This window comes from Mauremys mutica, chromosome 1 (assembly GCF_020497125.1).
Source record: "Mauremys mutica isolate MM-2020 ecotype Southern chromosome 1, ASM2049712v1, whole genome shotgun sequence".
In the NCBI taxonomy this organism is placed as follows: domain Eukaryota; kingdom Metazoa; phylum Chordata; order Testudines; family Geoemydidae; genus Mauremys; species Mauremys mutica.
This window is the reverse complement of record NC_059072.1, coordinates 187,963,743-188,252,100: the sequence shown is the minus strand read 5'-3', so window position 1 is coordinate 188,252,100 and position 288,358 is coordinate 187,963,743. Positions and strand designations below refer to the sequence as shown.

At 40.6% G+C, this 288,358-nt stretch overlaps 1 protein-coding gene and 1 long non-coding RNA gene across 6 annotated transcripts; one reads left to right on the top strand and one right to left on the bottom strand.

Annotated features, from left to right (window-relative positions):
• Positions 1 to 144,208: 144,208 nt before the first annotated feature.
• USP25 (ubiquitin specific peptidase 25) lies at positions 144,209 to 271,374 on the bottom strand. 5 transcript variants are annotated; one of them, XM_045002162.1, is made up of 26 exons: positions 271,110 to 271,374; positions 242,274 to 242,351; positions 240,276 to 240,420; positions 229,264 to 229,387; positions 218,682 to 218,844; positions 204,036 to 204,122; positions 197,732 to 197,869; positions 195,797 to 195,873; positions 194,482 to 194,555; positions 190,723 to 190,871; positions 187,958 to 188,085; positions 186,143 to 186,238; positions 185,706 to 185,867; positions 182,138 to 182,346; positions 181,235 to 181,305; positions 174,749 to 174,977; positions 172,336 to 172,536; positions 170,552 to 170,691; positions 162,486 to 162,599; positions 159,996 to 160,091; positions 156,010 to 156,188; positions 154,910 to 154,988; positions 152,882 to 152,961; positions 147,403 to 147,526; positions 146,298 to 146,493; positions 144,209 to 145,669 (listed from the first exon to the last, which is right to left on the bottom strand). In XM_045002162.1, exons 1-26 carry the CDS (start codon positions 271,152 to 271,154, stop codon positions 145,497 to 145,499), a joined length of 3,357 nt encoding a protein of 1,118 aa, XP_044858097.1. In that variant the 5' UTR covers positions 271,155 to 271,374; the 3' UTR covers positions 144,209 to 145,496. The 5 variants fall into 5 exon arrangements, with proteins under 5 accessions (XP_044858097.1, XP_044858093.1, XP_044858094.1 ...); XM_045002158.1 differs by lacking the exon at positions 162,486 to 162,599; XM_045002159.1 differs by lacking the exons at positions 162,486 to 162,599; positions 271,110 to 271,374 and adding an exon at positions 257,103 to 257,325.
• LOC123361935 lies at positions 257,477 to 259,886 on the top strand. The gene is made up of 3 exons (XR_006576282.1): positions 257,477 to 257,552; positions 258,379 to 258,441; positions 258,548 to 259,886. It is a non-coding gene; the product is annotated as an uncharacterized LOC123361935 (long non-coding RNA).
• Positions 271,375 to 288,358: the final 16,984 nt, after the last annotated feature.

The window sequence follows — 288,358 nt, the reverse complement described above, 5'->3', positions numbered from 1 at the left end:
TATCTTGCCATTAAGCTGCAAGTTAAAATGAATGGCAGGATAATGGCTCATCATTTGTAAAAATAATAAGAGCCCAGTTTTCCAGGTTGTAATGCAACTATTATCCTGCTTGTAAAATATTTTGACAATTAGAAATAGAACTGTTAAATCAGCATTTAAATGTAATGCTCTATTCTGAAAGAGGATTCCTCTAAAAGGGCAAAATGGCATTTTGCCTTGCAATGACTCTATATCACATTTGCCCAGTTTACAAGTACAAATTTGAGGTTCAGTCTCTAGCTGCACCAACTTTATACTTTGGGCAGCTGAGATGAAGGGAGTGGTAAGAAGCAGCACTAAGAATTGGGTATGTTGGCTTTGTGCTAGCTGAGAACTCCTGTGCTAAAAAAGAATACTCAGCTGCCCCATTAACGGAGCAAATGCAGCTGGAACAGGTGCAGAGGATGCAGACCATAGTTTTTCCAAATGCCATCATTGCATACCCAGTATGGGATCTGAAAGTCAAGCTCTGTTCCTTACAATTCCTGCATCATTAAGAGTAATAAAGAATCCATCAGCCAAATTCTGGCTTCAGTTGCCCTTCCATCAATCCCTCGGACTTAAAAAAACAAACCAAAAAAACTCCTGTCCTATTCTCCCTCCTTCCTCACCAACTTCATCCTCTAAAAACGTCCACAATTCTTGAAATGTTTTGGTTTTTTTAAATGGAAATAAAATAATGAAAAATCCATTTGTATCAACAAAATAATTCAAGGTGCTACCAGAAGGGTTACCTAGTAGCACATATCCCTGTGTTATGCAGAAAGAGGTAAACACTTTGAATGATAGGGAAATGTTTACATTTTCTAATCCTAAAGTGAATCTTGGATTTTATTTTAATATATTTTATTTTTTGCATGTTCCTGTTTGCAGCAGGTAACTGAAGATCTAGTCACGGAGAAATTCCACATGCATTCCTTTAGCTATAGAATTATGGAGCACAATGAGTTCTAACTCTTATTAAATCCAAGCATAACATTGTTTGCAGCCTCTGATATTGGGCTCTTAAAAATGTCACTTTCAACAAGATGGCAGCTGCCAGTTTCAGCTGCAAACTTTGGTACAAATCTTGCTGGTCTTCCTCATGTACATAGAGTCATTGATTTAAACAGGAGCAGGATATGCCTCTTTTTTATTTCATAAATAAAATACCCAGGTTTATATATGTCAAGAAATGCAAAACTTGCAGTTGTTCTTTGTCTTCTGTAGAAAAAACTTCTTTGGGTATCCAATGCCAAACTCTCACACAAGGTATTGACCTGGCACACACATTCATGTAGGACTATCTGTATAAGATCAGGCACATAACACTATTAGCATCTGAAAGATAAAGAGACTTCCCCCTACACCTTTGCTCCTAATAATGAGGAAGAAGTGATCATAAGGACCCTTCTCCTTAAGACCTACCTCTGCCATGATGCCCATAAGAGGTAAGCCTTATGAGGTTTGGGCTGAAAAACAAGTGGGGACAGCTAACTCTTACTTTATTTATAACAAACCAAAAATGCAAATATATGTGTACAAAAATGTAAATATTTGATTGTATCCCTCCAGCTTCCCACACACATACACTTTCTATGTCAGTTGGCTTCTTCAACTGTCACCCTAAATTTTCCAAAACTGAGCAGTGATTTTGGATGTTCAACTTGAAACAACTTAAAGGGGCTTGGGAAAAACGTCAACTGACAACAATAGTGTCAAGATTTCACCCTGATTTTCAAAGGAGGGGTGGATCTGCACTCTTTTCAAGATGGCTCAAAATGGAAGCACCCAAATGTGCTAGTCAATTTTGTAAGTTGAGGCCATGAGCAATTTGGTGCATGGAACATGGGTGAAACACTGGCCCTATTAAAGTCTTCACAGTTTTGTACAATGCGCTCTCAATGATGACTGGGTCTTATGGGTGCTCCAATCAATCAAAAAATAGAAATACCTCTTATTAAGGAAAATAGTGTTCCACAGTTAATGAAAGAAAATAGCATGCCCTTTTCCTTTCCATCCAGAGCTTCCATTTGAACTAAAATTTCAAGATTTTTTTTTTAACCAAACAATAAAAAATTTCATTAAAAATAAAAAACAGCTTGGTTTTTGCCTAAGTTGTCATTTTATTGAGGTTTCCCTCCTTTGTTATTTTAACATTCCTGTCCCTATTTCAATGTGAATAAATGGGTATTAGAAATGAGTGACACTATCCATGACCCATACTAGTCATAGCAGGTAATGACTGACAGCTGAGACCTGTGTTCGAAATTTACCCCCTACCTCTCTATTTGCCATTTCCCAACCTTTTTGGCTAAGCTGTTATTTAAATGTGACCACCTTAAGTAATTGCCAATATTTGTAAAGTCACTATATGTAACTGCATTAAAGAAAACAGATTTTTGGATACTATTTTGCAAGGCTTGTGGGGTGTTGTTGTGTGTGTTTTGGTAAGTGGTCTGTAGATGCTGGGAAGGGACTTGGTAAAACTTGCCTCTGTTGGTGTACAATTGTTTTATACACTTTCCCCTTACTTCATTCTTTAGTGAACATCTCTGGAATAAGTAATTACTGTGGGAACACTTCTTTCCAGCTATTCTCAAACAGCAAAATTGGCAGAAGTTGGTTTTATAAAGTTCACAAACTGAATGGTGCCTTATTGCCATAAACAAAGGGATTTTAACTACTAGCATTAAAATACACTAAGAACAACAGATAAGAGAATCTGTGAATAAAGATAAGTCCTTAATTGACAAGAAAATGAAGGATTAAGCTAATGCAGCATTATAGCAATATGCCATGGATTCAAACTCTGGCCTACATCACCATTTTGGACTAAGTGATTATAAAAGCTTTTAAAAGACAGAAAGCTGGACTCCCCTGAGACATTTTCTGCCTAAAATTTGTCAAAATGTGTGCAACTGGTACTAAGCCTCAGTGTAGGCCTTTTAAATGAATACATAATTTATTTGGTTACTTAAGATAACTGAAGTCTTGCCAACTTAATTAAAAATAAACTAACTATTGGAGGAAAAAATGAAAAATTTAAATCCTGCCCACCATATTTCATAATGTAATAGTGATTTGTACCGTAGGATGATTAGTATGGGTTTGTGTTTTTAACCCCTCTGTCTACTGATTTTATTGAATTTTAGGGAAATTCAAAGTCCTTTTCTTTGAAAAGACATATCATAAACACAAAGTCCAGGGACCAAAACCTGCCTCAGGTAAAGCACTGGAAGTCTTGGCTAAATAAGACTTTTGATCACAGATAAACATCCAAAGAGTCCTTATGTTGTTCTCAGTTATGGATAGGGAGTGTCACCAGGGGCAGCTCCAGGCCGCAGCACGCCAAGAGGATGGATATACAGAGATTTCTTTACTTAGGCTGCTCGTTACAGACAAGCCCCTGTTGTTTTCTCAGGCCCTCTAGTTCCTGTATTTATTTAAACACAGTACGGGGTTGCCCCAAGCTCCAGCCTGCCCAGTCATGGTAGGCACCACTGACTATGGGTTTGGTCCTGCAAGGGACTGAGCCCTCTGGTCTCAGTCCAGCAAAGCACTTAAGCATGTGCTTAACTTTAAGCAAATACTTAAGTGCTTTGGTGGATTGCAGCCTGAGGGCTTCTCTCTTTCAGAATTGAGCCCTATGCTGCAAATGTTGTTCTCACCAATTTGTAAGACATTTTGCTACATATCCTGGGTCTAATTCTGCCACATTACATTGTGCAGCGCCTTACTCAACATGTAGTCACATTGAAATCAGTGGGGTTTATAGAGGAATAAAGCATCACTCAACTTGAGAAGGTTGGCAGAAGGTGAATACCACACCTCTATTCTGAATGCCAGATTACAGGCAAGAGGTTGGACCAATTGAAAGTTATGTTAGGTTCAAAGTTGAGAAAAATGAAAGTAATGGTGTAGAAACAATGGGGGGAGGAGGAAGGGGAATCAAGCTGCATCTGAGAGCAAATCTGGGCTCCAGCTGTTATCAGGAAGTGAAGAAACACTGAGGAACAAAAGTTGGAAGAGCCAGAGTTATTAAGAAATGGGCCCATCCTCCAAAAGTGTACCATCTAATTTGAAAAGAGAAATAGCAAGTGCCATGAACTACAGAGAGAAGGGGGAAGGGAAGATGAGGGAAATCACAATTTGCTGGGTTCAAAATATGAGAAGATTTTTCAAAACTATTAATAGGCTTAGCAGAATTTGTTTTTTAATTTTTTATAATGTTGACAGATAATATCAAAGTTTATTTTTAACCATTTTTAGATGTTTGTTGATTTAAATCTTCACAGTTGAGGGAATGATCGTGGGTGTCAAAATAATTATTTAATGACAGTAGACGTTGAGATTCAAATAGCTCAATCTTTATAATTGTTAAAAGAAATTGTCAATGTCACATTAAATCAAACTCTGCTAAGTTCTTAAGCAGCATTTTTCTTATTTAGACTGTGTAAATTTCAATTATCGATGGAAATATCTTTGTCAATTTGTGTGTATACAGTGAAATCGATGTTTGCTGACTTTTACCGACAAAATCTAATCCTTCCAAGCCTAACTATTAATAAAAAAGAATAATGCATTTGAGTTTCCCCTTCAACCTGGTCATCATTAGTTGGCTGATTGATTTCCTGTAGGTGTCACAGCAAAGGGGTCTAAAGATGGGGTCTGAAGAAAGTCGTGGCCTTACTGATTAGCTCTGGGAAGGCTTTTCATCTATAAGAGGCAGTGGAGAAGAAAGAACAGAAGTAGACAAATGGTGTTCAAGGCTGGCATCATTGGCAGAGCATAGTGGACAAGAGGAGAGATGCAGTAACAGCGGATATATTGAGAGGATCTAATTTAGTGCCATGCCTACAGCACTTGCTTTGAAGCTCTGGGATGTGGCAAGTTTGACTAATGTGTCTATCCAATTTAAACACCACTGCTTATATGGGAATAGCCCCATTTGAAACAAACAAGTTTGTGAAGTGGTGCGGGGGGCAGGGAGCCATTTGTATTCTACCCATTTAGGCTAGATTTCAACTAATCCACAGCCCTGCTGAACATCCTAATAGCAGAGGGGATGAGGACTAGTGCTCTCAACCAGAGAGTGTTAGAATGGATGTTACAGAAAAATCTGAATTGCCCCAGAGGGATGGGGGAGAAACAGGGGGCACCAGCTCTGCAGGTTTTTGGTTACTACAGCACTTGACTCTTCTACATAATGTAACATCCCCGGGGGAAGGTAACAGAGACCAAGAGGTGTAAAAATAAACCTCACATCCTGTTATAAAATTAACCTCTGAATACAATAAGAAATCTAGAAGATTAATGTGTGCGCTTCAAATGCTTTAATGGAGAGTCCTTGTAGAAATTAGCGTAGTTACCAAGTTCAGCACGCAGCAGTTTCCTGGTGTATCAGAAGGCAATGAATTTGGAATTAATTAAAGGAGTGAAGTGTGATGCAATATGGCCTCTATCATGGGAGCAGTTTAAGCTAATGAACACCACTATGGTCTAATCCTCAGATGATGTAAATTGGGGTCGTTCCATTTAAATCAAATTTGCCAATTTACACCAGCTGAAAATCTGGCACACTGAACTTTTTCAGCTTTGGTGGTTGGAGTAAACATTAAACTTGTTTGGCAAAATTCTGTTTTTACTTATATTGGTGTAATCTGCCCTGATTTCTTGAGTTAGTTATTCTGGATATTCAAGGTGCTACTGTGAGTAGAATTTGGCCATCATGGTTAAATCAGCATTAAGCCACACTGGCATCTGTTTTAAAAAAAACAAAGGCAGCTTTTCTTCAAACACTATAAATATTCCGTGTATATTAGGGTTCCAAAACAAAGGATTTTTCTTACTTATTTTGGTGCCAGACATAAGACCAATGTTTAGTGCCCATTGTTTATGGGACTTTACACATTGTCTTTATTACAGTGTTCCCTCAGTGTATTTGCTTAAATGTGTTTAAAAGCTTATGACATTTTTCAGTAAAGTTTTCACCTGACTGTTATTGTAGAGCTGTAGTACCCACTCCACAATTAAGGTTTGGGCATAATTTCTTGTCACATTATGGAAACTTGATTAATGCTTTAAGTGAAAATATTCAAACTTGGCTGCCTACAGTTAGACAATTACATCCATAATTAGACACCTAATTCAAAATGGCCCGGTTTTGCTGTTGCAACTCTGATCAAACTCACTGGGACCTGCAGATGCTATTAACTGTAAAAGCCTTTTTATTTTGGTGTTTAACTTTAGGCATCTATCCTTGAAAATGCTGGTACTTAAAAAAAAAATCAGAATGACATTTCTTACACTTTCTCCCAGAGACAAGATAATCATAACACAAGGGTAATACCAATTATTTTCACTACTGTGTAATATATTTCATTCTTAAGAGTCCTGCACTTGGAGAACTGAATGACTCAGGCCTTTTGTCTCCAAGTCACTTATCTGAATCTATCCTAGGCTGGTAATGGCTAAAAGTCATTACAAAAAAAATCAATGGCTTTTCCATGGCTTATGTAAGATGATTTAACAGTCCCAGTCTAGCTTCCACACCATGAAAAGCCATCATGCTTTGCGCAAGTTGCTATGCTTTCTAGGACTCCCAACAGAGGGGCTAAGAACCAAAAGGGCATCACAAATTTAACCACCATCTCACACTTTGAATGGATCCCACCACAACCACGAGGGTTAAGGCACATTGGTAGAAGGGAGGGGAAGCTTGACTTTGCCCATGTTGTGGAGAGAGAAATACAGTCTTTGGTGCTCACACATTTCCAGAGAAGTATGTGTCTGACTCATTGTATGAGACTAATTGACTTTGATGGGTTTTGGACTGAACCCCAAATACAATCAAATCAATCAATCAAAGACTGATATGTAAGAGCCATGCACTGGTATTGTCACAGCTGGCAAAAGAATCCATTTCTACTGAATTCTGAGTTATTGTGTCTCCATGTGGATACTTAGAACGAAGAGCATAATGGGAATATGCAAGGAAAGTCAAAAGAGATCTTGTTCAAATACAAATAGCTTGCTACTCACAAGCTATGTTGTACTGCTTTTGAGTTTACACTAGTAAGGTCAGACATCTCCAAAACTGTTTCGATTATTTTTGTAGTGTTTGCAACCTGAAATCACTTCAGCAATGGGTGAAATAATGCTCATATAGATAAGTTGCCATTGGACAAGTAATAATACACAAAATAATGTGAGAAATGGTGAAAAGAAAGGGGGCATGTTGACTATGGCAAAGTTATTCTGTCTCCTTAGAATCAGAGGGGTAGCTGTGTTTATATCCCCTGTCTGTGTGTTCCATTCTATGCATCCGAAGAAGTGAGCTGCAGCTCACGAAAGCTCATGCTAAAATAAATTTGTTAGTCTTTAAGGTGCCACAAGTACTCCTGTTCTTTTTGCGGATACAGACTAACACGGCTGCTACTCTGAAGAGTGTCCTGTGACACCTTATAGACTAACAGATTGGAGCATGAGCTTTCATGGGTGAATACCCACTTCATTGGATCCATGTGTCTCCTTAATAACTTTTCAGAATATGTGAATTTCATGTCTACATATACCCCAATACCAATGCAACTGGAAAGTGGAAAATCTGTAACACAACAGGTTTTAATCCATGAAAATGTAGACTGCATTTATTTGGAATGGGGCCTCACACAACCACCCGTACTGGATGAGCTATAAGAAGTTACTGGGAAAACTGAGAAGGGGTAGTAGGTTCAGATACCAAATTTTATATTATATTGTTTTCTGAGCTTATCAAACAAAGATAATTTTGTAAAAAAAGATCTGGATTTGTAGAAACTATTCCACATAAGACATTGCAGAAAAGCAAAGCAAAAAAGAAAAAGGAAAGAGAAAAAAAGTAAAATAAAGACATGACTGGTTTTGGAGCCACGAGACTCAACAAGTTTGAATCTGTCAATTGGAATTACTTTTCCAGCTTGGGAAAAGAAGCATTTTATCAAAAGACCAAAGTATATGGGCAATCAATATTTTATGCTCTTAAAAGCACTGTAGGGCCTAACATGCACCTGGAAGGTAACGAACTTGATGTCACAACACAAAGATTCAACATTCTAATGTGCACATCAAGATAGTCTTCATTTTTCACCAGACACTATTCAGTAAGAATGGTGTTCTTGTAGTGAACACAATGCACTGAAACATATGGAGGTTTACAAGAAGCCCTAAACACAGACTAACAGAAAGAGAAATTAGAGCAAATAATTAAGGGAGTTTTGTGATTTCACAGAATTTTACAAGGGGTTTTTATATTAGCCAGATGTTTTTATATTAGCCAGATGATTTGATGTTGGCATGACTATATTTAATATGGTTTTAGAAAGTGACTGAGTTATCATAGGACCAGGACAGTTAATAATCAACCTCAGGGAACAAAGCTTGATCATTGGATTATGGACCCATCCACTGAGTTCTAGTCTGGTCTGGATAAAAAGGACTATTGGTTTGAGGTAGGACTTGTGTAATGTACAGATAGGGGCTATGGGAACAGAGATATCACCTTGTTTCCTAATAGTGATAGAAGAAACATCTGGCTTGCATGGTGAGTAATACTTGTGTCTTCAGAGTGAACAGAAGAAGATTATTTAAGGAAATGGCAGTGAACACAGGTTCATATACTGGCAGCTATGGTAATATAAAAGAAAAGTTTTCTTCCTTTTTGAGACGGTCTGGATGCTTGAAAAGGCTTGGTTATAGGCTATAGAAGCATTCATCCTACTACGACAGCTACTTCTGATGCTAATCATAATTGTCTCACTATTACTTTGAGATCCTTCTGTCTGTTTGTTGTACTGAACTGTGAGATTATAAACTCTTGCAAGGGTCCCTTTGTGTTATATGCTTGTACAGCTTCTGACTGGGGCCACTAGATGCTACTGTGATACAAATAAATATTAATATTTGTCTAAAGCACTGTAGTAACATTGACAACTGAAGCTTTTGGAACCATAACTAAAATGCTGTGGGGATTTTTATTTTATTTTTTAAATATGTGCACTTTTAGGCTGCTCTTTGTAATACACACTGAGTTGGTAAAGCAAAGGTAACTCAAGTGGTGAAGATCTCGGTTTTGGTGCTGAAGGTAAAAAATTTAAATTCTGCTGATGACCATGTGAGAGTGTGGATTATTACATATCCACACACCCTTACACATGATTCTCTTACAACAGGGTTGAGGCTAAAGGCAGGGTAGTGTGGGTTACGCTGTACTACTGATAGTCTGCTCAGTATAGAGATGACTTCATTTCCCAGTGCTGTTAATCTAGCACCCTTCACTAGATCCACGTTGATTAAAACAAGAATTTATCCCATTTAGCATATTTTGACTCAGAATGGACTCAAACACTCACCATTTTGTAAAAGATATAAACTACATGTGGTCATTGTTTTTTTTTTTTCCCCTTAAATCAATTTCTTTTTTAAACACTCCTTTGGGAACGTTAACAGTTATAAAGCAGCTGGTGCATGCTGCTCTTGATTTTCCAGGAATACATTTGAGAAGACTGTTTATTTAGAGAAATGGATAGGTGTTAGCTGTCAACCCTCCTGGTGCAAAACAGCTTTAAAGCCATTCATGTTATTCCATTCTTTACGAGAGCCACTATCAGTATTATCAGAAGCTTAAAGTCTGAGTTCTTCCACCACATATTACATGCATGTATAATTTAATCTTCCAAACAATCATGTTGAAAATTAACTTCTTATTTTATTGATCTTTGCAAGTGCAATGGTTTCCTCAGGTTCCTGTAATATGAAGTGTGCCATTTCACTTGTTGCTACTTAATGATTATTTTTAAGAAGTCAGATGTACAATATGAGGAAAATCCTGACTCTGGGCACCTGGAGCTTCATGGTTTAGCTTGGCTTTGCAGCCAAGGAGCAAAATGGGAATCTGTGGCATGAGCAGTGTTTCCCAAACTTGGGATGCCGCTTGTGCAGGGAAAGCCCCTGGCGGGCTGGGCCTGTTTGTTTACTTGCCACGTCCGCAGGTTCAGACGATCACGGCTCCCACTGGCCACAGTTCACTTCTCCAGGCCAATGGGGGCTGTGGGAAGCGGCATGGGCCGAGGGATATACTGGCCACTGCTTCCAGCAGCTCCCATTGGCCTGGAGCAGCGAACCGCAGCCAGTGGGAGCCGCGAATGGCTGGACCTGCAGACATGGCAGGTAAACAAACCGGCCCAGCCCGCCAGGGGCTTTCCCTACACAAGCGGCATCCCAAGTTTGGGAAACACTGCTCTAGCACACTGAGTTTACAAACCTTTTCAATATAGTTTTCAGTAGCTGTATTACCTGCTTTGCATATAAAGATAAATCCCATCTTTTTGCAATGGAAACTTTTTTCTTTTCTTTTTTTAAATAGAAAAAGCAAAAACCCTAAACAAATCTGAGCTAAATCACAAACATCAAGGATTTTTATATGCCCATCAAATCTTAATAGTACATGTTTAATATTTTTACTGCTTCCCACCACAATCTCAGTTCAAAATTTCCTGTTACAAATACTTAAAAAGTGAATGCAATGTTTTTAGAGAGCTGGTGCTAAGAAGAGTCAAACCAACCATGAAAAAAGGGGATTCAATCAAAGTTTTTAAAAGAAAGCAAAGACAAATGAAAATACTCAGCTATATGTGACAGAGGCTAAGCCACAGTCTTGCAGAGCTAGCAAGTGCCACACAAGCCCACTTCAAAATTGTCCTCAGCTTGACTTGAATTCAAAAGGAATATTACCTGCTTAGCTCCGATTACCAGTCCATCAAGTTTCTAAATAGACACTGTTAGCAATGAAAGCTTTCAAGCACTCAGTTATAACCTAAATGGATTCCAGAGGAATGAAGCAGCTCTAATAAATGAAAAGACATGTCTGCCCATAGGCATGGAAAAAATCTGGATAAAGGAATTAGGTGTTCCACTGTGCAAAAAGTAACAGATGACTACAACTGCCGTGCATTATATATAAGCCACTTTCTCCATAATGTATACAAACATGCTACAAACATAAAGAGGGGAGTAGTTTATCTGATTTCAGAGGAAACAGATGGTACTTGGAGACTTAAAAAAAATGCAAATATGTATTTTAGCTGTACTTTATATTGAAAGTTAACAGTAACTTGCAGGTGTGTATGGCACTCAATTATTCTAAACTGAATATACTCAGCTTTTATTTTACAAACTACAAACAGATCCTCTATGGAAAACCTACTAGCTCATCCACCTCTCAAACTTTTGAAAACACCCTTATCAAATCACTAAATGCCCAACTCTGCCACCCTCACTCACCTTGAGTACCTCCTTACTATACAAGTAATATTCATTCAATTCAATGGATTAATTGTATAGTAAGGTACTGCTCAAGGTGAGAAAGAGCAGTAGAATCAGACCCTAATACAAAAAATAGATCAACACAAATAAAGAATTGCTCAGATACAGATAATACAGTATTAGGTGCATTAGGGATAACCAGATACATAGAAAATTGAAAAAGGGAGATAGAGAACTAAACACTTTTAGTGATGGTAAGTGAATTGTTAAACTTATTTAAGGCAAGAATTTGATTACTAAATTGTGCTATCATCTATCCATGCACCCTTTTGTTGGCAAATATTGAAAGTTTGTGACTTTAGTAAATAGGGAAATGTGTAGATTAATTTTAAAAATCTCTAGCTCCACATTGGGAAACTTGGGTATATTTAAAGACTGTGGAGGCTGGGATATAGGCAGATGCGTTTTGTGCTTTGAATATTAGCAAACAAAATGTCACATATTAAATCATTCAAATTCAGAAGACTATAACTGCAGACACCTCATGTCATCTTTGATATAAGCCTTTGCTGCATCTCCTTTGTATTAGGCTCCTTCCGGACTTGCAACTCCAAAAACAAAACAAAAAAGTCAGTTTATTCAGAGGTAATAATTAGTACCAGCCAGAGTCCTGGAGAATTAAATTTTCTATCTATGGAAGAATTATCGTACAGGCAGCAACAGTGCACAGATTCCTATATGAATCTGCTAATGTGATGTTGACTAGTCACAAAGAGACTACCTCTATGGGAGAGTGAGTAATTCAGTCTTCCATATCCATTCAGTCCATGGATTCTCTGCTGAAACTGCCAAAATGTGTCAATAATCATGATACATTTGGGATTTTTTTTTTATGATGCAAACTAGGAACTAGGGTGTTCCGAAGCCTTCCCCAGCAACAGCAAATGGGCTTGCAAGTCCTTATGCAAATATAAAGTTTTGTTTTGGCTAAAACTAACAGTGATAATTTCTTTTAGTGTGACATAATCTGAACAAGGTACACACAAACACAAAAATAAAAGCCACATGACAGAAGAATCATTCTCCTCAGCAATGCCCAGAAAACATTAAATTCATGAATTTATGGAACCCATCATCATCAACCACAACTACAGCCTTCTGCATCAGCACTGGTCTGTTTTGACTAATGGCACTTGCTTTATTCTTTGGCTTGTCTCTTTTGCTTTAAGTAGAGCAGGGGCTGAATTAGAGGCAATAGGACAGCATAGGTGCTGACCCCGTAGGTGCTCCAGCCCTGAGGCACCCAAGGAAAAAAAAGTAGTGGGTGCTTAACACCCACCAGCCACAGCTGATTGGCAGCTCAGGGAGATGCTTGGGGCAGGGGCAGAGAGCCTCAGGGAAGGGACGAAGTGGCAAGAAGAGGCAGAACAAAGGCAGGGCCTTGAGGGAGGGGGCGGAACAGGGTCAGGAAGAAGCAGAGTGAGGGCAGGGCCTTGGGGCGGAGCGGCCATGGAGCACCCCAGGGGAACAAAGTCAGCACCGATGTAGGACAGGATGAATTAGGAGGACCCAGAAATCATTGGGAAAATCATCACTATGGCCACACTTATTACTGATTTCACTAATTCTGTCCCTGCTGCTATTTCTTTGCTTCACGCTATTTTATAGTGAAAATTTATGGAACTAAAATATAGTGGTGGGAAGTCACTGTTCTTCCCTCACTCCAACTCTCTCCTCCAGTTCATTATTGTTCATTTTCCTGTCCAAGAAAGATGCTCCATCATTTCACCTTATGCTTCTCTTCTCCCTTTTTACCCTAAAAAACAAAATAGATCTCTTCCCAATATTTTTTCAAATACAAAAGGAACAAACAGAATGTCATAAGTTACATAAAAGTAAATTTTGGTGAATGTTTCAGGGATATTTTTGTTGGATGTCATCCCTTGCTATAACACCCAATGCAAATGAAAGTACTGCAGGTCTCCTGAGCAGCAATCGGATCAAAAACAATTTGCCACAGGAACCTGAATTTAACTTTTGACCTTCAGCTTCTGTCTCCACCAGGAGGAAAACAATTTGTTTCCACTAGTCTGAAAGCTGCCTTAGGGTTAATGCTGAGTTTTGCAAAAGCACTTCAAGGCAAAAGTGATCATCTGATGGTTGGACTGTCTCATTGTTTGAGCAAGGAAGTCATTCTCAAGCTGCAAGTCAAACACCTTGCTATACACAAAGACAGTACTTCTGCATAGCAATCCTGTGTACCAGTCCAAAGGCAGATCCACAAATAGGTGAGGCCTTAAGGGCAACTTTATATTTAAAAAAAAATTGTAACTGAAACTGTTTCATGGACACAGTGCTAAGCTTCCTTATCCATCCTCCTGTTACAGCTTAAAAATCTTTCATCTTTACAAAAACCATCAGAATTACACATGTACACTGTACATAAGCCAACTCAGCTTTATTCAGCCTCTATGAAAAGCGCAATTTCTCCACCGTAATTCCATGTTGTTGAGCTACAGATCAATCCTTCCTTTCCAATGGGATTCAGCCCCTTCCAGCTCTATTGGGGATTGAGATATCAGCCTTAAACTCCTGACACCTACAGCACTGAGTGATGTAGCTAGGTCAACTTACATTTTAAGTATAGACCAGTCCTAAGTATGAAAGCTGCAAGAGAGACAGGGCAGCTCATGGAGTCCCTGCTAAATCCACTCTCCCTCTGAAAGGAGGTTTTTTGCACTCTAAGGAGCTGCACAGCACAGGCAACTCGAGCACTGTATCTATGGTGACCAGAGTCAGAGTGAGAGAGATACAACCCAGCACTGGCTACCAAGAGCCAGCTGAGGCCACAAAAGAATTCCAGATCAGGGCCTGGTTGGAGACATGAGAGAACCCTGCTCCACATACAGGTGAAGAAAAAGTAAGAGGATTTTTATTTAAGCTGGCCACTGTCACAGCATTGCAAAACTCCATCTCAGGATATTTGACCTTGGTCATACCATCCACCTTGGGAAATTGCCAGGGAGGGAGCTGGAGGAGTTTGAGGGTGTTAGGAGATGGGGGGATTGGCTTAATTATAAATGTTGATTAATTTGCAGTTAACCTTAATCCCGTCTTTCCCCAGATCCTATTTTCCTATTCCTATAAAGTTCCTCTATTTGATATACTGTTATTTTTGGTGCATCATTCCTTTGCTTAATTTACTTTATTGTCCCCTGTGTATAGGTACTTACACTCCTTGCCAGCTTGTAGGATTAGCATTGAGTTCTAAAGACACAGCACTCTTGCATATACACTACAATGGGGAGTCACTCTAAGTAGAGGCATCAGGCACCAAGAAAAAAACCTGGGACTCAACCTGCACAAGGAGAGTGGCAAATATCATTGATACCACACACCTGGGAGAGAAGAGGGAGGAGTCTTAAACCGCAGCCGCACACGTAAAAGACTCATGCATAGTACCCATCCCAAAACTCAGGCCTTGTCTACACTACAGGACTATTTCGAATCTACTTAATTCGAATTTGTGGATTCGACCTTATGAAGTCGAATTTGTGTATCCATACTAAATACACTAATTCGAACTTCTGAATCCACATTCACGGGGCCGGCGTCGACTTTCGAAGCGGTGCACTGTGGGAAGCTATCCCACAGTTCCCGCAGTCCCCGCTGCCCATTTGAATTCTGGGATTTCCCCCCAATGCATGCTGGGGGAAAAAATGTGTCGAGGGTGGTTTTGGGTAACTGTCGTCATTGAACCGTCAATCATGCCCTCACTCCCTCCCTCCCTGAAAGCGCCTGCGGGCAATCTGTTCGTGCACTTTTCTGGTCAGTGACAGCGTGGACGCCACAGCACTGCAAGCATGGAGCCCGCTGCGATCCTCGCCGTTTTCTCCTCCTCGCACTTTATCGTCCACCTCTTCCACATTCAGCTGCTGAGAAATTGGGCTACTTTTCAATGGTTCTGCAAGCACTGGGGGACCATAGGGGCCTTTTTACCAACATGAACGTCGTATGGCCGGGCAAGGTTCCTGATGCGTGTGTTCTCAGGAACTGTGGACTGCTCAGACGCCTGCTGGAAGGTAGTTTCTTCCCGTACCACGAAATAACTGTTGTGGATGTGCATTTGCCTATAGTGATCCTCGGTGACCCAGCCTGCCCGCTAATGCACTTGCTCATGAAGCCCTATACAGGCGCCTGGGACAGCGACAAGGAACTCTTTAAATACCAGCGAGCAGCGAGCAGCGTGACCTGTGACTGTTCAGTTTCTTTACAGAGAAGCTGAACCTGCCCCTGTTTCTTTACCCAGTTACTGTTGACTCTCCTCTTCGGTTAAATACCCCGTTCTCCCCGTTTCCTCCACTTCCAAGACACGTGTAAAAAATAAAACATGTCACACTGTTACTGAGGAGAGGTTTCTTTATTCATGACTTTTCGTTAAAGGGTCGAAACTGGAACGCAGACTGCGGTGGGTAGGGTGTGCGCTGATGTAAAGACCGCCTCTAAACTCAAGGAATGACAGGCTCCTGCTCCTACAGCGGTCCACATTGCCGGACTGCTTGTTTCAACGGAGCCTGCCATCCCTCCTTTTTGGGATTCTGTGTGCGGGGGGCTATGTGGCCTTGTGGCGGAGGAGGACGGATACAGATTCCTCTGCTGCGTGACTCAGCGGTCCACAACAAGGACCGCTGTATAAGATCTGGACCCGCCCTCCCCCGCTAAAAAGTCACATCCCCACCGCCCACACAGAACCTGGAAACCACCTCCCATACCGACCACGGTGCCTGCTGACTGCACTGTGTGTGTTACCCGCTGCTGATCCGGCCCCCGTGTCTGTACCCTGCGAAAGGTGCCTGTCCTATGCAATTAGCAACGCACTTCCCCACGCACCCCATTCAAACACAGTCTTCAGTGAGGAAACATGACGGAAACAGTACTTAACAGCAAAGTATTTTTATTACTTAAGTACACAGTTATGGGATGGGACTGGGATTGGGACTTGTTTGAGTCCGGAAGGGAAGGACTTATGCAAACGTAGGGTATGAGAGCTTTTGGTTACTTGAGCACTCTGCTGGGGTGCAGTGACAGTATTCACGGCCCAGGGCGGGCATCCTCCTGGTTATTTAGGGTGAGGGGGGTATGTGACTTTGTGGCGGGGGAGGACGGTTGCAGAGATACTGCCGGGGGCTCTGTCCTGCAGCGGTCCTGCAGAACATACACAAGTCGCCGGAGCGTGTCCGTTTGCTCCCTCAGTAGTACAAGCATTGCTTGACTCGCCTGCTTGTGTTCCTCACGCCACCTCTCCTCCCATTCGCTGTGTGAGCGCTGGTACAGAGAGACTTTCTCCCTCCACTGCCTCTGCTGGTCCGCCTCGGCTAGGTAGCAGCCCACACATTCATCGAAAATCGTGTCCCTTGTCTTTTTCTTTCGCCGCCTAATCTTCGCCAGCCTCTGCGAGGGGGATGCTGTGGAAGGTCTGGAGACAGTGGAAGCTGTGAGATGGGAAACAGTTAGTTAATTCCTTGCAATGATACTTTTTTGCGAACAATTAACTGAGTCTAGGCTGTCTCTGTGAATTTTTTGTTGAGACCCCTGTGCCTGCTGTTGCACAAATCATTTTCGCGGTGGATTCTGGGTAAATGTCGCCAGTCATTCCTTCCTCCGGGAAAGCAAGGGCAGACAATCATTTTGATCACGTTTTCCATGAAATGCCCTGGCACACGCCATAGCGTGGCAACAATGGACCCTATTTTGCCTTTTGTGTATGTCACCGTATGTGTACTGTATGCCGCTGACAGAGGCGGACCAGCAGCGCTACACAGCAGCATGCTTATGCTTTTGCATGACAGCAGCGATGGTTACCAGGCATACTGCACCGTCTACCATACCATGAACTGGTAAGAAGACGGTAATAAGATGGTCATGGTTACCTGTCCTTTTGCACTGCGCCATTTGGTGCTGTCATAAGTGCCCCTGGTCGATCAGCCAGGGGCGCAAAAGCAAAATTTGGGAATGACTCCCCGAGTCAATCCCTCCTTTTTGGGTATCTAAAAATAGAATCAGTCCTGCCTAGATTATGTGCAAGTGTACTAGAGAACCACTGTATCATACAACCAGAGACCACAGCTGCTCTCTGTCCAATCCTGCATAAATTTTGAGCAGAACGCTATTCACAGGGTGTGCTCCTGAAACAACCCCAGCTGTTCATTCCGTTCTTCCCCCAGCCTTCCTGGGTTCCAATACCATTGTCCCCCCACTTGTGTGATGAAGTAATATAGAATGCATGAATAAGACACAGGTAGTCGTTTGTGAGAAATGAGTGGAAGGAAGCCTCCAGCTGCAATGATAGTCCAGAGATGACATTCAGGGGTGGAGGAGGGAGCCACTCATCCCTCTGCTAGTCCAGGGGCAATTGAATCTTTTCTTTACAATGAAGGGTGGGGGCTGATGGATCTCAGCCCCCTGTTGCAATGATGAGGACGGTTACCAGCCATACTGCACCATCTACCATGAAAAATTAGCAACAGGCAGCCTTGACCCAAGCAAGTTGGTACGGTTGTCATGGTTACCAGCCCTTTTGCACTGCCCCATGTGCCAATAGGCTGATGATGAGGATGGATTTCCATCGTTTTGTACCATCAGCCATCCATAGCGTGGGGGAGCAAGGATGTTGGTGTTCAGTGCTGCACCATCGCGTCTATCTGCAGCATTCAGTACAGATACGGCGACATGTAAAAGAGTCAACAGAGGATTGTTTTCCCTTTAACTTCTGGGGGTCGGGGTGTGTGTAAATTGCCGAGCTATGCCCCGACCCACCGCGGACACTGTGTTTGACCCTAGAAGCATTTGGAGATCAGCCAAGAATGCAAATGCTTTTCGGAGACAGCAGGAACTGTGGGATACCTTGCGTCCTCGTTCCCGCCCTGAGCGTCCATTTGATTCTTTGGCTTTCCGTTACGCTCGTCACGCAGCTGCGTGCTGAGTCTGTGCTATGCCGTCTGTCCGTTTATTTATTAAAAATACTTTGGACCAGGCGTAACGTAACATTTCTTCCCCTACTTAGATGCAGGAGTCTCCGAGCGAGATCACCGTGAGGACGGGCACTGAAGGAGATAGAGAGCGCATGCTGCGTGAAATCTAGCACGAACCACGGACCTGTGCAGCCGTGCTCTGGGAGGCAGTGCTCCCTGAATACCGCATGAAAGCCTCGCGCGGAAAAGTGTGCTATCACGGAGCACCCAATAAGGCAGCTCTCCCCAGGAACCTCCTGCTGATGCTTATCGATTAACGGCAGGAGAGCTTCGTGGCGTTCTCCCAGGAGGATTTCTGTTCTATCACCATATATACAGAGACCTCCTTTTCACACACTTCAGATTCCTGTTATATTAAGAATAAAAGTTAACATGGTTAAAGCACTTACCGACTGCTCCTACCCCTGATTCAGGATCCGGGTTCCTGGCCGGGGAGGGTTGTTGGGGGATCTCCGTGACGGTGATGAAGAGATCCTGGCTGTCGGGGAAACCAGCGTTGTAAGCGCTATCGCCTGCCTCGTCCTCCACAAACCCTTCCTCATCTTCCCCGTCCGTGAACATCGTCGAGGAACTGTCCGTCGACACTGTCCCATCATCAGAGTCCATGGTCACTGGTGGGGCAGTGGTGGCAGGCTCCGTAGCGTCCGTTGGCCGCTTTGATTTTTTGGTAGCCTTGTCTGGGGTCCTTGATTTTCACGCGGCGCTGCGTTGCATGACGGCTATATCCTCTGTCTGTATCATGGCTTTGGAGACCTTCTCGTAGGTCTTTGCATTCCGTTCGTTGGAGCGCAGCTCCGAAAGCACAGACTCCTCGCCCCACACACCGATCAGATCGAAGAGTTCCGGTCAGTCTATGCCGGGTCCCTCTTTCTATTCAGAGATTACATGAACTCCTCTGCTGGAGAGCTCTGCATTGCTGCCGGTGCTGCGGAGCTCGCCCCGATGTGCAACCAGAACGTCAGATTCAAACCGCCCAGACAGGAAAATGAATTCAAATTTTCGCGGGTCATTTCCTGTGTGGCTGGGCAGAGAATCCAAGCTCGGGCTGCTGTCCAGAGCGTCAACAGAGTGGTGCAGTGTGGGATAGCTCCCGGAGCTACTAAGTTCGATTTCCATCCACACCTAGCCTAATTCGAACTAGCCATGTCGAATTTAGCGTTACTCCACCTGCCGGGGTGGAGTACCAAATTCGAACTAAAGAGCCCTCTAGTTCGAATTAAATGGCTTCCTGGTGTGGACGGTTGAGCGGTTAGTTCGAATTAACGCTGCTAAATTCGAATTAAAGTCCTAGTGTAGACCAGGCCTCAGTCTGATTAAACCTTTTTACCATTGCACCAATATGTATGTGGATATATTTCACAGACATACAAGAACATTAGAAAGGAGTAATAATATAGATAAAGCACAAAACTTGTCTTGAAATACTAACAGAGGATATGCATTTCCTCTTCCTTCTAGTAACATTTAAACCACAGTACATCTCTGGGTAATAAAATAATTTCAGCACTTCTCCAAGGCTTTCTTCTCCTGGTTTAAATTCAAGAGATTGTTCCTTCTCATTATGTCGCCCACAGTAGAGGTATCCCTTGGTACTCCCTGCATGAAGCTCCCAGGGAGATTCAGGGGTATCAAAATCCCAGCATATCTATAATCCCTTTTTCTCAAGTGGCAGAAATCCGTTTAATCTCATTTGCATTTTATTTCCCTCTCCAACCAATTTTAAGACCTCTCATCTGCCCTACAACCCCCACAGAGTAAATAGAATGGACTTGGATCTTAGATTATAAAATCAGAAGAGATCACTATAATCCCCTTGTCTGGCCACCTGTATGAGGCCAGCCATCAAACGTTCCTGAATTAACCCTGTTTGAACTAAAGCATACATTTTGGGAAAACATCCTATTGTTCTCTTGGCAACGTGCTACTGTCAATACTTAACTTCCATCAACAAGATCATTTCCTGCAGACCTATAGGTTTTACTCCCAGTGCTGTCCACATTAGACCTTGTTTAGCTTGTGATTAAAAATATAGAGATATATATTAAATATTTATTAGGAAATGCTAATATTTGATAACTTTTTAATTTTAGAAAGATCAAAACAAGTTTTGGAGCTTACAACACATACTACGGAAATATACATTATTTAAACTGTGTTACATCAACAAATTATATATATTACATAATTTTATTTATGGATTATATCCATAAATAAAATTTATAAAAGATAAAAAGAGATAAAAGAGTTCACAAAGTCAATAAAAGCCCTAAAATGAACAACAAAGAGAAAGCAAATAGGTAATCATTCACAAATAAGAATAGTAACCACCCTGTGCTAGAAGACAACAATGCCTGAAAGTGTCCCACAATCCCATCTGTGTCATGTTGGCCACGACACAGCTACCAAATTATGTTTTCTCTTGCAATAGCTCTTAAGGGTTCTACTTGTCTGTAAAAATCAACTAATGCATTGTTGGTGCTATACAAGAAACAAGGCCATGCCATGTGTGTTAGGGAAATGAGCAATTTTTGACAGCAGTCCCCCGGGCAATTCCTCAGGTGAGTTATCTTTCTATCAATGAACCTGAATGGAAAGCCTGTTATTCATTGTATAATTATATACCATTCATTGAAAGCTAACAAGTCGGGTAAATTCCATGTAGAACCCATACACCTCAGAAAGCGTTGTACAGAGTTTTACACTTTCATATACTATTTTTCTATGTTTCTACCCATAGCATTATATTGGAATTTCTGTTAGCAGGAAAAATGCCCCAGGGCAAGCATTTTCTCAAACCACATAAATTTAAAGAATAAGTCTTTAGGATTGGTCTGTGCATCAGAAGATGTTTCAGCTAATACAAAAGGGCATATTGTTGTGTAGTGTTTTAAAGAAAACAAGAGAAGAGTGCAAATCTGCAGATTTTCAGTCCTGATGAGATAGGCATGTTTGATGCAGGTAACTGAGGACATTTCCCAAGTCTGGGATTTGTCTAAGTGTAGGAAGAGGACAGTTACCTGGTACTTCATACAAGTAGGATGGGAAAAAATAGACAAGCTGAAAGAGCCTAAAGGAATAAACTCCTCTTTCTCTCTCTGTCTAGTAACTTCCTCAGAAGCCACTTTATAAAGGAATCTTTTTGATATCTATAGGGAGCTTCAAAAACTCTCTCTCTGTAGAAGATAAACTTGTTTGTTAGCATGATCTAGGTTACCTCATAGGAGGTACTTTCTGTGAACATTCTACATGAACCTGTGGCCTGGAAAGCTGGAATTTAGGAGATAAGTGTTGTGACAAAGTTCCTCCTCTACCTTGGTGGGACCTGCGCTTATTGGCGGATTTGCTCACCTTAGTGATCTTCCCCTCTGGTGGAACCCACAGTCTGGGTCAACTCCTCCTGTGTCTGATCAGGAGTTGGGAGGTTTGGGGGGAACCCAGGCCCACCCTCTACTCCGGGTCCCAGCCCAGGGCCCTGTGGATTGCAGCTGTCTATAGTGCCTCCTGTAACAGCTGCATGACAGCTACAGCTCCCTGGGCTACTTCCCCATGGCCTCCTCCAAACACCTTCTTTATCCTCACCACAGGACCTTCCTCCTGGTGTCTGATAATGCTTGTAGTCCTCAATCCTCCAGCAGCACACCCTCTCCCTCTGAGCTCCTTGCGCCTCTTGCTCCCAGCTCCCCCCCCCCACTCCCTCACTGACTAACTGGGAGGCTTTTAACTAGTTCCAGCCAGCCCTTGATTGGCTTCAGGTGTCCCAATCAATGTAGCTATCTCCACTGCCTTCTAGAAAGATCTTAATTGGCCCCAGGTGTCTTGATTAACCTGGAGCAACTGCCATTTGGTTACCAGGGTACCAGGGATTAGTTTAGCCTGGGGCTAACATTCCTGTTCCTCACTACTTTACTGTAGCCATCTGGCCTTGCTCCATCGCAGTGTGTTCTGCCCATTGCTAAATTTTGTTTTCTAAAGCTTATCTGAGGAAAATAGCTCAGAATCACTATTCCGCACTAACTCCCCATTGGACACTTTTATTCCACACGAAGGCTTTGGCTACACTTGCATTTCAAAGCGCTGCCACGGCAGCGCTGCCGCGGCAGCGCTTTGAAGCGCTAAGTGTAATCAAAGCGCCAGCGCTGGGAGAAAACTCTCCCAGCGCTGTCCGTACTCCACTTCCCTGTGGGGAATAACGGACAGCGCTGGGAGCGCGGCTCCCAGCGCTGGGGCTTTGACTACACTGGCGCTTTGTAGCGCCGCAATTTGCAGCGCTGCAAAGGGTGTGTTTTCACACCCTGCTGCAGCGCTGCAAATTTGTAAGTGTAGCCAAGCCCGAAGAGTGCTTTTGTGAGGTTTAGTTTAATCCATTTCGGAAGTGGATTAAGCTAAACTGCAGAAGTGAAGAAGAAGATTGTCCATATGGGGAGTTAGGAATACCTATGACACTTAAAATTCACACTATAGTTTATTTCACAATAACTTGCCCATTTCGAGAAGCCCTAAGTGGAAAATAAATCTATAGTCGTGCTGCTATACTTCCGGGTTGGTATTCTATTTTAACAATGAGTCATGACCTCAATGGAATCTATTTGAAGAAGAGTGACTTGCAGCTTCCTTAGGAACCCATGCAACTGCCCTAGAGTTGGATGGAAAGGGCAAGATCAAGCTGAAATCACACACTGAGAAACTGTCCAAGTTATTCACCAAATTTAATAGGAAGGATATTAGCACTAGACTGAAGTGTTTAAAGTATAGTCTTAGGTAAATGTACAACTCTTGGTTTAAATAGGCTGAAGACAGAACTGTGGGAGAGCCTCTGTAAAATAGCTTTGTTTGCTAGCCAATTCACAAAGAATCTGAAAAGAACTGGCAAATTGATTAATTCACAGGTTTGTCCTCTTTAACTCATCCCTCTTTCACCTTACCACCCCACCAAACCAGACAGAGGATAAATTTGTAAGTTTGGCACTGACTGAATTTCAAAATATAGATCTTCCTCAAAAGGAAGGACTCTTGAGCCCAGTCAATATCCCTAAGCAGCACTTTTTAGATAATAGCCTCAATATAATTCAGAAGACTCAATATTAGAAGATAAATCAACCCTCCATTTTTGCTCATGGGTGGCTCTTTTTGTCTGCTTTACTGTTTTCAAGTGGGACTTAGTATTCTCCTTTTATATTCCCACACTTGGGTGACTTGTGATTATCGCTGTGGGTAGAAAAGCTCTTTAAATATCAAAGATCAGAATATTGCAGCTACTGGTAGGTGTCAGTATTGCCTGTATATACATGCCACAAACAGAACCCGCCATTGTCTTTCTTAGCACTACTGGTCTCTTATCAAACGTAAGAAACTAAGTGTTCTATTGCGACATTAATAGTAGATGAAAAGCCAGTGCAAACGTTTTAAAATATGCAATATTTTTAAGTAAGGAAGTAATCAAATGGTCATTTCTTGATACTGCTGCAGGACAGACTTAAAAGGAACTCCTAGATCAGGGGTAGTCAATAGGTGGACAAATCCAGACTGCCAGATGCTTTTGAACGGACTGTTAAATCTTTTTATTTACTTATTATCATCATTATTGTTATTTTTGTATTATTTTCTCTGGAGTCTGGACTTGACCAAGAAATTTGAACCATGCTTTCTTTTTGGCATCAGGACAAGGAGAGTGTCTTCTTAGGTTCTGTACAGTGCCTAGCACATTTGAGCCTAGATTCTGAGTGAGCTGTGGATGTTACCATAATATGAATATTAAAAACAATAACAATAATAATGAGGAGAAGGTTGTCGGGCAGGGAAGTCTGCTACAGAAGCTTGAATTTATCGAAAAGGTTTAACATATTTAAATACAACACAACATATATCAATAAGAGGCACTTCAGAAGTGACAGATGCAAAATAACTGTGTAAGGAGATCATAGAAAATTTATAATACAGCTATTATCAGGCCATGCAAATAAACCTATTAAGTAAATAGTCTACAGAAAGCTAGTCATTAGACCTGGGGAAAAAATGTCAGACAAGCTTTTGTTGGCTGAAAAATGCAGATTTGATAACAATGAAACATTTTGGAAATTTGTATCATTTTCACTTAATTGTTTTGGTTGGAATAAATGAGAACAATTATCGAAAGGAAACATTTTGATTTCTTTATTCAAAACAACTTTTGAAATTGCCTTTAATTTTATTGTAAATAATTCAAAATTAAAAAACACACAAAATCAAAATTAAATATTTTTGGGTGGCCAAATGAAATGTTTTGTTCAGCTGAAAATGATTTTTTTTTCAAAAATTTTATTTGCCAAAAAAAATCACAAAATTTCATTTTTGGTTTGAATTAAAACAGGGATGTTTTGATTTTTTGGAATTGACAGAAAAATGAAAAATCCATTATTTGTCCAGCTCTCCTTATCACCTCTGGATTCTAATGAGCTCTACATGAGGTCCATTCAGAGGCTGAAATGAGTGCAGAATGCTATGACCTGCTTCTTAAGTACAGTTGGATGTAAAGCAGTGCTCCGGGATCTGCACTGGCTCCCAGTTTGTATCTGTGTAGAATACAGTGTTGGTTTTAACCTATGAAGGTTAAATGATTTGGGACCTGATTACATGAGATTGCCTCTCCCCCCATGACTTAATGCCATAATTGGCCATCAATATGAATGAGAAGGGGATGCCCGCAGGGTGCACTCTGTGAGGGGTTCTCAACTCTGGAACTTTCTTCCCCTTTTGGTCTGCTAGATTTGTTAACCTTCCTGACACAGTGCAAAGCCTGTTTCTCGCTCTCTTTTATCAGGTTGTTGGGGTGAGGGTTAGCTGATGGTTGGGCAGTTATATTCAAGAATAGTCCTCTCGTATTTTTTTTTGAGGGCAGGGGTTAACCCATGGGCTAGATCTTGGCACAATAAAGGGGATGCTATAAGCTATATTTGATAAATATATATGTAATGATTTCTCTGTTTTTCAAACTGTTGTTAAAAGGTTAGTGGAGTACATAAAGTCAATTACTCTGCACTTGTCAAAGGAAGGCTATGCAGGTATGTCAAGAAAGCAAACAAAGAAACAGAAAAACCATTCTCCACCACCACATGCATCTGATTCAAAACCATCTCTGTTCTCACCCAAACCTTACTGAAATGCCACAGAATGGAAACATTGTGTGCTTCAGCACCTTGCATTCATTAGATTCCATTTGTGAATAATATTTCCTCTTTTTGGTTAATCTGTCAGACCGGCATACTCACCCCACCTCTGAGAAGAAGATTGCTCACTCCCCTAGGAATATAAATTGTACTGTTATCTGATTTGTCACACAAGATAGGACATAAAAAAAGACCGCTGACAAAAATGTCTTTACAGCTCTTTGATCTTCCTGTAGATGGTGTATGTATATATATAAATGCATAGATTCCTTTATAGGACAATTTAGAGTTTACTTTGGAACTGCTTAAAAATCTATTTATTATGTGTAGCACAGTGCCTAATCAGACAAAAATGTGTGCAAAGATACACATCTTAAAAAGTAGAGCTGGGCAAAAATGTCTTCTCTGTACTATAAAATATTTTATATTAGAAACCCCAAAGCATTAAGTAAATGTTCTGGTCTGGGAATTGCTCAGATTTGCATCAGTCAATCATAATCACCAACTAAGTCTTTTAAAACAGCAATCTTTACTATAGAATTTTAATATTCTACCACCACTTTGCTTTCTTAAAGGGACACTGTAGTTTAGCCTCTATAAGAAACTAGATTACAGCTCCTCTGGACTGTCTGGAAGCTCTCCTTTCCTCCCTTCACATACCCCACAAACAGCTAGGCAAAGAATCAGCAGCAGAGAATAAGGGGGTGGAGAGGGGAACGATCTAAACATATAGATATTCCCACAGGATAAGTGGTATGGCAATATGCTTCCACGGGCATTAAAGGAACCCTACATCCAATCATGGCACAGCTTTTGGGAAGATAAGAGGAGGATACTCCAATCCATCCTGCTCTGCTAGCTCTAGATTAGCTAACAGCAGTATGGCTGCCATGCCTTTAATTAATTATGTATCAGGACCCAGCGTGCCAATCCATTCCCAAATATCCCTGAAAGTGAACTCCTTCTACACCCTAAGAACTCCTACTAGGCAGCAATGGAGAAAGGCAATGTGCCCATTTTCAGCTAACTATCTTAAAAGTAAGGCAACACCACTGTAATTTATAGCTAGGAGGCTGTCAGTTCTGCCGACTCTCCTGAAATAGTCTTCATAACTCACTCAGACACCATGGACCATACACCCATTATATCATCACCCAGCAATGCTGCTAAAGTTAAAAGGTCAGTTACTCTTTCTATTAACTCCCATTTTGGAGAAGTTTATAACTTAGAACTGAACTGAACAGCTATCTGAAACTTAGAATACAACATCTTGGCCTGAAATAATTTAGTTTATTCTTACAAATTTTCATTTTACATGGTTTGATTATTCCCCTTCCCCCATTAGAAAGTGGAATCCACCCCCATCCTACCCCCCACTCTTCATGACTAAATAATGAAGTATGATTCAAGAAAATATTAGGACTTTTCCTTTTCCGTGACGAACAATGGCATCTGTGATTACACTAGCTAGGACAAAATTTACAAGAATTATCAGTGTTCATGCTTCAAGGTATAAGCTCATCTCCATACATACCTTCAGGACTAACGACAGATGAATATGTAATGCTGGCAGACCCCAGTCGTCAGAAGGTGGGATTGAACCCGGGACCTCCGAAGCTTAGTGTATGAGTCTCTACTGCATGAGTGAAAAGCCACGTGGTTGTTAGCTAAGCCTAACAGATTTATCAGTCTCTAGCTGGGCTAGGTGCCACTAGAGGGGGACAGAGTGCCACACCAAGCAGATCTGGGTTACAACTACACAATTGGTCTGATGTATTATAGGAGAGAAAAGGTGTTCTCTTTTCTCTGAAGCATCAAAAATAGGCCCCCTGTCAGTGACAAGACACCTGGTTAGCTGGACCAATAGGCTATTCCACTATTTCACTCCCTGTTCCCAGGCATTTGTAAAGTTCTGATTTTAGCTGAGAGGTAGAGAATAGGCATAAGGATCCTATTCCTTCCTTGGCCCATCTCAGTCAGACTGCAGTTTTTAGAAGGGTTCAGCACAAATATTCATGGCCCTGTTTCCAAAAGAATTCAGCTCCCACTTCAGCACCAAAATTAATTGCCAGGTTTTCAAAAACTCCCCCAAGTATGCCTAGCTCTTTTGAAAATCTGGACAGGGTAAGCCCCCTGGCGGGCCAGGCCAGTTTGTTTACCTGCCGGGTCTGCAGGTTTGGCTGATCTTGGCTCCCACTGGCCGCGGTTCACCACTCCAGGCCAATGGGGGCTGTGGGAAGCGGCACGGGCTGAGGGATGTGCTGGCCGCTGCTTCCTGCCGCCCCCATTGGCCTGGAGCAGCAAACCACGGCCAGTGGGAGCTGTGATCGGCTGAACCTGCGGATGTGACAGGTAAACAAACCGGCCCGGCCCGCCAGGGGGCTTACCCTGGTGGGCCGCGGGCCAAAGATTGCCGAACCCTGCTATAGCAACTGAGGAATCAGGGCTTCATTGTTCTAGGCCAGGGGTCAGCAACCGGTGGCTCGCGGCTCGCCAGGGTAAGCACCCTGGTGGGCCGGCCCGGTTTGTTTATCTGCCACGTCGGCAAGTTCGGCCGATCGCGGCTCCCACTGGCCGCGGTTCGCGGTCCCAGGCCAATGCGGGAGGCAGGAAGCCACGGCCAGAACATCCCTCGGCTCGCGCTGCTTTCTGCCTCCCGCATTGGCCTGAGACCGCGAACCGCGGCCAGTGGGAGCCGCGATCGGCCGAACTTGCCGACGCGGCAGATAAACAAACCGGGCCGGCCCGCCAGGGTGCTTACCCTGGCAAGCCGCGAGCCACCGGTTGCCGACCCCTGTTCTAGGCACTGTACGTATGCATATAACAAAAGACGGTGTCTATATCAAAGACCTTACAATGTTAGTATAAGGCGAGACAACAGGTAGATGGATCTAAGAGAGAGATGGCTAACACTAGAACTTCAAGTTGCTTTGAGCAATATTAGGCACAATTCAAAATGAAGTAGCCGCATTTACTCAGGAATGGTCTTTGCTTCAATTGAGCCAGACCCATGAGATTATACAAATATGTGCCCCTAAACATCACAAAATGTATAAATACCAAAGGTATGTTGACATCTTCTCCAAAATTGGTTCATAAATCTGAGTTTAACATAACAACCAAACAAAAATACACCAAGTTTCACAATAACTGCTACCACTCCACCAGCAATTATTTACAGTAACAGTATCTTGACCAAAAGGTATATTTTACATCAAAACTCCTAAATACTAATGCACAGAAACCTATCCAGCCATTTTTCATCCATGTTTATAATCACTGACTGTTTCTCAAAACTAGAGAAAGCATAGCACTGATTCCTAACACTAAAACACAATAGGCTGGAGGCACAAAAGGAGTTAGGTGCCTAAGTCTATTATGTTTTAGTCTCCACTATGATGTATAAAACTCCTGCCAATCCTGTGATTAGCTCACTCACCTGAGATGTGGTAGATCCGGGTTCAATTCCTCTCTCTCTCTCTCTGCCAGAGGATTTGGACAGGGATCTCCCACCTCTCAGGAAAGCGCTCTGAGCTATGGGATATTCTGATGTGGGTCACTCTCAGTCTCTCCTGTTGAAGCTGTTCCACTGTGTATAACTAATGAAAGAGTGATAGGAGCTGGGATCCTGGACCCTCCCACATGGGTGTTCTAACTGGTGGACTACAGCATCATCCTCACTCTCTGGCCCAATAACTATTTAAGTATTTATCTATAGCTCAGTGGTTAGAGCACTCTCCTGAGAGGTGAGAACCCCCATTCAAATCTTTTCTCCCCCTCTGGCAGAGACAGAACCTGGGTTTCCCACATCCCAGGTGAGTGCTCTAACCACTGGACTAAAAGCTGGATGGCACCATCACTTCCTCCAGTGGTATAGGCAGCTAATGGCAACATCAGGTTCACAGCTGGGAATCACAAGCAGAGATAGTTATCTCCCTGCAGTCTGAATTTAGGTTCCTATCTCTGTGAGAGGGATGAGGGCTTAGGACACACCCTTCTTGTCAGCATCTCCTATTGCCTAGCTTAGGCAGCTTCCCACCTAGCATGCCCGCTTTTGTGAATTGCATTCTATGGCACCTGTCTTCCCCCATTCATTGTATGGGAGTCACTGTGTGGGGAGCCGAGGTGCCTAACTCAAGCTTTGTGGATTGCAATGATTTTCTAGGCAGCTAAAAGATAGGTGCTGTGATGCTCAGCATCACCATGCCCATCTTCTTTTGTACATCCAGCCCCACCTTGCTGTCCAACAACTCTCCATATGGAAATAGATTCTACAAAACAAACAGATTGCCAAATCCTCAAAGTCTTGTTTCCAGCATTAACTGGTGCTTAGGAGCTGTTTACACTGTAAATATTTTTCAACTAGGTATACAGCACTCTCCTAACCAAAGGACCAAGTCCATATTTTGCAGACAAGATGACCTAGGGAATAATTTCAATTTTGCAGAAGTGTTTTAATTATACGTTTTTTTAAAAAGTATTTACAAAAACTTAGCCTGTTTTGCATGGGTACTAGATCTATTTTGCTTCCAATAATGTCAGTATGTGCTGCCATATGAAATATTTTAAATTAAGCCTTGTAATGACTAAAATAGTTCTCACTTAAACCATCAGTTAGTTGAGTTCTTCTACCAAGAATAACCATAGAACATTGAAGTTCCATGGGAGAAATGGGTGAAAAAGATGGCAGAAGCTAATCAAGAAGGCATGGCAGGGAGGAGGACTGAACAGTCTTCACAGCCACTTGTCAGTAGCAGAATCGTGGGTCCCTCTGTTATGTTTCAGTCCATGGCAGCCTCCTCCTGTCCATAAAGAAGGGAAGTACAGCCATATTCATCCTATTGGACCTCTCTTCAGCATTTGATAAAGCTGATCACTAGAGTTTCAGCCAAATCAAACCACCCCCTGTTCCAAAGGAAGATGTAAGAAATCCTGGAGAAAGCAGTTATGGAATAACCTGCCTCTGATGAAAATTTCTTCCTAACTCCCATTAGTTAGAGATTGTCTTATGCCTGGAAGACTGAGGGTTGCAGTTCCATTTTCTGAAGAATATCTGTTTCGTTCCAGCAGTCCATTAGACCTTGCCATTTAGTCAGAGTGGTTTACTTGCTACCAAATCTTCCAGATCTTGGCCAGCATGGACTCTCAAGCTCTCTCAACAATCTTAACCATAACCAAGAAACCTTGGTCAGTGGCCCATTCTTGAAAATCCTTTGGCTAAGTGTCAAAGGTTTCTCCTTTCTCCAATTCTTAGTCTCCAAACATAATGTAGAGGTAATTCTGCCTTCATGAGACATGTATCAACTCCCTTTCTGCCATCCACCTTAACATTAAAAGGTTGTGACTTTGTAAGTTACTCTCTACATAAAAAATATGGTTGTGCTACCTATGCTGGAATAGGTCTTGCTGACATGGACCCATTCCTATCTAATTCAGACTTCTGTGATATTGTGAGAGGTTCATTTCAGAGTATCAAATGTGTAAAAGCCCGCTAACCAACCCTGGCTATCCCCAAATGTTCTTCCTAAACTCTCACCACCTGCCATCTATGTTGGATATTTTAATAGGCACCACACCACCAGGAGATAGAGGGAATCAATCAAAATGGAGTTGAAGTTTTGGATTGGAACTTGCTCCATGACCTTAATCTTATCCATGACCCAAAACAATGGAGTACTTTTCATTCTGCCAGAAGGAAGCAAAACTATTTCCTTGACCTCACCTGGACCATTAGCACAATCATCCACTCCAAGCAATAAGCAGTGTATTAAAAAACTCCCCACATAGTCATCATCATCCAATCTTAGCAAAGTTGGAGAAACCATACCTACTGTGAGTTCCAATAAAAATCTTCCTAGAACTATCAGAAGACAAACTTGGTCAGTGAATTGGGTAAAACTGAGCATTATATCCCACACATCTCTACTGAAGAAAGTTACACATGGTTCACAGAAGCCATTTACAAAGCTGCCACCAAGTCAATTCCAAGAGGTTGTTATAAGATCTAGATTCCCTGACTATATAAAGAGTGTGCAGAACTCCTCAAAGGATATGAAGACAGTGGTGATTCAGACGTTGCCACACATCTGTTAGACAGCTGGAACATTTCTAGAAGAACAAGATGAAATAGAAGAACCACAGATGAAATAGAAAGGGTGATCAAAACACCGAAAACAGGTAAAGCACGTGGGTTTGACAACATCTCCCCTGAATTCCCTAAGAATCTGGGAAAAACTAGCAGAGAATGGCTTGCCATCTTTCTATCTACAGTCATCCAGGAAAATAAAATACTTAATATCTAGCACAGAGCAAAAGTAATAGCCTTGCCAAAATCTGAGAAAGGCCACAGACTGGCAACAAGTTACTGTCCAATTTCTCTGATAATCTGAGTGTAGGTCAAGCAGGTTTCAGACCAAACCACCGTATCTGTGATCAAGTGCTGGCACTCACCACCTACATTGAGAACCGCTTCCAGACCAGGCAGAAGACAGGTGCAAGTAGTACTGTGCATATGATACAAACTGGCATATAGGCCTACTGTACAAACTGTCATTGGTCCTACTGAAGTAGGTTGTCATGACTGTGGAAGTATTGCTAACAGGCTGACAGTTCCAAGTTTCAGTTGGACAAAAACAAGTTCCTGGATGTCCCCAAACACTCAGTTTTAGCAGCAACATTTTTCAACCCCTTCACAAATGATTTTCCAAATACCACTGCCAGGCATTCTATTTACACATAGACAACATCTGACTGGCAGTATAGGACCAGGATTTCAGTCACCTAGAAGAAATTCTCCATGCTGACATGAAATTATAGCCTGTTATTGTAAAAGATGGAGACTTAAACCTAATACTAAAAAGACAGCTTCCTTATGCTTCCATCTGTGTCATATAAAGGCCAACAAACATTTCTGAATGAACACAGGCTGAATCATGACCCATGAACTAGGTTTTACACTGGACTCTATCTTGACTTTCAGGGAACACTTTACCAAGGCATTGCTGAAAATAAAGACAAGAAACAACCTGATCAGCAAACAAGCTCATTTTACTTAGGGCCCAATGTGCAGACACTCAAATTCTGGGCTTGTCTTGTGCTATTCTCAAGGCCCTTGGATTTCAGTTTTTATTTTGTTTAAAGTTTTCTGGGAATTTATCAAGTTTTTTTTTTGTTTTTTTTTATTTTACACACAAAAATTTTGCATAGGTGCAAAAAAATAACTCCACAGTTTTCTGAGTAAACATCAGAGTATGGGAGGACAGGAAAAAGACAACAAATAGAGAAAAGTAAGGCTATTCTCTTTTGTATTTTTAAACATTCAAAAACATCCTCATGGTCTAAAACTTAGTCTGACATGGCGGGGGGGGGGGGGTTGTTTCAATCCATTTTACTATTTTACTAACTTCTATTTGCTTTGAATGCTGCTAACATCCACACTGTCTGGAAAGCTGGTAATCTGTATGTGGTGGGTTTGACATTAACACTACATATACCAGCATTCAAGTCAATTGAGAAAAGTTCAATTGTTTCTGATGTGGAGTGATTAGATGTACTGCTAATGACAATAGGCAGGGCCTGACTCTCCCATTTGCCAGTGTGACCAATTAGTAGATGTAGGCCACATCTTTGCAGGCTGTACCCATCAGCAACTGCTGCCTGGTTTCCTCCTGCACTTCCATGAGGCTCTTCTCTCAGTTTTTCAATGGTTAAGATACTTGGGGCTTGTCTTCATGTCAGCGGTGGCGCCAGGCACCAATGTTCCAAGTGTGTGCCTGGGGCGACAAGCCGTGGGGGGCACCCTGACAGTCCCTGCAAGGGCGGCAGTCAGGCAGCCTTCGGCAGCTTGCCTGCAGGAAGTCCACCGATCCCGCGGATTTGGCAGCAGGTACACCGAAGCCACAGGACCGACAGACCTTCCGCAGGCAAGCCACTGAATCCGCGGGACTGGGGACCTCCTGCAGGCAAGCCACTGAATCTGCAGGACTGGGGACCTCCCGCAGGCAAGCCGCCGAAGGCTACCTGATTGCCGTGCTTGGGGCAGCAAAAAAAGCTAGAGCCGCCCCTGCTTCACATACAGAGCTACAGCGACGCAGCTACACTGCTGTGGCACTTCAGTGAAGATGTCCCTATGCCGACGGGAGAGCATCTCCCATCGGCATAGTTAATCCACCTCCCTGAGACACGGTAGCTAAATCGATGGGAGAAGCTCTCCCATTGACATAGCACTGTCTACACGGGCTGGGGGTTAGGTCAGTATACCTACATCACTCAGGGAGGTGGATTTTTCACACCCTTGAGCGACATAGTTATACTGATATAGGTCTGTAGTGTAGACCTGTCCTTAGGTTAACATGCTTGATTCGACCATCTATGTAAATGTAATTGCAATATATATTTCCTGCCATTTTGTTTGCCTCTTTTTTGTTTAGAGGCAAATATGCTTCTGCGATTGTTTTATTTTTATGGAGCTACTGTGCAAATTTAAACCTTGTTTTAAAATAACTTTCGAGCCTTTTGGACTAACTCACTCATTTAAAAAAAAATCCCCATTTTTAGAGCCATAATAATTTAAAATTTGCGACAGATGTTACCTTAAATTACTGTAGTCCTTTTACTGTCTTCAGAGATAGCTTTCCCTCCTTCTTTCTCTTGAATATAAGCCTTTTTTTTAATCTGACAGTTTCCCCCCAGTATATGACAAATGAAATCCTCCTAAAAGACATTTTCCAACAAAGTAGATGACTGTGTGTGATTACAGAGTATTACAGAGTATTAAAGACTAATTTCATAGGTGGCTGAGGGGTAAAGTAATAGCTTCAAAAACCTTTTTGGGGGGTGGGGGGGAGAACTTAACTATTGGACTGAGGATTTTCTAAAGAAAAATATTTCTCTCTCATTTTAAATGATGAAAAGTTAGAATATTTTAGTGAAAATCTTTCAGACAATATGAATCTTATAAAAATGAGCATGGCTGTGTCAAGAAAGCTTTGGAAAACACACTGTTCACAGACAGGAAGGCATTGCAAACTGTTGCAAAAAGAAAGCTCAAACGTGGAAAAGGGGTGTCTGGAATTTAAAAAAAAAATCACCTGTAATACCAAATAAAAAGTATCTATCCAAGTCTGGTCTCAAACCAATGACCTAGAGGTGACAAGTTCTTCAATTATCATGCTTTCTAAGTTTCTACTGGTGTTGCCAGTATTCCCTGTTCTAGGAAATGGGGAATCTTTCTCAAACTGTGAAAAATCTAACATGGTAGAAATGATTAAATGCAGCCATTGTATCCACTTTAGCAATTCTCTGAGTCATCCAGCTCCACTGTTTTGATCATAAAAGCTCAGAGCTCAAGTTCAAAAAAATAAAAAATCTGTGTGCTATATTATTCAGCAGCAAAGGTAAGACAGACATCAATGTCCATTTCTTCCTGATGTAGAGATTTTGGAGATTAAAATTAAATCATCCATTTAAAGGAATCATGTAGAACATACATGTTGTCATCATTTCTATCAACATGCAGAAACACCAAAGAACAATAATAGACATAATATATATTTGAAAAGGAGCAGAAAAGAAATATGTGCGATCTGCAACCAATACTGCACCCACAACAGAATGAAGAGTCTCTTCTCTTGAATAGTGAGAGCTATGATGAGCATAAAACCAGTGCTCCACACTTTGTTCTGGCTACCTATTCATTCCCAATGGCAGTTTTTACTCCCTATGTCCAATCAAGATCATTATGTTCTGCTGTGTTGCTCTTTCTGTTGGTTCCCAGGGTTGAAAACTCCAGGATTGTTTGCAGGATATTCTCAATGCCTTTGGAGCTTGCTTTCTGGCAGTTTGCAAGAGTGATGGTGCAGCAGCACAAGACACGTTTGGTCAAACACTTAATTGATCTCTGGACCACATTAGGGACAGGATAAGGCCTTTTTTAAAAAAATTGTCTTTTTATTACAGCATTTTAAATTTGACAAAATCCTGGAAGGCACGCAGGTGCTGAGACAACGGGCACAATTCACAGTTAGTTCCAAAGCCACTTACATGTTCAGATCACCACTCCAGCCATACTCCTTCCATCATTTTCCCCAGTCCCACAAGAAAGCGTATTCTTAAATATTAAATCAGCAACATTTAGTTTGATTTTTAACCATATCACCTTTAATATTTATTTCTTGTAGAAGGAAGGAAGAGGAGGAATGACAGCAAGAACTTCCATCTCCCCCAGTAGAGGAGAGACACAGGGCATTGATGGATGAGAAGCTGGCAAGATATCATTCCTTGGAGTGTAACCAGAGGTGAGCCAGGGCAATTAAGGTAAAAAATTTAATTCATCCTTAAAATTAAAATAGCTACAAACTAGACTAATGTAACAAGACACAGTTTGGGTGGATTGGCTACTGCAGTATTATTCCGCAGACAAACAGATGTAACCTACAGGGCAAGTTCAACTAGCTAAAATCAGTCTTATTTCCTTCTCTCCTCCCACAGGCTTAAAATAAAGACCCCGTTGTCTCCATCGAGAAAAGCAGAAACTGTCAAAACAATTTTTTAAAAAATATGCAAAACAAATAACTGTTGAAGAATGTTTTAAAGGCACATTCTCTCTCTCTCTCTTTCTCCTTAATGTGGTTGAAGAAGGTTGTGCCTAGGAATGAAGGTAAGTGAAAAGGTAAGCAGATATGTTCCCAGATGGTGTGAAATGCTGTGAGGCATAACCTGAGATGGTAAAGTCTAGTGCGACTGGTGTTTTATCTGTGCTATGTAAGTAACCCTCCTACAAACTGAAGTGGATGAGGGGCAGTTCTATAAGCACTTTGTTAAGCTTCTAATTTTTCAGATATGTTGGAATTCTGGATTTATGCTGCTCATTCCCTCATGTTGAAGCCTCAGTATTTTCCATAGCCTTTGCCTCTTTTCTGTACCACCTTTTTTCCCCTCACTACAAACTGGCCAAACATCCCGTTGAATGCATCAAATTACCCTAGATGTCCACCTTGGGAAATGCACATACAGTCTCAACTGACTAGATATCATAGACATATTATCTGGAAAACCAGTCTGTCAGCAGAGTATACTTCACATTTGCAAAATGTAATAATTGGGAACTAAGCTCGTAACTTGAGACTGGAAAAGTTAAGTGAGAGCTAAAGGACAACCTCTAGGTTTTTGTGGGGTTTTTTTTACCTCTCTCTCCCCATTAACCACATTGATAGTCTCTGTTCCTGGATTTCATCAAGTGGCACACCCAATATAGTCTTGATGAATTCCTTTAAATCTCAGTTTTTCATTCTTTTGTATTTTCAAGTAGTCCTGCTTCCAAGGAAGCCTAATTTATAATGTGGGGGAGGTTGCATATTTTTGGCACATGCAGTTGTGCAGATGTTATTCCTTAAGGAAGACCATCTTGATTGCCTGCATGAATAATGGCTATGAGATGGCAAAGAGCCAAGAATTCTCTTATAGCAGAATGTATAAAACCACTCTCCTACTGAAAGAAGGCCCCCAGTAGGATAATATATTATTACGCATGATTCAAATTACAGGATCTGCAGCAGGGGAGCTAGTGGCTGTATCAGGACAGCCGCACACAGAATACTGATGATGGGATGATGGAATGCATCAGGCTTTGAAAGAGCCAAGATTTAGTGTTTAAATCCCTGTATTCTTTTGAAAGTGACTACATGGATCACCATACAACTGAAGCCTTAAACAAATTGTGCATTCTCATGATTTAAAAAAAAACCAACAGGTTCTAGCAAAAGTATTTGAGTACGTTGCTTATTTTAAATAAATAAATAATAAAAAAATAAACTTTGCTTCTCTGGAGATTGATGACTTCTTGAAGCCCACTGGGGTTAATTTTATAAGACAATATTCAATTGTCTTATGTTTGATCCTATTACAGCTACTAGGACACAGTAGAACAAAAATTTTCTTCACTAGATTATGACGTCTGAAAACTCTAAATTCCCCAGTATTCTGGGCTGCTTTTAAATCACTTGCATAACAAATTACTTTACCCACAAAGAACTAAATCCAAATGTTCAACACAATCTTGGATCCCCAAATGTTTTTCATTTATAAATGAATGCAGCTCAGGAAAATGTGCATGTTAAAAAAAAAGATACAAACTATTTAATGATATAGAATGCTAGCTAGAAAGTATTGTTGTGGGCGAAGATCAAATATTTTCTCTATTCCTATGCATCTGTTAAATACAAAAAGGTTATAGCTAAACAAAAACTCTATATTTCGCTCTGCTGCAATATACCCTGAAGCAGTATGCAAGCTCTCCCTTAACTTCCTTTCATACTGGCTCTGGTATTCATTTATTCTGGTATATGGATGCAAATCAGGTGCATTGTGCTGAGGTGGGAGGAAGGGGGTGAAATTTTCTCAGAAATGACCTCAGTTCTATTCATTAGTAAAATGACATCTTGGCTGAAAGTGGCGGAAAATGAAATATAACAGTGCTGAACTTCACTCAGTTGTGACAGATGCATGTAAAAGCCTTCAGAGAAAGCCTGGTTTCTAAAATGGCCACTCCAATGTGAATACTGAAGCATTAAAATAAGTACTTAGATACTGATTGCGGCTAAAGATGCAAACTCCATGCTACAGCACCCTCTTTACCTTTCAAGATTAGGCAAGGTGATGTCAGACATTAATGGAGGAAGCAATGCCATACTAGGTAAGGAATACAAGGAGACAAACATGTTAAAAAAAGAATAATTATATGCTCAATATTAACAATGAAAGGCTATTTTAAAGGCTTAGCCACGCCAGAAAAAGAAATGGAACAGTGCCCATGATTACCTGCAGAGACAGCACACAGTTTAAAAAAAAATCAGGGAAAATGTAGCCCTGTTTTGCATAGCGATTCAAATTATGCTGGCAGAATAATTAATGGAGGGACCTAATCTCAGAGAAAAAAAGGATACGTTAAACAAAGTTCATTACTGCATGATGTAAATGAGTTTCTCACCAATGATGTCACTGATTGGCTGAGATGTGGAGCTGGTTTCGAACAGTGCAGCATGGCCGGATTGGCTGCTAGCTCTTCTGGTTACTGCCTGCTTGGGCAGCGGTCGAACCAGACACTTTCTGTCTCTCTTGTTGTCGTTTGAAGCAAATCTTGTTCAGCCCAGCTGTGTCTCCATAGTAGTGGCACCCTAAGACAGTCTCCCTCCTGCTTCTCACAGCTCATCTGTAAGGCGGTCGCTGCTGTGAAATACCAGCCCTTGGCACAGAGCCCAGACTGCGTTGTTAGATCCGTCTATAGTACAGAAAAGAAATTTTAAAAAGAAAAGCAGTTATTTCACGAATTACATCCTAAGAAGGATTAGTAAACACTGAATTGCAGCTGATTTGTGTACTTCTAAATTATGTAGCTAGCACACTTCCTGAAATAAAACATTATCTAACCTGCAGTAACAGAACAGCGTTCATTTTAAAAAAGAGAAAAATAAAACAACTCTTTGTTTACCTTGATTACAAAAAAAAAATCTTCATTTTTCCCTAGAACCGTGACTGATTTCTCAAACATTTTTTAAACTTATCATCAGGTTTCTTTTTTACATCCGAGTCATTATTTTCTGTTTAAGACAAGGGATCTTAATTTGCATTCTTTTTAACTATGCAAACAGAGCAGGGCATGAAACAAAAATGCTGAATGAAGAATGAGAGAGAGAGAGAGTGTGAGAGAGAAAAAAATCTGTGCAGCTTTTACAGTTCAGCTGTCTGACCTCCTGCAAAAAGAATGCAGTCATATCAACTTTGCCAGACAATGGAGTACCTACAGGCTTTCCCCAGACAAGTCCTTTATAACCAGTCAGTATTATGTGCTGCAGACAGTGGCCAATCAGTAAGCTGCTTTTTACAGCAATGACACAATAGGTGCACTGGCCACACTGTCCTTCTAGCCCCTGACAGCAGTTCAGGTTCATTTATTGTGTACGGAATACACATACGTCTGTAATGTTTCCACTGTAAAAATTATCAACTGAGGCTCCCTTTGTTTTATTATAATTACATCATCCTACTTACTGCATTCAAGCCGCAGTGCCACTATTCACAGAGCGGCGCATAGGCATGTACGTCATATAAATATGCATGAGCACGCTTGCTTATTTAAATAATAAAATGCATCAATTGTTTTCCCCCCCACACTCGTTACCGACATACTACATGAGTTAAGAACACACAGTGAATACGATCACCGCCTCCTCTTATTTATCTAGCGAACATTTTTTAAAACATAATTTTTAGCTAGTAACTAAGAAATAATAAATATATATCTTCAAACCCAAACAAATCTCAGTCTAGAAATGAAATTGTATTACAGACCTAGGGCATTTTTCCTCTTGTCACTAAACATCAGAGTAAGAGCCTGTAAGTGATTCTGCACGCACTCCATCATAGCCACACATCAGATGCCCAGTTCTTATTAAAAGCATGGTGATCACCCAGCATGTGCATGCATCTAACTTGTGTATTTGGGCATTCTGTAATTACAGCATCTTGTGTAATAATACCTGAAACCACTCATAGATTCAAAAGATTAAATCATCACTTTTCATGTATTAGACAGACATAATTGGGCAAGTTCTATTGTGGGAACTGCCATGCTAATTTTTGTGATTTTATGCATGGGATTTACATATTCATGAAGAGAATAGCTGTTATGACCGCCGACAGAGCAACATGAAAAGAAAAGAAACCATTCTCCAGCATACAGAGTATACAAAAATCTAGGGGGAAAACGTGCAGCATATGGCGACAAGAAGGAGAAGTTGTTTGGTTTTTCAGGGTTATGTTGATTTCCTATTTACAAAATTTCCGAGTAGACGGCTTACAAAAATATGTAAGTATACTGAATTTGAAAGTAAAGTAAACCTGCATTTTTAATGATCATTCACTGGTTGTGGGAAGAAAATTGTTTTACAATTGGTGCCCAAATTCTCCAAGTTTTGCCTTTGCAGTTATAGATCATTCTAAGTTTGTGGATGCTTAGAGTGTGGACACCTAGTGATGCTGAAAACACTAATTAACAAAAACCTGCACTTCAGGTTTTATATTTTAAATGTTATTTCATATTTTAATATCTGATCTATATTGGGGAACCATACCTTGCCTAAGCAAGGTGGGGCTCTATGTTAGCATAGTTCTTTTCCATCTTCTTATGATCTCATGCTTTCCAAGTCTGAAAATACAGGCTTAATTCAGCTTTGAGTTTCAATTGTTTTTTTGTTTGTTTTTTTTAAAGAAAAATGTCACCAATGGAAAGAATTCCTACCGTATGATAAATACAGTGTGCATTGATTTTTGTAGTGCCTTCATCACAAAAGGCACTTCTACAATAACTCCACAGTTACTATATACCTTATTGTACATTAAGTATAAATAATGAAAGGTACTCTATAAAACTTGTCTATTTATTTGTGTGGTAGCTGCCCTTCTAAACATCCCTATTTTCCCTTAAATAGCTAGATAACATTACATAGGCATTCTCATTGCTCCCTACATTTGGTACGATAATGCTCCAAATAATGAGATAATATTGTTTAGTTCTTCAGGGAAATTGAAAACTTTTTAGTATGAGTTTGATAGGCCTTGACTTAAAATAACTATTTCTCACTACATACAATAATATTACAGAAGAATAAAAAGTATCTAGGTATCATGTGCCCATTTTAAAATGTTGAGAACAAAAGTTTCTTGCAGATATAATGCTGGTTTCCTAGTGTTGTACTTAACTCCTGTGTCGTGCTAGCATGTTAAGTGTTAATGCTGCATAAAATAAGTTATTAGAATTTATTTTAAAAACTGTTTGTTTTTAAACATAGCAGTACTGAAAGAACTTTAGATACATAAAATGATAAAATACCATGAGAAATTGCTACTAGTTGTATGAAGTAATAGTTTCAAAAGCTAAAAATCAAACAGATTTTTAAAAATATTAATAGCTACAACTACATTAACTAATGTATATTTCTCTAGTCAAACCAATAATCAGGCAACAATCAGTTGGGTGTCTTCTTTATACTTTTATTTATCCAGGATTCAAACTCCAGTGTCTCTAGATCTCCAAGCAAATTATTAATTCGTCCACTAAGTTTGGGGTGATGACATCAAACGGCACAAAAATAAGGGTAATTCCTGCAAGGTACTCCTGTGGATAGCAGAACAATCATGTGCATTTATTTTTAAGATATGAACTCTTCAGAACCTCAAAGTAGCCTTGATTTAAGGGTGGGGGGAAAGATGTAAAGTATATTTCCACTAATGTAAAGCTTATTTTTAGAGGAGTATAACTGAAATCAGGTATTTATACATCAGCAAAATCAAAAACACCAGGGGGGAAAAATAACACTAAAAGTGAGTTCAGAATCACGTATGTTTTTCTTTTGTAGCACTGAACATGCCAAATTCTTCTTTCAGTTACATGCATAAATAAGTTCTCAAATCAGAACTATAAAAGGAAATTTTAGATTAAGAAAGAAACTACCAAAATAATCAATGTATACATCAGAGATTGAAGGACTACACATATAATAAAAAAGCAACTGACAAATGGAAAAGAATTGGACAATATAAAAAATTATATCTCGAGCCAAATTACTTCCCCCTAGAAGATATGCATAAAATATGTCATTTCCATGTTTACTACTTAAATGTTACTACTTGTGGCTATTGCTTGCTGCACTGATCATAATATTCTCAACTGCACCTTTTGCTTGCCTCCCGCATCCCTTTGTTGCAGTCATTTTTCCTCTCTTGTGATATACTCACATTGTAAGCTATTTGGGTGTAAGAATGTCTTTTTGGTATGCATTTGTACAGCACCTCGCACAACAGGCCCCAGTCCCTGATCAAGGCCTCTCAACACTCAACAGTCCAAACTACAACGATTAATATTTCCTTGCACACACATACTAAAGCTCTTTCCATTTTATCATCTGGAATATATATTTGATATATGGGAACCATGACCAAAATGTTCAGACTACAGGCAGCTACATCCATCTCTAGGCCCTGTTCCTGTAATGAGCTCCATGCCGAGGACTCCTGGACCTTTGTGGAGCTAATTGCAACATTGGAACATTAAGTACCTAAATAAGCAAATGTCCTGATTATCAGGGGTGCTTGGAAGCCCCTGCAGCTGTTGTAGTCAATGAGAATTATGGGGTACTCGTGTCTAAATATGATGTAGGTGCTTACATTCTGGCTTTTACAAGGAGTTTGACACAATGGTTGAATAGGTCTTTTCCATTTTTAATAACCACTATAAACCTGTATTCCATTGTAAAATATCCCCTGTATCCCTGAAAAGGAAAAGTGCCGGAGGATCTATGAACTTCACTGAGGGTTTCACTATTCCTATTGATTTTATGGAGAAGGCATTCAGATACTATGGTGATGGTAGCAGTATAACACCGATTGAGAGAGAGAGAGAGTGTAAGCCAGGGAGTAAAATATATCAAAGGATTTCCACCATTATGCCTTTTACTAAATCAGTCAGCCATGTATGGCCAGAAAGAGGAATATCAACTTTTTTATATACACAATAATGACTTTGAAACAGATTTTCTTGGACAAAATGAATAAATGTAGTTTAAGGGCTATTAATTCTAGTAAAATATTAAAAAGGAGGAAACTATGCATTTCTATTTTAAAATTTGCTTTTTCTAAAAAATTACACCTGTTTACGTGCATTATTACAAGACTAAATTCCTCAGATTTTTTTAATATCAGAAAAACTGCCCAATCCTCCTAAATGTCATTCAGTCATACATAATTTTACACAGTATTTATGAATACTGCACACAAACATTTAAAATGAGTTTACTTTCATTTAATTTCTTTTAAAAGAGAATTCATATAAAATACTGGTTTACTGTCCTTTATTTTTAAATACTGTATTTTCTGTACATATTTATGTTAACAAATAATTGAAAAATAGTTTCCAAACTTGCCATTATCCGGCCCTGCTGGAAGAAAGCCAGGAGGCAATGGCTGGCATTTAATTAGGCCACAACTTTATTCACTTATAATATCTGGAAGAACTCTGGTGACCAGACATCCCACTATTAGGGTCTTTGTCTTATATAGGCAGGGGTGAAAGCATTCCCCAGCCAGCCCATCCGCACTGCCTGGCCCATGCTGCCCAGGACTCCAACGGCGATTTAAAGGGCCAACAGCAGCAGCCATATCCCCAGGATCTTTTAAATTGCTGCCCTAGGGCAGCTGCTCCTTTTGCCTCTCCCTCCCCCATCAGCGGCCCGGGGCAGGTGGGGTGGGGAAGAAAGGGGCAAAGTCAGCTGTACAGGCCGGTAACGGCAGCCACTTTTTACCAGTACACCATACCAGCCCATAGTGCCTTACTTTCACCCCTGTATCTAGGCAACCTATTACCCCGCCCACACTCACATCCATCCCAAATTTTCACACTTGCTATCTGGTCACCCTAGGAAGAACCCAGGAATAAAATGTACTGTGCAGGTTGTCATTGTTCTTTAATCGCTTCCACTGATTTGGGAGGGGGGCCCTTCCTGTTCTGCCTTGCCCCATCCAAGTAATCCATCCCTTTCCTCCCCCTCCAACCGCTGAGGAAACCTTTTCTTTTGGCAAGCCGGACAAAGGACCCCCCACATACAGTTGCAGTGAGCACATTATTTGTTCCTCTCACTCTGAGATCTGTTTTATCTGATTTTAATTAATACTGTTTCCTACTCAATCCCATCTTCCTGTCTCTTGCCCAGAATTCTTCCATTCCTTTGTCTTCTTAAAGAGACAGACGGTATCATATGAACACTATGTACTTTTTACAAATCAAATAAAGAGTGATTTACAGTGACTAGTATTAAAAAAGTCAAGCATTTCCTACAGCTATTCATACATGCAGTTATTATGGATAAATTGATTTTAATTGGTGATGACTGTATTTTTAATGATTTGACATAAACTAGCACCAAAATGGCTGTAAACTATCCTATGAAACAAGTCTATCTACTTTTGTTGCTCTCTCTGACAAGCAGGAACTCTACAGTGCGGGTTAATGTCATAAGTTCCCAGGACCTCAGCACAAAGACTAATGTCCCATACGGTCACCATCTCAATTTACCTTAAGGTGACATATTGTCCCCCTTTGTGGAAAGGGGGATGGACATATATGCAGTCCTAAGGCACAGAATGTATCTGTTATGTTTTTTGTGCACAGAGAATTTAACAATGTGTCTTTAGTTTTAGAGGGCTTATTTTGATTAAGGAAAATGACAAAAAAACTAATGTAGAAACTCCATGAAAAAGTCTCCATTGAACTCAAATTGCTTCACTATACTGTCTACCCAGAAGTCAAGCAAAAAGCCTACTTACCTTCTGACACACAGGAAGCACGTTCAGGTGTAACTTTTCTGGGCCGTAAATTGTTTTGTAAACCCTGACTGCCTCCCTCTCAGGTCCAGAACCTGTTGCCAGAGGGAATAATCATATTTCACAGAAGATCCACTCACATCTTGGATGGTCTCTCTATCTACCAAGGAGAGGATCAGAACTGCAGTGCCCTCCGTCCAGGAATTCAGCCTTTATGTACAAGAAGTTGTCAGGGATAGGGTGACCAGACATCCCATTTTTAATGGGACACTCCTGTATTTAAGCCCTCCTGCAGGTGTCCTGACTTTCTTAAAAACTGGCTGCTTTGCCCCCTTTGCCCCCCCATCCCTGCTGCTCCTCCATATCCCCTCTCGGTGGAGTGCCTCCCTGTCCCAGCACTGTGTGGAGAACCAGTCCCTGGCTGGAGGGCTCAGCTCACCAACAGCCTGGTGGGCAGGCTCCTTCCTTCCCCAACTGCCTCTGGCTGGGCTGGTGCCCCAGGAAAGCCCAAGACCCTCCAGCCTGGGATGCTGGCCAGGAGGATCCAAGCCTGGCATGTGCCAAAGGCCTGCACAACACTGGTATGGGGAAGCCTTTCCGCCCGAGCTATGCTCTGGAGTAGGAAGGGATGCAATTTCCAGCCTGTTCCCACCCTTAACCTGCAGGCTCCACAGCAGCCCCCTGGGCAGGGAGTTAGCACCCTCTTTTCCTGCCTCCCCCCACCACTCTGGGTCCTGCCCCCAGAGAGCGTGGTGCTCCTCCATCCTGTAGGCACCTTCCCTTGCTGAGCCACCTCTCTGACTGGGCTCCACAGCCGCTGAAGCCCCTTTTTGCTCATGCTGTAGCCAGAGGACAGAAGACGGCTGGGTTATGTCGGTGGCCAGCAGCAGCCTGGAGGTGTTAGCGGCCTTTTGACACTGTGCGGGCAGGAACAGACAAGCTGCTGCCCACCATGGGGGGTGGGGGTGAAGGCGGGAGAGGAGGGATGAGCTCTGCTAAAAGAGGGGCCCAGTCATCCCTTCCACTCCTCCTCCTCCACTGTGGATAGCAGCAGTTCCTGTCCCTTCCCTCCCGCACACTGCCGAAAGGTTGCTGCTGGCCGCATTCTGGTTTGAACGCTGGCAGAAATCTGGGGGGGTGGCATGTGACCCTGCATGCTCCCCCCCCCCACACACACACGTATTGCCTCAGTAAGACCCGGCACCAGGAACTGGGAGAAGCGAATCCATCCCAGGGGCCCAGTCAGGCATGGATGGTGGAGAGCACCAGACAGAGAGGGACAGGTCTGTCGGTCACTCCCCATGTGAGAGTGGGTTATGGGTGTGTGTCACCTCTCCCTAGGGGTGTGGGAGAGGTAGGGGTGTGTGTGTGAGACCCCTCCCCATATGAACCCTAAAGTCTTAAAGTTAAGAAGGTAAATAGAAAGAATCCAACTACACAGTATTTCTTTTTAATGAGGGCTCAAGTCATCTTGATGTTAATTTGAAAGTTTATACAGCATAGTTCTGATTGATTGCTGTTGAACTTGCTTGAATAGAAGTAATTTTACCAGGTGTCCCATATTCAGCACAGGGAAATATTGTCATCCTAGTCAGTGAAGCAATGACAGCAATCAGTGCCACCACCCACAACACTGTTTCTTGTACTTCCAGCGTGATCAAAGAGAATACATAAAACTTGGGAGTCCTTTTGACAGCCTTAGCCCTCATCCAATGAGGTGTGGGCAATCTACCGCACACCCTAAAACACAATACTCAAATCAAAACTAAAGACAACGTTGCTCAATGTTAGAGATGTCATGAGCTGCTGCTCAGTGCCTAAATTTAGTTTTCTAAGCAAGCAAATAAATTAGCTTGCAAAAAGAAGGTCTCAAAACCACCTGTCAACTTCCAGTATCCTATTTCTCTGTCAATCAACCTTCAAGACCTCATATGGGACCAACAGAACTTGTTGCTTTGGTGGACGACCTTTCCCTGTTCATACATACAGGAAGCACAATCATTCATCCTGCTGTCCCACCTCCATAAAACTGCAAGGATAAAAACAATCATCCTGAAATGTCTTGGGTCCTCCTTCTCAGCTCAAACATGAACAGCATCATTACCCATGTAATTCAGTGTCTAGTTAAAAATCATCATCTGGATTAAGAACAGCTGACTAAAGCTGAACCCAGGCAAGACAGAGGTGATACAAGATAAAAGGGCATTTTGGAGAACTTGTCTTCTCTATCACCATTGATGTATCATCTTCCCACAGATTGTTAAGCTGGTCCACAGTCTTGCGATCCTTTCTACATTCCTCAAACCAACTGAATGCTCAAAAGAGACATGGTGGTAAAAAAATGCCCACTTCCATCTGTGCCTGGACAGAATATTGTGCTCCTTCCTATCAAACACAGACCTGGCCACTGTGATCCATGTGTTTGCAATATCCACACTTGATTATTTCAACTCATATTTAAAAATAAAGCCCCACATCCTGAAATAGAAAGATATATCTTAATTTACCCCAAAACTTATTTTTCTATCATGAAAGTCCACAGATCCATTACAATTGGTCATTCCTCTGCTCACAATTCTCCGGAGGCAGAACCAGACCTATCTGTCAAGAGATGCTGGAAGTGCTCCTGAAGATCCAGCCAGCTCATTCTGCCTCAAGTAGCTGCAGGCAGGATCTACCAGGCCCCCTGCTTAGATCAACAGCAGCCTCCATGGCACCATGCTGGGACAGGCCTCACTGGCAACTACATTATACGGGCAATCAGATATAGCAAAACTGGCAGGAAAAGGTCCAGAAATGCCCAGAGTACCTGGCCCCAGGTCCTGGGGTGGGCTGCCATGCCATGCCCCATTTGGTCTACCCAGCCCCGGTTTCTACAGATCCATTCTAGTCTCTTTACCTGTGGAAAACAAAATTTGCTTGTGTGTTCTTGAAGTCGATTGTCACCTTAATCTGCTTTGTGTATGGGGCAGCACCTTGGAGTAGACTCGTAATTCATTCCTTGCTTCCCCCTTGCTGAGTTCAGGATGAGGAGGTGAATAAATGGCTACTGGTTCTCCCCTCGTGCTGGCTCAGTTCTGCGGGCCAGACTATTGGGTGGGTCTAGACTCCAACTATTCCCTGCCACACCTGTGCAGGAGAACTAGTACAAGCCCTACTAAAGCTACTCCCTCATCCCCTCTGTAACTACAATGTGGATAGCCCAGGCACAACAGAAATGGGACACCTTATACCTTCCTACTCCCTGCATGGCATCACAATCCATCCCTCTCTTTTGTTAAAAACTTGGGCTGAGCTCAGATACTGCAGTGATGGAAGCTAAATAAATAGGCTCCTAACGTTTAAAACTACAGTACAAAGAAAACAGGGTCATGGCAGCCCTTACATAGCTACCCCATAGTTGCTCAAGATTGCAATGTATGCTTCCTCTTCATATATTTCTCTTTCATTTAAAAAGCTGTGTTAATTTTCATAGAACAAAGATTAAAAGAATAAATAGTGAACCAAGATTTTGTTTATCTCAATAAATCTTGTTTTTTCTGAGAACTCACCTGTTATGTGCAATACTTAAATCTGCTCTGTCATGACATCATGAGTTGAGCAAATATCAAGTGGGTTTTTAAAAATCAATGTAATGTAATCTGAAACTACAAATACACTAACAATTATTTTAATTGTATGCTTATTGCATGGTGTCACTACTTATCCGAGTCCAAGGTTTTGGGTACTTTCACTGTTTTTCCATACTTCAATATATTTTTTTAAATTTAGCCTTACCTCTGAATTTGCTGGATTTTTGGTGCTTGTTTTGGGGATAATTGCAACACCTCTGTAATGCTTTTCCCCCTTACTATTATGTACCAATCTTAACTCCATTTTAATGTAGATTTTACATGGGAATGTACACAAGATACTTACAATCTGTTAAGTGAGGCATTTAGCTATAGAATTCCACCTATTGCAAAATTATTCCATCTGGCTGGGCATAGCATACCTCAAATGTAAAAATCCAGAAGATTTTGTAGATCCAATTACCTGTATGAAGTTATATAGCATCTTTCAAATGGTGAAGTTTTATTTTAATGGCTACAATTAACAGACCATAGCTTTCCTGGTATAAATACATGCATATTCAGTTCAAGTTTCAAAAAATGAGAAAATGCTGTTTCAAAAAATATTAATGATTGTGACCAATTGGGAGTATGTTTCAGTCAAATTGTAAACTCTATTTTGTTTCGTGAGTACCATTTTGTGGTTGTAATCTTCACTGAGTCCTTCACTATGTTGGGTTAAGACATCCAGGTGGTGTTGAAAATCAGTCTAATTTTGTGAAGGCCAGTCTAATTTAGGTGCTTCATGCTGATCATCACAGCCACAGGGGGCAGAGTGGGGGAGAGAGGCAGGAGGGATTCAGCCCCTCTAATCTGATCTCACCCTGTCTGTGAGACCTGGCTCTGATCAGCTTCCTTAGATAAGGCAATGTTCAAAACTTTGTTTTCCATAAATCTGTAACTTTTGTGCTTTTTTAAGAGTAAAGTGTGTGTGTATTAGAAATGTCATTGCTGAGTCAGTGTTCCTTACTTTACAACCACATTGCTCCTAAAAGGTTTACCTAGAACCCAGAGCTCCCACAGCCAAACGGGCTTTGGGGCAGGAACATGTTTAAGCAACTAGGTGCTCAGGAGGGCTGAAGCCCTAATTCCAGGATTTAAGCAGTTTAGACAAGGAAATGCCAAGGGTCTGTTTGTCATTCATAGTGTACTCCCCAAGAGCTCACATATTGGGTCATAAGTAGTGGTAAGTGAACAATTGATTTTTCGGTTTGGTGGCTGCATCTCACCCAGCTCTACTCATTACATGAGGATAAGGAAACATTCAATGCAATTAAAAGATAGAAAACTCAAAACTGACAGAGGAAATAATTTTTTATACAACGTGTAATTAGATTGTGGATCTCTCTGTCACCGAAGATCTTGAGCAAGAGTCAAAAGGGACTGGACATTTCTACGGAGAGCAAGGATATCCATAGTTATAATTAATGACAACAAATTCTGTCTGTGGGTTATGAAACCTTATGGTTTGGGGTTTAAGCCAATGTATAGCTAGTAGAGACCAAAGTAAGAGCTAATGTGGAGAACGAATTATTCCACATGTGCGTGTGGTGGAGTTCTTACACCGTCCTCTGAAGCATCTGACTCTGGCCATTGTTGGAGACAGGATACTAGAATAGATGGAACTTGGGTCTGAGCCTGGCAGTTCCTTTGTCCCTATGGCTTTGGCCATCAGTTTCTGTTTTCTTGAGAGAAGTTATAGGGGATAGGACACTGGAAGTATCACCTGTTCTTTCCAAACATGTCATGGGATCTTTACATTTCTCCTGAATGCCCACCAGACACACACAGAAATGAGACCTTGACTAAATATATTATGGTAAGGACATGATGTTTAACAGTGCAGCATGCAACTATTGCAATGTGAACATTTACCCATGAGCTCTACATTCTAACATATAACTTGGTCCCAAAATCTGCCAGCCCAAAGGTGAGATCGCGATATTCAAGTTAGACCAGCACAGTATTAACAGTTGACATAATTAAAGGTTCCAAGAAAATAAATCCAGAGATTGATATCAGATACTTCCATAACATTCTTACCTTGTTTTGTTTTACTTACATATCGCAACACAATGCATTCTACCCCACTAAGCAAGTGATCTTATATATCACAAGTGCTTCATTAATTGGGTGCTACAAGGTCAGGTAAAGAGACAGTGCTTGCATTAACTACATTTCCTTTCTTTAATTGTTCTATGTTTCAGAATTGATTTCTTGGCCCAGGGAGGGAGAGGAGGAGATCCTAATGAAGACATGTTCAAGACAACAATCAGAAATTTAGCTATGTGACTCTGATTAGCACCAGTGCAAATTGTTTAGGGATTTAGCTGCACAATGCTTTGAAAATGTACACCCGTAGTATTGATGGAAGGACATGGCTGCCCAGGTTTTGTCTCCCCGCCCCGCTCCCACCCCCAGTGCTTCCAATCATGGAGCAAGGGAGGTTAATAAGAGGTTGGTAGCGACATAATAGTAGGAGAGAGGCTCTGGGATGAGGGCATCAGCTGCCTATCCTGCTGGGCTCTATGTCTACTCAGCAGGTTGAAGTCTCACTTAATGCCATCACTGTATGACTAGGCTAAATGTAGGTACAGAATTATTCAAGCTATGCAATTTAAATGTCAGACTGGTGCAATGTACAAGAAAGCAAAATACTGGAGACTCAAAGTGGAGAGTTTTGTTCCACTTTCCCCCAATATAATACATTTAAATTAAAAACAAATATTTTTGCTGAAGAAATATAGAAAAACTGAAGATTTAAGTTCAGAAAATGCAGGAATTATCTAAAATACCTCCAATGTCCTTTTAAATACCCAACAATAATGTATTTAGCTGTAAAATGAGGCCCTAAGTTATGGACAGCAAATAATATTTTAATCAGGGAAGCTGTGGTGATAAAAAGCACTTTTCAGTCAAAGAGCTCGGGCACTGCTATTTAAAGCAGTGATATGTAGTTTACCATAAAAATATGATCAATCCTGATATGCACTAAGACTGTGACATCCAAGAAACAATTAGCACTGGCTGCTGAACTCCAAAGGTAACTTGTAATGGAGAGGAACTGGAAAGGCCTATAATGGTTAAATGGGAGATCAAGGACATTTATTGAGCAGTCAGGAAGGAAGATGCCCTGAGAAGCTGAAAAGAGTTGGGGAGGGGCTCAGAGCAGCAACTGAAGACATGACAGGCGTTGTCTGAAGAGAAGCTGAATTAGAGAAGTTGCACAGACTGCGGTATGAAAATCTATCCAGAAAAGATCTAGAGTCTTATTTAATGGCCTAGTGGGTGAGGGTAGTTATGATTACAAATTTAGGTTTGGTTTCCCTACCCAAAAAACCGAGATGGATTGTCTGCTCTCTCTTTCATCTCCCATCTGAGAAGAAAATAGAATGGTCTATCTGAAAAAAACATTTTCTAGGGGAAATTCCATGCCTTTGAGATCTTCCTTGCATTTTCACTGAGAAAAGAATAGCTCTTCCTGTGCTCAGAGCAAGACTGTGCCCAGCCCCGAGTAGATACAAAATCTGATTACAGCACTCCCCTCAGCACAAGCTAGTGAGGCTAGTGCTGATGTAGGAGGAAGCAGCTTCAAAAGTGGGTATTTATGGCCTGGAACCCCACCACCACCACCGCGAGTATATCAACTGGCCAGAAATGCTGGGGGAAGTTCAGCATTTATGTATATATATATACACACACACACACACACTGCTTGATGTATGGTATTGAGATTCCAAGGCCGCTGCCTGTAGAATTCTTATTGACTTCACTGGGAGTACTGTGGGCAAAGGGCCTGCAGGATTTCACCCAATAAAATCCAAAAATTGCAAAGATTTTTTTTCTTGATTTTGTCAACTAGCCCAATTTATCTCTTTGTTGTTTGTTGCCAGTCACCTATGGTGACTGATTGGTTAATTACTTCACAAGGAATCTCTTCTATTCTCAGAAATTCTTAAATAGAAAAAGAACAAACACTGAATAATGCCATTGTTTATTAGCAAATGTCCTTATTTGGATATAAATTCATGTATTTGCATGATGATCCCCTGCAGCAATCAAAAAGCAAGAGGGGGCATCAATTTGCTCTAATCACTCAGCAGTATGGAATTCAGATGAATGTTTGTGCATGTTATTTTGCAGGATTCAGCCTGCTCTAATCATTTCCATGAGCATATCTGAAACTGCCAGTCTTTGGTATGATCCTAAATATTCAACCCCTTCATCATTAATTGACTATGTATTTCCAGCTTAAGACTATCAAGTGTATGTACTTCTGAATTCATGAAGCAGTCAGAGATGCACTCATTTATGTCCAAAAGATTAGAATAATGGCCCAGAATGAAGAAATACCTATTTAGCCCCAACTGGTGCTCTTCTCCACTAGAGGGAATTACTCTGTAAATAAAAGGCCACTGCAATTAGTTTCCAAGTGCATGTGTCAGGAAGCGGGGCTTGAGATAAAAAAAGGAGCATAAGGTTTGCTAGAGAAAGAGAGATGTATGTACAAGCAACAACCTATATACCAGATCTGTCTTTCTTCCCTATATCTATATGATCTAGGGCAAATCCGGACATGGAGAAGATTTTCTTCTCCCTTCTGTTCAGACCAAGTACCTCCCAAAAACAAAAGGAGTAATTTCTTAAAGTTTTTGTTTGTTCACTACAATTTTTTTTTCTCCTGCAAACTCCAGTGTTCCTAATGAACCAAGAGTTTGCCATGCTGCTCAAAAATAGCGATAACAGGCAGTAGAAGTAAGAGAGTGATTGTGTGCCTGTTAATATTAGCACTAGACGCCTGATTTTCATTTATTTCAAAGAGAAGTGCGGGTGCTCAGGTACTAGGACTCAATTTAGAGACAGAGAAAAAGAGAGAGAACAGATGTAGGTTATGCAACTGCTGATTATCTAGGCTTAGCAACCTGAGACGGAGAAATGTAACTCACACCTTTAACTAGCTCTCAGTTACATATACATCTTGTCTGTTTCTGTTGGTATTCCCCCAAAAGGCTCTCCAGCCATTTGGGTAGGAATTGACATGATCAGCATGGTTTCAAATCCCTTTGCATCTCACATGACCATCAGTCATATCCTCTCAAATGTCACACTCCCATTGCCCTGCACTGTTTTGAATTCTACTTCCTGTTGTGCATGAATACCAACAGATTATTTCAACTTTATTGTCTCATGCTAAAAAGTCAAGATTGACTTCAAAAATCTAAATAGTCAGTTTCCTTGTCACTGGAAATTTGATCAGATATTACTCCTTTGCAGCAATTAAGATCTTATTTCTAAAAAAAACTACAAAGTCCTTCTATTATTAAATCTCTTACATAATTGACTAAAATAACTTAAACCAGCAGAAGCCAAGTACAAGATACATGGATAGTGTCACTGAATTTGTTGTTCAAACGTTTGTGTTTTTGATAATGGAAGACATGCAGTGGAACCAGGGGCGGCTCCAGGCCCCAGCACACCAAGCACGTGCTTGGGGCGGCATGCTGCGGGGGGCGCTCTGCCGGTCGCCGGGAGGGCGGCAGACAGGCTGCCTTCGGCGGCATGCCTGCAGAGGGTCCGCTGGTCCCGCGGCTTCAGTGGAGCCGCGGGACCAATGGACCGTCCGCAGGCACGCCTGCAGGAGGTCCACCGAAGCCACGGGACCAGCGGACCCTCCGCAGGTACGCCTGCGGGGGGTCCACCAGAGCTGCGGGACCGGCGACCGGCAGAGTGCCTCCCGCGGCATGCCGCCATGCTTGGGGCGGCGAAATGTCTAGAGCCGCCCCTGAGTGGAACAATTCTTTATTATGTTGTTGGACTCTGAATAGCTGAGTTTCAAGTGCTACATTAAGTTCTGAGAGTTTGGTATATCAGTGAGGCAAACTAAGGAACATGAGAAGATGCTAAAACACTAGACTCTTCTTAACATGGCCCCTCTAGCAAAAAGCAAGAAATTTGTTCACTTGAAATTAAAATAAGAAATAAAACTAGAGATTTGTTGTGCATCAGTAATAATTGAGTTTATCCATCAGATTAGTAATATCAGCCACAATAAATATTACAGTAACAAATTAACCACAGTGTCTGTAAATGGCTATAAAACACCACTTATGGTATTGTAAGTGAATAAAGATGCTTATCCAGTCATTTGGCTGAATTACTAGCAGTAACTTCCTGTCCTCGTCTATCCAAATAATCTACCCATGAAGAGTATTCAACTCAAATGTACAAATTGCTATTCCTCTGCAGCCAAAAGCAGAGCTAGATGGGTGAAAATAAATACACACATCTGTTAACCAAATCTGCTGGACAGAAATGAAAATAAGATTCAGGGGTCAGGGGCGGCTCTAGGAATTTGGCCGCCCCAAGCAGTCATGCCTGCGGGAGATGCACCGGAGCCATGGGAGCAGTGGATCTCCCGCAGGCATGACTGCGGAGGGTCCGCTGGTCCCCCGGCTCCAGTGGACCTCCCGCAGCTGCGGAAGATTCCCTGCTCCCGCGGCTCCGCAGTCATGCTTGCGGGAGGTCGACTGGACCCACGGCTCCGGTGGACCTCCCGCAGGCGAACCGTCCGCAGTGATGCCTGCGCGGGAGGTCGACTGGACCGGACCTCCCGCAGGCATGACTGTGGATGGTCCGCCGGATCCGCCTGCTGCCCTGCCAGCAAAATGCCGCCCCAAGTGCACGCTTGGCACGCTGGGGTCTGGAGCCGGCCCTGTCAGGGGTCGTCTGGTAGAAAGAGAAGCACCCCACAAGGATAGCAAGAGAGGGAGAGAAAGTAATGTGGTAGTCTGATATTCTGGTGACAGTGGGGTCATATAGATTAGATAAGATCGAGCAAGATAGAGGACCCAGCGAGGTGATAAGGCAGCATTGAGGAAAGGTGAGTGGAATTCATCCTTTCAAAGAATGAAGGGCAAGCAGAGATCAATGCAATTGTCGGTAAAAGGAAAGCCAAGGCTCATTGTTTTCTTGTGCTCCTCACTCACCAGGCTGTTTGTAATATACACTTATTATCCATAGTCTTCTATTGAGACTAAAATCTTTCGGACAGGAAATGGCCCTTTTTTATATGTCTATACACCACCGATCACTATGGGGCCTTTCCCTCTAGGCACTACTGCAATACAAATAATAAATAAAGCCCTTTTCTGTAACAAAGCAATGAAAGTAGAAAAATCTTCCCAAAAAAAAGAAAAAGGAAAAAGCAGGAAATAACAGGAGACATCAGATTTCCAAATGAAGATTAAGTTAAGAACATATAGATTAGCCTTTCTCCGTCCCCTGTTTTCCATTTATGGAATGTTATTTTTGTAGGGAAAAAAATAATTACAATCCTATCAATTTTATGGCAGGAAATTCAGATCAGGATGAAAAGAAAAAAGAATGATCAAGAGTAGCTATGCATTCCATTTGGCAAGTAGCACTATGGCCTTGTATATGCTTAAATTGCACTTTAAATCAGTTTAAAAACTGGCTTAGTTAAAGTGGTACAAAAGCCTATGTGGCCTCACTTAATTCAGTTTAAACCTGGTTTATGGTGAATTCACTTAAATCGATGAGGAATAAAGTTAAACTAAAACCAATATAAGCCAAGTATAAATCAAATAAAATGAGTCTGCACAGGCTTTTGTACCACTAAATTGGTTTAAAATCACATCTTTACTTAAACCAGGGCAAATTTGAATCTAGATAAGGTCTGTATGTATAATGGATATAGAATAAATGAGCAAACCAATAAAACCAAGGCCAAAAGCAAATGTTTACACAACAGGAAAATGTCAACATTAGGATAAAGGATGAAGAAATAAAAGATGTTTAGGACAAAATATGTCTAACGAGCCTAAAGAGGAGATTTTTTTACATCTCAATAAAAACATTTTTTCAAGGTTTTGTTTTTTAAGCAACAGATAAAGGCAAATTGCTAAAACAAGGTCAAAATGTACTAAACTCAGGATACATCTATGCTTCTCCCCACTACTTGTCATACACCACTATAAGCACCCATTTTCATTCACAGTAAAAGACCAAATCTTAACTCCTGAGTACCTGCAAAATTTAAAAAAGTCAGTGGGAGCTTTGGCCACTCAGCACTTCTAAGGACTCAACCCAAATCCCACATTTTTCTCCACAGTTATCTCCATGTTGGAAAAGGCTTAGAAGAGGTGCTTTTTCAAGAGCAAAAAAATTACATTTTCATAACCAATTGTGGTAATCCTCTCAATCTATTTTGGAATGGGTCCCAATGGGAAGTTTTGTTTCAGCAAATCCTATCAAGTCTATGTGACAATCAAATATAGGTCATCTTGATCACGCTCACCCAGCCTGGATATGGGTCACCTGGCCTTCATTGAGTCTTACATTGTTCTTCCCCCTCATCATAATCATAATTTCTTTTGGCAACTGACTTTTTTTCTTTTTTCTTTTTTTTTTTTTTACACTTCAGATTCTCCTCCTTTGGGTTCTTGAAGGTATTACGTTCTTTACTTACTGTCACACTTTTAGAATCATCCAACAGTGGAGTTTTTGTATGAGGAGTTAACATTTCATTTTTAAATGGCCTTTATTCTCAGTATCTACTATTATTGAACTTCATGCAGTCCTAAGGTTCTTATTAGCTTGACTCTAGTTTCTTACAAATTGTTACCATCCACTTAGAGCAGTTTGAGGAGCAAATGGCCCTGACTGAAACATCTCTCCTAGAATACCAGCCTCCCACAATGTATCTCTGAAATACTACCCCTTTGTTATGAATACCTTCTGTCCCCACAAGGCCACCACTGAGAACTTACCCATATTACAAACGAAATTTGAGACACACAATTCTGAGCTGCTCAGGAGGTACCGCTACTGAGAGTGTCAAAAGCTTTGCTGAAATCAAGTACTATGAGAAAATCCTGCTAAAACGCTCTCACATATCAGACCTGACCACCCAATTAATTTCATTTTGAGGACAATCAGAAGTTATAGCTAGTGGATGTTTTAATAATCAGATTTTCCTCTCCCCATCTCTCCAATGGGGGAGCACAAGTAATAACATTTAAAAAAATTAAACTGGCTGCTGTTTGCCAGATATGAGAACTATTTGTATATTATCAGCAGTTGATTAAAAGTCTGACACAAATTGGTGCTCCATTCTCACTGCCAGATACCATGTTACTATTCCAGTATTAGAGGTGGAAAACGTCTCTTGAAAGAGCCAGGATAGATACCCAGCTACAAAAATGTCTACTGTTTCCTTTCCAGTTCTGATTGTTGACTACTTACGTGAAGCTTTCACTTAAGATGGTAATTCTAATAGATGGTTATTTTTCAACTTCCTTTCGCCTTGATCTCTTTTTGGTGCAACTCTGATAAGAAAAAATTAACTGTAGATGTACTTGATTTATTATTATTTTTTGCATATCCACTGTGTATTAGACTCAATGAGAAGTTGTCACTGTATCATTGGTCCTTTCTGTTCCATTGTTTAGTAGGTGTAACTATACCAATTTATACTTGATGAAAGACTGACGTTTCTTTGCAAAATACTAAAACACTAATTGGAAAAACATTTTGTGACCATATTCACAACACAGAATCACAAGCCAAATCAAAACCTTGCTGATGATCAATATATTGCAAATAAGTTAAATGAGTCACTTCCTTTGCCTTTTCCATCACAATTTCAAAAGAAAATGTTGATTCTCTACTCCTAATACCTGGCTGTTTTCTCTTTGACATGCTTTTCAATCACTGCAGCAACACATCATGTTAACCTGTATAAAATAAATATATCTGTGCTGAACCTTAATTTTAAAGGGATATCTAGAGACTTAGTTTTTTCAGGTAGCCAAGCAACTTGTTGTGTATTCTGCAGACAGCTGCAGAGGTTAGCATTATTTTCTAGTAAACCACCTTGGGATATAGTTTAGCTTTCTCACTTTCAGCCATTTGACTGCATTTTCAATCATGGCTAACAGAGGGACGTGGGTCTCTGTGGATAGCAGAACTTAGCAGTTGATAATCACTGAAAACTTTCCTAAGTTGGAAAAGCAAAGATGTACAATTGCCACATTTAGACACCTTAACTTTTAAGATGAATTACTCTAAAGAAAGCACAATATTGGCTTTTGAATAGATTGCTAACCTATTAAATTAAAGCTGCATTTTTCCAGAACCTCAGAACTTTGCATCCATATGCACGATTAATCCAGGCATGTTCAAAGACAAACCTCTTTCAGATACAGACTTTTTTAAAAAATACAGGGGGGGAGGGTGCCTTCAGGTACAAACAATAAGATCTGACTGAACAATTTAGAGTGGTCTGAAAAATTTCTGGGTGTAATCTGGGTGTCTTTTTATCCCATCAGGATTTTTGCTCCTTGATTTTAAATCTTGATCATACTGTTATAAAGAAAAAATAAATACCTAATATAATATATCTATTATTCAGGTGCCTAAATAGTTCCCACAGAGCTTAGAGATATTAGGGGTTTCCAATTTGGAGATGAATTATCTGGCTACAACTCTAAGCTTTCTCAAACCTTAAATCAAGAACTGGGGAGATCGCCAGTATGTAGGTGGTAGGTGAGTTACTCAAAAGAACATGACCAAGAAGGCTCCCCGCCGCCCCCCATGGTTCATATTAGCAGAGGAAATGATGCTATTAATATACTATAGAGATTTAAAATGGGTTCAGGAAATGGTATAACCTTTTTCTCCTGGCTGCTCCTGCACTATATGCCAGTGGCCTAATATGCAATTTGGGTGTCGGGGGCAATCACTATCTTCCCCCTCTCTCTTTTTCTCACTCTAAGAATTCCCAAACAGTTAAGGGATTCACATAGTAAGATGATTTTGCTTTCTTTCAGATTTGAAAAGGAAAGCCTAGGAACTCTTTCATATTTTTATATATCTATCAGGTAGATTATTCAGAAGAATTTGTTTGAACAGGCTGTTCCAAACATTCAACCTTATGAACATACATCCCACAGATCTCAGTTTTATATGAAATGAGAACAAAGTGAAAGAGACTGCTAGAACCCTTCAGCACAGAAATAGAGGAGGGATTTGGTCATTAAGACTCCAACTCTGCAGCCGATCCCTATTCAGTAAAACACTTAAATGCACTAAACTTTAGAAATGTGTTTAAATCCCATTACTTCAATGGAACATAAGCATTCGCTTAAATGCTTTGCTGAATTGAGGCATAAATTAACACTGCCAAGGTTAGGTAAGCACAAAATTGGAACTCTAGATCTGATTGGAAGGTCCATGTAATTCATTACTGTAGAGGTTTTTCTATTAGCAGTTACTCTTCGCTTTTCATTAAAAAGCCAAAACTAATGCTCAACATTCAGGTACAATCTTGCAATAATAAGGCAGCATGCACCTGTGAAGAAATTGGAAGGAAACAGATTTCTATTTAACATTTCTAGCATATTGTTATGAATAGTGAGGATGTTTATTTTATTATGAAAAATGCTTTGGATTCAAGTTACATTAAAAGTTAGAGCCAACAAAGTTCCTCTCTCCGCTATTTATTTAGACATATATGAACCTACAAACCTTTTAGAGTACGTCTACACTGCAATGTAAGCCCAGGCTCAGACTCAAGCTTGAGCCTAAACCCCACTTTTGTCTACACACAAATCCCTCAGACTTGGGCTTGGACCAAGGGTTCTAGAACCCCACGGGGTTGGAAGGCTCCGGTCCATGTCAAGCCAGGCCCCAGGGTTAAGAACCCTATTGCTTTCAAGTGTAGACACAGCCACCTGCTTACTCAGGTTCTGGCCGTCCAACAAAAATTATCCCACAATACCATATGCCAACTTCCTTTGTCCTCCCTAACCCAAGATCTCCAGTTGATGCTAGGTAAATGGAAGCAACCTCCTTGGCATACGGCAGCAGCTCGGTGAGTCAGTGTTTAACCCTTCCATTGTCTTATGACCACTGAGCTGCGCGCACACGATCAGAGAACCGTCTATGTTTGCAATGGAGACTGATCAGAAGTAGTCTTTTGAAAAGCATGCTGCTTCATGGTCACAGGAGCACAGACAGATTTTGATAAGCATCTGGCATGGCCAGCAAAAGAGTGGACTTTAGTAAAAGTATCAGAAATGACCAAACATATCTGCAAATAGCAAAGCAGCTGGCAACACTGCAAATTTACCAGACTGGTGACCAGTGCAGGGACCAGATTAAGTGGCTCAAGCCTGAGTACAGGAAAACCAGGGCTCAGAACCACACCTCGGGTAACTCGCCAACTACATGCCTATTTTATGAGGAGTTTGACCAGGCGATGGGCACTGTGGTAAACATGGAGCCAACAGTGGTGCATGATGAACTGGTCAGCTGCGGTGGTGCCCAGCTGGCCCCAGAACCCAGCATGATGGGAACCAGCTTCAGGCACCGAGCGAAGACAGTGAAGCGACTGTTGCTGGAACCTGTTCCAGGGGTGACTTTGGAGCAAGAACAGCAGCAGTGCATCCTGGGTCATACTAGGAGAAGCTGTTTGATGCCCCCCACCCCTGACAAGAAACAGCCCACTGTGGAGCCTGCAGAAGTTACAGAAGGGACAGAACCCTCTGAGCCCTGTTAGTTTCTGGGTTAATTTTAATGTTTTCTAATACAGTAATGTGAGGGATTTCCGCTCTATGAACCAATGCAGAAGTTGCAAGACGCCCCAACTAGCAGTGTGAATCAGCTAATGACAGATTGTATCCTGGTGGCTTGGTTCCCACCCCATCCCCACCATGTGGAGTTTAAAATGATTACCAGACATGCAAACAGTAAAAACACTTTTGAAAGTGAATTTTTTACTTAGAAAGCACAGATATGTGCTAGGGCCTTTCTTGTTTCTTAAAAATAACAATGTTACATTGCCATGCCTGTAAGTATACTGCTCTAAAACCATTCAGTGGTGTAACGAGCCACCTGGAAACAGTGAACTGGGGGTTAGTGGAGTGGACATGTGTTCCATTTATGTATCTAGTCCATTTCTGTTAGAGGTAGCCCAGGCAGTCCATAAGTGACAAAATCATTTATGTCAAATTTGACTGAGGGTTGAAATTTTGTCCAGCATTATGTTGGAGGTCAGGAGGAGGAAGGTTGTGTGTTTACATGCAGCCATAACAAGGTAAGCCATGTGGAAGCCAGCACAGCATCCTGTTGATTCCCGCATGAAATCTGAGCCAATCCTGGGTATTGGTAGCTGCAAACTTCTCCTGCAGCAAGAACTCCAGATAAGTAGTCACATTTCAGGGAAGGATGTATTTCCAGGGCCACCTCGGTAGCTGACCACCCACTCCACTCACAGATGTGCCTATACATTTGAATATTTGGTTGCCAACCAGCAGCTTGGAGCAACATCTCCCTTTGCCACTGGGGCACCACAAAAATGGTTATATCCTCCAAAGTATGAAAGGCCTGAAATGATAGGAAAAGCTTTTGTAGCACAACCACTGATGGCACTTGTCCCCTGCCCCCAACCCAATTAGCTCTGCAATTTTTAGAAAACAAAAAACAGCTTTGAATTTTTAACTTACCATTTTCTCTGCACTTCTGTCAGTGCAACTACCCAGACTGTGTCCTGGGAGCTTCTGTTGCCTGAAGCATCCCTCTCACAATATACTGAAGTTCAGTTTGGAAAAGTAACATTTGATGTCATTGAAATTCCACAAAGATTTTTTTCAGTGCTCCTACACAGAACTATTTGAGACAATAACCTGTGTCTTGTCCCATTCCAGGTTCCTCCTCCTCTACCTGCTACAGTATCTCTACAGCTCACCCATGTTGCAGCAGCAGCCTGGGCCAGAGTACCTTCATAGACCGTTCCAAGAGGAAACATTTCTGTGATGAATTTATGGTTGAAGTTCTGGACTGGCCAATAAGCAGGCCTAGTATCAGAAACAGAGGGACTCTGGTTAGAAGACCAGATTTCAGCATGGGAGAAGGCACTTGCTTCACAGTTCCTGGAACAGGAACAGTGGCAAAGGGAGGAGGACAGAGCTTAGCAGAAAGAGCTGTTTGAGTAGCTAATATCACGAATGGCAGCAAGAGTATCAGCTTCTGCTGCATCACCCACGCCACAGCCTGAGTTCTCTAAGTAGTACCTTGTGATGCAGTTCAGAAACAGCTTGGAAAATTCCATGGCTGAGTCACCCATGCAATCATGTCCCATGAGCAGGACAACTTTACCATATGCATATGCCTCCATATTGAGCCCCTCCCCTGTGGATGTCTCGCCTCTACTCGCACCAAGTGCATGTGTGACACTGACAGACCAGTTAACCTGGATATGACCCATAACAGCAAGAGGCACTGAAATGTAATCAAGACAATCTCCTTATATGTGAATTTCAAAGAGATGTACTAGACCAGCAATCATTCACCCATTAATTTGTAGCAATAGAAATCAAGGGTAGGTGGCTAAATGTATTTGTCTGTTTACCTTTTTCTTGTTAGAAGTTTAACAATGTAACTAGATTAGCCTGTAAATGCCAATTCCCTTTCATGTCAAAACTGCCTTATATTATACATGCAGATGGTTCAGTTAATCTTAAAATCAAAGCAGTAAGATACTGCAGGAAACTAATAATATTATCTACCTTGTATTCAGCTTAACTAACTATTCTATAATGGCTAATTCCCTTATATGAATGAATGCAACTCTCCTCTCTCATTCTTTTTTATTATTAATCCTATAGTCTTAGTTATTAAAGGATTGGCATCAGCGTGATTATTGGGTAAGATCTGAGACTTTCATTGACCTGGGGATGTGTCCTTTGGGGTTAGTAGAACCTCACATACGTTGAATCGGGTTTTCAGTAACCCCTCACTGTATTAGACTTGGCTGTCTAGGTGGGAATCAAGGGCTGGAATGCTTAACAGGGACTGTATTTGGTTTCTTGTTAGCTGGTGTGGTATTATAGAAGCTGCTTTGTTACTGGCTTGGTGAATCTAATTATAGAATAAACCACCTGTTTGGGGGATTGTCTGCCCCATTTTGGGGGGTCTGCCCTGAATGTAGCATTCTCATTGTGGCCCATCCAGGTACCCGGTCATAGCATGGAAAACAGGAAAAGTAGGGAAGGGAGGATGTGGGGGCGGGACAGGGGACATGCAGCAGAAGGGAGTTTCTGTCTTGTACATGGTTTGACTGTTTGCACTTTTCCACACACTTTGTTTTCTGGTTTTTGTTGGGATTTTTTTGTTTCTGTATGGTTCTGTTCTTCCTGTGGTTTTGGTGCAGTAATGGCAGCTGGCCTGCCTGGCAATGGCAGAATGTTGTACTTTTCTAATACATGTTCATAAATAAAGCTTTTTATTTTATCAAGAAAGTTTATTGCTCACACATTCTATGAAGTGATGCAGTGAATTTCAAATAATAAAGGTAAGCACATGATCAGAGACAATTAGGAATTAGTATGCAAACACTATTCCTCAATACAGTTGTCTTCATCAATCCATACTTAAATTGCTTCCTTACATCAATCCATACTGTGAATCAACCCCTCCGTCCCCATTTGATAAGTGGTCATGTCATTCATAAGTACATTACATGACAATCAACCCTCCACCCCTTCCTCAAATATGGAAACCTCCATCAATCAATGAGCCTCATCCCGATCCCTTCACAAGCACTTTCTCTGAGGTACTATTCTCCCTCTTCCATTGGACCATGCCACTTAATAATGTGGAAGCACAGAGCATCCCTGACTTTTGTTGCCTGGATGCAGCCAACCCCAGCTGTGGTAGGTGAACTTTCCGGCTGAGGGTACTGATTCAGTGGCCCCTCGCTGGCATAGGTCCATTCGGGGGAAATGGCTCAGCTCTGGCTTCACAAAGGTTGTGAAGAGCACAGCAAGTCACAGTGACGTGGACAACATTGATGCCACTGGAATCCAAACACGTTTGTAATGGCATTTCCATCTGCCAATGGCACATGCAAGAACCATTCTGCACCTGCACCTAACTAAACCTTCTTTTGCCAGGGCCTCTAAAATCAGGGACTTTCCCAGTGGCGACCATGTTTACCTTACGTAAATTGACCTCTGTGGTCCATGAGGCCTGCATAACAATGGAGCAGTACTCTTTGCAGTTTATGTACTCATGTGCTCCTCGAGGAGGGCCAACTATGGGGCACATGAGTCCCATCAATGGCTGGTTCCGTTGGAAACCACATTGCCTAAAAGGAAGCAGTTACTTCAGAAATATCTTTTATGACTCTGCCTTGGAATAAACCACATGCCTGATTGCCTCAGAAACCTCTGCTGCCACTTTACACACAGTTAACTTTCCAACACCAAACTGGTTGACAACAGACCCGTAGCAACCTGGAGCAGCCAGCTTCCAGATAGATATAGCAACCCGCTTCTGGATTGGGATGGCCGCTTTCATGCGTGTGCCTTTACACTGGAGGGTTGGAGCAAGCTGCTCACAAAGCTTCAGAAATGTAGCTTTCTTCAAGTGAAAGTTCTGGACCCACTGCTGGTCATCCCAGGTCTGCATGACAAAGTGATCCATCAGTCTGTTCTTGTGACCCTGCTCCAGAAGTACCAGTCTACACAGGAAGCATCAGCAGTTACATTGAGTGTCATGAGCAACATCAGCCAGCTTGAGTCTGCCATATCTGTGTCCACCTCCTGCATCAAGTTCTGACAGTTGCCTTTGGTGGGTCAGAACATGCTGCTAAAATGTCTACCAGCATCTCATGGAAGCTCTGCCTTTTTCCTGACACAGGAGTGAAAGCATAAACAAGAAGTTCTTCAAAAAGATGCCTCCTCAACATTGCTGGCTCCAGGAGCTGGGACTGCACAGACCAAAATGGCTGCCTGGCAGGAAGTGTTGGTGGGCTGTTCAAACTTCCAGTAACGTGTAGGATGGACAGTCAAGTTTTCCCGTAATGCACCACGATCAACGGATTAGAGCAGCAACATTTTGCGAGGGTGCTAAGCCATCTGGTTTGACTTGGTCTGTGTGCTGCACTGTGGATGCTAGAGGCCCAGGCTCGAGCCTGGGGTAGAAAGTTCTTAACAAAAAGTTAACAATCAGTGTCGATGCTCAGGCTCTGGGTTTTCTAACCCAGCATAAGTTGACTCGACAGGGCTTACATTGCAGTGTAGACATAACCTTAGGGTACGTCTTCACTACACGCCATATCGGCGGGTAGCAATCGATTTCTCGTCTCAGAGTTCGATATATCGCGTCTCATCTAGACGCGATATATCGAACTCCGAACGCGCTCCCGTCGACTCCGGAACTCCACCACCGCGAACGGCGGTGGCGGAGTCAACGGGGGAGCCGCGGACGTCGATCCCGCGCCGTGAGGACGGGTAAGTAATTCGAACTTAGGTACTTTGACTTCAGCTACGCTATTCACGTAGCTGAAGTTGCGTACCTTAGATCGAACCCCCCCCAGTGTAGACCAGGCCTTAGATTTTGGTTTTGATCACTGCTCTGTAAATTCTCAATCAACAGTTCATTGAGCTAAACTTAAATTGGGCTACTTGATATAAATCTTGGGTACTTAGCTGCTGACACTCTAAAAAGAAACTGAATGCTGGACTCATGGAAGGCAGAGAAGTGTTAAGGTGCCTGGGGAGTACTGAGCGAAGAACACAGAAGTCTCTGTCTATCTCTGAACGAAGGCCAGAGGGCAACCCTGGGGACATAAGCTCCAATTCAGGTAAGGTAATGTGAGTAACAGACTTGAATAGTCCTATTTATTTCAGTGACACTATTTATATATACACCTCAGTTCCTTGATGAATCTAGGCCACAAAGAAGGCCAGACAATTACATAGAGTCATAGATTTTAAGGCCCAAAAGGAAGATTATGGTAATTTCATCTGACCACCTGTGTAACACATGCCATACAATTTCAATCAGCAATTCCTGCATCAGGCCCAAAATGTCTAGTTGAGCTAGTGCCTATTCTTTTAGAAAAGGCATGGAGTTTTGCCATTAAATTCATTGGGGTCAGAATTTCACCCCAATCTTGATTTGAAGACCTCACGTGATGAAGAATCAGGCTGACGTTACAGAGTTTTGGTCATTTAAAAACAGAAGACAATATAGCAATAAGAAAATTAAAGACCTGGTACATAACTGTATAATAATTATCCCTTCTACTTAGTTTCTCATGATCCAATGGTAAAGTTGCACAATCAGTCCCCAAACATCTTACCTCTAGACTGAAAAGCAAACAGTATTTATAGTCTCTACTGGCTTTCTTCCCCCCTCCCCTCTAACCGGTTCAAACTGAAGACATTGAAGAATGCATCTGACCATTCCTCCTGCCAAAATTAGTTTTCAGCTAGCATTTCTAATAGGCCAAGTCATTAAATCAGTTAGTAGGCTGAGCTGTAAAATCTATCAAGTTGCTAAACCAGTCTCAGAAATATGACAGCTGAAGAAGCACCAGACATTTCTTATGCTCAGACAAGTTTGACTATTTATTTTGCAAGCTTACAAAACTGATAGCCTTTTATAAATCATTAGTTAATATATGAGGACATATAAACTGTCATAGGGTCAGGCTACTCAGCTTACATTGCTTGAGCTCATCCCCACTATTTTGCCAACCACAGCACAGCTGCAAGCAGTTTCAGTGTCATTAGAACATAATTTCACATTTTGATTGACAGTCAAAACCACACAAGACACATTGTGCATTAGCCCAACAGCAGAGAGATATTCTCAATGGCATAGTGAAGATTTGTGCCTATATATTCACCTAACTAGAAATGAAATACACAAAAGTTCATTTAATTCTTCACCATTATTTCTAAGGCACCAACCACTGTGATATCTAGGCACAAGTATAATCATATAGAGACAGTCAATTGTCTATTCAATACAAGAATTGTTACCTGATTTCATGGATTCCCTAGTAACTATTCACACCTTATTCCATCTCAGGGTACGTCTATACTTACCGTCCGGGTCGGCGGCTAGCGTTCGACTTCTCGGAGTTCGATATATCGCGTCTAATCTAGTCTAATATATCGAACGCCGAACGTGCTCCCGTCGACTCCGGAACTCCACCACCGCGAACGGCGGTGGCGGAGTCGACGGGGGAGCCGCGGACTTTGATCCCGCGGCGTCTGGACGGGTGAGTACTTCGAACTAAGGTATAGCGTAGCTGAACTTGCGTACCTTAGTTCGACCCCACCCCTTAGTGTAGACCAGGCCTTAGAGTTTGATTTCTTGCCACTGAGTTACTGCTAAGCAGACCCACTTGCACATGCAGTCATAGAAAATTGTATTTGTTGCAATCCCAGATTCCTCTACATTTGGTGGCAATAGAGTGTGGTGGCTAGGACAAAGGACTGACTGTCAGGACCACCAATTATGTACTGTGTGACTCTAGGCAAGTCTCCTACAGCCAAAATTTGTCACATATGGCTGCTGATTTTGTGGGGCTCATTTTTTGGTTGCTCAACTTGAGACACTGGGTATGTCTACGATGCAATTAGACACCATACCAACTGACTCGAGCTTGTGGGACTCAGGCAAAGGAGTGTAGATGTCCAGGCTTGGGCTGGAGCCTGGGCTCTAGGACCCTGCAAGGTGGGAAGGTCCCAGAGCTCAGACTGTAGCCAGAGCCCGAACAGCTACACCACAGTTAAACAGCCCCTTAGCCATATCTCAAGAGCCTGAGTTAGCAGGCATGGGTCAGCCACGGGTGTGTAATTGCAGTGTAGACATATCCACCACATGCCTAATTTTCAGATGTGCTGAAAGACCTACAGCTCCCAGTGACTTTAATGGTAAAGAAGGTGAGTGGGGAAAGGTGCAACAAAGATTAAAGCAAAGAAACAATGTGAGGCAAGCAATTCATTTTAATGCTGAGATTTTAAAGTTAAGAATAACAGCAGTCAGGAGGGAGGCATAGATGGCGCTATGGTGGAGGAATTCCCAAAAGGAGAGATCCAGCAGCTTTCCAGTCCCTTTGCATCAGTGGGGTAGTGCAAAGGGGCAGGGAATTTATCCTCATGACTGACCACTTAAAATATTTCAGGGCATGGAGCATAATTGCAAGAAAATGACATCATAGCCAAATGGTGGAAGTACAGAAAATGTTTGCAAAGCCAGTTTTCCCTGCAAAATTATTTTGAGATGAGTTTCAGCAAGGAAGAGGCTGGAATGTAGTAAAATTGTTTTCAAAAGTCCACATGAAAAATAAACACTTTTTTCCTGACATAGAATTGGTGACTTTTTTGACAACAAAATAGTGTGTGTTGTAGGGGACGGGGAAACGAGACAACTTCAGATAAAAACAAAGAGAAAAATATTGCAACAGAAAATCTTGACCTTCACAGATCCCTTCATTACCTTATTTCTATAACAAAAACAGCTAACAAAACAATTATACAATGGGTTTGAAAAAGAAATCTGTCATTCTGCCAAATGACTCACAAAATCCCTTTGGTAAGACAAAGATGCAAATAGTTCAAGAATAATTCCAGGTTTGTTTTTAAAGGCATAAAAGAGTAAATTTTATATTAAAAACATCACTAAAGATAAATTGGAGATTGTTCTTGAACTACTGTATATATACATACCTATACAAAGCATGCACGCGCGCACACACACACCCCTACTCCCAACATATCCACAGTGGTTTGAGCATTGGCCTGCTAAACCCAGGGTTGTGAGTTCAATCCTTGAGGGGGCCACTTTGGGATCTGGAGTAAAAATTGGTCCTGCTAGTGAAGGCAGGGGGCTGGACTCGATGACCTTTCAAGGTCCCTTCCAGTTCTAAGAGATTGGTATATCTCCAATTATTACCTTTATTACCTCAAGCAAGCAAGACTATTTATCCTATTATAGCCATGCATGGTAGCAGCTCCATAAACAGATTTATGTTCTAAAATGGATATAAATTCCCCCTCCCCCCCCAAATGTAGGTGGCCAATCATGAGAAATTTTACACAGGGATTCTGAGGGGAAATGAGTAAAAGTTACACCCCAAACCTAGTCCCATATTAACTCCTTCCTGGGGCTAAGTATGTAGAGGGACATACACTACTTTATACAACTGTGGGGTGGGACCTACTTCCTGCAGGTTAGGTAATATGCAAATAATAAAGCCACAACATCTCATTGACAACCTCCCTTTAGTTAATTTTATATTGAGTACCTGACCAGCACCAACAGAACTAAAACTGATCTTGCAGCATCAACCTACTAAATCTCAGTGACACATGCAGAGTTGGCTGCCTCTTCCTTAAATAAATCACCAATAATAGATGTTTAACTGACCAACAACCTTACATTAAACACAATCAACTGAAGAGAAGGAATCCTTGCTTGTGAGCACACTATCGGTAAGAAACCATTAAAGGGACGCCTCATGGAATCAAAACTAGACATTGATATTGCTTAGTGATATTGCAGCAGTGTCTATGGACTCCAAACAGGGCTGAAGGCCCCATTGTACTAGGCACTATATTTTTAAAAAGAACATAGAGAGAGGCCCTGCTTTAGAAAGTTCATACATCTAGGATTTGGATAATATGTAACAGGTAAATAAGCAGACAAACAGAGGGATAGGGAATGGTGGGACAAGCTAACAGTTGAGAAAGGTGCATACTACATTGCTAGCTGGGCCTATGTTTCACAATATACAATTTTGCTGCCTCATCACCTTCTGTCCAATTGAGGGACCCCTGTCTTCACAACCAATTCTTTCCCCCACTCCCACCCCCAAACCTCCATTATCCTCAACACACTGCAGCATTTTTCTACCCTTTTGGCCATTCGGTCCAGGCTACCACAGATATGCAGCAAAGCATCTAAATGCGAAAGTCCAGGGCAGAATAGAGAGCTCTTTGTACAAGCCCATTTCCTTCCCCAAAATAAGGCACAGAAAACAGTCATCACACAGATCTCTATAATCAGAAAACTGTGCTTTTACATTGACCATTTATCACAAGTGACAAAGGCAGCCATAACCTTGATCACAGCTGTACCATGAAGATAGCTGCTTTCTAGCCAAAACCCCATCAGCAACCTGACTCAAATGAAGTTTAGTTTAAAATATATTCCAAGACTGAGGAAGATCGAAATAACCAAGTAACAAACCTTGAGCTGATTTTAACAGAAAAAATGAGGCGCACACTACACAGCTGTTACCATTCCTGGCAGTGGAGTAATTTGACAATATACACCAAACACACACTTTGTCATATTCACTTAGTGGAATCTTTTCCCTTCTTCTGTGGTATCCATCAGCTAAATATTATATCCATAAAAATGGGTTGACGTAGACCCAAATGTCATGGTAAGATTTTATTTGGATTCTGCAACTTTGAATTCAAATTTGATTTACTAGCAACAGCATCTTGAATAAATAAAAATGAGTAATGGACAGCATATGCTGGTTTAAACAGAGAGCATTCTAACTCGTGATGTGCAAATGTTCAAGTACATAATTGCTAACATAGAGTCCACTGCTATTGGCGGAAGATATAGATCAATGCATACAGAGACAGGGACCTGATCCTGCAATGAGCTCCATGAAAGCAGAATAATGTGTCCCTGAGGAACTCGGTGCAAGATCAGGGCCCTAATGTTAATAGAAAACATACAGCAGCGCTGCTCAGCTTTGTAGAACTTGAGCATCAACATTGTGTTGTCCTAACACTAAGCACTACAAATTGGCCCATTGACAATGTAAATGCAGCAACTTGTTGCCATCACCTCTCCTCCAGTTGCTCTAGCTCAATAAACACACCTCAGATGGACTTGGGGGAGCAGCAGCCACACCAGGCACCAACCTGAAGGTGACATGGCAGAGGAGAGCAGACCACTTTAATTGAAAGGAGCTAGGATTCAAGTCACCAATCTACCCCTAAAGTCAAGTCAAAAGAATGAAGGATTTCCCTGGACATTTTGGGAAAGAGGGGAACCTAGGAAAGTGACTTCTAGGGAAGGTAGAGGAATTCCCCAGGGTACATGAGAAAAGTCAAAATATAAAGCATATATCTTATCACCCCTTTTCCAGTTCTGTTTCTGAACATTCAGGATTGCTGAATAAAAGGCTATAGGCTTTATTCTGCATGGTGCTACAAGATTATCCTTTCCTGAGAGTAACAAGTAATTCTCCTGGTTCAGTCGAAGCCTGGTGTAACAGAATGGTGAATCAAGCCTAGTATTTGCAACATCTGGGATTTTTCTTTTTTTTAATTCAGATTGCATATCCCTATTATGTTCACCACTGGTAATCCAGAGACAATTTAGAAGTTAATTTCCATTCCTCCCAAATACTCCAATTAAAACAGATCTATCATTTTTCTTTATTCGGAGATATCCAACCACCATTAGATTATGTCATAAAAATGTATTTATCACTTTAAAATGAATTGAAAGTCTTTTTCCTGTCAAAACAAGGGTCTGTATCTTTTATATTACTGGTGATATGGCCAACGTAAACAATTACACCAAAACTAACATTTCTCCAAGATGTGTCAGCCTTTTGTGTGTTAAACAGAACTTGAAGACTATCTGTAAATGCACCATCTATCTGGTGACTCCTAGTAACGTTACATGCAGCAGAAAATAACTCTTTGTTTAGTATTTGATAGGCAAATAAATAATCTTTTAACATGAATGCTTTCAAGTTGTTAAATGCCTAAAATTTAGGTTTGGATTAAAAGAAGTTTCTAACATTTTAATATTTGGCCTCAACCTGCTTCCATTAAATCAAGAGCAAAACTCCCATAGATTTCAGGCACATTAACAGAAATGTGTTCACAATTTTTGGAAAACATTTCCAGTAATGAGTTGTTTGGCATTGAATTTTCCCCTATAGCATTTGCAATCCAAGCCCTGAAGCTCCAGAGAACCAGAAAGTGAAAACGACTACCTTAATTTCATTGTTCAAGCCCAGTGCAATGCAAGCAGTCTAGCAAGAATGGCTTAAAATAGTGTAAATTCAATTGTTTAAAAAACCTCAAATTTTGAGTAATCTAAAGACATTACTAGTAAAATAAATACATTCATTTTAAAAAAAACACCATGATGTGTGTAATCTGATAGTGTCTCTTTAAGCTATTCTCATAAGACTGGTTAAAAGACAGTCAGCCATGGATAAAACAGGTCTAATTACAAGTCTCTTTGTAAGTTTCTCAAATGCATAAATATAACACAAAGAAAATGGCTCTGTGTCTAAATTAGAGTAAATTACTATAATAAAAAGTTTACTTTTGTTTTAGATAATCAGCAAATTAATTGTGTTTGTCGCACATGTACAATGTATAATTACTACTACATCTGTGTCATTTAAATCAGCTAAGCAATTCTCATTGTATCATTACTGGAAAAATTTGAAGTGTACTTAATGTATTAATGATGCACAATGGGGAAAATTCTCATTAGTGGAAACTTTTGCATAGTCAATAAGAGTAATTTTAAATGAATAAATCAGCCCTACACCAACCTGTCAATTCTATATAGACTGAAAGCCTTGCAAATAAATACTTGATAAGACAGTAAGCCTGTTAAAGCAGTAATTAGGTGCATATCAAAGCTAGATGTTTGTCTGAACCATACTAGTTTAAACCTTTTAAACACAAAGGAAAATTCCAGGGATTATATAGACTACTTTAGATATCTAAACAACAGTTTACTAAAAATGGTTGGGCAAAGTAATCAAGGTTTTAATTGTGTAAAATCAAAAATGAGTTCAAATTTGGGTTGCATTTTATCCAATCCAACAAAGTTCCAAGGAGTCCTGATAAGAGATTCAGGTTATGGCTCATCCTTAACATTTAATTAAAAACAATATGTAATTATAGATAGATATGGGACCCAGTGCTAGGGTTAGCCCAAGGTGCGCTCATGCTGTACACAAAAGTGTGGGGTGAAGGGGCTGTGCATAGTCTTTGCACTCCATCAGCACACAGGCTTAGCTCCTACCTCTGCCCCTTAAAAAAGGAAATCACAGGAACTTCAGGGCGGTTCTAATCTACTGCAACTAATTTTCAATCGTGTCCCCTGCAGCAGGTGGAGCTAGCTTCTCAGGGACCTGTTCAGGTAGCTTCCAGCTCACTTATACCATTAGCATGGTGGAAAGAGGGTGGAGCATGGACCAGAATCTTTAGGTTACATCCACACTGCAGCTGGGAATGTGCTTCCCAGCACAGATTGACAGAAATGCAGTAGCTCAGCTTGAGCTAGCATGCTACAAATAATAGCGTAGTTGGGGTTAGCCCAGGCAGCAACTCGTGTTGCATAAGTAGAGCTGATAATATCCATAATAATTAATTGACTTTTCCAAACATCTTTGACAGTTTCCCCTGCATTCTGTCCACTAATCTGTCTCTGCACTGGTTACTTTTAATAATCCAAGTAGTCACTATTTATCCCCTTTCTCCTAAGCCTCCTCCCCCAAAAATGGAAACCTACCCCAGAAATATTTCTCTTTCTTTTTCCCTGATGAAGAAGAAATTTCATGCCCAAGTTACAGGGTATGTAATATTCAGACTCAGACCAGCTGAAAGTTGAAGATCTACTATGTAGAGCTTGAGCTGGTCAAAAAAATTTCAATCAACAGCACCTCAAAGTTTTGGGGTTTTTTTAAATTCACTTTCAGTAGCCAAAAAAGAAGATTTTAGCCAGTTGGGCAAAAAAAATTGTAAGAAACATTTTTTGTCCATCCAGCCAATTTTTTTCAGTTTCAAGATGCCGAAAAAAACTGAAAAACTTAGTCGAATTTCATTTGGATAAAAATGAAAAAAAAATGATGAAAATTTTTAGGAGGGGTGGGAGTTCCTAGCCAGCTGTGGACAGAACCCAACAGAGCTAGAAACTGGTTTACACTAGTAGGAATGGAAGATGCACAGCTTTTGCCTCTAACCCTTGAAGGCCCTAGTTTGTCTGATGTTAAACAAGTGACATTATTGTTATGAGTTAACAAACAACAACAAAAACATTTTAGGTAACTCTTAGAGGTTTTCCATCATTTGCTTTTCCCTCATAGATCACTATATCTGGTACCCAACAGGGATGTGAGTGATATAGCCATTCCAAACTCATTCTGATAAAACCTTCATACACCAACCTGTGATTTATACACAAATTACACACACACACTTCACATTATGGCCCGGATCCTACAAGGATTTCCTTGCAGAGTGCCAGGGAAGGCAGTGGGTCTTCATGGGGAGATCATAGCAGAGTCAGGGCCTCTATGAATAAAATTCTCCAAAAAAAATGTTAAATCCCAAACTATTCTTTTAGTATCTTCATTCAATAAGTAGAGCTAATATCTTACCAAAGCCCAAGAGTCTATCTAGTTGATGGAAAGATTCTCCTCTATCCCCCACCCCCGACATAGCGAGCTCTAGATCAAACCCTTATTTTCCTGCAAGAGGTTCAGTTTGATGATGTAAGGTAGGGAAGAAAGAACCAGCTTCCCCCATTTAAAAAGAACTAGAAATTAGATACACCTCTATCCCAATATAACTCAACCCAATATAACACGAATTCGGATATAACGCAGTAAAGCACCGCTCGGGGGGGGTGGGGGGAGGAGGCGCTGCGCATTCTGGTGGATCAAAGCAAGTTCGATATAACACGGTTTCACCTATAACATGGTAAGATTTTTTGGCTCCCATGGACAGCGTTATATCGAGGTAGAGGTGTACAGTTTTTTTAAATACAGTCAGAATATGTACTGTATACTATATATATTTAATGGTGATTTAAAATAATGTTAATTTTACTAATTTTTTTTACATTATAGGATTTAACTAGCATCAAGTTTGAAGCCCCGCTGAATTCCGGTGTTTAAAAAAAAAAGTGCATCTCTTTTTTTTAAACAATGCCATTGAAAGATGTAATTTTAATTGAGGAAAAAACTAACAGAATATAAAACCATTGTTTCCAAAAATCTCATCCAGTGCTTTACTGACTCTGAAGTAGACCCCATTTTCAGTCCTATAAAAAATAAAGTGCAATACTCTTTTCAAGTGGCCTTTGGAGTGGATTATTTATTGCAGTTTCCTGTTCTAGTTTTTATAGGGAGGTCAAGTGCCCAAGCGTTGTGCTATTCTGCCCAGGGACAATGATAAAAGCTGGGCTACAATCTGACAACAAGACTGGATCTAATAATTACAGAAAAGAAGTGCTTGGAATTCAGAGGGTTTTTTCTGAACACAGCTATAAGATTTTATGAATGCAATTGACACTGTAAAAATGTGAATATCAGTCTCTTCACTGAACGGTATACAATAGGTGCTTGCTTGGGACTGTTATATATAAAGGGTTATTTTAAAAGTGTGTGTACACCAACACATATATAAATAAAAGAACATACTTTTGTTTGTGCTAATATAAGCAAACGCCAGTAATGGGAACTGCAGTTCTCATGTAAAGCCAGAGGCTAGCTGCTGCCATGAAACTAAACTTGAACTCCCCCAGTCTGGGCTGACAGTGACCTCAGTGATGACCCAGAGTAATGGTGGTTTTTTTTGTATGCAACAAGTAATTCAGCTTTCATATTCTGGCCTTCAGTTTTGGGCTTCTACTACTGAACAGAGCCTGATCATTGTACCAGTGGGCATTGAGTACATGTTCCTATGCAGTCAGCTTTTGGAGGGAACATTTGAACATATACACTACATATGTACCATATGTGATTTATTTAAGGTGTTAAATGCAGTAATAGTAGATTTATGTTCCTTGAGCCCTGCAATAAAGTGAACAGCTAGTTTCCTATAAGCAGCCCCACGGTGTGTGGAGACTTCATAGAGGCTTGCTAAGTTAAATGGCTGCCCTTTGGTGAAAGAAATCTTTGAGAGTTTCACTGAAGAAGAAAGTCAGCCCATAGTTGTTTAGTGAGCATCCTTGTAGGTTTCTCACCTTCACTTATTACAAGGGATGAGTGAACGGGGCTGGATAAAATCAGAGCCTCCCCCCAATCTTAAAAGTTTGGTTGACATTTCTGGCCATTGCTGGTTTTCTGTGCTCCTAAGTTTCTCCTGGAAGTTCAGAGCAAGGACTTGTAAGAAAGCATGTAATGTACAGCATTTAATGTCCTGAGTGCAATGAGAGCAAGTAAAGCTTCTGCAGATGTATTCCTTAATGAAGTTTTAATGGGGACACAGGTGTGAATAAATAAGGAGCACATGGAAAGCGGTTAGTATAGTGAACAGAGCAGCACAGGCACAGCGTTTGGTAACTTATATTAAGATCCATTAAAAATCCATTACTCAAATGATTTCCATAACAAAGAGTTTCACATAAATATCCAAGTGTTTGGATGCATGCTTCCTATTATCTGCCCAACTCATTAGAAGGTCATATGGAGCACCTGAACCATCTCTGTCCAATGGCTGCAGACTTATCTTTTTCTGAATTTTAGAATTAAATCAGGTGGACTGTTTCCAAGCTTGGAGATGTTGGTATAACAATTTAATGGAAGAACATACTTCTCCAGAGCCTCAAATTTAGAGTACTTTGTAAATCATAATACCATAACATAAGAATATAAGAACAGCCATACTGGGTCAGATCAAAGGTCCATCCAGCCCAGTATCCTGTCTACCCACAGCCAATGCCAGGTGCCCCAGATGAAGTGAACCTAACAGGTAATGGTCAAGTGACCTCACTCCTGCCATCCATCTCCACCCTCTGACAAACAGAGGCTAGGGACACCATTCCTTACCAATCCTGGCTAATAGCCATTAATGGACTTAACCTCCATGAATTTATCTAGTTCTCTTTTAAATCCTGAAAATCATATATTTTCATATACACTTGGGTAATCCAATATGCATCTAACTGAAGCAACATGGTTCTGAGACCATGGAGTGAAATTGCTTGGAACCTGTAGTGACCACAGTAGTAGACCTCTATCCCGATATAACGCAACCCGATATAACACAAATTCGAATATAACGCAGTAAAGCAGTGCTCTGGTGGGGTGGGGCTGTGCACTCTGGCGGATCAAAGCAAGTTCAATATAACACGGTTCCACCTATAACGCGGTAAGATTTTTTGGCTCCCGAGGACAGCGTTATATTGGGGTAGAGGTGTAGTAGTATTTATTATTTGTATTACCGGCGCACCAAGCAACCGTAGTCATGTACCAGGACCTCATTGTGCTAAGTGCTGTACAAACACAGAACAAAAAGACAGTCTCTGCCCCAGAAAGCTTACAGTCTAAGTATCAATATGTGGGACAGCTGACGTTTCCCTCTACATCTGAGGTTATTATGGATTGTACTTAATAAACTCTGAAGCCAGGCTAAACAGCTATCACCTGAGGGAGCTTGTGCCTTATTTGCCAAGGACATTTTTCAGGGATAAATGAAAATGCCACTTTAAAAGACTGTGATGAGGATTCTCTGAATCCCAGAGGTCAGAGTATGAGTACTGCAAGGACTCAGGGGATACAAAGTTATATACTTTGCTAGAGCTAAAGGAGATTTTTGCAAAATTTTCAACATTTAATATTTTTGTCAATTCAAAAATTTTGAACAAGAAAAATAATCAAAAATTTGAAATTTATTGTTCAAAGGAAGCAAATACAGAGAATGAAAATAAATCCAAGTTCTACCTCCACCCTGGATTTTCTTACTGGAAGCAAACCCAGTGACTGCAGTTCTTTTCTTCACCACATCCCATTCCTAGACCACACCTCCTTTGGAAACACTGTTTTATATCCTGGAGAAGGTTCCCCGCTTAACCTACTCTCAAGGAATAACAGCTGATCACAATGAATGTTCCATCATATTTCTTTTATATCATCTGTTAGGTGTTACATTTTATTTACTTTTTTTTTTTTTAAACACAATTGCGAAAGACATCTGGTTTATGCAGCTATTCTCTGCACATACAGTATAACGAGGAATACTGTCAGAACTAATATCTTACCTACTAGTATGAAGGTACAAGAACATTTGTTAACTGTACCCACGGTACTTGGATAATTAAAGTGAAGACAGTACCACTCAAGACCAGCAGAAGAATGAGCTGACCCTGTTAGAGAAGAGAAACTGGCAGGCAACACGTCTAGCTGACAGAGTCAAAAGTGGAATTCTACCTCCCTGGCCTGTTAAGCCTCTTTCAGGATGTATAAAATGTCATATAAAGTGGAAAATGTACTAGTATTATAACTGATCTACATTTTGTCAGCCAATTCAAGGTGCAGCTCTCGTGTTATAGCTGTACAAATGGCTATTCGCTATCACATAGTGGCAAAAGACACATGTACTCATCATGAGCAGGTGTGGAAAAAATATATGTAAAGAAGAGGAGTTAAAAGTACAAGTCTTGGCTAGTGCCAACCAGGGCTGCCTAACAACTATGCAAGTACCAGGACTGTACCTGTAAAAGATAGCATTGTTTGTAGCACAAAAACCAATTGTATTCCGTTCTGATGGGAAGAGAACTCACCTTCTCAGATGAAAGGTGGATTTGTCACCTCCTATCTGCCAAGCATGGGGCATACAGTTTAAGACAATGCCATTTTATTTCCCATCTTCAAACCTTAAACCAGAGCTGCTTAGTTTCACACTGCCAGTGAGCTTTGTTCTCTCTTCTTATAAAAAAGGGATTGGATATCAATGTTAGTATGAAATAATTTCTACAGCAGGAGAGGAGGCTGGTTAAATATCATGTTTTATAACTGAAATTAAATAGAAAAAGACTCACTCAGTTACCTAATTCATCTCCCTGTGAATTTAGGATCATTCCCAATGAGGACAAAAGGAGTTTTTCCACTCTAGTTATAAATGTCTCAACCAACAGAGACTTTAACTGCTTGCCTTTGGGGAGTAACGCTACAATCTGATAAAATCTTACTGTCAGGAAAATTTACATTGCAAAGCAAGAAAAGCTTATTTTGCTTCATTTTCATCTCATTACTCTCCACCCTAAGTAATTCATCTCTCTCTTTAATGTTTTACACTGTAGATGGATAACTCAACCCAGTTGTCTTCTTAGTAAGTCTAAGCAGCTGCACTTTGGAGACATAGTTGTTCCATCTGTTTTGTGGTACACACCAATGGGAAGTGGTGGAAATTATGCAGGAGCTACCCAAAGTGGCAGTAATCTGCTCTAAACAATGGGGACCGCTGTGGCTCCCTCTATGCATGGGTACCAGCAATCCATCGTGTGTAGCAGCTGTATATAAAAGGGGAGTGACACAGGGAGAGGCTATGGGGTTCACTGAAAGGTTGGCGTGACTACAGGACTTGAGCCAGTACATCATGCACACTTGCACTTCAGGCAGGAAGAAGAATGCACAGTGTTGTGAGAGCGCTTTATATCTGTATTTATGAAAATAGCTAAAAAGGCCAGAAGGGGGTGCTCAAGAATAAGTAGCACAGTTCCTGGATTTTTGTAGGGCAACTTGTTGCACACTACAAATCGCTCCCTCTAACAACTCTTTACATCAGCTCTTCATGCAGCTTGGGGCAATTTCAACGTGTGCTCCACAGTGCCAGCAGCCAGTGGACTATGCACAGCAGGAGAGACATGCCCTGTGGCCTGCCCTCTGTATGTTTCTTAAGCGCATGAGAGATCAGCAAGCTGCTTGTGTTCTGGAGTGTGTGGTGAGGGGAGGGGAGATTGGTGCAGCAAGTGGTTTTCATTAGGCTTTTGGTGGCACTAAGGTACAGGACCATAGGTACTCAGTGATTCTGCACAGGGCCGGCTCCAGGCACCAGCACTCCAAGCTAGTGCTTGGGGCGGCAATCTGCAAGGGGCGGCAGTCCCTGTTGTTTTGCCCCCAAGCAGCGCCGAATTCCCTCCACAGACAGCGGGGACAGTCTATGTGCCCTTAGGGAGGCAGGCGTGTTTTTGCGGTGGCAGCAGTTCAGCAGCAGCTTCTACGTTTAGCTGTCTGCGGCGGCTTCAGCTAAACATAGAAGCTGCCGCCGAATTGCCGCTGCCGCGGAAACGCGCCTGCCGCCCTAAGGGCACAGGGACTTACCCCCCCCCCCCATGCCCGCAGCGGCAATTCGGTGCGCTGTTTGGGGCGGCGAAAACTGTAGAGCCGGCCCTGATTCTGCATCATGGAATTTACTGTGGAATTCACCACCTGGCCAGAGAATTGTGCTCCAGAATCTGAACACTTATTTATTCTTTAAATATTATATTTCAAACCTTTATGGTTGCAGACCATGATTAAAACATGAACATGCATAGAACATTAAATGGTCACACTGCAGTCTTCTCAACTCCACCTTTTCTGGGCACTCTTCAGAGGCACCATGCCAGGCACTTTGCACACCTTCTAATATGGGCATCTTTCCCCTTCACATATTCATCACTATCAGCAGCCAATTCCTCCACCGAGTGAAAAAACAAAACAGGATAAACTATGGAAAACCTAAGGCCTTGTCTACACTACAAGACTATTTCGAATCAACTTAGTTCGAATTTGTGGATTCGACCTTATGAAGTCGAATTTGTGTATCCATACTAAATACACTAATTCGAATTTCTGAGTCCACATTCACGGGGCCAGCGTCGACTTTGGAAGCGGTGTACTGTGGGAAGCTATCCCACAGTTCCCGCAGTCCCCGCTGCCCATTGGAATGCTGGGTAGAGCCCCCAATGCCTGCTGGGGGGAGAAATGTGTCGAGGGTGGTTTTGGGTAAGTGTCGTCATTGAACCGTCAATCACAACCTCCCTCCCTCCCTCCTTGAAAGCGCCTGCGGGCAATCTGTTCGTGCACTTTTCTGGTCAGTGACAGCGCGGACGCCACAGCACTGCAAGCATGGAGCCCGCTGCGATCATCGCCGTTTTCTCCTCCTCGCACTTTATCGTCCACCTCTTCCACAGTCAGCTGATGAGAAATTGGGCTACTTTTCAATGGTGCTGCAAGCACTGGGGGACCATAGGGGACGTTTTGCAAACATCAACGTCGGGTGGCCGGGCAAGATTCATGATGCGTGTGTTTTCAGGAACTGTGGGCTGCTCAGATGCCTGCAGGAAGGTAGTTTCTTCCCAGACCACGAAATAACTGTTGTGGATGTGCAGATGCCTATAGTCATCCTCGGGGACCCAGCCTGCCCGCTAATGCACTTGCTCATGAAGCCCTATACAGGCGCCTGGGACAGCGACAAGGAACTCTTCAAATACCAGCGAGCAGCGTGACCTGTGACTGTTCAGTTTCTTTACAGAGAAGCTGAACCTGCTCCTGTTTCTTTACCCAGTTACTGTTGACTCTCCTCTTCGGTTACATACCCCGTTCACCCCGTTTCCCCCACTTCCAACACACGTGTAAAAATAAAATACATGTCCCATTGTTACTTAAGAAAGGTTTCTTTATTCATGACTTTGCGTTAAAGGGTTGAAACTGGGAGGCAGACTGTGCTGGGTAGGGTGTGCGGTGATGTAAAGACCGCCTCTAAACTCAAGGAATGACAGGCTCCTGCTCCTAGAGCGGTCCGCAGTGCCGGAATGCTTCTTTCAACAGAGCCTGCCATCCCTCTTTTTCGAATTCTGTGTGCGGGGGGATATGTGACCTTGTGGCGGAGGAGTACGGATACAGATTCCTCTGCTGCGTGACTCAGCGGTCCAGGACAAGGACCGCTGTATAAGATCTGTAACCGCCCTCCCCTGCTGCAAAGTCACATCTCCCCCGCCCACACAGATCCTGGAAACCACCTCCCATACCGACCAGGGTGCCTACTGACTGCACCATGTGTGTGACCCGCTGCTGATCCTGCCCCCGTGTCTGTACCCTGGGAAAGGTGACTGTCCTATGCAATTAACCACCCTCTTCCCCACGCCCCCCATTCAAACACAGTCTTCTTTGAAAAAACATAACGGAAACAGTAATTAACAGCAAAGCATTTTTATTAATTAAGTAGACAGTTAGGGGATGGGACTGGGATTGGGACTACTGTGAGTCTGGAAGTGAAGGACTTCAGCAAATGTAGGGTATGAGAGCTTTTGGGTACTTGAGCACTGTGCTGTGGTGCAGTGACAGTATTCACGTCCCCGGCCGCCCCTCCTCCTGATTATTTTCGGTGAGGGGGGTATGGGACTTTGTGGCGGGGGAGGGCGGTTGCAGATACACTGCAGGGTGTCTCTGTCCTCCTGCGGTCCTGCAGAACATCCACAAGGCGCCTGAGCGTGTCCGTTTGCTCCCTCACTAGTCCAAGCATTGTTTCAGTCGCCTGCTTGTCTTCCTCACGCCACCTCTCCTCCCGTTCGCTGTGTGAGCGCTGGCACAGAGAGACGGTCTCCCTCCACTGGCTCTGCTGGTCCGCCTCTGCTAGGTAGCAGCCCATACGTTCCTCGAACATCTTGTCCCTTGTCTTTTTCTTTCGCCGCCTAATCTTTGCAAGCCTATGCGAGGGGGATGCTGTGTCAGGTCTGGAGACAGTGGAAGCTGTGAGATGGGAAACAGGGAGTGAATTCCTTGCAAATATTCTTTTTTGCGAACAATTAACTGAGTCTAGGCTGTCTGTGTGAATTCTGGGTTGAGACCCCTGTGCCTGCTAGGGCACAAATCATTTTCGCGGTGGATTCTGGGTAAATGTCGCCAGTCATTCCTTCCTCCGGGAAAGCAACGGCAGACAATCATTTTGAGCACGTTTTCCATGAATTGCCCTGGCATACGCCATAGCGTGGCAACCATGGAGCCTGTTTTGGATTTTGTGTATGTCACCGTATGTGTACTAGATGCCGCTGACAGAGGCGGGCCAGCAGCGCTGCACAGCAGCATGCTTTTGCTTTTGCATGACAGCAGCGATGGTTACCAGGCATACTGCACCGTCTACCATACCATGAATTGGTAAGAAGACGGTAATAAGATGGTCATGGTTACCTGTCCTTTTGCACTGCACCATTTGGTGCTGTCATAAGTGCCCCTTGCCGATCAGCCAGGGGCGCAAAACCCAAAATTGGGAATGACTCCCTGAGTCAATCCCTCCTTTTTGGGTATCTAAAAATAGAATCAGTCCTGCTTAGAATATGGGCAAGTGTACTAGAGAACCACTGTATCATAGAACCAGAGAGCACAGCTGCTCTGTGTCCGATCCTGCATAAATTATGAGCTGTATGCTATTCACAGGGGGTGCTCCTGCAACAACACCACCTGTTCATTCCGTTCTTCCTGGGCTACCATACCATTGCCCCCCCACTTGTGTGATGAAGTAATAAAGAATGCAGGAATAAGACACAGTGACTTGTTTGTGAGAAATGAGTGGAAGGAAGCCTCCAGCTGCAATGATAGTCCAGGCAGGACATTAAGGAGTGTGGATGAAGGAGCCCATCATCCCTCTGCTAGTCCAGGGGCAATTGAATCTTTTATTTACAATGAAGGGTGGGGGCTGATGGAGCTCAGCCCCCTGTTGCAATGATGAGGACGGTTACCAGCCATATTGCACCATCTGCCATGAAAAATTAGGGACAGGCGCCCTTGATTGACCTTACTGATGCTAGTCGGCATGGTTACCAGCCCTTTTGCACTGCCCCATGTGCCAATAGGCTGACAATGACAACGGGTATCAATCGTATTGTACCGTCAGCCACCCATGGCGGGGGGGGGGAGCAAGGATATTGGTGTTGAGTGCTGCAGCATCGCATCTATCTGCAGCATTCAGTAAAGATACGGTGACATGTAAACGAGTCAACAGAGGATTGATTTCCCTTTAACTTCTCGGGTTCGCGGGGGTGCGTAAATTGCAGAGCTGTGCCCTGAACCAACGCGGACACGGTGTTTTACCATAGAAGCATTTGGAGCTCATCCAAGAATGCAAATGATTTTCGGAGACAGCAGGAACTGTGGGATACCTTGCGTCCTCATTCCCCCCTCCCTCCATTAGCGTCCATTTGATTCTTTGGCTTTCCGTTACGCTCGTCATGCAGCTGCGTGCTGAGTCTGTGCTATGCCGTCTGTCCGTGGATTTATTAAAAATACTTTGGACCAGGCGCACCTGTGACGTTATTGATATAAATGGGAACCATATAGAACATGGGTTGCAACCAAGGTCCTGTGGTGGCACCAAATCCTAAGTAAAGGGGGTCATATAAGGTGTCTAAGACCAGGTTCTGGGTTGCTGGTTATGATTATGCTGTCTGTATGTCTGTGTATCATTTTGTAGTTTAAGTATAAGTATTGGCTCTATACTGTCTATATTTTGTATTATGCTCTGCCTCTGGGAAGTGTCCCAGACAAAGCTGATGTTAGCCCGGCATAGCTGGCTTGATGGCCCATTAAAGGGCCATCAGCTACACAATTGACCCGTGGAGAGAAGGCAGACACGCCTTGTGACTCAGCAAAGTATGCAGGGACTGGCCCATGTGACTCCAGACTCCATATTTTTGCTGTAAGTTTTCACCGTGAGGACAAAGGGATTCTTACACCTGGAAAAGTCTATATAAGGCTGATGCATCATCTCCATCTTGTCTTCAATCCTGCTTCTGACCTCTGGAGGGACTTTGCTACAAACTGAAGCTCTACACAAGGGACTGACTGACCCATCCCAGCGGGGGATGTAGTCCAGAGACTTAATTTGAACCTGCAGTTTACTCCATCACTGCTGCAAGCCTGAACTAAGAACTTTGCCATTACTGTATGTAATTGATTCCATTTAACCAATTCTATCTCTCATCTCTACCTTTTTCCCTTTGTAAATAAACCTTTAGATTTTAGATTCTAAAGGATTGGCAACAGCGTGATTTGTGGGTAAGATCTGATGTGTATATTGACCTGGGTCTGGGGCTTGGTCCTTTGGGATCGAGAGAACCTTTTTCTTTTATTGGGGTGTTGGTTTTCATAACCATTCATCCCCAGGACGAGTGCACTGGTGGGGATACTGGGAGACTGGAGTGTCTAAGGAAATTGCTTGTGTGACTTGTGGTTAGCCAGTGGGGTGAGACCAAAGTCCTTTTTGTCTGGCTGGTTTGGTTTGCCTTAGAGGTGGAAAAACCCCAGCCTAGGGCTGTGACTGCCCAGTTTAAGCAATTGGTCCTGATTTGGCACTCTCAGTTGGGTCCCGCCAGAACCGCTCCGTCACAGCACCATAACAGTAATTCCACTACTTAGATGCATGAGTCTCCTAGCGAGATCACTGTGAAGACGGGCACTGAAGGAGATAGAGAGCGCATGCTGCGTGAAATCGATCACGAACCACGGACCTATGCAGCCGTGCTCGGGGAGGCAATGCTCCCTGAATACCGCATGAAAGCCTCGCGCGGAAAAGGGTGCTATCACGGAGCACCCAATAAGGCAGCTCTCCCCAGGAACCTCCTGCTGATGCTTATCGATTAACGGAAGGAGAGCTTCGTGGAGATCTCCCAGGAGGATTTCTGTTCTATCACCATATATAGAGAGACCTCCTTCTCACACACTTCAGATTCCTGTTATATTAAGAATAAAAGTTAACATGGTTAAAGCACTTACCGACTGCTCCTTCCCCTGATTCAGGATCCGGGTTCATGTCCGGGGAGGGTTGGTAGGGGATCTCCGTGACGGTGATGAATAGATCCTGGCTGTCGGGGAAACCAGCGTTGTAAGCGCTCTCGCCTGCCTCGTCCTCCACAAACACTTCCTCATCTTCCCCGTCCGTGAACATCGTCGAGGAACTGTCCGTCGACACTGTCCCATCATCAGAGTCCATGGTCACTGGTGGGGCAGTGGTGGCAGGCTCCGTAGCGTCCGTTTGCCGCTTTGATTTTTTGGTAGCCTTGTCTGGGGTCCTTGGTTTTCACGCGGCGATGCGTTGCATGACGGCTGTATCCTCTGTCTGTATCATGGCTTTGGAGACCTTCTCGTAGGTCTTTGCATTCCGTTTGTTGGAGCGCAGCTCCGAAAGCACAGACTCCTCGCCCCACACACCGATCAGATCCAAGAGTTCCCGGTCAGTCTATGCCGGGTCCCTCTTTCTATTCAGAGATTACATGAACTCCTCTGCTGGAGAGCTCTGCATTGCTGCCGGTGCTGCTGAGCTCGCCCCGATGTCCAACCACGAAATGAGATTCTAACTGTCCAGAAAGGAAAAGGAATTCATATTTTCCCGGGTCATTTCCTGTGTGGCTGCTCAGAGCATCGAAGCTCGGACTGCTGTCCAGAGCGTCAACAGAGTGGTGCACTGTATCCACACCTAGCCTAATTCGAGCTAGCCATGTCGAATTTAGCATTACTCCACCTGTCGGGGTGGAGTACCAAATTCGAACTAAAGAGCCCTCTAGTTCGAATTAAATGGCTTCCTGGTGTGGACGGTTGAGCGGTTAGTTCGAATTAACGCTGCTAAATTCGAATTAAAGTCCTAGTGTAGACCAGGCCTAAATGGGTTTCCCAACCCCCAAAGTGTTGAAGTGGTGTAGACTCAAGTATGAAGCTCTGAGATATAAAACTGTAGCACACCTACTCTTCAAGGGCAGTGCTAATTCTTCAGGGTCACTCTTCCCCCTTCCCATAGCCATCCTACAATATTTTTAAGTAAAAAACTTGACGGCTCTGTCATTGGACTTTACAAAGCTGCTTCTAATACCTGACAGGAACAAAAATAAGCACACAGTGCTTTGGCTGTATGCTCAAATGTTTTGCATGCAACCATAAGGATAAATGAATCTCATCCAGTGCTTTCCATAGTTTTGTAAGTGATCTGACAATGTTATCCTGCCCTCTACTGACAGCAATAAGAACTCTCACACTGAAATAGCAGTACAAAATCTTTAAAGACATCACCATATAAGTTATAATTTATAATAAATATTTACCAAGACACAGCATTGTCTTTTTTCCTTTCACTAGTAAGAAAAACAGGGGACTGGTTAAACAAGGGTGGAGAGTAACTATTATTAGAAACTAAAAGAGGATGTAAATAGTTATTTTTCTATACTGGTATAACAGTATTTTTCAATACTGGATCTAATTCTATCAGTTATATTTAAAGTTAATTGAATGTGAGGGTGGTTTTTTTTAATCTGCTGATAAAGTCCCAAATTTTATTTTGGGGCATTTAAAATTTGCCTCTGTAGAGGAGAAGGAATGGAAGCCAAAGAGAACAGAATCAACAGTTACAAAAAGAAACAAACAACATTCATAGAGCACCACCTGAACCTAAAATAAATTCACAAAGCTACTCTAAGGGTATGTCTACACTATGGGATTATTCTGATTTTACATAAACCGGTTTTGTAAAACAGATTGTATAAAGTCGAGTGCACGCGGCCACACTAAGCACATTAATTCGGTGGTGTGTGTCCATGTACTGAGGCTAGCTTCGATTTCCGGAGCGTTGCACTGTGGGTAGCTATCCCGTAGCTATCCCATAGTTCCCGCAGTCTCCCCCGCCCATTGGAATTCTGGGTTGAAATCCCAATGCAAAAACAGTGTCGCGGGTGATCCTAGATAAATGTCGTCACTCAATCCTTCCTCCGGGAAAGCAACGGCAGACAATCATTTCGCACCCTTTTTCTCTGGATTGCCCTGGCAGACGCCATAGCATGGCAATCATGGAGCCCGTTTTGCCTTTTGTCACTGTCACCGTATGTGTACTGGATGCTGCTGACAGACGCGGTACTGCACTGCTACACAGCAGCATTCATTTGCCTTTGCAAGATAGCAGAGACGGTTACCAGTCATATTTCACCGTCTGCCATTGTAAATTGGCGATGAGATGACGGTTATCAGTCATTCTGTACCGTCTGCTGCTATCATGGATGCTCCTGGGTGGCCTCGCTGAGGTCGGCCAGGGGCGCATAGGCAAAAACGTGAATGACTCCCCGGGTCATTCCCTTCCTATGTTTTATCTAAAAATAGAGTCAGTCCAGCCTAGAATATGGGGCAAGTCTACTAGAGAACCAGAGAGCACAGCCGCTCCGGGTCAGAGCCCCAGAGATCCTGCAGAAATGATGAGCTGCATGCCATTCTAGGGGGTGCCCCTGTAACAACCCCACCCGTTGCTTCCCTCCTCCCACACCCCTCCTGGGCTACCGAGGCAGTGTCCCCCCATTTGTGTGATGAAGTAATAAAGAACGCAGGAATAAGAAACACAGACTTTTCAGTGAGATAAAATGAGGGGGAGGAAGCCTCCAGCTGCTATGATAGTCCAGGCAGGACATTAAAGTGGGGGGGAGAGGAGCCCAGCCCCCACTGCTATGATAGTCCAGGCAGTACAGAATCTTTTCTTTACACATGAAAGGGGGGGACTGATGGAGCTCAGCCCCCCAGTTGCTATGATGAGGACGGTTACCAGCCATTCTGTACCATCTGCTGGGAATGACCAGGAGTCATTCCTATTTTTACCCAGGCGCCCCCGGCCGACCTCACCGAGGCCAGCCAGGAGCACTCACAGGATGATGACGAGGACGGCTATCAGTCCTTTTGCACTGTACCGTCTGCCACCAGGGAGGGTATGCAGCACCCCGTCTACCAGCAGCATCCAGTAGACATAGGGTGACATTGAAAAAAGGCAAGAAACGATTTTTTCCCCTTTTCTTTCGGGGGGGGGGGGGGAAGTGTGTAAATTGACAACATACACCCTGAAACACCCGGGAAAATGTTTTTGACCCTTCAGGCATTTGGAGCCCAGTCAAGAATGCAAATGCTTTCCGGAGACTACGGGGACTGTGGGATAGCTGGAGTCCTCAGTACCCCCTCCCTCCCTCCATGAGTGTCCATTTGATTCTTTGGCTTTCCGTTACGCTTCTCACGCAGCACTGTGCTGTGGCCTCTGTCTATCATAGCCAGGAGATTTTTTCAAATGCTTTGGCATTTCGTCTTCTGGAACGGAGCTCTGATATAACAGATTTGTCTCCCTGTACAGCGATCAGATCCAGTATCTCCTGTACAGTCCATGCTGGAGCTCTTTTTGGATTTGGGACTGCATCGCCACCCATGCTGATCAGAGCTCCACGCTCGGCAAACAGGAAATGAAATTCAAAAGTTCGCGGGGCTTTTCCTGTCTACCTGGTCAGTGCATCCGAGTTCAGATTGCTTTCCAGAGCGGTCACAGTGGTGCACTGTGGGATACGCCTGGAGGCCAATACTGTCGATTTGCGGCCACACTAACCCTAATCCGACATGGCAATACTGATTTCAGCGCTACTCCTCTCGTCGGGGAGGAGTACAGAAACCGGTTTAAAGAGCCCTTTATATTGATATAAAGGGCCTCATTGTGTGGACGGTGCAGGGTTAAATCAGTTTAACGCTGCTAAATTCGGTTTAAATGCCTAAAAGTTTTAAAGCAAGACTTTAAAAAAAACAAACGATTACTCAACATTATCAAGAGAACAATTAACTCTTCTGGGTTCACACAAGAAACCAAGAATGCTGCACAATTCAACTATGCTAACTACTGAGAAATGCCAGGAAATTAACAAATTTGGCAATTGTTACTGGAAATTGGCAGTCATGTTGAATTTCAATACCAAGAGCTAATATAATTTACTAATACATGAAAGGTGATGGACAGTTACAAAAATTCTGGGGTCACAGGCTAACTCAATATTTAGGATCGCCCTTAAACCCTCTCTCTCTGCGTTCCAGAAGAAAAACACAATGGGAGAGTCAATAGCATATAAACTAAATCTGCATTGTCTTTATCAGCATTTGTTATTGTTCGAGATAAGTCAAAATCAGAATTGCCAAACTCTGGCAAATAAGATAAAATACAACCCTAGACTAGAGTCCACTCATGTTTGGAGTTTGGTTTTGCAAAACCAAAATCTGACCAATTAAAAAAAAATCCACAATGAAACAGCCCTTCTCAAGACCATCTCTAGAAATTATTGATTCCAGGTTAGATCCTGAACTGGTGTAAGTCAGTGTCACACCATTGAAGAATACTGGAAGACAAAAGCTCCCCCTGTGTAAGAGTGGTACCTACTGTGAAAATATCTCAAAGCCTTTAGACCTTGCAAGATTTTCCTTGCTGCTTCAATAACTTGACTACTGACACTAAGTCCTATGCCTTAAAGGATGTAGATAGATCAGAGCTACAGTCATATTCCTGTCTCTCAGCTAAATCCACATATCACCTTGGGGCTATGATAAGGGACTTTGTCCACCAGGGCAATATCTGAGACATTAGAGCCACCAGAATACTTACAGTGGACTCAGACCCAATTCCCTTCTCTGAAATAATCCCCTGGGATAGGGGCAAGAGTTATGAAAGACCAGCCTAAGCAACAAGCATGTGAGAAATGCAACAGGACAAGAACCAATAGAATAGCCGTCTGCCCACCTAAGCCATATGACCAAATACTATGGGAAACCTGCCTTTGCATTTAAATGCATCAACCTGCAGATCAGAAGGGCAGAGGTTACTGTGTACTGCAGGATAAAGGTACCATCAGGGAGACAGAATTTGAGTTGTTGCAGCAAAACTGAAGTTCTTGCAGACAGCAGAAGTTTTAATGAGCAAGACTATTTGGAAAGAATAATATAAACAAGTCCTACATTATTTCAGTAGTATCTGATAATTTGGGTGTAAATTAGTATTAAAAAATCCACTCAGAAGAATAATATCACCTGAGAAAATATCATTATTAGTACCTTTTCCCCAAAACTCAAATCCAACACTGTAAAAGCTTTAGAGGGGAAAAATGGCAATTAGTTTCTGTGGATATAAATTATGGAGCATCTCAGCAACCCACTCCCTTCCTATGTAACAAAGTGGTAAAATTACTGGACATAAATCAAACCAGCTGTGGAAGAGTACAAGCTTCCTAAATACATATTTAATCAATGGCAGGACAGTCAGCTACAGTTATATTTCAACCTTAACGAAGGGCAGCATTATTTACTGGATTGAGTATGGGATTCAGAGCAGGGCAGCTTGTGAATTCTAATTCCCTGTATTACTGTGAATAACTGTGTGGCTTTGGGGAAAGTCTCTCACTCAATTTCTCCACTATATAACATGGATTATAATATTGGGGGCTTGTCTATATGAACACTTAGTTCTCAGCAACCTGGGGTATAAATCTACCCCTCACTGGTACATCTATACACCAAACTCAGAGTGTAATTCCCAGCTTGGGTAGACCTACATGTGTTATCACTGATCATGCTAGTGGGCTAAAAATCAAGGGAAGCTGTGGCAGCACACCTCAAATATGTACCTTCCCAAGATGCGAGGCATGTACGCAGGATGGCTAGCCCCTCATACCAATTATTAATAAAATAATAATAATAATAATGTTGATGATAAAAAAGTCAGTGTTTCTTATTTCTGCATTCTTTATTACTTCATCACACAAATGGGGGGACACTGCCACGGTAGCCCAGGAGAGGTGGGGGAGAGGGAAGCAACGGGTGGGGTTGTTGCAGGGGCACCCCCTAGAATGGCATGCAGCTCATCATTTCTGCAGGATATCTGGGGCTGTGACCCGGAGCGGCTGTGCTCTCTGGTTCTCTAGTAGACTTGCCCCATATTCTAGGCAGGACTGACTATTTTAAGACAAAACAAAGAAGGGAATGACTTGGGACGTTATTCCCATTTTTGTCCATGCGCCCCCGGCCGACCTCAGCGAGGCCAGCCAGGAGCACCCATGACAGCAGCAGACGGTACAATATGACTGGTAACCATCATCGCCAATTTCCAAAGCAGTAGACGGTGCAATAGGGCTGGTAACCGTCTCTGCTACCTTGCAAAGGCAAATGAATGCTGCTGTGTTGCACTGCAGTACCGTGTCTGTCAGCAGCATCCAGTACACATACGGTGACTGTGACAAAAGGCTAAACGGGCTGCATGGTTGCCATGCTATGGCGTCTGCCAGGGCAATCTAGAGAAAAATGGCGTGAAATGATTGTCTGCCATTGCTTTCACGGAGGAAGGATTGAGTGACGACATTTACCCAGAATCACCCATGACACTGTTTTTGCTCCATCATGCATTGTGATCTCAACCTAGAATTCCAATGGGCGGGGGAGACTACGGGAACTATGGGATAGCTACCCACAGTGCAATACTCTGGAAATCGATGCTAGCCTCGGTACATGGACACACACCGCTGAATTAATGTGCTTAGTGTGGCCGCGTGCACTCGACGTTATACAATCTGTTTTAAAAAACGGTTTCTGTAAAATCGGAATAACCCCGTAGTGTAGACATACCCTCAGTCTCCTCTCCCTCCCTCCATGAAAGCAAAGGCCGACAATCATTTCGTGCCTTTTTTCCTGGGTTTCCCATGCAGACACCATAGCACGGCAAGCATGGAGCCCACTCAGCTCACCGCTTGCTGTTGTGAGCATTGTAAACACCTCACACATTATCCTGCACTATGTGCAGAACCTGGCTAGGAGACGCCAACACGAGGCCGATTGTGAGGAGGACATGGACACAGAGGTTCCTGAATGCATGGGCCGTGGCAATTGGGACATCATGGCGGCAGTGGGGCAGGTTGATACAGTGGAATGCTGAATCTGGGCCTGGTAAACAAGTCAGGAATCAATTTGGAGTGGGCAAATCTACTGTGGGCACTGCTGTGATCCAAGTAGCCAATGCAATCACTGACCTTCTGCTAAGAAGGGTAGTGACTCTGGGAAATGTGCAGGTCACAGTCGATGGCTTTGCTGCAATGGGGTTCCCTAACTGTGGTGGGGCAATAGATAGAACCCATATCCCTATTGTGGCATCGGAGCACCTTGCCAACCAGTACATAAACTGCAAGGGGCACTTCTCAGTGGTGCTGCAAGCACTGGTAGATCATAAGGGATATTTCACCAACATCAACGTGAGATGGCCAGGAAAGGTGCATGACGCTCGCATCTTTAGGAACTCTGGGTTGTTCGAGCAGCTACAAGAAAGGACTTACTTCCCTGACCAGAAAATTACCATTGGGGATGTGGAAATGCCAGTAATTATCCTTGGGGACACAGCCTACCTCTTTGCTCCCATGGCTCATGAAGCCATACACAGGCAGCCTGGACAGTAGTCAGGAGCAGTTCAACTATAGGCTGAGCAAGTACAGAATGGTGGTAGAACGTGCATTTGGACATTTAAAAGTTCAGTGGTGCTGTTTGCTGACTAGGTTAGACTTCAGCGCAACCAATATTCCCACTATTATTGCTGCTTGCTGTGTGCTCCATAATATCTGTGAGAGTAAGGGGGACACACATGTGGCGGGGGTGGGAGTTTGAGGAAAATCGCCTGGTGGACGATTTTGAGCAGCCAGACCCCAGGGCGATTAGAAGAGCACAGCTAGGCACGCTGAGCATCTGAGAGGCTTTGAAAACCAGTTTCATGACTGGCCAGACTACAGTGTAACAGTTGTGTGTGTTTCTCCTTGATGCAAACCCACCCCCTTTGTTGATTTTAATTCCCTGTAAGCCAACCACCCTCCCTCCTTCAATCACAGTTGGCAAAGGAAATAAAGTCACTATTGTTTTGAAACCATGTATTCTTTATTTAAAAAAAAGAGATAACTGACAAGGTAGACCGAGTGGGGTGAGGGAGGAGGGAAGGACAAAACCACATTGCTTATTGTAGCCACACTACAAATGAAAACTGTTTGAATGACAGCCTTCTGTTGCTTGGGCCATACTCTGGAGTGGAGTGGCTGGGGGCCTGCAGCCTCCCCCCATGTTCTTGGGTGTCTGGGTGAGGAGGATATGAACATGGGGAGGAGGGTAGGTGGTTATACAGTGGATGCAGCAGTGGTCTGTGCTTTTGTTGCCTTTCCTGCAGCTCCACCAGACACCTGATCATGTCCGTTTGCTCCCCCATTAACCTCAGCATTGCATCCTACCTCTTCTCATTGCACTCACTTAATGCTTTCCTGGCCTCTGCCACTGAATGCCTCCATGCATTCAGCTGTGCCCTATCAGTGTGGGAGGACTGCATGAGCTCGGAAAACATGTCATCGCAAGTGTGTTTTTTTCACCTTCTAATCTGCGATAACCTCAGGGATGGAGATGACAGGGGGAGCATAGAAACATTTGCACCTGCGGGGTGATAAAAAGAGAGTAGAATTTAAGATGATACATTTCTGAGAACAAAAGTGAAACTCTTTCACATGAATCAAACAATTCACAGCAGACAGCACATGTACTTTAGGTACAAGGTCACATTTTGCCTTTTATATTGAGTACCTGCCGGCATGGTGACATCACACATGGCTGGGCAACAGAATTTGATATCCAGGCAGCCATGGCAAGCCAGAGGATAGGTGGGATTGGCTTCTTCCACCTTCATAACATGTGGGAATGGTTTCAAACTGCAGCACCCTCCTTTCCCATAGCAAGCAATGCTGGTTGCATTTGCCATTTAAAAGGAGGGGCTGTGGTTTTCGGATGGGTGTGCAGCACACCCCTCCCCCCACCCCATGACTATTCTCTGGGATAATCCCTTCACCCCTCCCCACACTGCATGGCTATTCTCAGGGATGATCCCTTTTAGCCAAGCCCAAACAGCCCAGCATGAACGTGGTCCTTTTACTGTTCCCTTACAAAAATTCCCCTATTTCAACTGGGTGACCATGAATGATATCACTCTCCTGAGGCTAACACAGAAAGAAAGACTGAATGTTGCTTGAATGCAACCAAACCCCAGGACCATTCACTGCCATGCTTTGTGCTGCAATGATTCCAGACTACTTGCTACTGGCTTGGCGTGGTAAAGTGTCCTACCATGGTGGATGAAATAAGGCAGCCCACCCCAGAAACCTTTTGCAAAGGCTTTCAGAGTACCTCCAGGGGAGCTTAATGGAGATGTCCCTGGAGGATTCCCACTCCATCCCCAGACACATTAACAGACTTTTCCAGTAGCTGTACTGGCCGCGAATGCATCCTGCTTCTTCAGGGAAAAATCAAACATTAAACACAATTGCTTTTAACCCCTGTAGTATAGTTACAAATGTGCACTCACCAGAATTGCCTACTCTGCCTTCAGGGTCCAGGAACCCACCTGGGGAGGGTATTGGCTCTAGGGTGATGAAAAGGTCCTGGCTGCTGGGGAGAACGGATTCTCTGCTTGCCTGGTGTGCATTCTCCCCCTCCTCTTCCTCAGCCATAAAATCCTCCTCCGTGTTGTGTGAGACACCCCACTTGCAGGTGTCCATGGACAGTGGTGGGGTACTGTAGGGTCACCCCCTAGAATGCCATGCAGCTGATCATAGAAGCGGCATGTATGGGGCTCTGACCCAGAGTGACTGTTTGCCTCCTTGGTCTTTTGGTAGACTTGCCTGAGCTCCTTATTTTTCACACGGCACTGCTGTGTGTCCCTGTTGCAGCCTCTCTCCACCATGCCCTGTGCGATTTTGGTATATATATTAGCATTTCTTCTTTTTAGTCGGAGTTCTGCCTGCACAGATTCTTCTCCCCATACAGCAATCAGATCCAGTGTCTCCCATTCGGTCCATGCTGGAGCTCGTTTGCAATTCTGGGACTGCATGGTCACCTGTGCTGTTGAACTGGCCACGCTGACCAAACAGGCCCGGAAAATTTTGAATTTCATTTCCTTTTCCTGTATATCTGGCTAGTGCGTCAGAGTTGAAACTGCTGTCCAGAACAGTCACATTGGAGCATTCTGGGATAGGTCCCGGAGGCCAATACCGTCGAATTGCAACTGCATTACCCCAAATTCGACCCAGCAAGGTCGATTTTAGTGCTACTCCCCTCGCCAGGGAGGAGTACAGCAGTCAATCTGAAGATCCCTTTAGGTCGAAAGAATGGGGTTGATTGTGTGGACACATTGCTTATAAAAATCGACCTAACGTGGCTAAATTCTACCTAACCTAGTGTAGACCAGGGCTTCGTATCTTTCTGCTCTGATTATTTACTTCAAAAATGCCAGTGAAGGGTTCCATGTTTATTGTCCCTTAACGATTTCCATATCAAATGTGCTGGGTGAACAAGACATTAAAAAACAAAAACAAAAAAACGAAAGAAAACTAAACTAGCCAGCCTTGCAAATTCAGAGTGGACCAAGAGTCAGCTTCACCTGTAAAAGATTTTACATGTCAAATCATGGCTTCAGTGACCCTTGTGTAACCACTACACTGAAGTCCAGACACCAGTACATGGAGGTCCACCCACAGCATAATTTGGTCTGCAGATTTTTTCAAAATTTTATTTTTTTAGCACCAGCTCCCTCAGGTACCAGCCCAGAAGTGGCAGCCAGGGAAAAATGACAAATGCAAATATTTGTGTGGTGAAATTTAGCAGGGAGTCTATCAGGAGGGTTCAGAAAAGAGAAGGTCCCCACAGAGTCTCAAAGTTCCCAAAATACAGAGCTTAAGGGGGCCAAGCCAGAGAGGAGACGTTACCTAAGATGTGGACTGCACTGACATGCCAGAGGAACCAAATGCAGGTCTCAGACAGCTGGCATCTTGCTTGGAACCCCAGACGTGCACTGATGCTGTACAGGCATAGCATGCAGGGGAGGGGAAATGGCTATGGGAAGTCTGCTTCCAGCAGTCAAAGAGATGCAGCACCTCACTTATGCTCTGATGGAAGGAGAGAAGGAGCAAAGACCTGAGGGTCCAGCAGTCCTAAGGCGAGTCACTTTGGAGGGAGGAATAAGTGTACTGCATTGTTCTTGGGGACTAAGTGTGGTCCAGGAGATGGCCTACATGTTCTAATTACATCCCAGGCTCTGGGAGCTCTTCACAGACTCTTGAAGATTTAATACATAACAGGCAGTACAACTGACCCACAAAGAGCATTATCCTGGCAGATATTAATACAACAGACTAATGATAAGCCTCCCTCTCCCTCCTTGTAGCGCTCACCCAACCAGCATTTTCATCTTTAACATTTTACAAATCCAAAAAGGTACGGTTTCAAAGACAGTAAATGATAAGAAAGAAGAAGGATGATCCAGTGGCTAGAGTGCTAGCCTGGGACTCTAGAGCCACAGGTTCAATCCACTGCTTCAGAGACTCTCGGTCTTACCTTGAGCCAACTAAGCCACTGAAATTCTTTCAATGGGAGTTTGGTGCCTAAGTACCTCTGAGGATCTGGGCCAAAAGTCTCCGTGACTCAATTCCCCATTTGTAACATGTAGGCGCTTTGATGATAAACACATTAAGGGTTGTGAGGCACTCAAATATTACAGTGATGGGAGCGAGATAAGTACCATAAAATGATTAGAAAAATAGAAGAGGTTCCTGGGAGACCTGCATCATTAGACTATAGAGAACAGAATAGATGCCCAGTTGCTAATTATATTTTTGACAGGAAAGCTACTTGCAGTTTAGTGTCCAACCATATATATATGTAGCGGCAAAGGAAGGAAAATACAATGAGTTTTAAGGCTTGAGAAAGATTTCAAGTCAAGTCATATTCAAGTCAAGTCAAGTCATGTCATGTTTCCAAAACTATCATTTTTGCTTTGAAACAATGAAAGTCAGACAAGGAGCAGACAAGTATTCTTAACCATCTCTGCCTAATGAAACAAGATTACTTGTACTTTAAGGATAAATGACAAATGTCTATTATAGTATTTCCAATTTGGAGAGCTTTCACCACTTTGACATTTAAAAAGCCTAACAAGCTATTTATATAAGGAAAAATAATACTTTATATTGCCTGTCTGGAAAGTCCCTCAGGTCATCAATTTCTTTTATGAACAGCTAAATCACAGTGCAATCTGGAGCCTGGAAACTTTATTCTCCTCAAAACTAAGTCTACAAATATTTTTTAAAGCTACATTAAAAGCTTTGCTTTTCACATTTTGGATCCAATTCTGCAATCTTTACTTGCATACGTAAATGTTCTTAGATCAGGTCCTTTAATACCTGTGCTTACTCGCCTCAAAAAAACATGTGCAATTTACATATAAATGAAGAAATGTCAAACACAGGGAGAGAAATGACCAGACAAAAATATTAGGAAACCAAAACTACATTTGTTATTAAATATACTACTCTTTAAACAATGTTAAGGGGCAGATCTCAGCTGCCTCTTAATTCTTAGGATTCTTTGGCCTAAAAAATAAAACCAAAAACCATGCTGAGTTGTGAGGATATGGACTATCGGTTGAGAACAACATCTGGGAGAAAAAAATGTCAAAGTGCCTGTTGAAGCTGAAGAAATTGATAGCATGCATGACTCTGAAAAAAGATATACCTCCAGAACAAGTGAACCATGCCCAGCTCTCTCAGGTATTGTGGAGTACCCTCTACAATGGTCTTCTCTACTTCTTAACTTACGTCTGATGAAGTGGTTGGAAAACCCACCCACCTTCCTGGCACTATTAACGGAAGTCAGAAACCAAGAAGATAGTGAGGAAGGCTTTTGTTGGCTCCTATATCACAGCCCAAGGCAAATGCATCGAAAAGTCATGAAGAGACAGCATGCAGTGTTGTTGTAGCCATGTTGGTCCCAGAATATTAGCGAGACAAGGTGGTGAGGTAATATCTTTTATTGGACCAACTTCAGTTGTTGGTCCAATAAAAGATATTACCTCACCCACCTTGTCTCTCTAATGAAGAGACTGACCACCAGAGATGTGGATGTGCAAAAGCAATTGAAGAACCTGAAGGATCAGGTGGCTGTGCTGCAAATAGCACAAAGTCATTTTTGCTTCTCCCAAGCTATCAGGAAGAAGGAAAATATCCAACCTAGGCAGCTCATTCCAATTCAGCTACAGTCAGAGACACAGAGGAGACCACCTCCTTCTGAGGACCAGCACCCGCTGACATGTTTCAATTGTGGAAAAGTATGGCATAAACCCCAGAGGTGTCCCAACCCCAGGCATAATGTGTACGTTCCTACAAAGTTACAAAACGGAAATTTCAAAAACAAGTAGCAACTAACCCTACCTATAAGTTTGCTACAGCCTTGGCTAAGAGAGCTGGGTGTTCTACCTTAGGCAGTAGAGGCTCAAACATTAAGAGCTAGAAGTCTCAGGTTTGATCCCCTCTACTGATGACTAGGCCAGTGGCCTTACATAAATTTAAGGTTTTAAACACTTACCTCATGTGTTACAAATTTTGTAGGAGATGCATTCATAGATACAAACAACTCAAATATTTTGATCATAGAATCATAGAAGATTAGGGTTGGAAGAGCCCTCAGGAGGTCATCTAGTCCAACCCCCTGCTTAAAGCAAGACCAACACCAACTAAATCATCCCAGCCAAGGCTTTGTCAAGCCGGGCCTTAAAAACCTCTAAGGATGGAGATTCCACCACCTCCCTAGGTAACCCATTCCAGTGCTTCACCACCCTCCTAGTGAAATAGTGTTTCCTAATATTCAACCTAGACCTCCCCCTCATGCAAACTTACAAATTGATTTGGCCATAAAACAGAACAATGATAAAGTTGTTAGAAAGCATGTAGTCATTTTTAGGGAAGAATTTATGGTATCACTAAATTCAGATTTTAGGGGGAAAAGTGAATTTCCTAACTCTGTACAAAAGTATGGCTACACCTACATCCATTCAGAACGGCTCTAAAATGGACACACATAAATGGCAAAACCTGAACTATTTCACACCCATATTCTGACTGAAAAGGCTCCATCTCAAATATCTTCCATGCAGATTGCTCTTGACATATGATGGAATAATCTTTGAGGTTGTGTAATGTTGCTAGGCCAAATAATGTGCACATATGAACATGCAGATCATGCACCTTAACACACAGGCATTACCCTGGATCACTCTTCTCCTGTTAATGTCTCAGAGGACCTTTAAAGCCTTTCCTTGACTCTGCAAGCTGATTTAGAGAATGTTTGCATCTGTAATTTAAATAGTCATAAAAACTACTGGCATGATCCTGCAGACTGAAGTCAACGGGAGTTTTGTTTGAGCATAAACTACAGGGATGGAGCCTATAATCAGCCATGACTCAATAGGAACATTTATGCTATTAAAAAAAAGTCTCTGTGCAGTTTAATACTCCTACTCTTTACCAGTGCACACAGTTCTCAAATGCACAGACGCATCTATTATGAAAAGGAATAATAAAAAATAATGAAAAACAGTGTGTGATTTTACAGCATGTTACTGATCATTGCTATTTTGTTCAGAATGTACCTTTTCTCTTCAGAGAAATCTCATCTTTCAGCCAGGATTGAGGGGTTGGAGAGAAGAAGAGCAGTTCTAATTATACACATGCTCTAGATGAAAATTTAACCCCTTTTCACAGTTATCCAATCTGAAAATTAGCCACAAAGTGTCAACCCCCAGCTATACCCCTAAATCACTGCTCAAGGAAAAATGATCAACAAATACCAGCCTTCCAAATGCATTTTTATCTCCTAAAGGGCACACTTTGGCACTTCCCATATGGAAAGGTCTGCCAAAAATTAGTCCTTAACTTGTAGACATAATTCCAAACACAGGGGCTACAATCTAGTATGGAATTACAGGCAGGCGTTAGGAGAAAGCTGTATGGCTCAAGTATTTGTGAACATTCGGATGCATGAATTTGCAGACCATGCTGATTATTTTCCAGTGGTTCAGAGCACGCTAGCTTATGAGTGTTATCAAGTTGGACCTTGAGGCATTTATAACGAGGTTGAAAGTACATCGGAAGCAAAGGGATCAGAGAGAGCACTGTACAGGAGAATGTTAAGAGGCTAAATTGCATTCATGTCATGAGATGTTTTTATGTTTTCAAAGGAACTAAGCTATCGGCATTCTCCTGTCACTACACTGCAAGGATTTCTTCTAATGTTTAAATTTAAAGAACATTATAGCAAGCGAAAACACAGCCTCACCAACTGCTACAACCAATGGTCCAGTTTTTACCTTCTTTGGGGATTGAGTGAGGGTGTGTCTATTGCAAATTACCTGAAATGTATAAAAAATATATTGCCAGATAGGGAATATACTCAATTAAATTTGCTTACACATGCCAAGATCATTCTTATTTAAAAATGTATGGAGCTGCAGAAACAAGACTGGGTTAGATAAATAAAATAAAGTTGGAACTTACCACTGTGCTGTTTGTGTTAGTCACTCCTTCCTCTTTGCCTCTTCTCTCCCTGGATAACAGAATGAGCTCATTTTATTTACAGTATAAATTCTCTTCCTACTGAAAACAACATTGTACCTCCCAGCAGAATGAGTTCAGGGCATTATTTATAGCCCAATTTTAATTATTTAATTTTTCATAACCCACTGAGAAAAAAATTAGCTAAAAAGACAAGTGACTTAATTGTCCTAATTTTTCCTTCTGCAGACTCAAGAGGAGAATTCCACAGGGTTTACATTCTCAGGAACAAAAAGGAAGTGAATGCTAAACCCCTAAAAAGAATAAAATATGTGTGGAGATTAGTCTTCCTCAAGAACATTTTATTATAGTCATCCTATACCATGACCATTTTAAAAAAGTGCACGTTTTAAGGTGCACCCCGAGTTTCTAAGGAAAAATAATTTCATGTCAAGCTGGTAGCTTCAAAACACTCATGCACAGTTTTGAGATAGAGGATAATTTGTTATTACAGAGGCAGTGAGTTGTGAAATCAGCCCTCAAGTAGAGAGCCTTTTACACAACAAAATAAAATCCTTACTGGATCATGTAAATGCCTGCAAACAAAAACCCAGCCCTCTCTCAGAGAAAAAATAGCAATTTTTTCGTGACAGACCATCATATCACTTTCCCTGAAAAACAGAAGAAATTGTCATCTCTCTGCATCATTCATGATTATAAAAAAGCAACCAACTAATTTATTAAACCCAGGCAATGAAGGATGTGTCTTAATCTATTGTGTAATAATGTGTCTAATAAAACGAAAAAAAATCTGCTGTATGCACTGATCACGACCATAAAGAAATATCCAAATCAAGAAGAGCTTCCAATCAGAGTCAGGGAGGACTTCTCAAGAATTGCATAACCACCAACCAGTCAGCCTATAATTAGCCAGAATAATCTTCGCTCATAATCTCTGAAGTTATACTTCCTATTTTGGGACTTCCACTGTGTTGTTTTAATATATGTGGAGGTTCAGACTCTTTATGAAAAGCTGTTTAAACTACATCAGATTTAAGAAGCCAACAGATCTAGTGATCAGTGGTTCACATCATTCATTTTATGCCTTCATAACACACACACCGAGATTTTCATTTTCTCATTTAAGTAGTAATTTAGAATATAAAGACATACTGTGCTACCATATCTGTTCCTGTGTGAATGACGACGACAGACTCCCAGGCTCACATTTTTAACCCTTTGAACATCAGCAGCTACTGTATGATTGGCCAGTAATGGAGGATATATACAGTACACCTCTACCCCCATATAACGCTGTCCTCGGGAGCCAAAAAAAAAATCTTACCGCGTTATAGGTGAAACCGCATTATATTGAACTTGTTTTGATCCGCTGGAGTGCGCAGCCCCACCCTCCTGGAGCCCTGCTTTATCGCGTTATATCCGAATTTGTGTTATATCAGGTCGCATTATATCGGGGTAGAGGTGTATATGACCCCCAATCTGCCACATGAATAGACCCCTACACATGAGTGGGACTCTGTGCATAATTGATGCCTATATTTCATATCATCTATTAGATTAAGGTCAAATAAATGCTACAGCATTTTCTAATGACTAGGTCTGTCCAAATTAAATATTTATAATTTCTATAGTAACTCAGATGAGTTCATACATTGCCAAATGTTACAGTATTTCCTTATTCTTTGGATAGAAGATAAGTGTGAAAACTTGTATACACGTATGGTACCCTCTATACACTTGCTATCTTTTTAATGGTGATCACTACAAGAGTTAACGTAATCTTTCCTTTGACTGAATGTTACAGTCAAATTCAACCTATTTAGGCCACCGTCCTGCAAAATGATGCATAGAGATGGTCCCCAAGAACCACACAGAGCCCTACTGACTTTAGTTGGGCTCTGCACTGGGATCTGGATGCTTGTAATGGTGTGCACAATCAGGGCCTTTCACTATATCTAAACATAGTTACCATATTATTTTGGCATTTAGATTATACTCTGTCACCTATCCTTTTTTCTTTCTGCTAAATTCTGGGAAATTTTAGATGTCAATAGGTTACACAGGCCCTACTTAAAACAACAGCTAGAACAGAAAGATTCAGAACATTCTTAATTCAGAAATGTTATGATATTTTGACATTCTCAGATCAAAATATTTTTCTTTATGATTAAAGCATAGGATTAGTTCTCAGGAGGTCTGTCAAAGATTTAGTTGGAACATCAGCAAGTCTCTCAACCTTCTCACCTGAATTTCTTCATCTGTAAACCAGGGAAAATACTTTAGTAGCTCACATAAAACTACTATCACGTACTTGGATTTCAGTTGCACCTAGGATGTAGTGCAGGGAGGGAGTTTGGACAATCTCCCATGATGTCCCATGGTCTTTACTCTGGTTGAACTACCATGGTGTATCATGGGAATTCCAGAATTCTTTAGCCAGGCTACAAGGGAGCATGAGGCACCTGCACAATCAGTCCCATAAGGGACCATGGCACATTAGGCAGACACAGTTCAATGTCAAAGAAAGCCAAAACTAAACATTTTGATTTGGTTCAACAAAATGAAAAAAAAATGATTTGAGAATGTCAAAATATTTTGTTTTGATCAAAATGTTTCAACATTTCTGAAACAAATATTTTCTGAAATTTAGGTTCTGAAAAAAAATTAACATTTTTTATTTTTCATCTCATTTCAGACAAAAACAAGTATAGAAGTGTCCTGTGTCATGGAATTCTGATTTTTGACCAACTCTACTAATAACAAAGGAACTAGACAATTCAATCCCATACACTTGGTTTGGGGTTTTCAACTCTCTAAACTCTTCCCTGTTCTAAATTTTTCCACTATGCTTTTTTTTGGGGGGGGGGGGCATGGAGGGGAATGAACTGTTGAAAAAGAGAAAGTCTTTCATACTTCAAATGGAATTTTAAAGTGATTCCACATTACAGCAAATGGATCTAAAAGAACAAATATTCTTTGGCCAAAAAGGGCCATTAGAGCCTGAAGCACCACTGGATTCTTCCATGCAGCCAGATGAAGAAGGAATTTCTGAAACAGGCATAACCTTTGCTCCTCTAATAAACTGCTGAATGAAAAATACTTTACATCTTCTGATTTTGTATTTAAACTTCTGAACATTTCCCATGAGAGGACAGGAGATCAGATGGAAAAGTGAGACATGAGGGAGAGAATAGAGGAAGGAATAAGAAATGAAGACTAGATTGAGGGGTGGGGGATGAAAAGCAGCAGCAGTAAACCAGGGAGGCTAAAGCCATTGTCTTCAAGAAAGACAAAAGTTACTGAAAATATTATATTGTACATTATTAACCAAAACAAAATTAAATAAATAAAACCCTGAGCAGAAAGAACACAAGGGAGGAGATGGTGCAGGAGAGAAAAGGCTAGGTTTGGTCTGATTTTAAATTACACACTGAGCTTTGACTGGATTAAAACGTGCAATCATCATCAGAAACTCCTGCATTCTAATGGGCCTACATACATTACTTTTTACAGTGGATAATTATTTACAATACAATTTTGTTAGCAAAAGCAGTTCTGACTTATTCTGATGTTCCAAGATCTAGTTACCAATCAGAATATAAGATTTCTTTATAGCATTTTAGAATGCACAGTTATGTCTATTTGTATCATATCTGGTTTCTGTCTGGCACTGGTTAACAGCTGCCATGGCATTGAAAGGATTAATACAACAAATAGTTTAATAACCTATAGAAAAACCAATATTTTACACCTAGCTTACAAGAAAAACTATTATAAAATGGATATTGACAGAGACGGATTGTAGATGCTGTAACTTAATCTCAGGGCTCTGATGATCTCAAACCTCTTGAGCATCACTATACAGTTTATGATACAGTATCACAGTACTCAACAGAATTACAGCTTTGTAACTAATCTCTCCCTATCAGTTACACTATATGGAAACTGGGAAGTCCAAATACAAAGCGTCTATACTATGAAGGATTGCACTTGAAGGCTTTTCCCCAACAATATTTGTAAGCTTGGGAGTGATAAACGGCACACCGGTTATAAATGAGCAACAAGGTCAATGGCACTGAAAGGCAGGAGTTCAAAGAAAAGTCACAAGTCTGAAGAGTTCAGGAAAAGTCCATAGACTGATGTTGCACAACGCTGTATGATAAATGACCAGAAGTGTTATTCTGCAATTAGAGAAGGCAGCTGATAGGTGAATAAATGTGGCAACATCAACACCACAGGCGAGATCTATTTTTATTTGAACTACTTCTCCAGCTTCCAAATGTAACCGCTATTGATGAGGAAAAACACAAGATTTTCTAGCGACATACATGATTTTTAATATTTTAAATTACTCTGATCTTAAGAAGAGGGGTACGGGGCAAGGAGGCCAATGGTATGATTTCCAAAAATCATCCACACCTATAGAAGTGAATATGATGACACAAAGTCCAAGATAAGAGAGAAGCAGGCCCAGTATGTCCAAAAAAGAGAGCTCCATTGGGAGAGATTTCGTGTGTAAAGTAATGATAATGGGAAAAGACCTGAATCTAGCAGATATTTAAAGATTCTAATAGCTTATACATAAAGACTGCCAATTTCTTTCCAGGAGAACCCCAACACAGTCCAAAATACTTTGAGGCTGCCCAGGTTTAACAAATCAACAGATATAAATGTAAATATATCTGCTTTGGAGACTTGCTTATAACAACTATTCTAAGGGCCTGGGGTCAAGTGTACTATCCCCTCATCACATAGGGTATGATTTTTCCCCTGACTTCAGTGAGAGCAGAATCAGGCCCGTAAGAGCTTAAAATGGAATACAATAGAACCCCATTTATCCTACCCTCCATTATCCAGCTCTCTGCGTTAACGTAACAACCAGCACAAAAAGGTCCTGCAGTGGTTGGTCTCATGTGGCCACCAGATGGCGCTACAGCCATGCACTTTTCCATTAGCTGAATTTTTGATCATCTGATCTGGCCCTGGTCCCAGTTAGACTGGATAAATGGGGTTCTGCTGTATCTGCACAAAGCACTTCCAATTAAACTTCCGAATGGAAGGCGGCTGGTTAAAAGCATTGATCAGGAGAGCAGGGACCACAGTCTCCCAGTCCTGACATGGAAATTAATCTTTCCATAGAGGAGGAGGATCCAAGCCCGTCAATAGGGCATATTTGGGGGCTTGCTTGCTGACTGAAAAGTTCAATGTCTCCATGTGAGATTTAGGACTTTCTCAAGCACAGGTGTAAACTGGTAGGAAAGCCAGTGAAGGAAAGGATTTAATGTATCCCCCTTGTGTTAGGATGGAGGTGGAAAAGACAGGGGAAGATTTCTCCATTTTATGACAACTCAATCCCACAGTCTTCTGGGCAGCTCCCACTTAAGTCAATAGGAATTGAGGGCATTCAGTACCTTACAGCAATGTGATTAACAGCCTGCAGCACTCAGACAGAAGAGCCTGTTTTACCAAAGTGCTGAGCACTCAGAACTCCACTGGAAGTCAATGGCAGCTGCAAGTGCTCAATACCTTTCAAAATCAGCAGCTAAATTTGTCAGGGCCTCCCATTCTGAAGAGGGAAGGAGATTTCTGACCTTGTATTGATGAAGATACAGACTTTCCCTCAGGATTTTTTTTTATTATTATTATTATTTTATAATCACAAATGCATCTCTCAACTGATCCTGGAGTGCTGGGTAAAATACAGAAGATCAAGAATATTTATAACCAATCAGAATATACCAAACTATGATAAATCCCAGCATTAAAATATCTTCTTCAGCTAAAGCTACAGGGCAATTGTAAAAATGGATTCCATCGTTACAGGCTTGTGGAAAATTGCAAAGCAGCTTTAATAGGATACACATACATGTTAAAACAGTTTAAAACTCATATATTAAAAATAATATTGCCTTACCAGCTTGATGATCACTTTAGATATTTAACGCAAATTTTAAAGCAAAAATACATTTCACCATTCACTGTGTATTCATTTATTATACTTCAATTTGAAAATGAAAACAGATTGACTATAAACAAAAAGAAACTGACCATTTTTAGGCATTAGCACAAGTCTGCAATGCTTGGGTTGCAAAACTTCTTTTCCTTAAATAAATTAAAAATTCAGAACATTTCTTCATTAAATTTTGTGTAATCTTCCTGTAAACCTATGCTTCTAAGTCAAGTTGCAGGATCCAGCCTAAGATTTTTAGCCCAAGGTATCTGATTCCATAACATAAACAACAAAGATTTGCATGAGAGGTTTAAAAAAAAAAAAGAAGAAAGATTCTGAATCCTATGCTCCAATACAAATTTAAACTTTGGCTCCTACTTGTGAACAATTCCCTGCAATAGCATCAAAATGGGATTAGTCCAATACCTTGTAGTGAACTCAGAGATAGAACTGAACAGACATGAACTTACCATGAGACCCATTGATTTTTTTTAAAAGTAGTTCATATGGATAATTTAAAAGGAATAGCTATCTAGTCTATGTAAAAACTAACCTCCAGAAAGCTCGAGTCATTGCTAAAAGGAAATTATTAGCAATTCAGAAATCCTCTGCCACCCTGGATATCATACTATCTTGGTGTAATGGATTACATGTACTCCTAATGCTAAACCAGGTCACCTATCAGATGCATGATAAATCCAGCACATTTACTCTAACCATAGAGGGGTGACTAACAATAAGAGTAAGAAATACAAGTCATATGACCTACCCATACTCAGATCAGAATTTGGATGGTATGCAGTAACTAAGGTCTGGTGTCACACAGTGAATGATGTGCACCTTGTTTCTAGTCTGAAAGAAAATGTGAATAGTTACCCATTCAGTGAGCACCGTCCATCCTGTGCACTGAATGAGGCAGGGGTGCTATGGAAAAAAATACAATGTAATCATCAATTAAAGCCTGTTTGCAAAGACTCGATAGGTGTATACATGGAGGCAAGGCAACCTTAGCTCTGGCATTTCCTACCCTTTGCGTGCTTCCCTTTGCAACTTTAACAATTAATTAATTAAGGGGCGGGGTTAATATAATGGGAGAAGGACAGAGCTTTTACATATATATGACCAATGTGATGTTCAAAATACGCTTTGACAATGATTTATTATTTTCTTCATGGAATACTCAGTTGCACTCATCACCATTGTATTTGGCTGCCTCACACAATCTTCACAACAGTGTAACTATTATACTGGGATACAAATAGATTAAGTCCAACATTTGCAAAATTCTCAATAAATGTTGAGTTTCTCACTGAGTGGGCACCCAATTTAACAAGTAAGCTGAAAAATCAGTCCTGAGATTTAGCATTTTCTTACAACATTTTGTACATTCAAAGTACTGTATATAGATTGATTAATCCTCACAGCATTCCTGTGATATGTATGTAAAATATGATATGTATTACCTGACTTTTACAGTTGCAATATTGCCTAGTCTTAGGAGCCAATGTTTCCAAAAACAAAATAATCAGTTCTCAGTTTTCTAATTTCTACCTTCAATTTAATTCCCCTCTTCCCTTATTCAAAACGACCATCATCTCCCATTACTGTCAAGCCAGAGGCAGCCCTCAGCAAGATAGCCATCAAGTCCCTTCAACCATTGTAAAAATCAGGCTGCGCCTAGTAAAGATGGTCTCCACTTCCCATTGTTTCCAATGAGGTTGGAGCCAGGATGCTCCTCAGGAATATGCTGGCACCTTATTCACCATATGAAGGCCTGACACAGGCCAGGAGAATGTGGAGATGCTAGGAGTGAAGGCAGCAGGGACAGGGCATGTGTCAGGAAACAGAACAGCACTGAGGAGTCATAGGAATGCAGGAAGCAGGAGACGGACTGAGGGGAGAATTCTTTTCTACACTTATATATGTTATACCACGCTCATCACTGCAGTATATCTGAATGTCTTTGAAAATATGATATGTAGAAGACTGAGGAGAAAGGATGGAAATATAGAGGGAGCATTGAGGCAGAATGCGAGTGTGGCAGTTATCTATCCGTTTATATGGGAAAATGGATAGAGAAGAATAGAAGAGCAATTCCCCTCCGCTGGGGGGATAGGACAGGGCAAAGCAGAGTCCACTTTAGGCTATGAATAGCGACGCCTGCATGTTTGTGTGTATTTAAGGTTAAATTTTGAACCTAAATGATCACATACTAATTAGGGGCAGGCAGCTTCACTCTAAATTTGAAAAAAATCAGAAGGTAACAGAAAATAATGCTTTTCTTTTTTAACTTGAGATTATTTTGGGGCCTGACTCGTGACTTTTTAATGCTTGGTATTGGCAATACTGAAGATGGGAGAACTGAAAGAAAAAGGCAAAACCAATGCAAAATGAAAACAAATTTTAAAACCTTGGAATGATGTGGAAAACCAACAAATTTTCAAAAACGGTTTCAGGAAATGGAATTGTCATATTCTGGCCAGCAGGGATCATTATGACCATTTAGTCTGACCTTGTGCATAACACAGGCCACAGAACCTCACGAGCACCCTCAAGCCCACAACCTCTCTTTGAGCTATAAAACATCTTCTTGAAAGATATAGAATCATAGGACTGGAGGGAACCCCGAGAGGTCATCTAGTCCAGTCTCCATTCCCCCTATGTTGAAGTCTTGATTTAAAGACAGCAAATGACATAAAATTCACCATGTCCTTAGATAAGTTGTTCCAACAGAAAATTAACTTTACTGTTAAAAATGTGCACCTTATTTCTAGTTTGAATTTGTCCAGTTTCAGTTTCCAACCACTGGATCCTTTTATGCCTTTTTTGGCTAGATTAAAAAACAATCTACTCTAAGAAACCTCTTCTTGAAAAATATCATCAAGTCACCTCTTAACCTTCTTTTGGATAAACTAAATAGATCAAATGTCTTTATTCTCTCACTACATGGCATGTTTCCAGACTTTGAATCATGCTCGTAGCTCTTTTCTGACCCTCTCCAATTTTTCAACATCCTTTTAGAAGTAACAATATCAGAAGTGGACACAACTTTCTAGTAATGGTCTCACTAACGCTGTAAATAGAGTTAATACCACTTCTCTACTCCTACTGGACATTCCCCTGCTTATACATCTTCGGATTACATTTGCCCTCTTAGCTACAGCATCACAATGGGAGCTCATGTTCAATCCAACTCACTCTAACGTGAGCCCTAAGTCCTTTTCAGTTTCACTGATTTCCAGGATACAGTCCCCTATCCTGTAAGTATGACCAATATTCTTTGTTCCTCAATGTATGAATGTATATGTGGCTGCATTAAAACCCATATTGTTCAGATTAGCCCACTTTACCAAACGATCTAGATTGGGCTATATAACTGATGTGCTCCCCATCACTATTTACCACTCCATCCACAGATTTAACCAGCAATGGTGTTACATTTTATTTTTTCTTCCAGAACATTGAAAAAGATATTGAACAACACTGGGCCAAGAACAGATCCATACAGGACCCTGGTAGAAACACTCATATAATATGATGATTCCTCATTTACAATTACTTTCTGAAATCAATGTTTTTGTACAGTGCTATTTTATTTAATTTCTGATCAGAACGTCATGGTATCTCTTGGGTGCAATTCAAGTGCCTTACTAAAGTCCATTCTTCTCCTCCTGCAATCCCCTGCCTCAGTACCTATCTACATGCCTTCAAAATTCCACAGCAAAGACACAGGGGACCTACAGACAGCAACTGATTTGATTAACTACACAACCATGATTTGTTCCCTGAGCATTATCAGACCTATGCATGGAATGAGGCCGTGGTCCAAGAGAAAAAAAAATAGCATGAGATCAAGTAATTAAAAATTACCTTCATTAGAACTGGGAGGGCAGCAGTTTTCCTGTCTGGCAAAAACTTTTCAGAAGACTAGAATCCAATAACTTTTGAGATTTCAAACATTTTTCCAGTTCTGCATCAGGACAAAACTTAGACCTTCTGTTTTTTTGTGAAAAATATTGGGAGAGATACCTACCCCTGTCATTGAGACATTCACCTCAGAGGTAAGAGAGCTAAGTTCAAATCCCAGGGGGGCCGTGAAAGAAGTGGGGGTTCATGTTCATGCACACACTTCCATCCTGACCTGAGAATGTTTCCATGAGAGTTTCATCAAAAATAATTTGAACTGGCATTTTTCAACAAAAAACAAACAAACACTTCATCAAAAAATTCCCAATTGGCTCTAATCATACACTCAAGGAAACTAAATAACACAGGCTGTTTTCCTAATTTATGAGTGCTTGACTTTGCAACCTTAACTTCTTTTAAAAATGTTCTAGAGTGTAAACACACACAACGTTCAAAACATTTTAAATCAACTGTTGAAAATCTGCTCGTTCCTGCCCAAACCAGAGTTCTGGCTTGCTCTGTTGATTTATTTATTACAAGATTTCTGTTTATTAGGTCTTCAGAGATTAATAGTTGCAGACATTTTGGTCAAATGAAGGAGGACATGGGGTCTCCAAAAGCTTGTATGCTACAATATATTTGTTATTCAGATTTTAAAAAGTATCTATGTCTTATCAAGAAAACCTAGATGCTCACAACAAATTTAATACACACACACACACACACACACACACACACACACACAGTCTAAGCATAGATCCATTTCCCACCATTGTAAATACATAAAACCCCAGGGTATTCCTTGTTTCATTCAACAAAAGACGACAGTACGTTATTCACATTGGTTTCTGGTAGGTCTACAAAAAAGCTCCATCTGAATTAAAACTTTACTGCAAGGTTACTGGGCAGAAGATGATCAGGTCAGCACATTACACCAATTTTATCTTTTGCATTGGCTCAGAGGCAAATCTTTAGCATTTTCCTTGTTATTTACAAGGACATTAAGAAGGCCTTGCTCTTATTACCTCAGTGATTTCTTCCCATATGCAGATCTGGTCATTCTTTAGATGCTGGCAAATTAAATGCTCTAGCAATCAGGTTAAAATCTTGACAAAATAACTTTGGTTAATTAACCAGAGCAAAGTCCTCTTCTTTGTGAATTTGATTTTACTAAGAGATCTGCAAGGCTACTACAATTACTCTTAAAATAGATTCTTTTAATCCAGCTTCAGTGCCCCAGGACATGTCCAGATAAACAGGCAACCCCTTTTATATGAATATTTGACAACTTGGAGTGTGGGGAAGCTTATTAAAATCAGTTTCCAGAGAATCAAAAGCTAAGTTACTACAGGAAAGTGACCTGATAAGAGAAGGGCTGGTTTTAAATAAAGAATGTTCTCTGCCAGCCACATCAAGTATTTTTTGTAGAACTGCAAAACCTTGTTATATACAGATCTGTTAAAGGCACAGAGCTGTGGAAAACAGGACCTTGATTCAACAAAGATATTCATTTAAGAAATGTCTACTTTAGTTTACATTCAAAACAGGACAGAATTTGTTGCTACCTTTTGACCTACGCTTAGGCCCAGCTGTGCCCACACAGAGCTCATTACAGGCCCAGGGGTTTGGACTGCTGATGTGGCGTTTTGGTGAAGGGTTTATTCAGATATTTAATATGTTGAAGAATGGGACGCACATTCCAATACATCACCTCAAACTGACAGTCACCAGGCTTAATGGTTCCATGGTTTGGACCTGCGTGTATTTCACTGGTGTTGTATTTCATTATTTTAGGACTCACTGCCCACCTGTGCTGGCTCTCCTTACTATTACAGTCCAGTGGACGTAGTTCTATGAAGTTCTTGCTGCTCTTATAAGTTTCCCTTCCTGGTCAGGACATACCCTGCTCTGCGCTGAACTTTGCTCACATAAGTAGCCCCAATGAAAATTAACCATGACAGGAAAGTTAAGCACTGGAGCCCAGTCTCCACAACCTGTACCGAAACACATTATTGTCACAAGAGAATGCTTCAGAAACTGAGCTGTCACCTGTACTACTTTCCTGCCTTTCCAGGCAGTTGAGTGTCATGCCAAATCCAGACACCCAATGGCATTGACATATGATAGATTTAGAGCAATTTGGTCTGGTTCAGACAATCCCTTTTTAAAAGGAGAATTTTAGATTATATAAGAGGGTTTTTAAAAAAATATTATCCATCACTATATATCCAAAACATTTGTGTTTGATACATAAAAAACCACAAGGATCACTTTCTAATTTTACCTTTTCAAGGAGACAATGTCCCCGCATTGTTTAATCTTGCCACAATATTTACTGTCCTATTTACTTACAAAGGCATTTGGAAAAAGAATGCCCATTGAGCAGGAGATCAAAGTAATTTATGTGTGCTGAAGAGCGAACAGATCCTGTAGGGTAATGAAACCAAAAGCATTTATTTTCAGAATGTCAATGTGAGTGAAAGCTATGCTGTGCTACTTGTGTGCATTCAATTCTTTCTATATTAACCCTTGCTTTTTAAACAAAGACTTTCATATTTTCAATAGGCATGCCCATTGGAAAAGTCCTAAACCTTACATAAATTAATGGTTGCAGTGTGCATGTTGAAATAAAATATTACATGTCTTTTGTATCAAAGATAACATTTGCTTCTCTAATTGCTACTTAGCAGCTAATATTTGACACTTTCTCTAGTTCTCCTAGCCATGCTATCATACCCGTCATCATGATTAATACATACAATCATCCTGTAAGGTGATGAGGACAGTAATTTCTACTGCTGTCACTATTAGCTAAGGATGCTCAGCACCTCCCAGGATTGGGCCCATAGCATATGCCCAGTCTTTATGCAAATTGCTTCCTAATCAGTATTTATTTACATGGGGGAGGGGGGGAAAGAGTTCTTCCCTTTAGCAACTCCAAATCACACAGCTTGACACAACATATTTATTTCTTTTTCTAGGAAACGCTGAAGTATAGTTATACCATATATAAACCTATGTACAAGTATAGTTATGCCATATATGTTGTAAACCCAACTGGAAATTCCCTTAGGAAAACTCTTACCTTATGTGAAAGAGCAGAATTAACCCCCAGTTTGCAAAGTGAGAATGTTTTTCTTTTAAGGATGAATGTAGATCCCTTTTTAGTTTGGTACCTTTATGCTCTCTTCCAACCTAATTTTGTCTGTGATAAATGCCACAGTTCCAGTAGAGTCACTTGAGCTGCTGTAATGAAGGAATTGAAGTAAAAAAAAAAAAACCCAAGTGCACTCAACATTCCTCCCTTGACAGATTGCTTGTCAGGATACTAAAAGCCTTGAAAGCCTATAGGTGAGGTAAAGCCTCAGAACAGCCATTCTTTAGATTAAATTGGATCCTAGTTTTCTACTAATTATTCTGTACTACCGTAATTAAGTTAAAGCTCTTTCAGACTAAATAGTTCTGTAAATTACCCAGATCTGACATATACTGTATCTTACAGATACATTCCCAGAGGTATTGTATGACTAAAGGACATACACAAGGCCAACATTCAATTTAATTCCAAATTAAAAATACATGCATCCTATGGGAAGGTGCTGCAAAGTGAGCAGGTTTTTGCTAATATCCATACTTTCTGTACCCCTATCCTATGGGGTGTATCTCCTCATTGAAGGCTCAGTGTATGCAAAAAGGAGGAGTACTGAGGGAACTGGGATTGTTTAGTCTACAGAAGAAAAGAATGAGGGGGGAGGATTTGATAGCTGCTTTCAACTACCTGAAAGGTGGTTCCAAAGAGGATGGAGCTAGACTGTTCTCAGTGGTACTCAGAACAAGGAGTAATGATCTCAAGTTGCAGTGGTGGAAGGGGGTCTAGGCTGGATATTAGGAAAAACTTTTTCACTAGGAGGGTAGTGAAGCACTGGAATGGGTTACCTAGGGAGGTGGTGGAATCTCCTTCCTTAGAGATTTTTAAGGTCTGGCTTGACAAAGCCCTGGCCGGGATGATTTAGTTGGGGATTGGTCCTGCTTTGAGGAGGGGGTTGGACTAGATGACCTCCTGAGGTCCCTTCCAACCCTGATATTCTATGATGCTGCAGCAACAGTGAGGTGGGCAGGCAGGCTGCATTCACCAGAAGATACCAAAGAATGGCTGTGGGTGGAAGCAGGCTTCTCCTCACACCTCTTCCAAAAGGTCAGCATGGAGTTGTTGACCCCTTGGCTGTCCCTTTAAGACTGAGGAAGGGATGGAAAAAAGCAGCAGGCCAAACACACACTAAACCATGAACATAGTACCTGGGACAGGAAGCAGGAAAGGACAGATATGTGCGGAGGAGGGAGCTTAGCCATGCTTGGCCAAACTTATTTGAAAAAAGTGTCAAATTTGATATACACCTCTACCCCTATATAACGCGACCCAATATAACACGAATTCGGATATAACACAGTAAAGCGGCGCTCGCGGGGAGAGGCTGCGCACTCCGGCAGATCAAAGCAAGTTCGATATAGCGCGGTAGGATTTTTTGTCTCCCAAGGACAGCATTATATGGGGGTAGAGGTGTATGTATATATCTTATGGGAGCTTTGGGTTCATAACTAAACCATGCCAAACTCAGTCCTTATCCAAAAGACTCTTCTCTCTACCTTGATGTCAAAGGGGAGCCATAATGGGGAAGGGATGATAGTTGAGGAGAAAACAGAGGATAGAAAATCAGATACTCAAAGTTTTATATTTAAATAATCTGATATCAGAAAACCCCTTGGGGCCCATAAACAAACCAAAAGGGACCGGCAGGCAGAAGGGGAGCAAGGAGGGACATGCCTGTGTACGGTTTCAATCTTAAAAGAATTTCAAAGGCCTTCGATAAACTTTTCCAAGACTAGTTTAAAATAGAAATTGCCTACAGATCCTGACCTGTAGCAGTGCTATTTTAACGATGAACAGCCTTAGCATTGCACAAACCACTCCAAGTACCAGAGGACAAAGAATGTGTGAGGAGGAGAGGGGAACAACTAGCATTCTGGGGTCTCAATTTTCAAAACTAGCAAGCATTTCCATAGCTGGAAGCTAAAAATAGCACCTACTGAAGTATTTGTGCACCTGATTTTCTCTCCCAACTGTGAACACAGGTGCCCTACTTGAAGCAAACAAGTTTGAAAACTGGGCTGCCTGGGTTGTCGGGAAACAATCATTTCTACACAGCTAATCAACAGATGCTTTCAGGAAGACAGCAGGGCTAGATTCCACTCCTTTATCTGCTACAAACATCCTATTTCCCCAACAATCCCTCAGCTTACAACATTCTAAATAAAGGTTACATTTCTTGAAAGCAACAGTCACAGCAGCTCTGTGAACCCATACCAAAATACCTCACAGCACACAGTGCAGTTTCTGAAGCCTACTTAATAAAATTCCACAGGCTCTTAAAAGCACCCTCATGGCGCCTTTGAAATGCCAATATTTAATAATACGTATTAAGCCTGTCAGTTACTCAAGTGCTCATTTCTCTTAAAAAAATCAATATGTAAACGTATTGCACAGACAATAAGTTATGGCTCCCCTGCCTTTCCTTAATGCTATGAAGAGATCTAAACAAACTGTTCCCATTAAACTGTGCACATCCATTAATAAGACACCATACAAAAGTTGGCAAACCCACTTAATAGAGATATGTTTGGACTTAGCATAAGTTTACATAGTTCATGTACTTGTTTGGGATAGGAGGAGAATTTAGCTTTTAGGTTGGTTCCCCCCCACCCCCACAATCATTTCTTTGTCCATTAAGATATTTTGGGCAGAATTTTCAAAGGTGCCTAAAGGAGTTCGGTGCCCAGCTGCTACTGAATTTGAGTGAGATTTGTGTGTCTCACTCCCTGAGGCTTCTTTGAAAAAAGCAAGCCTAAATTAAGGAAACAAAAATATTTTGTAGGCTGATACTACAGTCAACTTTCTCTCTTATCCTTACTTCCCCCATTCTCTTTACAGCAGTTCTCAAAAGATAACATTTTCAAAAGTGCCAAAGTGACTTGAGTTCTATTTACAAAAGCACCTACCAGGGCCGGCTCCAGCCCCCAGCGTGCCAAGCGTGCGCTTGGGGCGGCATTTTGCCGGCAGGGCGGCAGCCGGCTCCGGCGGACCTTCCGCAGTCATGCCTGCGGAAGCTCCACCGGAGCCACGGGACCAGCGGAACCTCCGCAGGCACGTCTGCCAGAGGTCCCCCAGAGCCGCGGGACCGGCACTGCCAGAGCGCGCCCCGCCGCGCCCCGCCCTGCTTGGGGCGGCGGGATTCTTAGAGCCGCCCCTGGCACCTACATAACTTAGGAGGCCAATATGACTTAGCCACCTTTGAAAAGGGAACCAAGGGTCTTTTGAAAATGTTACTCTATGGTGCATTTTCAAAGGTGACTTAGGGACTTACAAGCCTATCTCTTTGAAATTCGATAGCACTCAAGTCCCTAAGCATCTAAGTCACTTCTGAGAATGGGACTTTGAGCAGGGGTTCTCAAACTTCATTGCACCGCGACCACCTTCTGACAAAAAAAAAAATCACTACACAACCTCAGGAGGGGGGGACCGAAGCCTGAGCCTGCCCGAGTCCCAGTGCCCTGGGGCTCTGGGCGTGGGATGGGGCAAAGCTGAAGCTCAAGGTCTTCAGCCCCAGGAAGGGACCCTGGGCGGAAAACCCTCAGGATTTGGCTTCAGCTCCAGGGCCCAGCAAGTCTAATGCCAGCCCTGATGACCCCATTAAAATGGGGTTGTGACTCGCTTTGGGGTCCCAGCCTACAGTTTGAGAACTGCTGACTTAGAGGCTTTTGAAAAGTTCTCTCCAAATTCTTAATTTTTCATTTTAATTTTCCTAAAAGAAATGATACTGTTATACATTAAACAAAAGATGTCCACAAAGCAATTATGAGAAACACTTCATATACATTTTCTAAACCTCATATGGATCCTTCCGATGCTGCTGTTAAACTTCTTTTAAAAAAAATCCTTACAAATATTTGTTCTTTAAGAACTTCCCAGCCCTGAGTCACATGTGCACTGCAGAGGGGGGCTGGATCTTGGAGGAGGCTCTCAGGGTAAGGGGAGTTTTGTGGGAGAAAAAACACTAAATAGTAAGTTACACAAACACACACACCAGGTTGGCTTCTACTCCCCTCCCCCCAATCATTTGGAATAGGAGGGCAATCTGAAGCTCCTGAACCACTGCCCAATGTCAGCAGTAGCATTAAACTCAGAGGGGGAGCAAAAAGGCATGAAAGGGGAGGGTGGGCAGTGCATGTCCAGGAGAAGGTGAAGAGGAAGAGTCAAGCAAACATCTATCCTATCCCTAATGATGTTTCTCAGTGGGGGCAATTCATTTAGCATCATAAGTTAATGATGCTGGAAGCAGAAGAAATTCCCCTTCATAGAATCTCAATACTACAGCAGCAATCTAGTCATGGGAGGAAGCTGGGTGTCCCATGTAGCAATACCACAGACCCATTGATGCAAATTCCTGCAGTATGCAGATCCTTGGCCTTCAGATCCTGACACTTCCCCAGCCTAGATCTGCTCCAGCACCAGTCTTGCTCTCAACATAGCAAGACAGCAGTGACTCCAGCTTCAAATCTGCCTTCTCATTCCACCCCTTTTAAGGCTCAAAGGGGAGGATTGGACTCAATATGGTTACACTGTCCTGTTGTGACTAGGTGGTATGACAGTGGTCATGACACAGGCAAACTTTCCGTTGATTGCAACAGAAGTTTTGTCTGAGTGAAACTAAATAAGGACCCCAAGAGTTGGCTCTATAAATAGCAATCACCATTAAATGGTCATTATTTATCCAAAGTTGTCATGCACTGGTATCTGAGATGCTACAGTTATTCATACAAAGAATGATATATGTTGTAGTCATGGAAAGAAAAAGGTTTTAATCCAACTGTACTCCATTTTAGATGTGCAGATTTTAATAAAGAAAACAGACTAGAGACACAAACAGGCTTCCACACAGTTTGACTCCCAGTTTTGTCTGTCTGTCTTTTTTTTTTTTGTATAAAACCAGGGACCACACCCTGTTTGGAATTCTGTACAGCACAGACACATTCATTGGCTGAAAAATACACTGTAGGTAAACATATCATTACACTTCCAATGCAATCACAACATAAGTATCAGTTTTCAACAATAATTTACATATACTAGAGCACTGTTCAGAGCAACCATTTCCTTAAAATGCCTACTTTTTTAAACGAAGTTGCTAATTAATCAAAGCAGGAACACTGAGATTTAGTTATTTACATTCTAGATGCTCTCAGACCAAATAGAATAGCATCACTAATGTTCTGTTTCTTTAAAGTACATATAACACTTGATACTTTGTTGCAGCTGACCCTTATCTAAAGAAACTTTCATTTTTGTAATTAAATTTTAAAGCAAGGAATTTAAAAAAAACACCAACATTATTTAGGAATTAAAAAAACAAATCAAACCAACCTGGTATCTCGGAAATCTCCCTTTTACTCATTCTTGAAGTGACAATGTTTGTAAAGGTCCACACACTCTGGGACAGACAGCCCAGTAACTAGCATACAGAGCAACAAAATACTTATCATCCATACTCATACAGCAACCCACAGCCATGAGGTAATGCTTAAAGTGTATCGACAAGTCTCTAAAGCTTTTTGTCTTCCACTGGATATATAGTGCAATTGATTTTCTCCTTTGCAGATCAGGCATCAGTTTATAAATAATAGGCATGAACTACTGGGAGAGTGAAAGAACATATTTTTGCTGAGTCCTAGGCTTTGAGCAACTGCTCTCTAGTGTCAGTAACCCATAGGAAAAACAAGCCCAAAGACTGGAAATGAATCAGATGTGTTGCTGTTTCTCTAACACCTTATAATTGTTGGAGCTGATCTTTCCATGACTGGTAGGGACACACTATTTTTGTGGAATTTGGGGGCTCAGAAGAATTGAGTTCAATTCTCCATTCTATTACTCATTACCCGTGAGAGTATGTGGGCAAGTAGCCAAGGCACAAAGATTAACTGTACTTCCTTTGCCCCATCCTTCACCTGTCTTGTCTAGTTACATCGTAGGACGTTGAGGGCAGGGATTGTCTCTTACCAGGTACGTGTTTGTATACAGTGCCTCACACTATGGAGCCTCGAGGCTCTACTGTACTATAGAGCAATAATTCTGATATTGTTGATGCTGATAACACTGCAATACAAACAACAAGTGCAAGTGCAACACCCTGGTACAAAGTGAACGCCGTGCTCAATTACTCCCAGGCTGAATTCCATCCATGATGTGCACGTCAAGCCTGGAGAGCGATAAGCCCATCTCTGAAAGGAAAGCCCATTTCTATAAGGACAGTGAGGTTAAGTTTTCATAACTCTTGTTACAAGATACCCTGCTAAGATTTTTTTAACAATGTATAATACAACTTGAAACAATATGGAGCACAGAGATATTTAGCAGTTAATGTAAATATGTGTTTATCATAGTTTGAGATGGCTCTATCCATGCTCATTCTAGATGGTTACAGGCAGACGCCCCAAAGGGAAGATAGCCTTGGTGCAGAGGAGTCAGATAATTGCATTTCCCCCATCCTCGACATTCAGAGCCAGTGTTAAATAGTTTGAGGATAACGAAGAGCAGGAAACATAGGTACCAGTGAAACACCCCTCAGGTCAGGATGTGGCACTGCAGGGACTCTTCCTCTCTAGTACCCCCTTGTGTCCTGGTTCCATAATGGTTTGCAGCTTTGATGGCCTAGCCCTCCAGCCAGGTCAGCTCTCAGTTAAGACCCAGAAAACAAATTAAATCTCAACTCAAAATAGCCACTAGGGCATGGAAGTCTGCAATCAAAGCACCTCTCCTTCATAGAGGCCCAAGGCTAGTGTTGTCCAGATTAAGCAGGGTCCACTTTGGGTGGTTTGCCAGCCCCCATGTGCCACATTCAGACAAATCCAAAATCTCAAAATGGAACTTGGCCAAAATAACTACATTTTGCTTCATTTCAGGTTGAAACCAATGAGTTCCATCAAAAACTAACTCTGGATAAGTATTTCTTGTGCATGAGTCATCACGGTGTCTACGCATCAGTCAGTCTGCTCAGAACTCTGGGAACCAGGGCTAGGTTTGGTGTTTATTATCTAGTTACAGGGTTCACCAAAAATGTTTTCACAGCTCTAATTAGATGCACTGCCTGCAAATAAATAAATAAGGGATAAGGCATCACTGGGGATGAAAGAGGTCAAAGGACTGGGTGTTAGGAGATCTGACTTCCATTCCCATTTTGCATGCCATGTTTGACTTTGGGCATGCCATTTCTCACTAGATGCTTTGGCATGCTCATATGTAAAAATGGGGACAATGATGTTACACTTTGGGAAAACACCTTGAGGTGTAGGTGTGACAAGTGTTAAATATGTCAGTAGCAATAGAGTGACACTACTCCTTCTAACCAGAGGTTCATGACTGGAGCTGGAATATGTCTTGAACTGATGGCTGTTGTAAAGATTCCAATTTTCCATATATCAAAGGGGTAGAGTATGATGATATGGCCCCAGAAGGCATGTAGTTAGTCTCTGTTAGTAAGTGCAAGAATTCAAAATATTACACAGTGTGCAGGACATCCTGGATCAAGAAGGTAGTGGGGAATTTAGTAAGCACAAAATATGCAGTTACTTTAATAAAGCCTTTCAAATACCTGCTTTCAGTGTCTGCCATAACAAGTGTCCAAGTGCATCTGTGAGTTCAAAATGCTCAGCATTCCAGTCACTAAGTAATTGGCTTGACTTACCAGTGGTTTAGCTATGGAACACCATGTACTATGGCAAGAAGTAAACACTCACCAAGGTGCAACATTCCACATCCACAGATAAATTTCAACAGCAAAAGAATTCAGTGTCAGCAACTCTGGGCTTGGGTTTTGTTTTGTAACTTTCTCAGCTGTGCATGAAAAACTGAACATTAGAGAAGGGAAGACAATTAGGGTTAAACCTGCCTTTGCTTTTATAGGCGCAGCTCCAATTGAATGAAAGGGTAGAAGAGGGCTGTTTGGGAGCGGCATAGTGTTAAAATACACACACACATTTTGTTTTTGGGCATTTTTAAAAAAAAAAGCAAAGGAAAGAAAGGGATAGATTCACCAAATAGTTTGAGGAGATGGTGGCAAATAGTCATGGGGCGGGGGAGGGGGACGACAGAGAGAGAGAGACTGATGGACTATTTATGACTCAATATCCTGGTGTTTAAGGGCCCTCACCTGGGAGGTGGGAGACCCAAGTCCTTGCTCAAATGACTATTTAATTATTTATGGAAAGTAGAACATCTTCAACAGAAGAGACAGAGACCCCCACACCAGACTAGCCCACAGCCCCATGGGTACGGCTCCCACTCTCCCGCAACCTTAACGCTTGTGAGGTGATCAGACACTCTGGGGATAGGTGTCACAGAAAAGCCAAGTAACAAATGAAATAATAAGAGCAAAGGGGAGCACATCAAGCATAGTGGCTGCAGGTAGAAGGTGGTAACATCGCTCTCTTCCTCCACCCCATGTCCTGTGCTGGAGTGTTACACTAGGCAGTGTTTCATTAGCAATAAGCAATCCAATTAGTGGGCACTGTTGTAAGAGAGACCTTTCCTGCCCAGTGTTCCATGCTCAGGCTCTAGAGTTCGAGCACCAACAGCCTCACCCCAGCTTGCTTTCCTGAGCCTCTGATGTCATAGCCAACTAGGGCTCTCCTAAAAAATGTCACCCTCTTTCTCCATTTCCACTCATCAGGGAGTGAATCACCCCTGACTTCTGCTTCCCACCCCTGTGTCTAGAACTAACATTCAGCTGAAATTAGCTCAGCAGCTGCTGAAGTACCATTCTAAAGAGCTTATTTAAAATAATAACTTTCAACACCTAATTAAAGAGTCTAGTTAACTAGCTAACCTTTGGTCTGTGCACTAAATTTTAAACTGGATTAATCCAGTAAACTAAGTTCTAAATTTTCCTCCACTTAAAAAAATGAAAACCAAAAAACTTGAAACAGATCAGCTGTGCTGATCACCTCTTTATCAGCTCCTGTATATCATGAATCCCTAGGCAAAACAAACTCAAATTTGATAGATAAATTCTACTTCAGCCACAGACCTCACATAGTAGATGTCAGGGTGACATGTGTGCAGATTTTAGAATGAAAGGGGCAGAAGAAGAGAGGAATCCATATTTTATGGACTGCAGGAGGAGTTAGGGTTGTCAAACCATTAAAAAAGTTAGTGATTAATCATGTGATTACAGCTCCATTTTGTTCTTATAGCTGTCCCCTTACTCCATTTTGTTCTTGTTTTCCTCCTGTGGCCGCCCCTCCCTGGCTGTTAAGTTGTTTACCAGGGCCTCTGCCCTTCTCAAAGGGAGGGCCCCTTAAGTTGTTTAACAAAAGCCATTGCCCTTCTCAAAGGGATGGCCACTTGTGCTAAGTGGGACCACTGCCCTGTTCAAAGGGTTAGTCCTGTTATCACCTTGTTAAAACCTGGGCTTGGTGTAGGGTAGGCTCTGTCCAGAGCTGCAAGACCTATTGTGTTTTTAAGATCCGGGGCATGAGTCATACCTCTGGGCTCAGGACTAGTCCAAACATGTCTTGGTGGCTGCCTGCAGTTTTTTTTCTCTGCTTTCTCTCCTACCTGTAAGAGGGGGAGGCAATCAGAGTTACTGGCGGGAAGCTGCCAGGGTTTGCCTTTATAAACAGACATTTTTTTTAACAGACTTCGGAAAGGTTCTTGCATTGCTGCCTGGTCTGATCAGCCAGGGGTTCTGGGGGTCCTTTCTCCGCTCTCGTTTTATTTTTGAGCGTACCCCCGTTTTTGAACCTCCCCCCACGAAGAACGAATTGCTGCCTGAGAGATCTCCTGATTATCAAGACTGTACCGAGCCTTCTGATGTTCTTGCTGCTTCTGCCTCTGCTGCTGCCTTGTGGGATGGTAAGAATCCCTCTGTGAAACTTTCTATACTTTTATTTTATTATTTTAGCTGCTGGCTCTGTCTCCCCAGCACACAGACTCAAGCTAAACCTTGGTCTGTGTTTTAGAACCTCTCTCTTAAACCCCGTGGCACTCTGCCACTGAAAATAAGTTTGTGCTGCTGCTAAGTTCTGCTCCTGTGGGCTTTGCCCTGGACTCACGGTTTTCATGGGATCTTGGGGAGCAATTACCACATGGGTGGGGTGCAAAATAAACTTTATTAAGCAAATGCAAAAAACAGGGAAAATTCAATAGTGAGGGGTATGGGGTTGTTAAGGTAGACAATTGGGAAGGGGTTTCTTTTTGGTGAACAGTAAGGGGGTTTCAATAGTGGGGTACAACACAGCAGGATACAATACAGTGGGTAACCAACTAACACTGAAGTATAAATGTAACAGGTAGCTAGCGATTTCTATGTAAAAAGGTGTGTCACAGCAGCATATAACCAACTAATAGTTATGGAAAAATATGTTAAATAACAAACAATTTTAGGTAAAATGTGTCACAGTGGTGTAAATGTAGAATGTGAGGTGTATCAGAGAGGAAAAAGTAACCAATGGGGTTTTGTGCTAGACTTCAGCAATACAATTGAGGTTTGGCAGTAGGAGCACAGAGACACAGACACACAGAGCAAACAGGCTAGGAAGAACAAACAGGCTGCAAGTTTTAAGCAGCAGAGAGAGTGTAACAAGGTAGAAGGACACAGAGAAGCTGGGGGGGGGTGCAGTGGGAAGACAGACTTAATTACAATTATGCAGAACACAGCAAAATCTTATCTATGATCTATCTTAACCAAGACTACACAAATTAGCAAGTAACAAAACACAATGCAACAATTCTCTAAGCCTAACTTACAAAGTATAATGCTAAACTTAACTTAATGGGTGCACCTTATACTAAGGATAGTTCCAGAGGGCTGAGTGGTGTGTGTCCAGGACACAGCTCCAAAGAGTGTGTGGGGGGGGGGTGACTGCAGCAGTGGATACAGCTGAAAACAGTCCAAGGCAAAGCCCACAGGAGCAGAACTTAGCAGCAGCACAAACTTATTTTCAGTGGCAGAGTGCCACGGGGTTTAAGAGAGAGGTTCTAAAACACAGACCAAGGTTTAGCTTGAGTCTGTGTGCTGAGGAGACAGAGCCAGCAGCTAAAATAATAAAATAAAAGTATAGAAAGTTTCACAGAGGGATTCTTACCATCCCACAAGGCAGCAGCAGAGGCAGAAGCAGCAAGAACATCAGAAGGCTCGGTACAGTCTTGATAATCAGGAGATCTCTCAGGCAGCAATTCGTTCTTCGTGGGGGGGGGTTCAAAAACAGGGGTACGCTCAAAAATAAAACGAGAGCGGAGAAAGGACCCCCAGAACCCCTGGCTGATCAGACCAGGCAGCAATGCAAGAACCTTTCTGAAGTCTGTTCAAAAAAATGTCTGTTTATAAAGGCAAACCCTGGCAGCTTCCCGCCAGTAACTCTGATTGGCTCCCCCTCTTACAGGTAGGAGAGAAAGCAGAGAAAAAAAAAACTGCAGGCAGCCACCAAGACATGTTTGGACTAGTCCTGAGCCCAGAGGTATGACTCATGCCCAGGATCTTAAAAACACAATAGGTCTTGCAGCTCTGGACAGAGCCTACCCTACACCAAGCCCAGGTTTTAACAAGGTGATAACAGGACTAACCCTTTGAACAGGGCAGTGGTCCCACTTAGCACAAGTGGCCATCCCTTTGAGAAGGGCAATGGCTTTTGTTAAACAACTTAAGGGGCCCTCCCTTTGAGAAGGGCAGAGGCCCTGGTAAACAACTTAACAGCCAGGGAGGGGCGGCCACAGGAGGAAAACAAGAACAAAATGGAGTAAGGGGACAGCTATAAGAACAAAATGGAGCTGTAACAGACACATTTATTTAAATATTTTGGATGTTTTCTACATTTTCAAATATATTGATTTCAATTACAACAGAGCATACAAAGTGTACAGTGCTCACTTCATGTTTATTTTTATTACAAATGTCTGTACTGTAAAAAACAAAAGAAATAGTATTTTTCAGTTCACCTAATACAAGTACTGTAGTGCAATCTCTATCATGAAAGTTAAACGTGCAAATGTAGAATTATGTACAAAAATTACTGCACTCAAAAATAAAACAATGTAAAACTTTAGAGCCTACAAGTCCATTCAGTCCACTTTAGAGCAATTGTTCAACCAGATCGCTCAAACAAGTTTGTTTACATTTGAAGGAGATAATGCTGCCTGATTCTTGTTCACATCACCTGAAAGTGAGAACAGGCATTCACATGGCACTGTTGCAGCCAGCGTCACAAGATATTTACATGCCAGATGTGCTAAAGATTCATATGTCCCTTCATGTTTCAACCACCATTCTAGGGGACATGCGTCCAGGCTGACGACAGGTTCTGCTTGATAATTCAAAGCACAGTGTGGACTGACACACGTTAATTTTCATCATCTGAGTCAGATGCCACCAGCAGAAGTTTGATTTTCTTTTTTGGTGGTTCAGATTCTGTAGTTTCTGCATTGGAGTGTTGCTGTTTTAAGACTTCTGAAAGCATGCGCCACACCTCATCCCTCTCAGATTTTGGATGGCACTTCAGATTCTTAAACCTTGGGTTGAGTGCTGTAGCTATCTTTAGAAATTTCACATTGGTACTTTCTTTGCGTTATGTCAAATCTGCAGTGAAAGTGTTCTTAAAATGAACAACATGCTGAGTCATCATCCGAGACTGCTATAACATGAAATATATGGCAGAATGCGGGTAAAACAGAGCAGGAGACATACATTTCTCTCCCGAGGAGTTCAGTCACAAATTTAACTTTTTTTAAATAAGCGTCATCAGCATAGAAGCATGCCCTTGGGAATGGTGGCCGAAGCATGAAGGGGCATACGAATTTTAGTACATTTGGCATGTAAATATCTTGCACTGCTGGCTACAAAAGTGCCATGTGAATGCTTGTTCTCACTTTCTGGTGACATTGTAAATAAGAAGTGGGCAGCATTGTCTCCCGAAAATGTAAACAAGCTTGTTTGTCTTAGCTGAACAAGGAGGATGACTAAGTGGACTTGTAGGCTCTGAAGGTTTACATTGTATTGTTTTTGAGTGCAGTTACAAAAAAAAAAAATCTACATTTGTAAGTTGCATTTTCATGATAAAGAGATTGAACTACAGCACTTGTCTGAGGTGAATTGAAAAATACTAATCCTATCATTTTTACAATGCAAATATTTGTAATATAAAGTGAGCAGTGTACACTTTGTATTCTGTGTTGTGATTAAAATCAATATACTTGAAAATTCAGAAAAACATGCAAAAATATTTAATACATTTCAATTGGTGTTCTATTGTTTAACAGTGCAATTAAAACTATGATTAATCACAATTTTTTTTTTAAATCACGCTTAATTTTTTTGAGTTAATCGTGTGAGTTAACTGCGATTAATTGACAGCCCTAGTAGGAATTCATCTGCAACCTTAACTTTGGAGCTGCCACCACTGGTCAAATACAGCCCTAGTAAGACCTCATTTCCTCCAAACGGTGAACAGTAAAATATTGTGTGAATAAGCAGCAGTGGCAATTTCACTCCTTCACTCATGTATCTTCATGGAGAGCTTTTCCTTATTTTAAAATAGCTCAAATAATATTTTAAAACTGTACATGTGTAGTAGTGTAAACATCTTCTAACTGTATTTTCCTGTAGAGTAGCACAGGCCTAATATTGGAAGGAGCTGACTGCCTGCCACTCCCTCTATAGTCTGAGAGTGAGTAAGGCCCTGTCTACACTGTCACTTTACAGCACTGCAACTTCATCACTCAGGGGTGTGAAAAAAACATCCCCTGACCGCAGCAAGTTTCAGCACTGTAAAGTGGCAGTGTAGACAGTGCACCAGCGCTGGGAAAGTTCTCTCCCAGCGCTGGTGCCACAAGTACACAGCCATGTTAAAGCGCTGCCGTGGCAGCACTTTAAGGTCGCTAGTGAAGACATACCCCACGTCTCAGAATCTACCAATATCAGGCCCAAGATGTCTTGTGGATGATGGTCTTATTTACAGTGCATTTCATTCTGATTTATCGTCTCATCTAGCAACAGCTTGCACAATCCATCAAATTCCCTCCCTAAGCCTGAAATAGTCTCCTACCCAGCAGCTACTCCTAAACCCGATTTAGCCCCAAACCTCAGGGTGTAATATAATTCACAATATGAAATACGTCAGATATATTTTAAGAATCAATCCTTTTTGAATGACCGAGAACAAACTCTCCCAATGGGCGCTCTGTAGCTCCAGGAGGCCCAATCAACTTCCTGGGAGCTAGGTGCATGTATTAGCTTCTCCTTACAGACACCATATCCACTGGCAAGTCAAGGCAAGAAGTGAGTTCCGAAGCCAACAACCCCTCACTAAGAACGCCACGCTGCCAACCTCCCTCCCCGTTTAAATCAGGGAACTATCACCTTTGGTGAGTCCAATAATCACAGCTGCCACAGTATCGCTCTGGGGCATAAATGATCTCTCAGAACCCCACCACACAAACCATTTAGGGCTTTATAGGTTAAAACCAAACACCTTAATCTCTATAGCTGGTTTCCAATCTATGCTATTTTTTCATGAAAAAAGGGAGACGCTGTCCCAATTTGCATGAAGAAATTGTCTTCAGTAAGTGGAGTAAAACCCTAATTAACTTGAGTATGGCTAGATGCAGAACTGACATATCAGAACTCAAAGGATACATTGTTGTCCATGGGATTCTGAAAGTGTCGTTTGTCAGACCATATGTACTTGCTAGTATGGGGTTAAATGCTGAACAAGTAAAAATTCATTTAGAAGCCCACTATAATTTTATTTAATCAAAGGTTATGTTATTCATTCAAGAGTACAACAACATTAAAGCATTCATGTGTCACTCCCATTAATTTCTACAGAAGAGGCAAAGCAGCATCAGGCCATCTGTTATTAAGCAGACAGGGACACAGCAGAACACAACTCTGCACTACACATCTGCTTTTAAAAAAAAGAAAAAAAGTAGTTTTTGTTACCCAGCATAATTCTTTGATCTTCAAACACCCAAAACAGGGTAATTAATTTTTTGGGTATTTCCTGGTGGAAAACTAATCTGCTAGCCACTGGATGTCACTCTTGCTCCACAGAAATGCAACTGGAAGAGTCCTTTTCATCATATGAGTCAGGCAGATCCTAAAGGATAATTTCCTGCTTGGATAAGAGGTAGCATATAATGCCCATTATCAATGTGAGCAAATCCACTGGTATTGGGCAATAGGAGCTGTACTAGCCCTTGCTATGAGTGACTTGTGTACACACAGACAAGCATCTTCAAATGATTCTATGGGGCAGATTCCTCAAAACAGCACAGCTCCATCACAATAAGTGGTTATATCTTCAGAAGTGCTAGGCAGTGTGATTTGAGCTCTTTTGAAAATCTGATCAGTGTCAAAATGGGAGCTGCTGGATGCTGAATGTTTTTGAACATCAAGCCCATACTTGGGTGCCTAAATAAGAGCTGAAGTCTTTGGAAAATCTGGTTCCAGTTGTGGGTTCTGAGCACTTGAAAAATCCCGTCCATGGTCTTTTGAAATTGTTCCTGTTTAAACAGATCACTTTGGAAATCCTCCTGCGAAATAACTCTCTGATTCCAGACTCACGGCATGATTCTTCATGTACACACGGAAAGAGGAGAGGCTGAGATATGAAATGGTGTGTAGAGTTTCTCTAAACTAGAGGTTAAAAACCTGTGACGCTTCCCAGAGCAATGCTGCAGTTTCAGCAGCAGAGGTCCTAGATAAGGTTAGAAACAAGAAACTTTATTTAAGGGAGTGATCAAATTGCTTCAGGCTTTTCTGGGGCTGTGGATCCAGCTAATAATATGGCATTAGCCATTCTCAAGTGTTAGGGGATTTTTAGAACCCCCAGAAAGGATAACAAAAACAGTAGCCACTTTCCTCTGAATGGTGTAAAGAATAAACAGATCAGGCCGGGCATTGTGAGATTTGGAGGTTAGGGAGCATGGTGAATGATGCATCACAAAAGTTTTATATATTTACACAAGAAAAGAAAAGCAGTCCAATTAATGCACTCATTTAAAAATAACTTTCCTTGTGGGTCCTTTGAGATGATCCGATGAAGAGTACAATGTAAGAGCTAAGTATTATTGACTCTCGCTGTGATATCCAACATAAAAACTATCGGAGTACATTTGGACTCATGCAAAAAAAACAAACCAAACCAAAACAAAAAACAAACAAAAAAACCCCACACCACAGAAATTCCACAGATTTGCGATAACCGCCTTACATGGATTTTCTTCAGATTCAAGTGAGTGAGGTTGATGCAGGTATTGGCAAAAATTCCCAGCAGTTTCCTATATTCCTGTTTGACAACAGTGTCGGCTCGGATAGCAAAGAGAAGCAACATTTCACAAATTGGCTACAAAAATTCAAAGTGTGGTCATTTCCAAAGAGACAGGACTTACTGTGTGTGCTTCCTGGCCCTGATTACTTGAGTGACCTGGCAAAGTCTTCATGGAATATATTTGCAACCCTGCCAAAAATCCTGTTTGTGCATCAGTGAAGTGGCTTTGATAATGTGAAAGAGGCATGGGGAGCATTACATGACTGTGTGTATATCCTGAATGTTCTGAAGAGCAGAAAATTGAGAAGATAATTGTGTCAGAGGTTTACCTGTTTTTTGTAGAATTTATAATCAATAATAGTGTGGGCGTGTATTTTTGCAGTGTTTCTAAATTACTGACTGTGCACTGGATCACCAGGACATAAACATAAGTTAAACCATTTTGTGGTAAATTTTAGAGGTAAAATTTTCTCTGTTGAAGATGATGGCAAAACCAGAATTTCAGCCCAAATATTTTATCAGAAGACAAAACAAGAGTACAAGATTCAGTTAGGGATGAGAGGCTAGCCAGACTCTGAAATTTTACTAACACTACAGATATCCTCCCACTAACCACCACAGAATGAAAGAGGTTTCAGCAACTGAATACCATTTGCAGCCCCCCAAAAATGCCATATAGATCTTGTACTTTCCATTGGTAAAGTTTCTTTCATTGGCTGATCCTCCTCTCTCTTCTGCTGATTTAACCACCAGCCATTTCTGAACAGTCATTACTGGCAAATAAAATACAGCACCAGAAAAAACTCAACCTCAACAACTCTCTCTAAGGGGTGTACGGGCATCTGTAGTAGCAGGAGCAGTGGAATTTTACCCAGGGATCCACTTGGGGTAGGGAGGATACAGGCCCGAAGTGTTCTATGAATACTGAAGGTTGCTCCCCATCACAGTCATACCTTAAAATACACTGCAAACTTTTCTCCCAGATATTATGCAGCAATAGAGTGAAAAGCATTCAAATTCCTGGACATGGTTTCACACCATAAAGATCACCATCACAGCTGGCACTGATGTACAGTCCTGTTAGTAGTCTCAGTGGAGGCACCAAGGAGTGAATAAGTCTGTTAGCCCTGGAGGAGCCTTTTCAAAAAAAGGCTGGTGCACATTGGCTGGGCACAGAGAGTGGCAGCTTACACTGCCTTTGTCCATGCTGTACGCAGCCTCTGAAAGAAAACCAGGACATCAGTCTACAGTGCTGTCACTTAAAACGAGTTATTTTTACATTTATTGTGTCTGTTAGAAATGCTTGGAGTGCAGAGGCTGCAAAAGACTTTTATTGCTTAAAATGTTTATGCATTAAGGCCCTGATCCTGCAACTGACACAGTCTGGGAGGAGTCCTGCACCAAAATGGAACCCCATTTATTTTATTTCAATGGGGTTGCGTGCAGGCACAGGGATTCACCCATGCATAACTGGTTAAAGGACTGGGGCCTTTCTTGATCAGTGGATTAGCACAAAGGCATAGAAGCTGGTATTAACATAATAGTTCACGACAACTCCTTTGAAGAGACAAAACTCTAAGTCAAAAATCCAATTTAAAAACAAAAGATCATACAGATTTAGAGGACAGATAATTAAATTGATCCTGCTCTCAGACAAAGGGAGCTTCCCTATTGCCCTTGATGGGATCAACCCAGTGTATTTCAGCCTGGCTCTGCAAACCATTTCACAAATAAGTAATCCAAATATGGATCTGCTGCAATACATTAACATACATTTTGTATGTTTCATAGTAGGCACAACAATTTAGGAAAGATGTGGAGAAACTGGAGTCCAGAGGAGAGCAACACAAATGATGAAAGGTTTAGAAAACCTGACCTATGAGGAAAGGTTAAATAAACTGGGCAAATTTAGTCTGAGGGGGGAAAAAATGACAGAGTATGTTTACCCAGGATGGGGTGGGTCTCAGAGCCCAGGCTCCAGCCCCAGCCCAAACATCTACACTGCTTTTTTCAGTTCTGCAGCCTGAGCCATGTGACCCTCAGTCTCTGAGAATCAGTGCTGTGGGTTTTTTATTGTAGTGCAGACATATCCTGAGGGAGGACATGATAGCAGTCTTAAGGGCTGTTATAAAGAGAACGACGATAAATTCTTCTTGTCCTACATTAAGTGGACATGGAGTAATGGGCTTAATCTGCAGCAAGGGAAATTAAGGTTTGATATCAGGAAAACTTTCTAACTATAAGGATAGTTAACTACTAGAATAGGTTACCATCATCAGAGATTTTAAAGAATAGGTTAGACAAACATTTGTCAGCGATGGTCTAGGTTTACTTGGTCCCGCCTCAACGCGGGTGGCCAGGGAGAAGTAGCAGAGAAAGTGTGGACGTGCTGACCTCTTGAAGTCCCCTCCAGCTTTACATTTCTATGACTATGAATTCTAGAAGACCTATCACAGTCTGTTGGGTAAATAAGTCATTTTCAAACTACAGACAAGCTCCTTAACTGATGTAAGCTGGGGTAATGCCAATGAATACAATGGCATTATGACTGTTTACACCAGTTGAGGATCTGTCCCCAACATATTCAAATGAACATTAATGTATGATTAAAAATGCTCTGGGTTTCTGCATAGAGCGATCTATTTTCCCAAAGAAACATGCAAATAAAAGCTCTGAATTTAATGGAGTTACTCTGTATGGACACTTCCTGGGTTTGAGTTAGCCCTGGCATATACTTGTTTGCCACAACTAAAAGGCCAACTGGAGTGGGGTTCTGGTAGTGCAAACTGCTTGCAGTTTACAAATTACATGGGTGCGAGTTGTAAGTAGCCAGTGGGGATCCAGAAGTCAGCAGTTTGGCTAAAGACACCGGAGAATTTGCAGATTCAGCAACACTGTTTATAACCTCTTAGGTTATTAGTTTGTCAGTGTATGCTGTCTCATCTCCAGTGAACTGGAAGAATGTGGTAAGCTTCTGTAACATGGACCGGAGAATGAAACCCCCCCACATCTAAATCCTACCTGCTATAAAGAATTGTATGAAAATCTCAGCTTTCATTTAAAAAAAAAAAGTTTTTAGGCTTCATGGTTGCTGAGAAATCCTGGAAAATATGAAGCAAATGTATTCAAAAGGCTTAGAAACCAGAAGGCAAAGAATTAAATAATAATAATAAAAAAATCCTGAAGATATGGGACGTTTGGGGGTGGCAATATTGTCATGAAAAGCTTCATGCTCCAAACCGTCTGTCAAAGTACCTCTTGTGCCAAAACCCCTCAATTGTGTTAACTCTTCATTTCAGCGCTACTCCTCTCGTTGGGAAGGAGTACAGAAACCGGTTTAAAGAGCCCTTTATATCGATATAAAGGGCCTCATTGTGTGGACGGGTGCAGGGTTAAATCATTTTAACGCTGCTAAATTCGATTTAAACGCATACTGTAGACCAGGCCTACATCACACAAATGGGGGGACACTGCCACGGTAGCCCAGGAGGGTTGGGGGAGGAGGGAAGCAACGGGTGGGGTTGTTGCAGGGGCACCCCCTAGAATGGCATGCAGCTCATCATTTCTGCGGGATCTCTGGGGCTGTGACCTGGAGCGGCTGTGCTCTCTGGTTCTCTAGTACACTTGCCCCATATTCTAGGCAGGACTGACTATTTTAAGACAAAACAAAGAAGGGAATGACCTGGGAAGTCATTCCCATTTTTGTCCATACGCCCCCGGCCGACCTCAGCGAGGCCAGCCAGGAGCACCCATGACAGCAGCAGACGGTACAATATGACTGGTAACCATCATCTCATCGCCAATTTACAATGGCAGATGGTGCAATATGACTGGTAACCATCTCTGCTATCTTGCAAAGGCAAATGAATGCTGCTGTGTAGCAGTGCAGTACCGCGTCTGTCAGCAGCATCCAGTACACATACGGTGACAGTGACAAAAGGCAAAACGGGCTCCATGATTGCCATGCTATGGCATCTGCCAGGGCAATCAAGGGAAAAAGGGCGCGAAATGATTGTCTGCCGTTGCTTTCCCGGAGGAAGGATTGAGTGACGACATTTACCCAGAATCACCCGCGACACTGTTTTTGCATTGGGATCTCAACCCAGAATTCCAATGGGCAGGGGAGACTGTGGGAACTATGGGATAGCTACGGGATAGCTACCCACAGTGCAACGCTCAGGAAATCGACGCTAGCCTCGGTACATGGACGCACACCACCGAATTAATGTGCTTAGTGTTGCCGCGTGCACTCGACGTTATACAATCTGTTTTACAAAACCGGTTTATGTAAAATCGGAATAATCCCGTAGTGTAGACATTCAAACATTGGGTGTAATTCTAGCTTGAGGTGACATACCAGCGCTAGCTCTGATCAAGCTAGCAAACTGAAAATAGGTGTATCGTTATGGCAGCAGGCATGGCAGGAGGGGTGCCTGAGATCACAGGTACATACGCAGGGAGGCTAGCCCCTCCTGCCACTGGAGCTACTCTTTTTAGGATGCTAGTTCAATGAGAGCTAACACAGGTGTGGCTTCTTGAGCTGAAATTTACCCCTTCCAGCTCTAGGGTAGACATACCCATTGTGTCACTTCAATGTGTCTGCTGGAGCTTCTCTGGAATAGTAAATCCCACACCTGAAAAACTGGGTTAATGTCTCCTCTTTATTAATTATTTTTCTTTTGAAATTTTTATTTAAAAAAGCATGATCACCTAATTGTTATGGTAGTAAGTGGCACATCTAGGAGTACAGTAAAACACGAAGCACAATCAGACCCCAGAAGGTAATAAGCTGTGTTGCAAATTGCTCCAATCAAAGGAGAGATACCCCCTTTAAAATTTAAAAAAATGATAACTTGAGGCATTATATGAACCTAATCACCATTAAACCAATGAAAAATTCAAATGTCATTTAAAAAAATTTCAACATGTAGTTTATTGCCCCTTTTAAAGCATTTCTGAAAAATAAGGTTTAATCACTTCTGTAGAAAAGAAAACTCAGATGCAACCTTAATTATATTTCTATTGCTCTGAAACAACTATTACATCAAACTCAGGTTTAGGAGAGTCAGCATTAACCTTGAAATCCTGGGAGTTTGTCAATATATTTCACAAATCATATATACACCACAGGCTTTTTACATCCAATCTATTTCCTATGGAAGCTCTTGTGTGTTGGCTATTTGTACATCTAGAACAACTTGTGCTCTCTTTGTGGAAACACGATTACTACACCATCACTGTATGCTATTCTTGTATCTAAGGCTCCCCTACAAAGCCTGATTGAATGAAGCCACATGCAGGGCATCTCTGTTACTTGAGGAGAGAGGTTGAAGACCACTGCAGCAGCCTCCTCACTAGTCCAGGAAATTTGAATGGTGGATGAGCAGACCCTCAGGGGGCTCTTCTTGGCCTACTGCTATTCAATATCTATCAACGAGCTGGAAGAAAATATAAAATCATTGCTGATAAAGTTTGCAGATGACACAAGAACAGTAAATAGCAAAGACAGTTCTTCTGTACTGAGCAATCTAGATGGCTTGGTAAACTAGACTCATTTGAACAACATGCATTTTAAAACAACCAAGTGGAAGGCCAATGAAGAAAAGTGAAAGTAGGGTATATTTACAAGATGGCATCTATCCTGTTATTTTTAAAGAGACTTAAGAGGATGGTGAATAACCAAACTAAACATGAGCTTCCAGTGGGATGCTCTGGATAACAAGGACAATGTGATCCTTCAATGTATAAAGCAAGAGAACATCAAGTAGGAATAAGGAGGAGATATTGCATATGTGTACAGCACTAGTGCGACTATTACCAAAACACTGTGTCCAGGGCTGATGTGGGGGCTGGGGGGAAGAGGAAGCCGGTACAAATTACCGGGGCCTGGCGGTCCGGAAGCAGGTCCGGCTTCCCTGGCCCTGTTTAGCTGGTCCACCCTTGATGGGGGGCCCAAAAAAAAATTTCACCAGGGCCTGAACCTGCTCTCGACTGTGTCCAGTTCTGGTGTCCACACTTCAAAAAGGATGGTGGAAATGCTGACAGGGTTCAGAAAAGAGCTACAAGAATGATTTAAAGTCTGGAAAATCTGCCTTTACCGCGTAAGAAACTTATGCTAAAAAGACTAAGCTTCTGGTGAAAGCAAAGATTAGATTGTGACTTGATCACAGTCTATACCTGCACGGAGAGACATTTTCTGATCTCTGGGTTTGTTTGAAACTGGCAAAGGCTTAACAAGATCCTATGGTTCAAGACTGAAACTAGACAAATTCTGACTGGAAATAAAGCACAATTTTTTTTAAGTGATGGTAATTGCACATTGGAACAACTTACTTAGGGATTTGTTGCATTATCCGTCTCTTAAAGTCTTTAAACCAAGATTGGATGTCTTTCTAAAAGATATTCTCTAACCCAACCAGAAATTATGAGCTTGATATAGAAATTACTGGGTGAAATTCTATGGTCTGTGTTTTGCATAAAATCAGAGTAGATGGTCATAATGGTATTTTTGGCCTTAAGACCTTATAATTATTTGCATAGTAAAACTACACCTGCTCTATTACTTTTGAGACTTAAAGCCTCATGGAAACGGAGTAGAATTTGGGCCTCACTGCTGCTACATTTTAAAACTCAATGGATTAAACATATATTTAAGTTGGTCACACTAATGATTTTAAGACATTCTTGTTGGTTTTGCGTCTGGCCACTGATGTCCTGCTGAGTAACTTTGCTTCTGCATGTTTGCCTAAGTAGGATGTAACCATTTTAAAGCTTGTTAAGCTCTGATTAATTCTGACGGTTATTTTTTTGCCCACCAAATCTGACATGGCAGTCTTTATACGGAATTACAGTGACACAGGTGACAGTGTAGCGTACAAACAATTTCTTTTTTAATCTCCCTGACAATGATCCTAAAGTTTTGCCTATTTAAATAGCATTTTGTTTTGTGCTAGCCTCATTTATCCATTTGGTTGATTTCTAGTGCATAAGAATTACAATGCTCAGGTCAAAGAGAGGATAATTCTATGAAAAGTTAACAAGATACAAAAGGAATAAAAAGTGGCAGTAATTTCTTTCACAAAATGATTTAAGAAAAAAGCCTTCTGGGTCCCATTTTTTATTCCTAAAGGGATAATAGTAGACTGATGGCCAATGAAAAGGATAACAGTTCCTCCAGTGGGTTACAATGTCTGACTGAAGTCCAGTACAGTATGGTAAGCAAGAGCAGATTTTATCAAGAAGGAATAGTACCAGGAAAGTTTAATAAAGCAGAGGCCCTATAGTTTTGTATTATATTTCAAGACATCTACTGATTCATGAACCGTAGAGTACAGTCCTAAATATGACAGAGTAAGGGAAACTTTGGCATAAAAAATTATTTCAAGTGCATCAGAAAAACAAATGCCAAACAATTTTTGTCAACCAAGATTCATTCAACAATTTACATCCTGAAGTCCATGTAATTTGTAAATTACTGTGCTTTCAAACTGTACTGCACTTTTATATCACCACTGGGCTTGGCTTCACCATAAATCATTGCTGGTATTTCTGTAACCACACTAACTGGGGCAATGCTCTTGAATTAAGCTGATTTTGTCTTGGAAAGAAACCTCCAAGGAAAAAAAAATATCAGATGCTGCAGGGAGCAGTGCTGGTAATCCAATGGGTGGCACTCCTCCACCTCAGTCACTTGGCAATTACTGAAGTTTTTGCCTACCTAAAATTCCTTTTCAGTTTCAGCAGGATACTTCCTGGACTCAACTGTCATGAAATATTGTTATGATGATGATAAACATTGCTGCATTTTTTCCAAGAGATAGAATCATAGGACTGGACGTGACTTCGAGAGGTCTTCTAGTCTAGCCTCCTGAACTGAAGGTAGGACTAAGTATTATCTATATTATCTATTATACCTGACAGGTATTTGTCTAACCTGCTCTTAAAAATCACCAATGATGGAGATTCATAACCTCCCTAGGCAATTTATTCCAGTGTGTAACCACCCTGACAGGAAGTTTTTCTTAGCATCCCACCTAAACCTCCCATGCTGCAATTTAAGTGCATTGATTCTTGTCCTAGCCTAAGAGGTTAACAAGAACAATTTTTCTCCTTCCTCCTTGTAGGAACCTTTTATGTGCTTGAAAACTTATCAGCCTTCCCTTCTCCAGACTAAATAAACCCAATTTTTTCAATCTTCCCTTAAAGGTCATCTTTTAAAAAACTTTTAATCACTTTTGTTGCTCTTCTCTGGACTTTCTCCAATTTGTCCACATCTTTCCTGAAATTTGGTACCCAGAACTGGATACAATACTCCAGTTGAGGCCAATCAGCACAAGGTAGAGTGGAAGAAGAATTACTTCTTGTGTCTTGCTTACAACTCTCCTGCTAATACATTCCAGGATGGGTTGGTTTTTTTTAAAAAAATGTTACACTGTTGACTCATATTACTTCACCTACTCTACCTCTCCCAGTGATGATAGTGCCACTGTTTCAGGGCTAGCCATACCCCTGAGCCCTCTGCGGTATTGGGCCTTGTGCCTTCACCTCTCCTGAGGTGGAATCCCACAATTCTCCCACTCTGGTAGCCCATGGCCTAGACTATAGCAACCTGTGATCAACCATGCTTACCTCAGCAGGGCTGACTGGTTTCAGCACCTACAGTTGCTCCCTTTGGGATCTTCTGAGCAGTGACCAGACAGCCTTCTTAAACCAAAGATTTATGTAATCTGAAACAGTGGGAACAAAGCATAACGTACAAGAAAAAAGCTTTTCAAAACACAGGTCCATCTCACCTAGAGGCTTGGCATACCTTGGCAGGGACCTTCGGAAGGATTCCCTTTATCCTCTTCCCCAAACTGCTTCCTCCCCAGAAATTGTCATTTATATCCAGCCAGAAGTCCTTTATCTCAGGGCTTGTCTACACTTAAAATGCTGCAACTGCGTTGCTGTAGCGTTTCAGTGGAGACACTACTTATGCCAACAGGGCTTCCTCCATTGGTGTCAGTACTCCACCTCCCCGAGGGGCAATAGCTAGTGCTCTCTACACCAGCGGTTAGACTGATTTAATTGTGTCACTCGGGGTGTGGATTTTTCGCACCCCTGAGCAGTGTAGTTATACCAACCTAATTTCCTGGTGACCAGGGCTCAGTTTCCCAGTCCTTTTGGCTCTGCCACTGAAAGCCAGTCCAGTGAGTTCAGCAGAGTATTGGAGGCATAACTTCAAAATGAATGTCCCTTAATGTGTTGGTAGATGGATGGCCTTTTCAAATCATAGTATTCTTTACTTAAGGAAGAGAGAGACTGCACATAAGCAGGAGTCACACCCCTTACAACAAACACACACAGAGCTACCTACATTACTGCAGAGAAACTCCCTATCAGTCACAGATACTTTATATGTCAACACTTAACTATTTCCCTACTGCAAGCACTCAAAAAAGGAGAAGAAACATCATATGAGAAAGATTGACACAATCTGTCTTGAATGTTCACTCATTTTGGTTTGGTCTGTAACACTTGGCAGATTTGAACAGAAAACTGTTTTCATGGGAAAATGAAACTTCGGGAAACAATGCTGTAAGAGAAAAATTACTCACTGTTAATTCTGTTTGGTCAGTAATGATAAACTTCATCGCTCCCCCCAGTCAGTCAGTCAAGGCTAGTACACCGCTACTTTGATATAACACCACCTGATATAACACGAATTCGGATATAACGCGGTAAAGCAGCGCTCTTGGGGGGCAGGACTGCGCACTCTAGCGGATCAAAGCAAGTTCAATATAACACAGTTTCACCTATAACGCGGTAAGATTTTTTGACTGCCAAGGACAGCATTATATCGAGGGAGAGGTGTATATACTAAAGGCTAGCAATCCATCCCTTTCCTTTCCAGATAGAATTTCACAGCCAAGTAATAGTTAATCAAATCAGAGAGAAAAAGCAAAAACAAACAAGTGACCTTTCCTAAGGGGAAGTGGGAGGGATGAATGATGAGAGAACTCCGACAAACAGAATCAAGTTGTTGTGGATTAAAGAACAGGACTGGACTGTTGATAAGCATTCTGGATCCTTTAAAGACAGAAGCACATAGATAAACTTATGTTTAAATTGGGTTGGAGAGACAGAACCATGGGATGATTAGACCTTTTTTTAATGCTAAATAGGGAAAAACATGTATGTGATCAAACCCACAGTACTAGGAAACAGTGACTAGTTGAGCTCCCAAACCCCAGCTCTTGAAAACTTTGTTAATAATAATAATAGGAGATATACCTATCTCCTAGAACTGGAAGGGACCTTGAAAGTCATTGAGTTCAGCCCCCTGCCTTCACTAGCAGGACCAAGTACTGATTTTTGCCCCAGATCCTTAAGTGGCCCCCTCAAGGATTAAACTCACAACCCTGGGTTTAGCAGGCCAATGCTCAAACCACTGAGCTATGCCTCCCCCACTATATAGGGCACTGTATATAAATAGTTTTCTGAATTGACACAGCAGATGGAGCCAGGATACGTAAACACCTTAAAAAGATATATACTTCCATTTCCCCTCTGCAATCCCAAACTGAAGATGGGGGAAGGGTCACCTCAGAATCAGATAGGAGGTTGAAAGTTGCTACCTTTCCTTCCTCTGATGCTGGAGTTTTGGCCCTGGGCTGGAAGTCCTAAAGCCAGGTTGTTAAGTTGTGATCCAAGCCACTTGCATGAAGCTGGTGGCTATATGAGTTACACTGATTGAAATCCCAGGGACAAATTCAGTGGTAACAGTAAGACTAGAGGGAGTCTAAACAGGCATAATTTACTTTTTCTCCCAGCATCCCCAAACTACACCCCCATTCAACTTTAGACACACATTTACTTATAAAAGTGTAACAAGTTTCTGCCATTTCGTATCACCTCTGAATTTGGTCCACATGGTTGAAGGGAGTCTATGCTGATATAACACATATGCTGAAGAGCCAGAAGAGAGAGTAGCAAGTAACACAATGGTATAAGCGGGTGTAATTTATGCCTTCCTCTGGATCCCAATGTGCATATTAAACCAATGTACAGAGTTACTGATATGTTAGGGAGTCTAACTTTTATGTCCCTTCTGAATTTGAACCAAAGGGTCAAGGGGAGTTTTATCTGCGTAAGAAACAGAAGAACCACACTCTTACTTGGAACTGGAACATTACCATAAAAGTTTTATTTTACACAGAAAATTTTAAATCTTCTGGTGGATAAGGAAATCTGAGGTATTTCTTGCTCTTATTCCTCAAATCCTTTGAGCAGCCAAGTGGTTAAAAAAGGATAGCCTTCTTAGAATTTGATCATTTTGTATGGTGATTATAATTAGATTTTATAGTTAGATTAATTATATTTTTAGGAAGCCCCCATCTGACTTTAAGGTACATGTCTTGAATTCAACGAGCTTCCCTCCCAAAAGTTGAAGGTAGATTTTGCTCAAAGAAGTAGAACATATTCATTAAAATTCACCCAGCAAAACCACAAAAATAAACCTTGAAAACAGTGTTGTAACGGTTCAATTTCAAACTACACTTGGACTTTTTAAAAAAAAAAAAAGCAGCATTTTTATGTGCATATTCTCATTCTACGCTACAAACAATAAATGGAAAAAGAATATTGAGGCATAATACAGGCATCAGCAATTTTTTCATTATCCCAAGTGGCAGAACGGAAGAAGAAGAGGGAGCTGACAGGTGAAGTGCCCTAGAACCAAGCTGTTTACAGCGTCAATGAAGCACTGCAGTTCAAGTGCGTGAATGCAAAGGTGATGCAGTGGTGAGGTTATCACCTTCCTTACTGACATCTGATATGATTTCAAGATGAACATTTCTGCCAGGGGCATGGATTCAGTCCAGGTCCGTCCTTTCTGCTTCTTCTGTCCAAGGCATTGGTATTAGCAGTGGTACTGGCTGGTACTCTGGCAACAGCATTGACTAATGATAGACAATGGCATTTTGCCATTGATTTCAATGTAATGGTGGCAACATGATGGCTCAGACAAAGATCAGTACCAGAAACAGTAAATTGACAAGCACTTCATTTACTCAGATTTGGATAAAATTTACAGAGCCCTTAGTTTTATATGACAGCAAAAAATGGCTTGCATTTAATTATAGCTACTGGTACTCTGGTAAAGAGCTTGGGTTCACTTCCTTTACCCCATTCTATGCATGTGTAGTTATACATTGAGAAGATTTGGTCACAGTCCAATGATTAATGTGGTGCAGTGAGAATGTCTCACTATTTCTATATGAAATAGTATTACACTGCCGAATGTTTTTATATATTTTAGGGTTCACCAAAAAAGTTCGTCTAAGTTCTGTGCAGCCAAAGAACATGCAACTTCCATCAGGTTCCTTGATCTTATGACTTTGGCAGTGCAGAAGTTCCACATTTTCCATACAAACACCTGTAAGTACTACAGTTTTAAATTCACATAAAGATATGAGAAAATGCTTTTGATTGTATGGATCTTCTGGATCAAGATCCCAAAATAAAAAAGTATCCAAAACAGGATTTTTCTTCAACAACATAAATTAATTGTATTTCAAAACTTTTCCTAGTGAAATAAACACACAGTATGGACTATGCTACACTGAAAGGCATACGGTATTTCTGTGAAGAGCTGAAAAAGTTAGTTGGGAAACACTGGAGATAGCTCACCAAAGGAAAAACACTTGTGTTTTACCTTTGTTTACTTCTTTCTTGTGTATAAAAGGATCTTGAAAGTCCTTTTCTTCCAAACAGAGGGATTTCCCCCTGCTTTTCGTTTTAAAAATATGGAATGTCGTCTTCTCTGTTTTTGATGGAGGACTAGATAGGGAGATTCCTCAGCCCTCAATTGAAGCTGTGGATATTTGGAGATTTAGAAAAAAAGATTTTCTCCCAAGTGGAGGAAAAATGAGGAGGGAATTAAACAGTCTGAATCACATTCAGGCCTTTTTTATATACTATAAAGGAAGCTCATGATCTTGATAATGAATTATTTTATTCAATCTAATCCCCAGTTCACTTTTATCTATGTTACTGAAGATGTAAACTTACCAGTTTTGGTTACATCTGTCAAAAGCTCTAGGTTTAAAAATAGTTACTGTAAGTAAATATACAATTGAGTCACACCTTCAGATGGAATGTGCTACAGATAGATAACCATCACCACACCCTTTGAAATCATATTTTCACCTGCTTACTGCACATGCCTGTAGCTCTTCAACACTGTCCTTAATTGCTGTGCAAGACAATATGCAGAGTTTCAGACTTTTATATTTGTTCTTTCCTGGAAGAAGAATTACTGCTTGGCTTCTGGGCACTATTGTAGTGTTACTATTTTGCATATTTTTGAAAATGGTTAATATTTTTGATATGACAGCAGAGAAAAATCCTTTAACAGACTTTGAACCTATGTGTCAACAGTTTACATACTTCAATCCAATACAAAATAATGGGGCCATCCCAAAAATGTAATAAATAAGAAGCCTAAAGGTTGTTGATGAGATTTAAGGATAAATTAAACCACTTATTTTTGTGAGGTCCAAAATGAGACCCACTGTGCTGCCAGATGGGCAATTTTTGAACTTTATGACTCTTCCCTCCCCTTTTCACTATTTTATTAGTAGTAAAAGAAAAAGACAAGGTAGAACCAACAACAGTACTATTGGGTGTCGCTCCAATAAACACGTACACACAAATATTTACATCTTTTACTGTTCTAGCACAAAATGTTCTCTATAAAGATGAGGAATCAAAATATTTTCAGGTAACAGGATTACCTAAGGATGCATTAACTCCTTTTCACAAAATAATCGAGTTTCTTCATTAAAATCTGACAGTATTTCAGTTCTACAAAACAAACTCTACAAAGTTCTTCATTTACTTCTGAGAGAAAGTAAATTAGCGCAGATATATTATTTCTGAAATCCTTTACTATAACAGTATTAGCAACCAACTTCACAGCAAGAGTTAGTGGAAGGTTACATTTCTGAGCTAGAGTAGTGTGCAGTTTACATAATTAAAACACAAACTTTATAAAACAAAAAATATGAGTATTTAATCTGTGATGGATTCTAGATTCTTACATATTTCACAATCACAAAGCTCCCATTTAATTTACTCTACTCAATCAAGTCTTTCAAAAGAAATCTGAGCTCCTGCTGTATCTAATATAGCTTCTAGTCCTATGGAAAATAGTTTTTGTTTTTTTTAAAAAAAGGTCTCCTATGAATAGAAGAAAGGTGCAATTAATTTTTGTTTCAGAAACAAGCCTCTAACTTCACTTTAAACCCAATGTGGCTTCAAAATAAATGTGTTCAGATGCAGTATTATACAGATCAGTAAGGAATATACAAAAAGTAAGGTGTGTAATAATACTGTGACAGATTTCCAATGTGCTGACATACAGTATTCCGTGACCATCTCTAAAGAAATTGGCTGTAAATCCTGAAGAACCATGCCTATGAACTTAATGACCCATCAACATATTGCATCCGTTTCTGGTCTAAAAAAATAGCTATATAATACACTAATATACAATGCATCTGCTTGCAAACACAGGAGTAGCCATAAATAAAACTTTATTCTTCCATTTCATTTACAAGCTATCAAGTACCATGTATTTACACAGCACTGGACACTTAAAATAGTTGCAGTCACAGAATGATCCAGACTGAATAGAAAGCTGTTGATAAAGTAAAGGATCTTAAGATAAAAGCAAAGTAATACTGTAACAGACAGGTGGCAAAAAAGCAGTTTTGTAATGTTGCAACAATTCTGGTTGAAACAAAAACCGAGCCCCATGCGATTCTCAGCTTTAATTGTTTGTAGTTTGGCTAATGTCTGTACAGCCATTTTGTCTTTTGCAATTATTAAAATAAAAAAAGTTAAAAACTATAGCAGCAACAAGCAAACCCTGTGTCAGGTAGGCAAGGGTTAAGAACTAAAAAAGTTTATATGATGTGCTTATGAAGGTTTGCAGAGTTTATCTTCCATCAGCTGGAGTTCGACTGAGTGACAACATGATTCGGGCAAATCGCTCACACAGTTCATGTGTGGAATAGGAAGGTAACTTTGGTGGATCATTGAAACCTTTAATCTCCGTAGAGCAATCTAGAAGTTTTGGCAGGAAGTCTGTCAGCTTTTCTTGCAAGTTAGCTGCAAATATATATATAAAAAAGTCAATATAAGCACTTACTGCCCACAGGAGCAATAAAGTGAAAAATTGCTGCATTGCATCAACTTCCTCTTCTAGTTAGTTTCACTTTGTTACAAACATCTTTCCTTAGTACTCTAGGCTTCAACTAGGAATAAATGAGTCACTCAGTATGACAGTGCTCAGTACTAGACTAAAGTATTCTCAAGATCATCAGGAATACACGGAAACAAAGATTAAATATGCAATGGTATGCAGGTGAAACCTTTTCCATCTTTAAACCAACTTCATACAATACTTAGCTCTTTTAGGACTCAATACAAGGACACTTATCTGTGGATTTCAAAGCATATTTCAAAAGAACAAAAGATTGATAAGATAAGATAGAACTTGAAGATAAAATAAAAGCTATATCCAACTTCAAGATCAGAATAATTTTGTCTTCAGCACCGTGTGTGTGGAGGAGCCTTCGAAATTAAGAAATACATAGAGGATGACTAGATAGCAAGTGTGAAAAATAGGGATCGGGAGTGGGGGGTAATAGGTGCCTATATTAGACAAAGCCCCGAATATCGGGACTGTCCCTATAAAAATTGGGACATCTGGTCACCCTAAGTACATATGACTTACGTTCCATTTCTTGTCCAAGATATGAACACCAGCGGTTTCTCATATCTTCTACAGCAGCAATATCCTTTTCTTCCATTTCATCCACCAGTAGTAATGGCAAACATGGGACAATAAGCTCATTCATAATGATCAGTCCATTATTTACTTCCTGATCATCTCCAGACTCAAAGAGTGCCGCAGCATGTTCATTTAGTTTCTTCATGCAACACCACAGAAAAGGAAAACTTATAAGTACTTAGTATTTCACGTTTCGCCAAGTATCAGCTTTTTAAAAAAATAAATATTTATTCCTCAAACAAAAAACAATTTGAAAATCAGTAGTGACCATATCACAAGTTTTAAGTCAGGGCAATCTTGCAAATTCTTCACTAAACATGTCAGGTCTTATGCTAGTCTTCCCTCTAACAGACCCCTGAACGGGTTCCTGATTTCTCCTAATTGTTGTAGCCATCCCTGCTGAAGGCTAGATCCCCACTCCCTCTGTTTCTATGGCTGATTAAAAATCAAGGTAAGGAGGCGGGGGGGGAGAGAGAAGAGGAGAGAGAAAATAATCAATTTTCTGTTGCTGCCTTTTCTAGCATTAGTCTCCTGTCAGCTAGTCCCACTGCGGCAATGTGACCGTTTGCTGTCCAAAGCTAGGATGTGCCACTATCCTTTGTCACACTATGTGTAGCAGTGGACAGATTCATTATAATGCCACAGTAAAACAGGCAGCTACACACTCTGTAGGAACAACAGAAATTATAATTTTTCCTTTTAATCCTCATATTTTACATTGCTTCCTTCTCCATTGTTGGCCCTGTTCTTACAAGAGGAGGGATGCTCTTAACTTGTTACATAAATGTACAAAGGGTTTTTAATTGTGATTTTGCATCACTACTATTGTCTACTACACCTCTAACCCGATATAACACAAATTCGGATATAACATGGTAAAGCAGTGCTCGGGGGGAGTGGGAGGGTGGCTGTGCACTCCGGCGAATCAAAGCAAGTTCGATATAATGCAGTAAGATTTTGTGGCTCCCCAGGACAGCATTATATCGGGGTAGAGGTGTATTTCACACATGCAACAACAACTGAAAAATTAGGGTCATATTCCACTTACTAGCAAACATTCTCTTCTGTAATGGGATATCAGCTCTTCATCATGCCCTCTATACAGGCCTTTGGACAAGAGTTCTTTGTTATTCTGATAAGCATAGATAAGGTAAAGCAAGGCTTCCATATAACTAAAACACACACAAAAAACATATATATACACACATCAGATTTATAATGCCCTTGTACAGGTAGGTATCATTTGTTTCTGTGTCTTGTCAAAGGTCAATACAATAAAAAAAGCATTCAAACACTTACACTTGATATGGTTTCCCATGGTATTGGCTAGGACATTTTCTCCTCAATGCACATCAGTACAACTTTCTGTTGCAACCATAAGCCGGATCCAAAGTTTAAATCAATGGGAGGTTTTCCACGGACTTCAAATGGCTATGAATTAGGCCTTATATACACAGGAAAACAGTTTTCTTCTACACATCCATGACACATTTGGTCTGATTCTCCACTATCCTGAAATTTGTGTAGCCATTTACACCTTTGCAAATTGGGTGTGGGATAGTGGCATTTCATTTCTCAAGAGTGAACTTCTAAGAGAAAACTTATTTTCAGGTATGTTAATTATAGTGTCCCCAAATTACCACTAACATTTAGACTGATAGAAATGTTCACAGATGTGAGACTGGCATGGCCTGCCCAAAAGCAAGAATTTGTAGTATCAGTCTACTGGCAATTTTCACCTTAAACTAAAATAAAGTAATGACAGGGACATGTACACTACTGTCAGGGGGATGAATAAAAAAACAACCTGACAACAAAATCTGATAGACAGACAAAACAGACCTCACTGCTTTGACACTGGTTGTCAAAAAGGATTAGCCAGTGTTGCATCTTTCGCTTTTAGTGAATACATTAGGAAACCTTGGCATAGTCTGAGTTAGAGAAACAGAAAGAGAAAAATAAAGGCAAGTATCTTCTAAAGATGCCTTGAAATGACTGCTCATTTAAAGAAAAAATGTATTTTTGTACAAGCAAACAGCTTTAGGTGAATGCCTCAATAAAAAAAAGTTACAGCGCAACAGAGCACTGAGGTGTGTTTGCTGCAGCTACACTAGTGAGAATAGAAGGCTAGATCTTCTTTGGACATTTTCTGTGCCTTTTAGCATTACATACACATGAAAATCATATAGAATACATGCAAGGATATACCAGGGCCTTCATAGTGGAGCAACTTACAAATTTGGATGTTAGTCCCTAAATGCATGACCTTGCACTATTACATTTCATCACATTTCTATTACTCCAGTTTACAAGGTCATCCAGAGTTGTATGATACTCCGGTTCTTCTCCATATTGGCAATACCTCCAAGCTTTGTGTCATCTGCAAAGATAGTGGAATTCCTCAGAGATTGGTCTTGGGACCAATCTTATTTAACATTTTTACTACTGACCTTGGCACAAAAAGTGGGAATGTGCTATTAAAATTTGCAGATGTCACGAAGTTGGGAGGTATTACCAATACAGAGGAGGACTGGAATATTATTCAAGAATATCTGGATGACCTTGTAAACTGGAGAAATAAAAATGGGATGACATTTAATAGTGCAAAGTCATGCATTTAGGAACTAACAACAAGAATTTTTGCTATGAGCTGGGGACTTAGCAGTTGGAAGCAACAAAAGAGAAAGACCTGGATGTATTGGTTGATAACAGGATGACTATGAGCCACCAAGGTGATGCGGCCATGAAAGAGGTTAATACAGGCCTAGGATGCATCAAGTGAGGTATTTCCAGTAGAGGCAGGGAAGTGCTAGTACTATTATACAAGGCACTGGTGAGACCTCATCTGGAATACTGTGTGCAATTCCGGTCTTCCAAGTTTAAGAAAGATGAATTCAAACTGGAATAGGAGCTGAGAAGGGCTATTAGGATGATCTGAGGAATGAAAAGCCTACTTTATGAAAGGAGACACAAAGAGCTTGGCTTGTTTAGCCTAAGCAAAAGAAGGCTGAGGGGAGATATGATTGCTCCCTATACATACATCAGAAGGATAAATACCAGGGAGGGAGAGGAGTTATTTAAGCTACGTACTAATGTGGACACAAAAAACATATGGCTATAAACTGGCTATCAATAAGTTTAGGCTCGAAATTAGGAAGACTTTAACCATCAAAGGAGTGAAGTTCTGGAACAGCTTTCCAAGGGGAGCAGTGGGGACAAAAAAAATCTAACTGGCTTTAAGACTGAGCTTGATAAGTTTATAGAGGGGATGCTATGATGGGACTGCCTATGATGGCATGAGGCCCATTGGCGACTGCTAGCTTCAAAAATCCCCAATGTCTGGAGACAGGGCACTAGATGGGGAGGGCGCTGAGTTACTACAGAGAATTCTTTCCCAGGCGTCTGCCTGGTTGGTCTTGCCCACATGCTCAGGGTCTAACTGATCGGCATCGGGAATGAATTTTCCCCCAGGTCGTATTGGCAGAGACCTTGGGGGATTTTCGCCTTCCTCTGCTACATGAGGCATAGACCACTTGCAGGCTTAAACTAGGTAAATGGTGGATTCTCTGTAACTTGAAGAAGTCTTTACATTATGATTTGAGGATTTCAGTAACTCAGCCACAGGGTAAGGGGTCTCTTACAGGAGTGAGTGGGTGAGGTTCTGTGCCTGCAATGTGTCAGACTAGATGATCACGATGGTCCCTTCTGACTGAAAAGTCTATTTGGAATGGCAGTTTATGGAATAGAAAATAAACTTAAAGAGAAAGATTATTTGATTATTAAAAAGGAGTTGGCTGAGGGGGTTGTGTTTTTCACATTCACAAGAATAAGATGTGTCCCAGTGCTGCAGTTTCAGAAGATTAAGGAAAGCAATGGTGATTGCGGATGGCATCAATGCCCTCTTACAGCACTAAACACGGTGCCTGAAATTGGGTAGTACAGGCACTGACCCGTCCGTTCTCTCTCAAACTTCAGAGCTCAAAGACATACACGTACAATTCAGAGGAGAAAGGGAGGCAAACAGAGAGCATATATACACAGAAGCAAGTCCCTCAAGGAATGACAATTCCTAGTTAGTATCCACTCCTCCTTTGGGATAGCTATAGGTGATTAATCAAGCAATACAAGCCATATCAATCAATCAAGCCCAAGTGGAAGGAGGGCAGAGAAGTTCTCTATGGAGTGACTTATGTTACTCTTCCAAGCTGGACATCCATCTAAGACAGTGGTATCCAGATAGTAATGCAATGTAAAAGTATTGAGAAAACACCATGCAACAGCTCAATAGATATAAATGATGGGGACATTGTACAGGCAAGACATTTGCAGTGTTAGTCCTACTGAAACATGCTTTAAGATTCTCAGGGAGTGGAACTCTGGCTAAGACATAAAATATCTCAACACAATTTTAATCCTGGCTCAACCAGGTTAAGCATGGATGGCTGTGTGGCTGCCACCAGTCCATGGCTGGGCAATGTCCCCTCAAGTCTGATCTTCAGGGCTCCATGTGCCAGGACTTTATCTCCAAGATGGGCTACATGACCAAAAAGTGCTTGTGGTAATGATCGATGATGACTTCAGTCCTGTCAATGCCAGTTCTCAATAATACGTCCCTGTTACTGATAAAAATCGAACTTATGGCTGGTAGTTGCCACTGACACACATACGAAATGCCCCCTGCTGTCTTGTTTAAGCATCATCCATGTTTTAGATCCATAAGAGGATCGGCAGTACACAGGTTTGATTAATCTGTACTTTTGTATATACTTTCATCTTCTTTTGGCTCCAGACCCTACGCAGGTCTTTCATGGCTGAGGCTGCTAAACTGACTCTCCTTAGGATGTCTGTCGGTTTGCGCCCATCGGATGACAAATTATTGCCTACAGAGCTGAAATCATCCATTTCTACTGGCAGCACAGATGTCTTGTATCACAACTTTTGCCCTGACATTCTGGATTTTTGATTTTGCCCAAGAAATCTTTAGCCCAAGGGCAGCTGCCCTGTAGCAGAAGCTGTCCTGTCTTTAGGTCATATGCAAGCTGTCTGAAGAGGACATCATCATCCGCATAATCCAGGTTGGTAAAAGAAGTTGAATGGACAATTATACTGGTATTTGTGGAGACTGGATTAAGGAGCCAATCTATTGTATGGCAGAATGGCGCTGAAGGCAAGACACGTCCCTGCTTCACCTGGGATCTAGGGTAAACTCTGTTAGATCTAGAGGTCCTGTACTGCACCTGTGCCCGAGAGTTATTATGTAGCTCTTTAATTTACCTCAAGAGGATATCGGGAACATCAGTGCCTTGTAGGGCCTTCCTCAGGGCAGCTCTATTAACAGAACTGAAGACTAAGTCTTCATATGCTCCTGTCAAAGATGACTGAATTCTTGATGGAGACCAAGTACAACATACATTGTAGATCATCCAGCAGTGACGCCTGACTGCCCTGGGTGATGGTGTTTCACAAGGTTAGGGTGGAGCTGGGTGAGTAGGACATGTATAAAAGCTTTTCCGGTAACAGAAAGCAAGGTTATTGGCCTCTCTCTCCTAACTCAGCACATGGGCATTACCCCTTACAAAGTGGGATGATGATCCCTTCCTTCTACTCTGCTGGTAACTTCCCTGTACAAACCTGGGGGAAAAAACTTTGGTGTAATGCTACACTTATGGACTGTATGGAGCAACTGAAAAGTTTGGGGTTATGCCATCAGATCCAGCATCACACCCGCTTTGCAATTTCTTTATGGCAGAGCAGACTTCATATAAAATAGGTACTCTACACAGGTTTTGGGTGCAGGGACTGCATCTACTACTACTGTGACCAGATCTGAGCTTTGAGTCACTTCACCACTTCAGGATGGTTAAGTGCACATTAATATTCTTTTCATCTTTGCAGGACTTCTTTTTGGGTTGAGCATGTTTTACCATCAGCCTTATTTATCCAAATAAACCCTGTCCAAAGTCCAGTTTTGGATCAATGTGATAGAATAACTTTGAATGCAGGTTGTAATTTGTTGGACCTTATTCTGTCTTTCTCTAAGTTCTCAAAATAAGCTTAGGTGCTCAAGCTCCCTCTGTATAATAAGAGGGCGTTGCTGGCAGGACATTCTTAGCAAGAGGTCCTTGACTTTGGAAATTGCTCTCCACTTTGGTCTTCAGAGGTTACATTTACTAACCTACTGGGCATTTTGGAAAGCCAGTTGCCTCCCCACCTCCCCCCACAAAAATGAGGATAGTGGAGATGATAATATTTATGCGTGGTTCTTCTATATTGTGTCATTTTAATTTATGCAACAAATTGTCAAATATATACAGCTGCCCATTCTAATATATTCAAAGCAATATTGATCTTTTCTGAAAAAGAATGGTGTAATTGCAATACACTTACAAATTATTTTTTCTTTTACGTTTATTATTTTTCCATTAATTTGGTGTATCGTTTACATTGCTTTTTCCCCACTCAGAAACTGTTTAACGTAACCAATTTAAATAACCCCCGTGTCTGAATTCTATAATGTCACCTCTTACCTCTTTTTTTGAAAAAGTTCCAATCCTACCATGAGATACATGGTTGTTTCTCTGTAATTTCTATATTCTTGATGCCATCTCTGCACATAAGAAAGTGTATCAAGAATGTTCATTCATAAAAAGGAGAACTACATTTTGCACTCTTCACACAGCATTGCATACACATAATAAGCATTCATGAATTGTTTGGGGGATAAATCAAAGAATATGGAAAATATTTTTCACATAAAAAAAACCAAACTGTCTAAATATCTGTCACACAGAGAAAAAGAAAATTCTTAAACTTTGTAAAGTGATAAAACAAAAATTCCACAGGATTATGTTTACATAATTCATTGCCATTTGAAAGGAACAAATACAGCAGTCTAAGAGGAATTCCAGGCAGGATTGTAAAATGTCCTTTTTATCTCCTGGGAGTGGGAAGGAGAACAATCAAAATAGGATTATCTATTTTTTGGCCTTCTGTCATGCTGAAATATTTACATGACTATTTTATTTATCTATATCTCTATCTCTATGTGTGTGTATGAGTGAGAGACAGAGAGATATGATATAAACATCAGACTAATTTTAATCTATGAACTGGGGAAAGTGGATGGGGCAAAAAGTAAAATGGGAAGTGATGAGAATCTTGTCTTGTCATACTAGAGGCTGAAGAAAATCATAAAACTGATCCTGAAGCAAAATGTTACAATACTGCAAACCAAAAGCAATGTGGTTTGTACTGGAGTCACTTTACCACTATTTTATAGGCAAACAAATGTTTTACTTCAAATTTGCAGCATGTTTCTATTCCAGCTGGTCAGAATGGCTGCTCTTAATTGCCTGCAAGGTACAGAACTCCAATCCCAACATGGCTTGCCAGATATCCATTTATGGTGAAATTCACCCCAACGTAAAGAGCCTGCATGAGGTTCCACGAAACATTTACTGTCTATTTATGATAAATCCTAATTTTACCTTTGCAGATATGTCTTCCCCTCCCATTTAGCAGAAAAAAATGGTTTTATACATGTGCAAAAGGGAAAGGTGGCACCCAGGTGTGACAGAGCCAAAAATCTGTAGTGCACACCTATGTAAAGTTATGCAGGAGTGGGAAGGAACTTGAACCCAGAACAGAAAAAGTGAGGCAGAGAACCTGCCACTCTGCAAATCCTCCAGTCCTTCCCCCTCCACTGGGGAGGGAAAGCACACAGAAAGGCCACGGATCCTATTTCAGGCCTTTAGGCTGGTGAAGGGGTGCAGAGGATCTCTGTCTTCCATTGGTTAGGTGAGGGGAAAAAATTACTCTCTCTTTGGCCCTATTGGCAAAAAGGTGAGGTTCAAGTGATGCATGGGGACCTGTGTGGGAAAAGAACTGCATCTGAAGGATTTAGGCCCCAATTCATTTAAAGCACATGCATAACTTCAACTATGTGATTAAATGCTTTGCTAAATAGACATTACTTGATATTTAGCTAGAATGTGACCAGTTTCTCAGAAATGACTTGTCAAAGTTTCATTCTTGAATAGTATTTGTCAGCATTTTAAAATCAGGATTTATTGATCAGTACTTCAATATTTCAGGGGTTTTGGGGGAGGGGGATTGGGAGAGATTAATCAGTAAGTAGTCTCGGTGTGAGACAGGATGTACATGAATAAGATTCTTGCCAATACATTGGTAATGACAGCATACCAGCTGGAGATAAACTGTAGCCAGGTCCTACTGACCTGAAACCACCCATACTATTTTAATAGATGGCCACTTCTTGTAGAAAAAGCCAATCAATTCACACGGTGATAAACTATGGGGCGCTGTTAATGATATCAAGTCATTAGGGAGTCGGCCAAGACCAATAAACTATCTTTTAATTATGGCTCTGCTCAAATTTGATCTTCTCAAAAATAAACTGTCTTTCAATAGCATTGAACATTGGAAATTTGGTGAACAAGAAACTGTGCACTGTAAATGAACAAAAGATCTTTTCTGAATTTTAGTAGATAATTATTCTATGTTACAATTTATTAGGAAAGAAAAAAAATACTGGCCTCATACTCCTCCATGTTTACTTCATCTGGTTTTATCATTTCAAGTTTGGCTTGAGCCACTTTCATTATGTTGCGGCACCTTAAAAACAAAGGAAGAAGAGTTGCAAAAAAATTAATTGGTGGTCACTGAAAACTCACAGACACATGTTAACATTGCAGAGATATTAGCCTAAAAATACTGTAAGTATACATCATTAGAGCACTATAACTTTGACTAAAGTACATACAGGAAGTGTGAATTCCTGTATACTTCTTGAGTTCCTTGCCACGAATTCACAGGCAGAGGGTATAGGACTTTCTCATAATTACTTAACAAATATGTAAAACAGTCACTATATTTTAACTTTTTTCCTCTACCAAAATGCCATATCAGTTTTTTTTTTTTAAAAGTTAAAAATCAGGTGGCTTAAATCTTTCTGAACTTTTAACTAGTTTTTTTAAATGTAATCTTAGAGAATTAGGATCTGAAGCTTCAAGTGCTCGTATTGTGAGGGGGGCAGGATGCAGTCTTTCAATTTGTGTTTTTTAAATAGGTGAACAAGTGTTAGGGTGGCGCACAGAAATTGCCACAGTGAATTAGACAAGTTATTAGACATTTAGCCGGGTATGCTGTTTTTTACATTGATCACTACAAGTTGTTTCAGAGAAAGGAACGAGAATATATAATGGTAAATTATGGAATAATATTTATACCCATAGTGAACATTTCTTTCTAATCACCATTGATTGATTTATGTCATCAAACATAAGGATTTTTCTTTAATGTTATTCTATCTAAATTAACCATGGATGTTCCCATTATCCATATAAATATTTAATTCTATCCTGAATGCTACTACGTTCTTGGGTGCACTGCTATATTGCAGCAAGCAGTTTCACAATTTAATTATGTATTTCTTAAAAGTAGTATTTCATGCTGAAAATTGCAACATTGTGTAAAGGGAAACCTTTACTGAAGTGGTGGCTAGGCAAATATATTGTTCATAGTGGGTACCTAATAGCCACATTATACCTACAATACATAAAGGAGAGTTAACTATTGTATCCTCTGAATAAAAAATTGACTAGTATAAGTTTAGCATGTCTCATTTTCCCATTACCTTTCATCAAAGCTCAGATTGTGATCTCCAAACTGTTCCAGTAATGTTCTCTCAATTATTTTCTTTGGTGCCTCGTTTTGCATAAAGTAAACAACTGCATGATGCAAACGGTAATCACATTCGGGTGGTGGATCATCCTGAGCCAATTTTAGTAGCCGTGCATACTCCAATTTAATTGCCTACATAATTTAACAAAAAAAATCAGTTATTTTTTCTAGTTAACCCTTGACAAGTGAATTATTATTTTTATTTCTGTGAAGTTAACATCCTCATATTACTGGCCATGCTACAAGATGCTTAGTAAGCCCCCAGCCCTGTCCTACTTAAACATATTCCCAAAGTACCCTTCTAATGGGAGTCATTTAACATTTTAAAAACAAAACTGAGGTGGTTGTTCTCTCTCTGATCAGCTATCACTGGCAATAAGGTAGTACTTATGTGCCCATATGGGCAGAACTTCAACATCATTTTCTCACCTGTGTTAAAACTTCCTCAGGGAAGATTTAGCTTTTTACTATCCAGCCACTTCTCTAGCCATCCCATCTTTTCACCCAAGGTAAAGATACCTACTATATGTCTCTACAGCCAGAAGCTGTACAAGACAATTGCAGCCATTTTAGCCAGTGAATTATTCTGAAAGCTTTCATGTTGAAAAATAGTTTTTGGCCAGGGTTAAAATGCAAAATTTTCAGAGAAAGTTTAATGAACATGTAAAAATATATTTAAGCATGATGGAAATGGTTTACACTAAGAACCTAATTATCTGATTTCTACTCAAAACAAATACTTAAAACAAGTTTCTATCCTGCCTTAAAAGGCCTTAACAGCATAAACATTTAGTATTTTACACTGTTTTTCCTTTATGCTAGTGTCACAAGAAATACTTTTCCACCTTTGCAGGCATTTTTTTTTTAAACAGAAATTCTAGTTTTCATGAAAACTTTTCAGTTGTGCTCATTAACTACTTAATTACTGACTCTGACCACTGTGTGGAACAAAAGACAAATCACTGAGAGAAATGGTGACAGATATTATATTTCAAGATTTTTTTTTCTAAAGGTACAAAAATGGTCAAGCACTATGGTAAACAAATGTCAACTTGAACTAGAGTGAATGTATACAATGCCTGTAAGCAGGATAATGTATATTAGTGCTTTAACACTAACAAATCTTGAACACAACAGGCAGTTTCAAAGCACTCAGTAATAAACATCCAGTTTAATATATCAAAATCCTTTCTTCCCAAATACGTGGCAAGGCTACTCATCTCAGCAAGACTTATCACCATTTCTTTCACATATTTAAAATCTCTTCTTCTATACATGTTTCTACCAGTTTCCAAAATTGTAACTAACACTTAAACATAAGTCTTTTTTCACAGAATAAACTGGATATTGCAGGTGGTTCCTCTTTCTACTTAGGAATTCAAGGGTTTCCTTCTCGTTCCTTCCAAGACACTCAATGCACAGGTGAAATGTTATACGTTCAGAGGCATGTGAAGACAGGAGGAAGCCCTCATCTCGTTTTCGAGGGTGAGACTTTAACTAGCCTAGTGGAAGGTAGAGATGTGTGTCTGTGCATTCATTTTTATTCTTTTCTTTGGACATACCAAAATACTATTGACAAGCTTTGCATGATCTCAATTGAAAGGATCGATTATCAGGACTAAAATAAAGGTCTAATTAAGTCAGGTAACTATACCAGCAAAAAAGGAGCATTTGCTGGTGCAGCTATATCAGTATAGCTACACCAGTAAACCCTTTCTAGCATGGACAAGGCCTGAGAAAAGCACTTGACACATACCACTTTACGGACAGTCTACCAACAGAAGAAAAGAACGGTTTCCATACACATTTTTGACCTAATACAGTAACAGGCATCTTATCCGTATTCTAAGATTCTTATATGCTGAGCAAAATCATAGTTTTTTTCTTTATACAGTATACAGAAAATGAGATTACAGTACAACCAATATATCAGAGAAAGATTCTTTCTAGTTCTCAAAGGAAGTTATATACAAAAATCCTGAAGAATATGTTTTGCTTGATTTTGAAAACAGACAACTACCCTATAAAAACTTCAGGTTTCAGTGAAGAAAGATTGACTCATTTCAAATATGTTTCAACAAGAACAACAGTAAAGCAAACATATCCTAAAACAAACTAAAGAAAAAAACATGAAAAACAGAAAATTATCTTTGTAAGTACTATTATACCTAAAATACCATGCAAAACAAAAAATGGCATATAATTTTATTAAGGCACAGAGCAGCTAAGAGACTATGGAAAACCACACTGAAGTAACATGAAGTTACACTTAATATTCTTCAAGTCAGTCACTTCATATTGCGCATTTAAGCCAAAGTGTTAACTGAAAATATTGTATGTATGGTTTTTATATACAACACCACCAACCCCAGATAGGTAAGTACAGTAGAGCTGAGTGTGAAATGGTTCTCTCATCCCATGGGAATTTTTGAGATTTAAAATATTTTCCCCATCTCAAATCAGGACAAAAAAATAGTAATCTCTAAAGTTTGTGTGAACTGAACAAAAATCAAATCAGAACAAAATTTTTTGTTTCCATTATGACCTTTTTTATGTATATATTTTTTTTACTATACATTAAATTGAACTTCAAAACTAAAAGTCACTTCTGACCAAAAAGTGGCACTTTGCATTTGAATTTTTCAAAAAACAGGAAATGCATTGCAATGGACCTTTTCCCATAAAAAAGTTGTTTTGAAAAATCTGCATTCTCCAATGAAAAATGTTTAGTTGAAAAATTCCTGACCAGCTCTATCAGTAAGGAAAAAGCAAATTCCCACATTTTCTAACCAAATTAACTCACTATATATGGTAAGAGTATAGAAGACCATAACTGTCTCACCAGAAATTATGCATATTTAAAACAAAATGTTAACGAATACACACTCCCCAAGGTAAAAAAAAATTCAACTTCCATTTTTTTCCTTTTAAAATACCATAAACACACATTCCCACTGGGGAAAAAAAAAATTTCTGCACTATGTTATGGTGGCTCTTCCACTGGCACACAGATGATTCAAAAGCTTATGTACCAACAATTCAGAACATTTACATATTAAGGAAAACTGATAACATCTGGATAGGTTTACTAAATTTAATGTTACTTTGAAAAGTTAAAGAATGGGCACCTAAAACAGTATCTCCCCATAATAAAGTACACTATACAAAAGGGATAATATTGACACTGTAACAAGTAAACCAAACCAAACCATTCAGCTTGTTATTTTAATGGAGGACAAGAGTCAGAACAACATTTCTTTGAAAAGCTTTGGTGAACACAGCGATGTTCTTGTGTGAAAATGCTGGAATCCTCAGACACATGCTAATGGAAGTTTGCATTTACGCTTGGTCTACACTAGGAATTTATGTTGGTATAACTACATTGCTCTGAGGTGTGGTTTAGTCACCCCCTTAAGTGATGTAGTTATACTGACCTAATCCCCAGAGTAGACAGTGCTATGTTGACAGGAGGGCTTCTCCCATAGACATAGGTAATGCCTCTCGGAGAGGTGGAGTACCTATGCCAACATTGCCTCTGCACCGTAGGCAATGTCTCCACTGAAACACTACAGTGGCACTGCTGCAGTGTTGTAAATGGAGACAAGCACTTAGTTATGAAAAAGATAAACAAATGCAGTCATTGTTCAAGCTCACACATCTAGCCTTAATATTATCTTTCTTAGAAAATGTGGGAAGCTGTGACTAGTAGTATCAGAAAACTTTATTGCTAACACACACCCCTATAAACACACACACACACACACACACACACACTAAGATTTCTATATGCTTCTTTCAGGACACAAGTATTACTGAGGACTGAAGCCAAGAAAAAGAAAACAGACAAATGCCAGAACAATCATAATGCATTAATAGGAAAAAATATTCCAATAATAAAAAAAATCAGAGGAGAAGTAAAGATTGAAATGTTAGTTGTACCTTAAAGAACCCTGCTTCTGGCCCACACCTGTCATAAACATTCCTGGCTTTACCTATAGCCATGATAATACCTTGCATGTTCGGGGTCAGCATGACCTGCCACAGGGGATTTAAGGTAAAAGTTTCGAATGATTAATATTTTAATGATTTAAGTCAATATGCCTTTAGACTCATGCAACATAAAGAACAACCTATTGCATGCATACATTGGAATGGCAAATGCTTCAGTGTTAGAGTTTGTGTTCTGCAAATGAATCATAACGTTTTTCTCTACTTCTACCAAAGCAACAGCCATATATGATCTAACAGATGTTTACATTAGAATAAAGTAAGTACTAATAATTATTCCAAATGCAATGAAAGCAATTTAAGAATTATATGGGCAAAATGTCCAAGGAAAGAAGAGACTGTTCAATACTGTTATTTCACAAATACTGCAAAATGAATTAGTACTAACCTAAGAGTCTGTCTTACTAGCAAGGGATAAAACCAAAGTTTCTATTATTTCAAATTAGAAAAATCCATTCAAAATTGAGAATTTTTGATGTTCAATACTACAAATATTTATATCATTTTGCCTTTTTTCCAGATACTTCATAATTTAATAATTGCATTATTACATAAAATATATATTCAAAATCAGGGTCAGGGTCCCATTGTGCTAGGTGCTGTACAAACACACAAGACGACATGGTCCCTGCCCTGAAGAGTTTACAACAATCTGAATTAAGAAGCAATAAATTTATAAACAGGAGGGAAGTGGGAAGGGAAGACAAAGGTAAAACCAGCAAGATTATGCAGATACACAGGTTAGTTATATGCTCAGATTGACACTTCCAAGTTACTTGAAAGGTCTTTTTCCTACTTATATACAAATAAACAAACAGCCAGCTCTGTCTCCAAATACCCCTCAGTCTAGGCATCATTGGCTGGCTAATTTCTTGCAGGCATCACAACAGAAGTGAGTCTTTATGGAGAGAGGGCAGAAAGCTTTGGGAATAGTTCAGGGAGGACCTCCCATATGTAAGGGTAGCATGTAAAAAAGCACAAATACATTTATGAAAGAAGCAGACAAATGGACACAAGAGCAGCACCACTGAGAAGAAGGGGACGTGGGATGGCATTGCTGTAAGGCAAAGGCAGATAAGTAGGGAGGGGCTGAGTTGTCAATGTCCTTAAAGGTGAACATTAACAACAATTCCCTTGGAGCTAGTCAGGATATCGTAAGAACTTTCTTTAGAGCTGCAGTATGTAGGATATAAGGTCAAAGGACACAGATATGTAACTGCTGCATTCAGATCACAGTGGGTCTGACTTCTTAAAATACAACAGTACCAATTTAAGTTCTCCATCCCATTCTGCCAATTAACGTTTCTCACAATTGAGTAGAAGAATATGATTTGACCTACTCACTGCTGCATATAGAAGTAACCCAGCAATACATGGCTCCATGAGTTACTCAGAACATAGGCCCAGATTCCTTGAGTAAGCAGGCACTGTGCACCAGCTATGTCCCCTCTCTGAGCAAACAGACAGGAAGTAGTGGGGTATGGGGTGGACCCTTGGCTCTGCATTCCCACACATGAGCCAGAAAAACTAAGCTACATTGGGAGTATTGTAATTTGCTGCTGATCTAGGCCTGCAAAAAACGACTATCCTTCTGGAGCAAAGGGAAAAGCAGGAAGGAAACTGTTTCTCAGAGGGGTGTCTCTGAGGTTCTATGCCTTTCTGGTCTACTCCTCCAGAGCTGAAACTTAAGTTGCACCACAAGGAACAATTTAACCTTTAATTTGCTTTTCTAATAGTCATGTCATAGGAATGCAATTATGAAATAATTGAGAATTTTTAAACATTTCTAATATTTCCCTTTTTCATTACATTTTTCTTCTTTAACTGTTACCATTGTAAGTTGGAGCCCTAGCATAAAAGGAAATACAACTGAAAAGTCAAGAGCCAGGAAACACAATTGGTTGCTAATCTGTCCTTAACTCCTGGCTGTGTCTGAATATTTCAGCTTGTATCTGTAGGACAATTTGCTCCTCTGAAACTAAAATGTCTAAGCTTGGCAGATAAGAGATGTAGTTTGAACCTTAACTTCATTCAACTGACAAAAACAAGGAAATTCAGAATGTCATTCTTCATTCTTACAGTTTTTAAAAAAATGTAATATAGTTGTTCAAATATCTTTCATAGACTACACTTGGCCTAAGATAATACTCAATTTCCAACAGCTCAAAGGTACAGATATATGTGCCTTCCTATAATCATTTCATACCACACAAAAAATGTGCCCAATTCGGGTAACTGCTGCTATCTTTTCTGAAAATTTTTGTTGTGAATTTCAAGGGATTATTATCACAAATTGCTAAGCTTTTAGTTATGCAGAGATCTGTTAAGCGCCACAATGTGCAACATGCCAAAAAATTCATACCAGGCAGCAAAAGAAAACACTAGTGTAGCAACTGTGCGCAAGACTGCAATCAAAGGTACCTCATCATCATAACCCCCCTCCTCTGACTCAATCACAAAAGTCCCTACATCAGGAATCGCCACCTCTACAACACGCGGGTTAGGAGCTGGTTGAGCTGGGGCGTTATCAGAGCTCTGCGGGAGAAAATCATCATCAGTATGAAAAAGTCAGAAAAAAGAAGAGAAAAGAAAAAAGTAACAAAATGACAGACTGATAAGTAAAACAATCTGTGTTGCTGGGATTTGCTAGACTTTATAGTACTAGACAACCTGCATTCTCTCTCACTATTTGGATTTTTGAAAGAAATTCAAAGGTATGAAAAATCTTAACTAGTGAATTCTACACTCAATGTTTCCACAAGTCTTGGCCTTCAATTTGTCTTAACACCTTTCTAGAAAAATGATTTTCCTTTTTGCTCTAACATTATTTGCCTTTGTAATACTCATACCTTCTCTGTTACTGTAACACTAAAGTGATGTAATGTGTTCTTGGTGTAAATTTTTTTGTTTTTGACACTAAGGGGCAGATCCTCAGTTGGTATAAACTGTCCTAGCCCCACTGAAATCCAGCTGTCATGGCTCCATTGACTTCAACAGAGCTACCACAGTTTATGTCAATTGATAATCTACTTGGATTAGAGTCATGTGGCAATCATGTGCCATAGAAACAAAATCCTCTAACATCTATATTCTGTTGAAAGCACTATAATAATAATTTATATTCTATTAGCATGCAGAAGTCCCAATAAGGAGCAGGCTCCATTGCCCCAGACACTGTATGAACACACAAGATGATGGAGTTCTTGTCCTGAAGAGCTTACCACTGGAAACGCAGGAACAGATAAAGGGCAGGGGACATAAATAGAATAAGTAAATGTTGTGGTATTGACTGGCACATGGCTTGTCACAAGTTTTGCTGGGTTTGGGTTTTGTTTTTTTTAAGCTGGGGGTAGAGCTTGGGTGAGAAGGTTAATATGAGTAAGGGAGCAAAATAACAGAGGAAGGGGAAGATGGCTGTGACGAGAAGGGAAAAAGAAAAAAGGAAAGGAAGACAGTATGAGCCTATCTGAACTATACATGCTTATGTAATAAAGATTATTGAAACCAGATTTTAAAAAGTGTGTTTGGACCAATTAAAACCTGTTTTTAGGACTTAATTGTTTAGAAGCTACAATGAACAGTGCTACTAAACAAGGTATTTATACTGAAAAGTTGCTTAATTTGTGGCAGAAAATTTCAGAAAAATGTTATCAAATCCTTAATATTTTCCAAATACTTTTATAAAGGGGGCACAACTTTGCCTTTTTATGAACACAGAGGTTACTCACCTTGTGCAGTAACCAGAGTTCTTAGCGATGTGTGTCCCTACATGTGAGCCACTTCAGGTGCATGTGCACCCCCGCACCTTTAATCAGAGATTTTTGGTAGCAGTTCTTGTTCGGCTCATGCATGTACCCTATATATCCTTGTATACAGAGCTGAACAGGCAAACCATCCTCAGGTTTTTTTCTGCTGCAAAGTCCTGCAGAAAAAAAACTCAGAAGGAGAAGAGGAGGGCAGGTAGTGGAGTACCCATAGGGGGACACATCTTGAAGAAGTCCAGTTACTGCACAAGGTGAGTAACCTCTCCCCCTTCATACAGTAGTGTTCCTATGGGTGCTCCACTTCAGGTGACTCCCTAGCAGTATTCTGACAAGGAGAGGAAAGCTTTGTAACAGAGTATAATACTGAAGACAAAATTGCATTGACAACTACACTATCTGAACCAAAGTACAGTGGTTGTAGAAAGTACGTACTGAAGTCCAGGTTGCATCTCTGCATACTTCAGCAACTGGAACATTCTTCAGTAATGCCATGAAAGTAAATTGTAACCTTGTAGAATGAGCTAATGTTCTGGAAGGAGGCTGATGCTGGCAAAGTTGTAACATAAAATAATACCCAGATCTCCATCTTGAAAATTTCTGGATAGAGATTGTAGATCCTTTGGATTGGTCTGCAATTGAAACAAGCAGTCTGGTAGATAAATGGTCTGGTTAATCTGAAAATTGGAAGATCCCTTAGATGAATATTTTGGATGTGGTTGTAACAAGACCTTTTCCTTGAAGAACACAGGAAACGGAGGAGGGTCTGCTATGAAAGCCCTTAGATCTCTGACCCTCCAGGCAGAGGTGATAGGCACCAAAAAACCCTCTTTTCAGCTATAGGTGAACCAATGAACACATAGCTAATGGCTCACAAGGGTAATTCATAAGGTAATTATCAGTCAGATTTAAGTCCCATATTGTTAAGTAAATTTTCTAATTTGAGGGAAAAGATTAACCACATCTCTGAGTAATCTTGACATCGTGGGATGAGCAAAACCCAAAAAACCTTCTACTAGGGAATGAAAGGCTGTTACAGCTACTCAGTGAAACTTGATGAAACTCATAGGAAGATCTGATCTTTTTAATTCCAAGAGGTAGCCCAGGACAATGGAACAAGAAGAGAGTGGGCAGGAGAAATCTGTCAGTGGGTCTGCCAGAGCTATCTCCTTCATTTTTGAAGTTAAGCATGTTACATGGATTCCTTTCTACTGTTTAACAACACCTGTTGCACTTTTGTTGAACAGGTAGTCTCGAATCCAGAGAACCATTGAGAAATCATGCCTGGAGCTAGAGAAATTCAAGACTGGGGTGAAGTATCTGACCAGTATCCTAAGACAAACAAACAAGAACTGATCAGAAGTTGCAGTGGAGGACGAGAAGCAAGTCTAATGACTTAAGGATATCGAACTTTTCATGGCCAAGTCAGTGCAAACAACATGACTTTGGCTTTGTCTTGCTTGACTTTGAATTTTCAAGAGCAATGGTATTGGCCAATATCCATAAAGGAGGCCCTTCATCCATTAGATGAGGAAGGAATCTCCTAGTGATTGAGGTTCAGGTTCCCATCTCAAACAAAACTTCTTGTGCCTTGCATTGGCTGCAGTGCAACAAAGTCCACTTCTGGAAACCCCCAGGTTAAATATATCCTGCTGAGGACTCGTGAATCCAACTCCCACTTGTAACTCCGAGAGAAGTGTCTGCTGAGGTAGTCAGCCATGGTGTTCTTAATACCTGGAAGGGAAGATGATGAGATGACTATCTGCTTAGCCATGCACCAATTCCAGAGTTGTATCACTTTGGCATAGAGTGAAGGGGAACATGTCCGCCCGACAACTGATGTAGAATATGCAGGTCGCATTGTCTTATGATCATGACGGATTTGGCTCTGATCAGTGGAAGGAAGAGGGAGCATACCCTTCTGCCTGGTCTCAGTTCCAGAATGTTGACATGCAGAAAACCCACTTGGGGAGACCACTTGTCCTGGATGTGTGATTTGAGATCAGCTCTCTATTCCTAGAGAGATGCATCTGAAGTGACGACAATGGTCAGAGGAGCTTAAAAAAAACCAAACAAACTCCCATCCTCTTGGAAGGATTCTTCCACATATTCAGTGATTCCAGAACCCAATGAGAACAGAAACCTGTCTGTCTAGACAAAGCTCATTTGGTGTGTCAATGGTCCTCAGCCATCCCTGTAAACACTGGAGATGTCATCTGGCATGTTGGGTTAATGAAGACACAAGCTGCCATATGACCCTACAGCTGAAGACAATTTCTTGCCAAGGTCTGAGGATTTATCTGCGTCCTTCAGATAAGATTTTCAGGTTTGTGAATGTGTCCATAAGTAAACAAGCTTTGGCTGTGATGGCATCTAGAGAAAGTCCTATAAAATCTATCCTATTGAACAGTCAACTAGGGATAATCTGTTTGATGTAGCTGTTTAGAAGTCTGAGATCTGATATTGGTCTCCATCCTCTGTTCTTTTTTGGGGACCAGAAAGTACTTGGAATAGGACCCCTTTCCCCTGTGCTGGACTGGACCTCATTCTATGACCCCTAAGAGTAAAAGGGAGATGACATCCTGTCTCAGCAACTGATTGTGAGTTGGGTCCCTGAACAGAGAAGGGAAAAGTGGGTGGAAGGGAGGCTTGGAGGTAAAATGGATGGAATAACCATCTGTTATGACTTCCAAAACCCATTTGTCAAATGTTATTGTCGCCCATGCAGGGTGGAATTGGGAAAGGCAGTACCTGAGTGGGGGGAGGACAGGACAGTGCAGCAGCAAGTCCCTGTGGAGGAGGTGGTTCAGACTCCTGATCAAGCCATCAGAACTGGAGCTTAGCCACAGCAGATGGCTGAGATGAAGCAGCTCATCAGTAGCTGTTTTCTTTTTGGAATATCTTGGTCTCTGGGCCCAAGGTTAAGGTGGTCTACAGAAAGTAGAAAAGTAAACTGTGCAAGATCTTTGGGCCATCTAACACCTGCTAAATTTCTTTTCATTTATAGGAGTATAGATCCCAAGGGACCTAAGAGTGGCCCTCAAACCTTCAAAGTATGAAGGGACTGTCTGTAGAGTCTGAAAATAACTTATAACCCTCTATAGTAGACTGTACCTCCCTATGGAAGCTGCACAGCTAGAGCCAAGGTGCTTGTTACATCATGGTGGAGATGGAACAGGCTACGCTATCGGCTGCATCCAAGAAATCTTTGCCAAGAGCTGACCTTCATTTATGATAGTCTTAAATTGTTCATGGTGGTCCTGTGGCAAACATTTAATAAAGATACTAAATTTGCTGTAATTCAGATAGTGATATTTTGACATAAACTCCTGATGATTTGCTCTCCTGAACTGTAGTGTCACAGAGGAGTAATTTTTGCAACCAAAAAGATCAAGACACTTTTGGTCCTTGTTAAATGGGATAACATTGGTTTTGTATTGACTCCCATCCTCTAACTGCATCCGCAACCAAGGAATTTGGTGTCACATTGAAAATAAAAATTCTGAATCCATGACCAGAACATATGGTATTTTTTGTTAGTACGTTTGCATGCAGGGGGTGCTGTGGCAAGGGTTTGCTGGACTGTCTTGGCTGGCTCTAGAAGAGCCTCATTAATTGGAAGTGCCACACATGTTGAAGCTGAGGAATGTAAAATATCCAGGGGTTTATTGTGGAAGTCCAAATCCCTCATGAGGAAGTGTAAAAGAGCAATTTGTTTCATCAGCTCCTGGAACTCTGGAAAGTCATCTGCCATGGAAAGTGTTGGAGGCATTATAGCCTCATCAGGAAATATTTGTGCAAGGTGCTACATCCTTGTCAGCTCTTGCCTCCTACCCGTCCAGCTGTAGGAAAGTGGGGATCATCTATCTTCCCTTCTCACCACGTAGGGAGGAGAGTAAACTATCCTTGAATAAACATGAAACACTTAAACAGAAAGCTGTGAATTAAGTCAGATTTCTCTTCCACACATTCTAATGGAGATAATTGTTCCCCCTGGATAGCGTAAGTCAGAGAAGCAGAGTGTCTCAATGAGAAATGACTAGAGAGTAACCCAGAAGACCTCAGTACTGAGAGATGTGTGGTACCAGCAAGCAGTGAACTCTCTGGTTCATTGGAGAGGAAGAGGTCTCTTGAGTATCTGAACTCCTGGGATAGTGGAGGAACTCTGGAGGTTGATATCAGTACCGAGATAGATACCTGACTCGTCTGCATTGAGGAATGAGCACGCCCAAGCATAGATTCAGATGTAACAGTCTGGAGCACTGAATTAAATACTGAGGATACCGAAGAATCTGATGGCACTCATCTGCTTGCATGGACATGACCACCAGAAACAGAGGAGGTCTTCAGTATTGAGTCCTTCTTGGCAGAGGGATGACTTTTAGGAGCAGTCTTAGACAACTTCATGATACCAGAAGCACATGGAACCTCAACAGCACTCTTCTTGGTGCCTGAGGTATCTGGTGAAAGAGACGTCTTTGAGGAAGATTTAATACGCCTGCTCCTTGTCAATACCATCATCTTAGAGTGCAAAGCTTTCAGTACTGCAGATACGGAGGCAGGTTCCTCAGCCCTGGATCTTTTGGTGACTGGGATCTCAAGGTGGCCAAGTTAGCATGAGTCTTCTCCCTTGCCTGGGGATCCTGCATACCTCAGAAAATATAAGTCCGAAATGACCCTGCAAGTTGGGAAAACACAAGCAAAAGGGAAAGACAAAAACCCTAAAACAAACTATGTACAACAACTAAGTATATAACAATACTAAGGCAGTTAATAGAAGCAGGCATATGCAGCACTCCATCTTAAACCAAAGGTGGTTGAGCAGGAACTGAGGGCAGTTCGCCTGTGCAGCCCTATATATCTTTGGTACGGGACACGAGTATGCATAGAGAGCATAAAGGCCAAATGGGCACTGCTACCAAAAGTCTCTGATCAAAGGTGCAGGAGTGCTTGAAATGGAGCACCCATAGAGACACTACTTGAAGAAAAACTTTCCATTACAGACTTAACAACATGAAGACATCTAGTTTCTCAAACATACACATACAATTTCTGCCTCTCCTACAATTAATTCCTCCCCCCAACCACAATCTTGTAAATGACTGGGACTGTTTATTCTGCATGATAGGCCTGAACTGTCGTATTTTGTTCCCTGTAACCAAGCTAGTATGCATCTATCCTGGTGTATCTGGAGGAAAGCCAGCAGACCCAAGGTAGAGAAGAGTGGTAGGCAGGTATCATTGAGGACTTTCATATCCTCATTTTGGGGTAACACAAATAGGTACAAGGCACAATATATAATTTTCCCAGTCTGTTTTGCTATGTTGGCATTGATTTTTCTGATTTAGGCTCTACTATTTTGTTAAACATGACAGATTATTTTCTCTGAGAACACAGAAGACCATCTAAACATTAACCTAGGAATATTGGTGACAGTATGTCTTGGTGTCAAGAGTCAGATTAGCTTCCTTGTTGATTTTAACCACAACTCAGCAGTGTCTGTTCTCTCTTGACATCACAATGGTTGAGACACAAGAGAAAAACACTTCTGCTTTGATTAAATACCAATCCAGGATTCCATTTCCATGTGGAATCAATCCACAGAAGTATCCTAATTCTTGATGTGAAATATGAGCATTTACTGGTATATATGCTTGCCTATGAGTTCTTGGGTCTAAGTGGGCTTGTTTAGCTCTGGACAATTAGGACTCAGGCCACATTTTTGTTTTATTTATTTATTTTTAAGGAAGAATGCATGAACTTTGCACATGCCCAGCTTGTTCATACACTGCTCCACGATGACTTAGCAAGCCAAACTGAGGAAAATAATAAATAATCAACTGATACATGTTACATTATTTTGATCTAAAAACAAGTATTCCATTAAAGTTGCCTGTGGTTTCAAAATGTATTTATTCATGAAACATATTTGATCAAATACTTATACCTACAGTTGGTCAAAGAATATTTGCTGAACGTAAAATTCAATGAATTTTACCTTCATAAAGAATTCACAAAGCAGCCTCTTATTTGCAATTCTATTCAGTACTCAAAATTACTTGAAGACTATCTGAAGTGAAGTACTGGAAGTCTTTGGAGGATTCCAATATTCTGGCTGGTGTAACATATGTATTCTAAGTTAAATATACACATTTGATGAATCATGAAGACCTGTTTCGAAGTTTGTGAATTTAAATACTAAAACCTAGGATAGAATATGCATGTTTCCCCCCAGTATTCAACTAACTACGTATATCCTCCATAAATACAATGCTTAACCTTAAAAACTACATCAACTGATGCAGCCTTTCAAGGATACTGACGACTCCAAATGGTGTCTCAAAATTCCTAAATAGATTTAAAACAAAACCTAATTTTTTCAGTGTTCTGGGAGGAATACTCCTTTATATACTCCCATAACTAGAAAATTATTAATTGTAGGTGGACACAAAGACACGTGTGACCATTATTTAAGAAACAACATACTGTGCTCCACAAAGAAGTGTGATAATTACATACAATGTATGTACGTCACTAGTTTTACTCTACTATCAGCCTTTAGGTATATTCTATTTCTTCCGGACAGAGTATAAAGGCTGAATAGTTCCTAAGGAAAGGTTAATGCTTTCTTCAAGGGAATAATTTTTTCTTTTATCAGATATTATAATACCTGCCACTTGCAAGATAAGAAAAGAAGGGGTATTAAAAACTTGAAAATATCCTCACCATTTGCATGACAGTTTCAGGACTTCTATCTTCCTGTTCAGCTAATGCTTTAGTGATTGCTCGTACAGAATCTTCTTTCAAATGCTTTGAGAGATCAGTTCTTGATGGCTGCTCTAAATACTCTGGTTCTCCTGCTTGAACTTAGTGACAAAAAATATAATATAAGCAATTCCATATTCTTAACATAGCTAAGTCTATCTGCGTTATTTGGGTTAACAAGTAAGTGCTAAAGAAACTTGCACAAAAATGCAAGTTATGTCAAATAATTCACACAAATCTGCTTTAGATCCGTGTTCAAAATTAGTCCCATCTTTTCTAGTTTAAGAAAGCACTGAAAGAGCTTAGTGAATAGTTTTAGGATTAGAAACATTTTAAACCATATTTAACATATTTGAATTGCCTGCAACACCTGCTCAAGCAGAACACAGTACCCATGTTGAGCCTGGGGCTGTGCATGAGTGTAAGGTTCTTCCTGAATCTCCTTGTGGGTTTGTGGCCTAAAATGTCTAACAGTTTAAATCTAAAAGATTTATATTGCAAAATAAACATACATTACAATCGATACATTTTACTTTTCAAACAACTAAGACAACACAAATTCCTTTCCATTTAAATGTAGAATCTTCACTGAGAAAAATAAAACAGACTTGCTTATTGCTTTCAGTTAGTAAAACAAAAAAAGATAAACATCTGCTTGTAAATTTCAAGAGAAATTAATTAAATATTTTGTATCACTAATACAAAGAACAAAAACTAGGCTGTTCCAAGTAACTGAAAAACAAGACATTTAGAAGATGAAATCACTGTTTGGAGTAAAAAAAAAAATGCAGTTTAACATTATCAGTACACCAATTTTCTAGATATATTTGGCCAAACTATGATCTGTGTGTCCGTCACTACAAAATGAACAACATACAATCTTTAATGATCCAAGGGTGACAAGAATGTATGAATGACAGTCTCCCACTATCCAAGCTTGTCTAATCATCTTAAGTATTACATTGTAGAACCACCAAAGCTAGAAATGGACATAGAGAAAGAGACTAGGTAGAATTAATAGGCTATGTCAGTGCGGGACTGTCAGTACAATTAGTTCACCAACTGTCTGTTCAGGTCAGCTAAGTCCCAAGCAGTGGAGTTTCCACCACTATTCTTTGGAGTCCACCACACCATTCCTAACATTCTCAATATTTTCCTGGTAATCAGGCTAAAGTTTTCCTATTTCTTAATCGAATTCCATTACTACAATAATATATCACACAATTTCTCCCTCTCCTTATGGCTAAATTCTGCTCTCACATTACTGTAAATCTAGAGTATCTGAGTACCAGGAAAATTTTGAGAGAGGAGAAAGGGAAAATACCCAGGAAATACCAATTTCTTAAAATAAAAGGCCAATGGGAGCTACTAGCTACTCTGTACTTTTGAAAAATCAGGCCACATTTCCAATTTTTAAGAATGTTTTCAGCTGAGTTGGTACTGGAACTTAACAAGGACAGAAAATTACTCAACATTAATAAGACCATCCAGTAAGCATTTTTAAATTTTTAATTTTAATGAGAAAAGAAACTCCCCAACAGAAACCAATGCCTATTTAAAAACCAAATAAACTTCTAATGTGGTTATTTTATAGAACTCACTGTTGAAAACAATTCAAATGTGAAGAAAACCAGTTCAGTATCTTCAAAGAGATGATAGTTTACAGCTGGCAGTAATGTATACACATGCAAAGTTTTATTTTTGTTTCCCCCTCCCCCAACATAAAAAAATGTATGCAGACCAACCTGGAGCAGAGGAGGGTGCTGGCATCCTGGGTGTCTGAGATGCTAACAACTTTTCCTGTTGTACTTTCTGAGCAAGTTCTGCATCCCATTCTTCTAGTTCTTTTTCAAAACGCTTATTGTCTTCCTTGACATAGTCCTTTAAATCAGGAGGCAACGTATCCATTCCAAGCAGCATCTGACCAGTTTCCTTATTAAATTCTTCTGTAAAACCACATAGTTTATATGTTTCACAGAATAATGAAAGGCAACAGGAACACATGTGGATGAAAGGCATTCAGAATGAGCATTCTTGAAAGCATACAATATACCAGTGAAATTTCAAAAGTTGTCTCACATTTATGAATACATCTCAGTTTATCATTTGTCATACGCAGGAAGTTTACTCACCTGGAGGTGGAGTTCATGAAGCATTTTGCTTCTGCAATTTAAGTCTTGCACTTGGGCACCATAAGCTCATTACCACATAGAATGCCAAACCTTTGGGGCTCTGTGCACCTTATGAATCAAAATGTTCACAGCAAAAGTACATAAGGGACTGTGGTCCAATTGCTTTCCATTCCACTTGGTCTTAATTACACTTAGAACTTTTAGACTGGCAGAGCCACACATTGAGGCCAGTGAAGCCTGTGGTGGCAGGCCCCTTATGAATCTGGGGATCTGGAAATGTCAAGGCTAATCTTAGTAATCATTTCAAACTAAGTGAGATTTCTAACTTTTTACTGTATGAAGATAGCCTTAACAATGTAAAGCAATATAAACCTATTACTATGCTTGGAAACTTGTCACTAAGTTGTAACCAAAAGATCCAAATTCTTCATGATATTTTCATTCTACACAATGCGGTTTTGCAGATCCATGTAACCCTTAACAAGTAGTCCTTTGATTTCTGGGACCAATTCACTAATGTCTGGGTGTGGAGAGAATAGTGAAGGCCCCAACTGCCATAGCACTATAGGCATAAGAAACTCTCCCCTTTGTCTGTCAGATGAGCAGTCAACCTCCGCTTAATAGTCAGTCTATATAATCTATGGCCACAAGAGGGAACAGTGAAGGAGAATATATATTTTCTTTTAAAACATTTTTGAACTACGATTTAAACTACAAACTAGTTATAAAAAAAGAGGATTGATGAACACAGTCCATCACCACAACTTATTCATAATATGGTAAAAGATACACTTATCTATCGTGGTCAGACAAGGACTGCTTTCTGTCATGTATCTTTGCAGTGAACATTTGTATTCTTGTGGGAGCATATGCATATCCTCCCTAGTTATTGCTTTCTGGTTGGACATGATTTAATGCAACAAGGGATATGTTCCAAAGGAGTGTTATCTGAAGAGACAAATTTCAAACTACGCAAGTTTTAGCCGGTCTAATTGGGACTGGCCAATCGGGGCCAGATCAGATAATCAAAACTACAGATAAACTGGAAAATGCAATGCTGCAGTGCCATCTAACGGTTGTTTGTTCAGTAAATGTAGAGAGCCAGTTAAGGCAGGGTTGAATAAACAGGTTTCTACTGTATTCCTTTGTTTTGTTTTTCACAAGGAAGAACTCAAAATGTAAGTTAACTATGAAGTGCTCATTTCAATAATTTGCAACAGGCTTCCTTTTTTTTTTTTTTTTTTTTTTTTTTAACACTCCATGAAAAAGTACATTAAGTGGATGAAGGCAAGAAAAATATTCCTGAGAACATGTAAAAGTGACCTATTCTATAGCTTTTAACATTTAACTTTTTTGGTTTTACTCTCTGGTGTTGTGATAAACCTATGCCCCCACCATGACTTCATTAGGCAAACGTTTTATTTTGCTATTTTAATAATGCTGAAGCACTACGTACTGTGACGTTATGATGCTTACTACTCAAAAGATGGGTAGTATTTTTGCCATCTAGAAAACTATAAACATACCTATGAGCATAATTAAACATTTCACTTTCTACTCATTTGTTTAAACACTAAAGACTGACATTACTCCACACAATAACCTCATCTTTGGGCTATAACTTGGGCAGCGCTTTATCTAAACACCTACAATATTCTTTAGCTGATCTACAATTAAGCAATGTTCACTTGTAAAATTGTATAAAAGCAGGATATTGCTGCATTTGTACTGAACTCTACAGGAACGCGGGGATTTGGGGGGAGGGGTGCTTAGTTTTCTTTGTATTCAACTATAAATGCATATGTAACATTTTAGTCAACAATAGGAATTAAAATAATCATATAACTATTACTTTGCATGTAAATAAAGTATTATATACAAGTTTAAATTTCAAGCTCTTAAATTCTGCTATATTAGCCATAGTTCAGATATTAAACAAAGCAACAGAACCACTCAGGAAGTCAACACCTTAAGCACAACTTCCACATACTTGTATTTCATGCTGAAAATATACCCCAGACATTACCTTGTATCAAGAATTGTTCCTTATCATTGATATACATTAAACAGTATGCACTGGCATTCCTGTAACCACCGAAAGAATCACGTTCCAACTCCTCCCAAGTTGACTTTGTCACAGAAATATCATTATATTTCATCCATCTCCTCTGGTGGTGGTCATAAATGTATGCCCAATAGTGCCCTGCGTTAGCTTGGCCTTCATGAACTAGTACAGCATGTAACCGATAAGGAACCTAACAGAAAGAAAGCATAATTTAAATGTTGTTGCCATTACAGTAGGAGGAGATTATTTACTGTAATTGGAGGTTCTTCAAGATGTGTGGTCCCTATTTGGATTCCAGACGTGGGTGTGCATATGTGCCAAGCGCTGGTGCCAGAACTGTTCATAGTAGTGTCCGTTGACCTGCATATACATCATGCATTGGCTGGCTGGTGTGTCCAAGTCTTTAAGAGGCTGTGCGGGTAAACGCCAGTCCCTCTTACCAGTAAGCGATTAGCTTACTCCAATCCACAATGCAGGGGATGGAGGGCAGCTATGGGAATCCAAATAGGGACCACACATCTAGAACCACCTCCAGTTACCATAAGTAATCTCCTCCTCTTCTTCAAGTGGGAGAGTAGCAAGCAGTGCTTGGAATATTGATTTGGACACTTGAAAAAATCAGACAAAGTAACATGGGTTATAAGGCGGCTACAATTTTATTTGCCTAACTAACAATTTACCTGGGTGATCCACCACTCAGATAGTCACTACAAACTACTCAAAAGCAATCTACTAAAGAAAATAGATCTCTTCCTTAGAGTGTGTTCTTTTTCATTCTTCAGTGTGCAGTACAGACACACAGACCGTTTAGGTCAGCTCCATCCCAGAGTGAATACTACTCCTCATGCCAACATCACAATGATTCTTCTACCACGGTCATGTTCAAGTACCATGTCTGGAACTTCAAGCAATCAGCCACAAACTATGAATTCAACCTTCCTTTTCTCAATTCTGGAAGTAGCAAACTTCAAACTCTAGATTATATACTGTTAAAAAGCTTAACCCCTCCCCCGCCCCCAAAAAATAGCCAAGACACGTTTCCTGGTTTAAACAAATCTTTCCAAAGCATAAATACAAGAGTGCATCAGCAGAGAAAAATAATAAGTCAAACAATATACTGAGTTTAGGTTCTGATTGTCTGATCATGTTGACTGCATCACTAACAAATTACATAAATGAATGGTTTCCTCATATAATAATTGGTGCATTCAATGCACCAGTTATTGTAATCTCTGAGTAAATATTTAAGAGAACAGAGGCCATCTGCCTGTCAAAGATGGCCAGTTTGTGTCAACCATTTGAGTACTTAAAGATACTTATTTAATACATTAATAAGCCATTTGTTGATAGGCATCTAAGCATTTTAGAATAGAACAAAACACTAAAATTAGAAGAAAAAAACCAGCTAGGTAAAACATACAGTCAACCTGTACCAAAACATCTGGCAAAATAACTAAGTGATTTTATATTTCACTGGATTCTACCATCTCCCAATTAACACAAAACAGTAAAGAAAAAAGGAAAGTTCTCATCTTGGCAGTTTGCCCATCTGTTTTTATTCCCCCACACCACACGCTCTCACTTCCTGGATTCATCCCAACCCTTTGAGCGTACTCTTCTGCTCCAGCCTTCGATGCACAGAACCGACTTCCTGTTATATGCCAGGTGCCCCCCCGCTCTCTCCCCCGCCCCATTTAGCATCCAACTCTTCAAGCAATCCCTCCTCTCTTATCAGTACTATATTCTAAATGTCATTAACTATTATCCCATGTCTTTCCCTTGAGTGTGTCTGTCTTGCTTTACTTGACTTGTTAACTCTTTGGGACAGGGAATGCATTATACCTAAGTTTGTAAAGGGCCATGTAAATTAATAGTAATGTATTGATGGTTTAAGAAAAATCAGCAATATTTCAGTCAGTTCATTTCTGTGTACATCAGAAAGTTGAACATCTTAAAGTACATCTTGAGAGTACCAATAGACCTATCATAATTAGGAGCATACGAGAAAACAGCTGCGTTATTGTGTTCAGTCAGTGAAGAAACTGCTAGCTAGAGAGAAGCAAAGGCCAGGTGGAGGGGTCCTCCCCTTATTTTGAGATAACAGAAGAGGGACTTCATACCAATGTCTAGGCCAGACCATGCCAACATGTATACATTCTTGTACTTTCCTCAGAGCATGAACTTTAGCTCCTAATCAATGAAAATATTGATACAAAGATTTGCAGCAGATGTGGAGACAAGTTAAGTTTTTACCAGTCACCAACACACATCGACCTCTGCTCACAGTGATGCCTTATTGGATTACATGGTCTACCTTACCTTCAGTGGCTGTAAATAACCAAAAAACCTGTGAGTAAGGCCAAGAAGAGGTTCTCCAAGAAATCTGCCTTGGTTTTCAAGACCAATAGAATACAAGAATCAAACAAGTTAGCAGTGAGAGTCTTAACACCTTAGGGACATAGGATGCTAGCTAGTGACCATCTTCTGGCAACATCAATGGCAAAATTTGAAGACTTTTTGCAGTAGAGATAAGTGTTAAAGACCATAAGAATAGAGAAGGAAGAATGATCCACTTTACCTTAAAAGACCTTTAAAAAAAATGGTAAAGGTGTTTTTCTTAAAAAAAGTTCAAGGGAAAAAAATATCAATTGTAGAAAAACAGCATTAAATATTACTATTATCCTTAATACAAGAAGAGATTTCTTAGAAGGACTGAGGATATGAGTGGCTTTTTAATCTAAGGCAAGCAGTATAATAAAAACAAAATAAAGAGGAAGAGATCCAAATGCTATTTATACAGCAATCTTGAGTGTTAATAAGCTGGTCTGATATTAAAAATGTAAGCTATCTTTCAGGTTTATTACTATTAAGATCTAAAGCCTAGAGTGAAGATCTGTGTAGGAGAACGTCTGCCGGATTCTTGTTGCACACATCTTGAAAGCTATACTATTGCAGCAGGGGACTTCAAGTTTAATATTTGTTATTGTCATGATAAAAAAAAAAAGATCACTTATGACAATGACTAGGGATATTGGAATGCCCCATATATTCCAGGTTGCCATTCTCAAAACAATACAACTTCAGCATTACGAACACCAGAGTTACGAACTGACTGGTCAACCACACACCTCATTTGGAACTGGAAGTACACAGATAGCAGAAGAGACCCAAGAAAAAGCAAATACAGTAAATTAATCTACAAAGAAAAACTTTTAAAAAAGGGGAAGATTTGACAAGATTAAAAAAGATTTCAGAAGGTAAGGAAACCTTCTGTGCTTGTTTCATTTAAATTAAGATGGTTAAAAGTAGCATTTTTCTTCTTCAGAGTAAAGTTTCAAAGCTGTATTAAATCAACATTCAGTTGTAAACTTTTGAAAGAACCGTTATGTTTTGTTCAGTTATACACATTTTAAAGTTACAAATAACCTCCATCCCCAAGATTCTGAGGTTCTACTGTATATCAGTTTCTTTGAGCTATGAGGCTAAGCAATCTCCCTGATACTACAAGTCTGCTTCACAATTAGCCAGTAGGAAAAGCAGAAGGGGAGCAAAGGTTGCACCTATCCCTGAGACAAGAATATTGCCCTCTGTAAAGCTCCTTAGTGCTGACAACCCCAGCTGAAAGAATCTTGGCAGTCCTCTGAAATGAGTGTCCTGGGTGGGTAACACTGTTCAAATACAGCTGAGTTACCAAACCACGTTGGATGCATTTTTTAAAGGAATATGGGTATGCAGATTAATTAGAAAGACTAATGGGGGGGGGGTGGAAGGGCTGTATGCCTTTCTGATGACATTCCCTCACCACAGCACAGCACAGCACAACCCAACCCATTGGGACTGAGATTTTAATTGAGTTTTAAATAAAATTGTGCTAATTGGGTTAACTTCAATCCCTCTTTCTCTGTCTCTGGCAAACTAGCTGCCAGAACTGTTTAGTCTGATCAAGGAATGTTAATTGCAGCCTTCCATGAAGAGAGAGATGTATAGTGCTAACAAGTGAATTCTGTACTAGTAGCTGTATCTCACAATAAGCCATTATATCAAGAAGCAATTAATGGTAACAGCAACACACAAAGTATGTAATTAGCATTAAACTTTCATGTGGTGACTACCAATGTGTGTAACAAGAGCAAGGCATCCACAGGAAGGGAAACTTTAAAAATTGTGTAAACTCGCCCACCATCACCCTCTGGTTTCCTCCCTGCATCAAACTGAGCTAACAAAGCAGGAGGAGCAGGGGCAGCCGTGCAGCCAGCGGCTGGAGAGAAGAGGCTCTTTCCTCTTCAAAGTGCCGCTTCTCTCGGGCTGGCTTTGAAGGGGAAAGTGCTGCTTCTCCTCCTGAGTCCTCCGGCCCATGCTGGCAGAGCCGCATTCCTAAAGGGACTTTAGAACTGCAGGCCAGGGCCCCTTTGTTGACCACTACCCATATATATGTAAACACACAAAAAAAACCCCATTATTTCCCCATACGTCTTTAAGGGTTGAATCCGAGTCATTTATCCTGCAGGATGCTTAACCCTTTCTGGTCATGTGTCTCAACTGTACTTTGAGGAGTATCAGTAATCACTCATGTATCATAGCAAAGGCTACCAGGAGTACTTGATACAAGGATTCTCAAAGGACTGCATTAGATACAATGAACTGAGATATCCCTAGCACTACACACCCTGTAATGTAAGTATAGCCGATGTTTATGAAGCCTGGAATTTTGGGCATAATCCAGGATTCTGTAACATGGTATGGGGGAGTATGAGGTGGATTCCCCGAAGGTGGGGAAGCTAACTAGAAAACTCTGCTAAAAGCTGTAAAACAATTAGAAACTTACTAACAAAAAGAAATATACACAAACGGCAATAAGGGAAACTGAACAATTTACAGATTGAAGAAACTGAAGGAAAGCTCTGGACACTGGAGGTTCTGACCCAGGCTAAGTGACTGTAAAAAAGAACTGGAGAGGCAGTCGGTGCACTCTGCCCTTCATAACTTCGGCTGAAAGTTGAGGAAGGCAAGGGCACATGTGTGGACTTATGGACAATGCGTGCAAAAATTCTGGGTGCACACAGCTCATGAACACGCACACAGGGACCAGCAGTCGAAGAACAAGAGTTCTGGAAAAGACATAAAGCCCTCCTGCTTCTGGGTATTAGCCAACCTCTTACTGGGGGTTAGGGTTAGAAGGAAATTTGCCCTTGAGGCAGGCTATTGCTGTAGGGTTTCTTACACTTTTCTCTGAAGCAGCTGGCATTGGTCATACTACAAGACAGCATATTGGACTTGAACAACTGGGTTTGATTCTATATGGCAATTCCTAGACACACAACTCTATGCTTACATCTCATCTTGGAACCAGTCTTCAGAATGGTTCCACAGCATCCCTTCTGCACCTTGGCTGCTGCCTCAAACAGACACCACAAGAGGGCTTCCGTAAGACTAGCAGAAGGATGCTCATGCAGCATCCCCCATCACCTATAGCCCCTTCTCGTAAACTGGATCAAACACATTTTCATCTCTTCCTTGTTGCGACAAAAGAAATGGACAGATAATTCTTCAGTTGTAGACCCTGTCCCTCCTTTTCCTTTACCTTTAATTTTGCCTGTAAGCTCTTTGGGGCCTGGAGGCACTCTTATGTCTGTAACTTGCCATGCCCACTAACATGTACCAACATTACTAGTCAAAATCACACACACACCCCCCGCCAAAATACAAAACACACACACCACATGGAAAGAGGATTATGTGGATACAAGACTATTGAAGGAACCGTTACTATATATCATGATGGCTTAATATTGCTGATCACAGTACAAAACATATCACTTAACAAGCTGTCCTCCCCAAAAAATGGTTTAGCATGATAGCAAAAAGATTGACTGATGCTTAATCAGGACAGAATTAATATGGATTCATTTAGGGAGGTCCAAATAGTTAAGGGGTGTTTAACCAAGTGTTAAATAGAAGTGAAATTCTGAGTCATATTGTAGAAGTTTCAAAGTAAAATGAGTAAGAAATGAAGATGAAATATAAACATAGGAAATATATTTCCTGTATTTTTATTCAAATATTTTTTCCTCTTTTTAAAATGGGCTCGTATCTTAATTGGAAGTATCTCACTCAACAGCCTAAATAGTTTCTCCTTTGCAATGCTAAAATTAAAACACAGCTGCACAGAATCAGGTATTCTGGGTTTTGCCACAGACTTGTAGCACAACTTTGGTTAAGTAACTTCATTTCTAATGCCTGACTTCCCTTAAAATAGGTATTACAGTATAATTCTTTGACTTGGTGGTGCATAATTAAGGTCTACAGAACTCGCTGATCTTCTGATTAAGGATCTCAACACATTATACACTGCTTAATTTTTAAGCAATAAGAATTAAAGAAACATTTTTCATTACAAAGATTAAAATGATCTATTTTTTGATTATCTCATGTGGACACCGTACTTACCTGGACCATTGATTTGTCAGAGTACATCAATTCAATTGTCCGATGTATTCTAGATATGCTTTCCTGCAAGTCTAAGGGAATAAGGAGAAAAAAAAAAAGTCATATCCTTCTGCGCCACCACTATGAGTTATCTATATGCTTCTACAATATGCTACATCTTCACTTTTTCCAACATGAAGGCTCAAACAAGGATAAACAGTCCTAATCTTATTTAAAAATTGATGTTAACCACGCACATGCCGGACACTGAAGTTTCTCAGGCCTGAATGCAAATGCCACAATCCCAGGGACAACGCAGCCTGCTCCCCACAAGATACCAGGCACGCTCTATGGGCAAGAAAATGGCTCTACTTTGTTCTTGTCCTTGTCTGAACAGTTAGTGCCCTTCCTTCTGCCCCACACCAAGGGAGCAGTCCATGCACTCTCCTGAACAAAGGCCGCTGCAACTATCAGTAGCTTTTGCAAAGAAGCTCACTGCACTCTCCCAAAAGAGCCCAGGTTGTGTACCCACAAAAGGGCCAGTCACAATCTGGCATAACTCCTTAAACTGTCACACTGACAGCTACAGGACAAGGATGGAAAAATCTACCAATGCAAGTACCACTTCTCTTCCTCTCCCCCACCTCCATATCACAGCTATGTCTGAATAGGGTACAAGCCCAACTCCAATGTGAAAAGGCAAGGTTTGGGGCTAGAGGTGAATGCTTTACCATCTGAGACAGACTGACATTTTTGTTAGTATTAGATTTTTTTCCTTCATCTGTCTGTTGAAGACAAATGTAAATCCTCTAAGAACTGTGAAAAATTACTGAAGTCAAACACACTGATTTTTTTCCTCCAGAATCAAAACATTTTCAGTAATCCTTTTCAAAAGCAGCAGTACTCCCTACTTTTTCACAGTACCTCTAGTGTCATTTTCTACTTCAGTCCTCCAACGATGTAAACAGCCCTCTAACACTGAAAGCTCTTCTTCCGTTATGTGTCTTGGTGCTGGATGCATTGGTAGGTCTGGAGGAATTCGGGACTGTGTAAATGGTTTGTGTATTACTGATCTTTGTACAGGTGATGTGCTTGGTATCTCTGATGATGAAGGCCCCTGTTGGTCTGTTGTGCTGTATTTATTTAAAATATGAAATGAGATTTCAAACTTCCTATACACAAACTATAAACTACAGAAATTGACTTCACAAACACTTGGAGCTGAAATAGAAACCAACCAATCCCTGATCATTTTTGTTTTTTAATCTGAGCAGTTTTAAACACTTTAAAGCTCACAGTTACCAAGTTAAAGCAACACAGTCCAGAGAGAGTATATTAAATACAAAATGGAGTCACCATGTGACTTCTTATATTTTCATAGTATGCCATGTGGCAACCACCATGACAAAAGAGACAATCACAATTAAATCTTTCAAGCCAGAGTTTACTTTATCAAAACTGATCAGAACTTCTGCATAGTATTACAAAATTGCATAACTAATCAAAGTGGTTCAAAGCATGTGCTGCTCATCTCAAAGAGGAAACTATAGATATATATGGTTTCAATTCATGGAGGCAATTTTTTCCTAATGCAAGTTAATACCACAAATTTTAAGTTTAAATACTGGTTTCCTTACACCTTGTCCACAGTAGACTTTTTCCTTCAGATTTCCACCATTGCTAAACTAGTATTAATCCAACAGAGCTAGCAACAATGGGAGCTCCAGTGAGCGCAAGCTACTGGCATTTTAGAGCTCCTCTGAGAAGGGTAAACATCTGTGTTAACGCAGCCACTATTTACTCCTAGGAGAATTTTGCACCACTACACACACGAAGAATTCATATTCCTTGCATTCTCCCTCCTCCCCCTCTAATACACTCTGCCAGGGAGATGCTGCAATTACACCTTTCACCCAGCAAGGGCTGCTGTGGTACCAGAAGAGAAGGCAGCCAGCTCAGGGCCTGAGGAGGCACCTGCAGAGGGGGAGGGCTGCTTTCTTCACAGCACCTTGCCCATGGGGCCAGGTGAGGAGATATAAGATATGGGAGGATGGACACAACAGGGCAAACAAGGTTGCTGGGGATCACAGACTGGGGTTCAGAAGGGCTAGTGGGGGAGGGACAGACTGGGGAAAGGGCACAGGAGCTAGTGGGGTGATAGCACTGAGCCAGGGGCTGAATGGCCGTGGGAGTGAGGGCCACATAAGGATAGCATGAGAGAGGGGTGGCTGAATGGGAGTGCAGGGACACATGGGGATGGGGAATATGTGCCTGACTGAATGGGAGAAGCTAGGGGTCAACCAGGCTCTGCCTGGAGGAAGCTTCCCAACTCCCTAACAATCCCTCCCACGCAAAAAAACCCTAAAACCCGTTACACACTTCTCCCACCCATATCCAACAACCCTCCAGGTTCACTCCCAGGCCCTTGTCTAGCCACTATTTCCCTCTCCCTCAGCTTCTCTGTTACCCGTCTCCCCCAAGGCTTTGCACTGCTTCTGAGAGGGGTGGGAAATACAGTTCGGTATTGCAGTTTAAATGAATTATTACTCTAAGTTCTGTATTAATATACCTAGTAAGTAATCCATGTCAAAGAACATTTCCTGAATCTTTTTTGTTGTGTGTATGGTTACAGATATATGTGCTGACAGGTATTTTGAAATAAATTACCAAAATAATTGAAACTGGTGTGATTATATTGCGTTATTTTGAAAAGTAAGATATGCAAAATAATGTAGAATTTTAAAATGTGCACAGAGTTTTGAATTTTTTGGCACAGAATTCCACCAGGAGTAACTATTACTATCCCTAATGGTGGGAAATAAAAAAAACAACCAAGTTTATACACAGCCCCAGAAACCACTTTTGCCCTTGTGCCTTCCCATTTTGGTGTCAGCTAAAAAGCTTATGCCTAGTTTCCAGATTTGTACATATGACAGAGCCCAAATTTGTTAACCTCTGAGGCATAATCCCAAGTAAACACATAAGTGTTTTGCTATGAAGGTTATCTGAGATTGACTGGCATATGTTGTCATGCGGAGAACTCACAGAATACTTATAGTTGACGTTATGCTAATCTGCTTTGTGTTTTTAATGTTTTAACATATGGGCCTAAAAGTCACAAAACTCACATCTCACAAAATGAACTCAGTACATAGCACAATTTTAAACAGCAAGGCATTTTTTGTAGTGTAATTCAGGCAAACAGCGTTCCCTTGCTGGAGTCTGTCATCTGTTTTATTAATAGGAAGTTTCATATTCATGATGATCACAGCAGTACCAGCAAAGCACTTCAGCACTTTTAAAAAGAAAACTTTTGATCCATTTACTTCAGCAGGGATACTCACAAGTTATGCAAGTCTTTAGTTGCTTTGCTGGATTGGGACCTACTATCCCAATGAATCAGTTGGTATGAAAGCACCGATTCATTGTCACAGTGCTGTGTTCGATCCTAATGTACAAATCTCTCAACTCCATTTACTTCAATGGGGTGGAAATAAGGGCAGAATTTGACCTCTGTCAGCATGGTATTTCAACACTTACATAAAACATAAAAGAGCAAAATCTTTGCGAATGAGTTTAACATGGTCAAACAGCAATTGAAGTAGTGAAGCACAAGAAGAGCAGATAGCATATGACTGAGATTTAGAAATGCAGATCATTGCTGGATTAAAGCAACACTTGGAACCATTCAACACATGCATGTGTAAAATTCTGGAATTCTGATAACATATTTTTCCAATGATGTATAATTTATACACCTATAAAATCTTGTATTCATTTTAGAATTGCAATTGTCACTCCAACTATTTATAATGATTCCGTTTAGGAAAGTTTCAGCTTTATAACTAGAATCAGACATTATATTAACAGAGAACAGATGAGCTCATAGTGATACAATTCTGTGACAGCAGTAAGGTAAATTTTTCTTAGAGATAATTCACAATACACAGCAATATGGCTTCTGGTTTTGGTTTAAAATTGACAAATCTCCACCAAAACAAAATTAGAGAATAGGTTTTCATAAATACATAACAAAAATACTCCATATATAGATAGCATTTTTGTATTACTGAAAAATATTCATGATGAGGAGGAGCAAATCCTAGAACTTCCCATGTTAGTTAGGAGCTCACTTTTACTATTATTGGACAAAAAAGTATTTAAAAAAAAAAAAAACTCATCTCTGCCTCCCCCTAGTCCTTCCTCTTAGAACATCAGGGTTGGAAGGGACCTCAGGAGGTCATCTAGTCCAACCCCCTGCTCAAAGCAGGACCAATCCTGAGACAGATTTTTGCCCCAGATCCCTAAGTGGCCCCCTCAAGAATTGAACTCACAACCCTGAGTTTAGCAGGCCAATGCTCAAACCACTGAGCTATCCCTCCCCCGAGACAAACTTCATTCCTTAAAAGTGATCCATAATTTGCCTAAAAACAAACACCTAAAATCAGAAACGCTAAACACAGAACACACACAAAAGAGATCTCGTTTTTACCTTGGAATGGTCTGTGCTGTTACAGTACCACTAGGGGGAGCACTAGCATCAATATCATCAATCGGAGAAGTGCAGACAGGTTTACTTGATGCAAACTCCAATGCATACTGTAGGACATCTACCAGGGGGAATCGTTTAGGACCAGAACCATAGCTTAAATATCTGTTAACCATAGAAATGTATAAATATCCTGACACTCATACAAAATGGAATTTTTGGCAGACTACAATTAAGTAAAATAAACCTGTCATCATAAATTCCGTGCATTTTTTTGCTTAAATAAACATTCCACAGAAGTTGCAAGTGGAATGGAAAAAAGGTCTAAGAGAAACTTCAGAACACTTAATTAAATATAAAAGACAATGAACTATTCTGCTCTGTATAGCCTACAATTCAATGTCACTTGCCCTTATGTTTGGAAAAATCATCTATAGTACCGTTCTAATCTCTGCTGTAACACTGTGAGATACTCTTTAAGTCTCTTGATCTCATCCCGTTTAATTCTTGTAATTTCTCTGTTTTTGTGCATGTATCTGTGAAAACAAAATGGTAGACAAGGAGTCACCTGCCTGCATTTCAATACTGACACTGAACTCTATTAAACTGTCATACACATTCACCATCAACAACTAAGTTTGAGTCACTAAAATCATTTTTCTTCCACTTATGATGCATTAAAAAACACGTATAACAGAAGAGACTAATTATAAGGCCATGTCTACGCCATGGGCACGACAACAGCGTAGCTTCAGCATTGCAACTACACTGCTGCAGCACCATTGTGTAGACACTTCCTACACGATCAGAAGGGTTTTTTTCCGTCAATGTAGTTAATTTACCTCTTTGAGCAATGGTAGCTAGGTCAACAGAACAATTCTTGCATCAGCCTAACCATGTGCTCACCGGAGGGGGTCCAGTTGGATTAACCACAGCATTCAAGAGTATGAATTTTTCACAGCCTTAAGAGCCTATATCCACCGTAGCGTAGACCAGGCCTAAGACATTTACATTTGTTTGTCCACTATTCATCAGAAGTAGATTTTTAATTAATTTCATTTTGAGTTGAATTATTTCTACAAAATACAAGCTTATGCTAATCTTTGGCATCATATATGGCATTATAAAAAACTTTCAGAAAAGTCTAGATTCCCAAGCTCTAAATCTCTGTCCACAGAACAAATACATCATAACTACTTCTCAACATGCTTTTTGACAGTTATAAGAAGCATGGTTTTAAGTTGTGTCCACACAGCAACTCTTCTGATTCGTAAAAATGGTCTGTTCTCACAAACACATGGTTGGTTTATACCACATCAGCAGCAGCAAACAGTGTTTCATCTTGCACTCTGTAAACTAGTACAGCACCCTTTTTTTTGGCAGTGTGGACATAACTCTCAGGTGCCACTACGTGGCTTAGTAGTCTGTGCAGTAACGTATTCCACGTGCATATCTTAAACACCAGGGAAAGAATATTTGCAACACTATGGGATAACACTGTTCAGATTAACCATTTAACTAACTAGTTATAAAATGAGTCAAAAGCTGTAGTATAGAGTGTTTCAGTAATATAAATAGCAGCATACTTACAATTTTTGGTCATTGACATGAACCTACTAAAACGATCATTACAAACCATTAACAATTAAGCTATTCTCTCTACAATGTAACATTACAATGGGCTTAAATTGCAGCAAGGGAGGTTTAGGTTGGACATTAGGAAAAACTTCTGAACCGTCAGGGTGGTTAAGCACCGGAATAAATTGCCTAGGAAGGTTGTGGAATCTCCATCATTGGAGATATTTAAGAGCGAGTTAAACAAACACCTGTCAGGAATGATCTAGATCAGTGGTGGGCAACCTGCGGCCCATCCGGGTAATCCGCTGGCAGGACGCAAGACAGTGTTTACATTGACTGTCTGCAGGCATGGCCGCCCGCAGCTCCCAGTGGTCATGGTTTGCCATTCCCGGCCAATGGGAGCTGCGGGAAGCGGCAGCCAGTGGACAGTCAATGTAAACACTGTCTTGCGACCTGCCAGTGGATTACCCTGACGGGCCGCTGGTTGCCTACCACTGGTCTAGATAATTAGTCCTGCCTTGACTGCAGGGGACTGGACTAGATGACCTCTTGAGGTCCCTTCCAGTTCTATGATTACCATGAGTTAACCCATCGTAAGAAGAACTGGCAGTTTAACCAATTTCATGTAATTTAATCTTTAAACACACTAAGACTCTGCTGAACACATTGTAACATACCTGTCCAGATATAAAATGGGAGGAAATTCTAATTTGTTGTGGATCTTCTCTGGTCTTCCCAAAGCCTGATTAAACTCAAATCTTGAGAGCTCAAAAGTTAAGACAGGAGGAAGTTCAGTGAACCAATGCTGAACGAACAAACAAACAAAGGAAGCACACATTAAATTCTTTTCAACCATACTGCAATTGTTTGGTTATATTGTTACAATAATGCTTCCAACACTGTGGGTTTAAAAAAAAAAAAAATTGGCAATGGATCAGTGTCAACTTCATATGGTTCCCCCACCTTTCATCTTTAGTTTAAGTAAGACTGACTGTTTCTATTCAAACTTCAGATCATTAGAGCCCAATTGTTACCAGTAGGTTTACCCTGTGTGTTCAACCCAGGAAATCAAGAGTTCTCAATATCTTTCACACCCCAGCAGTTTAGTACAAAATTAAAACCTGGCAGAAAGTCGGTCACTTTGAGAGTAGATATGGATCGCCAGTGTTTGTAACCACAGATGTTTAGTTACCTTCCAGGCTCTTATGGCTGCCAAGTTTTGTTTCCTTACCTCACCAATTGGGACAAATGGCAACCTGAGGTTTCTTTCTGAAGTGGTATATCCTTTGTTAAAGCATTGAGAAATTCAGCCTTCTGTAATATTTCCAACACCTTAAAGATTTGCTGGCTATTTCCAAAACAAATTACTGGTATATTCATTTTTAATATCTTCCATAGGAAATATGACTAATGTACTGTACATCTGTCATCATCTTAGATTGGTAATTGTGCAGCAATATTTTTCTTTGCTCGGACTTATATATTTTCTGTTTTTACCACTGTCAATAATTCTTTATAATATGCTGCATGACTGTTTTTGCTTCTGCCTTCATGCAGAAATAGAAGCCAGGTTTAAATACAGTGTCTTAACTTTACAACATGTAAAGATGGACAATCTAGAACAGCGCATGGTCATTCTCTGTTTTCTACAATTTGCCAACATTCATATAGTAAATTCCAAAAACCACTGAACCCTGCAATTTATAACTAACAGATTATAATTAACTGCTCCATTTCAATTGTGTGTGCAGGCGCATGTATGTGTATACACAATTTTGATGGTGTAGTGTCCACCGTGTTCACAACACACAAAAAACCACTTACTTTCATTTAAAAGTTGTGCTTCATACTGCACTGAGATACTTGAGTGAAGTCTTTGTTTGTGTGTTTGCTTCAGGAAAGGTGTTACCCTACAGCCTTATCATAAAAAACTGAATTTATGCTGAGGTTGTATTTGTGCAGGTGACCATAATTAAAAAATAAAACAAATGGAAAATGTCATATGAAAAGAAAGCAGCACGAATGTGGGATCTGTAGGCAAAGGTAAAACAAACAGCAGCTGACAGTAAAAGGAATTAGTGCAGAAGAGAAATTTTAAAACTTTTGTCAGTATTAACAAATTGGAAATTACAGCTACAAATTGGAAGATGCTTTTATTATGCTTTGTAATTAAAAGCTAATGTATATTTTGACATCATTTTAAAGGAAGTAACATTTTGTTATTGTAACATATTTACATGAAAGGTAGGAATATATCTGAACTAGGGAGACAACACAATCCTATTAGGAAGGATTTCACATTCTTGAGATAGGTGTGACAGGATAGTGAAAATACATAAACTGAGAAAATGTGGCTTAACCATTATGGGAGGATGCGAAAAAAGAATCATCTCATCCCCTTCTACTTTTGCATACATATTGTATATTTACATCCTAATTTATTCAAATAAAAAAATTCTAAATAATCCAGCCCACCCCAAATAATGGAGTGTTGACTTTTTATTATTATTATTATTAAAAATCTTAGGTCAGAGTTAAGTTCTATTAACATATTGCAAACAGGCTAGTCCCAGACTAGATAGATATGCAGTCATTACGTAGCGTGAGAGACTTTTCTGAAGGGGATAAGTTGTCAGAAGAAAAAAATGTCAATTATACCTGGCAAAATCCACATTTCTATAATTGTACTATGAACAACATTGTACATTTGTGTCATCTGTACGTTCAATTCAGACCAATATTGTTACCTGCAAAATGCCAGCTCATTAGGTTATACAGGAGCTTAAAATTTGCAGAAGCAAATAGTAAGGCACCCAAATTCACTGCCTAAATAGTCAGAAGGAACCCAGCACAGCTTAGCCTGTGTGTGCTCTCTATGACACAGTAGTTCAATATACAGATGAGGATTGAGTCAACTATGACAGGGAGAGATTATGCAAATGAGCACTGTTACAGCCTGTGTCACCTACACCACTGTAATTGTCTAACCTGGCAACTGTGTTCAGGGTAAAGCAGGGCAGCCCAAGCAAAAAATGGTCATGTGACCCTCAATACCCTCTCAGAAAGAATAAGGTGGACCCATAACTCAGCAGTGGAACATCTCCAGTCACACTGGAGACACGATGCTCACTCAGGGCTGCACTATGTAAGCAGACTCAGCAGTTTTTTGCATCAGCATACACTTCTCCAGAGCCCAATGCTGAAGTGACTCCTTTTATTTGATATGTCGGGTGAGCAGTAGCCATCTGCACCCCTTACACACACAATGCATACTACACAGGCATGATTTAGGATAGGCTTACACCACTACGGCAGCAGCCTGCGTGATCACCAGCACAGTTCTGTGTGGGGATCTGCACTCTTGGTTAATAATCTTGCTCTTTATTTACATCATCATAAAGAGGCACTATTAGCCCCTACAGGAACCAAACATTTAACTCACCTCCTGGCCAGACTTTCCAGAATTTTCTGAATGTAAAGATTCGATCTCCCCTTCAATCATGGCAGCTTCTAGGCACTCATGCAGATCTTTAAAGCCATTAACCTGGAGTGGATACTGGCCAAACATTTCTGTGTTTTCAAATTTCTTACCTTGGCAGGAGAGAGGTATTAACAATTAAGGTTTTATGCTTGGTGTCATTTGCAAACAGTGCATCCCTGTATTCACACCCCAACACACCATTGTGATAGTCTTTGTATAACATATGCCTTGTAAACTATCATTTGAAAACTAATAGCTTGCTGGTCAATAATATTGTACTGAAACATGTGTAGCAACATTATATGTAATAATAATAATTGGAGATACACCAATCTCCTAGAACTTGAAAGGTCATTGAGTCCAGCCCCCTGCCTTCACTAGCAGGACCAATTTTTGCCCCAGATCCCTAAGTGGCCCCCTCAAGGATTGAACTCACAACCCTGGGTTTAGCAGGCCAATGCTCAAACCACTGAGCTATCCCCCTGCCCAAAGTTATGAACATAAGCTGAAGTTATGACTGAAATGTGTTTACCAGACACATCTGCAGACTGGGTAAACAAGTTTATTGAAGACAAAAGACATGCTGACGCATCTAGCCAAGGGTCATCAAAGTTGATTGGCAATAACTGGTCAAGTGGCCATTCTTTGGCAGAGAAGGGGGGCAGAAATAGATTGATTTTCATTTTAACAAACACCATAGAACCTTTTTCACCATAAGACCCCAAGTCTCCATCCTCATAGCTTGAAGGAACTTCATCTAGGGGTAACCCGCATTTCAAAGGGTGACAGGACTATAAAAGGGAGAGGCAAAAACACCCTAAGTATCCTATATCTCACTATTTCATGTGAGAAGACAGAAAAAACAGCCTTTGGATTTTGGGAGGGGTTCTTACCTGTTGCAGGAAACATTTGGTAAGAATGTCACCTTGAACACTCTAGTTTGTTGAATTTTAGTTACTATGAGGTGTTTTATCTTTATTTCTCTTGCAACCATTTCTGACTTTAATACCTTATCCTTGTACCCACTTAAAAATCTCTCTCTTTGTACTTAAATAAACTTGTTTTATTCTTTAAAATCAAAGCTAATCCAGTTTTGTGTTTAAACTGAATTGTCTGGTAATTCCAACCAAAGTAGTAAACTGTTGTACACAGACCTCTTACAGGGGCAATGGACCTCTAAAAACTGGAGAGGGCTGGATACTGGAGAACACATATTTGGGGTAGGGGAGAGAAGTATTTGGAATTGGGAGTGTGTTGGGAATCACCCTGCAAATGGTAATCAAGGCTGGTGGAAGACTTTGACAGAAGTCACTGGCAGGCTGCAGCTATACACACACACACACTCAGTGTGACCTGCATGCTCTCTGGCTGTTTGTAAGGGGCCCACTTTGGGAGTTACAGCAGCAAAGCACTGTGAGGCACCCAAGGTTGAAGGACAGGTGGTGACACAACCCCTCTCTGTCTGGACTGCACCTAGAATGGGATATGCCTATAAAATTTGCACTACTCCCCACTCCATTACCCAAGTCATTAATGAAAATGTTTAACAGTATCAGACCCAGGACTGACCCCTTGTGGGACTCCATTAGATATGACCTCCCAGTTTGATAGCAAGCAGTTGATAACTACTCTTTGAATATGGTCTTTCAACCAGTTGTGCACCCAACTTGTAATTTCATCTAAAACACGTTTCCTAGTTTGCTTATGAGAATGTCACGTAAGACTGGGTTAAAAGCCTTACTAAAATTCCTCCTATCCACTAGAGGCCAGTAAACCCGTCAGAGAAAGAAATTAGGTTGGTTCGGCATGATTTGTTCTTGACAAATACACGCTGCCTATTTCTTATAACCCTATCATTCTCTACGTGCTTAGAAATGGATTGTTCAATAATTTGTTCCAGTATCTTTCCAGGTATCAAAGTTAGGCTGACTGGTGCATAATTCATCAAGTCTTCCTTAAAAGGGGGAACAAAAAGATAGGTACTATGTTCGCTTGTTCCAGATTATATACTAGTATTGAACAAATCAATCAGATGCATGAAAATAAATTACTTTGGAGGGAAAATGATTTGGATGAAATATTAAAATGACTGATTATTTTGCTCCTCAACCACTAAAATCTACTAAATATTTTAGTTCCTACACTTATGTTACTTTAACAACTAGTTTTATTTATTATTGATATAGCACTCCCGATGTGCATAGCATTTACAGGTGAAAAGTAAGGGCCTGATCCAGGAAACTAATTCAATAGTTCTTACTTACCTGCATAGTCCCAGAGTCAATGGGACTACTAGGACTTCTGCCCTGAGAATGCTACAGTAATTTATACAAATCTGTAAAGACTTCCAACTACGGAGACAGGGAGAGTAAGAACGGGTAACACCACAAAGGGAGAAAATTTTATTTTACACGTATTTATTTAGGCATACTTTATGACAGTCATTATAAGAGGAATGTTTTATGACCCATTTATTTTCTTCTACTCCTTTGCTTTTGTAACCGTGCCATGTTCCGATGTGGAAAACATGAATGTGTGTGAATGCAGATAGGAGTTGGAATGTTAGCGCAAAGTAATGAGTCTGTAGGATAGATTTGAAGAAAGAATGAAGCAGAGAGAGGCACAGGAAGCAGGATGTTCCAGGTAAAGACACAACTGGAAGTCACTTTAAATTTGGTTGAAATATTTTTCAGTGATTTCTGCAGAAGTGGAACATCAATCTTCAAAGTATTACAAATTTTAAACTGTTACACATTCCAGAGAGAGAGAACAAGCTCACTTGCAATCATATACTGGAACAGGATTTTCTGTAGTCTAGTATGAAATATTTGCCAGTTTTCAGGAGTGTTTACACTCAACTCTACCTAAATTGTGCTGCACCTGAACACACATTCAACTCTTCTGGAAATTATCGAATCTTCCTAACATTAGTTTAAAAAACAAAACAACCCCCCCTCCCCCCCCCACTATCCATGTCCTTGCTTTTTCTAGGAAAAAAACTGGTCACCGTTGTGATCAATGTTCCCTTTCATTTTTCCCATGCATGTGCAGAACAAATTTTGTTATGTCACCAATATGGAGATGATATGTGGTGGGGGTGGGTCCGAGGGGTTCGGTGTGTGGGAGGGGGCTCAGCGCTCGGGCAGAAGTGCAGGCTCTGGCTGGGGGTGAGGACTCTGGGGTGGGGCCAAGGATGAGGGGTACAGGAGGGGGCTCAGGGCTGGGGCAAAGGGTTGGGGTGCAGGGGGGCAAGGGCTCCAGCTGTGGGTGCAGGCTCTGGGGTGGAGCCGGGGATGAGGGGTTTGGACTGCAGGCTGCCCCGGGGCCATGGCAGGGAGAGAGAATTCCTCCCAGCCCTCTCTCCCCGGCAGCTCCGAGGTGCCCCTCCCTGGCCGCAGCAGCTCCGGGGCCGGTGGAGATCATCACCCAGTCTCTGCACAGCTGCGACACCTCCAGGGCTGAGGCGGAGGAGAGGCACCTCTGGGTCTAGGGGAGAGACGCCCCTCCCTGCCGCAGCCCTTGATAGGCTGCTCCAGGGCCATGCAGCTGCGTGGCTTATAGGGAACTTAGGTTATGGTACATATTTTAAAGATGTATTCTCTGGGGTAAGGTATCATTTAGAAATGTGTGCAATTATACAGTTCATTTGTTTAACTAGACATATGTTTAAAAATTTATCAACTGACATCTTTTCTAATTCAAGCACAATAAAATGCATACCTTCAAGCACACCCACTGCTAGAAATCGTCCATAAAACAACTCTACCATTGGGTTCTTTGGCTTTTCTCCATCCCTAAAAACATGAAATATGCAACTGTAAGACCAAAAACATCAACAGCCACATAAACCAACAGTTACAAAAAGTAAGAAGCATTTGCATTTATTACATAAATCCATATAGTGGCATAATTCATTTTTAATTATTGTAAATGTCAAGTTTTGTACTTTCATCTGTTCATGGTAATCTAAGGATTTATGTATTCACAATGGTGAAGTGTATTTACAAAGTAAGTAAATGTACTTTATTCTGGGAAGTTCCATGCATATCCAAACTCAGAATTGAAGTCAATTCCCAAGACTGCTTGTAAACATACATAACCATGTAAGAGTGAGTTCCCGCCATCCTCCTAAAAAATGTAATTGTTCAAAAAAAATGTACAGATGTTCGGTGACACAGTGAATAGTTAGCTTTTGTGAGAAGAAATTGGAAAAAGTTTTGTAAGTATTTGAACTACTGTATTTAAAAACGTTATTTAAGGCAAAAGCCAATTGATTGGCCATGATGCATTTTAGTTCTTTAATATTTTGCTATTTTCATACCAAGTTCCCTACGTTTCCCAAGATGAAAAAGACAAGATAGCAAAATAAATAAAACAAAAACTTACTGACAGTACCTAGAAAGAAACATCTGCACTTAGAAAAATCAGCTTTTTATTGAAGTACAATAAGATGTTATCTGTCCCAGCAACAAAATAAACAGGTTTTTAGGAAGGGGGAGAAGAATAATACTAACAAGAAAACAAAAATATCCTAAAGTTAAGGTTAGATCCAACTGTCACTGAGTTCAGCAGAAGTCTTTTCATCAGAAATTGGACTGGGCCATTACAGTAGTTAAAACAAGAAAATTTTCATTGACATTCAGTGTCCACTAATTCTTTTTAATCAATCCTAAAAATTTACAATCAATGAAATAGACAATTTGCATATATGCCTGAAAGATGAAAAAAATGTCCAGTGCAAAGATGAACAATGCCTCTGAACAGGATTAGATTAAAAGTGATAACTACCTTACAACTTACACCACTGTTACCGCGAGTAGAGCTGTACTTATTATATATTATAAGCCCTATTTTTTCCAGTGTAGACAGGACCCAGGTTATCTCCTTTTTTAAAATTTCATTTTCATAATATGGGCCATTGGTTGATGGAAAGGACAGAGGAGTCAGTTGTCTTAAAAATCAGTTTAAATGTTCTTACGATGGGAAATTAAATGAATATATGACTATACATTTTTACATATTAAAAACCCCTTACCTCTCCTCTTCAGCTTTAATTTGGAAGGCATCTTCTAACCAATCTAATAGTTTATGAGTGAATTCACTCACATCTTGCTGTTAAAAAAAACAAACAATGATTAATACATATTTATGTGTATTCTTGAACACTATTAAGTGCAGCACAGTGGCTTCCACACCCACAAGAACTCCAAAATCCAAGTGTTTCAAGGCCATGCTACAATGGTTTTCCCATCTTGGCTCTTCGAACGTGTTGTGTTCCTCAGTCAGTACTATCTAGACATCCCTAACACTTTGGCAGATCTCATGCACCCCAGTGCTCCAAGACATGTTGTCATAAACAGATAGTTAAGGGTTAATGTCTCTTTTACCTGTAAAGGGTTAAGAAGCTCAGTAAACCTGGCTGACACCTGAGCAGAGGACCAATAGGGGGACAAGATACTTTCAAATCTTGGTGGAGGGAGTTCTTTGTTTTGTACTCTTTGTTCTGGGGGTTGTTCGTTCTCGGGACTGAGAGGGGACCAGACATCAATCCAGGCTCTCCAAATCTTTCTGAATCAGTCTTATGTTTCAAACTTGTAAGTAGCACAGGCAAGGCGTGTTAGTCTTATGTTTGTTTTCTGAACCTGTAAATGTTCCTTTTTGCTGAGAGGATTGTACCTCTGTTTGCTGTAACTTTGAACCTGAGGATAGAGGGTTTTCTCTGGGCTATATAAATGTAAGTACCCTGTAAAGTATTTTCCATCCTGATTTTACAGAGCTGATTTTTACCTTTCTTTTTCTTTCATTAAAAACTTTAAGAACCTGATTGATTTTTCTTTGTTGTAAGATCCAGGGAATTGGGTCTGGACTTGGTGTTGGTGGGGGAAAGGAGGGGGAAATAGATCTTAACACAAGGAGAAATTAACCAAGGGGTTTGGATCTGTGTTCCCCAAGGAAGGTTTTGGGGGGACAGAAAGTGTGCCAGACACTGACTTCTGGCTGGTGGCAGAGTTACCGGATCTAAGCTAGGAATTAAGCTTAGACGGGTCCATGCACGTCCCCACATCTGTACCCTAAACTTCAGAGTGGGGGAGGAAACCTTGACACATGTCTAAGTCCTTTGGTATGTGACATGTGGAGATTGATGCTATCCACATGGAATGCTGAACTCAGTGTATTGTAAGCAAATGATTTAGCCACCTAAGTCCATATGGATAAAATGACAGATTTAAGTAGAAACAAATGACTTGGAAACAGTAAAATGTAACGGCTATGATTTAGAACAAAATAAAGTATCAAAACTCTCCAAACGAATAAATATCTAGCCTCTTCCCCCTATCTGGGGATCCAACATGCCAAGATTAATAATTGAGATGTGCTGTAGAGCCCTGCATGGCACTAGTGTAGACCCCTGCGGCGGGACCAGGATCCTACCAGTCCCGCAGGACCCACTACCATAATAGCAGGAGTGGGTATTGTGGGATGGGACGGGAGTGGGACTAAAAATAGTCCCGTTCAGGGCTCTAATGCGCTCCCCATGAGTAAGGCTCTGACAAAGACTGCTAACTCCATTTAACTTCTGATCTTACATGTGAGGCTGGAACTCAGGAGCATGGAACTGCTAAAAATCTTTGTAAAGTAATAGTTACCATTGCTTTGAAGGTGTTGTTTTTTGTCTGGGTGTTGGAAGGGAGGATTAAATTTAAAAGCATGGATTATGTTAGGCACACTCAGCCACAAGCCTCCTTTCATTTGGAAAATGGATTTAGACCTTGTGTGTGAAAACAGCACTTCAATGAGATCATACAACATTGCATTTGGCCAACAATCACATGAATAAAGGAGAATTATAAATCTTATTGTCACCAATTATGAATATAGTATATTTTGCTTTTTATTTAGGTTAAATATTTGCTACTGTTCAGAGACCATAAGGAGATCCAGTTCTAAATATAAATATTGTAAATTTTACCTGCTGAGAATCATTTGATTTGAATGCATCTTTAAGAATGTCAACTGCTCTAGATGGATCAACGTATTTCCTCTTTGAACCAACGAGAAGCGCAAACAGATACCTCAATTCACGCATGAAAGGCAAATTCCTGTGTTCCTGTATTTAAAAAAAAATATAAACAAACATTCAACAATTTCCCATGAAGTACTTTATCAGTTTTATAACTATAAAGATAGTGTATAAACTGTGAACATATTACACACACATATTACTAATATTCAATCTGCTACCATATAAGATGTAAACTTAACATGAGCAATGCATGAGTGTGCCACATTACATCTGACTTGTGCCATGTTACGTGGAATGTGGATCCCCCCGCCCTCCCCCCAAAATAAAAAATAAAAATGCACCCCAGCAAAAAATGCAGTCAAACTTGAGTAGTGAAATTTAGCTTCTAAGCCCTGGTCTACACTATGAATTTATGTCGGTATGACTATGTCACTCAGAGGTGTGTCACCCGAGCGATGCAGTTACAACTGACCGAACTCCTGGTATAGACAGTGCTATGTTGACAGGAGGGCTTCTCTTGTTGACATAGCTACTGCTTCTCAGAGAGTTGGAGAGGCTTTCACATTGGCATAGATAGCGTCTTCACTAAGCGCTACAGTGGTACAAGCCCTTAGAAACTAGACTTTAATGGTTATTTAGCCTTCAGACATCACGCATAGCTGAACAGTGTAAGTGTTGGAAGCATGGGGTTGTGCTTAATACTATAAATGGGCTTGCAGAATTTGATTTTGATTTTTTTTTGTAACTGATATAAAATTGATATTATTTAAGAATTTTCAATTTTTATCAATTTACATTTTTTAACAGTTGCAGGAAATTATAGTATAATTAGCCAATTATTTAATGACAGTACATGTTGAGATTCAATTGTTAAACCTTTATACAGTGTTACAACACAAGCTGTCAACACTGTCAAAATTACAAAATAAATATCCTTAAATCAACAAATCACACCTATTTTTACTATTCATTCGCTAGTCCATCTGTAACAAATCTAATTCAAAAGTCTAAATCTCTGGATGTTTATTCTAATTAAAGTTTTCAAGTTTGTGTGTGTATGATGAAATCATGTTTACTGACAATTACCAATAAAAATGTAATCCTTCCATGACTAACTGTAAACTGAGAGTATCATCTTGAACCTTACAATTAACACCAGGAAAAAAAAGTATACTATCTAATGATCTTTCAGTTCAATAGCATTTCATTTTATAAAGTGAACTTCTACATGAGATCAACTGTAATCCATGATAGTATAGGAATAGTTAATATTCAGGCAAACTACCATTTGCTAACTATACTATTTACTTTACACTGCGATTAAAAAGTATGTTGGCTAACTGAGAATGGGGTGTGATGACAATATAATTGCCTAGAAATATTTAGTGTGTAGGCACACTAAGGAAGGGGAGGAATTGTTTTAGAGTGGGTCCAAGAAGAGACAAACAAGAGTAATGAGATGAAATTTAAGAAAAAGAATTTAAACTGATAAAATCTTCCAAAAGTGAGATTTAAGTTATCAGACTGAAAAAAACCTCCCAAAGAAAGTAGCAGAAACCCCATCACTAGATATATTTAGAACTAAACTGCAAAAACCCTAGGAAACAAAGCTGGAACAATCTTATATCGTTTCTACTCAGATTTTTAGCCCATCTACTTCTGATGAACTCACTGTTTCAGAAAACTCCCTGGAATACGCATGCTTTAGGTGGGCCATAAATTTGCAAAGATGGCGTGCATCATTACTGCTTCCCTTGATGGAATTAAGAGCAAGATCCCCTACATAACGACCTGCTCGATCTCCTCCAATCCTATTAAAAATACCTATACAGTAATACGTAGTTCTCTCTAATTTCAGGAGAGAAACAAAAATAATAAGGGTAGGAGCCTGCAAAATCAAAATCAAATGAATTGAAATGTAAAGGTTTAATTTATCCCAGGTTAAAGGTACTGTACAACACTAGCCACACCTCTCTGGCTTCTGAAAGGATAGCTGATACTGCTCATGAATGATGCTCATTAATTAGGAAGGAAAGACAGAGACTACTTATTCCAAATATAAATTAAATGTACCAACACCCTAACACGATATAGATGTCAAGCAGGCTAGTCAAACTGGTATTGATTGCTCTGTAACGAACAATTGAATAGTCTAATTAAACAAAGAATGGACTTGTTTAGGCAGTTCTGTGGAATGCTACCTTGTACATTTAAGAACAATGTGTATAAAATGGTGTCAAACAATTTTTAAAGTAGGAATAATAATTGTGAATATATTCTGCATGCATGTTAAATACCTTTCATATTCATATAGGCCTCCAGGTAGATTTACCTGCTCTTCCAGCCTACTTCACAATAAGTCAAAAAGAGCAATGTTCACAGAATCTTCATTTAATCTAATACACTCTTCTTTCCAATGTTAATAAAAATATATTTTTCTAAAGTTTTAAAATGGCTTTTTAAATTTAAATCAGATTTTTATTTAGGTGTTCCTAGCTCTTTCGTTTTCTCCCATTTTAGAGTCTTAAATTATTCAGGTGAATAGAATTTCAGATTTTACATAGTGGTATTCTTCTACCAGGAAATTTCAATTTTAATGTTCATCTTTTCATAGTTTGTATTTTAGACTAGATTGCATGTAGTATCTTCCAGGAAAGCATTGGGTAGGAGGAGGGTGGCGCTGTTTTAAAATTCTGACAACATTCTGAAGAGTTTTAGGCCTAACTGAAGTGCTCATCTCATTTCTACTTTTGACTTGTTAGGGGTACTCATGTAGACAGCAGTCCTGTGTCATACAATCACACAGGCTCCAGCTCTGCAGAGACTTAGGCACATGTTTAACTTTAGCCAAAAGGGAACAGCCCCATCGGCTTTACGAGGAATTCTCAGTGCATAAGCCTGTGCAGAATGGGGGACAAACTGTAAACTCTTTGGGGCAGAAACCATCTTTTCATAATGTTTGCGAACATAGTGACGAGAATTTCTAGGAGCTACCATGATACAAATAATTAGCAATACTTGACCAATCACAGGGTAGAATCTTCTAGCAAATACTGTACAGTTCACAATACTTTAAATACAGGCCCCACAAACATTTATAGCATTAGGACAAGGTAGAACAGTGAATGTCTATAAGACAAAGCTCATTTAGCACAGTGTAAACTAAATCTTAATGAGTTTGTGTCTACAACCAAAAGAGAATTGTGTTTAGGAAAAAACTATTTGGAAAGAATTTATAGAAAAAAATAATTTATATATTTTTCTTGGTCTATAGCAATTTGTAAAATTCAAACAATTTACCCTGCCAGTAGTTATGTTGAAATAAATTAGTTTAAAAAAAACCCCGTATTTATAATGTAGTGCATTATAAATTAGATTAAAACTGAACTACCACAAATTTTCAAGTTATGCTAAGGCTTTTATAATAGATTAAAATCTACTATTTAAATTACTCCAGTGTGCTTCTTTCTACCATTGTGCACTTGAAAATGAGTATTTTATGTAAATATGACCATCAATGCCACTACCTTCTTTGTTTTAGTTTCAAATTCAAATATGTGCTCACAAAAATATGGATTTAACATTACTACGTCATCTACCTCACAATCCGTAATACTATGCCCTACTCTACAGGCCAAAATATGGTAGCGTGTGGTCACAGTAGCCTATGTTGTCTCCCAAAGTTACACCAGCAGCAAAAAGCTGTAATGCATATCTCCTTAACTATGAGTAAGTGGCCTGGAGCCAACCCGTTTCTTAGTGTGGTTCTATCAGATTTGTTTGCTGAACAGAGTGATATCAGTTAAATACATGGATGACGACAGTGTTGAAGAAATACTTCATTGCTGCAAGAAATTGTTCTGCCTATGGTGCAAATTAGCACAAACTTTCCTTTATGTATTACAGCTCTTTCACCAGTGAGAAGAGTTGAAAACAAAGTTTAAGTAACTTACCCAGGCACACCCACCAACAAAGAGAAAAGCAAAGCCAAAGTTAAAATGAGGAGTTCCCGGCATCCAACCCTACTCTCAATCCATCAGAGCATGAAGACACATAAAACAAAGATCTTGAAAATTTGTGGTCAGTAATGCCTTGCCTGCACTAGGGAAAAAATGGTTCATTCTTAACTCATGCTAGCTAGCACGTGTTAGCTAACACAAGTTACAATACTAATGAAGATAAACAGTTCACCTCAACTGCTAGCCAATGTTAAAACTATACCGTGCCTTATTTCACTAAGATTTTGTCTTGCCTAAGCCATGTGTACACTTACTAGCTTACACAGCGCAGCTGTACTGATACACAGCTGTGCTGCTGTAAAAGCTCTCGTGTAGCCGCGTTATGCCGATGGGAGAGAGCTCTCCTGTCGACATAATAAAACCAGCTCAACAATCAGTGGTAGCTACGTCGACAGGAGAGCGTCTCCTGCTGACATAGCACTGTACACAAGTGCTTATGCTGACAAAATTATGTCGCTCAGGGGGGTATTTTTTCACACCCTTGAATGCCAAAATTTTGCTGACATAAGTGCTAGTGTAGACACAGCAAACATGATTTAAGAAAACATCTTTTGCCTAGTGAAGATGCATCCTAAAAGCAAGGGTCTCTGCTCGGATATTTGTCCAAGTGCTAACCAGTAATTTTTCTGAATTCTCCCTGCAGTCTCAGCTGGATATGGTCCTTTCACGTCACATCAAATTATTGCATTGCTATGAGAACAAGAAGCATTTCAACACAAAGGTGGCCACTTTCCAGTGGTAAAGAAATGCATGTACATCAATTTATATTATTCGTTCCCCTCAGGATGGAAGGTGGTCTATAAAACATAAGTTATCATTAAACATAGAAGGAAAATATAGACCCTTACTAAGGATTCTTGCTCTCACCAACCTGAATCTCCAATATACCAGCTGCCAAGATGTTACACTCAAGCCCATACGTTTGGCTGCCATGCTAGTCCATGCATCATTAGTCGTACAAAGCCTGAGATGGTCAGAGTGTCTACAGATAGTATGTTTGGAAATGGAATCTGTATAATATCGCAAGTGCCAACCCCCCTGTAGGAGATTCTTCTTCAATAGCAACAATTGAAGCTCATTTACTTGATGCCACGTAATGAGCCAATCGTATTTTAAGTGCTAGAAAACCAAGACAAGGAACTCAAGAGTATGTGTCGTTGCCACTAAGACAGGTAACGTAACTGATGTTGAGATGCTAGACAGAGACCAGTGGGTAATGTGCAAAGAAAAATATTTTAGGACAGCTATTTTGCTATGGAAAGCTATGATGCGATCAGATCTCTTTCAATTAATAGAATACACTGTCCCCTTACCCTGCCTTAATAATTTCCTACTACAGCCTACATGATATCAGTTGCGCACGATTTTGTGGTCTTACTCAAATGACTTAGATGCCGTGACCTATAGTTCCCCAACCTCTGAAAATCAGGCCATGAACATCTCCATGCTTCGCTTGTTCCCGTCTGACATCACTGTAGAATCTGAGCATCCCAAGTACCTATGAAATTATCCTCTCAAACACACCCAAGAGCAAGGAAGTTATTATCCCTATTTTGTCACACTGTGGACTAAGTCACAGAGAGATTAAGTAATTCACCCAAGGTCACACAGTCTGAGGAAAGCTAGGAATTCAACCCTGAGTCTCATTCTAGAGCCATTGGCACAAAACCAACCTTCCTCCCAATTATGTTGTGAGAGGATGAGTAAGTTAATAGTACAGTACTTAATTTCAAAAGGAGGATCTGTTAATTAACATCTGTGAAAATCAGGCTCAATATTAAACAGTGAGTGTGGCCAGGTCTAGGCTACAAACTGTTGCTGGCATAGCTATATTAGTTAGGGGGTGTGATGAGATGTGATTTGTGACCTACACAGCTGTGCTGGCAAAAGCCTCTAGTGTAGATGCAGTTATACGGGCAAAACTTGTAACAACAAAAGTGAAATTTTGCTACTATAAGCTGCATACATACTGGAAGTGTTTAGCTAGTATAGTATGCCTGTATAACTATGCCATCAAAGCCTTCCAAGTGTAGCAAAATTCAGATCTCCTAACTCCCAGAACTATATTCTACCATGAACTTGCAATGCCTCCAATTTCTCCTTCCTACAAAGCACAAAGTAAATATGTATAGTGCCTCTGAAATTAACAACTAGAAGTCACACACAGCATGAAACTGAGTTACTACAGAAATGTCATGTTAGTCACTGGAAACGTATGTTTCTAATTTTACCTTTTGGTTTCGGGGCAAATCTTGAGCACTTGCAGGTGGATTGTAGTTCAAAACTAGTCTTCGAAACTCCAGCAGGTTAAATAATGACTGAAAAATTAAAAGAAAATATTTAAATGCTTTTGCAGAAGAAAACAAAATCTTTCAAATGTGCCTTAAAATAAATTTATTGTTAGGGACTTGCCATTCTGAAGTTCTTTTTACACAAGTATTGTTATTTAGATTGAAAACTTTGCCATATTGACAATAGAGAGAAAATGTATATTGACAAAATGGCATAGTTTAAAAAAAGTCATTTGTATGTGATTTCTTAAGATTTATATAAATCTTAGAAATCACATATAATAAAAAATTATATAAAGTTTTTATTATAACTTAAGATGGCAGTAAAATAAAATTCTTTATAATTCAGATTTAACGGTGGCATTATTTTCAAAACAAGAAATGGAAAACTGAAGTTCTAAAGAAACTCCTACTTTCTTTACCAAAAAACACTACTCTTACAAACTTACAGAAATGATTCCATGAAGATATGGGTTAACATCTTAATATTTAATATAAATCTAAGATATTCATATGTCCCCCATCACCATAGTATCTGTACACCTCAATCTTTCATGTATATATCTTCACAATACCCCTGTGAGGCAGGAAAGTACTAGTATCCACAATTTACTAATGGGGATCTCAGGCACAAAGTGATGAAGGGTATGTATACTTGGGAGGGTGGAGGGGGGAAGGAAAGAGTCCTTTGGCAGCAAGTTTCAAAAGTGGGAACGTATACAGTGCTATTTTTAACCCCACAGCATGAGCCCTACGAGCCCGGATCAGTTGACCCAAGCTCTAAGAGACTTTTTTCCCCCCCTTCAGTATACACACACTCTCAGTGACTTGTCCAACATCACACAAAAAAAGTCTGTGGTAGAGCTGGGAACTGAACTGAGGGCTATCAAATCAAGTGAGCTGCTATAACTTGAGCTAAGGCTCCCTCAAGAGCTACAGTTCCCTTGGGCAAGATTCTGCCACTCTTACCTCACAGTCCTCTTCATTTCAGTAGGACTGCTTGTGGAATAAGGTACTACTAAATGTAAGTAAGAGTGACAGACTCTGGACGCTGGTAAGTTAACATTGATCTGCAAGAATGGGGCAATGGTGGGGAGTTCGTGTGCCCTTTGTTTCTTCGTGATCTATCAAGAATCCCCTAAATGTTGGATTTTTCTGCTGGTGTTTTACTTAATTACTTTAGAAAGTCATACTGTCTACCCAACAAGCACTGGTTCCACATGAGGTAGGCGACCTAAAACTGTATGGGCCACTGAGAATTAGTAGGACATCATATCACAGAGCAAGAAAGTGAAACCTGACTGCGACAGCACTTTATTCTTACTTGGATCATTTAAAACTCTTGAGGTTTTTTACCTTAAAAATGGTTGGGAAAAAAGATCATTTTGGTCAAGTTCCAACATTGTCTCTTCAATAAAGGTCTAAAAGAGCTATTTCTAAGATTAAAATCCTTTTTACAGCCGTAAGTCCCCCAACAGAGGACATTCCTAGTATTTCTAAGGTTAAACAAACCAACAAACAAAAAGCCGTTCAGAATATCTTTATACAAGAACCAAAAAAGCAACCCATTTTTTCCCTTGCAGTAACCTTTCAGTATCTCCTTTTCTTCCCAAACAAGGATGATTAAATCGATCAAGTATTTTGTTTATACCCTTCAAAGCTAAGAAAGTTGAAATATTAACATTTAATTTAAGCTTCTTTCTAGCAACTCAAGAGAAATGATGATGGGCTTTTCATCAAATAAGTTACAGCACTATTATATGTATAAAATAAATCAGTTGACAGATAACGTTCAAAGACTGGCCTCTTTCCATGACTAATTCAAGTGCTATCATACAGCCAAGTTGGCCAAATTCATGTGTACACGTACACACACACGCAAAGTTATACACAAGCAGATGTTTTGACATAAAATTGAATCCACCACTTTGTTGGGATTAACAAGCTTCTGGTAGGGTTTTTAAAGTATAAACAGAGTACTTGACACTTTACTAACGTCAGCTTCTCCTTCTACCCCTAGACTAATAAAGAAACATCTGCATCTAAGAACTTATTTTATGCACTTTGTCCATTTTATGTTTTTTAGAACAGATTTATTCAGCGTTGTCATAAATTTCTCATACAAGGTATTTAGGTATCCAAGTCCAAAACATTTCTACAGCTTATTTAACTGCAGCCCATATGTACTCAGGAAGAGTCATTTATTCATGGAAAGCAGTATTTTACTACTTGTGTAATCCTATGGAAACCTGTTCAGAGTAAAATATTAATGCCATGTGAGGGTAGTAGAAATTAGGCCAAAAATTGTTACGTACCAAAAGGCAAGTAACAGATCTCCAAATTTTATGTCATATTGAACGTTGCCTAGAATATTAGAATTAGTAAAGTAAGGAATGTCTGTGTTACAGTTACTGAGTCAAATTCTCTGCTGGTTTAAACTGACTTGCAGACCTGTACCAAGTTTACATGCAACTGTCCAGGAGAGTACTTATAAGCCCAATCATTTTTCTCCAAAAGAAAAACAGTTTTCCCATACTTTCATCACAAATCTAAATAGCAAGCCATCAAGTATAAGTAGAGGGCATTGCCATGTATAAGTAGGGGCATTGCCAGCAGATCGAGGGACATGATCATTCCCCTCTATTCGACATTGTTGAGGTCTCATCTGGAGTACTGTATCCAGTCTTGGGCCCCACACTACAAGAAGGATGTGGAAAAATTGGAAAGAGTCCAGCAGAGGGCAACAAAAATGATTAGGGGGCTGGAGCACATGACTTATGAGAAGAGGTTGAGGGAACTGGAATTGTTTAGTCTGCAGAAGAGAAGAATGAGGGGGCATTTGATAGCTGCTTTCAAATACCTGAAAGGGGGTTCCAAAGAGGATGGATCTAGACTGTTCTCAGTGGTACCAGATGACAGAACAAGGAGTAATGATCTCAAGTTGCAGTGGGGGAGGTTTAGGTTGGATATTAGGGAAAAAAAATTACCAGGAGGGTGGTGAAGCTGGAACCAAGATGACTACTGTGAGGCCATAAATATAATTTACCACATTATGATTTCACTGCCCAGATAGAACAATCGTAGAACATGTTTTCTATGCAGCAGACAATCCCGGTTGTTTAAGCAACCATTTTGTTTCTTAAAGTTAGCAACAATGGAATTGGAAGTTATTAAATAAGGTAAAAAACAACTCAATCGATACTTTAGTATACATTTCACCACCACTATCAAGCTCTAACAAAAAAAGTAGTTACTATGAAGATGATTCACATATTTTATTGTAATAATTTTTATTTGCCTATATTAGCTAATGATCCCTACACTAAACCCAGACAGTGCACAAGTGGAGTGCTTATTTAAATCTTTTCTTCTCTGCCACACATTTTTATCACATAAATTAGGGTAGAGCCTCCTTTGTCACCATATGTTTTGCATTCAAGTACTTATCATGCAAACAACATGGAGAATTACTCCAAAGTGGAACTGTGTGGGGGGGGGGGGGAGGAATAACCCCCAAAAATCTATACAAGCAATTAACTATGATGAAAAGGAATCTTTAAAATAAATTGACTCAGTTCACCATGAATGATCTTTAAGAACATTTCAACAAAAGCCAGCTACATTCATTGCTATATATAGCCCTAAACCCATAACAATGAAGTATATGCTCTAAAAAAGCTGAATCCTTGATGAGAAGGCATTAGTCCAGGGAGTGATATTTCACATTTTGTAAGCTTAATTTTCAGTAGCTAACAACTAAAAATAATCCTCCTCCCTTTTTGGGAAATAAATCAAATATTCTTACTATTGAGTTTGTGTTCTTTGCAAATTACTGTAAAAAGTTTCTGAATATACAGTAATGCTTAGCACAAAAACATTACAATGAATATTGAAAATCCCATTAATTCTAAGAGGACTTAAATCTATTACATTTTTAATATATCCGTGTATTTTATTTTGTGCAGCAAGATACAAAGTGCAGTATTATAACTCGGAAATTAGCTGATTTCCTATTACCTGAGAAATTACAGCAGACACACCAGACCGCAATAAGCCTATCAGACAGTTTCTATCTCCTGGGAAAATAGGGCGGGACTCCTGGGTGGATCAAGTCCTGACCTATCCTGCCACAGGCACCTCTGATCCCTGTAGCCTATCAATATAGTCTCCCTCTACTCCTAGGAAACAGCAAGTACAGAAAGCAACCAGCATTAGCAGTGACAGAGATGGGACTATTAGAATGCTAAGGAGGGCAGGTAAGCTAAGGCTCCCAGCTGGTGGAAAATGGGAAGAAACAGAGGGATCATCCAGCACTTCACAAGGGAGCAAGATGGAACTTGCTTTAGTGATAGAAGAGAAATAGAAAAAAATACTAAAAAGTTATTGTAAGACCCTATTTTGGGTAGGGACCATCTTTTTGTTGTATTTTTCTAGAATAGGCAATATAATGTGGATCCTGATTTTATGTATGGTCTCTAGGTGTTAAAGGAATACAAATAATGCCAACTGTACACAACACAGCCTTCAGTGTATAACACTGAACATCCATATCCTCCATATTCTAAGGATTAATAAGTATCTACCTCAATATTACACTAAATTATTGATGTGTAGAGACAGTGAACACATTAAATCCAGCGAACAGGTGTATAACTGAACCATGAACAGATTCTTCACTATTGTTTAGGTACCAATTGCCATTATAATACTAAAAGAGTAAACAAAAACCCAATAATTCTTTCTGGGTATAAGCATCCTATTTTTGCTTATCATCAACAGGCTGTTTTATGTAATTTCAGACAGACACTTTCTCAAGGGAACCTTTCAAATTCTGTCTGCAGATTGCCAGCACACTGTACTAAGAAACAGTTGCTTCGATGCCAAATGTATGACTACTGTTTGAAAATATTTGGCTGTCAACTCTTTTTAGTTTCTTTTAAGGGAAAAAGAAAAAAAAATCTAGGAAAAGACTGATAAAATTGTATTTAACTTTCATTTCCCACATTGCAAGTTATATGTAACTTATTAAATTATGTATTTTTAAAACTCAATTAGAAAAAGGTAACTTAAGTGTCAAAGGAATCTCTTACATAGGTCATTTTGTCTCAAATTCAGAGGTCAACGTGATTTTGAATACTGGTGTTCAACCAATTAGTGAGATGCTACAAAATAATAGCATGATTTGGTGAGAGGATCTCTGTATAGATGATTTTTTGCCATACTGAGTTTCGATTCCTAGACCAATGATGAGTGGGTAAACAGTGGTCACAATGACACCACTGATGGAGCTGTTGTGCATGATAAGACTGTCAGCAGCACAAAGAGGCAATGATTTTTTTCAGCAAATTAACAAGACGACTTAAGAGTCAGAGAAAAAATACAAAATTAACTCAGATGCAGACGGAGGGAAAATTTAGAAGAGATTAATTTAGCTGAAACCCAAAATTTAGCTGAAACCCAAAATCACAGACACTTTTCAAGTTGGGTTAATAAGACACCTTCACAAAGAGAGTGAGATAGCCATCATGGATTTCTGCAAAGTTCTTCACTTAGATTACAGAAATTATATATTAACTAATATGCAATATATTCTACAAATAGGAAGTGCTTTTACATATTTAATAAAAGTATTTCATCACCGTAATATGCTTCCTCAGCTCATCCAGGGTACTTAATATCTGTATAGTTTTCATTGTTTAGATTTTAGTACCTTAGAGCAGAGATCGCGTCAGAGATTGTGTTTTGTGCAGTACCAAATACACTCTTTTAAAGATGTCATCAGGCATGCTACTCAAATCAGATATTTCTACTCTAAGAGAATAAATGATTACAACTTGGTTAGAGCTTGATTGATGCTGGATATTAATGAACGTATTTTGTTTGGGACAACTTGGTACTGCTAATACTCCAGTAGATTTAGTTAAAAGGGAGCAAAACTATTCAATTTATCCAAATTTTTGACATCTTGAAAAAAATTTCAGCAAGCTTGGTTATACTCGAGTAAAAGATGCACACCATTAGGGTGAATATTACCATTACTAAAGAAGCTACTCTAATAGCAAGAAATAATATTGTATGGAAACCCTGTCCAGAATGGAGTACACGCCTCCCAACAACTAGGGCCAGGAGTTGTGTGTTTTTGTTTTGTGTTTTTAAAAACTATTTACCCACTTTGAGCCTGACCCAAACCCACTGGAAGTTAATGGAACAATTCCCATGGACATCAATGGGGTTTGAATTTAGCTCTTTACTTGGCAAAATAAGGGTGAGAAAAGATTTCAACACGAGGGCTTGAAAAGCATGCTGCTATTTAAGATTAGACAAAGTAACAGGAAGTTACTGCAGCTATTCTAGTTTACCAAGGCCAAAAGTAAAGGTTAATTAAGTTGCAGTAAAAACCTAATTTACTAAACCCTCTGTTGAAAAGGTTCGTCAAACTGCCTTGAGGTTGATTAGTCCAGGATTAGACATACCCTACAAAAAGCATCAAAGAAACAGAACATAAGCAGTACTGAGATTCTATACATTTCCAACCAAAAAAATCTGTTAAAATTAAACTTAGTTGGTTGCAAATCCAACAGTTAAAGTTCAGAAATGCCAGATTTACGATTGTCTGGGCAATCATAATTCTGCCCCTTGTGCATCGATCCTGTGCACTGACTGAGGCAGAGGTCCCGAGGAAAAAAATAATATAACTACATCATAATGCATCTAGACATAGGGGACGATTTAAGGTTGCGTAGATAATATCTTAATTTTTGAGTGTTTGGCTCAGCACAGTGTGAACATTATTTTCATATCGCTATTTAAAAAAAATTCTTAGGGTTCATTCAAAGGAAAAAAAGGTAAAAACAAATACTAATATGTACAACTGTACCAAGTACGCAATCATGCATCAGGGAATGAATCCTGAAGTTTCAGCATGCAACACATGTCTGCCACTTGAAATATACAACTGACAATAGGAGAAGGCTGTGCTACTGACAACATGCTGAGGCATTGGGGGAGAGCAGTGGCACTCTCTCCCACAGACACTGGGAGAGCTCCTGAGCCATGCACCATGGTGTTTTTCTATTGCGGGGGAGTGGGGATGCTAAGGCCAACTGTCAGATTTAGCTCTCAACTCTGCTCACCGCTACAGCTCCTCTGGCAGCCCTCACATGTTACCAGTGCAGTGTCGTCTTCTGGTACTTTTTGAAGTGGCCCAGCTCTTTGGAATATTCATGTTCATATATTTTGGCATGCGGCAGAAGTTCTCATGAGCCATGCAAACAAAAGCCGGCAAACAGTGATTTTTACTAGCTTACATCTCAGCTAAACTTGAACTGAATTTCAGGGGACCAGAAAATAACACTTCCCTAGCCAGAGTTGTCTAGCAGAAATTTCAAAGATGAGTTGCAAATAATGAAGGTATTAGAGCTTCTAAAAAAATAAACCACCACAAGAATCTTTCATAGTGACAAGTGTTAGGTGATCTAAATACATATGTTGCTACTAGGTTCCCCTCTATTTGTCAATCAAGATAAAAACAGATTCTCTCAGTTCTCGCTCATCACGTTGAGCCTAAATGTAGTCCATTCTTCAGTAACGCCTTTTGATGTTAGAGCAGTGAAACACTGTGAGGAACCCAGGTTTGCAGGGGAAGTGGTGACACACACCCTTACTGGTCTGGGTTGTACTACAAACCTCATGACAAACATGTTAGGTCTTCAAGCTACCTGCTGTACAAAGTACTAATTAATTTGAAAATATGTATTACGTACCTGGGTTGGAAATGGTGGCTCTCTGCCAAATATGCCTACACTGACAGGGAGCACCATGGCAACAAGTTGCATAGGAAACCAGAGGAAGAGTGAAGATGCTGCCTAGCAATTGGTAGCTTCTAGCAGCAAAGTTAGAGCCCTGAGAGTTGGGTCACGGCAGTTGGATTGTTTGATAGGAAAAAGAAATAAATTTAACTAGAAGGGAAATATGGTGAACATCCCAGTTCGGGGCAACTTTGCCTGCATTTCCCTTCAGTGGTCCAGCAAGGGTATCCACTCTAGGCTTCAGGCTCCTCAACAGTCACCTCTCTTGTGCCTCTTGACATGGGTATTTCCCCGATAACTCCCAGCAGGGAAGACTGCCTAAACTTCACTTTGTTTTCTCTTCAGAGACTAACAACAATGGTAACTTGTGACTGTGGCAATTACAAACAGCTCCTTCTAAGCAAGTGCAAGTAAAAGCATTACAGAGAAAACATTAAAAACAATAAAAGGACCTAGACGCATGCTAACAGGCTTACCAGAGACCATCCCCAAACTCCAACAATGGTTCTGGTTAGTGATTAGCCCTTCAAACCCCACACAAGGTTTTTAATTGTGGTCACCAATTCATAACCACTTTTGCTTAGAACTCGCTCCTCCACAAGTTAGAGAGTCCCTCCTTTATCTAGTTTTGGCCTTTGAAGAGACCATTAATAGGTAATCAGCCAGACAATGGGTTTCTCTTGAAGCTTCAAAAGGATGGCTCCAGAGGTGAGTAACTTCCATTCTCCTCTTCCCAAATATTTCCTATTAAAAATCACTCAGCGAAAAATTAAATCTTGTTTAGTTCAGTGTTTCAAAACAAGAGTCCTTTGAAGCACATAAAACTTACCAGTGTTTACATTCCTGTCTCCCCGTATAAGAAGTCACATACCATCCCATGATAATAAATAAACCCATTCACATTTTTAATACAATTACCTTCTTAGATATTTCAACATAGTTCAAAACTATTTGTCCAGAAAATTGTAGGATATTGTCATACTTATATCAGTGAAAAATACACACCTATAAGTCTCTGAGCAGTAAAGCAGCTACTAAGCATTCAAAGCATGAAAGATATAGGGGACATATGGAAAGTAGCTGAAAAGAAGCAAATAGAGTTGGTAATAAAGTTTGAATCTCTTCTGCTTCTTTAGGAGGACACATTAAATAAGACAAACTGAACTAGAGAAACAAAACAAAAATCTAGCATGAAGAAGGGTCAAGCGCACCCACACCAAGGAAAAGGAAGACTTAACAGAAAACCAGAGAGCACTGTTACAAGTGAGCATGATGAGCAAACAGTTGGCAAGAGCTACTAACAGGACACTCCACACTGACACATAATTAAAAGGCGGCACCCTGGCATCACTCACACATGCTCCAGTATGGACACATAATTGTGCTATTAGACAAATGGTAGCACAGGCAGTATTAATTATTGTTTATGAAAAGAAGAGACGTTGGGTTAGTGGGGAGCCCTCTCACATGATAAATAATTGCTCAGATGACCAAAAATCTTTAGCACTATTTTGTTTTTTAAACTTCTAGAACATGTGACAAGACAGGAAAAAAAGCAAGGAAATATCTCCTGCTAAAAATGAAACAGAATTGCCTTAGGCATGAAGGAAGGAATAGCCTCCTTACAAGAACACTATGCTCACATGCTCAACTTTACACAGAAGAATAGCCCCACTGAGCTCAGTGGGACTACTCATTCATAAGCATTTGCAAGATCAGGGCCGTAGGTTGTAGACTTGGCCAGGGACCTAGTTTCCCTATGCGTTTGCACAGCATCTAGGATAAAGGGGCCCCTATCCTGAATGTCACCCCTAGATTCTACCGGAATACAAATAGCCACCACCAAGATATTATTTAGCATTTATATAAGTAACTTAGGATATTAAGTCATTAACAGAATACATCTGTACACCTACAATTATGAATGTTTTAAAAACATACTCTAAGCTCTCAAGTTTCTGCACTTCTCCTACCAAGTTAATACTTCTAAACTTGTACAAAGGCATCCACATACATTTCTTAATACTTCTGATATTAATGATTCTCTCAAGTGTACTTGAGGAGGAAGAATCCTTGAGGGTTTGAACTCATGTCTTAGCAAGTAAGTGAAGGGAAAACTCATTTTACAACCACTTTGTTTTAATATGGATTCATTTGTAGTCTTTAGAGATAATCTAAACATGTATTTTATTTTGATATAGGATCCTTAAATAGCGTTCTGAATTTATTTTAAAGTTATGGTACATTATTAAAAATTACTTAATTTAATTTTGTTTACAGGAGTTTATTTTTAACTGAAGTTTGGTCTTCAAATAAAAATTGAGAACTCTCCTACCTTACTCTCAGTTAAAAAAGACATGCTTCAACAACACATAAATGCCATTTCTAGAAATGTTTGCTTCTTGTAACAGGTTTTTTGCTGCCACTCTCTCTAAATGATTGCTCTAAGACACTCCCTAAATGAAACTGGAACTAGTCCATGATTACATGTTCAAATCAAAATTGGCAGAGAAATTGACAAGTAGAAGCCAAGCAATATTGCATGAGACTGCACACTGAAATGTTAAATGTATATTTTATAAGCTTAGCTATAGTGCAGAACAGAACAGAAAAATGCACCACTGATTTTTGTATTTATTTTCATTTTGGTTTGGACTATGTTGCACAGTATATTATTGTGACTCACGTAGGTAACACTAAATATTGCTGACCTCTAATCAGGTTTCAAAATGATCCTAAAAAAGGCCTGAAATATTTTTATAGTTGATGCAACCCAAGGAGTCTATCCATCCTGTGGTTAAATAAATACTGAATAAGATAATGTCCAAAATTAACCTACACATAGTATACTAGTATGGTTGTCTGAAACATAATTCTCTCTAGTTGACATGCAAAACATAAATAACCTACCTTTTCAATCAAAAAGACTATGGAAACATAAATGAGAAGGGTAATTTTATTTCGATTAAATTTTCTAATTATGAACAGTAAATATACCATTGATCAAGGTATAATGTTTTAATTGTGAAAACTACAGAATTTCACACAATACAAGTAGTGACCATAAAAAACTGGCCAGTCCTTTTATAATCCAGCTTCAAGGTGTAAAGTAGCACATTGAGTGCAATTAACATGAGATCATAGGTCTAGCATCAACTTCTAAACTCTCTAGTCACAGTTCAGTGTTTCCACTGGCTGATGGACAAAAACCTAGACTATTCATTTGACATTTTGTATCAAATTAGAAAAAAAACATTTATAAGAATGCTAAAGTCAATCTTCTTGAAAATCTGACAGAAATATGTGAATGAGAGAATGACAAAGCAACAAATTAAAGAACTACCAAATCAAGTTTCTCTCACAATTTGAAAAAATATTTTATCAAGATAAATGTTTTCAAGAGTGGTGGGCTTTTCCTTTTCTTTTTCAAAAACCTATAGTGTTGCTGTGATGATTTGGGGATTTTGCTTGTACTATTTGTGAATGCTGGTTGATATTATGAAGTTGTTATAGAATTTTTGCTATGAAAATTGCTCTCGCTGAATGCCCCTATATAAATGTGGATGTCATTATTGCTAGCAGGACCAGAAACAGGCACGTACCAGACTGAGGACAATGGGGAGTATTTAACCTTAATGACTATACTCTGACCACAACTAGTTCTGCTAAGGAGAGTGCCTAACATGGAAAACCAGTTTTACCAAGTTGGTCTGCATGGGGCTTGGGAGTTTGGAGCAGTGGTAGGCTATCAAGCAAGACTAACAAACTGGTGACTAATCAGGAAGTTATAGAAGATCTTGCAGGCAAGAGAGGGGAAGGACTTGAACTGAGCAAGATCAGAGAAGCTGAGCTGGGGAAGAAGGCTCCAAGTTTCATAAGAACGGCCATACTGGATCAGACAAAAGGTTCATCTAGCCCAGTACCCGGTCTTCAGACAGTAACTAATGCCAGGTGCCCCAGAGGGAAGGAACAGACCACGTAATCATTAAGTGATCCATCCCCTGTCGCCCATTCTCAGCTTCTGGCAAACAGAGGCTAGGAACACCATCCCTGCCATCCTGGCTAATAGCCATTGATGGACCTCCCCTCCCCTCCATGAATTTATCTAGTTCTTTTTTATACCCTGTTATAGTCTTGACCGTCACAACCCCCCCACCCACCCCAAGTAATATACTGCAACAGAAGGACACTGGACAGCCCCAGACAACCCTGACACCTGCCAAAAGAATGCCCTGGATGGGTGAGGGAACTGAGGAAGGAATGTGCGTATGTTAATTATTTTTGTTAGGTCTGTATTTCTCATAGGGTCAAGTAAAGAGCAATAACGTTAAAATTCTGAACAAAGTGTCTCTGTTACATGCTACACTCATCATGTGGGCCCTTGAAGAAGTAAAACAGAAGGCTTACGCCATCAGGTGGAGTTCTGGGACCGAGTGTGCTTAAGCGATAGGGTGAGTCTGAAAGACCAACAGCGATTCAAGAGTCAAGGCAGTTTGTAGGATAGGATGCTAGACAGAGGGACTGCACCCAAAGAATATGCTTGGGGACCCCAAGGGCAATGCCTGGACTCTGTTCAGAATCCAGAAGCTTTAAACACTCAGGGATCAGCAGCAGGATTCCTCCAAAAACAATCTGGTGAGTGACCAAGAGGGGGTACTGGACTGGATCTGTGAAAACTGGGTGTTAATTAAAAAAAAACCGTAGCTAGATACATAAAACTCAAGCCTTTCACCATTTTGCTATTGCATGAGACCCTGGGAAGAACACGACTATAAACAAGTTTGAAACTAACTGGCCCATTTTCACCATTCAAGCAGAGAAGCACACACACAAAACAGATAATGAATAATAGAACAGTTTGGTGGAAATTTTTTTAATGCTTTTAGTTTTACAGACTGAGGTGTTATCTGCAGCTCTGCTAATATAAATAGTTTATTTAAAACACAATACTTTTTAGCCTGACAGCATCCGTACAATAGAAATTCATCAAAAACTGAGATAAAAAGAAATATTCAAGTTGCAGTGGGGGAACTCTAGATTGGATATTAGGAAAAACTATGTCACTAGGAGGGTGGTGAAGTACTGGAATAGGTTACCTACAGAGGTGGTGGATTCTTAGAGGTTTTTAAGGCCTGGCTGGACAAAGCCCTGGCTGGGATGATTTAGTTGGGGATTGGTCCTGCTTTGAGCAGGGGGTTGGACTAGACGACCTTCTGAGATCCCTTCCAACCCTGATGTTCTATGATTCTATGATCTAGTTTAACGTCTTAAGATGCAGGAGTGGTCTTACAACTTAATTATACTTTGCATACTGTATATTGTTTAAGAAACATCTCTCTCCAATTAGATCTCAGTTATTTTCACAATATTCAACAGCTAATAGATACATATTTTCAAGATATTCACAGAATCATTTAAAGGTGAACTGATTTTCCCTTTAGAGTAATTTAGTTAAAAAAAATTCTAAGGCTTCATAAGCATTATGCATAAAGAATATTCGATATTAGTCTAACACAATATTTTACTAGTTCAGAGACACGCTGTGGTAGACTTATCCACCTTGAGTACTACTTTACTTCTCAAAAATAGTTCTGAACTGAGCAGGACTGCTTGAGCAATAAGATATTACAGTGAGTATGGAAGGCAGAATTTGGCCCTACCTGTATAGATTCATGATTATTTTGGCTAGCAAAATGTCTTTTAGGTCATGAAGTCTATCTCCTTGAATCACAGGCCAGTACTGACAGATTTCTACAGGAATACAATTCAATCCTAGTCTAATCTTGCCTTGATCATGTTCAGTGATGAGATTTTGCTTCCCTTGAGAAATTATCTACAGTCTAATTTACTTCACACATTTAACCTATTTCTTAATAGCTTACTCTAAATGATTCCACTCAAATGTAAACCTGGTATACCAATTCTGGCTACTGAAAACTGCTTTTACTGCTTTTTGGATTTAAAAACCAAATGAGCAAAAAAAAACTCAAATCCTGATCAAGGAACTTGAATTCTTTTCACCTTGTTACAAAGGAAAATGAAAAAGGTTTTGTATACATAATTGTGTCAAAACTAACAATAAAGTCTTCATACCAGCTGTACATACAAACAGTTTACCCAGTACAACAATATGCGTATCTTAGCTGGGCTAGCCAGACTAACACAAGACAGAATGACTCAGGCTGCACGGGCCTTTTTCCTCTCTTCCAAAGATCTTCTCTCTGCTTCTTACCCCAACTTTGTGGCTATCCTATGAACAGTCCATTGCTGGGTGGTGGGATTGAAACATCCTAATCAGTAGAACTGCAACAAATGTTAGTCAGCCACTCCTCCTCCTCCCACCTCTAAGTCATTTGCACATAACATTTTATTTAAAATATTTATTCCTTGATTTTCAAATATTCTGAGCACCAGCAGCTGCCAAAGTAGTAAGTGTGAGCTACAGGCCCTCATTACCTTTGAAAAATCATGCCCTTTGTCGTTAATTAACAAGTTTTATGACTTACTTCGACACCTCACCAAATCAGATCGGTAATCCACTAAACATACCGTACTAAAACCAGTATGAACATTTATAGGCACATGGTAAAGAGATAATAAACTGATAAGAACAGATACAACTTTAGATAATGCTTTCCCAACCAGAAGGCCGAGTATATCTTATTCCTTAGCTTTAAGAATAGAGAGGGAAAGTAAGTTTAGATACTGTCTATCACCAATTAATTTTGTATAAATTATATTACAACAGAAAGTACAGCTAATTAGCAAACACACTTACCTGAATAACAGCACTAAACCAGCATGTGTTGCCAACATTCTTTAATCCAACCGGACAACTGTCTTGCCTTTTTCGATCATAGGGGTTTGGAGAGTCACTCCACACTTCTGGATGTGTCCTTTTCAAACTTGCTTTATTTTCTGCTATACTGGCTTCTAGAACTCTTAGAAAGCAGAAAGAGAAATGAAAAAATTAAAAGTAAAACAATAATATAGTAAGATAATGGTATGATATGTAGTCACACCTACAAATATTAATACAGAAATAATAACTAATCATTTGGTAATTTATCAGATTTATTCTTGACTCAAACACTTTTTTTTTTAATGTGCCAGAATGCACACTGGAAAATAAGATGGTACTTTATTTGCAGATGCAGTACTGTAGCTGATTTTCCACAATAAATGGCATTACATAGTCATGTTTACGAATGGAGTAAGCTTTCATGACTGAAGGATACCTATTTTTAATTCCACTAAATAAAGGAAATTAATTTTAAAAAGTCAACAAAGACCAATCATTTAAAACTGGGTCCTAACTGTTTAGGTAGACAACAACAAAGTGGGAAACAAAAAGAGTTTGAGAATCTACCAGTAGTCACTTTTCATCCACACGTATCACAGTGCTTTAGGCCTGGTCTACACTAGGACTTTAATTCGAATTTAGCAGCGTTAATTCGAACTAACCGCTCAACCGTCCACACCAGGAAGCCATTTAATTCGAACTAGAGGGCTCTTTAGTTCGAATTTGGTACTCCACCTCGACAGGTGGAGTAACGCTAAATTCGACATGGCTAGCTCGAATTAGGCTAGGTGTGGATGCTAATCGAACTTAGTAGCTCCGGGAGCTATCCCACAGTGCACCACTCTGTTGACGCTCTGGACAGCAGTCCGAGCTTGGATTCTCTGACCAGCCACACAGGAAATGACCCGGGAAAATTTGAATTCCTTTTCTTGTCTGGGCACTTTGAATCTGACGTCCTGGCTAGACATCGGGGCGAGCTCCGCAGCACCTGCAACGATGCAGAGCTCTCCAGCAGAGGAGTCAGGCCAATCCAAGAATAGAAAGAGGTCCCCAGCATGGACAGACCGGGAAGTCCTGGATCTGATCGGTATGTGGGGCGAGGAGTCTGTGCTGTCGGAGCTGCGCTCCAACAAGCGGAATGCAAAGACCTTCGAGAAGGTCTCCAAAGCAATGATAGAGAAAGGATACAGCCGGGATGCAATGCAGTGCTGCGTGAAAATCAAGGACCTGAGACAAGGCTACCAAAAAGTCAGAGCGGCAAACGGACGCTCCGGAGCCCTTCCCCAGACATGCCGCTTCTACGAGGCACTGCATGCCATTCTCGGTGGGTCTGCCACCACTGCCCCACCAGTGACCGTGGACTCTGAGGATGGCATAGTGTACCTGGACAGTTCCTCGGCGATGTTCGCCGATGGGGAAGATGAGGAAGGGTTTGTGGAGGATGGCGCAGGCGACAGCGAACACAATACCGCTTGCCCTGACAGCCAGGATCTCTTCATCACCCTCACAGAGATCCCCTACCAACCCTCCCCGCCCGTTAACCCAGACTCAGAATCAGGGGAAGGATCAGGCGGTAAGTGCTATAAACATGGAAACTTTTATTTTTTAAAAAACGGGTATAGAAAAAATAGAAATACTATATACAAAATTTTACATGTCAAACTATATAAATAGTAGGTCCACACATATAGGGATTGAACAATAATCCTCTTGGGACAGTTCAAGAAAGGTCTCAGAGAGCAGCTCGAAAAGCCTCCGCAGGAGGTTCCTGGGGAGAGGTGCCTTATTCTGTGCTCCATGGAAGCACACTCTTCCGCGCCAGGAGATCCTAATGTAGAGAGGAATCATCGCCTCCACCAGCATTGCTGCATATGGTCCTGGTCTGTGCAGGGCTTCCAGTAGCATCCGCTCTCTCTGACTGCGAGTGACCCGCCTCAGGGTGATGTCCGTCTGGACAGGCTGCATCTAAGTCGGGCAATTAGTGTATTGTTACTATTGTTAACGGTTTACAATTAGGTTGCATAACAACGACCCTCGCTTAACAGCCACGTGCTGGAGGCCACAGAGAACAAGCAGACATTGATCTTTCCCGTGCACTGGCGGGAGGGGCTGGAAAAGGCTCAGCCTTTCTGCTTTCCAGATTGCCTTTAGCAGGAGAGCACAGCTATCCACTAACTGATAAGCATGATCTACTTTAAGGCTTACCAGGACTGTCTGCAAGACGGATTATGCTGTCTCTCCCCGCTTGTCCGCTCTCCTGTGCAATGGCGCCGCCAATGAGAGCGTATTCCGAAATCTCGAACTTGTCCTGAGATCTCGTGAGACTTGGTGCCCTGTATGGTCTTGTTCAGAGAAACTGACTAGACTGTGTTCACTGTTCGCAAACATGTATCTGTTCAAGGAAATCATTTACTGTTTCCCATCACACAGCTTCTGCTCTTTCCTGGACTGCCCCGGCATCCCCCTCGCAGAGGCTGGCTCAGATAAGGCAGCGAAAGAAAAAGACTCGGGAAGAGATGTTCGCGGAACTGATGGCCTGTTCCAGAGCCGAGGCGGCAGAGCAGAGACAGTGGAGGGAGAGCCTATGTCAACAGCATCGCACACACATCGAACGGGAGGATAGGTGGCGGCAGGAAGACCATCAGGCGACTCAAACGCTGCTTGGGCTAATGAGGGAGCAAACGGACACGCTCCGGCGCCTTGTTGATGTTCTGCAGGACCGCAGGCAGGAGGTGAGAGCCCCCCTGCACTGTATCTGCAACCACCCTCCAACGCCAAGAAGTCCTGTCCCCCCCTCACCGAAAATTACAAGACGGAGGGGCGGTAGGGGCCGTGAGAACTGTCTCTGCACCACAGCTGAGCGCTAATGTTCCACACACCTCTGACGCTATAACTGTTTAGAAGCGCTTCCCTTACAGGATCACCCAGTCCCAAATCCAAGTTTCATCACCCCACTATGTAGTAGATTAATAAAAGCTGTTTGCTGTTGTTCACTCTTTCCGTCACGTCTTTCGTGTCAGAAGACTGTGTATGTGGGGGGGGGGGGGGCAGGGGATTTATAATTGCACGGGATAGCCTACATTAGCAGGGTACAGACTATCGGGGGCAGGATCAACTGCAGGGCACACACAGACTGCATTCAGTAGTCACCAGGGTCCCTCTGTGTGGTGTATGCTGCCCCGGGTCATTCTGTGATGTGTACGCTTGTCCACGGTCCTAGCGCCTGCCACCCCCTAATGTTAAGGCATGCTGCCCTTACCATGCACTTCCACCGTAGGCGCGATCCTCTCCGCTGCCCTGAGCCCCAACAAGAGCCCTCATCCACGGACAGATACTCACCCTTCCCCCACACCCCTCACCCCTTCCTACGCCCAAACCCACAGCCCAGAGCCTGCATCCAAATCCCTATGCAAAGACGGCACCACTCACCCCTTCCTGCAAACCCACCCCTACATGCACAACCACTTGAAACCGTCCCCCACCCCAGAGACCTATGTAGGAGCAGGAGGCTGTCCGTACTGTATTGTACAAGCGGTCTGTACATCAGTGCACACCGTACCCAGCACAGTATGCGTCCATGTTTCAAACCCTGAACAGAAATGCAAAGTAAAGGAAAGATTTATTAAAAATAACTGTTCCATTTAATTTGTTTAAAAACGTGTTTTGGAAGTGGGGGAAACTTGGAGAACGGGGTATGTAACCGCAGATCTCACTCAACACATAGAGACACAGGCCCAGGATCAGCTTCTCTTAAAATCAAGTGGAGAGTCATAGGTTACCCTGCTCTCCGAGGAAACTTGCTTTCAAAGCCTCCCGGATACACAGCGCTTCCCGCTGGGATAGTTTTTCGGCACAGGTGTCTGGCTGAGCGTAAACAGCAGCCAGGCGATTTGCCTCAACCTCCCATCCGGCCAAAAAGGTCTCGCCCTTGCTCTCACAGACATTGTGGAGCACACAGCAAGCAGCAATAACTACGGGGATATTCTTTTCGCTGATGTCCGAGCGAGTCAGTAAGCTCCGCCACCTCCCCTTGAGACGTCCGAAAGCACACTCCACCACCATTCTGCACTTGCTCAGCCGGTAGTTGAAGAGTTCCTTCTCACTGTCCAAGGCGCCTGTATAGGGCTTCATGAGCCAGGGCATTAGCGGGTAGGCTGGGTCCCCGAGGATCACTGTAGGCATCTGCACATCCCCAACTGTTATTTTGTGGTCCGGGAAGAAAGTTCCTGCCTGGAGTCGTCTAAACAGACCAGAGTTCCTGAACACACGCGCGTCATGAACCTTGCCCGCCCACCCAACGAAGATGTTGGTAAAACGTCCCCTATGGTCCACCAGTGCTTGCAGCACCATTGAAAAGTAGCCCTTTCGGTTAATGTACTCGCTGGCCTGGTGGGCTGGTGCCAGGATAGGGATGTGAGTCCCATCTATAGCCCCACCGCAGTTTGGGAATCCCATCGCGGCGAAGCCATCTATGATGTCCTGGACGTTTCCGAGAGTCACTACCTTTGAGAGCAGTTGCTCAACGATTGCGTGGGCTACTTGAATCACAGCAACCCCCACGGTAGATTTGCCCACGCCAAAGTGGTTCGCTACTGACCGGTAGCTGTCTGGCGTTGCAAGTTTCCAGAGGGCTATGGCCACTCGCTTCTGCACACTCAGGGCTGCTCGCATCCGTGTGTCCTGGCGCTTCAGGGCAGGGGACAGCAAGTCACAGAGTTCAAGGAAAGTGCCCTTACGCATCCTGAAGTTTCGCAGCCACTGTGATTCATCCCAGACCTGCAGCACTATGCGGTCCCACCAGTCCGTGCTTGTTTCCCGGGCCCAGAATCGCCGTTCCACACCATGAACTTGACCCATTGCCACCATGATCTCCACGGCGCGGCGTACCCTGCTTTGTGAGAGGTCTGCGCCACTCTGTGAATTCCTGTCCTCACCGCGCTGCCGGAGCCTCCTCGCCCGATTTCTCAGCAGCTGACTGTGGAAGAGGTGGACGATAAGGTGCGAGGAGTTGACAACGGCCGTAAGTGCAGCGATGATCGCAGCGGGCTCCATGCTCGCAGTGCTGTGGCGTACGCGCTGTAACTGACAAGAGAAGGGCGCGAACAGATTTCCCGCCGGCGCTTTCAGGGAGAGAGGGCAGGAGTGACGGTTCAATAATGACAGTCACCCAAAACCACCCTCGGCACATTTTTCCCCCCAGCAGGCATTGGGGGCTCTACCCAGCATTCCAATGGGCAGCGGGGAGTGCGGGAACTGTGGGATAGCTTCCCACAGTGCACCGCTTCCAAAGTCGACGCTGGCCCCGTGAATGTGGACTCAGAAATTCGAATTAGTGTATTTAGTATGGATACACAAATTCGACTTCATAAGGTCGAATCCACAAATTCGAACTAAGTTGATTCGAAATAGTCTTGTAGTGTAGACAAGGCCTTAGAAAGAATATCACCATCATTTGACTGATGAGAACCTGTAATGAAGGAAATTTACCTAGCTCGCTCAAGATCATGCAGCATACCAGTGACAAGCAGATTATGGAATCCATGTTTCTGGATCCCCATTTCCACATCCTGTGCAGTGGATTCATTGCCTTCTGTAGCTCAAGTGTACCTTGTGGATTAGGAAAAACCCACTCCTCTACCCAGAAAAATCTTAAACTGCTCCCATACAGAGTAGTTGGCATATTCAAGACTTCATATTCCTTGTAAGAAATGTGTTGTTCAGATACAAGGAATTCATCCCTTATACAGAAGCATAACCAAAACTGGAGCAAAAGCTCAAGAACCCCATTGAATTTAAATCATTGAGATTTCACTATATAGGGCACTATAAGGCAGGCATTTTACCTTTTAATTTGGCTATTAACTAAAACAAATTACTTCCCATATTAGCAAACATCAGTATTGCCTCAAGAGAACCTGAAAGATAAAGGAACTTTTTTTTTTTTTTTTTTTTTTTTTTAAAGTTGCTTCCCCCATCATCAGCATTTCTTTGGCAAAGTTAGGTGACAGCTACACTTTGGGAAAAGATCAGCTATTTGATGATGGCATTAAAGAGGACTTCAAAGCAAATATCACATCAATTTAAAACAATTTCTTGAACAGCAAGTACAATCTAAACTCTGGTTTGCAACTGATTTTGGTCAACAATTGTCAGAATAAATAAATAAATAATAATAACTGGAGATATACCAATCCCCTAGAACTGGAAGGGACCTCGAAAGGTCATAGAGTCCAGCCCCCTGCCTTCACTAGCAGGACCAAGTACTGATTTTTGCCCCAGATCCCTAAGTGGCCCCCTCAAGGACTGAACTCACAACTCTGGGTTTAGCAGGCCAATGCTCAAACCACTGAGCTATCCCTTCCCCCCCGTAATGTGCAATATAGTTCATGTGAGATCTGCTCAGCCCAGCCAAAAAAAGGGCAGTCAGAATACCCTACTGTGAATTTCCTACGCAGCCTTTGCAAGCAGGGTTCATAGAGAGCTCCCGCTGGATTGTAAGACTGGTCTCCCCAGGCGGAACCGCTAGGGCAGGGTAGAGGAATTCTGTTACCTGTGCAACTACAGGGGTCCATTCCCTGGCACGAGTGAAACTGGCATCCCCTGATGTTTTACCTACTTACCTTCTGACACCAGAGGTTTTGCCACAGACCAATAGCATTTATGTATTCAGTTCATTTTTAATTATTTTTCTTTTTAAAATTCTCTCTTCCTTTAATAGTAGAGAGTTCATCAGTTTGATCACCTATAGGTCTGTCTTAGCTCAGTTTAGATAAAGCTTTATTACTAAAGCTGACTTTCACTAGCCTTGTGGCAATTTCTCCTAGTTAGAAAGAAATCATCTGCTGGGAGAAAATTAGGTCTAACACGATCTGCCCTCAGATAACATAGCGCTTTTATAGTCAATAACCATAGACTCAAACATCAGCCTCAAATAAATTCATGTCACAGTATGATACTTAGCTTTTCAATTCCTTAGTTTTTGACAAGGAAGTAGCTCTGGACACAACCTTAACTACAGTGTGCAAGAACCAGTTATGGCTCAGTAAAACAGCTATTCAATATAAATTACTTGATGGGATATATTGAACCCTCTCAGCCTCCCAACTCATATTGAAATTGCTGCCAAAGGTTAAGCAAAGGAAGTTTGATACTAGGCCATTCTTATGTATGTAATATGATGTGGGACTTATGAGAAAGAATCCCTCACACATTGTCCTTGACACATGGAAGTGATCTGTCAAGATAATTGGGACGAGTATGTCTTACTTCTGGCTCTGGGTATCATCAACCCTTTTCAAAATCACAGCATATCGAACAGAAAATGGCTCCCAAGAACAACAACAAAAGTTATTTAATTGGAAGAGCAAGACCAAGACATGCATCAATTCATGAATCTCTTGATGCATTTTTAGACAGGACTCACCGTGTAGAAAAAATGACCTTAGTTTTAACAAGTAAAGGGACCTTTGGGTACAATCTTGCACTCTTTAGCCAACCAGAAGTCCCACTATCATCAGTGGGTATTCTGTCTGGGTACTTTCTAGAGTTAAAGAGCTTGACATCTAGGATGACTCTACCCCTTTCTACCACTGCCATTAAATATGGTAGCTATTTACATGCTCATACTATTACAATCCTAATTATTTTACTCATATATTTATACTTTGTTTGAAACCATCAAGTTTTAAATGATAAAGCAGATGAGGAAGTAAGTTATAGCAATTCTAGTAAGGATAGCTGCCTGTCTGGTAACAGAACACATTAGTCGTCTGAGAAATCTTAAGGTCATTAATATTCAAAGAGCAGTATATTTGAATCTTTTGAGTATCAGGACAGGTGACTAAGAGTTCTGGATACTCTAAGCTTGCTTTTTCTTTAGAGGCAGCTATGGCCAAATGTAATTTGTGGACCACAATGCAGCTGCTATCACATGTCCTATAAAATAAAAACCTATATCGCAGGAATGTTTATAAGAAAACAACTGGGCGAGCTTTATCGTGTTAATGCACTGGACTTCAATGCTTTATGGAGAGATTCAGCAGGGAAGAAAAAGACATTTTTACTTTAAAATAATAGAATCAATATTCCTCAATGACAATAGTTTGCGTGCACGCATGGCCATTTGGGTTGCACTTCTCTCAATAACCTGGTATTGACCAGTTCTAAAAAAATGTCAATTTAATGCAAAAAAACAAAACTACTGTAATGTTTCATGAATACAGTGATCACACAAATCAATACATTCATAATAGAAACCTTAATTCCACCCCTAGCAAACTCATTAGGCACCTCTCATTTGTGCCTTTGAAAATCTTACCCATAATGAGGATACCAAATTAAAAGATACGTGTCCTTCAATTATTAAAACTGATTTTTTCCAGTTTTGCTTTCTTGCCGCTGGAGTTTTTATTTGACTTTTGCCTTTCCCTTAGCCTAAGAAATAAAAACTGACTGCTGCATTTGCCCTTGTTTCCTTTTTTTTTAAAAAAAAAATTAGTTTCGCTTTCTGGTTTTCAGAACAGAGAAAAGCTGCCAACACACAGCAAAGGAATGAATGTTAGTATCCAAGAAGAAAAAAAAATCTGTTTGTGTTAGGCTTTCTATACATATAAAAAACAAAACCTAAAATCCTGTCATAAATTGACCATAGTATCTCTGTAAACCTTAAATGTCAAATTTCTGTATTTGACTTGTATTCAAACTTATTACATGAACAATACACATCTATAATTAAAAGATAAGTATGTTGCTAGTATAAACAAACATTCTTTATTTTATTTTGGTGAGGATGTATAGGATTGACCAGAGAGATCCTATGTGCTTCTTGTATACGTGATACAAATAAAATGGCACATTGGGTTGCTAGTTTCTGCCACCAGAGAAAAATACTAAAAAACATTTGCAGTATTTACTTGTCGATCAGAAGATTGCGAAAAGTGGTCTTTTTAATCTTTGCAGTGTGGAAAAGGGACTATGGGTAAAAAGAAAAAGGTCTATGTCTAGAAGACCCTTCAAAAGCAAAAGAAAAGGTCCTGAATAGAGGCCAAAGCAAAGAACAAAAAAGGAAGTCGTCCTGCAAGATGCACCTAACCCTCCGACACGATTATGAAAACAGTCTAACTAAAAGTTCACAAGAGCTGAACTTCTCATATGAAATTAGAGAAAAACAGCTTTGGCTGTCTTGTACTAAAATAGTAATTTATGAGAAATTATGCCTGAACATACATATACTGAAACCTGAAGAACAATATCACCAGCCACATTAACTAACTACCAGGAGCAAATCTCCCTCTTGTCTCAGCCCCTCCTGTCATCCTAAGGAATGTCAGACATTTTAAACTAGTCCAATAATGAGAGGACCCTGATCACTAAATAGCCTTCCAGATGTATGGGAAGAACTATCTTTAATGGGCATGTTTACGTTTGCAATTAGTACAGTTTCTATTTTTCAAAGAAAAATATTGAAGGGAAAGGTGGGAAATTACACTTCAGAGAAGAAGCCTTTTCATTATATCTCTGACTTTGCTAAACACAATGTGCTAAGCAATGCAATTGTTGTGGTAGGCCTCCTAGCTCCAACTTGTCTCAGACTTAAGGTAAAGGGCCATTTTGGAGGATAAAGCAACAACAGCTAGAGCAGCTTAACTTTCTGTGGGAACCAAAGGCATGCACAAAAACCTCAGTTAGGTGCACACTTAACAAGATTACCAAATAACCATTGCAACTGGGCAGTACCTCACTTTCAAACACTCGTACCTTCGGTCAAATGAAAGCTACTTTCCTCCACAGAAAGGCCATGCATAGCTCTTCAGCGAGAACTATATCCACAGTTAATTGCAACTTTCAAGACTCATTTCAGCTGTACTAGCTGTTCACAAAAGAGGTCACAATATATTTTCCATTTTTTCTTTTTTTAAACTTTTTAGCAAAAATAAACACACCCTCATCCCACCCCTCCACCTTAGGCAAAACCAAGTCTAGAAAATTTCAGTCCAAAATGTGAATGTTTTTCAGAATTCTGACCCTCTGAAACAAACAAGTTTTGTAACAAAAAAACATGTTGCCACCTGTAATGTGGCAGCTCTTGTTTCTGCTAAAATTTAAGAACACTAACAAAATTATACTTTTCTGCCACAGAAGTGAAAAAGTGTTATCGTAATAATGAACATTGCAAGCATACAAAGAAGTGGTTAGCTTCGTAATCATATTTTGCTTTCGAACTCTTTCCCAAATACACCATAGAAATGTCTTTCAATTTTAGGTTTGATTTTAGAAAAAATTGATCAAAGGTCTCTGCTTCCAAACTGGTCCTAGGTATTTAAGCAAATGTGCAGCCATGAAATATACCATTAATTTCTAATTAAAAATAGAGGGCTGGTTTTTCAACAGAAAGCATACAGTGCAGTAAAGCAACACTCCTGAAGCCAGATGTATCAGCAGCACAACAGATGAAAATTAACAAGTTCTACTTTATTAGATGGGGGGGGGGGGGGAAACACAGGCCAATCTCTGAGTCTTTTAAAATTTTATTTCTGCTTTATGTAAGTTGTTTGTTTACCTGCTAATGGCTTGTTCCTCATCTGTTATTCCAGTCTCCCTGAATGCCCTGTTTGATTCCTCCAAACTCAAGGCAATTGCCCTCTGAAGATCATCTTTATCATCTCCAGTGAGATCAATCACATCTGAAAAGCAAAACTATCTTTCTCAAAATTAAAAGTGAAACAGAATGAAAAATAAATCTTACGGTAGAGGACACAAAACCAGCATGGACTGCTAAACCAGATTCAAATTCCTCCTCAAAATTCACTTCTTTTGGCTTGCTTTCCACCACTAATCTTAATGTCTTCACTACCTACTCCCTCTCCTACATGATAATTAAAATAAGGAAGAAAAAGAAAAATACAACACTTGTTCCTTTGTAACTAATGCTCTACAAAGAGCATTTTTCCCTTTTCCAAAGGCTTCCTGTTTCCCAAGTGGTCTCCATCAAGTTACCCATCAATATAGGACTGGTTCTGCAAACTTATAGCTTCCTGCAAAGTCCCTTCTCTACTACTGCTTTTAAGTTCAGTGGTGTAACTGTCTTTATCAAGGCCAAGATACTGCTTTTTCCCAAATTACGTTTGATGAAAACAGATTTTCCTTAAAGGATATCTTCAGGGAATAGTCACTATTATCTCACATAGAGCAATGCGTGCTGAATGTCCCCAAAACACAGACAAAAGCACAATCTTGCTAACGCTTGCATGTGTATTGTATAAACACAGTCAGTGAGATTAGTGATGTAGGTAAGGTAATTACATACATAGGCATTTGCAGGATTAAGACCTAAGCAAGGAGTCAGAACATTATTAGGCTAAATCTTCCCTTCCCTCCATTTTTCCTCCCATTCTCCCTCTCACACTTTTTTAGTTTGAAACTAAACATGTTGAATTTCCTTAAATCTGAATAGTGGAAGCAACCAGCACAACATTCAATTACCAAAAACATCAAAGAAAAATGATCAGAGATTGAGGTTCAAAATAAGAGTCCCCACTCTGGCAATCCATCCAGCCTTTTTTTTTTTTTTTAACCAAATGATTAAAAATGTAAGGGGCCTATTTCTTACTTTCCCTACAATAGCAGTAACCACACACACACACAAAATAATTTTATCAGCTGCCAGCAAACATAACTTATGTAAACTTCCCAACCTACTCTATGCAGCAGTAGAAACTCTTCTTTACTCAGCAGAGGAAGTATATTCTCTCTAGCAGCCTCCCACTGCTAAATTATGCATTCCAGTCAAGCAGAGAAACTCTTCCCAGGGCAGTCAGGCTAATGGGAATGATGGCCAGCTGTGCAAGACTGCTAGAAGGACAGGGGACTGAATGTATCAGACTTTCCATGGCTGAAAAATCCCACTTTGCAAGTCAGCGGGAGGGAAGGAATTATGTTGTACAAAGATGACCCTCACGTGTACCTGTATGATGTCAAACCCAGAATCAGTGCAGTGCCATTTTCACTTTCTTTCCTGTTCTTAAGGGCCAGAGCAAAGTCAAACAAAGCAGCTATGCCAAGGGTAACTCCAGCCTAAAAGCAATGTTAAAAGCAGATGGGAGGCGGGTGACAGAATAGAGAGCTACAAACTTGGGAGTTATAGAGGAAAGGAGGTGAGGCAATTTGTTTACATTTCCCCTTTCACTGCCTAGCCTTTGTAACTCATTCCCAAGAACTTCTCGTTTTAGCTTTCCCCTGATAGATTAGCCTGTGGTGGAGTCAGTATCCACTATTTTCCCAGTCTTATATAGCTGTGGATACTTTCTGTTGAATCAAAATAATACACTGAAAGTGAGATGTTACAATCATTTCCATAGCTACACACCAATCGCAAATAGAAGCTGCAGCTAAGAAACGACAGTTCTTTTCTCACATCTTCAGAAATTAGGCATAGCACTGGCCCTTCTCCCACTGCATTTCTCCTCACCAACTTCCACCAGGGTCTCTGTTATTTGGTTGAAATTCAATTTAATTTAGATTTTGAGCCCTTAGTGGCAGCAACCATGTCTTCTTACCTGTAAAGCAATATACACATCTATAGCACCTTAGTAATAAACAACAGCAAGAATAACAGCAAAGTAACTCATTTTACTTTAAGAATCTATGTGATGCTTGGAAACAGTTCCTGAATTGATTTTTTATTTTTTTAAAAGAACATTTAGAGTCTCAGGCTTGCAAATCTCACTCCAGAGGGGGCTAAATCCATTATGAAATGATAGCTTCCTTATTAGCTGAGTGTAACACCTGATGCATTATGGATTTTAGTATTCTGTACATGCCAATTCAGACAAAAAACTGGAAATTTACAAATATGGCACCACACCTGCAAACTGAGAGACTTGGCCATTCAGAGCTGGAGTATGAACACTTCACTGATGGCAGATTAAAAAAATACATTAATAACAATTGCAGAGAAAAGAGGCAGTAAAGCAGTTGGGAGTGTTATCCAGTGGGCAGCATATTGATTTAGGGCTCTGATCCACTTGTTCAAAAAAATTTTAAAAGTAACAATTTCAGTTTCTGTCATTGCCAAAACCATTTAATGAGTTACAGCTCCACAATTTATAATTATCTGTTATTATGCATTTCCCACCCATTTGCTGGTAGGCACTTAGCAACCCTGCAGTCTCACTGAAAGTTTCCTATATTTCCAGTTGCAGAGTGCTGGTAGTGATCACAACTAATAAAGGATGAACATAAGAACAGCCATATTGGGTCAGACCAAAGTCCATCAAGTTCAGTATCCTGTCCTCTGACAGTGGCCAATGGCAGGTGCCCCAAAGGGAATGAACAGACAGGTTATCATCAAGTGATCCACGATGGTGAAAGGTTAGTTTGGGGGAAAAGCAGGTTGGAATAAATGGGCATCCTCATTAATTAGGTGAATCTAGGATTACATCAGTCACTTCTTTGGAGAGGTGGAGGCTTCTGCAACCATTCCTTTTTCATTGGGGTTGATAAGAAATCTTTGAGTTATCCACATCTTATACAAAAATTAAAAGGAAGAGTCAATATTTAAGTGAAAAATAAAAACTTGGAAATCTCATTTTCTTTACACACACACACACACACACACACACACAAATAGCATCCAAGACACAAAACACAGTAGTTTTATCACTGCAAACTACCCTGCATCGAGCCTAGACATAAGTTCCCACTGCTAAAAAAGCAAAGGCTGCCAAAATATTTCAAGGTCAAAGTCCACTGACACTTTGCCAAAATTGTATTTTTTTCCTTTTTTCTGGTTAATGGACAACACATTTTTAATATTTTAAATGTTTATTAACATGTACTATTAGCCTAAATGCTAAGAACATCACAAAAATGTACTCTTAATTGGTGAACTAAGAACAGAAGTTGATCATATAGTATTAAAACAAAAAGGAGATTCCCCATCTACACTTTGTTCCTAAAAATTTTGCTAGTGAAAAGTATTTTTAAAGATGACATATAATTACACATCACCAAACAGCTTTAGTTTATATGGTGCCTGATTCCGAGCCCACTGATGTCAACAGAAATGCTCCAATTGGTTTCAAAAGGCTTTAGCTCAGGTGCTATATGATTTTCTTTTATAAATTGTACTTCACTTCTCATGTGTTCATATGCATTTTTCCCCAAACAAACAAACAGTTACTACCTATTACTTATCCCTTTCATCATATACACATTCACTGTAATTAATTTGTGGCACTGAATGGGCGATAACCCATAGCTGAAAACTGATGTTACCTAAACTTCCTTTTCTAATGTACTTCGATTGTTCTCTATATACTAATTCCCGATTCTCCAAGCATACATGGTGTCCCCCCAAGAAAAATTCAAACAGTGTTTGTTTTTTAAATTCTGATTAATATTTTGTAGCTAGTTAACTCTTAAGTGTACTGAAGTCCTTTGGTGCAATACCTTGAAAATGAAAGGGTCTAACTTTGAATTTTGCATAGTCATTGGTTACATTGGCTGATTGTTCATCTGATTTATGATGTTCCTTTGATTTATGAGTTTACATACTGCTGCAACACTGAACCAGTGGCTTGTGGTTATTAAATAGCGACTTCTACTGGAGCATGATGAACCTACTCATTTTTAAAGCTTATCCTTTGACTGATTAAGTAGGAATTTAGATTTTGGAGCTAACGGTTCTGAATTGAAATACCTTTAGTGAGGCTTGTGTCTGGATAACTACTGATTCATAGATTTTAAAGCAGAAGAGGCCATTAGATCATCTGGTCTGACCCATATAACACAGGCCATATGTAGAATTTCACCCAGTTACTCCAGATTTGGCCCTACTAACTTGTGTTTGACTAAAGCACATCTTCCAGAATGGCATCCAGTCTTGATCTGAACATTTCAAGAGATAAAGAATCCAACACTTCCCTTGGTAGTTTGTTCCAATAGTTATTCACCCTCACTGTGAAAAAATATGTTTTATTTCTGATTTCAATTTGTCTGGCTTTAAATTCCAGCCATTGGTTCTTGTAATACCTTTCTCTGCTAGATTAAAGGACACAGTGTTTTCTCCCCATGAAGGTATTTATACACCATAATTAAGTCACCTTTGGACCAAGCCCTTACAAATGATCCTATAAGAGGAACAGAATTTATTCTCAAACTTTGCAGCCAAATATGATTATTGTGGGACAAAACAACAACGACCTCTTAATTTTGTTAATAAGCAAAGCAGCTCCTCAGAGTTATGCCAATAGTATTGAAACATCAGTTTCAGTCAAAGACTCAAAAATGCTATATCTGCTGTTCAGAAAGATTAATTTTGAATAGGAAAGAAGGTGACATGATCTTCAAAAGGTCTAGCTGGGTACACTAGCGACCTTTACTCACAAACAATTAGTGTACACAGATGAATAGTGGAACTACTATTGGAACTGGCTCTTGCTTTTGATAGTTCTTGGTTTTTTGTTTTGCTTTTTAATCTATGCAGCTGTATGTATTTGTGGTGCATAAGGTCCAGTGTTTGAAATCCTCCCTACGCATTGTGTATTGCCACAAATGGGGTTAATAAGTGAAAACATTTCAAGTATGCCAATATACAGACACTACTGGTCCATTTTTCTCCAACTCATACACTCAGTTTGCTTACTCAGGAAGTTCCCATCAGATTATTTAAAATAAACTATTCATATTCTAGTTTAACGGAGTTGTGTTTTTAAGAGACAATTATTGCACTATTTGAGTTCTTAATGTCAAAGATTTTACTAGAGTGAAATCAATGGCACTAAAAGGAAAAAGCAAATGGGAGGAACCTGGAAGAGTGAGAAGGCTATGACACTCACCAGGAGACACAGACAATGAGTGGCAACTGAACCTGGGAGCATGCAGTAAACAACCATGGACACACAACTGCAGGCACAGGAGAAGGAAAATTAAGATTTTGGTCTGTTGAATGAAAAGCTGATGAGTATGGGAAGACCAAGATTTTCAAACTGTTGCCATATTGAGATTAAAGAGTTAAGATTACATAATAATTTATTTATTACTGTCTAAGCAAAGTGAGATCCTAGAACAGGGTGGGCAAACTGTTTGGCCCAAGGGCCACATCTGGATATGGAAATTGTATGGCGGGCCATGAATGCTCATGAAATTGGAGGTTGAGGTGTGAGCTGGGGATGAGGAGTTGGGGGTGCAGGGGGGGTGCTCTAGGCTGGAATAGAGGGGTTCAAGGGCAGGAGGGGTATCAGGGCTGGGGCAGGGGCATGGGAGGGAGTGAGGGGTGCAGGCTCCAGGTGGCATCTACCTCAAGCAGCTCCCAGAAACAACAACAACAGCAGCAGCATGTCCCTCCCCCATCTGGCTCCTATGCAGAGGTGCAGCCAGGCAGCTCTGCGTGCTGCCCCATCTGCAGGCACCACCCTTGCAGCTCCCATTGGCCACGGTTCCAGCCAATGGGAGCTCCAGGGGCAGTGCTTGGGCAACGTGCAGAGCCCCCTGGCTGCCCCTACATGTAGGAACCGGGGGGAGGGGGAACACCACTGCTTCCAGGAGCCGCAGAGAATAGGGCAAGCCCCCAACCCTGCTCCCCAGCAGGAGCTCGAGGGCTGGATTAAAACGTCTGGAGGTCCGGATGCTGCCCCCGGGCCATAGCTTGCTCACCACGGTCCTAGACTCAAACTTCATGGAATTTCTTTGTTCTTAAAGTGTTACCTTTTGAATGTGGCATCCAATCAATTCCGGGCAATGTTGTGAGCACCAACGGGCAGAACCCTATTGATTTTGATGAAAATCAAAAAACCAGAAGAGGGAAATGGGTGAATACGGAGCCTCTGGGATCCAGTTTGCAGACTCAGCACCAACAGCTTTCCTATTGTCTACAGATCGAAGAACCAATCGATAGCAACCACAAACAAACACCAATCCTCATCTCAGTCCAGCCCATCAATCCCAATATAGCTTAAATTTTGACATCCAGAGTGACTCATCTTCCAAACAGAAAGAAAATAAGTAAAAATGGTGGAGGGACAGGGGTAAATGTGGGTGAACACTGAGCCCACCACAGGGAGAGAATGGGGGCAATGGTATCGGGTGGGGCACACAGAGCCCGTGGCATATGCCATAGGGAGGAATCAAGGGACATACAGCCTTTGGCATGACAACAAAAGCAGTAGTGTTGCAGGGGGTCCCTGAAATAGAGAGGGAGAAGAATTTGGCACACAAGGAGTTTATGGGGAAAAAGAGGAATGCAAGGAGCCCCTAAGCGTGTGCAACAAGCTCAGCCTACAGAAGCAACAAAGCCTGTGACTCTCTAGTTAATATAGCTCCATAGATGTGCAAGGGACTTTTACACTCATAAAACTGTCTCTGCCAGAGGAGCTTAAGAGTTACACAGAAGAATAATTTCTATACATTAAATATTTCAGTACTTAGAATTTGATAAAATTTTAGTGGTATGAGGGAGAGAAATTCCTGTACTTTAGAACAGAGAGGCGTGTGGTTATTTCTGCAAGGCTTGGCTGAAGTTTGACCCAAAGACAATATTTTTCTAAAATGAATTTCTCCCTCTTTCGCTGCTGCTTCCTCCCCTAATCCTGGATTCTTTAAGTTTCTCAAATAAAAAGGAGAAAATAAATACTATGTTTAACAATGTAACAGTTCTGACTAACATCCCCAGACAAAAATAAATTGAGGTGAGTTGTTTTAAATCATGCTACTAAAAGCACTGAACTTCAGGTAGGAAGTGCTTCAAGTGCCCTATACTGGCACAGCATTATTAAACACTACTGTACTTCTCTAGTTTTTTGCGTTGCTATAGGCGCAGTGGTCTTTTTGCAAAAAACTGCAAGGTCTCTTTTGTGCCTGGGATCCACATGATACAACAAAAACTCTAGATCAGAATTTTTGTATGGGTATATTGCAACAACCCCAACATTTAACAAGTTTTCATGTTATGGTTTCTATTTGCATACACTCAAACTGACTACCACTTGCACACAGAGTTAATCAAATCAACTGTATATGCAGCTGTTGGTGCTAGAAAACTGTACATGCAGGTGTTGGGACATGCAAAGTTTGGCATGCACAAGTGTATTAAGGCTTTTGTGATAATGTGGTCTTTGTGTTTAATACTGAATTAATTTCTGATAAGTAGTAAACCAAATTTACAAAATATAAAGCAGTGTAAAAGGTAGGAGTGGAAAGGTTCTTTATTTTCATTAATTAGTCATGTTTTTAAAATCTTAACAATTCAACATTCAATTAATAGCTTTTCCCAACTGCTGACAAGCCAGTAATTTGCTATAAACAGGGTCTGGGCAGAAAGCCTACTACTTTTGAGGAACTTCAGTTTCCTAACACTTCCTTCCATGTTGGATAATGTACTTGGTGGCTCAACCAGATATTTTATTCTTTACTAAGTAAGCATCTTTCAATAGTATAGAGCCAGTTAAGCCAATAACCTCAAGAATAAGCCAACTATGCCTTTTTGCTTGGCATACACTCAAAAGCCACAATAAACAGATTTTTTTCCCCCTGGTAAGGGACTGAGTTTCCAGTATTTATCCCTTGACCTCTTATTCCCAGTCTGGATGGCTAAGAAACTATAGCACTCTGCATGTAGCTGACTCATGACATCTTAAATTTCAAATGAATATGGATGATTAAGTAGTAGGGCATGATGTGATGAGTTTATCTTGAGATACCCCACCAAGGCGTAATTATTTAATGGGGTTCAACAAATTTAAATGTCAAAACACTGCCATCAGTGGCATCAACATCCCTCTTCATTGAAGGGAATGATGAAGGTTAAAATAATCATGTTACTGTGGTTTTGTATTTCGTCTTAACCCACGTTTACTTCCATTCTCCTCTCAAATCAACCACCGTCCTATTCTCTCTCCCTCTTCATACTCTGATTGCAACAGAGTGTCCTGGTGATTTGTTTTGAGCTTTTTCTATTTATAAAGAAATTGTGAACAAATGTAGTGGATGCGATAAAGGTACTTATCAGCAGAGAATGGATTGAGCAGAGAATAGTGTAGCTTGAAGTTTCTCAAAGTTCTGCAAAGTCTCCTCTCTCCTGATATGCAAAAGTTCTGCTATCCTGGTCAGGGATTTCTCTTCATCAGAGACAGACGAAATTTAGCGGTCTTCTCATGCAGAAATAAACTAGGATGAGACTCCAAAATACATGAATTCTGTGACCTAAAGCTAGCCTGCAAGGAATTAAGGGCTCTCTAGCTTTGATGCCAATGAACTTGAACAGTCAGCAGCAGATAACATAAGGGATGTCAGTCTCCAAAATGTCAAGTGTTTTTACTCCACAATGGTTGCTACCTTCTTGATTATCTTTCAATATTTAATCAGTTTCAGAGCCATAAAGATTTATTTTTTCTAATGACCAGTGCTGCAAATTAAGCATGGATTTCAAAGTCACGATGTGCTCTATTTCGTGCATTCTGTGGGCCAGATTATACCCTCTGTTACATCCTATACAACCCTCTTGTCTCCAGTAAGATTACATGGGGTATAAATGAGGGCAGAATGTGATTCTGCAACTGGACTTTTTTCATCAATAGAGTAGTTAACGAAACACGAGCGACAACAGAATCCAACTAGTTATCCCTTATCTGTACTTGCTCTGGAATAATAGTTGTAAATATTGCAGTAGCAAACTCCTGCATCTCAGAAAAGTATGCAGATGTGATTCTGGATCCACAGAGGAAGCTGATATGTTAAGTATGCACCATTTTGGTACAGAAGCTTTTCTGACTTTACCCAGACCTAAATTACTTTAGTTACTGTGACGAAGTGGGAATGTTCTTGATGTGTTCTTTGAATGCTGAGTGGGGAGTGTTGGCCTGGGAAGGTTGCAGGGGAGTTTTGCTGGGACTGTCTGCATTGGGGATGGGAGACTTGCCTTGAGGGAGGATACCTGAGCATGTAGGATACCAGGAAGGGGGTTGGAGCCAGGTGATACCTCTGCCCGGGGGAAATGGACAAATGGTGGGGGAGGAGCCGGAGGGAGGCTGGGTGAGATGGCTGAAGGGAGTTTCAGTTTGGAGCTGCTGGGAAAATGGAGGGGAGCCCAGATGGGCTCTAGCCTCCCAAAGGGCTCTGGCCTCCCTGCCCCCCCCATGGACCTAACTGAGGGGGTCCTGTTGTCTGTACCTGCAAGACCTGTCTTGGACTGTGTTCCTGTCGTCTAAATAAACCTTCTGTTTTACTGGCTGGCTGAGAGTCATGTTGAATCGCAGGAAGCTAGAGGTGCAGGGCCTTGTCTCCCCCCACACTCCATGACAGTTACACAATGTTTTAATTTTAAATTTATTCTTGGGAAATTCTAATTTTCCATAATGTACCTGATAAATTTTATGAAGGTAGACCAGAAACACAGAGGGTTAACACTTTTCTGCGCTGTACTGCTGAAAACTTGAACTAGCTCAACTATTCCAAAAATAAATAAGCTTTAAAATGATACAAGTCTACTCTTTCAACTACTGGAGTTGGAGGCAAAACTAGATTTTATAATGGATAATGTCTGCTTAAAATAATATGAAACCCTAACCCTGAACAAAATGTCTTTACTTAGTTTTTATTTCAGGAGGTGGTAGTAACATAAGAGCAAGAGCCCATGCTCTTTCAAAGCAGAATTGACTTCAGTTAAGGTATCCAGATTTGCACCGCTTGCGGGTATGGTGCAAAGAATTTAAAAAATTCAATGTTAGGTTTGTGTTTAAGAGATTAGAAACACAAACAAAAATTAACAGAAAATTCAGAAGTTACTATAGAACTCAAATCCATCGTACACACCCTTCAATACACTCTGTTTCTTCCACATTATTTCTCTTATCTCTTTAGAGAATAATTTCTACTTTAGGTAACAAATGCTGAAACATGTGACTATAAAGCATTGATATGGGGGCAAGACGAGTGTCCTCTCCAGGACTGAAAAAATACTCTTAACATAAGAAAAAGGTCAACACAAAGGAAAAATCAGAAAATAATGCCTCCCATATTAAACAATATTAACCATTTTTAATGGTTTATCTTTTTCATGGGACAACTGCCAACTTCTTAACAAATTTGGGAGTTAATCCTGAGAGGCAGAAAGCATGCTTAACACCTGCTGTTATCAGTTTAGCTCGTGGACACCACTGACTATCAATATAGGGTCCTTAAAATGCATATGTGGCATTACTTCTATAACATTGTATTTATGGCTTTAGTATTTATTTTTATTCAGGTTTGAAGTACTCCTATGTTTGTGGACTTTTGCCTCTCTTTAAAGCTACTTACCCTTCTTGAACTGGCATGCCTCAACCAGGAACCCCACAATGGGCAAAAATATGTTGTAGGTACAGTTCAATTTCTAACTAATAGCAAAAATGAACACGTTAAAAAAAATCGAGAGGTAGCTGAAGAAAGTCAAATTTATGCTGAAAGAAACGAGCAACTGAAAACCTAGGAAATGTGAAGTTAGGGAATTTACAAGCAGAATTGATGGTAAATCTCTTACAGCCAAGTTCTTAGTTTCTTTGCTTTAAAAATAGTTTATATAGAGAAAGAAATACCTACTTGTGTCTGCCTGGCTTCCCACACTGATGTATCTGTCATTGCCAGGAAGTGCTGTTTGATAGTAAGTTGCTTCCTCCTGCTGAGGAACCTTGGCATTCTTTGTAGTAAGGAAAGTCACCGCTAATTCCAAGTTCCCATTGCTGTCCTTTAAATGTCAACAGAAAAAGAGACTTCACTTTTTTTAAAATTTAAATGGTAGGCCAGAATGAGTTTGTTATGATCAACTTCCACTGTCATACAACCAACTGCACTTCATTTTTTCCACGTTAAATTCTGTTTAGAAAGCGACAACCTAAAACCATTTTAACTCTTCAAACTTTTATTTTATATACTTGGCTACTTTCTAATCAAATAATGTTGTGGGCATAATGTCTACTTCCAATTATAAGACAGAGCAGTCAACAGGTTTCTTCTGTAATTACTCTTCATTAGAGTTGTACCCATCCAAAAAGAAATTAGTTAAAAAAGCACTGTAAATTATAAATTTCAAATGGCACTCTCATCTACTGTAATTTGGCACAGCTTGATTGACTTCAACAGAACTAAGCCAAATTATGCTACCTGAGGATCTGGCCTTTTATTTTTAAGGCTTCAGGTATTCAGTTGACGACATTTCCTCTAGTCTAAATTTAACCAGGAGTAACAGACATACACATGTTAAAAATACAGTCCCTCCCCCTCCCCCTCGCACTTTTCTTCTTTTGTTGTTTTTTTTCTTGGGGAAGGAGGGAAAAGATTGTGTGTGTATTTTTGTACAATGGATTGAAAAGTAAGCTTGAGGGGAGGGGAATTTTATTTAGTTTTATGGGAAAGAAAAATGTGGAGGTTTATACTCCTGCTGTGCCTCTCCCTCCCCCCTCCTGCCCCCTCATCCCCCCCCCACAAAAAAAAGTAGGTCTTGTTTGCTCAGCAAGAATTTATGACAACTGAAGAACTAGTGAAATTATGTTATCACAAGAGTCAAGAGAGAGCAAATGAGGACAAATTAAGACAGGAAGAGATCCTTATTCAATCTGCTGAAGGGTCTTGTCTACATTAGAAAAGTTATACTGCTTTAACTAAACCAATATTTAACCCACCATGAGGATGCAGTTATATTAGCATAAAGGTATCTTATATCAGTACAGCTGTTCCAGTATGGAAAGTGGAATAATATATATAAATTATAAGGGATATAACTGTTTTGACTCTACAGTGGGACAGTAGAGTCACTAATTACATAGCTTAAACAAAGAAAAAAAAAGCCACCATCTAGCACACCCTTAACCAACAGTTAGACTGTGCATAAACTGTGCGGATGAGGCCTGAGATGCTTTAGTTTTTGTTGTCTTCAACTTCAGTGCCTAATTAACATTTTGGTTGAATGAATATTTTGTTTAAGATTCATTCCCTGAAAACCTGGCCAGATAACCAAAAGGTCGTCCAACACAACCAGGGAAGACAACACTTCATATGCCTGATATTTCTAAGGTAAAAAAATACCATAGGAAGGAAGGAAGGAAGGAAAAATAAAATAATCCTCTCAGGGTTTTTTTTTATTTTTTTGGGGGGTGCATCATAAAATAGCAGGGAAGTTAACAGTGATGACAGAAATGGCTAGAGAATATTTTCCTTCTTTTTAAACATAACCCACCCACCACATCAATTGATATTAATATCGAACCAGATATCAATTTTGTGCTTTCAAATTACACAAGAAACCATTAATAGGTGTTGTGCCATTGTTCCACTAAAAGGGAAATGCCATAGAAAAGAATCAGTATGCTACCTTTAATGCTATTTTCTGATTGATAGATAAATGCAACAACCAAGCACTAGCCCCTCCGCCTGACCACCCTCTTTTTTTTTTAAGTTTCCAACTTATTTTTCGCGTAAGGAATATCAGGTCTTGTTGTTAAGATCTTTAGTAGAGCTAGACAGTGACATCACAGGAGGTTAACTCACAGCATGTGCATGCTGCTTCCCATCAGTTAGATATTCATTAAAAATCCACCATACCTTCAAGGCCTGTTGCAGTACTTGGATGTCATTGATACCAGTGATCTCCCTCAGCTGATTCAAAAATGTTTGCTGGTGCTGTAAACAAATAAATAAATGGTCAGAATAATATCTACATAATGACAAAATAATTGTGTTACTTTAATTTGGTCTAAAAATAGTGTACCCTTATAAATTACAGAAAGATATATATTGTGTACATATCCAAAACATAGGAGAGTTAGCATGGGGCATCATGTATTTTAGTTTCTCCCATGACTTATGCACCTTAATTCTTACCCTTAATACATCAGTAAAAAGTTGTGTGTATTTATCTGTATTTCTTTGAGAGATACAAAAGAACATGCACAAAGACAGATTGCACATTCCTTTATGCATTTTCCTGCTCTCAGGCTGTGCACTCCAGAAAGCCGGGGAGCATGTGTGAAATTTCAGATTGCATCCACTGGCGCCTGACAGAAAACCACAACTCCCCTTTTGGCGGCCCTTCCTAGACTGTTTTTAAGGGTGCTGAGGAGTAAGTAGGTTACATAACAGAGGGAATGACTGGTTGGCTAGCTGCAAATGGTCTCAGCAATGATAACCTAAACATTAGCTTAGGAGACCCAACTATCTACTGTGTGTGTTCACTGTAAACCTCCTCCCTGCCAATCCTGCAACTGGATCCATGTGAGCAGACCTTTGCACCTGTTTGAAGCCTCAGTGGCATCAAAGGGGCTCCATAAGGCTGCCATGGTCCTTCTGTATAGAGCCAATTACATGACCGGGGCTTTAAAGTATGTAAGGAAAACAGTCAATTGAACATGCTCAGAAAGTAATTTTAACTAAATAACTTCTTTATTTCGTAAATAATTTCTTCAGACATCACAAATGCGCTCATCCCTCAATAATTTACTTTGCATATGTAACAAGTTTTAAATCCTAACCGTTTGAATTGTCAGAGCTCAGAAATTCACCTCATTATTTTCCGCCAAATGTGGAATTTTTTTATTTTATTTTGCACTGATAAATGCAGCTGTATGGGGTTTTTTCCCCCCTAGTTAAAAAAAAGCATTCCTGTGGAATAAGACAAAGCATCTGAAATCAGCACTCTCTCCAATTTTCCCTTCTAAATTTTACTCTGGCTCTTTAACTATCAATCCCCTTCTAGCAATGAACATCATAACATGCAAACATCTGGTGCACTTTATATCTGCCAATATGATCTGATAATCTAAAGAGCTAATGAAAACAAGTATTAATAACTAAGTTAAAGAAAACATGGCTTAACCTTCCCTCAAGTACGGCTACACTCATGAAGTAACATTTAAAAATGTAGTATTTTTAGTTTCATGATAATAGCACAAATATGTACATTTTAAAATGTTTTTTCATAGCTTTTAAAAAATAAACTGTTTTCTTTTTCTCCACTCATCTCAAAAAATTATACCTTCATTCTGACAGTGTGAAAAACAGGGATCATAATAGCTCTTGAAGTTTCACTAAATCATCACAACAAAACTTGAAAATTATTGGCCACTGCTCTAAACTAATAAATTACATTTCTGATCTGGGAGATGGAAAAGGAAGGAAATATTTACTGTCATTTGCAAGACATTTTTTGTTCCTAATGTTGTTGACCACATCCTGAAATCAAAACAGTGATTATATGTGTAAGAGAAGGTCTAGTAAAGTAGAGGGTTTGAAAAAAAAAATGCACTTCCTATTAATGAAAATTAAATGCAGTCATTTTCAAAATGGAACAATACACGAATAGTGAGTGTCTTGCCAAGTAATTCCAAAATACTTTTCTGTAACAATAAATATTGGGGATATGGTTACATAGTCCCTTTTCAAGTTAACTTTTTAGTAGAGTTTGTTTTTAAAATTTCACAAGATGTAGACACATTATAAAACCCATCCAAGATTTCATTCATGCAGTACAAATCTGTACATGCAGTACACACATTGATACAAGGGTGTACATCTCATTATCTCATCTTTGTAACTAGCTGTATCCAAGAAATCAAACACCATTTGGATAGATAATTCTAAACTACTGAATACCCAAAGTAACACTACACTGAAAGGCACTATTTCATGCCCAAATAAGCGGAGACAGAAGGCCAGTTGTTCAGTATAAGAACATAAGAATAACTATACTGGGTCTGACCAATGGTCCATCTAGCCCACGATGCTGTCTTCCAACAGTGGCTGGGGGCACATGCTTCAGATGGAATTGACAGAACACTGCAATTATTGAGTGATTTATCCCCTATTGTCCAGTCCCACTTTTGGCAGTCAGAGGCCTAGGGACACCCAGAGCATGGGGTTGCATCCCTGACCATCTTGGCAAATAGCAGCTGATGGACCTATCTTCCATCAACTTGTCTAATCCATTTTTGAACCCTGTTATTATTTTGGCCTTCACAACATCCCCTGGCAAAAGAGTTCCACAGGTTGACTGGACTGTGAGAAGAAATACTTCCTTGTGTTTGTTTAAAACTTGCTGCCTACTCATTTCATTTGGGTGACCCATGGTTTGTATGTTATGTGAAGGGGTAAATAAAGCTTCCTTATTCACTTTCTCCACACCATTCAGGATTTTACAGACCTCTATCATATCTCCCTTAGTCATCTCTTTTCTAAGTTGTACAGTCCCAGCCTTTTTATTCTCTCCTCACATAGAAGCTGTTCCATTCCCTTAATCATTTTTGTTGCCCTTCTCTGTACTTTTTCCAATTCTCATGTGTCTTTTTTTGAGACAGGGCAACCAGAATTGTATAGTGGCATTATGATTATGTCTTATTAGCTATCCCTTTCTAATGGTTCCTAAAAATTAACAAACAGAAACACGCTAACAAACACTGCCACTGCACACTGAGAACAATCCATGATAACTCCAAAATCTGAGTGATAATAGCTGGTTTAGACTCCGTCATTTTGCCCAGATACTTGGGATTATGTTTTCTACTGTGCATTGCTTTGCATTTATCAACACTGAAATTTTATCTGCCTCTTTGTTGCCTAGTCACCCAGTTTTGAGAGATCCCTTTGTAACTCTTCACAGTCAGCTTTGGAATTAACTATCTTGAGTAGTTTTATATCATCTGCAAACTTTGCCACCCCACTGATAAGCTCTTTTTTTTCCCAGATCATTTAGGAATATGTTGAACAGCACTGGTCCCAGTACAGATCTTTGGGGGGCCTGCTATTTATCTTGCTCCAATGTGATAACTGACCATTTATAAACAAAGGGCAGGAATCTTTTAATCAGCTGCTGATTCACAAGAGGACCTCCTCTCTTATCCCATGAAATGCTTACTTTGCTTAAGAGCCTTTGGTGAGGGACCTTGTCAAAGGCTTTCTGAAAGTTCAAGTACACTATATCCACTGAATCACCCTGGTCCACACATTTGTTGACCTCCTCAAAGAATACCAAGATTGCTGAGGCACGATTTCCTTTTTCAAAAGCCACGTTTACATTTCCTCAACTTTGTGCATTCATTTAGGGGTCAGGTAATTCTGTTCTTTACTATAGTTTAAAAAAAGTTGTCTGGTACTGAAGTCAGGCTTACCAGCCTGCCAGGATCACCTCTGAATCCTTTTTTTAAAAAACGGCTATCCTCTGGTCATCTGGTACAGAGGCTGATTTAAGCAATAGGTTACATACCACAGTTAGTTCTGCAATTTCACATCTGAATTCCTTCAGAACTCTTGGGTGAATACTATCTGGTCCTGCGACTTTGATAAATTAAACAGTACTATCTATCTGTTTCAAAGCCACCTCTACTGACACCTCAATCTGGAACAGTTCTTCAGATGTGTCACCTAAAAAAATGGGGGGGGGCTCAGGTGTGGGATCTCTCTCACATTCTCTGCAGTGAAGACCAATGCAAATAATTCATTTAGCGTCTCTGCAATGGTCTTGTCTTCTTTGAGTGTTCCGTTAGCACCTAAATCATTCAATGGCCCCACTAATTATTTGTCAAGCTTCCTGATTCTGATGTATTTAACAAACCACAAAAAAAAAATTGTTAGTTTCTGTCTTTTGCTAGCAGCCCTTCAAATTCTGTTTTGGCCTGCCTAATTCTACTTTTATGCTGAGATTTCCAGAGTTTATGTATTATATACAGTGAAAGTTTGTGTTATGATACCAAGCCAGGAGCACTTGCAAGTGCTTTGGAGAATACGATTAAATTTTAAAACAGTCTGAACAAACTGGAATGTATTAGCAGGAGTGTTAACAGCAAGACACAAGAAGCAATTCTTCTGCTCTACTCTGTGTTGATTAGGCCTCAGTTGGAGTATTGTGTCCAGTTCTGGGTTGTACATTTCAGGAAAGATGTGGACAAATTGGAGAAAGTCCAGAGAAGAGCAACAAAAATTATTAAAGATCTAGAAAACATGACCTATGAGGAAAGATTAAACAAACCCAGTTTTTCAGTCTGGAAAAGAGAAGACAAAGGGAGACAAGATAAAAGTCTTCAAGTACATAAAAAGTTGTTACAAGAAGAGGGTAAAAACAAAAATCATCTTGTTAGCCTCTGAGGATAGGAGAAGCAGCAATGGGCTTATTTTACATCAAGGGAGGTTTAGGTTGGACATTAAGAAAAACTTCCTGTCGGAGTGGTTAATCTCCTGTCGGAGATTTTTAAGAGCAGGTTAGACAAACACCTCTCAGGGATGGTCTAGATAATGCAGGGGACTGGACTAGATGACCTCTCGAAGTCCCTTCCAGTCCTACGATTCTATGGCAGCCCCATGTATTTTGCAAATGTGAGGCAACACAAAAACAAAACATAAAAACAGCTATCTATCTCATAGAGCGGGGCCCAACTCCCTGCTCCATGTGTTGGTTCCTAGCATAAGGTGTGTCCGCACCACTCACTCAAATTTGGCTTGGCCACACCTCTGTCATCAGGGAGGGGCTGTAAGGTGTAAGGTTACACCTTAACAGCACTGTAAACCCCTGCACCAGGTCACAACACCCAGAGCAGGGAGCTGGGGTCAACCCCCTCAGGACAGGAACTATTGCTGCAGGGCAAAAGCAGTGAAGGCTCACACTGTAACCTCCCTGAAGGACTTCCCAACACCCCAAGCAAGGGACAATGTATAACAGTGGTCTCCAACCTTTTCGTCTGGCGAGCACCAGACGAAGGACCGTGGCGGCGGTGGAGCATCCGCCAAAATGCCGCCGAATTTCTGTGGTGTTTTGGTGGCAACGCCTCTTGATGACATCACTTGTCGGCGGCAAGTGATGTCATCGAGAGGCGTCGCCACCGAAATGCCACAGAAATTCGGCAGCATTTTGGTGGATGCTCCACCCCCGGCCAGGACACGGGCACATTTAGATGCCCCTGTGGGCACCGCGTTGGGGACCCCTGATGTATAAGAAGAGTTAGGGGAGGGATGCCTGGCACTAAGATAGGGGAAATATTTAAGTGGGGGAGAAACGGTCCCAGGGGATATTGGGAGGTTAGAATGGGGGGAACTGAAGGAAGTAATAGAGGCTGGGACCATTCAGGGTGTCTCATGTCACTAAATTGGGATGGAAAGGTGAGGCTTATTTGGGGGCTGCAGTATGGAGTAAATTTCAAGTAGGGAACCCTAAGGAGCCAGCCAGGGTATTTTGGGACAGCTAACTGGGGCGGTGGGTGGTGAGTGTCTCAAGGCAGGTTTGCACCTGTGCAAATGTATTGATAGCAAGAGTTGTTCAACACCTCGTGGAAATTCACAGGTTTTGCTCTCAGAGATGTTGTGGTTTAAAATCCTAAACCACCTGTCATAATTAAACAACATAGCAAAAAATTTAAGCATGAAGGGACATATGTTGCTGATAGTGACATGATGTGCAGATTTTCCAACTATCAGCTGGAATGGGAGTAAAAAGACAGGCTCGTTACAGATTGTTGATCTGTCAATCATGTGAGGAAAAAAACTGTGCAGTCACTGATATAAGCAAAAGAACCTGCCAAGGTACAAATGGTAAAACATTGCAAAGTGCCAAGAAAGCCAAAGAAGAAAAAACTGCATTAGTAGAGGATGCAGTTCAAATGTGTGCTAGCAATAACACCCACTAGAGAAGCTTGATCATCCTTCAGTCTAAGAGTACACCTCTACCCCGATATAACACTGTCCTCGGGAGCCAAAAAATCTTACCGCGTTATAGGTGAAACTGCGTTATATCGAACTTGCTTTGATCCACTGGAGTGTGCAGCCCCGCCCCCCCAGAGTACTGCTTTACCACGTTATATCCAAATTCATGTTATATTGGGTTGCGTTATATCAGGGTAGAGGTGTACTTAACTCACCTGATGCATAATGATTCAACTTTACAGCATTCTCCAACATATTGTTTCAAACTAGTGTCCTTTTATCCTATTTTAGGAGCCAGTGACCTTCCAAGTGCTGACTGCTTGAGGCTGGAATATCTTCCTATGATGCTGTCATAGGCAAGTATCTGGCTGAGATTTGTGACGGAACGTCAGACAGTGCAGGAAGATGTGTCTCTGTAGTTTTGTTGAAGACATTTGGTGCTACAGAGACAGAAAACATTCACCAGGCTGCAGTCTTATTTCTTGAAACTGCCAATGCAACCACATGTTCCCAGGCATTTATGGATATGTTGAACAGCTACCACATGTAGCATTCTGACGTGCTTGCCACTGAGTGACTCAGCAGTGTATATAATGAAGTGTTTCAGTGCTCTTCAAGTTTTGCATACGACACATTGGGCACACAAACTCCATTTAGTTGGAAATGGATTTGTTGATCAGTTAACTGACAAATTCAACAGTGGCAAGATTTAAGAGAGTTTTCATTCTCAAGACACAGCTAAAACCAGTAACATCCACTTACTGATAAAAAGATAAAATCCTTAACAATATCCTCTGTACCTATGACTAGGGCCCTATCAAATTCACTGACCATGAAATCTGCACCACAGACTGTAAAATCTGATCTCCCCATGCAATCTGGCTATTGTCGGGGAGGGGCAGGGCTGGGAATGCTTCAGCTGGTGGGTCCTATGAGCACCGGGCTCCAGCTGCTAGTCCCGGCCCAGGCTGAGGAGGGACAGGACTTCCTCTTCCCCTGCATAGGCGGCTCCCAGAGCCGGGCCAGACCCACCTCTGGGAACCTCCATTGGGTGCATGAAGCTCTGTGGCTGCTGGCTGGAAGCCCAGTTCCGAAGGCAACGCAGAGAAGGTCAGCCCCCGACCCGGGCAGGAGACTTCTGGGAAAACTGGGACATATGGTAACACCCCCCACCCTATGACCCTCACTTCTACGCTACTACTGGAGGTGGCGCTGGCTTTACACTTGGGCACCCAGCCAGCAGTCGCTGTTCTCCAGCTGCCCAGCTCTGAAAGCAGCACCCCTGCCAGCAGCAGCACAAAAGTAAGGGTGGCAACTTAATCCCCCTACAACAGCCTTGCAACACCCTCTCCACAACCCACTTTTGGGTCAGGACCCCCACGGTTACAATACCATGAAATTACAGATATAAACATCTGGAACCATGAAACTGACTATTTTAAAAATCCTGTGACCATGAAATTGACCAAAATGGACCGTGATTTTGGTAGGGCCCTATCTATTTACCTCCCCCCACTTTACATATCCATGATGTATACACATTGCTAACGTTTAGAACAAAGGGTTCTCATATAAATGGTGAGAATTTGGCAACTATTTGTACTTGAAATACATTGTTTCTCAAAGTTCATAGTGTTCTGACTATTTAAGCACAAATTTAGGGAGCACTTCCTGGGATAAGAAACGTCTGTTTCAGTGGCAGCTGAGAGGACAGAATGCTCATTCACCTTCAAAACTGATAGGGCTTGTCAGACAGTCTCAAAACTGGACAAGACAATAGCATGGAGGGTGGCAAATGGGAAAATTCTCGTCTCAAAACAATTTGGCATTATTATACTTCCGATGTCCTCATGTTCCATTCCATCTGGGGAGTTAGGGAGTAAACTAGGGAAAATTAAAACTTTAAAAATAATTTTCCTTTTTAACCTCAAAAAAATGACTATTTTTGACAAACACCTCAAAAAGGTTTTATAAAACACCACAACATATTCAGCAATTACTACATTAAACAGCCTTTTGTTTCATCCACTAGAATTTACTACAGGAAATTCATCTCATTCACACTCAAATGGGGGGAGGGGAGGAGTTTCCTCTGAACTGCATGTACGGATTCACTTATTATTTTTCCATAGTTGCTTTACTATAGATTTGCTCTCCCCTGTGTAAAGTAGTAAAATCACCTGTGTTCATGTCCTTTTCACTACAAATATGAAGCCTGTCTTCTCTTTCTATATCATATCCAAATAATAGTTGTGCTTCTCCATCAAATACCTCAGAGAGATCTTTTACTTTGGTAGTTTTGCTCCATTTCCTTTAATACAAATTAGAAATTCGAACAAATACTTTTCTGGATTTTTGTGTCTTTTATTTGCTAAACTGCATGAGACAATAAGATACAACCTTACCTACATCCACACTCCCCTTGGTCTCAATGTAGCTTTCCATTCTAGTATCAATCCTTTGTCACTATTAAAATGAGGAAAATCCATTTGTTCTTGAATTTCAGTGCTTCTGAGTACTCCACCAACATATATAAAGTACGGTTACAGAAAGCAATACTACACTAGAGAAACAATGGAAAAACAACAGACAAATCCTTTGTGTGCGCTTTTGTTAATCACCTGAGACATGCTGCCCCAGTATTATTTTTCTCCATCAACCTCAGAAAATGAATTTCTAGATTGATTTGATTAACAGTTCCATCAGAATGCCTAGTTTGCACAATGTGTTAACATTTTCAGTACAACTTATTAAATACTTTGAAATATGTCCACTGAAGCTATGCATGAATGTTAAGTACTACCCCAACTGTGCCCTTCCATTTTTACTCATATTGATGCTTCCTTTGGGCATGTCTAAACTAGAGTTTTTAATCATGCACACATCATTGCATATTTTAGTGCAGACACTCAAACACATATTAATGCTACTACAAACCTCACCAATGTTTGCGCCTGGTCACAGTTCACTGACAGAAAAAGATGGCACTCAGCGCAGAGTAAGTCACTATCTGGAAGCAACACTAGCAAGTGTCTGTATTAGGGCTGGTCTACACTGGGAACTTACATTGGCACAGCTATGTCTCCCAGAGGTGTGAAAAATTCCACACCCTTGAATGACGTAGTTTAGTTGACCTAACCCCCGCTATAGACAGCACTAGGTCAATGAAAGACTTGATAGTGCCTCATGAGGAGATGGACTACCTCCACTGATGGAAGAACTCCTCCCACTGATGTAGGTAATGTCTATGCAGCAGCTGTGCTGCTGTAGCGTTTCAAGTATAGACAAACCCTTAGCATTCACACATTTCAGGAGTATCTACACTAAAAGAACTGATTCAGTTAAGCTGAGTTACAAGGATAACTAAATATGCTATCACAGATAAGCTATGTATCTCCTCCTCCCACAAAGCAATCTGTCTCTCCTCCCTGATGCCTGCACACTACAAGACTCATTCTAATCCTTCAAAACTCTGCTCAAAATTCACTTTGTTTTTATCAGCCTTTCATGACTGACCTCCATCCTGGACACCACCCTCATACAGATGTTATTAATTTGGAACCAATGGTAAGTATAGGCCTACTCAATTTCTTATGCAAGTCATCTGCCAATATTCACACCCTGCTCCACGTATTTGTCACCCCATGCTGCGTTATATCAAATTTAGATTGTCACTTATTCAGAGCCTGTAACTGTATCTATTGATAGAGCACCACGTATACCTATAGTGCTGCATATACAACTGTTGAGTGTGACTACCTAGTTTAAAGTTACTGCTGTTAACTCAGAAGTTTTCTATTTTTCTGGCTTAATGCCAATCCTTTCCTTTATAATTCTGTGTCCCCATGTTCCCCATCTGTGCCCTTTCCAGCCAGTCACCCCTCCATGTAAGGAAATGTCTAATTAACATTATCTGGGATATACAGTCCTACTGGCTGAGCCTGGACAAGTAAAGCAGGACAGGATCTGCACTACACTTAGTTTCACACAGCTGAGGAAGATACTAAAAACTACTGTGCAGAAGTTAATCCCAAACAGTGCTATAAACTCAGATAACTTAACCACTATCAGGTGCCAAAGTTCAACTGTAATTTACACCACCATATTTCATGACAAGTCCTGTCATGCTTCCATTCTGAGCTACTGTACTGGTTCGCAGGAAAAAAATAAATTTTAGCCATTTTTTTTTGCGCAGTTGCATCTCCAAATCTCTCTCATATTCCCAAAGAGTTATATCCCAGCTCTACTCATGACACTTCTAATTTTAAAATTTTCATATTGCAAGTGCACGCTGATCATTTAAGACACTTCATGTGCCTTTATTTCAAAGGCCCACAAAGACAGCTATATTCCTGGTGATGAACCAGATGGCCTCAAACATTAGTAATGAGAAGTAGGGCCTAACATAAAATATCACATTCAGCACTTTTGGATTCAACATTTCATTCAAAGAGAAGTGTTCAAAACTAATTAGGATAATTTCTTCCCTCTTATGGGACAAATACTTGAGCATTTATCGGTGCTAGGGATATTTTTCTAAGTCACGTAAACTAACAAAAAACATGCTCAAGAATGGTATTTTATCTCCAATCCCTTCAAACAATACAGAAACCAAACCCTGCTTACCTGACTCACCAGTACAGCATTACTGACTTAAATAGGAAAAATTATCAGAACAAAGAAGGCAGGACTTGGCCCCCTATATTTATTCTAAATTAAAATTTCTTTTACTCCAATAGGAATTGATTTTAAATGCAGCTGTTACTGGAACTGCCCCCAGCCAATTAGCTCATAAACTGGTCTCATCATGTGATGCTGTTGCTGTAATGGGAAAAATACTGAGGGATTAGAGGATTACATTCCTCTAATCTATAAAGGGGCTTTTAGTTTCTACGATAAATAATTAAACAAAGATATAGGGAAATTATGCAGAATGGACACACAAAGGACCGTCAATTACCACAGAGAATGTCATCTCTGCAACGTTCATTATTTCTCCTGGGAACAGTTCAGAACAAGCCTACATCTCTGTACTTTGTGCTTTCCAACAAATAGTAAGCTTTTGTTTACTGGTCAGGTTCAAAACAGGTAGCTTGCTTACATGACTGATAAATGATGCCTATCCATGAAGATACTAGTTAAAACATGTTAATAAGCAATAGATATTTGGGCAGATCAAAATGCTTTGTTGCTACCGCCACTTGCTTTACTACTACTCATGTTTTAAGACTACTTCTTATGTCAAAAATACAGTACTTGTGATGGCAGGAAGCCAAGTTTAAAAAAAAAAAATGTCTTCCATACTCTAGAAAGGTACTGGACTGAGAGCCCTCACAACACAAGGCATCCACCCCCTGCTTTAAGAGAAGCCCCTTATTTAATGCCATGAAGTGTACCCAGTAAGGAGCTACTAAAGCAGCACTGATCAGATAAAAATACGTTTTTACTGAATAATAATAATAATACCATACACTTTCCCAGTATGCCTCAAACCCTCTCTGAAAGGATCACCTATGTGGCAAAAGGGGAGTTCAATCCTTGGCTTCTCTACTAAGATTGCCCAAAAAATGCCAGTTACAGTTGTGGTTTGTGCAAGATAGACATTTATCCACTTGGAACTGGCCTGAGACCAAACTTATTTCAAAGAGGAAGCTGGAGAGTCACTGGAACTATGAGTCCACAAGAGCATGGGTTGCATTCAATTTGGAGACTTTGAGGGAAAAGAGTGTTAAAATCCATTATCATCGTTTGGAGTCAACCAATCCTTCGTAAGTTTTAAAGGGAAACTATCATTTAAAGTTAATCTTTTTTAACATGTATTAATAAAACAGCAGATGATTATGAACATAAGAATAGCCATACTGGGTCAGACCAAAGGTCCATCTAGCCCAGTATCCTGTCTTCCAACAGTGGCCAATGCCAGGTGCTCCAGAGGGAATGAACAGAATGGGTAATCATCAAGTGATCCATCCCATCGCCCATTCCCAGTTTCTGGCAAACAGAGACTAGGGACACCATCCCTGCCCATCCTGGCTAATAGCATCCGAAGAAGTGGGCTGTAGCCCACGAAAGCTTATGCTCAAATAAATTTGTTAGTCTCTAAGGTGCCACAAGTACTCCTGTTCTTTTTATTGATGGACCTATCCTCCATGAACTTATCTATGTCTTTTTTTAACCCTGTTATAGTCTTGGCCTTAACACTGAATTAGTTTACTTTTCCACATTTTTGCTGACCACCACACAGAGCCATTTTCCCCTTTGTGAAGAAATGACTGTCCTCAATGAATTTTTGGTTTTTTTTTTTATTTCATAAATGTTTTTATTTAGCATCCTAAATATTTTAAGCTTTGACTGCTTGGCATGACTTGTCATTTACTGTCTTAAAACAAAGCAAAATGTGATTGCTTTTGTAAATTTTAATTCAAGTTACCAGTGCATTAAATAGCTATAAACAAAGAGATTTTTAAAAAGGACTGAATTAGTGAACATTCCAACTACAAATGTGTATCTAGAAATAACATAAAACATGATGCGCAAAGCAAATAGTTACATAGGGGGAAAAAAATCGACTGTTACCTAAATATTGTAAGCCAAATCACTCTCTATGTGAGAAAGACCTGTTCAGGGAACAGAAAACCCTGCAAGTTCACTAATGTGGACTTTCCTCCAAACCATCCTGGCAAAGGGCAGGAGGGGATGTTTTGTACTCAACCCTGCCTCACAAAACCCCCACACAAGGGGAAGGAAGTTTGAGCCCCTAAATCTGCACGATGGCCCAGGTTCTACACAGAGCTAGGGATACATGTCAGACTATCTAAGCCCCACCTTCATTACAAGATGGCTCTGTCATGCTTCCATAGCCTAGTAACTTAGGGTACATACATACTGCCAAAAGAAACCACGGCAGCAAATCTCAGAGCCCAGGTTCACAGACTCAGGGTTGCACCACAGCACTAGAACTACCAAGGTAGGTGTTCCCACATGGGCTCCAGAACCTGGCAAGGAGGGTGGGTCTCAGAGCCCTAGCTCCAGCCTGAGAGTGAACATTTACACTGCTATTTTTAGCATCCTAGCATAAGCCCAAATCTGTAGACCAGCGGTTCTCAACCCACGGCCCAAATAGCACATAGCTGCTGCTCTGGTCTGGCCTCACGCCCAGGGCTCCCTGTGCTCTTGTGGAGGGGTCTCTGGGTGGGACGCTGGGCATAGGGAACTGTGGGGGGGAGGGCTTTAAGGAGAAGGGGCACTATGGTTCTCAACCTGTGGCCCACAATGATAAATAGGTTGAGAACCACTGCTATAGACCCACACTCAGAGACACTCTGCCATGTTTGGGGTTTGTTTTGTTTTGTGTACTGTAGACAAACCCTTAGAGCAGGGGTCTCAAACTCAATTTACCTTAGGGCCAGTGCCAGTCCTCAAATCCTCCCAGCGGGCCAATGTCGCTCATGCCGCCCAGAACCCACTCCCCAAAAACTCCACCCCCCACCTGCCTAAGGCTCTGGGACGGAGTTTGGGTGGGGGAGGGGGTGAAAGGTTGGGCTCTAGGAGGGAGTTTGGGTGAGGGAGGGGATTTGGGGTAGGGGATTGGGGTGCAGGCTCTGGGAGGGAGTCTGGGGGCAGGATGGGGACCTGGGACCAGGCACAGGCTCTGGGAGGGAGTCTGGGGGTGGGATGGGGTGTGTGGGGAGGGGGCAGACTCTGGGAGGGAGCCGGGGGGGGGGGGGATGGGGACCTGGGACCAGGCGCAGGCTTTGGGAGGGAGTTTGGGGGTGGGAGGGGATATGTGGGAAGAGGGTGGGGGTGCAGGCTCTGGGAAGGGCTTGGGAGTGCAGCGCTTACCTGGGGGGCCTTCGCACTCTTCTTCCTCCAGGCACCACCCCAGCAGCATCCCATTGGCTGCAGGGGCAGAGCATGGAGGTACAGCCCCGACCCACCCCTGGGCCACAGGGAGGGGCCGGCAACCACTGGAGCGAGCAGACAGATGCTGTTCAGCTCCACTGCACTGCCGGGGCCCCTAAGGGGGGAGCGCCCGGGGGCGGCAGATGGGGCCAAGGGAGAGACCTGGCCCCAAAACTGCTGGAGCCCTGCTGGCTACATTGGGAAGGCTCGTGGACCACAGATGGCCTGCGGGCCTGGAGTTTGACACCCCTGCCTTAGAGCTATCCTTCAACTCCCCAGGGGTGGGGAGGGAGAAAGGCTCTTACAGAGGAAAAGGGAAGAAACAGCACCCTTTTATATGTGTAACCTACAAGTATTTAGGAGATGATGAACTGGGGGAGATGCTACACACAGCTGCCCTTCCCATAACTCCATAGTTCAAGATTCACAGAAGCATCGTCATATTGTTCTCTCTCAGAGAAACTTCAGGAGTTTCTGGGGCAACAGAAGCACTTCTTTCTTTGAAGGATTTTCTGTTCTATTTTGTTCACATCTCCACAGTAGAGGCCATGAATCTAAAGTTTTTAAAAGATGAGGGACTGTACATACATAACATACGCATGAAGATTAAACTCAGCCATTTGATAGCTCTGTTACTTGTTAATATTTTTGAATGTAACTCATCACATTATTACAAGTTATTTAATTCTTACAGGCCACTCTAGCTCTTGTTGAAATCAACTTCAGTGTCGCCACTGACTTTCATGGTAGCAACATTGGGCCCAGTGTCAAGAAGGTATAATAAATACTGGTTTTACCACATGATATCGTTTAACACACAAAATATGCTGGTAAAGTAAAATGACTTACCTTCAGTCTCATTTGTTCTAAAATGAATTTTCGTTACCATTCAACTGAATCAAGTGAACCTTTGCTTCTGGGAAAGTGCCTCTGTCCTATTTGTTTTTTATATTCTTAGATAACTTATGATTAACCATTAGTAAAAATATCTTTGTTCCATTTAAGTACAGATGTTCTTATGAAGTCCACATGATTTTAGGTGGTTTTTTATTCAAAGGATAATACAGGTTTATAGAAACACTTTCTAAATTGAGCATTAAATCTAAGCGTGTAAATAATCTATACCAGAATCTAGCTGGAACACCAGTTGCCCCATTCTGCGTTCTGATTGGCTGAATGGATCTTTTTTATGCTGTCACAGTCACACACCAACACAGCTACAGTTTTATCACTCACACAGTTATGAGACAATTCCCAGCATCTATTATACTTACTGAGTGAAGGGCAAGTTTAAAGTGGGTAAGGTCAAAGATAGGTCATGTTATGGGGATTGGAGGCAGACAGAGGCACTTGGGGAGTAGTGAGATGCTGAAGGAGAAAAGGGGATATATTTTAAACTGCCCCTTCTCCTGAAGTGTCAAGCTACCTTTTCAGCAGCAGCTTGTTATCCTTCCAACCACTTTTAACTCATTTTCCAGTGTGGGGGGGTTTTGTGTGTGTTTGTTTTAAACCATTTCTCATTTCTATGATTTGGAAAAGATTCTACTGCCAAACACTAGGACATCACTGACATATGTAACATCTCTGCAGGAAGATTATTGAAACATTACAGACTATCTGCAGGAGGCTTTGTCTGTGAAGGTCATTGAGTAGTTTTGATTTCATTAAGTAATAATCTTAACATATGCAATGATAGAACATTATGGAGGCACTGGCAGTATGTCCATTATTAAGAATGCACTGAGATTTGCACCTAAGGCTAGAGTAAAAGTTCCCCATCTCAGGTTTTTGTTGTTTTTTTTTAAATCTGTTTAGAAAATTGATAGAATGCTGCTGAAAGGGCAATTGCACTTCCTAGGTCATTTTATTAATGATTTTTTTTCTTTGAATGATTTTAATGGAATCATACAGATAATTCTAACTTTCCATAGATAATGCTCATTGAAACCTTGAGCACATACAACATTTGAAAACATTAGGTTGCCACTAAGCTAAACTGATAAAAAAAAAAATGTTGTTCATGATTGTTAACCTTATCATTGGGCCATGTCAATAGCTCAAGTCACTCTTCAGTAGCGCTGTGATATCTGAGATAGTAACTTAGTGTCATCCTTCCTCTCTCCAGTCAGTTTGCATGCTGCAATTCTATGGACTGAGATGAACCAGTGGAGTGTGGAAAACTCTATAGGTGAGAAGAGTTCTCATTTCACAGGTTACTTGACATGTACACAAACAGAAGATAACTGTCTTACTCCTCTCCTCCCCACCCCACTCTAACAACCTTTTTCCAACAGGGTCCCCAAAGAGGCAAGAACAGAGATGCTACTGTACTTCAGCAATAGCTTTTTCATCGCTTTCACCTTCACAGGACATATGGTGATACAATCTTCAGCATTCTGTATGGAGAAGCCTATAGGCAGCAGAATCCCATGCGGGAAGATAATGAAGCAGACTTAGCGCCCCCTCCCACATTCTACACATACTCCACCTACACTAAGAAGTAGGTGGCAGAATTATCACACTCCCAGAGGGTACAGGTTGTATCTTCCCTCATGATGATAACTTCTTCCATCCTAGAGACGGGAAGAGAAAAATAATGTGGCTAAAGATGGATAAATCATGGAATATGTAACTTCTAATAGCACCACTGTGCATACAAATGATTCAGAGGAGGTAGTAGCCACCAGCAGCAGCACATCAGAGGAGCCAACCACAGGCAACTGGACAGACTTCCCGGGGTTCAAGAATCCTGTAACACTACTGATATTCTAAACTTCTCGCAGTTTCCTTTTACCCTTAACTTGGGCTATCCCCATGGAATCCTCCAGGCCTTCTAGATCTCTGTCTTCCAGACAACTTCACCGAAGTTATTTGCTCTCTACTTCACAGTCTCCATACCTTGATTCCTGCTCCCGCTCTCAGATTTTCCTCCTTGCAGGGTTTCTAAAGACCTCAGTATAATATACCATTGAGTCTACAGTTCCTGTTAATCTGCTAAATCTTCAGACCCTGTGGCACTCTGAAAAGGAATGCAAAGATGGAAAGAAGAGCAGGAATCCAAGTGCTGACCCTGAGAGAGCAGGAGGATAGTGAGAAGCTGACTTATGAAAAGGTTAGCTAGGAAGCCAGGGCCAGGCAGAGCTCCTAAGCTCCACAAGAGTGCCTAGTGGCCTAGCTCACCTGGTCCCACTACTGTGCAGAATGTTGTGGCCTCCATAAGGTGTCCTGTCCCATTCCTCAGTTACTCCCTAGGCAGGTTTGAAATATAAAAAAGAAAAATCTAAGGAAATTCCCCAACCAAAAATCTTTGTTAAAAAGGTTGAGAAAACATATCAGTAACGTAATGATAAAAATCCTACATAAAATCTTATAAACAAGAAAAAGCAATGGAAAACTAGGAAACGCATAGTTAAAGCGCTCAAAAATGAATAAACGTTGAGACAACCATATCCTTCTATAGCAATCAGTAACCACAAACATTAGAATGTTTTACCCTTCATTGTACAGGTTTGCCTGGGACTGGAATTATAGACCAGTCCTGCAAGTTGGTGCACTGTAGTCAATGGGAATTGATGACATTCTTTGGCTTGCAGAACTGGGTCCTATAATAAAGAAAAATCTTTCAGGTTGAGAGGCCCCTTTAAAACTCACCAATGGAAATTCGATTGCTGAAGGTTCCAGGACAGTCAAGGGAAGGAAAGACAAAAGACCTAAAGGGTGAGGAGGATCATTTAATTCTAGTATCTCTCTTTTTTTTTTTTTTTTTTTTTTTTTACACGAAGAAAAAAAAAAAAGATTTAAGATGCCAGAATCAAAGAACTTCTGCAGAGGGAGGCCACAGAAGTGAGGGAAAAGCTGTGGGGGAAGAAAACAGTAGAAAGAAAGCAATACAGGCAAACAGAATGATGCACGTGTAGGCAAAAAGTGATATAGTCTTTCAACAACAGATGAAGTAGCCTCAGAAGTTACAGGGAAGATAAACAAATGAGGAGACGCTTTGGAGAAATGAAAAAAAAACTGGAAAAAGGAGTGGGACTCTGCAGAGAAAGATAGGGTGATGCTTTAAATTTTGCAAATAATCCCAAAGCTATTTAAAAATGTTTTTTATACATTAAAAATAGTTATAGACTTTTTTCTTGAAGCAAACACTTATTTTTATTTAGTAATTCAAAATTGTGGACACTCTTACTGAGTAGGGAAAAAGAGCACAGACCTCACTTTAAAGGTTAGAATTAAGGTTACTGTGATGTGTTGAAACAGGACATTCTCTCCTTAATATTTACACCTGGTGCTTCCCATAGTGCACATTTCATAAAGAAGCACCAGCACATCACTTAGAATAAATGCACCAATGCCTCTATGAAGTCAAAAAGGGAGAAAACAAACAAACAAACAAAAACCAAGCACAAGCTCCCGGATGGATTGAGAGGAGCTAAAGAGTAGACTCAGGTCCATCTTCAGTGGCTGAAAGGAGTAAGGGAATTCACAGGACACTCTCAGCTGAGGATAGCAAAGAGATGTTATGGGCAACTGCACATTTGAAATGTGTGTACTTCCCAAACACTGAATACACGTACTATGCATCACTTACTGATTTAAATAGATATTGTGCTGATCTTCCATATAATTTTCAAATGAGCCAGAGAAATACAAAAAAAAAATTTTTGCTATAGTAGATTTGAAGGAAAGCATACTAATTTTAACATTCAACTTGGTAACTTTAAACTAGCACATAGCTAAAAAAGGATATTGCTGAAATTTAAAGAAAAAAATTAAAACTTTTAGATAGAAAACAAGGATGGAAAGTTTTGTCCAAAAAGCTGAACTTCTCATAACTTCATATGCCTGTGCAAAAAAAAGATTAATAGAAACCAAAAGCAAATTTAACTATAGCATATGCTATTCACCAAAAGAAAGAATGCATATACATTAGATCAGGGATTGGCAACCTTTGGCTCGTGGCCCGCCAGGGTAAGCCCCCAGGCAGGCTGGGCCAGTTTGTTTACTTGCCGCGTCTGCAGGTTCGGCTGATGGCGGCTCCCACTCCAGGCCAATGAGGGCTGCAAAAGTGGCGGCCAACACATCCCTTGGCCCGCGCCGCAGCCCCCATCGCCCTGGAACAGCAAACCGCAGCCAGTGGGAGCTGTGATCGGCCGAACCTGCGGACACGGCAGGTAAACAAACCGGCACGGCCTGCCAGGGGGCTTACCCTGGTGTGCCACGTGCCGAAGGTGCCGGTCCCTGAATTAGATTTTTCATAATATAATTCAGACTGATACTTTACAGTCTCAGAGTGAACCAGAAAGACAAATTAATCCAGCTGGACTCCCTATATTTCATAACAGTACTTATTATACTATTCTACAGCAACAAACTATAACTAACTGTTGAATATGTATGAAGGACCCACAGAAACCTATCCATGGTATCACATCACAAGGATTAACTTGCATGAACTTTGCACCAAATCTAGATGACTCAAGTCAGATTCACAGGTCCTCTGACTTTAATGGGCTTTGGATCAAGCCCTTAAAGCTGTGTGGTCTCTAAAGACCATCTGCCAAACGAATTATTCTGCTCTCAAACATGAGAGCCTAATATACTTCTTGAAAATGCATAGAGGATTATTAGTTTGACACTTCAGAAAAAATACGAAGTGTTAAAGTTAAGGAGAACATTAGAAGTATGTCAGTATCTTTATTTGAAACCTATCATACTGAGACATTTGTACATTTAAATGAGTAAGATGAAGTGCTGCTGATTTTCTATCATATTAATATAGGAAACTCTTAAAAGAAATAAGTTATGCTAAATAAAATGTCTCAGTTGCAGTTAATTTAGCAACCTAGCGTAAAAACAGCATTGTTTTGATCAAGGCATACCAAGTCAGAAGGTTTGCATCAGAAAAAAAAAGCACACTGATATTAAAATTTGCATTTCAATATTTTTGGTTGCTTTAAGAAAAGTGGTTTAGACATACAAGTTAAATGTCTGATGCTAATTTCCAATATTAATCTGATCACACTGTTACTCCAATTCCAATGACTTTGTACTGTAAGATACTAGGATTCCTTATAGAATCTCGATCCTCACCCAGAGTAGCTATCATGACAAATGGGTAAATAATTCAGTGTTGCAAACTCTCACAATACTGGTATTTTTCCTCAAAAGCTTCAACTCTTGGATTCATGTGAGAACACCAGCTTTCTTTAAACAAAGTTTAACCCTTACCTTTTCAAAGAAAAGATTGAATATGTGACCTCTAATGTTTCAATAACCAGAAGGCAAATAAAAATAATATTTTTAATCTTATAAATTTTAAGACAACTATATCTGGGGGCCTAAATTGTGATTTCTGAATGCATCAATACCTATGAAGAGCAGATCTGTAGTGCACAGGACAGAATGCACAATGCCTCTCACAGATATTTGTGAAATAATCACATTCTCCTAGTCACCACACCAGACCCCTATTTATCTTTTCAACCATCTTAAGGCCTTCCCCTATCGCAGTCAGCTAGAATTTTGCTATTGAATTTAACAGGAGATTTAACTTCAGGAATAGGACTTAATTGATTTGTTGCAAGCTTTGCTATACTAACAAGTTCTCCAAATTCTGGAACATGAACAAGTGCCGGGATTTGGAGTGCTCAAATAATGCAACAATTTAGCTGAATTTTGCTTGGCCATGGCATGGCATGGCATGGCACAGCTGTTTTGGAGTCCCATTTATTTTTTAGCTAAAGAAGATATGATTTAAAACAAGTTTTAGTACAAAATGGTTCCAGCTTCCCAATGTTAAAAATACATTATTTTGAAACATAACTAATTACCAACATTTATATTTTCAGAAACTAAGAATTTGAACTAGCATTAAGAAACTGGGGTTTGGTGCTCAGAATGTAACTCTTCATATGGGAATATTGAAAGTGTTCACAGTTTCTATTCTACGAACAAACATGTGGAGAAGAGGGAGAGAAGAACCATGCTTTTTGCCAAAAAAAAAAAAAAAAAGAAAAAGGAGTGTACTCTTAATTACTGATTACTACTCAGTAGCTAAACATGCAACTGTATTCTTTTTTCAACTTCACAGCTATAAATCACTTTGAGACCACAGTCTTTTTTAAAAAGTGTGCAAAGGTAGTGATGAAGAAAGCTACACACTTCTTAAGCAACCAGACACTTTCACTTCTACTATATGCAACCAAAAAAAACACTGCAGTTAATGCTGCTATTGTATCAACAGCCTTTCATGATTAACCCTACTTCATTATTTTTTACCTAGAGCTTTGAAGGCTATAATAAATATGCACTAATTGAATCAGATCAAAATCTACCACACCTTATTCATATAAACCTCTGAAAGAAGATGTATGGTAATCAGTTGTCACTCAATGAGCATTTTAACAAAAAATTCACTCAGAGTTCAATATTTCATACCATTAAGAGAGTGGCTGCTTTATTTTTAAGTACACCAAATACCACTTTAACAGAAATAGTGATATTTTATAACAAATAAAGAAGAAAAAAAAAAAACTATCTGGCCTGAACATTTCCAATTCATTTTGGAATTTATTACCGTTACAATAACTTTTCTGCACTATAGACATTGGTACTACTGTACCATCTTCCTAATAACGTGGCTATTATTCACATTGTGATGCTGGAATAGTACCCTTTATATTAAAGTTAGGGATAGGTTCTGCAGGATGTTGCGTGCCCTCAACTCACAGAACAAGGAACAGAGGCCCTTCTCAAAGTGTCTGGTGCAGTAGCTTAGTTTTGAAAAACCTCTACTTTTTAAAAAACAAAAATTTATAAGTTTCATTTTCAAGAAAAGACATGGCTTGCTTTCATTTAAACCTCTTCCTGCACTGATATCCATACACTGCATAAATGTACTTGTTAGAGCAGAAGAACAGAAAGTGAAACTAACTAGCATAGCCCAATCCTACAAACATTAAACTTCTCACTATTGAGTAGTAATAAAACTATGATAAGCAATTCCAGCTAAGTCAGAAGAACTCCTCACCATAATAAGTATATGACCTGTAATAAGTTAAGTATTACTACATAAATACTACAAAATTACTACAAAAAGTAAACTACATAAACAAAAGTAGATTAGTCTCCATTTCTTCCATGATAGATAAGAACTGAATATCCAATGTTTTTTTTAAAAGGCAGGAAATTTTCAACAAACACAAACCCCTGCCCTTTCAGATTCATTATGTTACACAAAAGCTCAGATGTCTGTCTCACACACACACACCGTTGCAGATCACCTTTAATGGTCCAAGATATACTGATATTTAGGAGCACTTAAAATAATGTGTTTTTGAAGGTATGTTTTAAACTTTTAATGCAAAGTTGTATAATTCTTTTATAAACCTAGATAAATGTTATTTAGTATAGCCATATATATTTTTGTTTTGTTTTTTTTAACAACATAAATCCATTTTGGAGTTAAACTTGTTTTTAATTCTTTGTATATTAGTTAAAAGACACCTTGTGTGTTTGTGTATTTTGAACTTGGACTTGATCCAAAAGCCCTTCAAGTAAGGTATTTGAGGCAGGAACTCTCTTTGTTATGGGCTTGAACAATGCCTAGTACAATGGGGTCCTGCATCAAGACTCTGGCTCCTAGATGCTACCACCACACAAATAATACATCATAAGGTCATTGAGGGCATTCCCATTGAGTTCAATGAAGTTTAGATTAGGTCCTTAAATTCATTTAATAGTAAAGTCATAACATGGTCCACTGACTTAATAAATATAAATCCCAATTTCACAAAGGTTGTAAAAGGCAGATAAAAAAATGACCATAAAATCCAGGAAATATTCAATAACTTATTAGGCTGGGGGAAGGAGGAGAAGGGCAAAAGATGTTTGGTATTGATTAGACTTTCATAAAATTGAGTTTTACCTGCTCTTGTAGTATTAAATAATGAGAAGGGTCTGTGTTCAAGCAGAAGTTACAGATAATAAGGCTTTACACACACACACACACACACACACACACACAATTTTAAAAATAGTCAACACCAACACAATACACAGCATTCCCTCCAAACATGCTTTTACGATGAACTCACTACAAATATTTTGAATATCTTAAGCTGATGCTGGCACACAGTGAACTAATTGGTCGCAATAGCAAGAGTTCAAGATCATGTTCATAATACCATTATTTCAGTGGTTGTTGGTCTTAAAACCATGAATTGTGGAAAAAGTGGTACAACATTTCCTAAATATTTTTTTTATAGAGTAGACCACATCATAGGAAAATGGTCCTTCAGATAATCTCCCCTCCCTTTCATGACTGCATGGACCACTTCTTTTCCCCACCCCCATTTGTAACAGCATAATATTATCATGACAACTGCAGCAACTGTTCATGGAAAGGTAACATTAGGGAGTAATATAACATTTCAACTGTTATTCAATGCAATTTAGCAGCAGAAAACAGGAAGAGTCAGAATCACATGACCAGCCAACTTTCCGCAGGCTACCAGCAAACCACAAACCAAAAGTTTGGAAAGGAGCATTTAAAGGAAACACATTTTAACCTATGGAAGATGCTAAAAGAAAAAAAGCAAATTGTCTTTTTCCTAGCAAAGTGCCATAAATCATTTACAAAGTCAGTGCTACATATCCTTAATACAGCATATTTCTAAGAGATGAGATGAACTGCCACCTCTAATTTTATTCTATTATGATCACAACTACACCGGCAAAATTCAGATAGTTCAGTGAGAATGATAACAGTCATGGGAACTGCAGCATAAATAAAACAAGCTTTTTTTAAAAAACTTCACACAACAACCACCATCCAATCCTTCTCTGATTGGCACACAAACCAGGATAACCATTGCAAATTGGTACCATGTGCTGGCTGTTCAGAGGCCAGTGTAAAATGAATGAGTGTTCTAAAGCCATTTCTTATTAGACAGGAGGTCAACTATAGCTTACACTTCAGTGGAGTTAAGTGACACAGTGGTGACGACGCATATGATCTGTGTACACTATTGCTTCTCAAACTGTGCATTTGAGTTTTGGTGGTGTACACTGTGTCTAAGGGACTGGAGGCACTCCACAGCAAGAGTGACAGACTACAACTGTGTTCCTTTGAAAAGACAACTTGAAGACACCTATACCAAACTGAACAGCCAACTGTGTGGAATCAAACAATTTTTTTTTTTTACCTTCTCAACAAGAAGCCTGATCAAAATCAACATTTTACTGGAAGGAAAAGAGGATAAGAGTCAAATAGGAGCCAAAAGTTAACCAAATATTGGGAATACCTCTGGACCAAAAAAAAAAAAAAAGCTACCACCCTATTAACCTTTATTAAAATACCTGTATATAAACATGGACATTACAGATGACCCCATAAATACGAAATGTTACAGATTCCCAAATTGGACATAGCAACAAGACTGATAATGTGATCCTGGTTATTCTTTGATTCAAGAGATAGAGAGCAAATCTTGAGTAACACAAAAGTCAAGATGCCCAGTAAACACGAAGGAAATAAAGATCCAATTTTAAACAGACCCAGATTCTCTGACTGAGTAAGGAAAACAATATTAGACCTTGTCTACACTAGAAAGGATTTGCCAGTGTAACTGTCTACCCTAGTGTTTCTGCCAACATAGCTATGTCGGTAAGGAGTAAGATTTTTTTCACATTCCTAAATGACATAGTTATGCCAGCAAAACTTAAGTGCAGATCAGGCTCCTAGCCTTAGGCTGTGGCTACACTTAGCGCTTCAAAGCGCTGCCACGGTAGCGCTTTGAAGCGCTAAGTGTAGTCAAAGCGCCAGCGCTGGGAGAGAGCTCTCCCAGCGCTGTCCGTACTCCACCTCCCTGTGGGGAATAACGGACAGCGCTGGGAGCGCGGCTCCCAGCGCTGGGGCTTTGACCACACTGGCGCTTTGCAGCGCCGCAATTTGCAGCGCTGGAGAGGGTGTGTTTTCACACCCTGCTGCAGCGCTGCAAATTTGTAAGTGTAGCCAAGCCCTGAGTAAACCAAGCTTTGAAGCTAACTATACAGCACTGTACCAAAATAAACCTGTATTTTGAAGTACTGTATTACAAAAGCTGATAAATACTTCCTGAGTAACAGAAAGGGATCCTGATTAATTAGTTACTGAAAACCACTGTTACGATGAGTAAGGGTATTCTGCTGACTCAAAGTCATCTCTTGGAAAGCTAATACTACATTTGTAGTTTCTCTGCACTAACAGAGGATCATCATGAGAGACTTTAAGTCCTTGCCCACAAACACAAAAAACAAACAAACAAAAGCACTCTCCACTCTGCTCCCCCAATAAAAGAAACTCCCACCATGTTTAGCACCAATTCAGCTAAACCAATAGGAATTTTTGTAAATTTTCCCAGTTTAGATAAGGTATTAGTCCACTTTAATCTTTTACATAATTTGCTAGTATATTTTCTATAACATATTATTTGGCTTATTATTTGTTTAAATCTGTCAACATGTAAACTCTTGATTGTATCCATTAGGATTTGGAGCTGTCACTTGGAAGACAAAATTTGCAACCTGAACTAAAGGTTTTTTCACATACATTTCAGGGGAAATAAGTTATAGAAAATGTAGTACAAGGGAGATTTTTCATGTTACATATAGCTGATAAATATTGCTGGATATTAAAACTAAAGTAATTTTAGACTAATATGCTTTTGTATCAGTTTTTTGGGTTGAAAAATTAATGAACTCTGAATCCTCTTTAAACTGCAGAGGTTTAATATTTACTCAGATAATACAATGCAAACAGTTTTACTGTACACTCTTTGGAGCGGTGTAAATAATAAACTACCGGCAGCAGCAAGATTTAGTATTAGAGTTCTTGGTAATTCAACTTTTTTTTTTTCCAGGCTGAATCACTAGTTGAAATTTAAATCACAACCAACCACTTCCAAGTTTAACTTCCAAAAGGGAAAGAGAAAGGAATCCTCAGCTACAGACTATTGCCCACTGGTCTGACAGCCATAGCTAGGTCTACAGTAGAAACCCTCCAGTTACACAGCTGCAGTGCTTCAGCACAGACATTAAGGTCTGGTCTGGGGGGAGGGGGGAAGGAAATCCATCTAAGATATTTGCGTAGCTGAAGAAGTTGAAGTATCTTAGTTCGACTTACCTGGCCGTCCTCATGGCGGCAAGTCGACCGCCGCAGCTTCCCCGTTGACTACGCTTATTCCTCCTGCCGAGGTGGAGTACAGGCGTCGATTCGGGGATCGATTACTTCCGCCGATCCGGCGGGTAGTGTAGACATGGCCTTACTACACAAACAGAAGGGGTTCTTCAATCAGTGTAGTAAATCCACCTCTCCGAGATGTGGTAGGTAGGGTCAATAGAATTCCTCCATCAACCAAAGGATGACTACACTGGGACTGTGATTGACTTTACTAAACCTCTCAGAGGTGTGAATTTTTCACAACCCGGAGCGATGTAGCCAGGTTGACTTAACTTTCTAGCGTAGACCAGCTCCATGATTGTTTTGATTATTTGTCAGACATAATTGACAGAAAGAAATGTAAGCATGCAGACCTACCAGATATTACACGTCTATAATCCAAGCTCCAGTACAATAATTAAGGGCTATTCAAGTACATCGCACCAATAATAGCATTTTAAGTCAATTTATTGGTCACAAAAGGTGTCATAATTGCAGTAGTAGAAAACGAAGTTCTCTACTATTCACAAAACACAGGCACTGGCATCAAGACTTTGCAACAGTAGCTTGCTAGCTTGATATTGAACACTTCAGGAATGAGAAGATAAATTTAGTCCATGTCCATTCAGCCTTTCCCCTCCCTGCTGAAACTGCCAAAAAAAAAGTGCAAATTATTGCTAATTGTGACAGCAATCTTTAGAAGTTGGCACATCTCTTGAAGGGCTTATGTAAACTAGAAAGCAGTACTACTTTAACGATACCAATACAGAAAAAGCAGCATAACTCCACAGTAAGGACAGTTATACTGGTGTAATTATTCCCATATGGGAAGGTGAGAATAACTATACCAGTACACACTTCTATACTTGTATAGCCACATCCATACCAGAGTTTTACTGGTATGACAATATTGGTTAAATACATCACCCACCCACCCCCACACAGTTACACTGATAAGAGAAAGTGTAGACAGCCTTAAGGCTATGTCTACATGAGCATTTTTGTCGGTAAAACTTTTGCTGGTCAGGGGTATGATAAAAACCACACCCCCGACCAATGTAAGTTTTACCAACAGAAGCGCCAATGTGGATAGCACTATATTGGTGGGAGATGCTCTCCCACCAACATAGCTACTGCAGCTCATTGGGCGTGGTTTTATTATGCCGATGGGAGAGCTCTCTTCTTTCATTACACTGGGGACCTGACAACAGCACAGATGCAGTGGTACAGCTGTGCTGCTGTAAGGTCTGTAGTGGAGAGTGTCATCAACTCATTTCATGTTAGCCAACGAACAGCAACAGATAGTACCAATTTGCAGCAGTGACAGAGTTGAAAGGTTCCACATCACCACTAGCTGCTTAAATGCAACTGGAAAAATGCAATTGACAAAGTCATTAAATATACAATCTTCAATTTTAATAAGACCCCGAATATATTTTACAATCGTTATATTACTCCATTGTTATATGCTCAGAATAGCTTCCACTTTAAATATCTACTGATATCAGTATTTGTATTTTACATTTAACTAACATCTTTCACCCCATATTTTATATGTACAGCATAGCACCTTTCTCCTCAGAGAATTACAAGGAACATTATAAAATATGGGTACAATCCTCCAATCCTTAGTCATGTGAATATTTTTTTTCTTAGATAAGTATCCCATGAGTTCAACAGGACTGCTTGTGAGGGAGTTTGAAGACCGGGCCCTGCATACCTGTACCACCACAAGTACAGCCACCTTTGAAGTGAATAGAAGCAACATGACCTTGCACTCCAGAGCACACTGCACAATGATGGGGGGGATGTGATTTTACTAGAGGCTCAGCACACAATACTATTCTTTTACATGTGTACCACAGGTTATTTAGGAACCTCTACTCATCACATCTGAGCACAGCCTGAGGGACTCTGCACATTTTAACTACATCTACATAAAGAAATTCAGAAGTTATAATTGCGACAGTCCCCTCTCCACTTCTCCTCAGGCATGACAAACGGCACCTTGGTTACTATAAAAGCATGCTCCAACTGGACTGATCCACTTACTGAAATGTATTGATTTCACAACCTTACATAATTAGACAAACAGATTTTGTTCATAACTTTCATGTTCAATCAAGATACAGAAGGAAAACACTCCAGAACTATAAAGGCCTGAGGAGAGCGGCTCTAAAGATCTTCTCAGGGAAGGACTGGACGGAAGAGAGGGAAACGCTGATTTATTTGGGGGGGGGGGGGGTGAGGGGGATGGTGTGTAGGGGAGGGCACAGAGAAAGGGGCTGTGGAGGCGGGATGGGCGAGTTGTTTACAATGGGTGAATGACTACACCCCACCTATGTCCTGGTGAGAGAGAGAAATTCATGGGGCGGGGCTGATAGGACCTAATGGAGAAGAGACATCATGCGATACTGTATCTACAACGCTCACAGCAGCCACGGCCACAGCCCCCAGCCCAGCCTGCACCCCGGGTCCCCACCAGCCCCAGCCCAGCCCGCACCGCCGCCGCCGCCCAGCTGCTCCCTGCTAAGGTCACGGCGCGGAGCGGCCGGGAGAACCACCCCCCGCCCGGGGTTCAGGCTCCAAAGCCGGGCCCTCGCGTAGCCCCGCGGCCGCAGGAGGGCTCCCCCCGGCGGGCGCCCGGTCCCTACCTTCTGGGACTTGCTCTGCTGCAGCACGTTCTGCTCCACGGTCATGGCCGCGTCCCCCCGGCGCAGAGCAGCAGCAGCAGCAGCAGGCGGCGGCGGCGCGGGCAGCGGAGAGGCAGGTGCCGGGCCCGGAGTCGGGGAGGACGCAGGCGGGGGGAGCCCGACTCGGCGCGACGCGGACGTGCCGCCCAGCGGAGCTGGAGCCCTGGGAGAGACAGAGCGGAGCGGGTCGGCTCAGGCCCGGCTGCCGCCTGCCACCCAGCCCAGCCCGGCCCGGGCCCTGGAATGTGCCGCCAGCTCCGCCCCCGGCTCGCAGCCCGGCCCGGCCCGCATCACAGCCAACCAGCGGCGGCTCTGCCCCAGCCCCAGCCCCGCACCCCGGCCCGGCCCTCCGCTCCGCCTCTGCCTCCCCCCGCTGCCGCCACCGCCCTCATCCCCCCACGCTCCTCCCTCTCCTCCGCCAGTCACCAGCGGCCTTGTCTTCCCTCCGCCCCACGCCTCCTCTGCCTGCCCGCTCCTCGCTAGTACTACGGCTCTCCTCTGCCTGCTCCCCGCCTGGTGCTACTGCCCTCCAACTCCTTTACAACAGCAGCAACTTCCTCACCTAGGGGCCAGGGTTGCTGGCCCTGGCCTCCCTTCCCACTCTGATCCCTCCTTCTCTTGCTCCCACCTAATCACTAGTGATCATATGTCTTAGTGTATTGTCATAGTGCCTGGGATCCACAGTTTGTGGATCAGGACTACATTGTCCTAGACACTGTACAAGCACAATATAGAGTACACCCTCCCCAGGCTAATACCTCTCCTCTCCCCCTCTAATCACTAGTGTTCTTACATTCTGCCTTCTCCCTGTCTCAGTCACTAGTGTTACACCCTTCTTGCTCCTTCCCTTCCAATTCCTCTTCATACTTACTCGGCCCAAGAGGAGCAACAGGACTTCCACTCTCTCCCCTCACTATCCAGTCACCAGTGTCAATGTCCTCCTCACCCATTTCTTCCAGGGCAGCAATTGAGCTTTTACCTAATCATTAGTGTTACTACCCATCCTCTCCAGCTGTTGCTGCAGAAGGGGAGGAATTCCTACCCAGTCATTCCAGTAACCTTCCTTCCCCTCTTCCACTAGCACTACTGGCCTCCCTTTTACTCTTCAGCAGCAACAGTTTAGCTTCAACCAACTCCCTAGTCATAGGCCTAGTCCACACTACACAGTCAGGTCCACAGATTATGTTGACCTAATTATATCAATGTACACATTATACCCATGTCCGCCCATGTAAGTGAGGCAGTGTCTATGTCCATACTATATTAACCTATATTAGCTGTTGGCTGTCAATTTCAGGGCTCCACCATGGAGCTGTGAAATTGACAAGAAAAAGGGGCAGCTAGAGCTTCTGGCAGGAGGCTCCCTGCTCCCAGCTCTGAGAGCCCAGAAGCCAGGTGGCTCCTGGCTGGAAGCTGCACAGAGCTGAGAACCCTGGCTCTCAGCCTCCCAAACTGCCCCTCTTCAGTCAGTGGAGGCACTCCTGGTGGGGACAGTCACTGCTAACAGAAGGAGAGCAGTGTAGACATGTGATTCCTCCTCCTATCTAGCAGTAATAGAAGCTCATCTCTCCCTTCCACATCCAGGCATTAATGTTGTTATTTCATCCCTCCATTCTCTCAGGTCATGCTTGGCAACTTCTGAAGCCATCATCTTGTTTTCCATAATCTCTACTTTAATTAGAAAAAAAGTCTTCCCACATGTGGTTGCAGACAAAATCGTAAAAAACATGAAACAAATGTAGTCAACTTAGTATCTGCCTGCATCTGCAGAAAGCCTGAAACAATAGCCCAGAGATGTGAAGCACCCCATTTTTCTCCTTGCATTGTTAAATCCTGGGGCTTTTGAGTTAAATCTCAACATTGTTAACAATTTCACTGCTAAAAAATTATATAAGAAAGGAGAGGGAGGATCACAGATATGAAACATGTACTGTGACTGTCTTTTCATTTTGGTGTCATAATTGGAGGGATACCACCTTTGGAGCAAAGAAACCAGTGGGAGAGAACAGAGTTCTTAGTAAGCGTCAGTCTATCTGCAGAGTGCAGTGGAGCGTCCAAGCGCTACCTAGCCAATGTGCCTTCCCAACCCTGGAGAGTAGTAGGGACAGGGTCTGCTCTGACAGGGGATGTGGAAACAGGTATGCTCTAGTGGCAGCTGTTACTGCCTCTTCCAGATTCTCTCTGCAGACTCAAGCAGATGGCACTGCATTAGTCATATTTGGGTCAAGTTTTCTTCACAATCATAAGGGCTAAAAACAATTTGTTTAAAATGAAAGCTGAGATTCTCACTTCATCATATGACGCTGGTTCTGTTGCCCAAGACACATGCTTATTTGTGTCTATGGTGTATCTGAAACCTATCAAGAGAGAGTCAGGTCCAGCTGAGCCCATTTGATCACATCTTGAATGTCTGCAAAATATGCTGTGAGCAGTGCCTCATTTTGGCATCTCAAACAATAATGCCGTCGAGGGTAAATGCAAGTAAGCTTTGTTTACCTACTTCTCATTTGGGAATATGGAGTTTATGTTAGTTTACCCACATTTTTTTTTAAATCGCTGTACCACTGATCTCAAGTGAGCAGAGTTTGCAGGAGAAGCACAGAATTGCCAACCACAAGAATTCAAAAATTGTAAGTTCGTTCCCCAAAATCATGAGATTTTAACAAATGAATTAGAGCTTCTTTTTATTTGTCTTCTGATTGTTCAGCCTTTAGGGTTCACAATTTCAAGTGTTCTCTGCAACCAGAAGAACTAGAAACTTTCTTTGTTAAAAATAAAAGCTGAGTTGCTGATATAAAAACATGACCCCAAAAGCTGAGGCTTTAAGAAAAATATCAAATAATGTGAAACTCATGATAAATTCACAAGAGAAGGCAGAACTAACATCACTAGAGTTCTTCCCCCAATTCAATCCTTGTTACACCCTCACAGGCTCACCTCCCACCCTACACAGTCATTCAAATTACTATCCCCCTCCTCCTCTTCCTGTTCATCTTTTACCCTAACCTCACACCCAAACTCATAGTTCTAATACCTTATGTGAGTATATGTGTATGACTTATTTAAATATATATCCTGATGCAGGGCAGAAGAGAGCTGGGGAAAGTTCTAAGCAAAAGCTTGGCTGTGAAGAGGAGGAAGAGTAGTTTTAGGGAAAATACAATTTTCCATAATCTAACAAAATTCTTAAATCAGTGTTAGAAGAAAGTGATTTTTTTGGTGATTATCTACATTGTCACAAGGCTTTGGGGTTTCATTTAGACTGTAAACTCATTGGAGTAGGGATAATGTTACTGTATATCTGTTCCATGGCCAGAACAGCAGTAGCAGTGACAAAGCAAGCTTCCCCGACCTCACTGAGCAAGCGTAGGCCCAGTTATTTTCTTTAGCATCTGATTATTTCAGTCTAATATTTTTGCTTGTTTATTTTCTTTCCTTATTTTATTTTAGCTTTCGTGGGAGTAGTTTTGCAAATTGTTAACATTTGGTCTTCTAAGATTTGCTGATCGGAGACATATTAGTAGCAGTTTAAAACGTTTTGGCCATCACTGCAGGTGGCCTAGGCAATTTATATGTTTTTAAAATAGTATTTAACAAAGAATTTACTGTAGAATAGGCAGCAAGTATTATGCAAGCTAAATAATGAGATTTGACCGTGATCCAAAGGTGCCTTTTCAGGATTAAGAGCCATGATTCAGACTCCATGCTCAATCAAGAATTGGCGCCACATGAGCAGTAGTACTTTGTTTCTTTATAAAAAAATTCTGTTGTATTGTTGTGCCCAAAAGGCAAGACCAGGCTCTTTGTCCTTCAATTCAGTACATAATTTCCCAATAAATCCATGTGCTTAAGTATATTGGGCTGTCATGTATTATTTTTAATATATTTTAACAGCTTTCTTCTAAGCCACACTTGTATATTGTGTTGGTGTATGGTGTTATGAACATAATTTTCAATCATGTATATGTACAATGTAAACATTTTAAAAAAATTAAAATGATAATTTAATAGTTTTCAAACATCTAAATGTATGAGTCTGCCATCTCACCCTGCCCTAGGGCCCCTGCTCCTGTATATTGTGTAATCTGTCTACCAGGCTGCCTCAGCCACCTGATATGCAGCTGCCACTACCCAAACAGCACAATAACACTCTACCCACAAACACACACGGGAGCACAGCTGCCCCTATGCAAACCACATACCAAATGATGGTCCTCACACACCATCAAAGCAGGAATGGGCCCTCAAAGAAAATGTTTTAAATAAACTTCAATTTGTGCCCCATTTTAATGCATGAGCAGGATAACCTAAATTCACATTTTGTAAAATAATTTAAAAATTACAAATCATTTCTACACAGAGTGGTAATGATAATTTTTATATACACCTGACTAATACACTCCTGAAATAGGGATTTATAATTGAAATGCTGACAGTCTGCATCATAGCAATGCAAATTATGATTCCGTAATACATATGGCACTGCTGAAAAACAGATGGAACTGAATTTTGTGTGCCATTTACAACAAATGTTCTATATTAAATACATTTAATGCAAGATTGGAATTTACACTTAATTAGAGAACAACAGGAATTACATCCGGTAATCTTTTACTAAGAATTTTGTTTATAATATTGCTTTTTAAGCTAAAAAAACCAAAACCAGTGTATGAACTCTCCCTGCTAGTCTGCAGTGATCATTTAGCTCGCACAATCCCAGTGTTGTGACTTGTAGCTGACCTTATTGATATTAGTGCACAGAAAGAGAAGTAAACAAAGATAATTGTTCATTTCTGATTCACAGGAAACAAATAGTACTGCAGAAGCAGCATCACATTTGCTTACTGGTCTGAGCAACCACAAACATATTTCTCCTAATGCTTACATTGCCTGCATACATAGGAGATCAACTGAACGTCAGTGGGAGTTAGGTATCTAACTGTCATTTGTACTCTTGAAAATTTCCACATAAATTATCATTGTTAAGAGTTTAAAATCCTAAACAATACAGTCCATGGCTATCTATAACACCTCTGCCTGGAGCCTCATCTGTATCCTTACCTCAGACAACTCAAAAACGCCAACACCCTAGCATAGGTTTCCTTATATACAATGGCCATCTCCAGCAAAAACTTCCTGTGCTAAACAATTCACTTCAATACTCCCTGAAATTTCCAACAGGATTGTTTCAATCTTTAAACACAGTCTCTACTTAGTAGCCTAGTTTAGCTGTTTCTTTATTTAGGTGGTCTAATGGTTAAAGCAGGGGAATGCAAGTTACAGCTTTCGGGGTCTCTGTTTCTGAGTTTTTAATTCATTGTATGACCTTGAGCAATCAATTCTTTAACTAAATAATCAAAACATAGGATAACAAGAACAATCCCTGCAATTGAGATGATCTAGCCTATGTAAATGACTGCATCCCACTTTATCATATAAATCCACCAATTCACTGTAGCAATGCTTGATTTTCAGAGGAGCTGAGCACACATATCTCTAGTTCACTTTAATGAAAATTGCAAGTGTTCAGTAATTGTGAAAATCTGGACTGCAGTCATCTAAGTTTATATAGCCTTATATTTTGTTTGCTTTCATAGAAATGTAGGGCTGGAGGGGGCCTAAGGAGGTCCTTGAATCCACCTCCCACATGCATTGAGGCAGGATTAAGTATACCTAGACTATCCCTAACAGATGACTAAGCTGTTCTTAAAAACTTTAAGTGACAGGGATTCCACAAAGTCCTCTGGTAACCTGTTCCAGTGTCTCAGTAGCCCTATAGTTAGAAAGTTTTTTTCTATTTTCTAACATAAATCTTCCTTCCAGGGGAGGGATAGCTCAGTGGTTTGAGTATTGGCCTGCTAAACCCAGGGTTGTGAGCTTAATCCTTGAGGGGGCTATTTAGGGATCAGGGCAAAAATCTGTCTGGCAATTGGTCCTTCTGTGAACAGGGGGTTGGGCTAGATGACCTCCTGATAGTCTATGATTCTATTCCTTGAACAAACTAAGATCATTACTTCTTGTCCCACTCTCAGTGGACACAGAGATCAGTTGATCACCAGCCTCTTTATAACAACCTTTTACATATAAAGTATAGTGCCCCAAACTTGACCACACTTTCACATTGATGAGATATTTTCATTGAGCTGTCCACATTGACACCCAGGCCTTTTTTTTTGAGTGGTTAGGTTACAGTTCATTTAGAGCTCAGCAAAGTGTACAAGCCATTCACAATAGTCCGTCCAATGTGCATTACCTGGCATTTGCCAACAGTAGAGCTGGTTGCAAAATTTCCAACTGAATGTTTTTCCATCAGAAAATTCCAGTTCATGAAAAGCAAAACTTGTTATGGAAATCTGTTGCTTTGTACAACATTTCATTTCGGGGGGGGGGGGGGGGTAAGGAAAAAGATTTTGATGAAGTTGAAATATTCTGTTTTGATATTTTTAGAATGAAATGTTTCAAAACAACTTTTGTATCTGAAATTGTATTTCATAAAATACGTTACAAAATTTAAAATATCAAAATCAAAACAAAACAAAATGTTTTGATTGACTGAAAATGAATTTTTTTTGGTGAGAATTTTGTTTTGTGGGAAATGTTCAGTTTTTGCTCTGTTTGTAACAGAATTTTTCGAAAATCACAAAATTTTCTGTGACATGGAAAATTCAGTTCCTACCCAGCTCTAGTCAACAGTGAATTTCACCTGTCACTCATCTTCCCAATCTTCTCTTAATTTCTGTTGAATCAAATAGAACAGCCTACAGTATCCCCTAACCAAGTATCTGTCATACATGCAGGATCAGGGCCTCTTCCTTAATTAAATTATGAATGGCAACTGCTTCATTAGCCAATAACTTTACATTTGACAGCATGGATGGATAAATAAGGTCACTATCCACCACCATCTCATAATCCTGAGATAAGATTCCAAATAAGACCAGTAGGACTAGTTTTAAATGTCACTATTATTTGTATTACCATAATGCCTAGGAGCCCTGGTTATGGTCCAAGATCCCACTGTGCTAGGCATTGTGCAAACAGCCATGTTCTCTGCTTATGACACATCCTTAATTAAAGTCTCCCACAGTCCACCATGACAAGGATTGAGGAACTAAGTCCTTGCTCCCATATAACGTCATTATTAACAGGTTTCACTGTATTCAGTTCATAACAACATTGCAAGGCAGAGTTACCAGCCTGTCTCAAGTATCTCTACAGCAGAAAGGTGTTACATTTTGTCTTTTTTATTTTAGCTGTTGTATGTTGCAGAACTTGATAAGTGTTATTCCCCAAGAAAAAGAGAAAAAAGTTAAAATCTTAAAACCCCAAGACAAAAGGTAAAAGTCAAATAACCCGTGTCTGATTTAGCGTAACATCCAATTAGTGAGCACCCAAGCTGGGGCTAGCAATTGGTGCTGATTGCACCACATGCAAGGGGCATATGCATTTCAATTTTCCTGATAAACTATCCTCAGCCCTCCCACAGCCAAGCATGGAAACACCTGTCATTTTTCTGTACAAACTGTAGAATGGTGGTTATGGTTTTCTACTGAGCTTACAATTTAAAAAAAAAACCAAATGATAATAGGACTTGAACATATTAATGTATGTATAGGTTCAGGCCCATGCTATAATGTATCCTTGGCATGTATACTGAAAAGTATTCTAACATAAAATCATTGTTTCTGGAATAACACAAAATGTTTTCCCCATTTTTCAGCTTATGATCTGAGATATCTCCACAGGATTAATTGATAGATGCAACAAGAACGTTGTGAGTCAGTAGGTAATTTAGGAAAAGAAAACCCTTTCATTTCCATTTTTCTGTTATGATTTTAACTGATAAGGCTGCCTCACTCAGATTTTACAGCAAAAATATGAATTAGTTACAGATCACTTTCATATCTCTGATTTGACATCTCTTATCTAAGTAGTTTGTGCCTATCTCCCGCTTTGGGTGAACAAATCTGCATTTTAGTTTAAAATGGAATAAAAGGGGAAAATATAAAATGACTGAAATTGGGTTGGTCAACTTTCTCAAAGAAAAAACAATTGACAGTTCTACTGTAAAAGCCATATATTGCTCTTGATCCATGCACAGAACTCCTGTAGACAGCAATGTTATTGATATCAATGAGCGTTCTGTGCATTGACATAGGGCAGTATCTGACTGAATGTACAGCTGCATTCTCCATGAACACACCACAGACAGTATTTGACCCTAAGTGTACAGTGGGAGTCACAAGATCTATTATTTAAATTGTAATGACATTTCCATCCACAATGGAATTGAATACTCCAAATGAAAACAAAATAGTTTAATATGCAAGACACTTAAAGCTGATCTTGTTGACAAACTTCACAATGACTCTTCCTCATCAAGTAAGATATAAAAAAAGAAAGCCACCTAACAGTAATCTCAGATTACTGCACTACTACAGTATCAGATGTAGTGTAAGCAAGGCATTTAAATGTTAAAACATGAACAGCTGAGGTGAAATATAAGACAAAGTGTGACACATTAAATAAACTGGAGCCCAATGAGATGAGATCAAAGTGTGATGTTAGTCATATTGCTTGACAAATAATCTTCAGTGGCATTTGCTACTCAGTAGGGACCTTTCATTGATGTTCTTTGAGACTTTAGTAATCTGTCTGGAAGAACATTCCACAGGACGCCTTCAAAGGTTTTATTTATCCAAAGGGCACTATTACACATTTGATAGTTGCCATGGAAAGCCACTCTAGAGGCAAACTTTGGTGGTACCAAATTCACCATTTAATTTAAAAGTCAACATTTATGAAGAGATGTCACAAATTGTTACAGTATCTGAGTTACAGTAGATAGGGCACTACTATGACACCATAATTGTGAAGGTCACTATGCAGTGAAGCCATTGGGGAGGTCAAGGATTCATTGACTTAAAATGGGATCAGTACTGAACCGGCAGTGCTAGGCAAAAATTTCAGGGGGACTAGGTTCATTGGTTTGTGAGGTATTAGTTTTGTGGCATTCTCTCTTCACTGGCAATGGGATCTAGTGTCATCAGCTACCATGTAATTCTCATTAAGGCATGTACAACTAATGTGACCCTGCCTCTTAGAACAAGTTCAATATACCACATAGCTCAGACACTATTGCAAGGAGTCAATGAGGCAGCCAGGCAGAATATACACAGTAAAAACACCAAGCACAAGTCAATAAGGGAGAAGTTTGTTGGGGAAAAGGACAGAGGTGGGAAACAACAAAACTTCACAAAACAAACAATTCATCAATTGGTTTTCCAAATAAACACTAAAACAGAGGAGTGAGCAACTTACAAATTACTGGCTGGTCATTTTTACAGATCCCTGAGGCCTCTTAAAGTGAGTTTAGTAAATTAATGGTTTGAAAATTAATGCACAGCTCTCAATTCTGAGTGCTTTACTTTTCTTGTTAGCCAAACACTGGCAGGTAGGTGGCTGATGAGTATTTTCAGTAGATGATGAAGTGTCTTGCATATTAACAGTAAACTTATAGCTTCTCTTTAACGCATCTTATTTGGGGATTCTCCACCCTCAAGCATATGGATAAAAGGAACTCAGAGTGGGTTTTTGTCCTGGGTGGCTTGGTGCCATAATAGAGGAGAAAGAAGAAAAACAGTCATAGTTCCAGGGAGTGTATAGATGGATCAGAGGTCTGGGTTCAAGTTCCCCTGGTTCAAAAGGTGTCTCTAGCCCTTCCTGTTATGCCAATCTCTGGAACTTTACTGGAGGGATTGAGTGGAGGTCCAGTTTTGGATCTGGAGGATGTACCAGAGTCTCCTGATTTGGAGTCTTTGTTGCATAAGCCACAGGGGTCATCTTCAGTACAGTCTGGGATTGGTTTGAAGGATCATCTAGACAACATTTTTGGGAAAAAGAGAGCTTCAGCTCCCACTGGCTCCACTAAGAATATCTTCTTTAAGCCTCTCAGGGTATCTCTACACTAGGGGGACCTATATTTGAGGCTTTTTTTGTTTTTGTTTTTAATATAGATGCCTATTACCTTCCACCCCCTGTCCCAATTTTTCACATTTGCTGTCTGGTCACCCTACTCTACACTGCAGCTGGGAACAAGCCTCCCAGCCCAGGCAGACAGACTTGCTCTAGCTAGTACACTAAAAATAACAGCATGGACATTGCAGCTTAGGCAGCAGTTCAGGCTCTCAAGCTCACCTGATTCCCTGAGTTTGAGCTTGGGATGGGTGGCTAGCCTGAGTCTTCAGGAGAGCCACAACATCCACACTGCTGTTTTCGGTGTGCTAGCTCAAGATGAGTTAGCATGAATCTGTGTATTGAGTAACTATAAGAAGCCACCTGAAAAGCCTGCTCCATTAGCTCATTCTTCTGCCTCTCCCAAAAGAACTAGACTGCAACCACTGTTTTCTATGGCTACTGTCAGTTACAGGTCCTGGGCTCTCCTCTCTTTCTTACCCCGCTACCCCCCAAGTCAGTATCCACAATGATGACATATCTGAATCACATGGAAAGAGCAAGTGGGTGACATCACCTACTCTACTGCTACTGTTCAGAAGGTGGCAACAGCTTCTGCTTTTGATGATACCATCAAGTCTGTATTAGTGTCATCATGACCCATCTAGAAATTTTTTGTAAGCACTGAAACTGTAGGAAGCAATATAGAAATGTAGATGATTTGGAGGAAATACATACAAATTGGAATCACTAATACTAAACTTCATAACTAATGCTCTGAGTCTGAGCTGAAAATAAGGCATTAACATACAATTACACAAATACTCCATCAACCAAAAGCAGCTTGCATAATATCTGACCTTCCTAACCTTGGATTTCATACTTTCCCATGAGGAAGGCTGCAGCAAATCAGTGAATGTTGCAATTAATGGAGTTTATAGCAGCTACAGTTATGGTTTTTTTTCTTTTCATCTTACATTTTACCTTTTAATGTTTAAATGTATAAGAGCAAGAATATAGTTGTTAGTGGATACCAATAAAAATATTTATTTAATATATTTAAAGTTGACTGGCTGGTGAGTGAATTCAATTCTGTTGTTATTCTAATGGTTAGATGGAAAGGCATTTGAATTGTTTAGCTTATGAGAAGAAGTTACTGAAAATTGCTATTTTCCTTTTAACCTTTATATGTATGCATACATTCTATTGTAGTTGGGTTGTGTAGCTGTTTGAATAAAATGTATTTTACATAATTACATATAGTTTTGCAAAACAAAATTTTTGCAACGTTTAGTGGCTCCAAGTAAAGGTACAATATATTGTACTCTACTTTGACAAGGAGAATGTTTGTAATAGCCCTCTGCTCTAGCTGTTTTTAATTGGAATTGAATTACAGGAAGACTGTTTGATTTCTACACATACATGATTTCTCCCCTCCAATGCTTTGGAGACTCAGAGTGAAGCAGTGGAGTAACTGCTTCATAAAGGTAGTGATCTTAAAAAAAAATTATGTATAACATTGTACATGGGAGGTGATGTCATTTTTAAATAACTTCTGGTTGTCTTCAGTACCATACATGATAAATAATTTTAGTTGATTCCTTACCTCTAACCTCTGTTTGACTCTGTTCCAAGACTGTAAGCATTTCGGGTCAAGTACTGCTTTAACATTTTCTTACATATATACGTATTATATCCAATTTTAAATTAGCCTTTAAGAATTACCTAACCTAAAAGTAAAGTGAATTTAGTTACTCAGTTTTTGTTCTGGATTTCTAATAACGTGGGATCCCATTATGTTAATCACAAACAACTCTAAAACTGAGGATACAAGTTGTGATTAGCTGAGTGGAGTTTTATATGTATACAGAGAAATCCAATTTATACAAATGAAAATTTGGCTTATTGTCCTTTCTAGGAAAGTGTTTTAAATAATGCCAAATTTAATTTGATTTTAAAATATTTCACATATAAAAAGCTAAGGTGGGGCAAGTAGTATGTAGTAGCTGTAAAAGGGGTGAAGTTTATCAAAAAAGCCATATTAAAAAATGGGTTGATCATTTAAATAGACGAGAGAGAGAAAGGGACTATTAGGGTTAACTTGCTTTCTTAATTGTAAGCTTGTATGGATATGAACCCTACAGTGTGGCTACATTAGTTATGATAGACTGCCTTTTTTCTAATATTGATGTATTGATAGATATTACAGGCTAAGTTTTACCAGTTTATACCTTGTGCAACTTCATTGTTTACAATTAGTCTGCATATGGTGGAAGGTAGGTGGAATCTGAACAAATTTACATGACTGAGCTGGCCTGTCATTATCTTGGCTTTTCAAAAAAAGTTAAATATAGATTACACACATACACACACACAGGGCAAGATTCTCTGCTACACCCACACGTATAAATAAATAAATAAAAATAAACCAAATGAATAACCAGCTTGGGAAAGGGGAAGTATTTCAGACATAGCTTGAAGGGGAATTCTGCACCAGTGTAAACCTGCCCTTATGGTAACAAACAGTTTTTTGATAGATACACATTCTCATGCCAGAGAGAAATCCACCCCTTCACTATTTGCCAATTAAAACTGAGGAGCCACATTTCCCATGCAAGCTACAGAGAAATATCTGGGCAGGTGTGGGTGTGGAAAAATACCTGGTTTCCACAGAACCAGATCAAAGCCAAGAAAGAAAGAAATATAGCTAATAAATAGTGGCTGCACTCCTACAGCAGTATAGTCCTCGGTGCAACTACCTTGTGTAATTTCATGTGCTAAACTTTACCTCATATTAAAAAAAGAGCTTTAATAGCTGTTTTAGATAGACTGGAGGATCTAGAGCCCTATCTTCACGCATGTAGGAATCCCATCCATAAACCTTCACCTCTATAAAACCACTCCTAATAACTGGGGGCACCCCTTACACAGATTTCCAAAAGTTTCTCCTACTGTATCACCATTTCAGCTCCCAGTCTCAGCCAGCCTAACACAAAGTCAATGGCTTTGCCACTATCTCCCCACAACACATACCCTGCCTCTCAACACAGCTTCAAAGATATAACCCAATTCAAAATATGAAGGTCAACTCAGACCCATAGGCTTTGTATATCAGTAGTGGGTGATCAAACAGCAGGCTCCACCTTGCTTAGTTGGTAGTCTTCTGCTTTACAGGACTGTGATATATAAGAGAAAGGGGTGTGGCTGGAGCATGCCCAGAATGGAAGGGTTGTTTGTACTGGGTAATGTGATAGCAGCAGGGCCTGCAACCAGGGCTAGCTCCAGCTTTTTTGCCGCCCCAAGTGGCGAAGAAAAAAAAAGGAAAAACTGATTGAGTGGCTGCCAAAGTGCTGCTGAAGAGGAAGAGGGAGTGAAGGACCCGCCGCTGAAGATGAAGCGAGGCACTGAAAGACCCGCTGCTGAAGTGCCGCCCCTTTCTATTGGCCGCCCCAGGCACCTGCTTCCTTCGCTGGTGCCTGGAGCCGGCGCTACCTGCAACTCTCTTCCAGAGAAAAGCACTTTCAACAAGAAAAAGGTTGATCCATTTTCTTCAAGAGCATCTGTGCATTTCCATTTGCTGGGATGGTGCCCTTTGGTAATGAGTTGATTGAACCCTCTTCAAACCCTTGTCCATTTTGAGGAGTGCCTGTGCATCTCCTTGATGAGTCTAATATTTCAAGCCTGAGGTTAGAGATGGGAGTGAACCTGCCAAAGGACCCTCTGCTGTGTCCCTGAAGAAGCAACAGTTCTGACTGGTGCTTCGGATAGAAATGTATGGCAGTCCACACAATCTCTGTTTTACAAAACAACCATTTATTTGTTTCTGATGCCTCAGCTCCTCTTCCCACACTTCCTGATAGAATCATAGAAATGTAGGACTGGAAGGGACCTTTATAGGTCATCTAGTCCAGTGCCCAGCACTGAAGCAGTATGTCTCTCTTTCACTCAAAATGGTTCCAAAGCCGTCCCATGCAGGAGAATTTTTAGTTTTCTTTTTGTTTTCTGTAACCAACATTAGGTAACATATTTCAAATGCTAAAGAGCATTTGGAATGGCGACATTACAGTCTATTGAATGCTGCTTCTCTTTAGCAACATCATTCCAGGCCTCAAGATGCAACATTTTTGCACTAGTTAATCAGTTTAATACAGACGTGGAAAGTCATCTAAAAGAAACATGGGCAAGTCTTCATAGTTCAGTTCTTTGACTTCAGTAGCCAAAGCTGAGTACTGGAATGAATCAATACTATTAACATGGGAGAAAGCATTATTAAATGCTACTATGGTATGCAAAAAAGTTTTATATCCAAAAGAATGATCAGTTGACCAAAATTGTGGTAAAAAGTAACAGTTTAAATTTTCTTCTTAATGCTTTGTAACTAGCTGAAAAATCTGAAAAAGAGCCTGTATGGTCTTATTGATGCATTTTTCTATCTTTAAAAATATTTCTGAAAGGTTCATGTTCTACTAAGAAAGCAACATTTGCAGCAAAAGCTTCAAGAGATGAAGTGTTTGGAAAGTGGCCCAAGGTTTATTTCATTGCTTCCAATTTCTGAATTGTCTATTTAGGACATTAAAAGCAAAATTCTTCAAGAATTAAAGAAACCAAAACAGCAGGTCCTGGGGAAAATAGAAATCGTTAAAGCAAATGAACCTTTTAGGAACCTAGAGTCAGCAATTATTTTGCTGTGTTGGTGTGAGTTACAAACCAGAGTAAGATTTAGAGCTGGTTGGACAAATTTCAGCAAAACATTTTTTCATCAGAATTTGCCAATTTATCAAAATTGGAATGTTCTGAAGGACAGTGTCAGTTCTGACAAAGTTCCACTGGAAATTGTAATGATCTTAGGGTTTGTGACGGGGTTTCCAGAGTGCAACCTGGACTGTGGTACTGCTTAGCCCTGTGTCCCCAGCCAGGGCTATCCCACTTGCTCTGTGATGCTGTTTCCAAGCCACAAACAGGTGTTGCACTTACACAGACATCCACAGGCAGGGGGACACCCAACTGAGTTACATGAGTGCTTTCAGCAGCCATTCATGAACCAACAATAGAGAGGCTTTAGCCAATTCCTCCCAGCTCCCCAGCCTGGCACCCCAGAACTGTACCATCTCGCACTGGTCAGAAGCCTGACTAGTGTAAGTTCATTACCCAGTCTACTCCTCCCTCAATGTCAAGAGGACACACACTAGCCATGTAAACTGAGCTAAGATTTCCCAAGCACTTCAACCAAAATTCACTGTTATAGTAAAATATAAAACAGATTAATTAATTATGCAAAGATAGATTTTTAAGTGATTATAAGTAGCAAGCATAGATATCAAGGTTGGTTACCTAAGAAATAAAAGTAAATTCACAGTTTTGTTCTACAGACTAAGCAGGATTTGAATCAAGCAATGTCTCACCCTGACAGATGGTACAAGTGGGTTACAGTTCCTTAATACACAGCCTGGGACTCTTTTCCACCCTGGGACCACCCACCCCAGTTCAAAGTCTTTGTCCTCCAGATGTGTTTCCAGGCATTGAGTTGTGGGGGAAGTGAAGCCAAATCATGATGTCATTTCCCCACTTTTATAGTTTCTACCAGCTTGCTGGAAAAATCTTTTGCTATGTCATAGATCAAGCAGCCTCCATTTTATATGTGCTCTTTCTGAGACATCTCCATTGTATACAGTTCCTGGGATAGTGGATTCTTTCCTTGATGGGTGTTGGTGAGCCATTAACGCTGTTTTGCTACTCCATTGTTGTACTTAAAAGACTGGTTGTGGGTGTTCCAACCTCACAACATATTTCAGTAACACACACATTGCAAAACTTCAAAAGTTCACCTACCATGATAACGTACACAATCCAACAGGATATTAATATTCAACAGATCAAGACTTTATAATGATACCTCACAAGGCATACTTTGTACAAAACATATAATAACTATATGACAGTGGTCTTCTTCTTTTGTATGGCTTTGGTAGGTAGAAATGACTACAAATTTATATCTAAGTTTGATAGCCAGCACATTGCTGCAGCAGTGAATGTCCTTCAAGCCCCCAGCAAAAGAATGAAGGGGACACTCGGATATGATGTGCTCCATCATTTGTGCCTGGTGACCACAGTCACATACAGGTGTTTGCCTCATTTTCCATTTAAAGAGGGTTTGTCCACATCTCCCATGAGATGTTCTGATGTGATTCAAACTGCACCAGTCTTTTCAACATAAATCAAAACCAAGTGGTTCCTTGGCAGTGTTAGTGATGAACTGTTTGTGTTTTAAGCAGTCGAAACACTCCATGTGACTCTCCCTTGAGCCTCAGCATCAAAATTGGCTGCTAGGGTCTTGATACGGTTCCATAGAGGGTTGCAGAATTTTAATCTTGTCTTTGGCAAGTTCTGCAGGTCGTGGTGCAGCGGGATCCTTGTGTTTGCATTGACATGGTTGAGAAAGAGCTCTTCTAATCTGTGGAGGCTGCTTGTGCAATAGGACCAGGACCCAGTCGACTAGAGTCGATTTGAGCATCCCTGACACTTTGCGCATAATGTTATTGAGTTGCGTGTCAAGGAGTTTAGTGTGACTGCTGTGAGACCACAGTGGCACACAATATTCAGCTATAGAATATACCAAGGTAATTGTTGTGGTTCGTAAGGTCCGTGGACTGGAGTCCCATGATATTCTGGCAAATTTTTAGATAAGCATGACATGAAACCTGACCATATCGAAAGTGTTCTTGAGGTGTTGTTGAAAGGTCAAACTCTGGTCCAGTGTAATGCTAAAATACTTTGGATTAGCCTCCTGGCTGACTCTTTCATGCAGAACTGCACATCAAGTTTGGCATTAGCCATTTTATTGTTCAGATGGAAAGTGGTTACCATGGGGTTTTTTTTTGGAGTGGAGGGGTTAGGCCTAAATTTCCAGTGTTGGAAATAATCAGCCATTGTGCTAAGATCTTGGGTTAGGGTGCAGCTGATGGTGTGAAGGTTTGTATGCTGAACAGCTAGGGCAATGTCATCTGCATAGATGAATATCCTTGACTCCGTTGCTGTTATATCTGCTGTGTATAGATTAAAAAGTATCAGGGCCAGGACTGAGCTCTGAGAGATGTCCGAGTTAAGAGTTCTTGGTTTACTGATCTGGCCATTGAGGTGTACCTTAAAGCAGTGGTCCCCAGTCATTGCTGCCAAGAGGCAGATCATTTGCCGGCAGTAAATGATGCGGGAGATCTTGAGGAGGAGGCCCTGACCCCAGACAGTGTCATATGCTGAGG

Bases quoted from the DNA above. Each gene is read 5' to 3' on its own strand.
- USP25 (XM_045002162.1), bottom strand. From the start codon at position 271,154: ATGACCGTGGAGCAGAACGTGCTGCAGCAGAGCAAGTCCCAGAAG. The intron at 185,868-186,142 runs GTACTATAGATG...TATGGTTAACAG, and splicing joins TTACAGCAGAGATTAGAACG to ATATTTAAGCTATGGTTCTG. The intron at 170,692-172,335 runs GTTGGTCTGCAT...TTTGTCACTAAG, and splicing joins AGCACCCTCCTCTGCTCCAG to TTCAAGCAGGAGAACCAGAG.